The following is a 288,358-nucleotide window of genomic DNA, read 5'->3' as shown; positions in this document are numbered from 1 at the left end:
GGGTCTGGATTTGTAGTCTCAAGACTGACAAAATCCAAGTGATCAAGCTGCCAGGAAATCCCACCACAGGGGTGACACACCAGTACCTGGCAGTGCCTCTGGCCAGTCACCTGTGCCTGGAACAGAGGTGCAATCCCACCCTTAGGGATCACCATTCCTTATGTGGAACAGCTGAACCTTTCAGCTGCATCCACACCTGCACCCTCCAGCCAGGAAAAGCCACCCTGTATAAATTAAACCTGAAACTTCTATGTTATTATATCTAGACTTCTGGGACTACACTCAGGTGATCTGTTCCATGAATTTAAGTACACAGTTACATGCAACCCCTGCACATCTCCTGGATACCACAACTAGCAGACACAATAGGCTTCTGGAAGGATACTCAAAACTCACATCTTGGGAATTCAGAATAAATACTGTTCTCTGAAACAACCTAAAATATTTTGACCTCCAGGGCATCCTACAAGGCTACTTTAAAAAAGGAAATAAAGTCAATGTTTAGAATAGAAGGCATGCCAAAGAGGCAGGACAGGATTTTCAGATACTTTTGTTATGTGTTTTTCACTGGTGGAGTGTGGAAACAACCATACAGCAGGACTAGAAGCAAGTTGTGCTGAAAGCAGCCCTTTCCAATGGGGAGAAATGAAAGCAAGTACCTATCTGCACAAAGTAAACACTTAACATTGTCCCAGCACATGCTGCTGTGCTGTTTGTGCAGTATTCTAAATGTTGAAGCTTCAGTTCAAGCCAACAGGCTCATCAGTCCCCTTCAATCCAGAACGTTTTTCAAAAGATAAACCAGCAAATCATAAGTTATTTCCCTTTCCCTTTGAGTGGTGTACAGAAGATGCTGCCAAGTTGCATAGTTCTCCTTTCCAAAATGTAATGTTAGCTCAAAAATACATAGAAATACAATTTTTCCTTTAAAAAAATAGGAGGGAAATTGTGGAAAAATGGCACATTCTCAAAGGTTTAATCACTAACATAAGAGAAACGTATGAGTAGGAGAGTAGAAACACGTAATAAAAATTAAAAAGACCTGTAGTTCTGGCAGTCTTCTCTGCAGAGGTCAAATACCAAAAATAGCCAAGGATCAGAACAGCAGCAGATGAAATCTTGCACTGTTCTTTCCTACTACAAACAATACAAACAGACTCTCCCTTTATTTTCACAATTATTAAAAGTTCCAGAGCAAGCTGAGAACAAACCCGGAGCTCTGGGCAGCAGGAAGCAGCTCGTGCATGCACAGGACATGTGGTTTGCATTTGGGAGCAGAGCTGCAAAGGCAGGGAGAACACAGCAGTGCAGGGAGAACACAGCAATGCAGGGAGAACACAGCAGTGCAGGGAGAACACAGCAGTGCAGGGAGAACACAGCAATGCAGGGAGAACACAACAGTGCAGGGAGAACACAGCAGTGCAGAGAGAACACAGCAGTGCAGGGAGAACACAACAGTGCAGGGAGAACACAGCAGTGCAGGGAGAACACAGCAATGCAGGGAGAACACAGCAGGGCTGCACTGGGGCAGTGCAGGGAGAACACAGCAGTGCTGCAATCCCCAATGCAGCAGCCTGCAGAGACCTTTCCTCACTGGCACTACTCCCCAGCAGAAGATTGACCAGCAAATTATGTGAGCACAGAGGAGAAGCTCAGAACACCCCTCAGGAATGCACAGTTTCTCCAGCACACACTCTGCCACAGCTGGGTTTGTCATTTCACCCAAGCAGAGGGAGAAGGGGTTTTTCCAGCATTCCCACAAAGCCTGCTGAAGGCAAAGAGCATTTAGTCATCAGGCAGGAAGGGAATAAAATGCATGAGAGGCTACGCTAAAATGCAGAGACAAGATGTAACTGCCAAGAGAATTATTTCATCCTCTCCAATCAGCTACATCTCACTTCCAAATGTGAGGCACAGTCAGAAAGAAGCTCCATGTAATTCTTCATTTGCAGTACAAAGAAAATCGTATCAGTAGAAAAGAAAGGAGGAAAAAGATAAAAACACAAAGTCTCTGGGAAAATAAAAAAAATAGGTCTATCAAGCTACTTGCCTTTAAATCAATTCCTGCCCTTGCACCAGGACTGAGCTTTGGGGTACAGTCCAGTTTAGCAATGGAGAGAGGAGCTGTAGGTGGGAGAGAGAACCAAGGAAATGGCCTTAAACTGTATTGGCTGGAGGGAAAAAATAAGAGTCAGAGGTAGGAGAGAATAAAGGGGAAAAGGCCCAGGTGCTCAGTGCTTTGGGGTTCAATAATTCTAAAAAATATTTTAAAATATAAACTGCAACTGTTCTGAACTCATCTTTTAGGGGCATAAGCAAGTGTTCACATCAATACAGAAACAAAACCTCTTTTCAGTATTATACTGGGCATCCACAGAGAGAGAGAATGCAAAAACAACTTCTGAACTGGATCAAGCATAGCTTTAAATGCATAGATCACAAAACCATACAGTGACTATTTTCATCAAAAGAAAACTTTCAGGTTGGCTTTTTTCAGTGTAAGATTCTTCATTCAAACTAGAAAGACCTATTCTGATTTTGCATCCAACACTGGAAAATATGGAGGAGATCTAGAGTGATCTAGAGATCTAGAACATGTAGGCAAACCTTCAGGTCTAAAGTGCAATGAATTAACATTCAAAGTTGAGTAATTGAAAGCCTATTGACAGAAATTCATGAACCAAAAAGATAATAAAGAGCTGTAAAAGATCAGATGACCAACTGAAAAAGTGTAGAATAATCCAGTGTACAATTTAAAAACTCAAATAAGCTAGAAAGCACTATACAAAACTATAAAAATGCCACTTTACAAATTTTGGCTTCAAAATTAAGGCAAATTTATTAAAATACAATGCTCAGATTGCTAACCTACCCTCTCTAGAACAATTTAGAAGACCCTGACATAAACATGGGAAACAGTTTCCAAATACTCTTAAGGAACTGTGTAAAATAATAATTCAAACTCATTTGAGAATATCCCTTTTTCAATCTTCTCTTTTCATCCAATTCCATGCTGGTGACACAGACCTACTAACAGAGGAGCCACAAAGGAAGCTGTCCCCAAAATCCCACTCTGCCATGAGCTGCTGGAGCCAACCAAGAACTCCCCTGTGAGGGGGAGCTTTCCTTGTAGAGACCTCACCAGGTAGAGGATGTGACTGCATCCAGGTGTGGGTGAGGTGGTCATCCAATAAAGGACTAATAAGAGGATAAGAGATGCTCTATTTTACTCTCGTGGCTATTCTCAGATCAAGCTGGCAGGAGCAATCCTATTTCATAAAGGCAGGTCTGAAAGAGTCCCAGGCAAAGGGTAAATTACAGAAAGAGACACTGCAACTGGGCTATTTGTATTCTAAATTATAATTATGTTATTACTGCATTATGTTTTCTTATTTTTTTTTCTGGCAAAGAATACTGTATTTAAAAACACTCTGAAAGCTCATCTATGCCTAAATTGCACTCTCAGAAGCCTCTGAACAGGTGAACAAGACATGCTGCATCCTCAGGTGGATTCTAGAGAACAGGAACACTTGTCCCAGTGCTGGGCTCTGCTTTTGCACTGAGCAAGGCTCTGGCATGGGGGTCAAAGATGGGGCTTGGGCCCGTTGCCTGTAATGGAACCACAGCCATCCTGCCAGTCTGCTGCAAACCTTGAAGAGAATCCAAGTCTCAGCTTTCTACACTTGTGCTTATCTCATCAGACCACAGCCACCACAGAGAAGTCATTTCCTTTCTCCTGTGAGCCCCTCCCACCAAGAGCATCACAGCAAGACGACTTCTGTAACCACAAACACAGGAAAGAAAATACAGAACCCATCAGCCTCTCAAATATCAGCCAGCAGCTGCTGGAAATCAAACACAGAGGGTACAATGGTCACCTGCATGCAGCATTAGGTTTTGATCCATTCACATTTCAACACAGCAGCCACGAGCAGCTCAGAGGGGGCTCATGCTCACTAACAGCATTTTCCTTTGTGAAGAGCTTTGCTGTCTGATTTGGCAGCAGAGCTATGCACTGAGATGGTCATCTCTCAACTAAGACAGAAATAAAGTATTTATCTAAGTGGATTTGAACAAGAGCCTGGCCTACAAACACCTCCCAGTCCTGACTGTGGCAGAACAGCTTGCTGGGCCACCACTCACTTTCCCAATCAGTGAAACAAGGACACACAATCCTTGTGCACACAAACATTAGTGAGTACAGTCAGCAGCACACTTTCACACAAAAAGCCTTGCTCTGAATGCCTGCACCACAAAACACAATGCAAAAGTCACTGTGACACCGTGGTGCACCTGCAAATTCCACAGTCAGAAAGTGCTCTAATGCCCTTTCAAGTTTGGGATTACAAGAAAGGACTCCAAGAGCAACGATTTTCAGGCCATTTTAAACTGAACAAAACACCATATGAACAGGCAACACCAATGATCCACCCTACAGAGAAAGGTGAAAGGAAAAAATTACTTACACAGCTGCATGAATAATTTAGTGACTCTGAAACAAGACCATTTATTTCCTTCAATTTAGATACTGTCACTTACTACCAGCATCCTCATATAGAAGAAACCTGGAAATAAGTAAGAAGTCTCCCCAAAGATTAATAAAATTTTCTGAAATTCTTCCAAAGAATTTATTTCTATACTACAGGAAGCCTGGGAAATTTCAGCCTGAATTTAGCAGCAATCGTAATAAAAGGATATAAAGAAACTTTGCTGTAATTGGAAAAAGAGCTTCTACTACCACATACTGGTGCCAAAATACCTACAATGATATAATGTTGATGTTTTGTTTACTGGAATATTTCAGGAATTCTTTCACAACAGCAATTTACCTTAAGCACACTTCATTATCAGAGCTTATTTTTCAAAACACAAAACTATTACATTTTCAAGACTCTTTTCTTAACAATCCAAGCTTAAATCAGTTGCTGGTGAACTGGTATGAAGATAATTCCCTGCATGTGCAGATGTAGGGGAATACCAGACAAACATTTGTGTGCTTGGTAATTCTTAGCCCCACTCTAACATCACTGCCCAAGCAATTCTCTGCAGTTCCAGATGTATTGGACAGGCAAAAACATCTGCCAAGCCTATGCAGGGAAAACAATTTCTCCTCATTTTCCCCATCTGCTTCTCCAGAATGTGCAGATCACTAAGGTGTCTTTGACAGTCACGTCCCACAATATCCAATTTTTTTATATTTAGCTACTCCAGAACATCCCCATGTCAAGGTAAATTGTCAGACCCTCTCCAGTTTCAAAGCAACAAGAGAAATTTGAGATCCCTGTGTTCCCGTGACAGTTCACAGACTATCAGTTTCCAAAACATGCTCTTTGTGCACAGTCTGACAGCTGGAAGCTCTGCTGAATCTTTATCATGCCCTAAGCTCCATTTTCAATGCTCTGTAGCAGACAAAAGGAAAATATGTCATCTAAGTGACAACAGAAGGATGGAAGAGGCTGAAATAAAGGGTCTCAGAGCTGTGCTGCTTTTATCCTGACCAGGGGAATTTACTTTTGAGTCTCCACAAAAGATGCTAAGGCATCAAGGATGTGGACACTGAACCCATGCAAGGCACTCTCTTTAGCTCTTTGTTTCCAGGAGCCTTTACCAGTGTTTACTCTTGAACCATACATGGAACTCTAGCAGCAGCTTCACCAAGGCTAGACAAGATTTTTTTAAAAAATCAGCTTTTACTTTTCATGACACCCAAATGCACAGTGATTTTCCAAACTCCACTGGAAGTTCACATTCAACTTTTTCACTCTTTAAGTGATTTAGGACTCATGAAGGGGAAGGACAATGAGAAAGTGTGTAGGTATTGATACTGCAGACTTTCTAATCAAGAGATCTGCTATATGCAGCAACACAGGCAACTCCTGCTGGCAAATCCAGAACTCCATGTTTTTGTTAGGACCCACAAACCCCAAAGACCTCGGTGGGGAACTTACTTTTCTGAGATCCACAAACACTTTTCCAATGTTTTCAGCAGCCTGCTGCCTCAAAGTAAGACAGGGATAAAAAGCAAAGCCAAGAGCTTTTTGCATTTTAATAACCCTGCTCTCAAGCCATGTTTGTCCTCAGTGCTTAAGTAAACCCATATTTCACAGGGTCATGGCAGGCTCCCAGCAGTGCCCTTTGCTGAGGCAAATGTCTTGATAACAAAACCATAATCCAGTGCAGAGAAGGAAGGGTTAGATGATGCAGGTAATGGACTGTTTATTTCACAAGAAGTAGCTGGATGCTTTTGCCTTGTGTAGCTTGGCAAAGACAGAGACTGAGCAGGGATATGATCACAATCTACAAATACATCAAAGGAATTAATGCTGGGGTGGAGGGGAGCTACTCAAGAACAATACTGGCACAAGAGTTTAAGAGTATAAACTGACCACAAATAAAATATGAAGCAGAAATCATAAAGTTTATCTTACAAAATACTTCCCAGTTGTAGTAGTGGGGGTAAAAACTTTAACTGTCTTTATCTGCTTCTATAACCCCGCCAGCCTGGCACCCACCACTGTCCTTGCACAGCAAAGAGCCCAAATAGGAAGGCAGACTGAGAAACAAGCAGCTCTGAGATAAGCTGGCTCATTATTCCTTTCTGGAAGATACCACACTGCCAGGCAGACAACAGCATGACACAATATTTGCTCAGCCCATATTTTCAAAAGCAGCATTAAGACCTCAGTAAGAGAACGTGCATGTGCACAGAGAGCACACAGCTTCCAGATTAAGGTGGCCTCCTCTCCATGCTCCTGGGACTGTCGGGACAGCAGCCTAAGGAGCTGAGCGTGTCCCTCCACACAGCCACAGCCAAGGATTTTGGGTGGAAAAGGCCAAAGTTTGGGACACAGACTGCCGGGGCTGTCATTCCGCTCTCGGCCACCGGGTGTCGCCAGTGACCGCCCCAAAGCAGCTCAGAGGGAGTCGCGATTTACCCGATCAATCATAATTAACACGAGCGTTAATTAAGCACCAATGTTTCTGCCTTTTAAAAGCCTCCGTTCCTCAAATCCGACCGCTAATCAAAAATCACAGCCTTTGCTTAAAACTGCCTAGCACGAAAAATTGATACCAAATTCAACGGCACAACTTTTCCTTCTGAACCATCAGAGGTTAAAAATATACACGTTCTTTATTAAAGTCTCATTTGGAGACTTTAATCCATAGAGTTTGATCATTCAGACTTCATAATAATGCGAGATGTGGCTCCTATGTCCATGCAAGGCACAGACAAACATACAGGGAATGACTGACTTGAGTGCATTTGTATTTTCTCTTTTAGCATCCAGCAAGTGCTGAGCCCAGAAACACCCATCACTCAAATTTCCTAGGGCAGAGGGATGAACAAACCAAACCTAACAACTACAGAACCCTTCCTCTCTCAGCCTCTTACACTCATATCTATCTCCCACAAACATTCCCAAAGCAGGAGTGTTCAATGCACATGCAAGATAATAGTTGCCCAACATATTAAACCACTGGAATTAACTTCTCTTTAAATCTGTTTTTCTCCCTTTCAAAACAGAGTCATGTATTTACTGAGATATCCTTACAGAAATTGAATAAACTAAAATTAAAACTGCTTCATAAACTGCATAAAAACTCAAGTATTGCTAGTAAAAGCTGGATGTTTCTAAATAAGAAATTTTTATTTCACAGCTGCTTCTCCCTTCTGATTGCACAAAGGTGCAATAACACTTAATTCCAGCTCTCCCACTCATTCCCATAGCAACAAAGGTACACAAATTATTATTATTATGAAAAGAGCCCCAAATTATTGAAAAGTGAACAATATATGAAGCTTCCTATTCCAGGTACTGCCAGCACACAACTCCAGTTTGCCCATTTTATTTAAATGCTGGGCTGTCTTTTCACCATTTTAACTGCACTTTTGCATCTTATCTTTAATGAGAAGCTGAGCAGTGGTTTTGCCTTGAAATAACAGCCAGGGTTAAAATGAAATATCTCAGTAGTTATGGTGAGCTGCAGAGAGAGGTGCAAGTGAAAAGATGTTAAACAGTTAAAAATATTAAAAAATGAAGTTTCTGCTGAAGAAAAAAAAAAGTGATTGCAAAAAACGTTATAAACAATACAGCAAAACAATCCTTTCACTTTAAAACTAATTTTGGATTTGCATAATTTAATTTAAGTCAGCATAAGAACCAGGAGAACCACATTTTCACAGGTAAGATTCAGTTGCCATATTAAACAATGAACCCTTTCATTTGGAGGTTTTTCATTAGGTTTTCATTTATCTGGAAAACTACAGAATGTAGAAAATAAATAGCAAGTGTCCTTTCAAGGCCACAGGGCATTTTTATATAAAACAAGTCTCGAATAGCAAAACAATAGGAACTAATAAGTTTTGAAATACCTGCATTCCTCTATCTGCTACAAATTCAGTCTCAAAGTAAGCATTAAGGTCACCTCAAAACATTTTCAGCAATACAAACAGTGCAATAAAAAATAACACAAAACCCTGATAATATTATCAATCTGGAAGAAGTGCTTTCAGATTAATGTGAAAAAGGGGCAATAAATTAATAAATTAATCTATAAAAGGTATAAACAACAATACAGATGGTTTATCTTGCAAAGGAGATCAGACTAGAGAATGGACTTTAATTTATTAGACTGAAGAGCTTTAGCATAATATAGCATCATAATATATATTATAATACTTGTTAAAATGGACAGCTGCAAATATTTGCTTCCTGCCAATCCTTCCAAATTATTTTTGACACGGGATTGGGCAATATGCTCTTTTTCTTATCTCCTCCATTGCCCATCTTGCACCTGAACTGCTCTCAAGTGCAAAAGTACACTCCAAAACTTTGCCCAGTCCCTGATTCCCAATTTTCAAAACTTCTTTTTAATGTTGGGTGTGAAAGCCACTAATGAGCTTGGAGAAGTTGAGCCCATAAAAAACATCTTTTCACTCACCAAATAAACCCAAGTCTTAGATTGTCTGCAGAGACAGCACACCTGAGCATCAAGATAGTGCTGATTTCCTTCTGTTTTGCCCATTTTCCTATTTTTTTTTCCCAGAAAAGCTTGGAAATATCATTATTTGTGTACTTCCAATAAAAAGCACAACAAAGCTGGAAAATGCTGCCAGCAGGTAACAACCATCTGGTCTCTCAGGAGAACACCCACACAGTCAGGTACAGACCAGACCCCAGAGCTGCCCTGCAAAAATGATGCAGGGAAAGAAAAAAACACATTTTTTAAAAATCATCTTGAAAGGCTGAGAGAACTGAGATTGCTCAGCCTGGAAAAGAGAAAGCTTTGGGGTGACATTGCAGCTTCCAGTACCTGAAAGGAATTTTAAGGACCCTTTCAACCCAAAAAGTTCTATGATTCTATGCTCTTTTTAAAAAAACATTGAACATCATCAATCATCCCATGCACAGAAGAACTTGTGCAAAATGATGTGGAAAAAGAATTTAATGTATTTATTTGCAGGTCTGAGACACAGAAGAAACAGACAGGTCCCAGGTCATGCCAATGAAAAAGCTGACCAGGAATCCTGGGCCCACCTTTCCCTACAGGGCTGCTCCTTGACCCCATAAAATGGTATTTGGAGAAAAAAAACATGTCTACATCTGTCTTTAAACAAACAGAAACCAACATGCAAACTTTAAACAAGCACCATGTAAAATCAGCACCTAGAAACCATGGGATTCACATGAACACAAACCTGTTCAGATACTCTGCTGACAGGGACACTTATCTTCAAACTTCACTAAATCTGATTATTCTCTCAAACAGGAAACACTGAAAATATTAGAAAATAAAAGGCATTAACATAACTTAGTTCTGAGAACAAACTACATATAACACATGTCTAGGAAAAAATTAATTTAGAATTATAGGATTGTAACCAATATGAGCCAGTTATATCACACAGAATTGACAATTCCACTCCCTGTATGTTCTAGGAAAAGTTAATTGTACAACACAGGATACTTGGAGATATCTGATGATTATATAAAATATAATTTAAAAATATGTCATAGTAGTTTCTGTAACTACTTTTTTATTCAAAACCATAGAAAAGTTTATTTTCCTTTTTTCCCCAAGTGAGTAAAACTACCAAATAAAAAACCCCAAATTGCAACTTTCATTACTTCTTCTGACCTTTTCCAGATTTGTTTGGCTGTGGAGTTTTTTTTGTTGTTTTAGACTGTTACAATTATTAATGAAGATTCCCGCCTGCACCAAACCCGGGTGAGGTCAGCATGACTTCCTAACACGTATCTTTTATTGAATCACAAATCACTGAGGCTGAAAAAAACATTTGTGATCAAATCCAGGCATTAACCCAGCACTGCCAAGACCACCACTAAACCGTGTCCCTAAGCACATCCACATGATTTAGAACACTCCCAAGGGATGGTGATGCCATCAATGCCCTGGGCAGCCTGTTCCCTGCCGGTGTCCCTCACCCGATCCTTATCCCGGTCCCTGCCGGTGTTCCTCACCCGATCCTTATCCCGGTCCTGCCGGTGTCCCTCACCCGATCCTTATCCCGGTCCTGCCGGTGTTCTTCACCTGGATCCTTATCCCGGTCCCTGCCGGTGTTCCTCACCCGATCCTTATCCCGGTCCCTGCCGGTGTTCCTCACCCGATCCTTATCCCGGTCCCTGCCGGTGTTCCTCACCCGATCCTTATCCCGGTCCTGCCGGTGTTCCTCACCCGATCCTTATCCCGGTCCTGCCGGTGTTCCTCACCCGATCCTTATCCCGGCCGTGTCACGGGTCCCGTTTCCCGGTCCCGGTCCCCTCAGAGCCGCCGCCGCGTGCGCCCCGCGCGGCCCCCGCCAGCCCCGCCCCCGCTCCCCATTGGCTGCTGCCGCCGCCATCTTCCGGCCATGGAGGCGGGGAAGGAAGCGACGCACGGGAAGGGGATTGGTCAAAGGCGGAGGGGGCGGGGCCGGGCGGCAATCGGCGCGGTGTGATTGGCTGGCGCTGGGAAGCCCCGCCCCGGGCCGCGGGACCGGCTGCGCTCGGCCATGGCGCGGGTTCGAGGGCACCGAGCGTTCTTTACCTGGATCCTTTTTTAACTTACCAATTACTAGGCTGACACATCCAAGCTATGAACAGGAAAATGGCACAACTAACGTTTGCTTCTTCTAATGTTTTATTTAATATTGCCCCAAGTTTTGTAATTCGAAATTCCTTCTACTCTGAGGAGTAGCATTAATCCATAACCTTGGATGGATGTTATTCAGTGAGGAAAATAATTTATACCTTTATTTTCATAGCAGTTAAAATCACATATATGGTCTTTCCTGATAAATGGAATAATACTACCAATACCATGGACAAATAAACAATTTTGAGACTTTTTTAAAACATAGAAATATTTTCATTAGCTTAGTTTGCACTTCCATTTTTTTAATTGAAATCTAAGCATTTGAACTGACTATGCATTGTTTTGGCAAGATAAAAAAAGCTTTAGCTAAACCCATTGACATGGCCAATGTTACATGGACAATGACCATAGAGCAGTATAAAAAACACACCTTGTAGTTCAGTTTTATGTCACCTTAAAGCAGAAAGTCAATCAAAAGACTTCAAAATGTTGATAATTTCATTTGTTCATCACTAGCAAAATGTGCAAAATTTTAATTCTACACGTGCCAGTATAACTGTTATTTTTAATATTTCTGCTCAGGTAGGTACATAAATAATGCACGTGTTTATGTTCTACCAGTGCAATTACCTTTCTGTGAGCAGAGATCATCCTTTTCTGTTGATCACTGCAACATTTTGAGTCGTTTATTAGAACCAGGTACTTGCATTCCTGAGGAGTCCCAGATGCACAGCCCACCAAACTCCCAACTGCCATGAAAAAGTGCCCCCTTTTTGTTTGTTTTTGCTCCTTAACAGTTATTTGGTTGACATTTTTACAGTGCACTGAACATAGAAAAATATCTAAATAAATCAAAGCATGAAGACCCAAATTACACACTTAGGTTTTCACAGTAAATACCTTTCCCCATTGTGCAGCCTCATCCTGCCAGAGCTGTCACCCAGAACTAAAGTCTGCTCACACGGGTGAGATCAGTTCTGATTTCCAAACAGGAGGCAGATGATTTCACTGAAGACACAATATGCATTATAAGACTGCATTGCAAATACCAGTATTACAATAATATTTTCAGCTGGTAGCTTTTCATCTGAGTTTCCTGGGGCAGTTGCCACCAATTCATCAAATACCTTCTGTTCATTGTTCATGTGGTAAAAACAGCTGCAAGATAAACTGGAATGCCACAGTTTGCAACCACTGATTTGGTGCCCAATAGTGCCAGACAAGTGTAGCTGTATTAACAGAAAATGCCATTTTTGGGATAGCACACCAATGCTGCTGAGTCAGTGTGCTGTGGGGAGAGATGCAGCTCTAAGTTTACCTCAGGAATTGCAGGGCAGATGCTCCAGAGTTCACTTGTAATTCTTGACAGCTACTTTAGAGATATAAAAGATATTTTCAGAAAAGAATCTTTAAGATCCCCACCTTAAAAGAAACCGAAGTCTGAACAAATCTGAGTTTCAGTGTTATATACTCTAGCCAGAGGTCAAGAACTCAAACAGCAAATTGTCTAGAATAAGAATTTTTTTTTCTTACTGTGTGTTTGCATCTACCTAATATGCAAGGTTTTTTTGGGTTTTTTTGTGGCAGTTTGGCTACCTTTACCAACTTGTTCAACATAACAATCTGTAATTAGCTGGGATGTGCATAGAGACAGTGTTACATAGCAGGGATCAATGAACATGATTCCATCAGCAGATTCCTGCAGCTGAAGTAGTAGAAGTTAATGTGGTTTGCTGGAGAAAGGGGTTTATTTTTAACATCTTTAAAAGGTACAGCTCACTGATTTCACTTTTCAGTTCTCCTCTGTTTGCTGGGGATAAGGGGGAGCAGGGAGATCACAAACCTCTCTCCAGCATTTTTTGGCAGCTCTATCTGCAGGACTTGACAAAATGTACAAGTGAGGCAAATTTATTATGACTGATGATAATGAAGTTTTGGGATTTACTGAAGGCACTTCAATGCTTAATTGCCACTTAATGCTGAATAAGCATTTAATAAACCAAAACCAAAAGATGATTAAATTATATGCTCTAATTACAATGCAATCAAAATTTTTATTGTACAAGTCAAATGGTAAGGATACCATTTTCAGAGGTCAGCTCAGAGCTAGCAGTGCCTGACTTCACATAACTTAAGCTGACTTCCTTCATCCTGCAGTAAACAGAGCTGGGTCTTTCATTCTCTTTGCTACAGCAATTCCTAATTTTAATAATGCTGCTGTTGGTAACAGTGCTCACAATCTCTTATAGCTGCACAGGGTGCCACTACCCTTCTTGCTGGCTTTTCCCAAGAACCTCAGTCACCCACCCACGTGAGATTCCTGAGTGCAAAAGGCATTCATTATAAAGCAGCTCAGATCTGCTGCTGACTGCCTTTTGGGAGGGGCAATTTATTGAGAAGGAAGATTGTCACAGCCCACAGGCTGTACAGGTTTGTGTTAGGAAGGTGCCATCTTTATTTTTGCTTCAGGATCTGATCTCTTTATCCCAACTGAGACAGATTGACATTGAATCCAGCACTAGCCCAAATTCAGCACTAGGCCACTGTACCAGATCTGTATTTCAGAACTCTTGATCCTAGAATACAGTGCTTACTAACTACTGAAGTGTCTTGTATACAAATTCTAAATTAGTCCTTTATTTGCATTGACAAGAAAGAAAACTCAGCAACCAGAGGTTTAAAAAAGGTGCCCAAACAGGCCACGAGGTATAAAGAGCCAACCTGGCCCGAAGCATTTATTATTTTTCTCTCAACTATAAATTAGTAAGGTTAGTCAGCCTAAGTCTAGACACAATAGCAACACTGACACATGGCCAGTGCATCAGGAAAGAACTGAACTGCTGCTGCAAGGCAAGCACAGTGCAGTGCTAATTACCATTGCTATGAAATCACTCTGGATGCCAGACCTTTTGACTCTCTGCTTTTGCCACTGTCTTAAAGAGATCAGCAACTTTTATACCTTCAAACCTTATTAAAAATGATCAGAGAAAGCATTGTCCCAAAAACATCACATCAGAGAAAATATTCTCACTCTTAAAGTGTCAATTTGAGTAAAAGCTTTATTTAATTTAGGGTTTCAGCATCTGCAGCTGATGTACTGCAGTCCACAGCAATGATCACTAAGCAATCAGGAGCCATTACAGCATGAATAATGCTGCAAACAATAAATCAAAAGCAAATTATTAAAGTACCTGCTGCATACAGTGAAGGGAAACAGCGTCCCAAAATTTCCAGTTTGAAAATCTTTGCAAGTTAGTAGAAATCTGGGTCATGATGTTCTGAAATTTAATCATTCTATACGAGGCAAACATGATTACATCCCTTTGCCTCACAGCATGAGGTAAGCAATTGCAAAGGAATTCTTCATTACAGGCATTATTTTGGCAATCTTCCCAAGGCAGTAGTGGATTTGATTAGCCACCAGGACTGAACTCTCTTACAGCAGGAATTCCCACCCACATATGGCTACTGCCATACCAGGAGAGATGAAAACACATGCTGGGTTAAATAATTCAAGATAATTTTTCAACTGACACAGAAGCAGAATGTACTCTCTGCTTATACTTGCTAATCTACTGCATCAAATCAGCCTTACACATTTAAGGGGAAACAAACTTTCAGAAAACAAACTTGGGGGTTTAAATCCATCCATAAACTCAAATCTTGTCCCTGAGCACAAAGGAATAAAGACAAAAACACAACTGAATCCAGCAGCAGTTTATTACCCACGCATTGCAGATGAAGTTAGACATTTCAGTTACCAGTCAATAGAAGCTTAAGAGTTCATTGACAACTCAGAAAGTGTACGATGAGTACAAAATCATTAACAAGAGTATAACAAAAAGTTCTGATGTATTAATTTTTAAAACATCAGTTGTACACTATTATACAGCAACCATTATGTGATCCTCAACTAACTCGGGGCTTACATCTCAATTGTTTTGTTTTGTTTTTTTTTTTTAAACAAGTTCTCCAAGAGGTTGAGAGACTGGGTTACAACTGCATTATTTCCCAAAAGGCTTTTAACATACAGCCTCACCTTATACAGACAAAGCTGGTTTGTATTTTATCAACACTTCCTTTTATCAGGGAATTCAGTAATCAGAAAAAAATATCTATACATAAAAAATTAAACTCCAATACACAATATTATATGTATATATGTATCTATATTGTACTACAGATTTCATATAAATCAAGTGTAGGCCAAATTTTGGCATTATTTTTAAGTGCATTAAGTTTAATACAAAATCCCCCTCAGACTCTGTTCTTACTGTTCCCATTACTTGCTCCTGAACTGATCTTCAGTTCTGATACTTTAGACATCCAGAATTGTTTTAAGAGCTAATTTCCATTTCAGTAATATCACTCTTATTAACTTTCTAACAAAAATAAACTTGTGGGAAAACTTAGTGACTAATTTAGTCAAAATTCAGTGACTAATAAAATTCTCCAACTTGATGGGAATTATTTACATTTACTAGTCAGCATCTTTAAGGTACTATTATCCCACTTACCCTCTCTTCTCCTTTGATCCTACAGGAACAGCCACTGATCATATACTGCAAGCACACCCTGCTTTCCTTCCTGCTCTTACAAGGCCTCTTACCAACATGCAAATAATTTTTGGTGCAGAATGAAGTGCAAAGTAATTTTTCTAATGCATGGCTAAATTTGCTTCAAAACCAGCATGTGTAGATACTTGCTTTTTAGACAACATCTAAAGTGCTATAATATCCTCTCTGCCACACAATATCATATTTTGTTTCTAAATTCAGCTTTCATTGCCTTTGTACAGTATTGGAAGAAGAACAACGTTAGTGACCCAATTAATCTACCAATTTGACAAATATATCATTTGCAGTAAAATTTAAAACAGCCTTACTTGTTTTTTTTCCTGAAACAAAAACACCACCTAAGCTTTCCTGTAGAATAAAGTCTGGCAAGAAGTCATTCAACTTCCTCCCACAAAAAAGTTAAGTTTCCTCGAAGATGTTTGTCGAATACAGAAATAAATTACATAACCAACAAACATTCTACATTAGACCAAAGAACCACTAGAGAATCAATTACAGTAAGTTGAGTCACAATACCCCAATAAATCAATTCTCCTCTCATTTGACCTACTGACTTTATTCTGGGGTCTCTTCATTCACAGAATTATGGCACAGAGGGGGAGTGTCAGAAATGTGCAGCCAGTTCCTCCTACAGAGAACAGGCTTCCAAGCTAAGCCCTTAAGCAATCTGGTAAAAATGGGGCCAAGTGTGATTGTAACAAGGAGAATCACCCAAAAGCAAGGCTGTCACATTTAGAAGCTGAGTCACTTCACACACACTGAGCCTGCTCACAGGTCAGCACACACCTGCCCTTCAGGCTTCATTCTGTGTTGTGTGGAAGGAACCAAGAGCAAAACTCCCAGTAAAGTTGGCAGGAGTTTGACAGCAATGCCCCTTCAAACCATGGAATTATTAACTATCTTCTGCATTGTGTGTGAAAACTGGAATTTTTCATTGCGAAAGCAAATACTGAAACAGAAACAACTTTTAGCACAACAGATGTATTTACTTACAGCATGCAAGGATTTGTTTTCATATATTTTTGCAGCTAACAACCCTTAATTATTCACAAGTTCAAAATTACAATCTTCACATAAGTAGCAACTGCTTACAGAAGTTCTGGACACTTGCAGAAATAAGCAAAAAAAAAGAGTAAAGGATACTGAGAGCAATAATTAAAAGAAAAAAATAAAGGAAAACATATTAGCTTCTAATATCCAGACAATTTAACACTGTTCTGGTAAGAAAAAAAATAACACAAAAGCCACATATCACATTTGGAGATGCCATTTTAAAAGAAATGCATCTTTCTGTTTGGTTTTTCTTTCCAGGAGAAATGCTGTATATAACCTTAAAAAAATTCCAAATAAATAAACAAAACCCAACTCCCTTTGGTTTGCCAATTTACCTTCAAGTCACTCCTCTACCTCCTCATGAAACTCAACAGCTTCACAGGTGATCACACAGGAGAAAGAAAAAGCAATGCTTTTTTACAAACATGAAACTTTTTTCCAAAATAACAGATTCTAAACTCACCCAAGATGCAATGCACATGTCAGTTCTGACTGAGGACAGTGTCAGAAAAAATCCTGCTCCCATGTTCAAGGCAGTCTCAGACTAATTCACATCTCTTCAAACTCTTGAAAAACAGAATTCTGTATCAAATTGCTCTCTACCTGCCTGTTGGTTTTAAGGTTTATTTCATAGAATAATTTAAAAAGGCAAATTTAGCCTGGAGCTGTTTGCAATAAATGTGCATTGATACCTGGTTCTCTAAAGCAGTACTCCTCTCTAGGACTAAGGGAGTTCACTAGCAGGATGTTTATGCACCATGTCATCAAGGGTTTCAAGCATTTTGTCCTTCTGGAAAGACATTTGGCTACTTCTTAAAGCTATGTTCACTTTATTTATAAAGAATTTGGTACCAGCTGGTGCTCACATTAGAAACATTTTTCATGTTCAACTCTAAGAATAGATTAGGGCAAAGAAAGTGCTCCAGTTTTACCTGCTGCTTTGTTACACCCAAATCCAAGGAATCTTAGCTTATCAGTAAACAAAATTATACCACAATACAAATACTTGGATTTTTAGGCATCTGTATGTCTGTGATTCTTTATTCTCTAAAGGTATTCATATTGTATGACATTTTGTCTAACTGCCCTCTTGAGCCTAACCCCTTACAAAACATGAAAATAGAACAGTAGAACTTTTCCTTATGTAAACTTCAGTGAAGAACTTGCTGAAGGTGCTGTATAAACATTCTGATGGACATTTCCTGGGTAGTGGTACATGGAACATGGCATTTTGAACTTAATGTAATGTATAAACATATAAAAAATACATTTATGACAGTAGAATAAGCTACAGTGCAATTTTCCTTAGCCTTTTGAAAGCTCTGTGTGATCTTTTTCATCACTTCCAGATCCTCCACAGTACATCCCATGTTCCATTAATACTACAAGAGAGCAAACACAGCTAGAAAATACAGTTTTAGATGTAAACTTGAAGTTTCTAGAGTCCAATATGTACCTTAAAAAATTAGTTTTGCTCACTCACCTTTTCTGTACTAGAATTTATGTATTTTTTGCTATAAACTATAAAGTTAGGATATTTAAGGAAAATATGCCCTAAATTTCAGAAAAAGTTATCCTATTATTTTTAGCTATTTTGACTATTATTAGTCCTCAGACTAATTGACTATAATTGAAACTACACCACTTGCTTAGGGCTTTAAGCATAAGGCATTTTGTGTACATTCCCTCAGCTATTTATTTAATGGCTATCTTGGTGTGTGAAGCCAAATCAGTGGAAATCCCACTCTCAAAAGCCCAGAAATTAATTTGAAAAATTCAAACCTTTACTGCACATTCAGCATTGAACTGCAAAAGAGGAACAGACACAAAAACCAAATCCAGAAATACACACTGAAACAAGCTTACCATTTTCTACTTGGTAAGGTCTTTTCTGCTCTGGAAGTTGTTTAACACACTCAGTTCTGAACACCTCAGTTTGAATACATTCATAGCAGTGCATTCAGGATGCACTGGAGAAATGCACCAGAAAAGTTAAGTTTTTCACATCATCCAGTGCCAGCGTACCATAAACCTCATCTGCTTCAAAGAAAATGAAATTAATTGTGTCAATCTACATATTAACAGTTTGGAGATATCTCCAATATAAAAAAAGAAGAAAAAAAAAAAAAAAGACACAACAAACCCTTCTAAACATAAATATTGTTTACAAAAAAAACCAAAAACGTAGGCTTTGTATTCTATCTAATCACCATATTTTCCAACCAAATGATGTTTTTCCTGAAAAACATGCACAATGCAAAATGAAGTAATTGGTGTCTGGTCAAACACTAAGACAGCACTTCCTGCAGTAACCATTCCTGACATGGAAAGAACACATCAGGCAACACATGAACAAGACAAAATGAACAGAAAAAAAAGGCACATGAAATTACACTTGAAGGGAAAAGGATCATGAAAAGCCCAAAAGCACATAATAAAATCCTGCCAAATTTAGACATCACAAACTGTTCATGCATTGACCTTTCTGTCCTGACTGATGACAATCTGTCAATCAGAATGATTACAAGGTTACTTTAATTGTTACATTGTCTTATAACTATATAAATCAGGTAGAAGTTATTATCACCTTCAAATATAGTATGTTAATGCATAAAAATACAGATTTTTCTAGAATAAGAATTATATTTTCTCACCAAATACCTAAAAGCAGTGGTCCTCCTAGATTAATTTGGAATAATAAGTGAAGCCCATTTCTTGCAGAATGGGGTGGTTTTATTGTTTATATATTTAAATAGTTAATTTTGAATATCCATCCACTGTATAAACAATCTCCAGAAAAATATATCCTCTTGCAGTAACTTACAATACACATTAAAAATACTTACAAAAGGGACTACTGTTCATTTACAATACCTTGAGCTCAAGGACACAATTCCTGGGTCATTTCATTTATGCAATTTTATCAGGAAAAAACTGAACATTCTGGTTAACTTGGACCATGTCAGCAACATGGACAATCTTAACATTTTTTAATATCTGCCTAATTACATAGGATTTTCAATAAAATTAGGCATTTTTGCATCACAGTATATATGGCATTTCTTAATTTAGCAACAGAAAGGCACAGTTATTAAACCATAAAATACAGTACCTGAATTATATATAATTCAGTGATATCTACCAATGCTAATCTGGACATTTTTCTTTGCAAAGGGGGCTAAAGAAAAAGGCTTCTGCTTGTTTATTTAAAAAAAATTAAACCTCATTACAAGTTTGGTCCGTTAGAAATACCTATTAGCTGAAATACCTTGAAGCAAGACTTCAGGAAAGAATAGAAGAAAGCAAATTTAACAGTCTATGGTCCAACAACTTGAATTATTACTGTGAAATGGCAAACAGATCATGAATGGAGCCTTCTGATTAGCTGTCAGACATACCTGCTGAGGGTCAGTGTAGACAGGTACAGACTGGCAGCCATCCCAGACAGTCACTGCATCACACACACAAACTTGGTTACAGCAATAAGTCCAAAAACAGCATTTACAGAGGTCAGCACTTCTCCTGGACTGATGCTTGACTGCTGGCCCTAAACCATCCCCAGAGATGTGCAAAGCCCTTTAAATGCTTTGCCTGCTTTGTATTGCTGTTAATAGGAAGACCCAAGCTGGCCGGCCTTCCCTTAGCAAACTAGTGCACCTCTTCAAAAAGCAACTAGCTCAGTTCTCCCTACTCAGGGTGATCCAACTGCATCAGGAAAGACCAATGAAGTGGAAGAGGCAAGGAACAATGAACATGAGGGAGAAACCAACCATGCCATAGGTGATGTAGCGATAGGGCAGCTCCACCTCCATGCGCTGCCGGGCTCTGCGCACGTCGCCCTGCGGGATGCGGAATATCTTACAGGCCAGGGGGATGGTGGCTTTCTTCATGGCCACTCTGGTTAGCAACAGAACAACCACGCCGACCAACAAGCGCAGGATGGCTTTTCCAAACACGGTGACAGTGAGGGAGGACAGGGACAAGGGCAGGGTGTGGGGAGGAGGATCCAGCTGCAGACCCAGGATGTAGTTGACGTGAGAGCCGCAGGCCACGCCGGCACCACAGCCCAGGATCTGAGCCGTGTCTCCTCGCGATGTGCTCCACGTGTCCAGGGTGAAGGAGAAGATGCCCAGGGCCAAATGGAGACTGATGATAATTAAGGGTGCATATTTGTAAGTTAAATTGAAGTTATCAATCAGGTCTACAACTGGATGGAAGACAACCAGGATAAGAATAGCATACAGAAATCCAGCAATAACGTCCTGTTGAAGAGAAATATGGTTTCACTGTATGAACTATTAAAAAAAAAAACCCTCTCATGTTACATCAGCAAGAACACAAGCCTAGCTACTGTAGTGTTAAAAGCAACTTGTGGATTCCCATCTCTAACCTTTTACAAGATTAAAACTTTCTCATGTTAAACATAAGGTAAGGATTTGCATTTGATCACCTATTAACAAATCACCTGCATCCTGACCAGATCATAAATGAAGTTATTATCAAAGGACCCTTCAAAGTTGCAGGTCTGGACTTTTTAGTAAGGCCTGTTGAGACATGGCAAGGAGTGATGGTTTTAAACTAAAAAAGGAAGATTCGGACTGGATGTAAGGAAGATTTTTTATTTTTCCAATGAGCATGATGAGGCACTGGTACAGGGAGTCCAGAGAGGTGGTGGATGCCCTGTCTCTGGAAACATTCATGGTCAGGTCAGTCCAGGCTCTGACCAACCTGTTCTGGTTGCAGATATCCCTGCTTGTTGCAGGGGGCTAGGACTAGATGATCTTTAAAGGTCTCTTCTAACCCAAAACTATTCTGTGATTCTTCTATGATTTTTTTTTCCTGCTGGCAACACTGGTGCCTGTCCAGGGCCAGGGCATTCCAACCTACAGTCAGCACAAATCCAACCCAGCTAAATATGTTCTGCCAACTTAAGTTTGCTGAAACAGCTCAACAGTGGCTCTGAGGGCCTGGGTGCCAACACACAAATACTGGCAGCAGCAGCAGCTGGTGCAGCAGTCAAGGACCACTGCAGCCAGGCAGTCCTGAGCAGCTTCAACTTTCCACTCCAGCTTCAGAATTAACAATGCTGCAAGAATTGGAACTGTTTCCAAATATTAAAAGGGGAGGAAGAGAGAAGCTCTGTGGCTTCCTAACTCATTTTCAGTTTTACTATTGTTTTTAATGATCTTTTCTTAATGAAAAGGTTATGCAATTCTTTTTTACTTCAGCATTAAATTTCAGTTGACTGATCACTCAGTTGCATGGAATTCTCTGCTACTTTTGTCACCTTTGATTGCAAAAGAATAATTTGTGCAATCCAAGCACTACAAAGTGGCCCACTTTTACTTTCATGCTTATCAGTTCCTCCACATGAGCCAGGAGGTGGGACTTCAATCAGCAGAGTTTGCATTGCTCCAGCTTCAATGAATCATTTTCATTTGCTTCCACTAATTAAAAGCTTGATAAAAGCTCTAGTAAAATTGACTGATATAAACATCAGACTTATTCATTTTAGAAGCAACAAAACTTTCTGCTCTATTTGCCACCTACTCCCCTCAAAGTGAGGTAATATGGTTGATGTATGTTGCAGGCAGCATATGGTGAACTGCATTCCCTCAAACTCTGCAGAAGATTCAGATGTGAAACTACAAAATAGCTCTGTCTGATTACTCAGTACTTGTTGCATGACTTTGTTTGATTACACTTTGTGTCAGCTGAACTATCACTCCATCACATCATCTTTGAGAGTGGTTTTGGATAGGGAAGACTTCTAACTACTGATGTAAAAATGTCATTTACTTTTTCTGAGCTGCTTTATTTTCCCATACCAGGGAAAATTTATTTTTCCCTACCAGGCTTACCCTTTTCTGTCAGCTTTTCTTCTCAAAAACATCTTTAGCCACCCTCATTAGTGGTCTTGCTTTGCAATTACTACTTTGTAGTGTTCTTGTTTCCTCATTTTTACATTGCATACACTTGTGTTTCAGTTTGGGGAGGTTTAATCCTGTTTAATGAGTTTGTTTTTCTAAGATGACAACTTTGTTACCTGGTTTTAGAAACTCTGGTAAATCAAGCTCTAGTGTGTAGAGTGGCACTCTGAGATGAGATGCTCACATGCTTTGAGCAGCTGACGTGCAGTGACCTTTAACAGCCACCTGCTCATTCTGCAAAATGATTTCTACTCTGCAGAAGAAAATTTAGTCTACACCTTAGGGCAGTCATCAATTTCTGCACTAAAATATGACATTAAACCTGTTAAGTTTCACCATGGACTGAGTTTATAAAAGACAATAATAAGTTTACAGTGAGAGCCACTTTTAGCTATTTTATCAATTTCTATGCTGACGAAACTCAAGTCTTCTGTTTCTGTATGGTAGGACATTCCAAAAAATACATCTATATATAATTATTGCACTGTAAAACCTTCAATGTAATGGAAGATTAGAAAAGCAGAACAGGATTAAAACAGAAGTTGAGAAGTAGATTAGATTATTTTCTTACCAAAATTGAATGCATTCCCATATAAATTCGACTACAGCAAACCAAAGAACACCAGCAGAATGCCAGGATCAGTCCAAACATAAGGGGATACTGGTAGGGAAGAAAAATGCAGAAACTGTATTAGAATTTGGAAAAAAAAATTAAAAATAATCACTCTACTAACATTCTATAATTAATTCCAATTAATGCCACTGATGGTTAACCTTTTCTCTGCTCTAGCCTCCACAGCAGAGCATTTTTTCATAAAGTCATTGTTAAGTCAAGCTTTCAACCTTCCCCTCTCTTCTTTGGATATAAGAATCACAGTGCTTTGATCAGACTTTTTCAAAGCAGTGAGGAATGTATCCATCTCTGTAGCAGTTGCCTTGTCATGCCCTGATATCCAAATTGACAGCTGGGTAGAGACAAGTGTATTAAACTGTGCAACAGTTTTACACTGGGTGAAGCAGCTCCATCACACACAGGTATTGTTAACAGCTACTCAGGCAGAACTAAGTGCTTCACTTTTTTTCCTGAGAAGGAGGAACTCGTAAGAAATTACAAAGAAATTTAATTCCTTCCTCAATTTTTTGTTTTAGAGCTTCTGCAATCATTGACTCAATCTCTATACATCAGCATGAAACTCCTAAAACAGTAATCTTTTTTGTTCTTTCTAAACCCACATACATTTTCTCCTACAAGCCACATTTGTTAAACAAATATCATCAAATAATTGCTTCCAATTATTTTTGTCGTCTTACATTTTTTTTATTAAAAAGGACTGTTTACCAGGAAGAAATAAAATACTTTGCTTTGGTAAGAACATATCATATAGAGAAACATAGTTTCTTAACTTTCTCAGATTTTGGATAAAACTATGCTAATTTACATATTACAGCACAGTAAGAAATACTTTCCCCACTATAGCAAAATGCTGCACAAGATAGGATACAGTTTCCCTTTTTGTCACTATTCTATAAAAGACAGTCACAAGATAAAATGGCAAGTTTCCAAAATTGCTTCACTTCCTACGATAAACATGTTCAATATAAACAGGCAGCCTCAATGCACTCAAACCTAGAAATAAAATCTAAGAATTACAGGCAGGTTTCTTGCCCTTTCTCTGGTTCCTTTCATAGGTAACCTGAAGGGTAGAATATCAAGAAAATTAGAGAAAATATCTTTTAAATGATTGGAGAAAGTTGTGTCCTCTGTGAAGGCCACTTAACAGATTGTAAAGTTCCAAAATCAGGCTTTTAGTAGAAGGTTTGAGATAGGATTATCACTCCTCTGCATTTTCCCTGGATTCTCAACTCCAGCACCTAAAATAACCATTTCCAAACTAAGAGAAAATCAGGAAGCTTAAGAAGCAGATTTCACATTAAAATAAATTCTAAACACCCATCTCATAGTTGTGTTCCATCTAGACTAAACTCTACTTCCTGCAGCAACATTTGTCTTTGCTTCCATCACATTCATCTTTAAACTGGATCTAAACAGAACTGTGTACTTGTGACTCATTTCTGACTGGAACAAACCGAGTTTCCTGTCTTTCAGAACTCTGCTAAACCCAGGCCATGCACCAGTAACTGTGTCACACTCACACATGATTGCAGAGCTCTCAGACACCAGCATTGCTACAGCAGCCACAAAAGAGCCATGGTACCCTGTGAGTGCAGCCACATCCCCGTGCCCCACTGTGCTTCTCCCTTTGCCACTGCTCTCAGGGTAGAAGGAATGCTGCCTGCAGCAGCCTCACACTCTCCCTGCATGGTGCTGCTCCACTCCCCAAGCAGAAGTGTCTATGTGCAGGGACAGCTGCAGCACGCAGCCTCTGAAGCAAAGAGCAGCTTCGAGTTTCAAACTGTTGGGCCATCACTTGATAGCCTGTGTCCATCCTTGTCTCCTGACACACATCTTTTGTGCTTCCAGAGCCCAATCAGGGTAAGGCTTTTCTTTAATAAATAAAGACTTGACCTGTTTGTGCAGTACCTGGAGCTTCAGCTGGAGGATGAAGGAAGTGCCAGGCTCAGCAGCCATTCGTGATACTGTGGGTAAGAGACTGGGACTGGGGGAGGAAAGTTAGAGCAGCTAAACAGCAAAAGCCTGAGAACAACGGGAATGAAGAAAATAGGCAGGTGAGAAGTCTTGTTCTAAGAGTCCTCAGCAGGTGATTGCAAACAGCAGGGAGACTAAAATAATTCTGAAAATGAAAGAAGAAATGCTTGCTGTCAGGGAACTTACAGAGGAGGAGTTTGAAGAAGAAAGAAACAGAAACTCCAGCTCTGAAGAATGTTTTGGAAAGATTATTTGGTTCTGTCATATCTCACTCTTAATTCTGAATAAATATCCCTTAAACCATCTGAGAATATGGGCTAGTTTATTTTCTCTGTAGAAAAACACAATAGAATAGGTTTGGGTTGAAAGAGACAGTTCAAGGCCATCTAATCCAAGTTCCCTGCTCGGAGCAGGGACATCATCAACTAGAACAGGTTGCTCAGAGTCCCATCCAACCAGGCCCTGAGTGTTTCCAGGGACAGGGTATCCACCTCCTCTCTGGGCAACCTGTGCCACTGTTTCACCACCAGAAGGAAAAAATTTCTTAACTGTATCTGATTTAAATTAACCCTTGTTCAGTTCAGAACCTTCAGCCCTTCTCCTACCACAAAAGGCCCAAAGGAGTTGGCTCCCACCTTTCTTACAGGCCCCTTTCAAGAACTGATCACAAATTAAGCATAACACCCTGCATCCTCCTCAGCCTGTTTTCACTCCTACCCTTTTCAAGCTGCCACTGGGTTCGAGAATTCCCAGAACACCAAACTGGTAGCACCTGCTTAAAATCTGCCCTGAGGTGGTAAGACAAGCATGAATTTGGTCCTCACACGAAGGGATAAGTGCACAAGGTGACTCAAGGAGAGTATCAGCACTCCCACACACCTCTGAGCTCAGCAGCATGCAGAGTCATACCACCAACAGGGGACATCACCTGCATCCTTGTAAAAAAAGCTGATGCCAGAAACTTACTTCCAAATTGTTTCCTGCAGGGCTGAGGTACCAGCAAGCCTTATAATAATACTGTTTTATAATAATGGATTTCAAAAATCTCCTCTCCCAATCAGAAATGAATATTCAAAGAAAGAAAAAAAAAACAGCTTTTACTAGGTTTTCTACTTGAAACAAGCACATTTTACAAAAGAGAAATATGAAAATTTGAATATGAACTTATATCAAGTGTTCATGGAAGAAAATCATAAGTACTTTTTATTATCTTGACTTAGGTCTCTACTTAAATGTGAGATATTAAAGCAAGACAGCTGAATTCTAGCAGTTTAGTCCCATGGTTCCTGGCATGCCAAATCCTACAGAGGCACAAAGGACAAGAGATCATACATTTACTTCTACCTTCCTCTCCAATTCCCTGTTGATTTTACTCATTTAGGCATTAGAAGGCAGACTGGCATCACATGTGCTTCCAGATGAGGCTGTGCAAGGTTGTCACAGATCACAGGTGGGAGAGGTAGACATAGAAACCAGGTTTCATTCCCTCTCATTGTTCTTTTTGATAAAAGATTTGATGTATCGTGTTCTTGAGCACACTTGGTGTAACTTTCAATCAGATATTGAGAAGCAGCCCATTTTGGACACAAACATCTCAAACCCTGTCTCCATGCCCTCAATCTTATGTAAATCCTCAAAAACTCCTTATGCCTCCACAGCAAACATGCCACCTCAACAATTCTGAGTGTGGGTTTGGTTTTTTTTGAACTGCATACTGCTTTTGTAGAAATTAAAAACCCTGAATCAACAAGCATGTTATTTAAAAAATATTTTTTAAAAAGTTAATTGATTTTTTAACTTCACATATTAAGATAAAGCTAGGGATAAAGCTAACTGAATAAACTACTCATCATGTTTCAAATCTCAATCTTTTTCCCATATCCAGAATCTTGTTTTAATCAAATAAATTGAATTAAATTCATGTTTGTAAAACAGCAGTGAAACTATTCTCAGTAACTCTTTGAAAACTTTATGCCATATGTTTTGAAGAGAAAGCTCCCATCCTATAGAAAATTCCTCTACATCCTCCACAAGAAGCTTGCAAACTTCTGCCTGGACTACACACAAAACCCTTCCCCATCCTCCTCCCTCTCCTTGATCTTTTTGCCAAGAGTCTTAATAACATAACCATTGTTTAAAAATGCTCATAAGGAAACAATCTGTCCTAAAAGCTTTGACCTAGGTCAGAAAATTTCTTCTTTCATAAAGGAACATTATTAAAAGACACTAAATGCTCACTTCTTTACCTTTTAAAAGCACATTCTACACTGGAGAAGTTTCCAATACCCACAAAGGATTCCAAAGTAACATTCTAATATTTTCAGTGTTCTACAGTATTCAATGATCTTTTTTAATCATACCATAACTCAGAAGTTCAACTTGAGTTTGAGACGATTATTTTGGGCTAAAGTTCACTGAAAGAATCCAAGCAGCACTTGCAGCAGCAGGCTTTTAATAAGGTATTTGGGCCATGTATTGGCAATAGTCATATGAAAAGCTATGATCAATGTTTATGGGAATGACTCCAGCACCCTGGCTGGACAGATGAGTTCAAAAAGCACAGCAAAAAAATGATTTTGTGAAGGCAGCAGAAGGGAGAAGAGGATTGTTAGAAAACAGAGACCACTAATCAGTCCTTTTAGGAAAAATAAACAAACCTTGTCTTTCAAAATGGGCCAGGTGGTAAATACCACTGGCTAAGCTACTTTTATCAATTACTTTTTACTTTCTTGCACTGACCAACATTAATATCAAGAGACATAAAAACCTCAGTGTTATATGTCACTACAAGAACCTCTTTTTAAAATTCCAATATAAACTTTTCAATGCCAGTCCTGAAGGAAATTAAAATATTTCATTTTCTGCTACACCTAATCTGAAAAGAAATTGAGTAACAACAGGAATTAAGTTATTTCTTTTCATTGCAGTCATTAAAAAAAATAATCCCTCTCTGAACACAGCTAGCAAGAATCACTTATTGCTTGCTCTGTTTATGGCCTAATACTTGAAACTATATTTTTGCTGGAAAATAGTGTTTTCTCAGTTTAATCACCTATTTGCAAGAACAAAGAATGCTTTACATACGTACAATGCACCAAGAATAAAGAAACTGCTTGAGAAGTATTTCCTTTGAATACCTTTACATCAAAAAATTTCTATCCAAGCTTAGAGCATTTGTTTTTACATGTTTTCCACTAAGACCCTTTACATTAATTAAAGATTTGCTTAGGCAAAACTGAAAAATATATTTAATGGTAATCAACACAGTCTAATAAGACAGGTTGCTGTATTCCTTGGGCAGAGATTCCCTAGTGATATTTGTCAGAACTGGCTGTGCTCTTTTCAAACTTTTAAGAACACCTGCATCAAACAACTTTTTTCAGCTTCCTTTACAAACTACAGGCATTAATATGGCCCACAGAAGACCTTACATCTCAAACACACAAGACAAGGTCAGTGCTGACCCTCCAAATTCCCATCTCTCTCTTATATCATCATGTGGGTAATTCTGTGTTTTCAGATCATCCCTTTAGCTGAGCTTCCCATGTCAGAAGAGTTTTTGTTTGTTTAAGAAAGATGTACAAGAAGACCAATTAGACAAGCATGCACACATCTCTTTGCCAACATTTCAGTATTTTAGCCAAAGGCACATTTGGGCTTCTCTGAGAGGTGATGTGTCCTGAAGGGACTGCATTTGCTCCTGCACACAAATTTTGTATGTAAGAGATGGTTTTCCATGCATAGCTTCCAGTTTATCACTACATCAATCTTACTGAAAATGCAAGCCTTTCACCAAGGACAGACATTTATAACTAGGATGTGCCCCTTTCTGCAAAATTCTCACTACAGCACTGTTGTGATCAGGCTGTTTATTCATCCCCAGTAACTAATTATTCCCTATTTTCAGTGGGAAGCAGAAAGTTTGGCCTTTTGAAATGAAAGAGCAGGCAGGCAGTTCTAGAGGTAAACTTCAGCAGAACCACAGAGTGATGCAGATCTCCCTGAAATCCCAATACAGAACTGTCAAACCCATCTCATTTAATTACATTCACCAGCCTTGGCTGATAAAAGTCATAGTGTGCAGATGAAAGATTTCTGGAAGGGAGTTTCATGTGGTACCACATAAGAGTCTTACACAACCAGTACCACAGAGAGTCAAAAGAGCAGTGAGTAAATGAAAACTGTAAATGAAAATACATCAGAGAGGCCACTGGAGAATAGATGCACCTAGTGTGGGTTTAGCAGAGGTGTTATCCAGGTCACCATTAGCTGCAGCAGGGTGGAAAGGCAGTCACTGATGACAGGCTTTGCATACAAACACTGCCAGACAGCACCCAGGGACAATGCTGTCATATTCAGCAGCACAAGCTGCTTCAGAGGGAAATCAGCATTGGTTAATATAGTTAAAGGCCTGCTACTCATCAACCCAGGCTCTGGGCTCCTGCTGAATATCAACCAAAGTTTGCTCAGTGGCTACAGTGAGAGTCAGCAGCTCCTCACTGAGCTCATTAATGCAGAGCTCAGGAGTGCAAACCCATCATTTCCTAATGCAGACAGCTACTGCTAGAGCCAGGCTGCATCCTGGAAGAACTCTGGGAGAGAAACAAATTTTCTGTATCCCCTGGCTGATTTTTATTTCTTCTCCTCAAAATAAGCCAGCAGAGCTATAGCACATTCAGGAACCACCCCAACTCAAGGACCATTTCTAATAGAAAACATCTTGATATCTATTTGAAATCAGCAGTTCAGTATAATCAAACAAAATATAAAAAATACTTTCTCCAGCAGTCTCAGCCTGAGCCTTTGGAGATTTTGTGGATAATTAGCAGTTCACACTATCTCTTCCTCCCCCCACCTGGGACATGATATAAGCCAGCTTGGCTCAAACTGTCACTATTTCAAAGAAAGCAAGTTTTCCCCAGTTTTATAAAGGTTACTTTTTTCTAGATTGTATAAAGATCTATAACTTCACTGTCTTTTAAGTGTTTGCTGTCCCCTTTCAGGATATCATTGCTTCAAAGACGGGGGAGAAAAAAGTCCAATATTTATAACATTCCCAAATTCTCTTGAGTCTTTGACATGAGCTTTATATTTCAAGGTTACTGAAGTGTCTTTGAAATACATTATTCTCTCTGCAGAAATGTAACATATTAAATAAATACATAAATATGGATTATGCAAGTGGAATCAAGAGTTTCGGGCAAGCTCTCATAATTCAAGAAGAAATTTGGAAAAATTTGAATACAATGGACAGAACAGTTAGCTATTGTGAAAACTATCTTAATATGTAACTTGCCTCTGTCTGAAAGACAGTTTAATTGAATATTCCCTATGCCCAAAGTCTCTAATTGTGATAATGTGCCAAAAACATCTTTAAAATACATTACCTCTGGAAATATTTTACTTGAACAATTGCATTTAGAGAGTATTTTAGTTTTATAGTCAAAAATCCTTTTGAATATTATGTGAAAAGAAATCAATTGTAACAGGATTGCTTAAAGGCATTAAAAAATTGAAAAGCATAAACTCAACAGGCTAAGAAAATTCCTACTGCAATCCAAACATGTTTTTAAATGGATAATCTGGGCCACACCTAGAAAAATAGGAGCACATTTTCTCTGTTCTATATGTTCTTCAAGAAAATGACTCAAATAGATTGTCTAATAGAAAAGAACTATCACACAATAGCAGGAAGTCGTAGATCACTGAAAGCAAACTGCAAATAAGCTACACAAAAAAAGAGATTCCCTCCTCACTGGTGAAAGATAATTTAGAGGAAGAGCAGCTTTCTTTGCTTTAGTATAAACTTCAAAATGACAAACTCAAAGCTGCCTGTATTCCAGGGTAAAAGTCCATGCAGAGTTACAGCTGTGTCTGCTTAAATTCATCCTCAGCCTCCTTTGACTATGATTTGCTGAACCAACAGTCCCAAGATATTGTCTCATCACAATCAGGCTCTGTGTAAGGCTTCTTTATACTAAATATATACAGAAGGAGTTTGTCAACAGGTTTAAACCTAGCCACTGCACCTACTGGTAAATTCGTAGAAGTTAGTAAAAATCATATTAAAATTCGTTTATCTTTAATGGCTTTCCAAGTACTTGTGAGGTCAGTCTTTTTTAACACCATTTCCAGAAAAACACCATTTTCCATGGCAAAAAGATGTCACATAGGTTCTACTCCCTTTCCACAGAAGTAAAGCAGGGAGAACAGAAGTGTCAGATGAAAGGTTAACTCTAGAGGTAAATCAAAAGACTCTTGACATGCCACTGGATAATTATTGATTAATTTTTGGAAATAATTTAAAAATCAAGAGGTTGGTTTTTTTTACATGAGTATTTTAAAATGACAGAAGTTGGTTTCAGAGAGATATTTTATTCATACTCATTTTCTAAGAAAAAAGTATTAAAATCAAAACTCAAACACTTTGCTTCTGTCATTTCTTAAACACAGTCCCACACGAATAACAAGGCTGAACATTTATGATTTCTTACCATGCATTCATGGTAAATATGTTTAGTCAATTAGCAGAGTGTTCCACAGACTGCAGGGGCAGCAGAGCTGGCAAACCACAGATCGAACTTGGTTGATGAGCAAAAACACCATTTCACAGCCTGTTGGCTGGGTCTGTAAAGGCAATGGAGACAGGCTCTCCTGCACACATGACACCAGGCTGTGCAAAGCTGATCGACTGGTACTGCTAAATGAGCTTTCCCACATGCAAAGAAGTACAAATACTGTTTGTTCTTCCAACTGACACCAGCCCTACACATCTAAAAAGTAATAATTAAATATACAGATTTTGGTCATTTAATAAAAACAACTTGGAGATTAAGCATCTCAGTGGCAAAGGTTCAAATATTTATTTCAAAACACTCACAAAATATGGCCCTGTTTATATATATATATACATATATATATGTAATTATTATGTCTGCATAACTCCAGCAGATAATACTTCAGCTTCTCCTAGCAAATATGAATCCCTAAAAGCTTCCTTTTGGGCACATGCATTCACCTCGCAGAAACAGATACATAATCTTTGGTTATAGAGGCCAAATAAGATCTCCAACCCTTAATCACCTCATTCCTTTCAGTCACCCATTCTAGATGCTGAGATAGAGCCACAAAGTGTCAGGCAGCACCAGCTGATAACTGGCGATTGTTAGCGGTAACTGGGAGGACAAGAGTTAAGCCCCTGCACCAATCTCAGAATCAGAGTTAGCTCTCTCCACCGACATGACTTATATCCAATTTAAACCAGGCAGGTGTTACAGTAAGGGTTAGTAAACATTAACAACTTAAGAGTCGGATTACTGCCTAACTTCTTAAACATTGCACAGCAAAACGCTGCACTGGAGATTTAGCTGGGCAAGCCTTCTCCCTCACTGCTGAAAGGGTGCAGTGATTTACAGAGCTGGATGTGCTTTCTCTGGAGTTGCTGCTGTTGCCATTCCTGCAGCAGCCAGCGCCAAAGCACATGCCATTGCTTGCGTAAACCAGACGATCAACAGTGTTATTTTAACTTATCTATTGACCCCAAGTGCAATAGCCAGATTTTAGAGATTCTGCTGAATGAAGGTGCTGAAAATAACCGAGATTATCAGTTCCTGCTATTTATGAGCACGTTGGTAGATTGCAGAACCTCCTGAAATACAAATACCAGAATCATTTCCAGCTTATGGTTAATGGAAATAAAATCGTTAAAGAAAAGGCTAAAGCTACAACTCAGTGACGCTACAAAGTGACTCGAAGCAAAGAAGGATCAACAAGAAGCCCTTTAGTTACTGGCTCTCCACCAAATTCTCACTCTGTAAAACCAAATGCCTGTAAAAACACTAGATGCTCATCCAAACTTTGCGCAAATAGACAGGCTGGAAAAAAAAAATCCTCACAGGAACAAAACGCAGATTGTTACCGCGAACTTTTCATACGTGCTGAGCTAATCCCCAAAGCCAGCACAACCTCCATTCACTAGACAGAATTACTAGAACACCTCTCGTAACCTGAGCACTCGCTTAAATCACAGAAAAAAAAAAAAACCAACCAAAAAAAAAAGAGTGAGGCAAGGAAAAAAGGTACGAATGCCACATTTTTCCCCAACCAAACTCAGCACCTCCCCTCCTGAAGAAAAATCAGGTGTGCCACATCCTCACAGCCCGGGGCTGGAGGCAGGGCTGAGGAGGCGGAGGTGTGAGCATTACCTGCCAGCGGCCGTAGCTGAGCAGCAGCAGCGCCAGGGGGATGGCGGTGCCCGACATGGCGTGGGTGGAGGGCATGCTGTACTCGGAGTTGTAGAAGACCTCCAGCTTCACCACGGGCGGCGAGGCAGGACGCGGCCAGCGGATCACATCCTTGGTGCACTGCCCCAGGTACATCACCCACACCCAGATGATGATCAGCCTCCGGCCCAGCCAGGCGTCCACATTCCAGATGCAGAAAGGGAAAAAGAGGATGTAGAAGAGTTCGTTGCCCAGCTCCGTGCCCAGGCTGAACAGATAGTAGAGGAAGCGGCTGCGAGTGGCGAACTCCTGGCTGCCGTCCTCCTCCTCCGTCAGGGAGTTTCGGCGCGGCCTCCTTCTCCAGCGCTGCGGGGATCCCGCCGCGCCGGGCACGGCCCCGTTCCCAGCGGGATGCGCCTGCCCGCCCGCGGGGCCACCGTTCGCCACCGGCCCCCGCTGCTCCGCGCCGGCCCAGCCCGAGGGCCCCTCCACCCCGCAGAGCCGCTGGAACGCGGCCACTTTCCGCGGGTCCTGCAGGTGGGCGGCCAGCCGGGCCAGGCGCTGGCCGACAGACATAGCGGCGGGACCGGGGACGAGCTGAGGGCGGCGGGGGACTTCGTCTGAAGGGGCGGAGAGGAGGACGGGGGCTCCGCCGAAAGGAAAGCCGCTCCCTGAAGAGAAACCCGCGGGAAGGCGAGACGCCGCGGATGCCGCGGGACTGCCCTCGCCTCAGCCGGTCCCTCCCGCCGCTCGCTCCCTCACGCCCTCTCCGTTCGCTCCCTCCCTCACGCCCGCGCCGGCCCCGCCCCGCCGCGCCTGCGCGCAGCCCCCACCCCGCGGGAAACCCTCATGGCGGCGCGGATTGGCCGCCGCTCTCTCTCGGTCCCGCCCCCGCGAGCGCGCAGCCAATCGGAGCTCGGCATTGCGTGAGGGGTGCGCGGCGTGAGGCGGCCTCGCGCGTGAGGGGCAGAGGCGGCGGCGGGCGCCTGTGGGGTGGCCCGGGGTGGTGCGGAGTGTTGAAGCCTCGTTCTTCTTCTTCTTCGTTATAGAAACACAGAATCAATCAGGGTGAAAGAGACCTCAGAGATCATCGGGTCCAGCCTGTGACCGATCACCACCTTGTCCACCAGACCATTGCACTGATTGATCCATCTTTCTTAAATACCTCCAGGGACAGTGACTCCACCAGCTCCTTGGGCAGCCCATTCCAATGGCTCATCACCCTTTCCTTGAGGAAATTCTTCCTAACGTCCAACCTAAACTTCCCAGTGGTGCTGCTTAATATTTCTCGGAGCCTAAATCCGGTGGTGCGAGTGGCCGCAGCGCGTTGGTCAGGCCGGTCCCGGCCGTGGCACAGGGCCGCTCTGCAGAGCCTGCGGCAAGGAGTCTGTTTCAGTCGGGAGGAGACTCCACATCTCCTTGTGTGTGTGTGTGTGTGTGTGTGTGTGTGTGCAGGGCTGGGAGTTCAGGACAAGGGTATTTGTGAGCAGGTACTTCACAAGTGTGTCCTGTGTCCGTCCTGTGAATGCTGTGAGAAATGAGATCTCTGGTCACCTCTGCTCTCTGTCTGTACTACAGATGCTGCTCCTCGGAATTTGTATCTTGCCTTAAAATCCCGAGGTTAAACAAGTGATAAACTGTTGCTTTTTGCCATTTTTAACGGGGTGAGCAGTATGACCCAAGCAACTGGTTAGCTTAATGGTTGCCCTAAGCAAAATAGAAAATCTGATGTGAAATTCAAATAATAAAAGGTTGAAACAAAGGAATATGATGTAGATTTACGGTGTTTTAGTTAAAATAGCTATCACTACTGTTTTGAGGAGGTACCTGACTTGGTGCTGCGTGATACCCTCATTATACAGTGCTAACAAATTATACAAATGGAATTTGCTGCCATATCTCAAGAAGAAATCTGTATGACAATTTAGTTGAAAGAGAGGGTGTCTAAAAAGGTCCTAGTAGCAGGTTCCATGATACATGGAACTGTCCTGCGACATTTTTAGCAATGATCTGGAAACAGATCCAAACCTGCTGCTGAAAAAATTCAGCTCCAGGATTAATGAAATTGTAAATAATGATGAGAATGGGGCACTGATCAGTACAGTTTATACAAGCAGCTTGTTCAAACCTAGTGAATTTTAATTTATCAAACCAAATAGCTGTCTATCTTAAAAACCTAGTGTGGAGACCATACCTGGGAAATAGAAGATTCTGAAGGTAATGACTTTGAGAAGGATTTAAGGGTCAGAGAAGTAATCAATCAGATAAGGGCTGTGCTGCATGCTGCTATGGCAGAAAAGGATTAATCAATGTATAAACAAAGGAATTAAAAAGTGTTTATTTTACCTCTCATGTTTGACCTCAATAATATCATCACAGAGTAGTGCAAAACCAGCAGTGCTGGTTTTCAGATTTTAAGAATCACATTGGAAAATAAGAGAGAGCAAAAGAATGAAGCAAAATGTTCTGGTGGTTGGAGAAAATGCTGTACACTGGGATGTATTAGAAGCTCAGGCTGTTAAAGTTATCTGGAAGAGAATTGGGAGGTGACTGGATTGTAGTGTATAGGAACATTCCTGTGGGGAAATACAGGATATTAAAGGGTTCTTTAATCTATTGAAGAAAGGCAGAATAAGAAGTAATGGCCAGAGGCAAAAGCCAGACAAATTCAAATAGGAAATAAGACACACATTTTTCCATGGTTAACCACCAGAACACATTCCCAAGAGAAGCTGAGGACTTGCCATCATTTCATGTCTTCTGTTGAAAATTACATGTATTTCTGAAAATTAGTTTTTAGCCGAGCAGAAGTGATGCTTTATTTTATTGCATGAATGCAGGTTGAAATCTGATGGCCCGTGATGAGCACAGCATCAAGTTGATCTGCTGGGAGCATTGTGTTTCAAATTCTAAGTGCCAGAAGCAGACATTTAGTTTATTACCATGAGCATTAGAATCAATTCTTTTTTTGCCTTGAAATATCTACACACCATAAAATAGCTGATCTGAATTAAGCTTTTGGCTGCAGAATAAATTTACTGAGAAAATAGCTAAAGGTTTTGGCCTTTTCCTTTCTAGCTTTACACTCCTGGGATTACTTGGGAAAATTTCTTTGCATTTTAATTTAAATCTCTGAAGGAGTAGATCCTTACAAGAAAATTCATTTGGTGCATTCTGGTTCTCTTGGTCTTGAGGCAATTTTACATATTTGATGTTCACGTTATGAAATACTTCTTGTGGGATTATTATGCAGAGTGCTCAGGTAACTGCACCAAATGAATCCTGATAGATTTCCTATATTGTACATTATGTATATTTGTATGTAACATATGTTTTCATCATACAGCCTTAACCTCACTTGAGGCATCATAATATAAACAATTATATTACCAACAGAGGAGCTGCTGTTACTGAAAGAAGGATGAATGAAATCAAAAATAAGATTTCAGATCAGGTGGTTGGCAGACAAACATGAAAAAATCCACCCCTGAAATGGTACATGACCAATTTTTCTGTCTTGAGACTGGAAGGTTTGCTGTCATTTCTCTGCCTTCTGAGAAATGCTAATCCTGCAAGATGCATGTGCTTCCGAATTTACATGCTTCCCTGGCTCTTGGGCAGAAAATGCAAAGACAGGAGCTGAAAAACAAGCTGCTGCCTCGTTTGTGCATTTTCCCAGAATCAAGCCACAAACAATCTCCCCTTAAACACAGAACAAACTGAAATCTGTTAATTAACCAGATGACGAATTCTGGAATGAGATCTGAATAACTGTACAGAGGGGAAAAATCAGCGATTACAAAGCAAGACTTGTCTTTATGGTATGTGCTTGGTTACTTAAAAAAGCAGAAAGTGTTTGTGTGTGTGGCTGAAACTGGTTTACTTTGACTTTGAACTGTTAGTGTGAAAATGGCATGACATTAATACCGAGGGAGCTTTTAAATTACCTCTGTGCATTTTAAGGCAAGTAGTGATTGCAGTGGGCACTGCAAGAGGGGAGCGGGGTTCGCCCTAACACTGAACTTGGAGAGGAATTGTGTTTCTTTGTATCATCTGCAGAAGGTGGCCCCGAGGCTGTTGTGGATCCGTTTCAGCTCAGCACAGCAGGGCAGCCTGAGCTGACACCCGTATCGTGCATTGGCAAAGCAGTGCACTGGCAGCCGTGTTCTGCAGGCTGCCAGGATCCGACAGGACAGCTGTGGGGATCGCTGGCAAATGAGGTGCAGAACACATCGCACTTACAGCTGCTGCTGTCACAGCCCTGCCCGAGTGACAGCGACAGCACCAGCAGCTCCTTTCTGAAGCAGAACATCTTGCTCGGCACCCACTTAGATGAGCACTGGTATTGAACACACCAGTTCTGCCTTGTAAAGCTTTTAACAATTGCAGACCAGTTTATCCCGGTCAGCAGAAAACCAATTGTTTTCCTGTCCTAATAAAACTGAAGGACAGGGTGTCAGGATGTTCTCCAGGAATTGTTTTCTGTCATCACCAGAAATAGCTTGAATCCAGTCATCTTTTTGTGCCAAAGGCACGTAGGATAACATTTTGTCAAGAGAATTAAGATTATTTCCCAGCATGAGGAAGGATGGAAAGGAGTACCCATAATGGTCTGAAGGACTGCCTTCCTGATGAAATAATTAGTCTAATGCTGCTGGGATTGTGTTATATTATTAATGATGTTAAAGTGCCTAGAGTCAGAGAAAAGCTTCATCTTAGATGATTTTTGAATGTCAATGAATAAAATGTGCTAACCATATAAGGTTTATTATTAATTTTTAAAGAAATTGGTGAGTTGAGTGCCCAGACTTGAGGAGGCAAGGATGTATTTATCATAAGGTTTATTATAAGTCTTGAAAAATACATGAGCGAATAAGAGAAAATGGATTTTATTTCTAATTAATTCCTATTGCTCTAAGAAAAAAAAAAAAAAAAAGCCTTGAAGTGTTTTAATTTGCTCTTGAGTATGAGCTATTGCAATAGCTCAGTGAAGGAGCTGGACAAGTGCTAATGTACCATTTCAGCAGTGGGAGACAGAGCAGACTGAAGGGTTTTCAGCTCACTTAGCCTGTACTTGGTTATTGCTGAGTCCTGTGCTTACTACGAAAGTAGTAAGCAATTTAAGGTATTAAAATATTGCTTATCTCTGAAAAAGTTACTGCTCATAAATCTCAGTGATGGCTTGTTCAATGGAACTTTTAGGAATTTAGCTGTCTTTAGTAAAAATGTATGTAATCAGCCAATGTAGCACTTCTCTTAGATAAGGTGTAACAACTACGTCATTCTTCATGGGCAAAAAAACCCCCAAATCCTCAGTAGTTTGGAAAGAATAAGGTTTGATTCTTGTGGGTTTTTAGGGGTTTCGTTTTTGATTTTGTCTGTTTGCTTGTTGGGGTTTTTTTATTGTTTTGATTTTGGTGGTGTTCTAGTTGCTATGCTAAAAATTTTACCATTAAAAATTAATTAAAAAAAAAATTCAATAACTTGCTGCAAACTCCTGATTTCAGTTCATTTTAGCCTGGTTATGCATTTATTTCTAAGTTCTGTATGCAAGAGAACCTTTTTTGTTGTTGGTGGTGTTTTATAACACTTTGCCTGTGTTATTTACTTTGTTAATCTGTTAAATTGTGCACATGCAATGCTTTGGCATTTGGTACGATAGGAAAAGGTCACTGGGTACCTCAGAAATCTGATCCCTTGGCAGACTGGATAAATTGAAAGAGGAAAGCCCAAATAACATTATGTTAGCAATAGGACCATGAACAGCAAAAGCAGAAAGCACAGGCTTTGTTTGAATGGTGGGTGTTTTGCTTCAGAGTTACAGATTTGGATTTTGCAGGGAATGGCATCACTGGCTTTGGTGTGTTGCTATTTTAGCCCAGGATGGCACAGCAGCACATGTCCTCATGTCACAAGATGCATTTCTCATTATCCTGCTGCCTCATTTAGATGAAAGCCAAGTGTGCCCATCATTCCAGAGTCTGCCCAGCTGCTTGGGTTGGCTTTTATTTTTTTTTTCTCTGCATGTCTGTATTGGCACATAATCTGGGAAAGGCACAGAATTTTAGTGACAAGAGTGGTTATATGCAGATCCCAGGTATGCAATGCTGTGATTCGTTACAGCAAAGAATAAAAAAGTTGAAAATTAGTAATAAAAGGGACTGCAGTGATGGAGTCTCCTCTCTAAAGTTGTTCAAGGAATGCAGTTGTTATAGTCCTTTTATTTTTCTGTGAACTTAAATCCATGTATTTAACCCTGTCACATGCCATCTCAAATGCAATTCAGATAAGGTGCCATTATTTAAGGAGTGTTTCTGTTGTGTTAAGAATGAGATTCTTCCATTTTCAACATTATCTTAAAATACACTTATCTCAGTGTCTTACAGTTCTTAATTGGCAACACATCAGAACAACGCTGCGAGGCAGTGGAACTTGTGATTACCACCCCCTTAATTTTACTACTGGGAAAAAGATACTGATTTGGTAACAGTTTCATTATACTTCCATTTCTTCCATTTTCCCATGTTCCTGTAATTTAAAATCTTTAATTCAGTGATGTGCTGACTGTGTGGTGAGAAAGTGGAGATTGGTTTTTTATCCCCTTTGGTTTCTCAAAGAAACTAATAAATCCTAAAGCAACAATAAACCCTTAGTCTTTTTGCCCCCTCATCCCAGGATTTGGAATTGAAAACAATTAAATTAGGGGAGGTAGGGGAGACATTGGTTTCTTTGTAGGTTGGCAGAGTATGTTTGCTCTTTTTCAGAAACACACAAAAAAATTAGAAAAAGAAGAGGAGGTTAAGGTTCCTGCATTTTCTGAAGTTTGAGCTAATAATACCTAATTGTGGGTGTGAAACTCTCATTTCTGGTCACTTCTTCACTCTGGCTACCAGGGGCTAAATTTTAGAACTGCTTGTTTTCACTCAGAATAACTGACTGTACTTTCATTCCCATGCTTTCCTTTATTATCCACAACATTTTTCTATGGAAGGGGCATGTTGCTAACTTGTGCCTGCACATATTTGGGTGCCATCACTGTGTTATTTTATAGCTGTGTTTTATTCCTAGCAGGACAGGAGAGAAGGGGTAGAATTTAAAAAACCCCAAACAACCAAAACTTGTGCACAGCCCTTCATCAACCTGGAGCCCAGAATTAGAGGGTTCCCTCTTCCAGACATCACCTGACTGGTGGTTATACCATACTTTCAGCCTTTTTATCCCTGGAATTTCTGCAGATCCCTTACAGACACTTGTCCTTTAAGAAAGGAGTAAGTTTTTGCACGCTGATTTGCATCAACTGCAATTTCTGCACATTGGGCTGAATGTTGTGTGCAGGAGTGGCAGTTACATCCATGTCTGAAAGCCAACTGTGCTGCAGGGGCAAACAGCTGCTGAGAACTCCTGGGAGCAGGAAGATTCTTGTTGGAGCACGCTGAGAGCAGCAGGGATCCCTCTCCTGGTTCCTCAGGAGCAGAACCTCACTGAGGGACAGTTCAAAGGCCTCATCCCCAGGCCAAGGATGAAAACAACCCTCTTCTTAGGGCATCACAGAGTTGGGAGGCCACCTAGGAAGGTGCTCACATCCTAGGAATTACACCTTTGTGGAAAAAAACCAGAAAAATCTCCTTTTCAAGAAAGTAAAGCCATTCTGATTCTTCTGACTCATCAAAGGGATGCACACCACACCACAAGAATGGGAAGGAATTCATGGGAAGCAGCCTGAAGAGCAGGAACAGAAAGTTCACCACGTGGCATCCTATGACATGAAAGGGAGGAACCTATTCAAATCTTCCCATCAGGCTCAAAAGTTCATGTATAGGTAACTAGGCAAGGCTTAGGTGTGCCAAATAAATCCCTAGGGAAGGGGGATTTGATATGCTGAGAGAATCAGGATGCAAAATATAAGATGTACAGCTGAGGGGAATTTGCATTTGTATTCACAGATTTGTGTTTTAGTCAGTTCTGGACTTTTTTTCTTGGAAGATTGCAAATTGCCAAGATTATGAAATGGAACAGATTCATGTTTAAGGGTGTGTCAAGTTACTCATCCCTCGAGTAGGAGGAGTGAAAGCTTCCCAGGGGTTCTTTCTGACAACATGTATTCATTTTCTATTCAGAGGGGGAAAGGAAGCCACAGTTAGGGAAATGTGTTTGTCATTCATGAAATCATTCACTGGAAAAGGCAAAAACCTTGACAGACATACCAGGAGATCTATGGGCAGATGAGAGTTGTTTGGAGTTGGCTGATAACAAACCAAGTGGGGGAATGGCTCTGAAGCTCCATCCCATACCTCAGGCAGGATTAAAAGGGAGATACCTTGAATTCAATGCAGTACAGGATCTACTGATGGTAGTCAGTTATGATTACTTTTATAAATAATTGGGTAGATGCCACTTTTTACAGGGTAGGATGCCCACTTTTGATAAAAAGGCCAAGTGCTCAGAGCTCTTGCCAGGGAAAGACATTTCTAAGCCCTTTTAACAACATGATAACCACTATTAATTCACTCTCATTGTGGTTCTGTTTGTTGCAGGTGAATTGAGAACATCCACAACACTGCTAAGAGCCATTTTTTTCCAATCTGCAGAAAATGCCAGCAATCCACCTCCATCAGTTTTCCATCTTTGGAGTGTTATGTACTCCCAGTCCTGGGGAGGTTCTCAGGAAAAGGCCAGGTGTGCTCAGCACACATGGTGATACTCAGAACAGCCTGCCTGCCTTACTGCTGCACCCTTTTTCAGGTAATGCAACCCCTGCATCCCAGGGCGATTCAGAACCTGTATGACGAGTATTTGGGATGGAGCTGGTGGTTCTGCCAGCTCTTGCTCTCAGGGTAACACTTGCTGCTCCTTTTAATTACACAGAAAGAATTGTGTGTGAGTCTGTGGCATTTCACAGAATCACAGAATATCCTGAGTTGGAAGTGGACCCACAAAGATCATCAAGGTCCAACTCGTGGCCCTGCACAGGACACCCCATACTGTGTGCCCAAGAGCATTGCCCAAACTCTTCTTGAGCTCCAGCAAGTTTGGTGCTGTGATCAAATCCCTGGGGACCCTGAGCCATTTCCTCAAATGTAAATTAATCCTTAAAATGTCATCATAAAGTAAGTAATTAGATGCTTGGAGTGGTGAGTTAAAATACATAGGGTTATGTGACTTGCCCTCAAACATCCAAGTCATTAAATAAATGCACTGTCATGATGGATAGGTTCTGCAATGTTTACTTTGGGTACCAGAGATGGGACTCAGGTGGATTCATCTGGCCAAGTTCAAGAAAACTACTTATCTTCTAGATACCTGTCAGGGAAACTGTTTTCTGCTGTGGCAGCTGTTTGAGCCTAGAGGTATGTAAAAATTCCACTGTAATCCCTGGAGAAGCCCACTCTGCTGTGCACACTCAGAGCCTTGTAGCACTGAGCCAGTGCCATTCACAGAAAAACCACAGGCTTCTGTGAAAAGGACAAGGGAAGAGAAGCAGCAGAGCTTCCTTCCTGTCATTTCTTAATAAATGTAGTCAGCTAGGGGGTGGGAAATCTCAAATCAGTTCCATCCTGGCCTGATGGGATGCAACCCACTCGTGATTCAGAAGGCTGCTGTAGCCACCAGGTTATGGCTTAATCCAGGGCATTGTGTCTTCCATCCCTCCTCCTGATTTTAAGACCTCTGTCAGAGGAATGGAAAGAGATCTAGCATTCCAAGTAGTTCTGTGATTGGGATGTGGAGATCCACACTTGGTGGAGCTTCACTGCTTTGGCTGAGGAGGGAGCAGAGGCCCTTGATTAGGTGTTACCTCCCACAGGTACTGGGAGTTGCAATTGGAGGCCCCCAAAATCCTGTCCTTGGAGTTGAGTGAAATTAGTCATGCAAACAAGTCATGCAGCTGTAGGTTAGGAGTCAGGATATGTAAATGGTAGAAATTGGCCACGAACACAAGACTGCTGATTCACAGAGCTGTGGAGCAACCATGCTTGAAGCACAACTTGAGGATGCAGCAGCTCTGTGTTTGTTTGCCTGTATGTCTTCTGATACCACCCTCGTGATCTGCTGTGGCTCCTGAAAAGAAACCGATAAAAGATGATGGATAGTTGGAGAAGCACTTTTTAAAGAAGTTGCTAATTTTGGAGGCAGTGGGAGACTGCATAACTCTTTGATCACTGTATTTTAGGGGGGAAAAAAAATGTTTATAGCATGACTGGAGGAACTTGCAACGTAGGCTCATCAGTTAAGGACCTAAGCATTCTAAGGATTGTGTAGTTATGCACCTTTATTGTGCTAGAAATAACATACTGCTGATGAAGGGGCTTTTCAAACCAGCCTAGCTAGACAACAAAAAAAGATAAAACACTATTCCTGAAGAGGCTGGAATAGTCACACTCCCTTTGTCTTAAAATTTGCAAGTTCTCTGGCTAGTCAGATGGCTTGAATCTTTTCTGGAATCTGATTTTGCCTTGTGACTGCAGTGCTGTCTCCCTCTGTATGATGTATATGTGTGCCCATACCTTTTTTATTATGCCTTGTTCTCATTAGCTCTGTCTGCCTTCTCCCCTGCATTTGTTTGGTTGATACTTCACCCACATGTGCAGTCAGGAGAACTCTTAAAAGTCCCTTTGGCTTTGTGTACATAGGGTGTCTGGCAGAGCTTCTGCAGCCACAAGCTGTACAACCACTTCTGTCCTACTCTTTAATCCTACCAGCACCAGTGGAGTGCTCACACTTGTGCTCATATGATAGTGTACCAGGGTCATGTTACAACATTTCATATTCTTCCCCCTTTAAGTGCCAGCTGCAGAAAAGCACGGGCAGAGTCCTCCTGACAATGCCAATAGCAAGTGCATAACTGGATTTGTTATGGAAAAAATAAACACCAGACAGAATCACCCCATTAGTAGAGTCATTTTTTTCCTTGGATATGGCTGTAAGTCCTACATAGGACAGGATTCTTTCTTATTTTTCCTTATGAGCTTGGACTTCATTAGGAAACTGGAGACACAGGGTGACACAGTTGCTGGAGAACATATCATACATCCTTGGATGAGTAGACAATAATTACCCAGTATCATTTACAAAACCAAATCATAAACAAAGCAGAAGTAAAGTTAAAGCTTCCTAGATACAATCACAGCCTTCTGCATATTACCCAGTGTGCAAATAGAGCTTACCCTTCTGTCCTAGAGAAATTTCCAGCCTCTGAGTCTGCAAGATTTGGCATTCATGCCAATAGCAACATGTCCAAAGAATAATGTGGAGAACAAGGTAAACATGGTGTAGCAACGACTAACACACATATTTCAGGTGTAATGAGAACACTTCCTTTGCCTAAGAAAATCACCACCCTCCTAGAAAACCCTCACTAAAGTGAGACCAGGACTTCCGTGTCCAGAAGGAAATCACATCTAAATGATGCAAGAGATTGGTCATCATCACCATGATGCTGCTGTTGCATACCATGCCCAGTGAAATCCTGGCAAGCAGGACTTCACCCAAGTGTCAGATCCTATTGTTTAACTATAACAACTGCCTGCAAGACTTTTAATGAAGACATGGTAAGATTTTTTTTTTGTAATTTACCAAGCTGGTTTAATTTTTTAATCAAGTGCTTGGAAAAGCCACATGTCAGACTCTTTTATTATGAGCTCAGGGTGTGTTGGGGCACAGTCTTGCAGCACCCCAGCAAGGTGAGCAGAGCAGCCCTGGTGACACCAGCTGGAATCAGCTGCAGCCCAAGGGCAGCTGTGCAAAGCCACAGCAGGGAGGAAGGGCAATGCTCAAGCCAGGAAGGCAAGTCAAGGAGGTCAGGGCAGGATCAGGCACAAGGCCAGGCAAATCCCAGCCTGGAGGAGACTTCTCACAGCTCTTTTCCCTTCAGTCTTGTCCCAGGTTACAGAGCTCACCCTGAACATGGGCACCAAACCCCTTGGATCAGGATTGAAGAGTGTTGGTGCTCAAACACCCCTGACACTGTAAAAACTAAAATGCAGTTGTATTTGTTAGGGCATGCAAAATACATGCAACAAAACCCTAAACCAGCATAAATTACAAATCTGAAACTCAGATCAGATTCTGTGTAAACCTGCCTAAGTTTTATGATGTCTCACTGAACCTGAGCCATGCCTTCAGCAAGTCTGGCTTGAGTTATGTATTTTGGCTTAAATGGTTTAAACCCTGAAGTTTAAAAGGTTTGTGTAAATAGTCATTTATAGCCTTCTGGTTTCAGCAGCTTTTTTGGCCACATGCAGTTACTAATATAACTGATCTTTTCACATAGAGGTGGGGGAGCCCTGCATGCAAGAACCTGGGTGGCACTTAAACAAAGCCCTTAGAAAATACCACCTCTTACTTTAAGAGATATTTCTTACAAAGCAGTCTGTGTAGGTTTGCAGCATGAAGTGATCTCCAAATTAAAGACAGTCACACTATTCTCCCAAGTGTGTAATTACAAAATAATACCTCTTTGTAATGCCTCACCATGAAATGTTTAATTTCCAGTATAGACACTGACCAGTGCTGTGATTCTGCAAGGGATTATCTTTGTGCATCGTGCTCACACATTCCTTTGAAGTCACAGGGAAGGCACTCGGTGCTGGAAGTTGATCATGCTTGAATCCTGACAAGATCATGTAATGTTTGGAATTAGTTTTCAGAAGCCTATGGCCTGCTGCTAATAGTATTAAGATGCAGCTTCCTTTCTTAGTGTTGAAATACTCCCTGTAAAGATAATAAGTAGATTGAAATGTAAAGAAATTATTTAGGTGAACATTGATTGTTTTTTAATAGGCCCCCAAAACTCCCTTGACTCCAAATAAAGTCAAGAGGAGCCAGAAGTCTTCAAACCCTCTGCAAGCAATTATGTTGTTAAGAAGAATAAACCCTATAAAGTCCTTTTCCTTCCCTGTTCTTCTGTACCAGTAATAGTAAAATAAGGACACTGATTTCCTTTGTAAATCAACTGGTGAAAAGTGCCAAAAATGTTGTTATCAATTCAATGAAACCCTGCTTTTCTGAATAATTTCTATGTACCATTTCAGATGCAGAATCTTTGGCACTCATGTAGAAAAATATTATTACATTGAATCCACGGATGTTTCCTTACCACAAGCAATTAAAATGTAAGCTATGAACTGCCCATACAGTCCTTGAAAAAATAAAATTGATACTTTGAAGAAGCTGTTTTCACGTTCTTTTCTGTGTGGTCTAACTATAGTCAAAATAATTGGGAATATTGGATTTTAACAATGTTTCTTTGTTGGGCTGGAAAATGGATGTCAAAGTATAGGAAAACAGTAAAAGCATCATAGCACAGCACTCATGTGTCCCCTGATTAGCACAGAGCTAACCAAGGCTTAGAAACAAAGAAGATGATGATCCTGATGATGACAGGAGAAAATCTTGGAGGAGGAAAACCTGACAGAAACACCAGGAGAAAAGAGAGTATTTCACCTGAAAAATGTTGTGTATAAAGAGCAGAGTTGACAGAGGAATAAGGAGTTTCATTAGATAAAATAAAGTCACAGGACAAAATTTACAGGCTGTTGGCACAAGGAAGGGAGGCTGCATAATGCTGAGCTGGAAGAAGCTAAGGAAAAGACATGGAACTGTTTTTTTAATTACTCTGTCTGGGAGAAGATTATACAGAGATTAGGGGAAGTGCATGTTTGCAGAGATAATACAGCTTGAGGGACAGCCAAGAGATCAGAGGTTGTTCAGAGGTTTACCACTCTCCCAGTGCCTTTCAGCAAGTGAAGCCACAAATTGAGGCACTCACTGGCCAGGAAGCACTGCCAGCACTCACAGGCTCAGACTGTGCCAGGCCAAAGCAAAAGCACAGATCTGTCTGAGTGTGAAAAATCAAACTTAATTTTGATTCGGATGATTGTAACCTAAAGATCAGCTTAGACATGCACCTACACTGAGATAACACTGACAGCACTTGCCCATGCTCTATGCCCACCAAAAGCTCTGTTCCTGCATCCATCCAGCTGTGCCAAGCTCCAGAAAAAAAAACCCTGGGAGCAGAGTATATTGATTGTGAATCAGCACCAGGCTACTGTGATAACACAGCTTTTAGTTGGATTATACCATGGACACTTATGCTGTATGAAAGTGGCTTGAAAGGTGCTTGTATAATGAAAAAAATCAACATATTCTTGGTTACCTTATTTATTCAGTTATATTACTGCAGAATCTCAGATTCATTTAGGGTATAAACTCTAAGATCATTGAGCCCAACCTTTGGCCAAAAAAACCACAGTTCCAAGTTCCACATCCAGCTGTTTCTTGAACAGCTCCAGGGATGGCAACTCCACCATTTCCTTGGGCTCATTCCAATGCTTAACAACCCTTTCTGTGAAGAAATTCCTCCCAATGTCCAACTCTAACCTCCCCTGGTGCAGCGTTTACCAAGCATCAGTTTTCTCTAATAAATTTAACTATGATCTTTCTCTTCCCTCAGAAATCCAGGGCCTCTGGGAAAGCTGTGTATTGGAAACCAGCTGGTGTAAAAAGCTACAATCAGTGCAGAGACCTGGATCCAAGAAGCACAAATCAGGACATGACAACCCAGAGCACAAAGTGCTGCACCAGGGCAGAGCAGCTCCAGGTGTGTTTTCCTCAACCTTTTTCCCAGCTGTGTCCATCTTTGCTGAACATCTGGAGACAGGCACCAGCTTTACAGGTATTCCAAATGAGACTCTCTGCTGCTTTCTAAAGCAGGAGACTTCTCCAGTCTTTTCATCAATAGTTTACTTTCCTCTTTCAGATTTTACCTCCTGTGTGCTAAATTAGTGTCAGGATTAGCCCCTCCCTTAAAATTTACATGTAAATTCCATGTGTTCTACCTGAAAGAGCTGTTGATGCAACTTCTCACACCTTGGGCACTTGTCAGCTCCATGGTCTCTCTCCAGCAAATACATGACCGTTTTTGTAACAAAAAACCAGAAGTTATATATGTGAAAGGAAGAAAAAGTCTGAAATTAATAAAAAGTGCAAATCTTGAGTTCATCTGCCAAATTTCTAACATCTCTTAGGTCTGTCTCTGTCCAACTCAGCTTCTGTGTGCTTCAAATAAAACACATTCTATTCAACATGGCCAAACTTAAACAGAAACTCAGGGGAGAGAGATGTGTGTTTTTATTTTTAACACTACTATGGATTTGCAACCCTCATTCTTTCTCTTTTACTGTTCTGTACATAGTCAATGAGCCTCTTGGGGCTTTTCTTTTGGGAGAAAGCTTCACACACTGAGTACTACTTGAAAAAATACTGTCCATAGCCAGATTTGCAGTGTTTAAGTGTGAGCAAAGAACTATAATTAAAATGGTTAAGTTAAAAAAGGAGTGAGATATCTGAGAAGACAGGGCTGGATTTGCTCTTACTGAGAACATGGTGAGGCAACGCTGTACATTAACAATTACACATCCAGATTCTGTGTTACTAATTGTTTTATGCTAATGAATTCCAGAAATGACTATTATAAAATTCGACACATGCACTATTTTGCAAAGCTCCATAGCTACACAGAGATGTATCTGAGCAGATACCTTAGCATACCCAAAATCTGGGAACAAGCCAGCTTTAAAAAAGTCAAAACAAAGTATTAGAAGGACAGATAAGGGATTGGTAAAGATTTCACTGTAAAACTATGGGAATTTAAGAATTCATCTGCTGAAGGATGCCTTAGCTTTGTTCTCTCTTTTCCACTGGTTTGATGGTTGCACTCAGGAGCAGATTTCCCATACTTGTAGTGACTTTGAAGAGAGAAGTTCAAATTATGGGGTGGAAAAGCCACCTAGTGGTGCAGGAACATGGTGCCAGGCAGAAGCAGGTTCCTCTGAATTCCAAGAAAAGGTTTGTTCTCATGCTGGGACACTGTGCCCTGGCATGTTATAAAGGGTATTTGTTGTTATTCATGGAAGTCTAGAATGTGTATTGTGGGTGCATGAAACCCACATGCAAATTAAATACATTTTCCAAAGACAGCACCATGAAACTTTGTGTTGGATCATTGCCTGTTTTATATGTGCTCTGTAGACAATAACATCTCATTAGGAGCTGTTTCAGAGGATTAAAAGAGGGTAAATGAGTTTGCCTCGTTTTTCTTTCCACCTGTCCAAATAAATGTAGCAGTTGCTATAAGCCCAGCTGCCCAGAGCCCAGAAAGAGAAGAAAGGCTATAAAGACAACACCTATCTTTATATTTTAATTTTCATTGTGTCATAGCTTTCAGGCACAACAAGTCAGTGCATTTGCAGAGCTAAGGGCTGGTTATCCATATCTCTGCTCTGGATTCTTCTGAGAAAAATTTCTACATCTGCTGAAAAGAGTTGGGAAAGCCAAAATTCACCTTCTAGCAAAACACTGCTGGGTAGGGCTGATCAGGGCACTGCATGACCAACATGTGCAAGGCTGAGAGTGCTGGGGGATGATTTCACAACAGCTCCATTCCTCCAGGACCCTTCAGCTCAGCACAAGCAGCACAGAGTTATTGCAAGAATGAAAGCCTATCTCCCTTTAGCACAGCAATGATTAAACCTGAGCCCTTGTAAAGAGTAATAGAACAGGCAGCATGTTCTTATCTAAATAGGCAAAATGTGAAGTCACAGCTGGTATGCTGAGGTTTGGGGCTTTGAACACCAAGGTCTTTGCAGCTTTGTGCTCAGAGTGTTCTCTCATTTGCAGACTCATCTGTGAACACACAGACCAGAGAGTTCTGCAGCCACAAGGGATTAGCTCCTGCACGGATGCAGATACACAAATTGCACAGCCAGACCTCACAGGGCTCTTCAGCCTGTGCTGCTCCTTGGGTGTGGGAGAGAGAGGGGCATGACCATGCCAGGCTGGGTTAGACAACTGCTGGAAATTGAGGGACTGTGCAAGCAAACAGAGCACTCCTGACTGGCACGTGCATCCAGCTGTGAGGATCAAGCTGCCCTTAGGCACTGCCTACCCCTCATGTAAGGGGAAGGGGATATGGCAAAGCCCTCAGCCCTATAGGGGACAGGTAGGAATGAAGGGGACTGTGAAAAAGAAGCCTCTTTAGGTAAATGAATTTCATCTTCAGAATGGGAAGCTTAACAAGTCAAGCTAGGCAATTAGAGTAATTACCCCTAAATGTTTAATTACATAAATGCATCTGCAAATAAATGCCAGGCCTGAGGTTTCCTGCCTGTAGTAAATGCATGAATGTGCCAATCTGTGCATCAAATAAATCACAGCATTTATGAATGTGAACTGACAGAACTGCATCTGCTGAGCTAGAGGAGGAGTGAAGACATGTAGGAAAATATCTGCAAGCACCAGCATTGTCCCAGTGGACACAGAGCTTGGCAGCCAGGGAGGGCAGGATGTGGGAGTGGGGAGCAAACAGCCAACCTAACACCTGCCATGTGAGATCTGCTCCAAGCTCTGGGGTGCTCTTCTGAAGACTCCATTTTCTTCTTTTTGCAGGATTTGACCACTATAAGCCTTTTAGGCACCCTTGAGGCAGGCACAAAAACCTACACCAGTGGGTTAGAAATCTGGGGCAAAAGGTAAAAGGGATCTGGGAGGGAAATTTTGGAAATCTGCCCCATGTGTAGGGTTGTGAGGAGCAGCATTCCCAGACTGTGTACACAAACATTACACATAGCTTGGAGTAAATTAGCCAGCCTTCCAGATGAAAGTAAAGAGAAATCCATGTATGAGAAGGCACACAGGCCTCCCAGCACATTCATCTTGGGCTCTCCATGCTCATTAAAGCTAATTTGGGTGATTGGGTGTGGGGGTTGTTCCAGAATGCCTGAAAGCACTGGAATTTATAGCTGGACTCCAGGCTGCCACATGTGCACTGCTTTTCTCTGGTTAAATCCTCTCTGTTTGGTAAATATTTCCAGAGGTGCAGCAGCTGAAATCTCAATAGACTCCCTCCACGAGCACTCCTCACAGGTCAGGACATCCTGCACAATGTAGAACCTGCATGTTATGCTGCACACAGGGGCAGCTGGTCCTCTGCTCCCCAGAAAGCCTCAGCCACTGGGGGCACATTCAGTCCAACTGCTTGATACCCTTCCCAAAATCGTGGGATTCATCAGTCTCACCCACGTGGACACCACAGTCACACAGGAAGCCTCAGCCAATGCTGATAGCCTTAAGCAGGACTGTTTCCATGGCAGTCTCACCTGTCTCCCATTTCCAAGGTTTAATAAATATTTTGAAATACTTTGGGAAGTCTCTCTGGTTTGCACTGCATTCACTTTGGTGACAATAAAGAGAAATGTGGAAATCTCATGAGCAGATGCTCTCTGATGAGATTTCTGCAGTCACTTTTCCTGATATGCCCAGATTCCTGAATTTCCCCTAGCACAGATCATTCCTTAAAATGCATGTTCTTCAACTATCACCAAAAAATCTAACTTCCTTCTACATAATTCAAGATGCAGGAGAAATGACCCAAACTTCTTACTCCAAGCTGTTACAATCCCACTGTCTGGTTTTTCAGGGAAGTTTCTTTGCTGCCCTTCCACAGTCCAAATGTTCTGGCTGTAATTTAATAAATCAAGTAATTTCATTTTTTTTAAAAGTTTAAGTTCTGCCTATCTGCAAATTTCACCTAGTACTTCTGCATTGCATCCCTCAACTTTGAAAAGCTCACATAGGAGCGTGTTCAAATCAATGGTTTCACCAGTTGTAGAGTCACCATCCCTGGAAGTGTTCAAAGGTGTGTGGATGTGGCACTTGGTGTGTGCTGGGCTTACAGTTGGACTTGATAGGTCTTAAAGGTCTTTTCCAACCTTACATTCAAAGATTCTAAATTGGATTCTATGATTCTAATTTTGTTGTAAAGTGCTGATTAACAGGGACAGCAAGGAAACAGGCATGACCTGCATTTCCCTACTTGGACAGCTGACACAGTATGGTCCCTTCCAAACTTAACCATTCAGTGATTCTGTGAACCTGTAAGCTACAGATCTGTAATAAACTACTGCAAGCCTTGAGAAAGGACAGATTAAAGGGGCCTGGACCTTAGGAGCTGCACGTCAGCCCTTCTCTGTACAGCCCTGAGAAATGAACACAGCTGAGAAATGAACCCTCCTGCTTCTATTGCCTTCTGTTTCTGCACTGACTTGTGCTTTATGGGTGCATGGTGGGCACGTTGGTAAATAAGTAAAAAAAGGAGCACTGCTGCTTCACCACCTTGATTGGAGATTGGAGGAGGTTTCTGAGTCTCAGCAGTGGAGCTCAGACATCTCTGTGGGTGTTAAGAGGAAAGTTGTGGAACAGGGAGGCACCAGATCAGTAACATTCAAGGTTTCTGGGAAGCTGTGGCATGAGCTGGCACATGTCAGGTGGCAGCAGCTTTGCCACCTCTGTGCTCACATTAGCCAGAGCACAGTGTTGTTGTCCACAAGCCCTTGGGCTGATGCTGGTGTGTCTTGTCCGGGTGTTTCAAAAGAGAAAGTAAACACATGAGCATGTGTGCTGGGTCCATAACGCTGGTACTGTCTGGCCAAAGAGGCACTGCTGGGAATTGATTTTCAGCCTCCAGGTCTGGCACTGGAGACTGGAAGAGAATCCTGCCAGGCAGCCGAGTGCAGACGTGATTGCCTGTTGGATACACGTCGCTGTTCCCATGCAGTCCACTGCTCTGAGCAAACACTGCTCCTGCTGGCAGCGATCACTGTTTGCTCTCTCCAGCTGCAGCTTTGCTTTGTCTCTGAGTAGCTTTGCCGAGTTTCAATTGAGGGTCCCAATAAAGCTTTAACAAAGCTGCAAACTGCAAAGGCAAACAAAAGAGAGAGAAAAAAGGTAATGAAATGTAAGGAGTAAAATACTGTTGTACGACCACAATAACTGGGGATACTGGGAACTGCTCAAGAAGCCAGCTCTTCTCTCTTTGCTTTAACAGAAGCTGCCACAGTGGAAATCAATTCAGAAAAGCACTCCTGGCTTTCCAGGGTTTCATCTGCGGTGTGTGGAGGAGAGATTCAGCATCCCTCTGCATCCAAATCTTGCTATTCCAGCCAAGTCAGGCAGGGAGCCTTGCAGGGTCTGTGAGATTTCTGCAGCAGCTGAAAGGGATAGTGTGTGACACAAAACCCTTTATTTGGGGAGCAGCTCTATTGCCTATTTAATACAATCCCAGAGCAGAAAACATGAGTGAATTATTTACCCTGAGATTTAGGCTGAGCACTACAGTGATCCTGAACAATAGAGAGGTGTTCCCTATTAGTGGTAGGTTTTAATGAACAAGCCTAAACTGAGGAATGCTTTAGCTCCTTTGTAACCAAACTCATGGTTTAAGGTCCTGATTACATTTTTTTCTTTATCAAAAACAGGTAATGTTTTGTAAATTTTCTTTGCAGCCATAAGAATCCCTTTTTTTAAAGGAATTCCTTCGAGTAAATGAAGATTAGATCTTTTCTTCTACATATTGGCTGAGAATATATCCTGTTTGATTACAGATCTTATAATTCAAAACTGGAGAGGCAAAGTTTTCACATTTCTCATTCATGCTCAAAACTGTGGTTTGTGCTGCCCCTCTCCTGGGGAAGCCCCTGCAAGCTGCTTCTGCTTCCATGTTTCTTGTAGGAAAGTTAGTTCTTGGAGGAATTTAACCTTTACAGTCTAAAGGATTTGTTCTGACACGCAACAACATTTTTCAAACAGAATGTGTACGGGTAGACCTCATCCACTTTGAGCTTAAAAAGCAAAATAAACTTTAAAAGCACAGCTCCCCTGGTTGTTCAGCATCTCATTGCTGGCTCTTGCAGTAATAGATTTTTCTGGTAGCCCATCATGGTTTCTCCCACCTTAATCTCACAGTTGTTTCTAAGCCATGGGAGGCTTATCATTCCCTTGGATATCTTTGTTCTTATCAATCAAGGCTATGAAACTGGCTATTGCCTTTTCAGGTTTCTAGGGAAACACCTCCTCCTTTAAATTCTCTTCTAATCCAACTTGTTGGCAAATTGCCCTTTGGAAGCAGAGGGAGAGGCACAGACTACAGACATAAAAATTCTGATTTCTCTTGTTTTCACATGTATTGTCAGATATTATGTAGAGCAGCAATATCCAGCACATGCCCCTGCTCAGTGTTTATATAAGCAGGTATATTGACTTCTTTGCTGCAAAATGGGTTGTAACAAACCAGAGTTAAGCTCGACAGCAAGATCCCTTCCTTCTGCTGCTTTAACCCTTCAATTTTAAGGCTGGTTTGGGAAGGTTTGACTCCGTGATGGTTTAAAACAGACTGAAAAAGAACCGGTCTCAGTGCCGGGTATCAGCTCTGCCCCAGAAACTGGGGGGCACATAAATCATTGATATTGACTTTCAAACTGTTCATTGTTGTTGTCTTTCCAACCACGGTGGTGATCCCTGCTCCCAAAAAACCTTCCCAAAAACTCTCTGCCGGCTGCCCGAGTAACGCGGACTCCCCGCTAGATGTCAGCGTCCCTCCTGCAAATTACCGGGGTTAATTAAAAGCCTCTAACGAGGCTCCTCATTTAGCCAGGCTTCCAGCGGGCTGCCCCTGCCAGCCGACAGGACCGCTCATCTTCCGGAGGGGATTTGCACCGAAAAGCTTTTGGCGTCCTTAGGAGGCTCTGTGTCTCCGCTGGGAGCGCACCCAGCGCCCGGCACTGCCTGCAAACACCTCCCTGCAGCGCTTTAATTGTATTTATTCTGCCGGAAATCGGGTTATTTATCATTAACATGACCCGCAGGTGCTCTGCCAGGTTGAAGGGTCCAAGCAGAGTTCTGGTCCTGACAAGAGTTTGCTCTGCTGGGGCAGAAAGAATACTTCTATTTATCTGGCTAAGGAAGCTCAAGAAACTCACTGGCTACTGAAAGAAAACCAAACAACTTGCTTTCTTCCTTTTGCCTAGAAAAGGAAGATAGCTGAGGGTGAGAGCTAGAAGTTCTTGAAATCTTGGGAAAAAACCTCCAAATATAATTACATGAAAAGCTCCTTTATTTTAATGAATCAGTTAGCTTTATTTTTTTTAAATAAATGTAAGTTATGTTTCATTTCCTGTATGCAATTATTTTGGTGAGTAAAATACAATTTTAAAGCAGTGGTATACTAATTTTTAATTGCAACCCAACCTGACCTAAGAGAAAAATAATCATGTTAAAAAAGAAACATTATTCACCATTTCTAATAGTTTTATTAAAATATAATTAGGAATCTGAATAAATGCATATAAGATGCAGACTCACTTGAATAAGTAAAAGCCACAGGTGCCCTCCTGGTTAGTCACATCTAATTAATTCCAACAGCCTCTAAACTTAATCTTCCTTTAAAAATTGAAATTCTTGTGGAGAACCTTTGCAAAAAGAAATTTAAAATAGCAGATAGATATTTTAAATTAAGATTTCCTGATTGTTGAACTTTGTCCAATTCATCACTTCTATCCATCCCTGAAATGTACAGTTAATCACCTCCTCTAAATACAAAGCACAGGAGGTGATTACCCTTCTGCAGTTACATCTCTGGATTCAGCTTTTTCATTACATTGTAATTACAATGGATCTTCAAAGTTTTCAGGAAAATAAAGGATTAGTAGAAGCAAAAATGAAAGCTTAACAGCACAAAGTAGAAATCAGCTAGGAGCAACTTCAGCTCTGGCCACTTACCCCGATCCCATTTCATTTTTGAACTTGTCTGAAGTGAATTAAGAGCACAGAGGAAAATTATCCAGTGAAGTTTGTTATTGAAACATGATGGACTAATACTTTGAACTTGAGAGAGATTCACATTTTGGTTTAGCCCATGGTGGTAGTGGAATAACAGCATTTTTGTGTCCCATAGGGTTTTCCTGGGAGCCCATCAGGCACTTGGAGATGAATTGCTTCATTGCTCCAGCAAGCACACACTTTCCCAGTCCCAGCTTACCTCCCCTTGCACTAGGAAGAGCTGAGTTTTGTCCTAAAAGTTGTGGATTTTTATGGAAATGCAGTCTGCTCATGCACATCTGCCTGCAGCTTGGTTTGTATCACCTGGAGAGACCTTGAGCTGGTTTTTTGTTGAGGCTGAAGAAATATCTAGAGGGCTGTGCTGAATCTTGCTGGGTAAGGCTGTACTGGGACAGTTCACTGCACATCTGCTGGGGAGCAGCAGTTCTGGCTCCACAGCTCCTGCTGCAAGGTCACACTGTGGGGTGGCTTTGGGGAACAGCTCTGTGTCCCAAACATCAGCACATCCAGCTCCCTGATCCTCATTTCAGTGCTCCCAGCATGGGCTGCCAGGGTGCTCAACCAGCCCAGCCTGAAGCTAGTTTTATGCCTTGAAATGAGTTGTTGGTTGGTTCAGGTCCCAGGACAAGGTGTCTGCATGGTCAGTGGGTACCAGTGCCAGCACCACAGTCCTGCCCTGCCAGAGTGGGATGGGGAGGGGACCAGGGACAGAGCACACACCTCAGGGGCTGGGGACAGGTGGATGGGCTCAGCCACATCCCAAAATCACACACTTAAGATTACTCCCTTTGCATTGTATCTAATAGTGACATGTCCATGGGATGAATTTGTTCAGTAAGCTGATCTGATTGATCAGCATCCCAAAAAGTGTCTCCATGGAAGAGGAGAATGGAATAGAATGTCTCAGTTGGGAGGGACCCACAATGAACATCTCATCCAACTGCCTGACCAAACATGTTATTAAGGGCATTGTCCAAATGCCTCTTAGACATTGACAGGCTGGGGGCATTGGCAGCCTCTCTAGGAAGCCTATTCCAGTTTTTGACCACACTCACTGTAAAGAAAGGCTTCTTAGCAGCTTTCTGGTGGATGTGCAGGCTGAGCTGACTCACTCTGCTGACCTCTCATCACTAAAGCTGGAAGGAGAGGGCACAGCTGAGTCAGCTCAGGATGGGATCACCCTACTGTGACTGCCCCACTTAGATTATCTCAAACAAATCACTGGCTCCCACTCACCCATGTGGGCAGAGCTGCCAGGAGCTGCAGCCTGTGCCCTGCCTGCTCTCCCCTTCCCTGGTCCATCAACTGTGGTTCCTTGTGCCTATCCAGCCAGCCACTGAAAACAAACTACACACCTTTTCCCAGGCTGCTCTGCAGTTCCATCAGCTCATTTAAGCTGGGATTTATGCTTCCCACAAGTGCCAGTCTGTGCAGAGGAGATGTGAAGGCCACCTGGCTAGAGGTGGTGGGGAAAAGACAGAAATGCATCTTGGAGCAGCAGCGTGGCCCTGCATCACCTGAGCCCTGGCCCTGCCAGTTCTTCATTGCTCTCCACACCCACATTTCCCCCTCTTTGCCTTGTCCTCATCTGCCAGGGACTCCTCAGCTCCAGTCTCCCTCCAGATGCTCACCCAGACCATTTTGCTCCCTGCCCACCAAACTCCAAGGAGGCTCAAGCATCAGTTTGACCAACTTAGGTCTGAACAGCTCCAACCTCTGCTGCCTCCACCAAAAATGAGGTCCTGCACAGCAACTCCATTACCTCTCACACCTCCTTCTCACCCTTTTTCTCCCACAGGAGACTACTGGATTTTAGGCACTGAAAACCCTAAAAATAACAACTCCTGGAAGAATTGCCATCATCACAAAATTTCTGCCATGTATTGGTGTTCTTTTACCTCGCTTTTCCAAATGCAAGCAGTACAGTGATACATGATAATGCATTACATTAGGCTATGTAGCAGTATACATTCTCCAGAAATTTAAATCTGGAAAAAGCTTTTAGTTTATTTCTGCAGAATAAAGGCCAGGGATTCACTGTATGGCTGCAGGGATTTGTCCAGCATCTTCCTCTGGTGCCCAAAGCTGGCAGGGGCAGCTGAGCTTCTTGCTGCACCCAAAGATCCTGTCTCTAGTATATACCTCAGTGAGATCTGGGACTTGCACAGAACAAGCCCATATCAGGAGCAATTTAGGAGTGATAATGAAAGGAGAAGCCCTGATTTGCAGAGGGAACAAGGGGCTATTTCTGCCCTCTGAGGCTGAGCCCAAATGCAGCTGTAGAAGGTGTGACCAGCTGTCTGTGAGCCAGGCTCATCTCCAGCCCCCATGCTGGGTGAGTTCACCCTAACATGGGGTGCAACATCCCCAGGATGGGGATGGAGGATTGCAGGGCTGTGAGGAGGTGTGGGGAGAGTAGGAGGTTGTGAGGTCCCACCTGAAGGGTCCTGCAGAGTCTGGGGTGTGAAATGGCAGCAATGCTGCACCAATCCTGGTGATTTAACCCCAGCTTTGTGCTGGCAGGGACTCTTCCTGTGGTCATTTCCTTCCCTTTCTTTGAGATGGGAGAGTGACTGCTGGTATTTGGGCGATACACAAAATAACATGAAGGCTTCTTTCTCTGCCTGCAAATTTAAGCAAGGTGTTGCTCTGTGGTCAGGGGATGAACAAGCAAACCTTTGACTGGGACTAACACTTGTTTGGTGGCTGCCTGCACCATTGGAATGGGATTGTTGGAACATGTGTTCCTGTGGAGCAGAAGATCCCCCAGTGCCTGACAGCAGGGCCTTGGTGGCCAAAAATAGCTGGGTCACAGGGAGGATGATACCCCTGGGAGGCTGAGGCCACACTTCAAGGGACAGTGTCACACAGTCAGAAACTCAAGTGACTCATTTAGCATGCATTTCCTTGGGTTTCAGGAAAACTGCTTGTAAATAAATATCAAATTGTTTGCTTAGGAAGAAGTCCTTAGAAGAGGACTTGGCTAAAAATCTGCTGTGTTGCTGCAGGAGCATTTGGGAATTCAGGGTCCTCACTTGGGTTAAGGGAGAGGATGTGTCCACTAACAAACACTCTGCTAAAATAGACCAGTGTGTCAATGACAGAGCAATTTATGGACTCCAGGCAATGCAGGACAGAGAGCGTCTCTCAAAATATGGGATCTGTCCCCACATGAGCTATAACAGATGACAGTTTACTAAATATATCTGCAATGCCAAAACAAACAGCACGACATGCCAAAGCACGGGGTCACTGCAGGCTGTCTTCACACACCACTTTTCCTTCTGATCTGCAAGAGACTGACCAGGAGAACTGAAAGATGAAGCAGAGTTTGAGTGTGTGTATGTGAAGGTTTGCCAGGGAGATGGATTCTCATTTTGTTGTGCTTCAAGGGTCAATGTAATATCTCATTATAATCCCTACCTATCCCCTGTGACCAAAACAGTCACAGTCACCCACAAAATATTACACAACAGCAACTCAACACAGATAAGGACTGAATGAATGAGACTCTCCAGCTAGAGATAAATGGGATAAATGTTGAAGGTAATGAAAAATTAATTGTATCTCCTGCCCTGAACATTTTAAATATCATCTGCTTTTCAGGCTTGTGAATAAATAGCATAATTCTGTATCTTTAATTGAAATATGTATTCAGCTCAGCTGTTTTCCTCCCAACAGCTCAGTTACTCTTTTAGTGATCATTACAATTATTTAGTGGTACTGAGATGTTGTTAAGAGGTCTCTGAGACTGTAGAAACCTGGAACCAAAATATATGCCTAGCCCAAGAGCTGAAATTCAGTAATAAATTTTATAGTAAAGAAAACCCTTTTGTATGAAAATATCGGCCTAAGGGAGTGAGGAACCCACAACAAACTGAAATTCTTTAGAAACCATAAATATGATTCCCTCAGTCCTCCTTGCAAATCTCAGCCAACTGAGTCATGAGTGAAGAAATAATAATTGTAGTGGGATTCCTACATGCCCCCTACACAGGTCTCATCCCAAGTGGGAGCAGTACATGGAGCAGGGTGGTGTTCAGGCAGGCTGATGTTTGCCTGAGCTTTAATCCCCTTGCATACAAAATCCTGAACTTGAATGCATGGAAAATTGCTGTTGATAATCTTATTTTGAGGAAAAAAATTATGTACATCAGCCAGCATCTGGCAAGGTACAGACCTTCAGCTTCTGACTTAGAAAAACTCTTATCTGCATTTGCACTTTGTTGGCTGGTAAAGTTTCTGGAATTACATTTTTTCCTTTAAAATTCTGAAGACACAATAGCAGCCTGAATTCCCCTTTCCTGTGTTAGGTATCACTGCACAGTGACAGCAGGGCAGGAGACATTTCATAGGCCATAAAACCAGAATGGGCTTAATCCTCTTCTCACAGTAGATTTACATTTGTGTGACTGTTAGTAAAGTTGGCAGTAAAGATGTTGACAGAGCTGAGGGCTGGCTGGGGCCCAAGGGCACTGATTTTTAAAGGTGGTAACTGGGATTACTAAACCCTGCTTCCAAAGAAGCCTTAGCCCCACTTCCTACCCTTGAGAGCTTTTTTGTTCTCCACTGAATCGTGGTCAAAAATGGGCTGTAGCCACCCAAGATATGTCAGGGTTGCAGGGGAGGCAGAGGCAAAGCAAACTGCTGCTGCCTGAGCTGCTCAAGGGAGCTTTGCCCTGGGCATGGAGGGGTGAGAAGGATGCCCTGTCTAGTATTTCCATGTCCTGATGTGGTTTGTGCAGTCCTCAGGTGTGTCCTAGAACTACCAATACCTGCAACTACAGTGAAGGTTTTTTTTCTCTCTGTTTCCTTTGCATTCTTGGAGGTGGCAAGGAAAGGAAAGGCTATCAAGGGATTAAAACACTGCTCAAAGTGAAACCACTGCAGGTCTTGTCTGAGCCCCAGTGAAAGTGCTTTGGGGTGAGAGGAGGCCAGCTAGAGGAAAATGCCCAAGCCCTTGCTTGCCTTCTGCTGCTCAGTTTTCTTTTACAAGCACCTGAGCTTGCAGCTGTTGTTGGAGCTATTTTACAAAGAAGCTGTTTGTCCAGCTGCTGTTATTTCCTCATCCATCCTGTGAGTTCATGAATCCAGACCTGGCATTTGACCACAACACTGTTTCTCAGGCTTCTGCTATGCTCAGCTTTGAGTAGTGTTTCTTGGCAGGTCTCTCTCACACAACTTCTAAGAAATACAGCCAAAACTGAGATGCCAAGCTGCTGGGAAGACAGAGTGTGTGGGAGGCACCAGGCAGCCTTGGAGCACGAGGGCAAAGCTGACAAGACCAGCTTGGCCTTGATTACAGGCTCATTACAGTGCTCTTATAAACACAGGGCTGCAGCTGTGAGACTCCAAGGATAGAAGAGGTATTATTTTTTGTTATACTCACAAATGTAAGTTTAAAAAGTGGACAAATGTTTGGGTTTAAGATAAGGGGATTCTGAATCCAAAACCTTGCCTGAATTTACTGATAAGGTTGGGTCAAGGTCTCAAGGGCTCCTAAAGATCTGTAAAACCTTGACCTGATCTTATAAGGAGTCCATCAGACTCCTGAAACACAGCCTGCTAAGCTCACTAAGCCAATCAGGAATGCAAGGTTACAAGTGGGATCCACAAAGGCACTTCAGTACCTGAAGAAGGACTTAGACAGGTCAGAGGTACATACCCTCAGTAAATACCTGTCACCCAAAAAAATCCCACTAAGATGGAATTGAGAGTTAGGGATGACCACCCCTGAATTTTAGTTTTCAGGGTGAAACCTGAAGTTACATTTCTTTGTGAAACAAATTCTCCTCACCTGTAACTGAGAAGCTGATGCATTTTGGGAGGTGGCAAAACAGAGTGGAAACCTTTATTCACACACAATGCCTGTGTTACAAATGGAGCAAAATGAGCCCTGCAGAGTTCAGATGGCAGGTGCCTGTCCTCAGGAGACCAGCCTGGGATGTGCCTCTGTATGAGCAGAATCCAGTGCCTTTGCTCTGAAAAATTTGGGAGTTGACACCAGCACTGTGTTTACTTTAAGACAGTAAACACCTCCCTAATGCAATCCTGTATAGAAAGATGAAAGTGCATAGTCCTGGCTCCTGGATGCTGCTACAAGGTTCAGGTACTAATCCCTAACTGTAGAAGTCTTCAGTTCATCCTGTTTTAGCCACAGAAGCCATAATCCACAGACAAAATCAAGGGAAAAAGGGAACTAAAGAAAAGGTGAGAATTTCTTCTTTGAGAAGCGTAGATTTGCTAATTATGGACCTATTCCAGGAGATTTCCAGCAGATTTGCTGCGACTTCAGTGTTATTAACCTATTTGTCTCTTTTGGAACCCTGCTCCTCCATCCTAAAATTAGCTGGTGACCTAACAGAGCACTTAGGCATGGTCACCTTTAACCATCAAAGTGTTTCCACTGACTTCAGCAGAAACAGCCGGGTGCTGGAGGCAGCCCTGGTGATCTGCTGGAGCTGTCTTACACGCCAGGGACAGTGTCATACACAGAGCTTAGATTAAAGGGGAGGGGAACAGGGAGCATTTCTAACATGATTACTGTCAGTTTCCTTTTATGCTTTCCAGAGGAAAATAGTATGCAAATATTGAACGTGTCTGCATGGATTCAACCTTCCTTTCCTCTTTTTGATCTCTCTCATTCTGATAAACAAGCTGGCCATGGTTGCTGGAGGGAAACTCTCCCCAAGGTGTTGGGCCATGGGCATTTTTTAAGGGGCACAGTGGGTTTAGGCAGACTCCTGTTTGTCTGCTCCTGGCTACACTTTCCCACTCCAGCACTGTTCCTCCAGTTGCACCTCAGTGGAGACAAGGTGAATTGTGCCTGGGAATTGAGCCAGGGTAAAAATAACTGAGGAGGGGAGGGTGCTGCTTTTTTAAAGCAGTTTCCTGGTCTGTTTGACAACACAACAGCACAAAGAGCTGCACCAGCACAACAGAAGGAGCATAACCTGACTGGTCCATCAAATCATTGCCACCAAAAATGATGTCTGCAAAACTGCATCCGTATTTCCTTGGTGTTGCTACACCAGCAGGGTGGAAGGTCCTTTGGAAAGTCCAACGGTGAGTTTCTACTCTCACCCTTTCTTCCCCTTTCCCAATACCCTCTCCTGCAGGGATGGGGTGAGCAGAGAGCAGCTGGGCACAGAGGCTGATGTTTCTGGCAGGGTGCTGATCCCTTGTTTTCTTGCTTAGTGTCATATTCCCAACCCCAGCTTCTGCTGAACACCCCTGTCCTTGTGCTAGATCCTGCTGCCCCCTCTGTTGTGCTGACATACCTCTTTGTGTGTGTCCACACCACAATCAAACCCTGGGAGCAATCCAGAGCAAAACAAAGTATTCTTCTTCAGGGCTAACTTTAATCTGGTTCCCAGCTCCAGCACGCACGCTGTGCCAGCACAGCACAGGGGGCTGCACACAGGGGAAATAGGAGGGTCACTAAGCCAAAGGTTTGTCCTGGCAGACTGCAGAGCAAACATAACTTGGAGTATCCAAACAAAATTAGTTTACACAGCCATCACAATCATTCAGAGTTAACACTTTATCCACATTGAAGCTGGGACTTGGGGACATTTGATCTCCCTCCAATGCTGGAATCTAGACATGCAAATTCTGTGTTACAGAAGGAATGTCCTGCCAGGAAGCTCATGCTGTTGATCCCTGTGGGACCTATGGACCAATATTCTCACTATGATTGGAAAAGACTTCTGAGATCATTGAGTCCAACTGTTAATGCAGCATCAGGACACTCACCACTAAACCGTGTCCCCAGGTGCCACATCCACAGGCCTTTTGCACTCTTCCAGGGATGGAGATTCCACTACTTCCCTGGGCATCCTTTTCCAATGCCTCACAACCCTTCAGTACAGGGTTTTTTCCTAGTACCCAATGTAAACTTCCCCTGGTGCACCTCAAAGCCATTTCCTCTCATCCTGTTCCTTGTTCCCTGGGAGCAGAGCCTGATCCCCACCTGGGTACACACTGCAGTCAGGGAGTTGTAGCATGATAAGGTGTCCTGAGTCTCCTTTTCTCCAGGCTAAATACCCCCAGATACCTCAGCTGCTCCTCATCAGACTTGTGCTCCAGACCCTTCCTCAGCTCTGTTAACCTCCTCTGGACCTGCTCCAGCCCCTCCATGTCTTTCATGTGGTGAGAGGCCAAAACTGAACCCAGGATCTGAGGTGTGGCATCACCAGTGCCCAGCACAGGGGGACAATCACTACCTGGATGCCTTCTAGAAGAAACATTCATCTCTGTGACTTTGCCATTCTGGAAGGTGTGAAGGTGCTGAGGCAAGAATCACTGCTGAACTGATCACACCCTCTTTCAGAAGGGAATTTCATGGGAATTGTGAGGGCTCCTCATCCCCACTGTAGTTACACTCATCACTGCCTGACAGTGCTTCTCTGTAGGGCTTTCCCCCAGTGCTCTGTGCATCCATCCAGGCAGCTCATTTTGGACAGCCACAGACAGCAGGCAAGAGCCCTGCTCACACAGCTTCCAGATCTTCACCTTCCACAAAGCCTGATCCGTGTCAGCCACTTGCATGTACCTGCCAAAGCAGTTACAGTCAGAGCACAGGGCCTTAGCAGCTGGAAGGCTGCATGGAAAAAGAGGTGAAAGCTTATTTTGAGAGTGTCAGTCTAAGTAATCAACAGCCTGAAGTTTTGGATACAATGTAGGCATACATGACTTAATTCTACCTTTGTGTCTTGCACCTTTTTTATGGAATTACTATTTAATTGCTCATGTTAAGCCTGTCCAACAAAACCATTTAGTGTTAGCAACACTTAGTGTGATACCTTCAAAGTGCTTTACAAGTGAGTTATGAAATGTGTAATTTGAGTGAAAACAAGCACCTTGGGCTGGGACCTGTGCTGTGTTTGACACAGCCCGGCATGCCTGCAGAGCTGTGTGTGCTGGGATGAGGAGCCCTGTGATTCATGGCAGGGTAAAGTCAGTGAGAAGAACATGGAGAGAGAATGTGGGATGGTGTTCTCCAAGGCATAAAGGATCAAGGCTCCATGAGACTACTGGTGAATTTCATAGCATGTGCAAGGGCCTCAAGTGATCAACAAGGGACTTGAAATAACGCTTCAAGTAACGGAGCTTGGCTTTGATATTGTATCTTCTCTCCTTCCACTAGTACAAGACTGAAAACTGGCAGTCAAAAGTCATAAATCAGTCAGAAATGTTTGTTTCACTTCGAGGATATGCATTACAGTAGCCATAACACAGGAATTAGGAAACCACAGCATAGCCTGAAGGCCTTTGCCTTCAGCTGTGTCCATGGAGCACCAGACAGCTGTGTGACTATACAAACACTAATTAATCCTCAATAAAACAAGTAAAAAAAGTACACAAAGAGCCATCACGGGCTGGTTTGTTGCCAGGATGGCAACAAAGCATGAATTGAACCAGGTGCTTGCCAAGGCAGGGCAGTCAAGTTGTAGACAGCTTTGATTGTTGCTTCTGCAAGTCATGTGTTCTCAGGCTCCAGCTGAAGTGACACTGAAAAAGGTGCAGGATTCACTTTTGCCTGGAAAAGAAAAATTTCCTTGCAGAAGATCAGGGCTCCAAATCTTGCAGAATTTCTTTAGGCAGATCTGTGGGTATAAAGAGAAGCTTGAGTGAGCAGGTGCATTTGGTTTTGTAGACTTCAAATACAGGACCTCACTCGCTTCCCTCTTTTAAGGTGGTTGATGTTTTACCAGCACAGATTGAGAAGCCCAGTGTAATTGACACTGGCAGGAAGTGGCTTTTGGAAAGTTACATTTCTTTTGAATAGCTGGCTGACCTCTGGGTGTGTAAAGCAAAGCTCAATCCCAATATTTGTATCTTCTCACTCTGTGAAATCTACAGCCCAAAGACATGAAATGGGACAAATCTAAGGAATTCCTTCCTTTTCCTCCTCCAAAAACTCTCCTCTGAGTTCTAATAAAAGACCTCCAACTTATGTTTATGCAACTGACCAGCATCTGCCTTCCAGAGTTCTGGCTGCGCTTGGCCAGATGATGCTGTCCCTAAACTTGAGGAAAGTCCGAGTCTGGAAGAGAGAGGAAGATGGGTCATTCTTGGGGTCTGTGCCTGAGGTGAGCTCAGCTTGGGGAGGCTGTGGAGGCTGTGCACAAACCGGAGAGGTCCCCAATTATCTTCTAAATTTGATTTAGGGGTGCTGCACATCCGTGACTATGCCTTTGATTTTAGTCTATCACCTGTAACCCCAAACATGCCCAGAACAGAAAACGGTTCCTATAGCACTCAGTTCTCTCAGTTCCAGCACAAGTCCTTACTGCAAAGCACATGGACACAGAGCGCCTGTGGCCCTGCCCGGCTGCTCACGAGGGGCGGGATGAACGGCGCCGGGAGGGAAAACACGGGGAAACCTCGCACGGCAAAGCCCGGGCTGGTGAGGACGGGCGGAGGGAGCGGGCTCGTCCCCGCCCGTGGCCGGGGTGTCCCGCGGGCGGGGGGCGGCCCGGGGCTGAGGCGGGGCCGGGCCGGGCTCAGGGGCCGCGGCCGCGCCGCCCTCCGGCCCCGGGCGGGGAGCGCGCTCGTTCGCTGGCAGCGGCCGGGGCGGGGAGCGGCCGCTCCGTCCTTCCTCCTCCTCCTCCTCCTCCTCCCTCCCGCCCTCACCACCGCCACCCGCGCCCGCCGCCGATGCCGGGACTGCGCCCGCGGTGAGTCTGTCCCGCCGGGACCCGCCCGCGGGAAGTTGCGGCCCGGCCGAGCCTTTGTGCGGGAGCGGCGGCGCTGCCCGCCCGGTCCGGCCCCGGCTCCGGCCCTTGCCCCGGCCCGCGGGTGCCGCCGCCCCGCTCCGCTCCGCTGCCCGCGCCCTCCGCCGCGCCGGTACCTGCCGCTCTTTGTTCCCCGCCGCCGCCGCCTTTGTTCCCTCGGTGCCGGCTGCACCTTCGGCACCGCCCGCGCCCCCCGCGGGACAGCGCTGCGCGGGGGGCGCGGATGGAGACACCGCGCTCCCGGAGCGCGTCCCCCCCTCTGCCAGCGCTGCGAGAGCCGGGGAAAGGGGGAAAGCAGCGCGGCGGGGCAGCGGCGGGAGTTCGCCGGGCTGCGCGGGGGGAGCTCGGCCGGCGGCGGGAGCGGGCTGGGAGCGAGCTTGGAGCGGGCTGGGAGCGAGCTCCCGCCCCCGCGGTCCTGCCCTGCCCTCCCGAGCGGGGGCCGCGCTGCCGGAGGCGCTCCGGCCGGAGCCGGCTTGTCCCGGAGCGGGGGAGCGCGCTGGGGGTGCGGGCAGGTGACCGGCGCTTCCCCGGGGAGCCGTGGGTACCGCTGGGAGCGTCGGTATCTCTTGGGCTGTGTGTTTGGGAACTGATGGTGCAAACTTAGGCAAAGTTCTCGGGAAAAGGGAGCGACTGCTTTTCTGGGAGGGCCGCAGGAGGCAGCGGCATCCTCCCTGCGCTGCTCTGTTGCCGCTGTGCTGCCCGGCGTGCAGCGCTGCCCGCTCGGGACTCGCGCACTGTGTTCCCGCTGCACATGGGCTCCTTTCTCTTTCCCGCCTCGCTGCCAGCCTCCCTCCTGCCTTCCCTCCCTCCCTCCCATCGTTCCAGGGCTCCTGGCAGCCGCCTGCTTCCTCTCGGAGCAGTTGTTACGGATCTGTGTTATTCCAGCCCGTGGGATGCCGCATGTGGGGCTCCCTGTCCGTAACTGTGCTGACTTAATGTCAGGTGTTGCGTGTGTGTGCTTGTGGATTTACGGGAAGGCTCCTTGTCCTCCTTTCACTTCCAAAACTAAACTTGGGCTCAAAAACTGGATTGTTCTTGTCTATTTCTCCTGAGAGCTGCTGAAGGCATTAGGAAATCGAGCAGGTGCACCCTCCTCATGTTACAGAATCTACAGAAAGAAAACTTTCAGCTAGTTTCAGAGTTTCTCGCAGCCTTTGTCATGTCTGTGACTGTGTGCTCCTCACGCCTCTGCTTTCCTTTTTCCCCTATGTCCCGCCTGTCCTCTGCCCCTCTCTCTGTTGCTCTGAGTTTTCCTCCCTCTCAGCTCTCAGGGTGATCTGCCCTTGCAGGACAGACAGACAGACAAAGACGTAAGTGCCACGTGCAGGTCCTGGCTCGTTATTGTGACTGTTGGCCAAGTGAGCCGAGCTGTAGCTTGGCGGGCACGTCTGTTTACATCTCTGTGTGAAATGCAATTCTTGCAGAAGGATCATGCCTGGCTGCTGGCGCCTGGTGAGCTGTGTCATGGTCTTCAGCCACTTCTGGGGTGGCTTTATTGCTCTGAGAAGGAGCACGGTGGCAGCTGTTAACTCTGCTCACCATAACAGCATCCACACACACAGGCACCTCACACTGAAATCAGGGCAGCCTGAATAATTGATTTCCAAGGGAGAAGGCAGTGTGTCATAGCAAGAGAGGATGGGATGGTGTGGAGTGAGCAGGATGAGTTGAAGAGAAAGGGCTGGGTGACACGGAGATTTGGAGGTGAAACACCAGCAGTGACCACAATAATGTGTCACCCTATACTGATATGTGCAGTGGCAATGTTTGTTTGGGTCCCCCTCCTGTGAAATGCTGTGCAAACACCTATTCAGAAGTGTATAAATTAATGTTCATTCCTCCCTTATTCCTAATGAATGGTAATTAACCATAATTACCTTTTTACCTGAGTTTTCTATAAAAACATGTATTCAAGTTCCTTTATTTAAACAATTCCTTACAAATGCTCTCAGGAAACTCTATTTTAAGTGCTGCTGATATCATACAGTGCGAAGATTTTAAGAGGGGCAAAGGAACTATACTTTGATGCTCCTTGGGGGTTCCTTCCAGCTCAGGATGTTATATGATTCTGGATATTCTAAGAAAGGAGCTAGTTTTTCTCCTATTACCTCTGACTAAAGTTCAGTAAAGTAACTGAGGGTTTTGTTGGTGTCAGTAGCACTTGACCAGTCCTGTAGTGTGCCAGCTATTTTTTATTTGTCAGGCAAGGATTTTAAGCATAGACACAAGGAAGTAATTCAAAGAGCAGCATGCATTGCTGGCTAATGATCTAATAACTTGAAAATGCTTTATCTCCCTAGCTGCTAATTTTAAGTTTTATGGTGAAAGAGAAACTAAGGAAAAAAAAAAAAACAACCAACCAGTTTCTGTTTGTTCCTTTGCAGTTTTTAATCTGTGTGTTTTATGTTACTCCTTGTGATATGTTTTTGGGAAAGGTTGCTGCATGCTTTAGGAGAAAATTGCATTTTTTCAAGGAAAAATAGGCCACCGTTTAGCCCATTTACATTGTAAAACCCCCTTTACTAGTAATTATTCCGTTACCAGCGAGTTGAGCTCTGCTCAGTTTCCTCAACATCTGAATATAGAAAGGAAGTAAAGAAAAAGTCCCAAGGCGGGTATGAAGAAGCCCAGCTTGGGAGATCAGGTATAAAGAGCCTCATTCATTTTGGTTTATCTGTAGTACAGGGATATGCCCTTACTCCATGAATCATCTCCTGACATCTGTTTGCAGCGCTGTTTTCTTAGCAACTGCAGCTCTGTTTTAGATCTGGGCTCTCAATGGTCGGGTTTGTGCTGAAAGATGCGAAGAGACAATCCAAGCTCTTCCTAGTGAAGCTGTGCCTTTCAGCCCATTTAGCCAATTTATTTTCTTCCCTGAGGCACAATAAATACCAGTTTTTAAAAGTCTACCAGCTGAGATGCTTTTTCTGTGTCGGTGCAGAGATGCTTATCTGCTGCTTACCACAACTGAAGTGTTTCCCCAACAGGATCTGGCAGGGTGGGAGAGGATGTTGAAGGGATGAGCTATGTGTTCGCCACGCTTGCTCTACCTTTCCTGCAGACTTTTTTTTTAGCTGTTGTGTTACTTGTAGATGTGGGAGAGGACGTGGTCTTGAAGGAATGCTCCAAATGATGGCAAGGACCCACTCCTAGCAACGTGCCTGTTTGAACAAGTATTGGATTAGGCAGTGGGATTATATGCAATGTGGAGTGTGGAGCATTGCATGAGTAACACTTTGGGATGGATCCATAAGCTGTGATTAAAGGGAAGGTGACATTTCATACACTTCTCACCTAATCTTTCCTTGCTTGGATTTCATGGTTTGGGACTCCTGTAACTGAGGCAGAGGTGGCCATGTAGACACTGGCAGAGCAGGTTGATCTGATTTTGCTGTTTTTGCTCTCTAGAGGAGGGATCAAGGCCTGACTTGGGTCAGAGGGAATTTTTTACTTCAGCTGGTGTGGGTGAATTGGTCAGGAAAATAAATATATGGGAGGACAAGTGGTATACCCATCTTAAAGGATAAGCAGTGTTCACCCCACTCTTTGTGCCAATCTGCAGTTCCTGTAGGAGGAGCAGGAGTTTATACCTGTGCTAGAACCTGTAGCTACTGGAATGTGAATCATAAAATACAGTGTACGTTATCCCATAGGACATGAATTTGATTGCCTTGCCCTTCCTAGACTGACTTGCATCCTGCAGAGCATGAAGGGTGCCAGTAGCAAGTAGTAACTGTGAATGATGAATGTATTTTGGCTTGGGATAATGCTGAGAGGGGAGAGACCCCTCATGATTGGAGCATTTTCTTTGCAAAAGGATTGCAGAGTGGAGATGGGAAGAATAAATACTGTTGCTAAATACTGGCCAGCTTCCTGCCACCTTCATGGGTCACATACAGCTCCTGGTGTTGGTGAGGGTACAAAGAAGAGAACATCTGTAGATCACCTAAATGACAGTGCTCACAGCAGGAAATGGAATAATCTGCTTCTGTGGAGATGCAGAGGGACCAGGACAGGGACAGAAGAGGGAGTGGGGCTAAAACTTCTGTTTAGCCCAGCTTGTGTGCACAGCAGAGGGACAGAAGGGGAAAGAGCTGGTGTAGAATTAGGCTGTTATCTCCCCCACAGGCAGGGAAATGAGATGGAGCTTTGACTCCAGGCATAACTTTGGTCTCGTAGGGAGGCATGTTTGCTTTCTAACCTTCCTGCAGCCTGCTGATAACTCCCTGCACAATGCAGCTGCACAGATTGGCTTGAGAGGTTTTTAAGGAACTGCTGACCCTGGTACAAGCAATACTGTTTGTGACCAGGGATGAGGAAGACAAGAAAAGAAAGGAATTAGTTATCTGGGCATTATGACTTAGACTGCAAGTTCTATCAAAGGAAATGACAAGTAAGATGGAAAACAAAGCACTTGTAATAACTTTCGTGGAAGTGTAGGGAGGAGGCAGAAATGTGGGGTTTGTGGGAAAAAGTTCTGCTTTCTGAATCTTCAGGTCTGTTAGTTGCCAGAAGAAAAACCAGGAGCTGGTGAATGGTGGAGCAAAAGGGTTAAGGAGAGAGGGGAAGGAATACACTGGACACCCTTTGGTCTGTGTCACACAGTTTGTGTACATCCATCCATGAAGTGGTTTTAGAGACACGAGAGAAATGGTTCTGTTCAATTTCCTTTAGAGACCTCTGTGTTGTGTGGGTTTATGTTGTTAATAGCCACATAAGTGATGCAATGAAAGCTGACTGACATGAAGCATGTCCAGCTTCTTGGAGGATCTTGAATTGTGAGCAGTGTGCAGCTCCACTTACAGGAATATTTGGTGAAATATTCAAGTTTAATAACTGAATGAAGTTCTCCTAGCAAAGCCAACCCCAAGGGTGAAGGTGGCTGGGTATCATTAGTTACAAGGTGTTTTTGGGGGAGGGAAGCACAGAGCACTCAAGGGTCTTCTCACTTTGGCGTAACCCGAGGTGGTGCTGCTTTGTTTCCTTCCTTTCCCCCATCTTAAATATTTGGCAGTTCATCTTGCCAAACTGTGTAGCATAACTATTTGCACCAGAGACAGTTCTCCAGACTCCTTTCATAGTCACTGGAGAGGAGCACACGCTTTTGAGCCATGATTCATCCACGCTTGAGTTGGGCATCTAAAAATACATTGGACAAACTGCCCTAAAAGTGCCTGTTCCTCTCCATTGTTTCTGCTGAGCTCAAACAATGAGCACTTGCAGAGGTACTGCTGCTGTGGCTGCTCAGTGTCAGGAGAGCTGAATCTCAGCCAAAGTGCCTCATGTCCCAGGAGAGCGTCTAGGAGGGTCTGAGTGTCCTCATTTCCACCAGACTCGGTGCTGGTTGTGCAGTGTAAGGCATTTGGCTGTACCTGAGCCTGGGGAGCAGACAGCAGCATCCAGTTAAATCCACCCTGGTCAGTCCCTGGACTCAGCCAAGCCTCGGGCTGGACAATCTGCTGTGAATAAGAGGCCGGAGGGGATTTGCAGAGTGGCGCTTTCAAGGTCGCACATCAGGTTAGTGGCGGAGGTGGAAGCAGTGAGGACACTGTGGGTTCCCAGGGGTGTTCTCCTTGCCCTGCCCCAGCTCTGGCAGCTGCCCTGCAATCTGCTGCACTCCTGGGGCGAGGCTGGCACTGGCTCCCAGTGGTGGACAGCACCCGGTAGGTACTTGCTTCATGTGGCTGGAAACCTTGTGCAAAATTACATCGCTCGCCCTCCTTCCCCTGTCCTTTCCTCTCACAAAGATCCATAGTTCAGGCACAATGCTGAGGTACTGTGCACCCACCAGGCTGCTGTGGGTGTGCTCTCAGTCACAAGCACCTAAAGCTTGGCTGTAAATGTGCAACAGTTCAATCTTGTGGCCCAGGACAGCAGGTGTGGCTATTCCCTGGTGGTTGGGTGATGTGTGGAAACTCTTTAAATGCACACATCCACAGCATGCAATAGATCTGTCTAAATGCAAACCTCAGGGAGCAATGCCCTGGTCACCTCTGAGATGTTGCTGACACCATTGTTATTTAGCAGTCTGGAAAATAAATCATCAGCTCTTGTAGCAAAAGCTTATTTGTGCTGGTAAACCAGGTAGGCTAAGGATAAAATTCCTCCTGTGTGGAGAACTAGTTTACAGTAGAAAGACTTCTTTTGCTAAATGAGCTAAATGCCAAGGGAGAGACTTTGCTGAAGAAACTTACTTGAGTGGCAGAGACAGGAAGCACAGGCAGGTACTGAGTGCTAAATGGATCCTGTGCATGTCTGATTCTAGATGAACACCAGACTATTCTATCTTTCTTGATATGTGAGAAAGAATATGATAGCCATGAAATAGAAAGAACGTGTTGTCTGAGCCAGAATTTGATTCCTGAAGCTCTTCTTAGGGGGTCTGTGGGTAAACTCCAGGAGGTGAAACAGATTGCAATTTGACCCCAGAGAGAACAACTGGGGAGAGGAGGGAAAGAGCAAATTATTAAATAAGAGCTGGGAGAAAAGCCAGCCACCAAAAATAAACTTTGAAGATCAATTCCAGGTATTTCCTGGCATTGTCATCCTGCTTCTTCAACTACTCAGACTGTAACAAGTGGTTTCACAGTTAGCAGTGTGACGGGTTTAGGATTGTTTGGTGGGTTGTTTTTTGGTTTTTTTTTAAAGAAAGAGAGTGTATGGCAAACTGTTTGCAGTGTTGTTTCTTATGCAAAACTGGGTGGAATGTTGGTGATGAAATACCCCTGGGATGGAGAAAGCAGAGCTTGTTATTGTAAGAGGGAATCAAGAGCAGAACTGGTTTCGTTTTGAAGAAGTGAAAAGTCTGGATTTTCTTCCTAATTACATGTCCAGGTCTCAGGAGTTCCTAAGGGGGTGGAAGTGGTATCTGTGCAGTTTAGTGTGAGCAAAGAGTGTTCCTGCAGAGCAGTTGTGCTTTCCTGGTGCTGTAGGTAACCTGGGAATGACTTTACAGATAATGCTGGGGAGTGAAAGCATCGCCTTTGCAAAGCTCAGAGGTGACTCTGAACGTGTTTCTTCTCGCAAAAATTCTGCAAGAAGCCAGTTCAGGAGTTCACTGTACTGAAAGGCAGCGTATGGATTGTGAGGAAATTGAAGCATATCCTGTTCCAAGGGTTTATGTTGGTGATCACACACCATGTCCCTGCTGAGGTTTCATTCTGGATGAGAGGTGTGTCCCTAAAATCAGTGCAGAGACAGCCTTGGTGGGCTGGAGTTGGCTCAGGCTGGATTGGCTCATGTCTTACCTCACCTGCTTGGCCCTGGCCGTGCTGCCTGGCCCAGGACAGGATGGTGCAGCAGCTCTGCTTACACAACACAGCCTCTGGTGCTTGACTGGACTTGTCTGCAAGAAACTTTTGTGTCAGTAATGCTGGTGCCTTTCAGCGAGGGAGATGCATGGGGCTCATGGGCATCTGTCCTGGTTTGTCTGTGTTGTAGGAAATCCTGATTCTTAAAGAAAGCAGCCTGGAAAGCTGGATGGGAAGACTGTTGTCACCCTGAGTGTGCAGGAGTGGAATGCATGATAAAAGTAAGGAATTCTTTAATCTGGGCTTTTTCTAATTTGGAGTACTTGGCTTTGCAATTGCACCTATATTTTATTTTTTTGTTTTGTATACCCAGAACAGTTTATTCTAGCAGTTTACTATGCAATACCAAGTTCTTTCTTTTGGGGTGTTCTGTGTGCCCTCTGGCTGTTTGGTCTTCTCTGGCATCAGCACTGGCAGGAATAACAGTGTTTGGCCAGGTTTTCACTGCACACAAAAAGATACTCTACAAGTTTGAAACAATGCTATAAATCAGAGATTTAGGCTTGTGGTTTCTTTTTTTTTTTCTTTCACCTAAAGCAACTAATTCTTTAAAAGCAGAGACAAAGATACTTGATTTGTCTGAAGTGGTAAAGGAAAGTGCTTTTCTCAGTGGAGAAGGTCCTTTACTATCAGTGTGGGATATGCTACTGTCGAGGGGCCTCTTTTGTATGTGCAGAACCAGCAGAGGCATGTGAGTGTGCAGGCTGTGCTTGTAGAAAGGCTGCTCTGCCCACAGACCTTGAAGTACATGGGACAGAAGGCATAAAACAAACAAACAAGACCCTGAACTAGTGCTTTGAAGGGAATTTTCAGCTGGAAGAATTATAGGGACATGAAAAACTCGTTGTTTGGAGAGGCAGCCCCTCCAAGTCAGAGGAGAGGTGTGCTGGGGAGGCATAGTAGCCTTGATTGGACATGCTTGAGAGAGAAGCTGATGAATTCACAGCTGCCAGACTAGGACCTATCATTTAAATTGTAATTTGCCCTTCAAATTTGGCAAGCTCCGTTTGCCATTTGCTTGACAAGTCTCTCTTTTGTGTTTTCCTTCTGCCCGCGTAAAACAGTGAGCACTGCCAGAGACAGCTACTTGCAGTAGATTCCTTTTCTTTGCTATATTTAGTGGTCACACCAACTTTGTGATCCTTGCAGGAATACTGCCAAAGCAGATAGGTTTAGCTTGAGACATTCCCTTTCTCTTTTGGCTCCCAAATCCACGGTGCAGATCACTTTCCTCTCCTTTCCCAGCACTGTCAATGGCTCTGTCTGCCAGGTCTGTTGTGCAAACATTGCTCTGCTGCTTCCAGGGATTCTGCTCAGTCAGAACAAGTCCCTGCTTTAGTGGAAACCCCTGCGTTCAGATTGCCACTGTCTCTAGTGGCTTTTCTCTTTTCCTGACTTCCTGAAAGAGCAGATTACTGCTCTTCTTGAAGGTCCTTCTGAACAGTGTTATGCTTTAATTTAGAAACTCCAGGCCTTTTATTGCTTGGGAGAGCTTTGTTCAACAGAATAATGTGTTTCCTTTATCTGGGGAAAAAGGGAATTGGGAAGGCAAGGGGAAGGAAACTTTTGTATTCCTTCAAAGGCAGAATATTACTAGGAGCCGGTTTTTCATTAATACCATGCCATTAATGCCAAGCAGGTGTAGTTGTTATATATTGCTATTTTAAATACTTTTAACATGTAAAGTGTGCATGTGAATCTGTATCAAAATGCAGTCCAAGGGAGGGAAAGAAACCCTTGTACAAGAACAACTTGTTGAAATGCTTCTCGCTTGGTTGGTGTGGGCAGTGTGGTCCGGTTTGTTCCGATCAGGCACAGGAGCTGGAACTCTCTCTGCTTGCAGGCCATTCCTGTCCCTTGGCTGCTGCTGTACAGTGTGACAGTGTGACCCGGGGCCAGGCAGCCGAGGAGGGGCTGTGCTGGACACAGCACACAGCCCTGCACAGCCCAAGGTCAGAGGTCTGTCTGTCTGTCTGTCTGCGCCCTGCGGCGCCAGCGCTGCTGCCCACGCTGCGCCCTTTCCCCTTCCACCCAGGCCAGGCACAGCGTGGCTACTGCAGGCACAGCGTGGCTACAGCCTGGGTCTGAGCCCAGCTAGCCAGGGCAGGTGGCCAGGTAGGGCTGTGTGTCGTGGGAAAAGGGAGAAAGGCTCGTAGGAGTGCAGTGACAGTGATTGTCTTGCTGCCTGCTTTCCTAGTTAACCCGGTGTGTAGGAGGAGGTCGTGCTTGTGTGCAGTTCCCAGGTACAGCGTTGGTCTGCAGCCAGCCCGTGTTTCCCTTGTTGTTTTTGTGATAACCCCTCCCTGCAGCCCCGTTATCAGTGGGAAGCTGCCTTGGGGCTGCTCTGGTGGTGGGGGAGTGCGAGAACAGCCCCTGCTCTGGAAAAGCTCTTCCATTCTGGCCACACAGCAGCAGGTGACATGGCTTTTTGGACATAACTGGAGGCTTCTGGGCATTGCAAAGGTGGTTTTGGGCTGGGTTGTGCTCATGGGCTTTGTTGGAGGTGGAATTGTCACTCAAGCCCTTACATTGGTGGAGGCAAGAAGTCACTGTGGTGTTTTTGGCTCCTTGCACAGCACTGGATCCTAGGGTGATCAAGGTGTATATCATCATCTTCCTGAGCCTCCAGGCATTCAACACTCCTCTTTTTCACCCTTAACAGTTGTGATTTTAAGCCCTGAGCAGTTTTTGTGTTTATTAACAATATGGAAAATCTTGGAAACCAGTTGAAAACTGAATTGTTTCTGCAGTTTTAGTCAGTGTGCTTTGGCACTGCCTTCCCACTTGGGGAAGAGATAAATGTGAGAGAGGCTCTTATTCTAAGGGCAAGTAATTGCATCGTGCACCTTCATGGGTCAACCTTTGTGACTGTGTGAACAAGGCTTAGCTCTGTTAATAAAAGCATTTCTCTGTGTGTGTTAACATCAGCATAGAGTTAGTGCAGTTTTCAAACTGTGTAATTGTACCAGGATGACTGATATATTACCACCCCCCCCCCCCAGAAAGAGAAAAGGTCAAGAAAGACACTTAGCTAACAGTGTTTTAAAATTGATTAACATAATGAGAAGATCCATTGTGCTTCCCTAACAGGAAGTGTTACTGATGTGTAAATCAAAGACAAACCAGCAACATTTGCTGGCCTTAAAAATGGTGTGGCTTTTGTATACTCATATGCTTCTCCTGGCTGGTTTTCAAAAACTATAAATAGATCACTGGGAAGTCCCTGGATAACAAAAATGTACTGCTGCTGCTTTTCATAAATAAACTTATAGGAGCTGCCTTGGTCTTGTAGCTCTTTTTCTTTGGAGGTGTCCTTACTTGTTGTTCTAGAACATCAGGTGATGTGAGATAAGATCATTTCTGTGGCAGTGGGGTGCACTTCATGTCCAGCTTTGAATCTCCTGAAGATCTTCTGTTCTCTGGGCTTGGTGTCTTGCAGATCTATCTAATGCTCTCTTGGCTTGGTTCTGCCTGAGCAGAGTTGTTAATTCTTTTCCAGGCTTTTCTCTTTTCAGTTCCTTCATCTCCAGCTACTGATAGCATAGGAGTACCCAAATCCAGGCTTATTTCAACTTCATCCCAGGCAGTTCAGAGTCTCAAATACTGCATGCACTAATACCACTTATTAAAAGACTGGCTCATACCCATCTAACTGCTGTTGGGTATTATGTAGGATCAGGAGGCTGTAGCCTCTTTTCTGTATCACCTTCAAAGGGATGGAAACCTAATGGAAGCACTTTCCTTCCTCCAGGGTAGCATAGAGAACATGTCATTATTGCATACTGGATGATAACAAATAATTTTTTTTTGCCAGATATAGAGCAGTTGTCAGTTCCTCAAGAGAGAAAGTCAAGGTAGATCTGTCAATGATGCTGGCCTGATTTTTGCCTCCTGAGGATCTGGCTTTGAAGGCAGGGGGATCAGCATGTTTTCTGTGTGATCACATTCCAGCTGTGAGTGTGATGCAATCTGAGATGGCCCAGAAGAGCAATGTTGGCAAGTGCTTTAAAGGTGGAAGGGATGAACTTCAGTTTGGAGTAGGATTTTTTTTAAAGTGTTTAAATGCGAAGATGATAGAAAATGCATCCTTTGAATAGACTTTTCTCCCTACCACTGAGTGAAAACATGGTGAAACCATTGTAAGTGAAGTCTTGAGGAGAAAGCAGGACCATCAGACTGAAGTGCTGTATGAGTTACTCAGGCTTAAGAGCTGTGAGTACATCAGAAGTGATGGGAAAAGAAAATATTAAAAAAGAGTGAAAACCAAACCAACTTGGTGTGGAGTTTCCTGTGGTAATTATTTAGGTCATGGGGTCATGATTTGGATGCCAGCAATTTGCCTTTAGGGGGGCTCTGTCAAACTTAGAGAAAGACAGCTTACCAAAAAAAAGGGTGGCTCAGTAGCACTTTGCAAGGCTCAGGACTTGCACCTCCAATTGTTGCTGCTCCTTTCTGAATCTAAAATAAACAGAGATCTTTGTTAACAGCCAAAAAGGAAAGGGTCTTCAGTTGGTCAGCACTGTGGAGCTCTACTTCCTTTGGATTGGTTCACCAGAGATAAAAATCTGCCGTTTCTGTTCATGATGTTGGCTTGGCTCAGTGCATGAGTAATAATAATCTGTTGCTAGGAACAGAATTCAGTTTACATGGAGAGGCCTCTATGGAGGGCAGGTCTTTGAGTCCCTGAGTGGGTCATAAATAATCAGTGGCACTTCAAAGGAGAAAAAGTAAAAACAAGCGGTTGGAGATGCCATGAAAAGATGTCTCCAATTCCTATTGCAACACCAGGGGAAAGCATGTAGCTAACATAATTGGGAAAGTATGGGGCATGGATTTCCAAAGGCAAAACCAATGAAGCAGGGATTTACTAACAGGGGTTATAATTTTCAGCTGCCTCTAGCTGGGCCTGTTTGCAAGGTGTCTGCTGCTTTCAGCGTTAAGGAGTGCAAAACTGAGCTAATTTCATGGCATATGATTTTTCAAGATTGGCTCCTGGGGAGGGCCTTGAGGGTACATCTGTGCAGGGACATGCACAAGTTAGCTGTGAACTTGGGGCTAAAAAGGTTCTTAGCTGGGACAGGGTGCAAATCACAGCAACTAATTTGCCTTGCTTCCCAAATACTGTGCATACCTGCTTTGTAGAGGTAACTTTAAATTAATTGATGGAATTGTGTTTTAGCTGTAGTTTTCTGAAGGCATTGATTTTTGAAGGTGGTAGTGGTTTAACCCTAAGGAGTGTGCTGTGTAACTTCTGGGTTTTCCATGTGATGGAATCTTACCATCTGCAGTTGGAACAGCTGAAAGCCAAAGTTTGCAAACCACCATGATCTGAACTAACGTTAAGGCTGTGAAATCCTTTCTAATGAATTCTCTAAATCCATCTAAAACTTTTTTCACCCTTTCTTCTGAGACATGAATGTCTTTATAAAGACCCTGCTTAAGAAGAGCATCTCTTAGGTCTCATTAGGACTTAAGCCTCACTGGAGACAAGGTATTTAAACCAGTGTTGTCTATTCTTATGACAATGGAATGCAAAGCCTGGATATGATTATTTTCAGGTTAGTTCCTTGAGATTTGCAATCTGCTACTTGCTCTTAGGTTTTTTCTTTTCAGTGTGCCTATGTGTGTATGTTAATGCTCAGGATTTTCTGCAATCTGCTGGCTAATATCAGCTGAATTGGGTAGAAGAAAGGAAATTGCAGTAGAATTGATGTGATACAGCTGTGCTGGTGTAATTTCCACCAGCGTTTTTAGGTGCCCATTGTGGAAATAGCTGGAGAGGTATGGGAAGAAGGGAGTGCCCTCATCACAGGAAAAACTTTTGTTGGTGATTTAACCCTTTGAGGTGCAGATTGAACCCAGGTGGCCAAGAATTAGCTCCTTTGGAGAGCACCATAGAAAGCTTTCTAATCCAGGAGGACATTGAAATGGCACCTTTCTTGTAAGACTTGCCCTGTGTTGTAGAATAGATGGGCTTGCACAGCAGCTTTAGTATAATTCACATAAATTAATCCACAGGAAATTAATCCATTGGAGGTAAGAGGGGAACACAAGGTTATTCCCCTCACCTTTGATTTTATCTCCACTGACAAAGTGTGGTTTGAAAGCATTTGATTTATTTTCAGCACTGTGGGTATTTATTTCCTAGTTGTCCAGCATTTCTTGGAGGAGAAGGGATTGTTTTAGCTCTGCAGTTCATTGAGTTGTTATGAAACAAAATAACTGACTTAAATATGAAATAGGAAAGATGATCCTTCCTACTGCCAATGAAAGCCATTGCTGGTTGGTGGTTTTAGACTCTTTAGAGCTTGATTGTTTTAGACTCTTAAGAGGCTGTAATGATATAGATACAGTGGATAATGCTGTATTTGAATGAAATTTGGGGCAGGGAGGAGGACAAAGCGGGCATATTGTCCCTGTATAATCCCTTCTTAGACCATCTGTACCTTGTACCTTTTAAAGAAGACTAATCCTTGCAGGTGTGTCCTCCAAGACTGTTTGTGTCTCCCCTTCAAAGCAGCTGTGGAGTCTTCTGTTGGGGCAGGGCAAAATGCATCTGCTGTGTTGGATGGTGAATTGAAGGTTTGAGGGATATGAAAGTTATAGCATAAATTTACCTGGTATTAGCTGTGTGCCTTCATAACCTGCAGTGTGGATTTGTTGAGTGGATGTCTGTGTTTAAAGAAAAAAAATTAAAATTTCCCATACTTTTGAGAAGGAGGCCATAATTTGACTTTAAAAGAATAGAAGAGCATATGCTTTTCTTTACATATATGTGTTCTGTGATCATGTGCTGTAATTTAAGTTAGTTAATTAATAAATTAAGTAACAATTAAAGTTTATTCCTGCTTTAGATCTTAATATACTTTCTGCTTTGAAATCCTAGAAGCTTTATTAGGTTTAACTACTTTACTGGTTAGAGATCTAACTGAGATTGGGGTTCCATCACATGAAGTGCAGTGCAAGCACATAAAAGGAGACACTGTGCTGTGTTGTTGCTGTAGCTGGCAAGGGTTGGGGACAGAAGAGGAGCAGTCACAGAAAGGTTAAAAATATATTTTGTGTTGTTTATGAAATGTCCATCACAGTTGTTCATGTCTCTTGCATACTTTCCTGTTATTATCATGGAATTTTAATGCCAAATCCTGCTCTCTTTCTCTGGACTGGGGTCCCAGTGACTTTAGCATCATGCAAGTTAGTTGAACATACACTGGCTCTGCCCATGTCATCATCTCCACTGTGGATGCTTTGAAGTTGAACAGATCTGTAAGTTTCCACTGGTTGGGAGTTTGCTAACATGGTTCCCACTTGGGCCATCTGCAATCATCTTCAAGGTGTGATCAAAAAACAGAATTCAAGACCTAGTCATACCCAAAAAAAATAATAAGGCCACCTGACATTTTGCATTTTCAGACTTTGGGTTTTTATTGCTTAATTTTGAGAGAAAAAAGAAGGGAGTTTCCCAGGAAAGATTGCCTTGCCTTGGGCATAGGCAGCATAGCTGTGAGCACTGGATTCCTGCTCTGCCATTGCCCATCCTCAGTTCCTGTAAGAGCCCAGTATTTATTAGTATTCCAGGTTGGAAGGGACCTCAAGGACCATCTTGTCCAATATTTTGTGCTAAAATCATGGTCCAGACAAGATGGCACAGCATCCTGCCCTGTCAAATCATAACAGTGCCAGTCTTGTGGAATCCACCACTTCCCCAGGGAGATTAATCCAATGAGTGATTGTTCTATGAAAAATTTTCCTCTTGAGTTTAATAAAAATCTCCCTAGCAGTAACTTGTACCCACTACCCTTTGTGTTTTCCTTGTAAAAAGGGAGTTTCTGTGGCACCCTTCAAATACTGGAACATGGTATTAAGGTCTCCCTTTAGCCTTCTTTTCTCAAGGCTCAGCAAACCCAGTTTTCTCAGCTATTTCCCTGCACAGGGGAAATTTCTCCAGTCATCTTTGTGCTCTGCTCTCTCCAGCCTGTCCACATGATATTTTGTTCAGCGTGGTCCCAAAATGCACCCAGTATTCCAAGTGTCTGATAAGTGCTGAGCAGAGTGGGATAGTAACTTCTCCATCTACTGGTGATGTCCTTGTTTGTGCTTCCCAGCATTTTGTTGGCTTTCCTGGCTAATTTAGATACTTCGATTTCCATCCTAACCTCAAGGCTTGGCTTGTTTATATCATCATGTTCTTGTGTGAGCCAAAGATCAAATTTAGTCCTTTTCCTCCTATTTTTGCTTGCTAAGCAAGCCAAACTCTTGTGAAAAATGGATTTTTTTGTTTATCTAGATAGATTTGACCTTACCTGCCCCAGCTAGAACTTAGCTGCCCCAGGCAATAAAACTGGAACTCCCCTTGCTCAGATCTGGTGTCTTGAGCTGCAGCTCTGAGTTGTTGGTGGCTTGCAGAAGTGCTGTATGGTCACTGCAAGAGTTGGAATCAGTGCTTCAGCCTTATGAGCTAATACCTATTTCTCTGCAAATCCAGAGGCTTTTTTGTTGCCTTGTTTCTCTCTGTCTGGCTTTTGCTTGCCATCAAATGATGTCCCATGGCTGGGGTGTTGGACTGATGGTCCCTTCAGCCCAAAGCATGCTGTGATTCTAAATGTGGGCAATAAGCCCTGGTCTCACATAGGTGCTGTAAATATGAATTGATTATGTCTGTGAAGTGTTCACTGCCAGACTGGTGAATGCCATAGAAAATCTTGTGAGAGACTTAATAATCCTGTCATCAGAGCAGCTCTTGGATAAAGCACAAGGACACACATTGTTCAGGGTGAAGAAAATGAAATATTGAAGAGATCCTTGTGGAATGCATATTCTCCTTTCTGCTCGGTGAAGGAGACAGAGAGTGAGAAAAAATAGTATAGAGTGGAGTAAACAAAGGCTGCCTGATGATTCATGGGCACAAGGGAATGGATGTAAGAATTTCTCTGGCATTCCTTAATGTTGTATTTCCTGACTCATCTATTCACGCCCTTTATTTTGACATATACTTGGTGGATGAGTTATTAATATATGGTGTGGAAATCCTTGTGCTTGTGGTGAAAAGGTTACAGTTGTGCAGGTAACAAAGCTTATTTAAGAGTGAGCCCTTGTTTAATTTCCAGCTTAATTTCTTTTTGATTTTTTTTAACTTCTGGGTTCTTGATAAAAATAAGTCTCTATCTTAAGAATCCAGTTTTTCCTACAGTGGCAAGTTGAACAATACTGCAGAATGGGGAACACTTAGAGTTTTTTTAAAGAAGGCAGAGCATATAGTTTTCTAAAGTTGCATTAGAGGTAGGTGAGATATCCAGGGAGAGGAAAATGGAGGAGTTAGAAAGAGAAACTCCTTCATGGGGGTTGAGGAGTAACAAAGGTGCCAGAGACCATAGTTGTGTTGAATCTTACATGATAACTGCTACTCTTTCATTTCATCTTAATCTTTGCAGATTCTGCTGGAATTGTTTCTATTCTGTAACAATTACCCAGGCAGGAAAGGAGAACTGAAAGGTACAAGGATTATAAAAAGTGAGGTTTGGCAGGTACCAGTCTGCAGAATCCACTGTGAGCTTTTGTCACCGTGGCTTTCTCAAAGAAAGCAATGCTGTTTGAATTTTCCTAATCCTGGTGCTTTTATTTTCATGGCAAGACCCACTGGGATCCTAGTTTTATTGTGGAGTGCTGCTGGCCACTGTTAGAAAAGAGTCAAAGGACCAAAGCTTGGGTTCCTGCAACAGTCACTTTATTCTGTATAAACTGAGGGAACAACTGCCCAAGGGGAGAAAACCCAAAACAAAATGTGTATCTTGGTGTCACATCATCATTGAGCATCATCAATTTTTACATAAAACTGTACTGATTTTCTTCTTTTTTTTTTTTTTTTTTTTTTTTTTTTTTAGTAGAATTTCAGTTTGGAAATTGATTAAAGAATCTTCATCTTCATAGAATTCAATATGGCATCACAGCAGTCATCTGCATCAACAGAGGAGCAGGCTTCCTCTGAAATAGATGATCTCCATCTAACGCTGCAAGGTGAGTCACTGAAGTTTTCTGTGCCTTTTTAATTTAGATTTTGGCAAAAATCTTTGGCTGTGTGTGCAGTTGAAGGGAATTCTGAGAAACCTGCTTGAACTAGGGTTATGGTGAGTGTAGTTCATGTTTGTAATTTGCAGATGTTTGTGTTTCATGAGAGGCTTCAGCAAGAAAATGACAGATAAGCTCTCGTAGTATTTTCTCGTGATATTTTCAGATCAGTTGCCTTTTTTGGTACTGATGTGCTCACTGGTTCTTATGCTTTGTTACTCAGAATACATGTTGCTGTAAACTGTTTGGAAAGGAATCACCAGCATGAAAACAAGCCAGTTCTTTAGTTTCCTTGTTTTCAGCTTGCTGCCAATTAGGTGGTTGCATTGAGCTGTCTTAAATTATTGACTACACTACTATTTTTATTTTATTTGTTTTTCTGTTTGTAGCTACTGTATCCCCTGCAAGTAGCCATAATTTTTGTGCCTTCTAAACAAATTTTTTTTGGGTCAAGTCTTTGGTTCTGGCTAGTCTTGTGCTATAACTGGTTAAGGAATCACTCAGTGGTGATTTGTAATTATTGCAGTTTTAACTGTCCAGGTAGATGCTGTTAATGATGAGAGCATCTGACCTGGCCTCTCAGAACTAATGGGTTTTCCTTATTGACATTTTAAATTTCTTTCTATAAGAATTTTCTGTGGAGGTTGACTTTGCTGTGAGCATATTCATGGAGGCAGGATAGCCCTGCTGAAAAGCTTGATTTTGATGTGTTTAGAGCCTGGTTATCCTAGAACGGATGGGCTAACTCCTGTTTCCACTGACCTGTTTCCTTTTAACTCCCTTGCAATGAAATTTCTGTGGTGCTTGGTTGAGAGCAAATATGTTAAAAACAGATGGTTCAAAAGAATATTCTGCCAAGTCACTTCTGTGATCCATATTTGCACTAATACTGTTGTTGAAGCCATGTGTTTGGAAGAGTGAGTGTTAATAGCAGTCTAAAGCCAAGTGTCTTTAATGGTGAATTTTCTTCCTTTTTGCTTCAGTATTGCAGAACAAGCAAAACCTTGTAGCAGACAGGAGCTGGTCTGACTTTTGCACCAAGCACAGCTTGTCAGACACACATTTGTTGTGCCAGTCAAGCTCAGCCTTGGGTAGAAAAGCTGAGATGGCTGTTGTTGTGAAACGGATTTGGAAAACATTCTCTAGCTTGAAGGCAGATTTGAAGTTACAGGCCATTTTTAGGACAGTGTTATACTTTTAAATTCTTTTTTCCTGAAAAGTCAGGTTGGTGTTTGTGTTGAATAACAATTGAGTTTTTTGGTCAATCTCTCATTGAAGGAGCCCTGCTTAGTAAAACTGAAATCACTGTATTTCTTTGCTGTAATAAATGGAGCTCTTACATTACACTGAAGTGAACACACTGCAAATCTTGTGCCCAAGCTGTCTGTGCCTGGCTGTTGTAAAACATCTGGAGACATCCCTTAGAAGTGACACAAGCCATTTTTTTGTAATGATTGAAGACACAACAAATGGTACTGACACATTTTGTGTGTGGAGATGAGGGGCTGCAGCCTCTGCTCAGGGTCAAACAAGCAAATGGCAATACAGCTGTGAAGAAGCACCAAAGACACACTCCCTGACATGACATATAGGGACCATTAGCAGCTCTGCTCACAAATCTGTGATGGCAAAGGTCAAATAAGAAGAATAGGGTCACTCAATGAAACAGGTTTTTCCATTAATAGGAATCTTGAGATTTGTGAAGCAGCCAGTGACATTGATGGCTTTAAATCTTCAGGTCCACCTGGGGAGGTGTTAGAGAAATTTCAGATTCAAGGAGCAGCTGCTTATAACTATCAGAAAAGCAGCTTACATTTTGTGTGACTGCAGATGGATGTAAAACTTACTATGATCTCCTTTTTTAAATTGCTGGGATATAGCTTCAAAGAATATGTCCAGCATTGTGTAATACACAGCATAACAGGAGACATGCATGAAGGAAAAAAGCAGGAGTGAGATCTAGTCTGGATGTAGTCTAGGTATATTTTAATCTACTTTTAAATTCTATTTGATCTAGCCTTCCATTATTCCTGAAAGGTGTTCCATGGGCATAGAACATTTGTCTAGTCTGGTTAATTAGGGCAAGATCAACTTAATGTGTCAGTTGGTTTGGTCATATAACTTTGTGAAGTTTATGCCTCATTAGCTTCATTTTTTTTCCCTTCCCTTCCATGTACAGGTATGTTATTTTAGGTATGTTTGACTTTTATTTAAGTTACAAGTTACAGTCTTCTGCGAGGACAGCACTTTTGGGAAGAAAAAGAAGGAAAAGAGAGGGAAAGAACAATCTCCTTAAAGTAATTACTGGAGAGCTTACTACTTATTAGTTCTAATTATTATAGAATTGCTTTTAATTTGTGGCTAGTTGGCTAATAGTGTAAAAGGATGAACATTCACTTTCCTTAATAGTGTTTGGCCTAAAAGATGCCATAAATAAATAGGTAATAATGTACCTTTGTTCTCAGTTCATCCTTCCTGTCAGCTAATTACTTTAAGGCGACTGAAGCTTGAAAAACATGAAAATAGGCAAAGAAATGAGAGCAGTATGTTTTCTAATGCCCCCATCTCCAGGCATTTTCAAATGGTAAAGATAAAAATCATGAGACTGAAGTAAAAAGCTGCAAGAATATAAACCCTTATATATTGGATCTTTTCAGATTTATGTATTGCTCTTTAACCTTTACCAGTTTTCAAGCTGATATCCAGATGAGCTTAATAGTTACCTCTTTCCTCCCTGCCAAGAAAATGGAAATTGCTATGAAAATGCGTTATGTCAGGAGCTGGCAGGCTTCTTTTATTTTCTTTTTTCCCTTCCCTCTGTCCCAGATGTTATAATAAAATTTAATCAGATTAAGGTCAACATTATCTGGGCCTTTTCCTTCAGTGCCTCTCTGCTTCTTTGCAGTTTTCTGATGCAGCACAACTTAGAGCAGCTGCAGGATTGCTTTGTTGCAATCCTTGCACAGCCATGTAAAAGGGCAAATGCAAAGCCTGGAGCTGGATCTATTCTGGCCATATCCAGTGGGGGAATACTTAAGGGAAGGGTTTCTCCTGCCAGGCAATCTGCAAACATTTTGGTGAACAGAAGATGCTTGACAGGGAGATGCTTCATTGCACCATGGGCCGTGTTTGAAATCTGAAGTCACTTTTTGGTGTAGGATGGGGCAGGCAGGAGGTCAGGGCTGGGCTGGCAATGAGCATGGGAGGAATAAAGCAGGATCCCTGTCCTGTGTCTCCTCCTCCCGTGTTTCCCTCCCATCACTGCATCATGGGCTGGCCCCAGAGAAGGGTCCAGCCTGCTGCTCATCTTTCTGTGAATTGAAGAGGCACAGTCAACATCCAAAACTGCCTTTGGCTGCTTGAGCTGAGGAGGCATGCCAGCTGCTTGGTGAGGGAAGGGCTTGCTGGCAGTGCTTTGGAGCTGTTGGGGATGGAGCCAGGCTTTGGTGCCGAGCAGGAGTGCGGGATGGCAGCGAGGGCAATGCGCGGCTGCTCGCGGATGGGCGGCTGCAGGAGCAGCTCTGCACGGTTTGTGGCACTCTGGAAAGGATTGTTTTTTGCTTGGGGAGTGTAAATCTCTACCTTTGAATACTCTGAATCTCTACCTTTGGTCCTGGGAGGATTCAGCCTCTATTTTCTGTCCCATGCACAAATCCTCCCCATCTTCCCTAGGACAGCAAACAGACCCGTGTGCGGCGCTTCCCACCAAGCCTGTACAGAACCCTGTTTTCCCTTTTCTTTTCATGCTTGCTGAGCTAATTCAAACACAGGAGAGTGTGTTTTAGCTCGTGGAGTTTGGGACATGTACTTACTCTTTCACTGATTAATTAACTGCAGGGATCCTGATTTTTGGCTCCACTTTTTAATCTATGTTCATGTTACTGTTCATTACTGTAACCCAAAGCATGATAATATAGGAATGTGGTTGCTAAAGTTTTTGAAGAGAGTTTAGTGATAAAAAATGCATGATATTATTTTCATGAAGTTATATCTAATTGTTTATGAAGGATTTCTCTTCAAAGGAAATTGAAAAATTTGAGATGTGTATGGATAGGTTTTGTTGTGCTTTGTCCTGGTTTAGGGCAAATTTGGGAGGAAACAAGCATCATTTGGGATTACAAGCATCATAAAGTCATTCCAAGACAGGCTTGTAGTAGATTGTACTCATCTCTGAGTAAAGGGGTTTTTCCTTTTTGGGACCCTCGTAATTCACGCAGGGATCAAGTAAATTAAATATTACCCAGCTTTTTTTTTTTTGTTTCAACTGTGTATCTCGTCTAATGAAGTCACTTGCTTATTGCAGCTACACTTTTTTATTTTTTTACCAGAACGATTTTAAAAAGTCCATTAATTGTTTGTTACAATTTTACCAGGGTGACTTTTACAAAAAGCTCCCATAGGAGCTGCACAGAAGTTTATTCCCAGTTTAGGCTGCCTGGGTGTGGAGCTGCTGTGCAGTTCCCATAACTGTGTGGATTTGTGGCATGGGACAGGGCTGGTGGCACTGGAGAGGCAACTGACTCATGGCACTGCCTTGAAAAAAATTCAGTCATGGGTATTTTTGTTCGCTTCATACTCCTAACATAAATAAATAGATTGTATAGTTACTTAAAAGTGTTCCCAGCTAGGTAAATTTCAATTTATTAAAGGTATTATATGGTGCATAATTGGTTAAAAATGGGCATGTTGATATGTTGATACCTAAATGATGTGACTTGATACCTTTTGAGAATTTAATCTTAACCTGCCAATGTTCCTGAGTACTAAACACCACTGTGTGGTGGCAGTAAAGACAGTGGTGATTCAGAACAGGGCTGGTCCAGTATCCTGACAACAAGAACAGCAAAAGGGTTGAAGAAAGCCAGGAGGGCAAAGCTGGATGTGAACACACTTCCTGAGTGAGCAGCACTTTTGGTCAGCTGGACAATTGGCTTTCAAAAGGGAAAGGAGGTTGAAAGGAGTAGTGCAGAAAGTTTCCACTTGCTTCACTGATGTGGTAGTAGTTATTCAGTTAATATTTATGTTATATTTGAATTTGAAAAGACCCATCCCTGCCTGTGGAGGTATTCTCCTTCACTGGGTTTTGGGTAAATGTCTCAATCTTGATAAAAAATTCTGTGTTTGTTTTTAATTGCTTTACACCATGCTGCTGAACATAAATGCTGGAAATAACTCTTTTCCCCTGCTTTCCTGTCTGCAGAACATGAAACTGTTGATGGGTGGAAGGGAAGGGCTTGGGGGTTAATTGCTCACTCTCTCCCTGGATTAGCAAGTACTTAATTGTTTTTCTGCTGGTCCCAATAATTTAAAGAATGTACTTGCTTGGTGTATTAGTTCATACCAGCAGTGCTGCCTTGTAGGAGCTGTCCTGGTTACCCCTGCTTCCCATCCTTTAGTTCATCTTGCTGTGCTGTTGGGGAGTGTGGAAATGGTTATTTTGAATGAAACTGAAATAAGGAAGGTGCAGTGGCTGTCTGTGGGCATTGGGGCTGGGGTTAGCCCAGCACAGCCCTAGTCCCTGCACACATGGTGGATGCACTGTGTTGTGAGCAGCTCTCTTGATCTGTTCCTGATGAGCTCCCTGCACACTGCTGGAGATGTAGCCTCAGCTGACCTCTGTGAAAGGAAGATACAGAAATATCATACACAAGAGGTAATTCCTCCTGGTGAAACAGATGAAATGATGATCACAGACAGGCCTGTTCTCTTTAAAGTGATTGCTTAAATTTATTGTGGTTTTTTTTTTTTTTTTAAAGAAGCCATATAGTCATAAATTGTTCACTGGCAGTGATATACAAGTCGTTGTGATAGAATAAATCCTCTTTGCTGTTTGGTGACAGTGTTTGATGAGTGTGGATGGACAGGCTACATCTGTTCTGCCACGATTTGCTGAAGGAGATGGTGCTTTCCTTGGAGCTGTCATTCCCCTACCTCAGGAAGGGAGGCATGAAAGGCAGAAGGGGAGAGTAGACTCATTTTAAATCTTGTTTTTTTCTGCATCATGGTTTAAGGAAGGCTGAGAGTAAAACTGGCTGGCAGAGCTGCTGCTCTCCTGTCTCTCCTGGGAGAGTTCAGCACTCACGTGGTCCCTGCCTTGTCCCTGTGCTCATAATGATCAGCCTGGTTTGTAGCACTTGTTGGGAGCTCATTACTGAATAAAACAGTCATTGTCCAGCAGTGTGTATTGATTTTTGGCTATCCTACGTGACACATTGCTTGTATGTGTTATTCCTCCCTAAAGAGTTGTTAATACAGGGTGAAATGGGATAGATCTTGGGTATTTTCAGATTACTGGATTCTTTTCCTGTTCTCTCAGATCCACTTTTTGAGTTTTGACCATGATTAGGGTTTGGGTTTTTTTTATAGCATTTTTATTCTAGGTCAGTGACATTTTGAAAACTAGGGCGAGAGAAAACCAAGGTCAATTAGAGTCCTACAAAAAGGCCTAACAAAGAATCCATTCACCCTCATAAAAATAAAAATCTGTATTAATTAACCACGTGGCAGAGATAAGAATTGGAGAGCTTGATTAAATCATTAGCGCCTCTGAGCAGCAGCATTGGAGGGGGAGCTGGGAGGGAAAACACAGCCTGAAAACTGCAATACAGCTGCCATGGTCCAGCAGCACACCTGTACTGAGTGTGTGGTGTGGAAACCCTGCACTACAAGCTGGGGGAATACTGGAAGCATGGAGTTCTGTTGTTAATTCGGGAGGAGATTCTATTATTATTAATTGTTTGGGTAGGGGAAAAAAGGCACATTGCAATGGAGGCAGCAGCTGCTTGGAGAGCAGCCCAGTGGGTTGTGTTAGGTGGAGGGTTTAAGGTGCTCTTACATGTGTGCAGGAGAATAAATAACCACCTTGTGCTTTCACCAGGTGAGACATTTGCCTGAGAGCTACCCACGTGAATCAACACTTAAAGTATCTGGCCCTTATTGCATAATAATATGCAATATAAGCATTTTAATATGGATGTCAACCAAAACAAGGCCAAGTGTCTCATCCCAACCATCTGTAACCAGCCCCAAGTGCGAGCTCTTGCAGGCAGCAGCAGTGTGTGTGTTTGGCAGGAGCTGCAGCTGCAGGAGTCCCTGGCGTCAGGCAGAGCAGTCAATATTTGCTCTCTCTCCCTTTTCAAATGCCAGCCTTGCCTGCCTGATAAAATAGAGCGCAGAGACTCAATAATTGCTGGTTGGGTAATTGGAATGGCTCCCACGTGGTGTTCAGCTGGAGGGTGGGGTTGGCTCCTGTGCTAACATGAAGCCAGTATCTCCCTGCTATTTTTGTCCTCCCTGTGAGCACTGCAGTGTTGTTTGGTCTGTGTGCCATGTGTGCACTTAATTTTCTGTTTCCCAAACAAAACCCCATTTTGTTGTGTCGCTTTTGTCCATTAAGATTGCCCTTGTCTTATCTTTTGAGGGCAATCTTTGTGATGCTTAGAATCCTAAAACAATCCAGCAAGCAGGGGAAACCTCCTGCTTGATGCTCAGATGGGATGGTGTTGCAGATTTAGTTGTTGGAAGGCTTGTTGGAAGACACCTTCACTGCAGGATGCAAAGCAGTGCTCCATGCAGGTAACATTAGTATTTTTGTTGCTGCTCACCTGCTCAGTGAGGCAGAAGGCAGCCTGTGTGCTGAGGAGCAGGAGCCTGGGTTATCCTCAGGTGAATTTCTCTGTTCCATCAGCTGATGAAGCTCTGCAGAAACTCCTTTGGTCTGTCTTGGATCATGAAAAGACTCCACGACTCGGGTTTGTGGTTGCAAATTCCCAGAGTATAGTAAAGTGTGGGACATTTTCCTATGAGTGGCATTTTCACTTTCATGGGCAGAACAGTTAACATTTTTTTTCTTTTCCTGAGGGGTTGGTATTTTTGGCATCCTTCATCCTGCCCAGCCTACCAAAACATATATATCTGTTGCTGAGAAGTCTTGTACTTGCCTTTCCATGTCAAACTTGCCTTCAATTAATCTTTTGAGTAAGAACATGCTTTCAGAGGCAGAAGAGATGGTCTGTTCCCACCCTGTCTCCCAGGTTTTGTTTCTCCATGCAGGCCTTTTCTGGGAAGCCAACCCCAATGCTTGAGTCAAGGCTGTTATGGAAAAGAAGTTAAAAAGGAGTTTGTGTTCAGGCTGGCTCTCCTGAGCCTTTGGGATGGCTGCTGGTGGCAGATGTCAGTCCATCATCTCAGCACCTCTGTTTGTCACCTCTATTCAGACTTCCAGCCCCTAGGGATGTGTGGATTTTGTGGTGTGTCTGGGAGATGGAGTGGTTTTTTGGGAGGGAGCATGGGTTGGGATGTCAGGTACTGCACTGCCCCTGACAGGGCTGGGTCTGGGGATCTGGTCAGCTCCAACTCTGCTGCTCACCCTTTATTTCACCTTTGAGGAGAACTGGACTTTTCTCACACCTGCCTGCAGGCAGTAGAGATGGAGGAACCCTTCAAATACTCTGGTTTTTGGTACCCAGCTGTGTTCCTGCACACTGCTCACTGTGTGGCACTGAGTGCCCTGGGTGCAGAGCAGCATCTCTGTCACTGGTCATGCTTTGAGTCCCACTGTTTGCTGCTGCTGCACAGGTTCAAGCACTTCCTTCTTGCTCTTGCCTGTATTAACACCCTGTGTGCTCCTTTTTGGCTGGATTAATACTCTGTACACCCCAGGGAGGGCCCAGCAGTGGAGAGGATGCTGTTAGAGGCTGTATTTCCCCATGACAGCCTCATAACTCTCTCCAGCCCTTCAGTTAGCAAAGATTTCTCATTGTATGGCTTCACCTACAGAAGTGCATTTATCACTTCACTCCAGCCTGCATCCAACTCAGTGCATGGCTTTTTCTGAATTCCAGGATGTATCTTGTACTGATGATGGCCCTGAGTCCTTGAAGGAACATCTAGGAATGGACAGAGCTATTGCAGACATATTTCTCTGTAGAATTGTGTTCACACCACTCTTTGTATTTGCTGATCTTCTGAGAAAATCTTCATTAGTTTTTCTCTGCATCCTGAAGGTTATGCTTGATGATTGTAGAGGTCTTTGCAGTGCCAACTCAGCAAGGAAGAAAATATCAGCTATAAAACTAGAGTTGAGAAAAACTGATACTTAATAGTAACTTAATATCTGGAAGAACAGACCTTAGGTTTGAGGTGGATGCCATGTGTCTTTTTGAGAAAGAGGAATAAAACCTGATCATTTTTCCATTAACTTTGTTTTCTTTTTTGTTTTTATTTCCCAGTCCAGCGAGAGTTTACACAGAAGAAAACCTTCACTAGTTGGATAAATTCAATATTGGCAAAGGTAAATGGGGGCTCTTAGCAAAGACATGCCTTTTGCCTTCTTGATTCAGATATGCTGGTTAAAATTAAATCTTTTTAGGAACAAACAGAATTAGTGCAAGTTTTTTTAGGCACTGGATGGGAAAAATAGCTCTGAGAAGCATTTGTTTATTTAGTGCAGCAGCACTGTATTGGGGCATGTCCAAGGGCATTTGTGTGAGGTGGTTTGTGTGTGGATGTCACTCTTCCTTACTCATGTGGTAAAATTTGTGGTGGATTGAGGCACATGTCTCAGGGTTTTATGAGTTTCTGAGTTTACAACTGGTTTTACTGGGATTAGGTAAATGTTATTCTATTATGCAATCCAAGAACATGAGTTTAATGAGATGACCTGAGTGACTGCTAAGTATTAAGACAAACCACCTAGTAGTGGAGGTGCTGTTTAAGCTCACAGGAAACAGCTCCTGCAGCATGTGCTGCTGGGGCTCTGATTTGCTCAGGTAAAAAAAAAATTATAATCTTATTTTACTCCCTCCTTGAGCAGAAGCTGCTGAGCTCATGATAAGTTTGTGTTGTGTAGGTGAAAAGAGGTTTAGTTGTGCAGCTCTGTACTCATATTTGCACTTGGGGTATATTGATTAAGATTTCAAAATTTGGATTAACTGCCTTGTTTTGCTTTCCCTTTCTTAATTAGTTTTTTCCTTTAGCCAGAGACCTCCTTGAAAAATGTGAGTGCTTGAAAGTGAGTCCTAAAATTACCCTTATAAGACACAGAGGCAGATAAAGGGGAAGAGAGTAAGACACACACATGATAATGGGTTAGAAGAAGCAGAATGTGGCTGTTTAGATACAGGATTTTTTATTGAAGCTTAATGAAAAAAATAAAGGATACTAAACATTATTTAACAGCACAGTAATCTGAGATGTTTTGTAGTGTGTGGAATTCAAAATGACAAAAGATTGAAATTTATCTTGCAGCATACCCCTCCTTATGTTGTCTCAGACCTATATACAGACATACAGCAAGGACATTTGCTTCTGGATCTGTTGGAAGTGCTTTCAGGTCAACATCTGGTAAGACAGAGTAATAAAAATATTACCTCAATCCTTTGTCAAGTCCAGCAAAGATTTCTGGATATGCTTAAGTGCAACCATATGAATCATCCCTCTGGAGTAATAGAGTCAGTTTCAAGTAACTTATTTTTATACCATTGACCCTGAAACACGCTGAAGTAAGTTGATCCAAAGTAATTTATGAACCTTTGCATGACTTCCTTTATCAAAATATAGAATAAAATTAATTTTTACAGTTGAAGATATAACCTGGTTTTTTGTTGGCTTTTTTTTTTTTTTTTTTCCTTGCAGCCACGGGAAAAAGGATTTAATACCTTCCAATGTAGAAGTAATATAGAAAATGCTTTGACATTTTTAAAGAGCAGATCAGTGAGTATTAACTTCAAAATGCACCACTAAAGCCAGTTTAGCTGGTGGAACATTTTCTTTGTTAACAATGATCCCTTTTTTTCCCTCCTTAGCTGAAGCTCATAAATATTCATGTAGCTGACATTATTGAAGGAAAACCTTCCATTGTGCTTGGCCTAATCTGGACCATTATATTTCATTTTCATGTAAGTATTTCAGTGATGTAAGGGAGTTTTAGTAGAGGGGAAAAGCACAAAAATGTGTTGACTTAGGTGATGGCTAAATAAGATGAATTAGCACTAAACAAAAGATTATTTTCTGACTTGTGGAAGTGACAGCTCAAGGAGAAGATGCATCAGTGCAGGGGTGGCAGTGATGGACAGTATCTAGCTGCAAATGGTAGGAAGGAAAGATACTGAGTTTTTTTGGGGGTTTTTTTTAAGTAACCAGTTAAAAAATAGGCTAAACTTTGCTTGCCTAAGGTCTGTAGTGATTATGCTCCAAAGTGTGAAGTGGCTCATCCATCTCTCTCAGAGGCAGCCCCACTCCTCAGTGCTGACTGTGCTTACAATGTACAATTCTTGGATTATTTTTTTTTTCAGTACCAGCACCTGAAATCATATGAAGGCTGTCATAGTCATGTTTCTTACACATTGAGTGTGCATCTTGCATGACATCAGGTCTTGGGGAGGTGTGAAAGCATCTTGGGCCTTGATTTAATCATCCTATAGAGCTGCAGAGAATGCTGGAGCTAGGCTGGCTCTAGGGAGAACCCAGCAGTGAAACAGTGTGGGTGCACTAACTGGTGAATGGAACTCAGCACAGCACTGAGAAGCAAAATTTTCTAACAGTACTTAGCCCATATTTTTCATGGTAGAGGTACTTTGATGCCAAAGAGTCTTGTGCTGCTCATGGCCTGTGCAATTACCTTTTTACCTAAACCAAGCTTCTCTAACCAAGTAGAGACCTCTGAGGTCTCTCAAGTAGATTTTCCTGCACTCTGAGTGAGCAGGCAAACTCTGACTGTGCCAGTACATGTCACTCCTGACAGCAGAAAATACAATGTCATGGGCTGCTGTCACTGGTTAGAGTAAAAATTGGGTGAGAAAGTCCCTTGATGTCATCACTGGTACCCCGAGCATAACACAGAAGTCTTTGGGTGAATATATCCTGCCAAAACATTGCCTGAAGATGAGAATATAGCATGAAATAGTTCAGACTGTGCAGGTTAAAAAGCCTGGTTTATTTTTGGGGGGCAGGGGAGCTACTGTTAGAGCTGTGATTGAGTTTTGTCTCATTCTCTGTGGTGTTCTGCCATCACTGGCTGGGTAATCTCTCACTGCAGCCCCATTAAATCTCCCCTCTTTGACAGATTGAAGAACTGGCCAGGACACTTGCCTGCACCTACAATCAGCCTTCACCTGATTGTTCAAGTGCTGTTGACTCCTCTCCAAAGGCAAGCAGATCAGCTAAAAAAAGTGCTAAAATTAAGGAACGGTGGAAGATGTCTGCTACAAAGGCTCTTTTGTTGTGGGCAAAAGAACAGTGTTCACTGTAAGTTCCATCCAAGACTTATAATTAGCATGCTACACTTTGTATTACTGCTTTCCTCTAAATGTGGTGATATTTCCCCTTGTTTTGTAAGATTACTTAGTGACAGCTTAACAGAAAATGCTTTAACTTTCAGTTGTGGTTACCAGTACTTTTAGCATCAATCAGGCCCCAAATGTTTTGACATAAGCCCTTTAAATATAATAAAACAAAGCTCATTTTACTAATTAAACACAACAGTGTAATCTGAGTTGTTTGGCTTTCCCTTTTTAGGGGCTTCTGTGTGATAAGTCTAGTGGAATGTTTACATGATTTGCTTGTTTTAATCCTCATGGTTGGCACCAATTCACAAAGTTTCAAGGATTTTTTAGGTTTTTTTAATGGAAAATGTAGGATTTCTATGATTCCCACAACTCATGCTTTTCTGTCAAAACACTGCATGATCCCAAAGAAGGATGCTAATCCTGGTGCTCCCTAATTCTAGCAAAATGTTTCCTTATGCTTGATGTGCAGATAGCACTGCTGCTTTCAGGGGAGTGTTCACAGCACACAATCTAGAGCAGATACAGATATTTACATTTTCATCAAGGGCTGCTGCTTCACTCCAGGATCTTTCAAACATGTTTTGCAGTAATGTCAGCTCTTTCTCCACAGCTCTTTGGGTTGTTTTATGTTCTAATAAAATCCTACTAATATTCCATGTTATTAGTGGGAGATAAAGGCCTTCATCAGCACATCAGACACTTTCTGCCAGTAGAAGGGCACTGAGGTTTGCCTTCTAGCTGTGTTTTATCAGGAGATTAATTGGCACATCAAAACCAGCTCTTTATCCATGTAATTTTCCTCTTTCTTTTGCCTGTTTTTCAGCAATATTGCTGACTGGCTTGCAATATCATTTCTGAACTGTCATTATGTTGAAATATTTTGTTACCAGTGAATCCTGTAGTTTTGGTAAAGAAACAAATCTTGTAAGATGTGGCCCTTTGTTTTGGGACTAAAACCCACATCTTTTCCATGAGTAATGCACTCATAACATACAGACTGTTTTTGGAAAGTTGTCCCCAGAATTCACTGTGGCAGATGTGGCTGGGCACCTCACAGCACTGTTCAAGCTGTGAACATTAATAGAAGATGATTCAAAGACACTCAGCTAATTAAGAGAAAAATAAATACTTTTCCCTGCACTAATACATTGCTATAAAGATTTGGATTTTTAAAATGCCAGGTCTTGGTGTCCTTACCCTTACAGGATGTTCTGCAGTGCTTTTCTTGTTGCTTTTCCACCTCATAGAATGCACAGATGTTGAACACAAAGGTGATATTTAGAAAGGTTTTGGATTGGCAAGGCTTTATCTTCAGAATGCAGTAGAAGACAAAAGAAATACTCATCTTGTAAAAACAGTGTAAAAAATAAATAATTGTTGTCATGGGTAGTGCTGGCTGTGTTGTTGTCTGACGTGTGCAGAAGTTCAGTGGCAAGGTGCTTTTAGATTTGGTTCATGCTCCATTTTACTGAATTTGTATTCTATTTCTAGATTTGTACTTAAATCCTGTTTGTTCAGATGTCCTCACATTTTGTTTCCACTCGTTTTTGGGATAGGCATGGCTCTGCCATCAGTGTCACTGATTTCAAGTCCAGCTGGAGAAGTGGGCTGGCTTTTTTAGCCATCATCCAAACCTTGAGGCCAGGTCTGGTTGATCTGGAGAAGGCAAAAGCCAGAAGCAATAAAGAAAACCTGAAAGAGGCTTTCAGAATTGCAGAACTGGAGCTGAATATCCCACGGCTTCTGGAGCCTGAAGGTAAATGATCATCTTTTTAAAAATCTTTGTTATTTGAGGTGAGATTAATGGGATCTGTATGGCTGTGCTTAAGTTTGAAATGGAACATTGATGTTTGCTGTAATGCTCAAACCTGAGGTTCTTTTTTATAACATCAGCTGTACTTAGGAACTGTAGGATTTTGGAATTGGCAACAATTGCAGGAGCAATATACAGAAGAAAGGATGTGAAACTTTCCTGTTCATGGGAGAAACTTTTTCATTACTTAATCATGTTCTATTAAAATATTCCCAAGGAAAAAAAAAGCTCATTACATATTAATTTCTGTCAATGGCATGTGAAGTGAGCTGTTGCAAAATAAACATATTTATGGTAATGTGTTTTAATAACTGCATCATAGTGTGTAATTATGTGATCAGGCCTAGAAGGATGCATAATTATGTAAATGGTGTATTGGCTCTCGTAGATGTTGACATTGTGAATCCAGATGAAAAATCAATCATGACTTACGTGGCTCAGTTTTTGCAATACTCCAAGAATTTGCCTGAGTCTGAAGAAGACTTGCAGGTATGTGTTGTGTGGGTTATCACTGAGGCATCTTCAAATGAATGTGCTTTCTTTGCCTGGTTTATATCTGAGTCAGTAACACGTGGTAAATCCTCTGATTCTGCTGCTGACAGGATTGAATTGGCTTGAACTTTCTGATGCTCCTGTGTGGTAGAAAAATCTCCATGTTAACAGATTTTTGGTTGATCATACAGGTGAAATTGTTGTGCAGTTTGTTTTGTTTTCATTTAACTGTTAGAGAAGGCATTTTCAAGCTTGGTTGACTTCAAGTGTGCTCTGAAGTCTGTGTGAACACTGGAGGAGAGGCAGACAAGATTTGCAGATGCACAAAACAACCAGCTTTAAATTTAGTAGCTGACATGTGAAGTGGACAGATTTTGCCTCTGACAGACAACACAGACCAGAAACCCATATTTTCTATTCTCTATATTCTCTTATGAGAGTTTAATTGGTTATTTAGATATCTCCTTCCAGTAGCATTGCAGCCAGGTCTTTTCTTTGTTTGATGTCTTCATATATTCAGGTGCCAGGTTTAAAACTTTGTTCCTGCAATGTAATAGTGCCTGACTCAAAATTCATCAGGTCCCTAGGAATTTGTTTTTCAGTAGCTTTGAATGGACTGTATCATATGCTCAATGAGTGTTGTTTTATGGCACAATGTAAATTGAAAACAATGCTTGCAAAATGTAAAAATGAAATTTTCTGCTCTAATTACCAGGAGAAAGTAAGAGAGGCCATGGGCTGGTTGGCTGCACAGGAGAAGAAGTTAGAAAAGCTGCTGGTGGAAACAGAGAATGAAACATATTACCAGAAGTACAAAGTAAGTTGCATTTCATGTTTAGAAGCTTCTGTGAAAAGAATCTGTTTCTGTGTATGTTTTTAGTATTTTTCATCTTCATTGCCTAAACTGAAGTGTGAAATAAGCTTTTAAAGAAAACTTGGAAATTTGATGATGAAGTTGTTAAATACCCTCATATGATTGAAGGGAAGGTAGGCTAAAATTCTCTTTTATGAAAAAGAGATATGCTATTTTGTTTTTAAACAGAGTTTTTGGAAAGAGTAGTGTCTTAATTAATTGGCGTAGGTGGAGACTTGGACAAGATTCAGGCACGTAGGCCCTTCACAGAGTTACTTTTGCTATTTTTGTGCTAATTACAACAGTAGGTTCTGCCCAGCTAATGCTGTAGGGGAGTAGTTGAATTGCTGGCTATAGGTTGTGCTGAAGTAAAATTTCCTTTGGCTTATGCTGTAGCCAGAGTTTGTAAGAAAGTGGCCCGTGGGGAACTGTGAGAAGAGGGATTTTCCTTTTCTCTTGCTGGGAGGGGAGAACTGTGTTCTTACTGCTCTGGCATTATGTTAAATACAGACTTAGGGAATGGCACCTATAATTTCAGACCCAAATACTGCCTGGAGACAAGAATGCTTCTTGCTATCTTGCCTTTGCATGCATCACACCCTTTGAAGTTAATGGAGCTCATACCAGTGTGTTCAAAGGCAGGACTTGGCTCTGTGGGCTTCCATCTGACATCTTCTGTGAATTACTCTTCTATTTTATCCCTAGGAAATGATGTCATTTATGGAAACATTTAACCAAGAGAAAATCCCCTTTCTGCCTGTGTTGTCATCAAAAAGAGGTGAAACTGAGCTGAGTGGAGACCAGCAGCAGATGAGGGAAGAGTGGGATAAAGTGATCTCTCAGGTCAGAGGCATTTCTCACCCTGTTACCATCATGAGCATGTGGGATGGATGAAGAAGCCTTAGTCTACCCCAGGAACTCACACTGGGAAAAGTGGGGAGATGATGCTTTATTTTAATGGTCAAGGAGGTTTGACCCTGAACCTGAAGTCCAGACAGTCTGAGTGGCATTCAGTGCCCAAGAGGAGGCAGAAGGTGACTGTGTGTTACCCTTCTACCTCCTGAGCCTCAGGACTGAAACATCCCTGGAAAATACCCTGCATCTGGTTATCTTGGAGCACTCTTCTGGTCCAAGTTTTTGGCCTATTTATAGTTAAAAGGGTATTTTGGGATATAGTTATGTCTCAGAGCACAGGTACTGACCTATTAGGGCCATGCTGGGAATTGCTGGTTTTGGAAGAGATGTTCCCCTGTCACCCCCATGACAGAAAGCTGTTAATCTCTGTTTCCCCCCCTATTTTTGCAACTAGTTCACTAAGTTTTCCTGTTGCTGGGCCTTGGGATGGTCCCCAGCAAAGGACAGGAATGCCAAATTCTCTGTGGTGTTGCAGAGGTTATGGGCTGGGAGCAAACCTGAGTTTGAGGTGAGCAGGGCTGATTTTAGCTAACTTCACTGGAAACTTTTTTTTTTTTGAGCAGTGACAGGCATGAGGGAGTGGATTCCTTGAGAACCAGCTTGTGCAGCTTATATCAGCATCTTGGAGATGGGGAAGAAACTAATAGTGGGAGATTTAATGCACTTGTTTTCCTTTTAAAGATTAACGAGTGGAAAGTGAAGCTGGAGCAGATGTTGCCCTCCCCTCTGGGTAGCATTGAGGCTTGGCTCCAGGAGGTGGAACATCTGCAGGCAGAAGATTTGCCTGATCTGCAGGACCCATTCAAAGCAATGTCTGTCTTCAGAGAAATAATTGTAATATTTAAGGTATGCTGATCACAAAGGAAATTGTGCTTCAGTTTGACCCAGCAAAGCACTTGTTATGGAATTGCTGTTTGACATTTTGGGAAGTGGTGTGCATATGTTTGGCTTCTGAAGATGAAAAGCTCTTCTGAACATAGCTTTGAAGAATTATGAGCTTAATTAAATAACTGCATGGATCTATAAGGCAGGTTTCAGACCACTGGGGTGAGATTAAATTTGAGTACTGCCTTGAATGAGTAAATTATGCTATTCTTTTTTATGTGGTTCCTTGTTTGTTTGTTAAGTAATAACACAGGATAATTGTATCTTTATCTTTAAATCTATGCTTAATGCATACCTGTTCAGAAAAGCACTTGAGCTTAAGGTTACATTCCAGGGAGTTTAAGAAGTTTGTGTATTTAAAGTTAAATAGTTCAAGAAGCTTGTGTGTTTAAAGTTAAATATTTGCTGAATCACTTTGTAGTTCCATTCAAGGCAAGGATATTTTGATACCTTCATACCATGCAAGTTATTTATTCTCATCTTCAAATATTTGCACAGATAATAGTTTAAACATCCTTTTAAGTCTGAAATTTCTGAAAGAGTATATGTGTTGATGCCTGGCTGGTCATCATTATGCTGTACTTGGGTTTTTTATAAACAAGTTTGTTGGTTTTGTGACATTGTCCTTAAGGGGAATTTGAAAGAATGGGCATTGGAGTTTCTTGCAAGTGGTTTAATACCACCACTCTTTTGTTGTGTTTCTAGTCAGTTCCTGATATGAGAGATGGCTTTTTAACTGGTAACAGCTTTCTCAGTCATCAGCTATTTATTTGATCTAAGATTTTTGTAGTGCAGCCCAACTACTTAAAGCATTTTCAAGAATAAAATAGAGAGACTGATGTCATTTCTTAAGGCATTTCCTTTTCCCCATTAAACATGCAGATAAAATAACTGCCTATCTTCAGAAGAAGAAACACTATTAATGCTTAATTTCTGCCAAATTCACTTTTCTTGATGGGGAGACATCCTGCTGAGAATTGTTTCCCCTTTTAGTATGTATTGTGTAGGGATCATATTGGCAAGGTGATACCTAATAATGCAAATTTTGCTTAAGATCCAGGAAATTGTCCATCAGTGCTCATAAGTGTCTGACTGATACAGTGTTAAGATTACAAAATCCAGTGTTAAAAATCTTTGCACTATTTTTGTGGTTGAGGGCTGTCCCAGGATTTAGCTATTTCCATTTATGTGCTTTGTGGCAGAGTTTATAACATAGAAGTGAACTTGTAGCTGGTTGTTTTGGTTTTTTTGTTTTTTGTTTTGTTTTTTTTAATCTGCCACTGAGAAATAGGCTTACCTTCTGTGCAATACATTGTGTGTTATTTTCAGGTAGGGAATTTGGTGTTGACCAGTTTTACATGCCTGTAGAATATTCCCCAATCATGGGACACTGGCCATTGAATGACTAATTTGATACCCTGTCAGCCTGGTGTTAGACACAAATTTATTGAGCAGTCAAATCAACTATGGAGCAGATTACATAAATAGATTTATTCAACAGGTTTTGATGTCAGTCTTTGCTAAGGGATGGCAAAGAACAGCTTAATACCCTGAACCTGTTAAAATGATGCATTTTTCTCCTAAAGATGGTAGTGAAGGTGCAGAAAAAACTGATAGCAGGAGTAGTGTAAGGTCTGTGGTCCTTATATTTAAGCAGATGCACAGTGATAAGAGAAAGCAGGTATTATTGCACAAAATATGCACTTTAGAAGGTGATTAGGTGAAGACTTTTATTGCATTTTATTGAGTAAAGACACTGGGATATTGTCTTGTGCTGACTAGTTCTTAATAGCTCTTTCCCTAATGGCAGGTGAGTTGGAGATTGCCAGATGTAATACTCTAAATCAAAATGAATGGCTTACTATGTCTTGTTCTCCCCAGGGCTTGATGGATTGTTTTGATTCTCACTTGGACACCCTTCAGTCATTTAAGAATGAAGATGAGAAGAATATGCCACTAGTTTTGCCTGAAAAATTGCAGGAAATGAAAAGAAGGTTGTGATGATCAGATTCCTCTATTTCATGTTGTATTCTAGTTCTGCTATTGACTTGCTCTGCTGTTCTGAGCAGAGCACACAATTTATCCATGCCTTGCCAAAAAAGAGCATTTTCAACCTAAACACAGTCTGCCTGTCAAGTGGAGCAGGCAGGGATCTCTCATTGATCCAATGAATGTTTAATTATGTGTACAGAGTGGAGCTCATTAACAGGATCTTTTCAGATGTTCTTTGCTAGTGGGGATAGGAAACAACCGCTAGGGATAGGAAACTTGAATATTTTCAGTGTAAAAATTCCCCTGGTGGGGGGGATTCTCTAGATTTTTATTTCCACCATTAAAAATCACTGTCATCTATAGCTTGTATGATCCCAAATATCTGTTGGAGGATATTTAAAAATATGGTCAGTGAATCTGTATCTGTAACCTGAGGTGCTTTGACATACAGGTGGCAGATGCCCCTTTTTTGGGCACTTAAGGTTTCTCATACATTGAGCAGACAGCACTGCTCAATTGTTGCTGATTAAAAAAAAAATGAACTGTTAGAACTTAATTTCTGTCATAACAAAAAAAAAAGTTTACGTGTATGTAATTTTGATTTTTTAGGATAAAATCCTGATACATGAATGCCTTGTATACCCAATGGTTTTGAATAAACTTTTGGAATTCTTTTCTGTTTGCAGATTTAGCAATATTCGTTCCACAAGCCCCAGCACTTTTCTTGAATACCACTATGGCCTGTGCTCTGCCATTGCCAATGAGGTGAAGTTAAAGCTAAATATCTGGGACATGAAATATGGAGCAAAAGAGTCTGTGGAATCACTGCTGGAAAATTGGAATGTAAGTTTCAGATGTGTATCACACTGTGATGGTAATTTTTTCCCAGCTCTCTTTGATTCTATCTTATGTCTTTGTCATCTGAAGATTTTATAGTTGGTAGAAATCTCAGATTTATTGAAAGAAGGGCAGGTAGACCTCTCTAGAGGCTTTCCTTGGTCCCAACATCTTCCATTTTGCTATGAATGAGAGTTCTTCCTTCAGTTTGGAAAAGTAATGTGATTTTTCTCTCTGCCTGTTTTCATTCTTTATTATGAAGATTTCTTTCTTTCTAGACTATAGAGCCAGCTGTAGCAGCCCTTCCCTAGCTCCAATCCACAGAACCCTCTCTGGGGTAGTTCTTTCTTCAAAACCAACCATTATTCACACTGCTGCCTCTTCCTTTTCCCACCTTCTTTACCTCCTTATGCTTTGTGGTGAATAAGTGTTGTCTTGTTCTATTACATCTTATGCTTAGCTCAGTTTCTGGACTCAAGTTATGCAACTGAAGCCACATGGAGGCTTTTAGGAGGGGATGGATTGCCCAGCCCCAAATATTGACAAAGGATACTGTATCAGGAGTAGGGGGCAGAGGTGAAAATGCTGATGCCTCCAGTTTTCCCCCATTTCCAGTTAATATGATTCCTTGTTAATTCCATCTTGGTGAACATTCTCAGAGGATTCTCAGACTGGGAAATCTGTAGTTAAATTAGTGTGAATTTCACCAGCCTCAGTAGTGTGGAAGGAGGCAATGGTGGGTTGTATAAAATAGCAGTTTCCCTGAGTAGTGTCAACCTCACCCTGCAGTGGGATGGTCCTGCAGAGTTAATCTGGGCTGAGTTTGTTGGCTCAGTTGGTTTCATAAATACTTATTATCATGTTATTTCTACAGTTGTGGTGCATGCCCTTGCTCAAGCTGATAGAATGCAGAGCTTTCCCAGGGAGCTTAGGGCTTGTTGCTGGCTTATTTTCTGGTCCCATGATGTGAAGTCCTGGCTGAGGGTGATGTGGTGGCCCAGGTTTGTCACAGCCACAGGGGAGGTTGTTCTGTAGCCTGCTGGGTGGGACATCTGTAGTAGTGGGGAGTGCTGGAGTGAGATCAGCTCGGACAGAGAGGGGCTGAGGATCCGCCCTCATTCCCTGTGCACACACAAGTCTCCTCCTCTGCTCCCATTTCTTCCTCTTTCACCCTCTCCATCCCCATTTTGTCTTGATCTGTGTCAGAAACGAGGCACATCACTATTTGTGTGTGTGCAGGGAAACCCACCTTTTGTTTTTATCACTTTTTTGACTTGTGACTGAATTCTGCCTGACTTGTTCTAGATGCCATTTCTCAGAATTGCCCTGGGGATGTAACTTTTTGAAACAAGCAGTCCTGACTCATGCAGGGCTGTGGCATTCAGGTACTCATATTTCTATTTGCTTTACTCTCTGCACAAGCAGAGTGAAAGAACAGGTTTGTTTCAGACTAAAGGCTGAGTTGCTGGGTGGGCTTTGCTCAGTTTACATTTAATCTGTAGGCTAGTATTTAAAAAAAAAAAAAGCATCCCAGGCTGTATTTATTACTAGTTTTACATCATTCAGTGTTACCCATATCAATTACTTTTCACTTTGGGCAGAATTTCATTGAAGAAAAGGACCTTGAAACACAGCTAGACATTGCTACTCACATCTGTGAAGACTTGAAAAACATAAGTGGTCCTGATTTGGGTAAGCTCATGCACATAACTTGATATGAAGAATCTCTATTTTGAACAGATGTGCTGCCACCAATTTTAATTCCCTCTACTGTTCCATGTAAACAGTGCTTCTTTTAATTAACTCTGTTTCCAAATGTACAACAATAATCCCTATTCCATGTCCTAGCTGGAGATCCCCAAGAAATCAGCAAACTTTTGAAGACGGTGGAGTCAAAGATTTCTTCTTGTAGAGAGTATATTTCCAATGTAAACATCACCCTGCAGAAAGTCCTGTCCTCCTGGAGTAATTACACAGAAAACATTCACTTACTAAAGACATGGCTGGAAGACAACAGAAATGAGGATCCAAAAGAGGTACTTGGCTGGATTTCTCTTTGACAAACAGAAATACTTTGAAGCCTCCTGAAAGAAAAACATTAGATCTCAGAGTGGCTGGTGTTGTTGCTTTTCTGCTTTTAATTCTGGAAATAAATGTTTGACAGGGTCATGTTGAATCATGTTTAAATGGTTTCAATGCCTCTGTCTAGATCTCTGCTGAGATCCTGGCAAAGAGGAATTCCATTCACGGTTCCTTAAATGAAGCTGGAAACCATCTCATTGAAGTCAGCAAAGAGCAAGTTGGATCAAACATTGCCAAAGAGCTGAAGAAATTGAACAGGAGATGGGCAAAGTTCATCAAGAGAACACACTTTGTGAGTTACAAGTTACTATTGCTCTGTGCCATGCCTTCAAAGTCATCTTTTCTGACTACCAGCTTGCTAATCAGAGATTGATCAGTCTTTGTCAGCTCAAGGTTTCCAGTTTTAGAGCTTGAGGAACAGAGAGTACACAGCAGTATGCCATTCTTTAGTCTTTGATTCAGTTAAATTCTCATTATAACAGGATGGAAAATGTTCAGTTTTTAAATTGAAATCTTAAAAGCACTTATAAAAGGAAATCTTATTGCAGAACAAAGCTCTTAATTCAGTTCTAGGGGTGGAAGTAATCAATTTAGCTTGTGCTAAGTTTTGCAGTCTCTGTCTTATATAGTAGAAAGTAATTATTGCTGCACAGATATTTCTAAGGTTGTGCAACTTTTCTCCAGCTCACTTGACAGGTTTTTAAGCTTCTGTAAATCCCTAAACCTGCCTAATGTTTTACATCTTATATTTCCTAGAATGCTTTCACAAGAATGACATTTTTACTCTGTCTGGGAATATTAGAACTCTTAATTTTCTGAGTTGGGCCTTTCACTGACATTTACTAAAGGTACTGCTGTGACAGTCAACCATGGCAAAAGATTACTGCTACATTTTTGTAGGAGATGAGCTTAGTGAGAATGCAATAAAATCAAAGGAAGCAATCAGAGGGTTAGGGAAATCCAGAGTTTGCTAGAAAAACTCTTAATAAGAGATGCTTCAAAGAAATATATTGAGAAATCAGAGGAGTAAGGTGCAAGAAGGATTTTCTGAGTTATTTTTGTGGCATTGCTCTGGACATTATGACTATCATATATATTATATATATTTTTTAATATAAAATACAAGACCAAGTGCTTGAGCTCTGGCCTGTGACTGCCAGTACCATTAAACTGTCAGTACACTTCCTGATCTTGATTTGACCAGCACCAGCTGCTGTTCTCTTGGACAATTCCCTGGTGTGGGCTGGGCAATGCTGCAGCCCAGGAGTTTTTCTCCATAGTGGTGTGGCTGCTTATAGGGGAGGGGACAAGGGGACAGGCCACATGGGCACAGCTTGTGCTGTCCCACCTGCCCTCAGGCTGGGGAACTGAGCCTCACATGGTTTATTTGCCAATATATTTGGCATTTATTTCTCCTTTGATCCCTGTTGGGTGCTAAAGCTGGGGAGTGACCCAGCTGGTGACTGTGTTGGAGGGGGGCAATGGGGAGAGGATGGGAATGAACATCTTACCCTGCTCTTTGTTGATAGCTTGGAGAAGAGAGCACAAATGCTGCTGAAAAGGCCACAGAGCTTCCAGGGAGCCTGGAGAAAATTGAAGAGCTGCTTGGAGGGGTGGAGAGCTGGGCAGCAGAGATGGGACATCTGCTTAGCAAGATCAGTCAGGAGGAGCCTGTGGAACCTGAGATGGAAGAACATTTGCAGGTGAAAATGCTGCTTAAAATACTTGTTCCTCAGATTCTCATCTTGCAGCACAGATTTGTATCCGGGGTAAAATGAGGCATCGTCAGTGAAGCAGAAATTAATGTGGATTTTGTGCTGTATCACTTGTAAAAAGTCAAGACAGTGCTTGTGCCTTGTTATTTCTCAGGATCTCTCCCAAATGAGCTGTGAGTGAATTTTCCACAATCAGTGTGTCCAGATGACAAGCAGGTGCCAATGAAATGCTGTTGGTGCCACTGATCAGCAGCTTGTTGTTGAGTGATATTAATTACTCCTGTCCAGCACAGCACTTGGAGCAGACAGGAACTCTGCAAGTTGCCAATTTGAGTAGTTCCCCTCATCATGCAGGACTTCTTGGGACACCTTGGCTGTATTCAAGGCCTACCCATCAAAAGCTGGGATACTTGAAGTATTTTCAGCAGCACATGGTGTAATTTGGGAATCTCACAGGCAGTTGTTCTAAATATCTACAAAGCACAAATTAATTTCTAACAAGAAATTCTACTAGTCACTATTGTTTTTCCATGTCTCTGTGCCTGGGATTACCCCCAGCTCCCAGCAGATGGCAGGTGAAAATCTGTGTATATAACTCAGCAGCTTCAATACAAAGTCTGATTTGTTTTCTTCACCTGCCAGTGAAGGTGAGAGCAAACATGTCAGGCTTTGCAATGAAAAAGTTGAAGCACTGTCTTATGTTGCCTTTACTACTTCTGCAACAGTGCCTGTGTAACCTAATGGGGTGAAGGTGACAACCAGGAGATTTCTTTGGAACTTCTTTGTGTAACTGCTGTCAATAAACAGAAATGCTCTTTATTTCATTTAATTTATGTACAGTAACTGTGCACCAGAATCTCTGTTTGTTTCCTGTTGCTTTGTGCCTCCTTGCACAGTGTTAAGCTGACAGATTTGGGAGTGTGAGAGATGAAAAGGATCTGTTCATTTTTTGTAATCACAGGCATATGTTTATAAAATAAGCCTTATTTTGCAGTGTGGCTCTAGTTTGTTAAAAAAACATGAATTAACAAAGGGCACCCTGTTTCCTCCAAACATGTGTTGGCATTGTATCTCCATGTCTGGAAGCAGGAGAGATCAGGTCACTCCTTACCTGCAGTACAGTAGGTCAAGATGCAGAATAAAGCTCTGATTATCATTAGGAGAATGCTAATTGACAACTTCAAACAGGAGAAATGTGTTGAATATTCATAGATCGAAACAGCTCTGATAATGACTTTTCATGATAAATATTCAAACGTGGCATGCTGCTCCTGCATGCAAAACACCCAGCTGCTTCCTGCCTTGCAGTACTGAATACCACAAGAAAATCTGAGCCTTGCTATGTGCTGGCTTTTGGATGACTTCATGGTCAGGTGATGCACATCCAAATGTGTGGTTTCATTTGGGAAGCTGCTTGGATGGCAGAGCACATTTTAAAAACACATCTAATTGGCTCTGTGGCAAAGGCACTGGAGGTATTGCACTGACAGAAAGAAATTACTTCAGCAAACAGAATCCCCCTGTGGATGGCAGCAAATTTCTTTTTCTCCACACAGAGATTTTACAGTGCAGTACACTGACCATAACTGGAATAAAAGGCTTTCCTTTACCATGTATCAACTATCTGTGATCAAGGCTGGCTTTTTCACTCTGTTTATACAAAAAGACAAATAAACACTTGTAAAGGCTTCTCATGCTTTTTTGTTCATCCAGAGTTTGGCTGCAAGAGGATCCTCATGCCAAGACCAAGTTGTGGCAGCAGAAGAGATGTTGCAATCCCTGATGCAGAATGTTTCAAGTCAGGGGTTTCAGCAGCATTCTCACACCACTGGGCTGGAGGCACGAATTAAAGAAGCCAGAGACAAAGTAGAGGTACTCACAAACACACAGATATCTCTAATTTTAGCATTATGGAATAAGGAAGACTCTTTGTCAGTCATGTAAGTTAGAAAAGCTTCTATAGTATTGGAATCAGTCTCCCAGACTCTTGTCAGGGCAAAATCTGGAACATTTCCAAGATCAGTATCTCAACTTGAAAAACTTGAGTGATGTTATGAAGCAATAGCTTTATCTAATTACTGACACTGGGGTGTGTTCTGAAAAGTCTCTTTCTTCTAAGGCTGTCATGGGTGACCTGAACAACATCTTGTCCAAATCTGAGAAAAGACCCTCAGAGAAGGAGACTTTGCTCAATTTTGAAGAATCCCAGAAAGAACTTGAGGCCTCAATTTCCAAGGCTGTGCAACTTGTCAGTCAAAAATTAAGTCCTGAAGAATGTGTTTCAAGATATAAGGTAGGTTTGTGTTCTGAACCAGCTGAATTTGAGTACTTCTGAGGGCTATGTAGTCTCTAAGAATCTGAAGTAAGAAAAATACTGACTTTTTTTTGGTAGCTGTTAATGCTTTGCTCAGTTTTCTGATTTAGCAGTTTATTAACTAGGCAGACAACTTGAATGAAGAAACATAAATCTATATGGCAGGTTATTCAGTGCCCTGACCTAAATTACTCCATCAGAACTCATTTTCAGAACTATAGCTATTTTTTTTTCTTTTTTGCCTGATCAATAATTAAGCTTCCCATCAAGAATGACATGCCTGAATTCTTAGGCAGGTTATTATAAATTCTGAATCTCCTTTTTCCCAGAGGGTATTTGGTAAATAAAATGTCCTGTCTCAAAATGAGGATTTCTGAAAGGGATGTTGGAAATGGAAGTGCCCAAAACTTGTTTCTGGCAGAGAGAGAGAGAGCTGGGTGACCAGGAGGGGCACAGAGCCTCATTCCAGGCATCCTGGAGGGTCCCATGGTGCTGATGGAGACCTTTCACCCACCTGCTGACAGCCTGGGACAGTTCTCATGTATTCCCTTGGGAAAAGGCAGAGTTCAGCAACCTTAATCTTTTGTCTTTGGTTCCAAATTTTCCCTTAAAAGTTAAAAGAACAGCACCTGCTTTTCTCCATAAAGCATTCACTGATACTGCAACCTTTTGCAGATAAGCAGGGATGGAGAATGCCCTTGTACCCACCCACACCAGAACCACACACCCCATATGTGTAATGTGTACATTGATTTATTCACAGGTTTTACATGCTACTGATGCAATTTTGTTAGTTAAATAACTTACATTCAGTTCTGGATTTTTTTTTTTTTTTAGGAAGCTTTTAATGCTCTGGACAATAAAGTTCTTGACAAATTTTTGAAAGCAGCTGAACAACTGAAAGGTATTTCATCTGATCATGAGGAGCTGGTGGTGGAAGATGATGTTCGTAGGAGATGGGAGGTGAGGATGCAGCAGTGAGAATCCACTGTCTGGTCTGGCATCTTTGAAAACCAATTTTTTTCTAGTCACAGTATGTTCTGATGTTTTTACTTGCTGTGTGACTGTCTCACTATCTCATGGGAACGTGTTTTGTATTTTGCAGGCAGTTCATCAGGAAATTGTATCCTATGTCCAGCTCATAGTGGAAAGGGAAAAAAAGAAATTTAATGCGACTTTAAAAAAAATCAGTAAGCAGTTAGGCAAAGAGAAGAAACTCCTAAGTATGGATAAAACCAAAGGGCTCCTCAAGGAACATGAGGTACATGGCACACTCCTTTTCTGCCTCTCTGTGAATGCTTTGCTGTCCTTATTCCTTCTTTTCAGGTTCAGTATCTGTGGAGCAGGGCCCTTGTGCTCTGTGTTAGGTAAGCACAGAGCAAAGAGGCCACCAAAATTATTTCTTTACCTTTTTTTAATGCAGATATTAATGTTCTTGCAGACTTTTAGAATTAACCCCTTGTTAAATAAGTGGTATCCTTTTTTCCATTTTCCCCCAGATTTTTAGTATATCTTGAATTCACCCTAGAAAGTATAATAATTGACAAGGCATATTTTAAAATATTCTACTTTTTCTGTAGTTGGATGGTCATGTCTACCTGGTGTCAAGGTGAAGAAGACTTGGGACCAAAGTTAAAAATTACAGAGCATAATGAATTTCAAAATTGAGCAAGGGTCAGTGTAGTCTTGTGAATATGGTTGGGAGCATGTCTCCAGAAATCCCAATTTACTTTCTGGCTCTGTTTTAGAAAGAACCAAGAGAAAATCAGTGTGTGTTTCTTGGTTTGGCAGCTTAGACTTTTAAGAGCACTCAACCAAGAAGATAATGGAAGTATAAAAAAAAGTGAGAATAATTTCTTATCCTCATGTCTTAACATGGGCTTATTATATTGTTTTTTTCTTTGTTTAGGCCTTTTTTTCACATGAAGGCAGCATGAAGGAGCTTAACAAGACTTTGGAAGACCTTAAAACATTGGCAAGACTCTCAGAAGAAACTATCCCAGGGATACAGGCACTCACTGCAGACTGTGAAAAAAGGCTTGAAAAGGTTCAACAAATGGTGGCAGACACTTACACAGCACTGCTGGCTCGTGTTGGAAAAGGACAGTCTGCTCAGAAAGGGTGGGTGGCTCAGTCATGGTGTGTTGTAGCTTCATAGAAATCATTTTCCCACATAAATTTTGGGATACTCCAGTGTATTTTGGTAGTACATTACTATGTGCATTACTGAGGCCAGCTGTGCATTTAAACTCTTAGTATTAAGTTTCATAAACTGGCAAGTGCAATGTTTGGCTACCCTTCATCACAGCTGCACTATTTTAAACCTTGAGCTAGGATTTGTCTTTTCCCTTTTTATTTCATATTTTGTTCTTGTAGGAATTCCATTATGGCTTCTGAGAATGGAGAAGAGTCTGGTTCTTCTCCACAGCTTGAGAGCCTTATGGTACAGGAGGTAAGAAGTCCAGATTTACTGTTGGATAACAGTGCTCTGTGAAAGGGAGGTCATTGCCAAGGAAAAAGTGTTTATTTCTCTTACTGTTTTTATTGTGCTAAGACCTTGGGCCTCTGGTCAGAAATCAAAACCCCATTGTGCCTGTGAATGTAGACTAAGTAAATATTAGAAATTAACATGCAAGCAACAGTGCTGGGCATCCTGAGGAATGTGAGCCTCCAGCCTGGAATGATATTTTCCAAAAAAAGTAATTTTCAGGTGGAAGGGTCATGTGGGAAGCTGTGTTCAAGTGAAAATCCCCCATGGTGTCCCAGTAATATGAACAATTTTCAGAGGACAGAGCAAGATGAGTGAAGAGTTGGAGGCATTTTTCTGTATCTGTGAAATGAATAAAATGAGCTGGCTTCAAGGATTCAGAAATTTGCTCTGGGCTCATGGCTGGTTTTAAACACATTCTGTATTTGTGAATGACATCTCTCATCTCCTTTGGGACACACCAAACAATTCCTTCCTTCAGGAGCTCACAGATCACTGTTAAGCTTTGCTGTGTATTACATGATGTCACTGTCATCTTTTTATTTTCACTCAGACCTCAAGACCTGCTGCAGATACAATTTTGGACCCAGATGTGAAACATCACAATGGAGAAAGCTGTGCAGACAAGTTTGAGGAAGACAGTGATTCATCCATACCAACTTTGTTAGAGAGGTAATTTTTAAAGGAAAAATGTGTGATTGTTAAGATATGATGCTATGCTAGACAAATTAACTCACAAATTAATTGTATGTACCAAACATAAGGTGCACTTTTGCTATGCAGAACCCTTTTCTTTTTTACTACTACAGTTTGCTAAATGTTAATCTGTAATTAATAAGGAAGCACTACAGTAACTAAATGGTTCAAACATTAGGATTCTGTAGCAAGAACATTTTTAGCTGTGAATGTTTTACTTCTTTTCTTGGGCAAGGAAAGTCTGCATCTGCCATGTTAATAACTTCAAATATTGCAAAATAAAGAAACGTGTCAAATTTTTTAGAGAACTGATATTTTTACATTCATAAAATTGAATTTAGAGAATGCAGGCTGGCATTTAGACTTGAAAATTAGCCATGTGAGCAATATCTTTAATATGTTGCTCATTTTATGCATTATTCATTCATTTTGGACTTAAAATATGTTTTTGCAATAGATTGAGCTTAGTTTTTTATAGTACTCTATTGGTCAGTGAATTCCATACCCCGAGATGTTCCATTTTATTAAAAGTAATATTCTCTCTGAAAGTGTTTGCATCTTTCCTTAGCTTTAACACACAAAAAAGTAACCTGGAGGAACTTCTACGACTCAGCAGAGACAAAGTAGCATCTGGCTTCACTGATGAAATAAAAGGCACTTCATGCCTTCTGACTAAGCTGCTTGAACTAGAGGCAAGTATTCATCTTTTGAAAATATACCTGGTGCCTAAATCTTTCCTCATGCGGAGCACTCACTTCTCTGTTACATACATTGCCAGAAGGGAAATCAAGGATTTAGGATTCAGCAGAACTGCATTGCTGCCTAGCAGTGGAATTTTGCAGGTGGTGCTGAAAGGAGAAAGAGTTTGTTGTCTGCAGACTGAAATAGGTGTAATGGGGAAATAACTGCAGAAAGGAGATTTTTTTGTCAGCAGACATGGCCAGGGCTGCAGGAGTCAGAGCTGGACCAGCAAGTGGTGTTTGTGCACAACAGAACTTCTCCAGGATGCATGACTTGGTTAGGTCTGTGAGATACTTAGAGCAACAACAAAAGGCACAGAGTTGATGTTCAAAAGTTTATTACTGCAATTTTTCATGGTCTTTCTTGGAAGGACTACAAAGCCTTATCAAGAATCTCAGAACTTGATTCAGTTCTACATTTGTTTTTCTTCTGAACATAGCTAGGTGGAGATATTTTCATTCTTGTAGTAAGACTGCCTGGCCCATTATTTATTGAACCTTTTATAAAATGTAGCCAAGGCATATATCTGACATGGAAATTATTACCATAAAAAGTTACTGGAGGTTTGCATGCAGCTAAAAATTGAGTCTTGAAGGGGAAAAAGGAAATAGATACTCATAGTTTCAGATAATGTTTTCACTGTTTGTCTAGAGACTCTGGTGACTGTAGTTTTCAGGACTGTCCACTGAGAAATACAAGACCATATTAATACATTAAAACTGCTTGTCTTCTAGGGAATAATCAACAATGAAATCAGTTCTAGTTGGAGACAACTGGAAAACATCTCATCTGCCTTAGAAAATCTTGTGGCTGAAATGCAGCAGGCTGCTCTCTCTGAGGCAAGGAACAAGCTGCAAGGCGAGTGGAAAGAACTGCAAGATGTTATAAGTACCAGGTACAAAATAACACTTCATGGCATTAGCTAAGGAATTGTAACTAAGGGTGTGTGTTTTGAAGGGGATGGTGTGTGTTGTAGCAAAGAGCTGCACATTTTTAACCTTTTCTTCATTGCAAAAAATTAAGCTGTTCTTAATTTTTCTTTATTCATATATACATGGAAGATAGTGTGAGTCTTCCCAAGAAGGACAGAGACAGATCTTTGTTACATATCTGTGCAATATTTCAATATGCTGCTGTTATTTCCTTTCATCTTTTGGTTAAATTCACAGTGATTCACATTGCTTTTCTCCTTAATCAGAGAAAAAACTCATCTGACCTCAGGAGGGGGAGGATTAGATCTGTTAGACAGTTACATTTATTTCTATGGCTTTTTGTGCTTAAAAATACTGAGTGTCTTTTCTAGCTTGTTTTCCCAGTTCATATTTTGTTACCTTTCTTGCAGAGTGAACTCTTTAAGGACTGTTGTGGAAATTGTTCAGCCAATTGAAAATCAATGCACCATTCTCTGTGAATTATTAAATCAGTGGCTGAAGAAGAAGTACATCCATCAGTTTAATCTGAAGGACAATGACCTTGCTCATAGTGAGCTGGAGGTAAGGGAAGTTGCAGAGACCACACCTTAGCAAGGATAGGTTTTAATATCTAGGAAGTGGAAAACTTTATGGGATTTTCACTCAGGAGGTTGAGGCTGCTGACAAGACTTCCCAAACCTTCTAAAAACTGTAACAGCATTTTAGTTCCTGTGTTTTAAACATTATTGGTCCTGTAGAGCCAGCCAGGGACCCTCAGTAGGTTCTGCTGCAAAAGCCATTGTTGTGAACATTTCATTGTAGGTTAGGATTCCTTTTGATGCAGGTTTGTGTGTTCCCACCTGGCCTTGTATCACTGTGTGGAGCTGTGCACTTAATGTGCTGTTAATTTATGAGCTCAGCCAAGCTACCTTGTGTCACATCTGCTGCAGTGCCTGAGCACAGCTCAGGATGGGTTTGGAAGCTCAGTGTGGGTGCAGAAGTTGTTCACCTGCTGTCAATATCTGATGCCCAGGCCCAGTGGGCAGGGTGAGTTCTGTTCTGTTCTTGGCTTGCCCTCTGGGCTGAGCACACTGACATCTACACAGAACTGAAAGTTTGCATTTGTCTGCCCTTGGCTCTCCAATGAATTAGGGTTTAGGTCTCTCAAGCTCTAGAGCAGAGAGCATGTGTACTCTGACCAGTTTTGGCTGCAAGGACCCAGAATTTTTGCTCAGCTCTCTGCACAGCTGGGCTTTCACAACCTGACATGCTTCTTTTTGAGGGCTATAACCAGAGACCCTGCAGGTTGCACCAAGAGATTTTTAAATGCATGGAAGTCTGCTCCAAAAGTATAGCATAAAGAACTGAAAAGGTGGCAGAGTAATGAATGCATCTGCTCTGACTGATGTCCTGCTGTGAGACCCACTGCTTTCAGTACCAGAGCTATGATCATCTCTCTCTGCTCCTTGTTTGATTGTTGGAAGGAGTCTCAAGCTTTCTGTAGTGCTGATCAAATTCTCTGTGTGTGGAATACCATTTGATGTGATTATTTTGTTCTTTTTCCTTCCCTCCACTGCCATCCAGAATAGGTTTTCTATCTTAACCACCCTTTTTAGCATATTTTTTTACTGCTATTATAAATTATTTTTCAGTCATAGGTTCAGCTTGAATGCAGGATGTGTTTTCTTTCACTTGCTAACACTTTTGGTCATTCTCTAAATTTCAGGGGCTGCAGAGATCCATATTAGAACAGACTGAAGTGTGCAAACAATTAAAACAAGACCTAGACAGTTCACCAAGGCATGAATGTAATCCAATAGACCTGCAAGCTGCAAGCAAAATTATGATTTACTGTCAAAAACAGCTTGAGGAAATGGGCCATAAATTGGAGATCCGTGACACAGTCCTTAAAGATGTGGAAGCTTTTATGGCCTCCCTGAGAAAGATCCAGTCTTCCATCAAATGTCCCCCAGATCAACCTGAAATACAGGGAGAAGCTTTGAGAGAGGCTGCACAAGAAGTTTCTCATCTGGCAGAAGAGGCTAAATGTTTGGATGAACGCCTGAAAACTGCTAATATCTGTTTGGAAGATGCTGAATGTGGCAGAAAGTCTTGCTGTAAAAACCTTGTTCTGACTTTAGATAAAGAGCTAAATGCAGTTTATGATCCCTCAAGTGAGCAAGTGCTTACAGAAGAAAAAGACTTATACAAGGCATTTTCCAGAAAAAGCAGTGAACTCCTTAAAAACATTCAGGATCTACGTGACAGAATTAACAAAATAGGCTTGAAGGATCCAACAATTCCAGCTATTCAAAAAAGGTGAATTAATTTTTAAAGCTCTTTTGATTTCATAATTTCAGTGGAGTCAGCCTGGGTCCCTCTGCAGGAGAGCACTGAAATTTGAAGTATCTGTGGAACATTGAGAGAAGCTGTGAGTTTGTTTTATTTGTTCCATCACAGCCTAGTAAAGGAAGACTTCTCCATTTTTATTTTTTACTTTCAAACTTCTGTATATATGTGTGTTTGAAGCTGCATGGAGGAAGAAAAAGTAGGAGATTGGTTATTGTGATCTTAATTTTCAGTAAGAAAACAATCAAACAGGGAGATGGATGCCCTTGCTGGGCACTGATGCACCTGATCTGAAACTCTGCAGTGTAAGATGGACAGACTGCACTTGCCTTTTAATACAAATTTGTTTCACTGTGTTCATACAGACCCAACTGCCCTTCAGAATTTGGATTATTTTCTCACAGTGCTGAGGTCAGCATAACTCATCTGAGGGCCTGTGTCAGATTACATGAATTGAAGATCAAATTAAACTTTTTATTATGTCATTTAATACAATATATGGAGCTCAGGATGAATTTCTAGGGAACTTAATAATTACATTGTGAACCAAATCAAAGGCTTACTTTAATATAAGGCTGTATTTCATTTTTTTTCTAATAAAGGATAAAATCATTAACAGAATTGGAAAAGGAATTGGATCGTGCTGCTGCTGAAATGAAACCTATGCAAGAAATTGCTAACAAGCTCCCACAGATCGATGAGGAGAAAGCAGAGGAAGCAAATGAGCAGTGCAGAGTTACAGAGAGGTTATGGGAGGATACAAAGTTCTTGCTTGCTGAATGGTAAGGAGGAAAATTGCATTTTAAAGTAATATTGTTCCAAGTAAGAGGTTTGCTTGTGAAATCAAACAGAAAAAAACCCCAGACCATAGTTTAAAGGTACAGTGGAGATGTAAACTATCATTAAACCAAGAATTACATATGGAAGTTTGCAGCCAAAGCTCATGAATTTTGCATATTTTTAAAACATCACAGTCCCATCATTTAGCAGGTATGCAGTGATGAGTTGGACTTAATTGGCATCCAGAAGAAAAGCCTGGCTGCTGCTGGGAATGATGCATCTTCTGTATTTGCTGTGAATTTCTTGCCAGCACACTGAAAAAAAAAGACAAACTGAAAGAAATGGAAAAGGACAGCTGGGAAAACAGTCTCTTATCAGCAAAATAAAGGGAGCTTGCTTTGATAATTCTGTGAGAGTGAGGACTGGGCTAGGCAATGGTTAATTGCTCAGGGCATCTGTGCTTCAAATGTGTTTTTTGAAGATGCCCAGAGGCTTTGCATAGACTGGCACAGTTCTGGTTAAATCTCATGGCTTGCACAGGTGGGAGTAACCTGTTTTCATAGCCCATTGAAGGATGGGCTGATGTCCCCTGTCTGCTGCATGTGGTATTTCAGTTTACTGAGCTCACCTTTCTGGTGGAGAGGATCATATGGACACAACTGCTCATCACAGTTTAATGTGGATCAGAGACATAGGATGGTGAAGGGCATTTCTGATTGCACAAACTGTCTGGACACCACACAGGTATCACACATTATTGCAGGATTTAAGAATGGTGCAGTTCATCACTCCTTTTCTCTCATCCAGACATAGTTGTGAAACTCCCCACGTGTGTGAATATTGGAGAAGGAAGCAGACAGGAGGTTGAGGCTGCAGGTTTGTGCTTAGGCCATAAATAATACATCTCTTTTTAATAGCCAGGAGCAGTGTGCAAGGGTTCTGGAGCTCCTGAAGCAGTATCAAAGCTGCAAAACAAGTCTGACCAGCATCATCCAGAAACAGGAGATTGTGCTTTCCCAGCAAACTTCTTACATGGGGAAGGAGAATTTGAACAGACTAATAGCAAAGGTGAGTAGCAAGAACTTAGTGGAAAGGAAAGAAAAGCCTTTCCTGGGAGCATTCAGCTGCAGAATTGCTCTTGTACCCTCAGCCTTCAGGGCAGGTGTTAAGGTCTTGCTTTCACTTTGGCTTCCAAAATACATTTAGGGACTCTATATTATTGTTTTAACTAGATTTAAGTCAGTTTTTCGTAGAGAAACAAAGTCTTGTTGTGGAGAGGAATTAAAAAATACCCAAACCCCATGGAAGAACTATGATCTAGTATGAAGATGAATTTAAATCTTGTCCTTTTGCTCCATGCTGTCTGTGACAGCAGTTAAACATTTGCAGTAGCTTTTAACATTACTTGATGAGTTACTCATAGTGAATGAGCAGGTACTGCTGGACACCCCTTCATTTAATTTAAAGTTTTCCACCTTTTCTGTCAGAAATCTGACAGTCAGCTTCTGAATACAGCTGACTGGGTATTGCTGTCCATGGTTAACAGATTAGTGAACAGCAGCTTGTCCATCATGACCATTATACTGCACAGGTTTCCTATATCCTGGGTTATGTAACTGATTGTTCAGATCCTATTTTTAGGGTTTCTGGTGAGGCATCACCCATAGCACTCAGGATGGTTAAATTTAAGAAGGAATCTAAGTGGTGTCTTCCTCAGACAGTGGGGTGGTGTCTGCTTGTGCCAGCCCCTTTTAGCTGAGGCAGAGTCTCTTTTTGGTCCCACCAGTGAGATTTGGGGCATCCTGTATCACCTGGGCTCCTGCTCAAGGGGGACATTGCCTGTGTGTGCCAGCCCCTCCTCTCTGGGAGCAGCCCTCCCTCCTCACCCTGGGCTGTGCAATTCCCACTCCCAGAGCTGTGGTCTGACCTTGCTGTGCCACAGTACAAGCATGTCCTTGAGTGCTGTTGTATAGAATTACACAGATTTGTTATACAGAATTGTTATATAGAATTATACAGAATGAGAGCAGGGAGAGTCCTCTGCTTTGCTCTGGTTTGTGAGAGCAGCTCTGCCATCCCTCCCCTGAGCTCAGTGCCCAGCAGGGTCACTGTGGGAAGATTAAATTTCCCAGGATGTCTGTGGGAAAGAAGGAGAGAACTGTTAATATCAAAGTGCCTAGCACTAGAGGTCAGTGTTTCTTTTCCAGGAAGCTTCCATCTTGTTTGTAAACACTGACATTCCAATTAAACACAAAGAAGCAGCTTGGTGTTTAAATAGAAAGTAGGAGAAAGAGACATTTCAGTTTCTGGCAGTGACATATTTGACAGTGTCTGTGTTTAAATAGGATTTAAGCTTTTTTTGGTAAATGGTTCAAAATCTGGGGATCAGAATGCAGGTTGTATTTTAGAGCTGTAATAGTATATCATAGTATATCAGATTATTCCACTGTGCATTGTTTATCTTTGTAATCAAGGTTCTGTGTGTGGATGTACAGTCCCCTTGGATCTGGCACAAAAGCAAACTGTGGTTTTGACTCTCTTAAAAATAAATTATCCATATTCCCACTCAGCTCTTCTGCAGCCAATAAGAGAACAATATAGATTTCTAACAGGGAAATATTCCTGTCAGCATGGCAGGGATATAACAACACAGGATGCTTTCCTACTTTTGTCAGATTGTGTAAAATAAATTATTTTATGTAATGCTGTTATTTCTCTAAGCAAAACAACCCAGCAAATCAACCCAGCAAATTTAAAAAATATTTTGCTGAATAAACAATCATAACAAATATGCTCACAAATATCTATGTGGTCTTTTTCACAGATTGAAGAGGCAAAAGAGGAATTTAATGATCACTCTGAAGATGTAGACAAAATAAATCAGATCTGCAAAAACCTGCAGTTCCAGCTGAATAAAATGAGAAGCTTTGAGGAGCCTCCGTTTGAGAATGAGGCTAACATTATTGTGGACAGATGGCTGGATGTATGTAAAAAGTAAATTATCAGGGTGGTCTTATCTGTTATGCATTATAGTAATTGATTCTGACATGGGTGTAATATTTTGAATAAATTAAGTGCAATATGGCAGAGATTCTTAAGAGGTAAATCCAAGTGTTTACCAGAGCAAAGCTTGCAGAGTATCTTTGGATGTAACGTTTCTGATCTCTCAGGTAGTTTATATTGTCTGTACTCCTTGGCAGTAAGTAATTGTAGAAAATGCAGAAAGGCAGTATTTGTGCTTCCATAACAACTTCTATGGATTTAGTCTTTGGAGACAATCTGGAAAATTACAGTGCTGGTGCTTTTGGTGAAAAATGTGCGACACTGTCGATCTAAGCAGTGCATCAATACTGAGATTAAATGGTATTTACTGGGAGTAGATAAACATTAATGAGCAAGGCTCCTTCCTAAACCTGCCTTAAAACTGGCAAGCTGCTGTTGTGATTGGTATGTTTGGTGACATGTGTGGCAGGGATTTAAGTATCTTCTCTGTGACCAGTTTACTGTGAAGACATGAGATTTTTTTTTTTCCCCTTTGCTGCTCTTGTTTTTGTGGGCAGTTTTCTCGCTCCTGTTTTATCATGCTGCTTTTTACTTTTATGATATAACTCAATAATATATTTTTTAAAATCTGTGTGTGTTTTCTGTCTATCAATCTGATGGTAGATCAATGAAAAGACTGAAAACTACTGTGATAATTTGGGAAGAGCTCAGGCTTTGTGGGACAAACTCCTGAGCTTATCTGGTACAATTGATGCTTGGGCAGATGCAGAGCTCAAGAATGCAGAAGGTCGTTGCCTGTCTGAGGAGGACCTCACTCAGTTGAAGGTAATTCCAATGGAAATATTTTACCTTTCCTTTATACTATAGTGATATGTCTATAAAAATGCACATTGCACTGAATACCAGCAGAGGAAGTTGTAACATTTGCAGTTGTATCTGCATGGCTGGTTTCATTAAGGATGTTGCCTTTATTTGGGGATACAGGTCTTGGAAGCTAATGCACAGATTGTGTATATGTGTAGTAAATGGTTTTCAGTCAATGCAACACTGCAGAAGCTGTGTGGTGTGTACAAACATGGAGCAAAGAGAAGGCCTGTGAGGCTGTAGCCTGGGGTACAGCAGTGCACAGAGAAGAAAGAAAACAGTGTGTATAGGCTGATGATTAATTTTCCAGCTAGAAGTGGCCTGTCAGTGAAGATGCTGGAGCCTCTGGGACAGCTGGGCAAGGCACAGCTTCAGGAGAGGTTTCAGAGGTGTTTATTTTCCCCCTGTCTCAATGTGTGTCTCAGTGTAACTTCTTACAGCCTCAACAGAGAGTGGCTGCTGAGCATCCCAGGGGCTGCACATGGGCAGGCAGAGCCTGGACATTATAACATTAATTCTTGGTATCAGGGTGCAGCTGAAGTCTGTGCCATTGAAACCTTCATGTACAGGGGTGAATATTTTAATTTCTAACTTCAGGGCCACAGTGAACCAGCTGTGCTGCTTCATTGTGATCATAACCAGTGTCTCCTTAGCAAAAATAATTTCCTGCTTGAGAGTGATTGAGACATAAATACTTGCATATCCTCTTGTTTGAAAGTTTGCAGGCAGTTTTTCTTCAGTGTTTACAAGCTACAAATGGCCTGGTTTTTATTGTGGTTGTTTGCAGCTTCCTCCTACTGTTAGCACTGCTCATTTGTTTTAATTTGCAGAGCAGTAAAAAGCCAAGGTGCTCTTTGTGTATGGATCTTCACTAGGAAACAGTGGCATATTCACTGTGCAACACTGGATATTTTGTCACATCATTGTTGTCTCTACCATTGTACTGTCAGAATTTTCCTGGCGTAGTTTAGGTCCCTGGAGGCTCCAGTAAAAATGCAGCAGCTGGAAAATGCATCTTTAGGGCCATTTTGTTACCTGGAAACTGCTCAAGTCTGGTGTGCTGTGACTCTGCTCCTTAGGAAGGCTGTGCTGGAGGTGGCTACACCAAAGGGATTCTGCTGCCTCCTTGTGAGAGATAAGTCTCAAAAGAGGAGGGAGAAGAGGGCAAGAGACACAGAAACCATGTTCCCATGAGCAGCTGTTATGAAGTGGAATAGAAGGAGAAAAAACGGAACCCAATGTGTTTGAATTTTTGTAAAATGATTCCAGGTGCAGAGGGCATCAGGTTCATTTATCACTTGATTATTTCTCATTTTTTGTTGATCCTCTGCATTTATGTTAATTCCAAAAAAGACCCCCAACTGTTGCCATGTGCATCATGTTATACAAGGTTGAAACTCAGGTCCTTTGTGAGCAGAGCACTGGTGCATGTGTTTTCAGGAAACCTGTCACAAAAGAACAGAGCAATGAATTATTGGACTGTGTACTTAAGGATAATTTCTGTGTAAATAATGTGAGAGAAGTTCTGCTTTCCCCTGTAGCCTGTATGCAAATGCAAGCTCTTTTAAGGGCTGCAGCACATGAATGAGTTTTGATGATTGCTTGTACAGAGACTACAAAAGGAATGCTTTGTCCTCAGGGAGCCTGGAATATTGATTTGGGAATATGAGACAATGTCATTATCCTGTTCATAAGTTGAAACTGGCATTTTACCTTCACACTACTCTAAAATATATTCAAATGAGTGAAGGTCTTTTCGTATGCAAAGGATTTACATTTAAAAGGTGCTTACAGCAGTGTATTGTATTTTATCACTTCCATACCAAAGCATGTGCCACCAGGGTGCCAATTCTTGACTTAAAGTCTGTGACATCTGAGAATATCCCTTTTAGTAGAAGCAGCAAGACATAAATGCAAAATTAAGATTATTTTCCTGCAAGTTTACTTGAAGGAAAATAATTAGGATTCTTAAATATATGCTAGATTTGCATTATCAGCTGCTTTGCCTGAGAAACAGTGTGTTTCTGACTGGAATCCAAAAAATGCTTAATTGCTAAACAAAATGAACAAATGGTGGCATCTCTATATGCCAAAATGCATAATCAGAATATTTTAATATAATTTTCTAACATAAACATAGAGATTTGATTTAGAGGGAAGCACAGTTACCAATGTGTTTGTTTTTCACATTTAGGCATGCTTACGAGTCCAAGAGCAGAAACTCCAAAAATTTGACACCACAGTGGCTGAGATAGAAGAACTTCTGAATAGTAATGAACCTCCATTGGAGCTCCAGGTACAGAGCAGCTTTTACAGCTGATAGACCAGTACTCACTACAGCCCTGCTTCTGGTATTGCCTTTGTCACAACCAGTTACTTATTTGTATCTACTCAAGGAGAGTTGGAGGCATTTTGTTGCCAGTGGGCAGCAGTATTTCATTTGTTGTATATCTCTGGCTGTTAGAACCAAACCTGTCATTTTAAACACAGGGGTCTCTCTCACTTCTGTGTCTTTTTGGGCCTGCCCAGAGAGGCTGATATCAGTGATATCTGGTGTTTAGCTGTTGGTCAACAGCAATGGACCTCATCACCCCTTTGGGGATCCCAGGAGCTCAGCTTTACTGACTGTTGATTTTGAACTCTGCCTTTGCCTGGACATGGCTTAATGTAGATTGGTAATGTGGAGTTTCTTGCACAGAGTGTTGTTTACTCTGGTGTTTTCCTTTGGGATATCACAAGGAAATCTTCATCTTCCTGTGTTAGCTTCAGACAACAAAGAATAAATTCCTTTTTCATGCCGTGTTAGCTTCCCTTGCTCCTGTAGCAGTTCTGTGATCACCCTCTCACAGTGTCTGTCAGGTGCACCTTGAGCTTGACCCTGTGTAGCTATTTCTGTGTTTATCCTCAGCAGGCAGTGAACTAGGAGGAGTTTCACTGGGTAAAGTGATCTAAGGAGCTTAAGGAAGGACTCAGCACCCTTGTGTTGTGCATGGTGTGCTCCTCCACACACGCTGAGTCCCTGGGCTGCTGTTCCACCATGAGATCCCACCCACCTGCTGCCTCATGCAAGTCAAGGATGAGGTTCAGGACCTGTTGCTCCTTTATGAATAGTCTTGAGCTCCCAACCTCTCTGCTGGCCTGTTTTTGGGTCACCGTGAGGAATTCCCCCAGTGGAATCACTGCAGGGGAATGTGTTACAGAAAGAGGTGCTACCCTCTTTTCATGGCAGCTGAAGCTCCTGAAAGGCCTTTATCCAGCTCAGAGTAGGCACTGGAGAGATTGACAGATGAAATAAAGCAGCATCAGTAAAAATGCTAATAAAGATGAACTCAGATCACTCCTCCTCAGAAAAGCAGAACTTAAATGTTTTCCAGTTTCTGGAGTGGGAGGGAAAGAAATCAAAACAAATTGTATTTGAAACGTCTGGGCTTCAGATCACTTAATTTCTTTTTAGGTCTGTCACAGATTTTTGTAATGTTCTGGGAAATCACTCCTGTATAATTGATGTATGTTTATTTCCAATTTTAAGGTCATCAGATCATCTATTGTGCAAAAAATGGAGCTAATAAAAGAGCTGTTGTCAGCCAAGCGAGGACCCAGTGAACTCACCGTGAATACAGCAGAGCTGAAAGGAGACCTTGATCTGGCCAAGACACAGATTGGAATGACTGAATCACTTCTCAAAGCTTTATCTCCTTCAGACACCTTAGAGATCTTTACTAAACTCGAGGTAGCATACCACAGATTGTGTATATTTTATACATTTGTTCATAATTTCTCTTGGTCAAGTGTTCATCCTGTGCAAATGCTGGATTGCTGGAATGATTCAAGTGAAGAGCCTGGCTTGAATATATTCCAGAAACATGGAAGAAAAGCCTCTTTTTACTGGAATTATCAGATACATTTAACCCTTGCAGCTGTTAGTGGTTAATCCTAGACACAATATTGCCACCCAGGATGTGTTCCAGCAGTAGTGTGTGTTTGGATTGTCTGTTTTCCAAGGCTGGGTTAATATACAGAGGATATCTTTGTGCTACCAGAGCCTGACTGCAAGGGGAGCTCCCAGTAGACAATTTCAGCCAAATACTTGCTGAAATTCGAGCTTGGAGGCTTAGGCTGGCAAGATTAAAACCTCCTGTGGAGCATGAGTGAATTATATTCATTGTGTGTGTCAGACCTCCAGTGTTTGGGGCACTGAAATCACAGCCACTGGAGGAAAGATAGCTTTTAATTAATTCTCCAACTCCCTCTAAGTTACCTTTTGGCCCACAGGGGTCTTGACACACAGAATAAGGAATTTGGGGGGTGTAATAATGCCTATGGAAGCTGAGGAATTCTGGTTTGTAAGTATTCTATGCTGTAGAACATATAATGGCTCTATTCACATATCTGTTTTGTGGGGTTATGTGAATCCAGGTGTATACACACTGCTCAAGGAGAGTTCAGTGCTTATACCTACCTGATGGCCTTGTTAATTCCAACATAATTTAAGAAATTATTTTTACAGGCAGGGTTAAAACGTTTTGCAAATCTAGTTTGTACTAAAGCAGCTTTGTTTTCTTTTTTTTATAACCTTAGGAGATACACCAGAAAATTCTGCAACAAGAACACCTTGTGGCATTACTCCAAGAAGAGACAGATTATCCTGATGTGGCTGACTTAAATAAGCAGCTTAAATGTGTCACTGATTTATTTAATAGCAAGAAACATGTGCTTCAAGATCACTTTATGGGTGTTTTGGACCGTGAGTGAACACATTTCAATTATTTACCTTTACATCTTTGCATTGACCACCACAATGACTTAAAGGTTATGCAATTAATTGGTTAGGTGTCTGAAACTGCTTTGATATCCCAGACTGCCTCAGGGTTCTGAACAAGATAAAGATTTGCAGAAAAAACTGGTTTGATCCCAGCAAACTACTCAGTCTGAATCCAAGTATTTGGTTTCTTATTTTTGCATTTAAAAAATCAGATAAAAGAAGTTAGCATAGTTCAGGAACAAATGTCAGAGTATTTAATTTAAAAACATAGGAATCCAATGTTTTAATTTTTTCAAGTTATTTTTTATTTGAAATTAGTTAAATGGTGATACTACTACTCTTTGCTTTAAACAGGCACAGGACTAAACAGGTGGGAAATTTGGCCCAAAGATAGTCTCATGTCTTCAAATGTTTTTTAAAGAGTATTAATCTGTGTGGAAATGAGAGAAGTTTCCACTAGGCCATTCCAGGTCTTGTTTACCCAATCTGATGTGTACAACAGACTTGTCTATTCCTAGGGAACAGATGTGTTGATTGTCAATTAATGTTAGCTAAAAAAAAAGAAGAGCTGCAGCATTTTTAGTCACATGTTCTGTAGTAAAAAGCAACCTTTGACAGTAGCAGTGATAAATGTAATTGTAAATTGTCTGAAAACTTCATGTTAACCAGGATTTTATTTTGCAGAATGCAATTAATGAAAAAATTGGAATGTACCCTTTTTTTATTCAGGTCACTGCAAGAATTTTAATGACTGGTTCAGCAGCACTCAGCTGTCTCTAAAGGACTGCTTTGAGCCCTCAGAAGCAAAACCCATACTGGAAGAAAGACTTGAGAGGCTAAAGGTAGAGTATTAAAATATTGTCATTTCTAAAGCTGATTGTTCTTTTTACACAGAAGCATTGCTCTTTTTACCATGAAACTATTCTTGGGACTGAATTTAACTGCAGTGGTTTTATAACTGGAGGCTGAAAGAACATCCCATATAACTTAAAGCATTAGGAAAATAAGGGTAATGAAAATAAAAGCTAATGGAAATGAAGTGTCAGTGTTCAGCTTCAGACATCTTGGCTAAGTGAGAGCCAGGACAGTAGTTAATAACCTTGACCAAGTACTTCAGTGTGCAAGGCTGCAGAAAGTCAAGTGTGGAGAGAGTAGCATGAAATTCTGACCCCCAATGAAATCAAATGTGAAAAAAATTGCATTTAATGTGTTGTATCAAGATTTTCTTTCCAAATCAGACAGAATGAACAGAAAACAGATGGAAAAGTCAAAACATCTGCAAGAAGCAATCACAGCTATACAGCAGAAGGAGATAGAGTGATGTCAGTGCTAGATTTGGATGCTGCTTGCCTGTTTCTGTGTGTACCAGTACTGTAGAGAAGAGAAAACAAGAAATCAATTCCACTTTCCCCACATTTTACCAACAGCAGCTTTTCTATTTACATGTGCAATAGTCAGCAAACTGTGAATTAACATAAATTCTTTTTCAGGAACTGAAATTGATGGAGGACAATACTGGTGGAGATAACAGGAGCTGAAAAACTCTTGTAACATAAATATCTCTCACACTACAGCAAATTTGACAAATCGATCTTGTGCTTGTGTTCTTTTTCAGCACTTCCTAACATCTGAAGGCAGAGATAGAGACATCCAAGAGGTTAAAGCTTTGTTGAATAAAGTGAAGCCTTACTTGCCCAAAGCAAGCATTAACCACCTCAACAGTCGTGTGAGAGATCAAGAGGCAGAACTGCAAAGGTTGATCTCCAAATGTCAGAAAAGAGAAAAGGAGCTTGGTGCCTCTCTCCAGCAGCTCAGTAGGTAGGGAACTGATCTGGTGTCTGACATTTTAATTACAAGTGGTATCAATGATTCATTGCTAAACAGCCACAGGGAATGGCAAGGAACTCTTCTTTTTACAAAAGATGGTATTTTAATGAAATGTTTTGTTGTTTGTTCAATGTGGATTGTTTTTTCAATTTCATAGCAGACCTGTATGGAACCTACAGACAATTTAAGTGACATGAACAGAGATGGTTAAAATTAGGCTTATGTTTAAAATTTTGCTTGATCACTGCTATATTTTTGTTATTTTTTCAGCAAAACACTGCTGCCAGTGGGTTTTAGCCATGTGGTGCCTCTTTTTGACCTGAGTCTCTGTTAATACCTCCTTTAGCCTTGAAGAAAGCAACATGGCCTTGGAAGGATGGCTCTCTGCTCAGGAGGAAAAAGTAAAAGAGATCAGTAAAGATGATACAGAGCTTGAAAATGTCTACAAAACACTATTAATGCAGAGGTATTGGGTTTTTTGGTCTCTTTCTAAGATGTCTCCTAAACAAGGTTGTTCCGTGTTGTTACAACAAATAGCTGTTGGTTAATTTTTAATTTTTTTTTTCAGGAAATCATTTGATTCCCTGGCTCAGCTATCAAATTCCTTGAGGGAGGCTGGGCTGACAGAATATGAAACTCTTTCAGAAGCCAGTAATCTTCTCAGCAGGTACCATGCACTGATAACACGAGTCAGTGAAATGGCAGGGAGTACCGACAGACTTCCAGTGGAAGGACAGAATTTTGAAGAACTTGCCCAGGATGTTTCTTGCTGGATCAAAAAGCTTGAGGAGGCTCTTAATAAAATGAGTTCACAAGGAAGTGAATTGCCATCAGACAAAAGGATTAATCAGATAAAGGTATTGTGTTGAATATATTCCTTTTTCACCTTCCACCTCATGCTAATGCTTGATGAGTTGGTACCTCCTAAAAGACACTGTCACTGCTCATGGCTTGTAGTTTTGTCATTTGAACATTTTTTTATTTGTCAGCATAATATGGGTCTTCTTTGTAGAGAATAATTAATAAATCAGCTTAATTGTCCAGACTTTGAAAATGAGATGATCTGTTTGTGTCACCTATGTAATTTATCAGAAGACTTCTGTTATCTTGAAGAACAGTGTGAAAACTTTGAAGTAAATAATGGTAATACCTTTTATTTTGTAATCAAAAATAACTGTATATGTACTGCTTCTGTTTCTTGTTTAATGCAGGAAATCACAAGTCTCAGAGATGAAGGTGAGGCCAAAATACAGACTATGGTGGCTCTAGGAGAAACTCTATTGAGAAATGAGAAAAATCAGCCAGAGGTTCAACAGACTATTTCTGAGCTCCAGAAAAAGTGGGAAAACATCTGTCAACTGGCTACTGAATATAGCAGGTAATGTGGAATTTGCCAAGAGACAATGGGGCACTTACTGCTATCTTGTCATTTTTTCTCTTCTTTTTGCATCTGTTCCATTAATTTTCTGTTCTTTGGGAGCAGAATGAGATATCCACAGAAACAGTTGTATTTCTGTAGAGTTGTGGAGGGAGGGGCAGGTCACAGTTTGGCCTGAATGGTCAGGTGGGGGAATAGCCAGAGATAATTTCTGGTGTGGCCATGAATAGCCAGAGAGTCTTCTGTTTCCTCCTGTTATTGTTGAGCTCTCAGTAAAAACAGCACAAGAGGTGCTTGGGAAGATGGAGCATTAGCTTTGCTGGACCCAGCACAGCAGAATGCAGAGCATCCCCTTCACACTGTTAAAGACAGCAGTGGAGGTGCTCTGCATGTCTGAGGAGATGCTCAGGACCTTGCAGGATCAGGCTTGTGAGCAGCAGATGCACCACAGGATCAACAGCACTGGGAAGCTGGAACAGGGAACTTGATGCAAGAGCACTTCACATATGTGAGGCTGTGCTTCATTTATTTGCCAAAAAAATAATGAATCTTGAGGGACAGAGCCCAAAACAATGAGGCTTTGCTTTCGTCCTTGATTATCCTGCTGTAATTTACAGAATTGTATCCAGACTATTTATTTGGATTTGTTTGTGTGGGATTGTATTTTCAAATGTTGGCATTTAAGTTCCATCTGGAAGATATCTGAGCTCCATCACTAAATGTGAACATACAAATGTTACTTCTGTCTCATTGCATACTTCCTGTGGACAAATGCAACCTGTTCACCTGCAGCAGATCAACATTCATGCTTATAAGCACACAAAGAGAAATCCAATGTAAAGGTCAGGAGAGTAATCACTGGATTGTACTAACAGACCCATATTGTAAATGCTGTTTTTGTTGTCTGTGTCTCTAAAACACTCCCCCGCCCAACTAAATGTGATGTGTCTTCTAGAGAATATTCCCCTTCTGGAGGCTGTCATGGGAAGTCAAGGAAAGCAGGTTCTTAACCATATTGTAGTTTTTAAAGAGAATTTCTGCTGCAATGAAAAGCAGAAAAATACAGAACATGAGCATCACATCTCAGATGCTGGAAACTGTGGGCTTATAGGTTAAGGTTTGAGGGTTAGTCATTTGTCCTGCATTTAAGTCCTGTTCATCTGCAATGACTTCAGTGTTATTCATCACATTGAAAATTCCATTCTGATCAGTAATTTAAAATCTGGATAAAAAAGTATACAGTACACTCAAGTTTGTTCTAATGGATGACTTGTTCACACTTTGACATTTTCTAGGTAATCAATATATTTGTTTTTTTAACACTATTAAGCACAGTATTTTTTCCTTAGCCCTCAAGAAGAACTTCAGTGCAGCAGGGAGCAATATGAGCAAAGCAAAGAAGATCTGAAGCAGGCTCTAATGGAACTGGAGAAACAACAACAAGAGATTTTTGCCCTTCAGCCTGGTTTGGAGGAGAGGCAAGCTCAGCTGGCAAACTATGCTGACCTCCTGCAGAAAACAGAAGCCTTGACTTCCCAGTTTAGCAAATTGAAAAGCCAGAAAGAACATCTACAGGGCCACACTGTTGGTCCCTGCTTCACAGAGGCAGAATGGTCAGAATTAAAGCACCAGCATGAAAATCTGCTCTGCCAGCTCCAGGTTAGGACCCCTCTCCTTTCCTGTTGGTTGCAATTCCCACTGTTGAGCTGTGGTGTCATTCAGGTGGGAAGGTTATGGGTAAAGCTGGGAGTGAAGGAAGTTCTTCTGAAAAAGGGCAGGGAATATCTCCCTCTCTGTCTCTGAGGGATAAATACTGAAACAAATGAGACCAAAGTAAATGTGAAGTGCATTTTTTACCTGCATAAACAGATTTGGATAGCTGTAACATGAAGCATTTGCTCTTCTATTCTTTAAGCCATGGTAGGTTTTCTTCTTTTTGGAAGGATGAATTTGGAAAACATCTGAAAGATTCTTTTCCAGCATCTTGCTTGTTCTCAGTTTCACCCAGTGTAGTGCAAATTGCTTTTTGTACCCTGTGTGGTATTCTAATGTTTCATCCATTTTAAGAAAAATGTACTTTTTACAAGTACATTTCTATGAAATGCCAACCCTTCTTTTTCCTGCTATTTATAAAAATTTTGTTCATGATGGAGTCCATGATGTGCTGGGAAGAGAGCAAGATGGTTTTGTGTTTAACCTGTGTTTAGCCAGAAACTTGGAAACAAGTTTGTTGTGCTGGTGAAATCCTGGAAAATCTGTAACAGTCTCTGGATGATTGTTTGAGATAATAGTGGATTAATCCTAGAAACTCCTTGGTTTCTAGACCATCATGCAGACATTGGGAAGCCCTGTTCAAGAGCACCAGCAGGCTCAGGATGTGCTAACAGACCTGAGCACTGAGCTGAAAACTGTCTCTGAAAAGCTTGCTGAGTGTGATGGTCCAGCAATGGAACAACCACCAGCTGAGCAAAATCAGTTGAAATCAGAGGTATGTTGCAGTTTCTGCATCATGGAGACCATCACATTTGTAAGGGGGAACTGCTTATGGTGTCAAACTGAAAAGCTATGGAACCTTTCTAAAATAAAAAGTATGTGATGTTCTTTTATCAAGATAATTGTAGGAGTCAAACCACTCTTAATGGGCTGGGAGGACTTTTACTATTGGCTAAACTGAATGTTCAAGAGGAATTGTCCTTGCTCAAGCATGCAGGGTTCTTCAGTTTGGTTGGTTAGGATTTTTGGTTTTTTTCTCTCAGGGCATAATGAGGAAATAGATTATTAAATTTGATATTATTAGGTGTTTTTAATTTAGCCAGTATGAAGGTTTTTTTTTTTTTAAAGTCAGTGAGCCAGGTTCATTTTTAAGAAGTATCCTTTCATAAGTAAACATTCTTTTGCTCTTTGGCAGAATGGAAATCAGACTTGTATCTGTCAATGTAGAGAGCTGCTGTAAGCTGAAATCAGAGCTCAGATATGGATCACTGCAATTCCTTGTCCTTCAGAACCTGCTATACCTCTAAGAAGGAAAAAGGAATAGGAGAGGAGGCAATGGGGGAATTACCTGTCCAGAACTTGGAAAGATCACCATGTACCACCCACAGTGTGCTGTGGGATTATTTTATCACAGTAATGCTTTTAGCTTCAGGTGTTCTCTGTGCATAAAAATGGCTGACAAAATTATTGGTTTAGTAATTGACTTTCTGCAGCAAATAGGTCTGCATGTACCTTTCAATGCAGTTTGTTGTTCAAAACAAGTATTTATTATTTTAGAGGTTGTCTTTAGATCTTAACATGAGGTGTATTAAGTGACCTTTCAAAAAAAATGTTTTCTTTGTGTCTAAAGGAACAACAGGGACCTCTTAGTCGATGTGAAGACACCGTAAAGAAAAGTTTGGTTTTGGCAGAAACTGTTAAACAAAACACCTCTTCACCAGAGCAGTTTATTAAGGATGAGATTGAAACACTTCAGAGTGAACACAAAAGTCTGGAAGAAAGACTTGAAAATGTCAAGCAAAAGAAGGAAAACATTTTCAGTGAAGCCCTTGAGTTAAAAGATGAATTTGGTAATGAAATACAAAAGGAAGACAAGTCAGATACAATGCTGAAGAGAGAGGCACAGATCACTTGTGATACTCAAATCTCTGCAGAGGAGACCCCTACAGCAGTGGAGCTGAAGGAGCCTTTGGAAATGAGTGAGGTGAGTTTATTTGTTGACAGTAACAACAATGGAAAGCTGGCTAAAGAGACATCTCAAGTGTCTTCTGGGTATTGTATCCTTAATTTCACTGAAATTAGGCCTCCTGTAGATACAAGTGTGTAAATCAAAGAAGTTGGAAGAACTCTCACAGCTTGTAATAGCAAGTCTGTAACAAGCCAATAGCATATTTAAAACAGCAATTTTCCATTGAAATACAATTTCATTTAAATGCATGTAACTTCTTCTTGCCACTTACCAGAGCAAGTATCCTTGGTCAGGAAACAGGGAGAAACTGTAGATATGATAAAGTTGCAGAAGCCTCTGCCTAAGTAAGCTTTGAGAGCTTCTCTTAAACTAGTAAAAACTTTTTAGAACTGCAGCACAGTGTTTGTCCTGTTTGTTTTCAGAGAGAATAATTTTTACCATTCAGAGGTCTGATGTTAAAATAGAATGTTTATGGTAAAACAAGCAGATTTTGTTTTCTATCATTCTCTTAGAGTCAAGATGTAAATGGAAATATGTCTGAGAAAGAGAGGCACAATACTCCAGTTGTGGAGGAAAGCAGTGTGCTGTCAGACAGCCCATTACAGGATATCCATCACAGCAAGGACAGATTGGGGCAGGCTGTGCAGGTACCTGACAAATGTGTTTTACTATGAGTCACAGTATATGTGTGTGTCTGTGTTCATTAAAAATCCATGTGTAATTCCTTAAAAGTTAGGCATGTTTCCTTATCTGATGAAAGGAATGATAAATTATGTTTTCTCCAAATCATCCTTTCAGCCTTGCTCATGTGAAGAGTGCAAGAGATCAAAGTGATGGTTTCTGCAAACCCCCAGGGCTTGGACCCACTTTGTCCATGATGCAAAATCCACCAACTTCCTGTGATTTCCTAAAATCCATCACAGAACAGTTTGGAAAGAATGTTAAAGTTCATCTTATTCCAACCCCCTTCCATGGACAGGGGCACCTTCCACTAGCCCAGGCTGCTCAAAGCCCTGCCCAGCCTGGCTTTGAACACTCCCAGGGATGAGGAATTTAAGAGGTTTCATCACTGCAAATAATGAGAGGTCACTAACCTGGAGCTGCTGATTTTTATGGGACCTCAGGACACTGATGCTGTAAATGACTTGTAAAAATGTAAATGTGAATGTGTGCAAGGCTGAAGGAATGATTTAGAGTACTCATTGAGCTGACCATGGAGTAATAGGAGTACCTGGGAGAGATGACCATCAAAATGTCACAGTGGAAACTGTCCATACTGGGATTTCTGGATAAGGTGCAAGATCAATAGTTACCAAATGTGTCTAATCAGAAACTTCTATAACTGTATTAAAAATCATGTGAGCACTTATTCCTGCTTATCCTCTCCTGACACTGTTTCAGAGTGGGTGAGATCCCAGTATGGCAAACTGATCTAAGCAGGGGCTTCCAGCTCTCTGGGTTTGTTGCCTCAGCTTTTTCCTTCATTCTTTAAGCTAAACTGAAGATGGAATAGACAGATTGTGGAGTGGGAAGTTTCTTAGCAAATTTTGTACTGTGACTTTTACTGATTGTAAACACTTTCCATTTTTCAAATCAGGAGGAGGCTGATAAGGAGAACCCAGATATGGACAGAGCTGACAAATTCCAAGAGGATGTTCTGGACAGTGCAGTTCTGGGTGGTGAAGCAGAACTGGAAAGACATCAGGATGGTGTTGGTACTGAAGGTGATGAATCTAGGGAAAAAACCCATCCAGCACAGGTAACTGGACATGAGATTACACCAGAGGGGTTGGATTTGAGGGTGTGTGTATCCAGTTTAGTTGCAGTGGGGATGATACTGCTAAGAAATGAGACTAAGAGAAGCCTCAAGTTTACACTGAGCTACTTTTGTCTAATGTGATACTTAGTTTGTGGTAACTTGCTTTATTCTTTCCTGGACATTTAAAATTGGTGTAGAGGGAGGTTTTTTGCTTTAGTGGTTAGCTGAGGATCATTCCAAGTCACCTGGATGTGTTGTGAAATCTCCTGACCATTTTGCCTGAATTCTGTTGTTGTGCTTGACTGGCTTTCATTTATATAGATTTCTTATTTACATATTTACTTTGTATGTGTGAGGCTGCATTTGAGATGGTGTGCCCTGTGTGCTGCACCCTGGTACAAGGGGAATTTTGATACCCAGAGCAGTGTTTAGGAGCTGGAGCAATAATGAGTGAGAAGAGGCCAATTTCCTGTTGGAGATTAAAAGGCTGACAGGGTCTTGTTGCTGTCATCCCCTCCCTGAAGAGGGGAGATGTTATAGAGCCACTCTTCTCAGAATTTCAGTTTTAGCAAATTCTGTGAGATACTGAAACCTACATCCAGTTCCTTGCTTAGAATGATGAAATATGAACAGTGTAGGTCAGAACACATGCAATTTATTCTAAAAATTTATAACAAAATTACAGCACTGCTTCTTGTAAGTGGTTTCCTTTGCTGTAACCTTGCTCACAGTAAATTGTGAGGTATAATTATGGTTTTCCTCATCTACCTATAATTATGGGCTTCATAGCTTTCTCAACTCAAGCACTATAATTACTACCCAGCATGTTTGATTAGAGCTTTTTGATTACTGGTTTCTTTTGATTTTCTTACACCAGAAAGTGGAACCTAGTGATGTTGAGAATCAATCATATAGAGATGATGGGGAGCAGGTTCAACAGAAGCTGTGCCAGAAAGGTCAAGTCCTGGAATCTGTAGCAGCTGAGAAAGATGGTCTGGGATTGAATCCCCCAGTTCCTGCACATGAGGTAACTCACAGTCTGTTGTTTCAATTGAAATGTGCCAGTTGTTCAGTTTTTGTTTCCACAGGGGTCTCAGCTGAAGTTGTTTTAAAGAAGAGACAATTACATCAAAATCAAGACTATTGTGTGTAGTTCTTATTTATGTCCATGATAGATTTAAACTTCTTCCAAAGTCATTGCCACATCATAATTTTCAGTGGATCTGTTCAAAAGAGTTCACCCTGGATTTTAGAGGCATCATAATCAGTTTTTATGACATTTAGACTTCTTCTTTAAACTGTTAATCAGTACAAACTTCTATTCATATTATTACAGTCAGTTATGTTAGTTTGCCATCATAAGGAAGGCAGATCAGAAAACTGAAATCCAAGGGTGATTCAGCATAAGAAAATAAATGAAATAAAGTAGAGAAAGGAGAAGGGATTCAATTGAATTAATGACAGGTTACATTACTAAATGACTTTACTAAGTCTACTCTTCTTTAAGAGTAAAGGAGTTACATCACAAGTGCCCTGTGGCTGCTGATCTTGGACACCACGTTCTTAAATTGGGGGTAGGGCTATATCTGATCTTCATGGTGAGTCTCCAGGCAGGTCCACAGCTGGCCTGTCCATGGGCAGGTATCACCTGGGACTTCACATCTGCTCTCACTGGAAACCCAGCAAAATCTCCCAAGGGTCTTGGGACTTTGAAGATGTCCCTGCTGACTGGAAGCTAGCAGTGCTGTTTAGATTTACAAAAAGGGTGTTGGGGAAGATCCAGTAAACTCCAGACTTGTTAGTCTAACCTCAGTTCCTGGAAACATTATGAAGGTTGTGCTGGGTACTACTGAAAAGCATTTAAGGAACAATGCAGTCATCACAGAATCATTTAGGTAGAAAAAGATTTCTAAGACCATCAAGTCCAACCATTAACCCAGCACTACCAAGCTCACCCCTAAACCATGTCACCAAGGTGTCTTTTAAATCCCTCCAGGGATGGTGACCCATCACTGCCCTGGGCAGGCTGTTCCAGTGCCTGACCACCCTTTCAGTGAAGGAATCTTTCCTAAAATCCAGTCTAAACCTCCACTGGCAAAGCTTGAGGCCATTTCATCCTCTCCTGTCACTTCTTACCTGGGAAAGGAGACTACACCCTCCTGTCAGGGAGTTGTAAAGAGTGACAAGGTCTCCTCTGAGCCTCCTTTTCTCCAGGCTAAACAACCCCAGCTTTGTGCTCCAGACCCTTCCCCAGCTCCATTGCCCTTCTCTGGACACACTCCAGAGAAGTCTTTTATGTATTGAGGGGCCTGAAAATAGACACAGAATTTGAGGTGCAGCCTCCCCTGTCTGTATCCATGGAGGCAGTGCCATAGTGTGCAATGAGAACATCACACAAACAAGCAAAACAAGTACACAGCAAGGTCTTTCTAAAAGTCAGGGCACTTCTCTGAGTCTTTTGATGTGTTGATATTTCAATCTGGAAAAGTGGATTTCCTCCTTTCTGTGTGATAGCTTAGCTGAGTTTTAATGCTTACTTCAGTTCTATGGCACTCCAATGTCTCTTGAGATTAAATCTTATGTCTGAATTGGTACAACTGCTATGGATATGTACACAGAGAAATTGAAAAGTTCTCCAACTGACTGCTTCATGAGTGGGCTCTTCAGTTTTGACTGAAAATAACCTAGAGTTCAAATAAAGAGAACTGTTCTCCTCTGATTATGTGTACTATGTGCTGTATGTCTCCCACTCTTGAAAGCAGGTACATTTTGTAGCTCATGACCCCTGAGGGACAGAAGACAGTGACAGCTTACAGTGATAGCTGGCTGCTTCTAGTAAAACAGTGTCTAAAGTAGCAATACATGAAGTTTATCAGACAAGAATTTTTTTATTGTTGCTGATTTTTGATATTAATACCATGGAGAAGTTCACACTGCAGTAATATCTATGTGTTTGTATGCATTCACTCATACAAATTTTGTACATTAAACAGATCATCAGATATAGGCAGGCAGTGGGAAAAGGGAAATGCAGATTTTTAAGCAATCATCACATGATCCAGCTAGCCTGTGACATTTTGTTTATGATGCTGCCTGTGATGGCTGAAGGTGATGTTAAACCTGGCCCCAGCCCAAGTCATTTGTCCTTCTGTCATGGGAATCAGAGGCTGTGCCAGAGACTGGCTCTGGAGCCTCCTAATCCCTCCCCACCCTGATTGAGACATGACCCCCTGCTGCTCTCACCTTACCTCAGATTTTGGGTAGCACTTGAGACATGGCAGCCATGGCTTTGTGTCACAGCCAAGCTGCTTCATGCATGAGCTGCCCTGTGAAGAAGAGCTGCAGAGGTGTCCTGGTGAAGGACACAGCAGCACTCTCAGGGCAGGTGCTGAGCAGAAGGAATGTGGGTGTGAGGAGAGGATAAAGTCCAATGAATATGTAAAGAAAAGAGGGAGAAGACACAACAGACCTGTCAATTCATCAGTAGCAGAGGTGGGTGCAGGGAGGATGTTTGAAGGTGAGGATGATAGTGTTTCACTTGAAATGATGGGCAGAGATTTCAAAGCTGTCTGAGCAGTGCTGACAGGAGGGGGTGACTGCAGGGGTTGGGGACAGGGATGGAGCTCTCAGTTTCTGAGTCCTGGTTGACCCACAGAGGCTGTAGGGGAAACCACAACCCCAGCATGGCTTAAATATGTGAAACAAGGTGCTGCAGTCAGAAAACTGACTGGTTTAGACCCTTCAGAAATAAGAGTCTTGTTTTGTGTTGTAGGACACAGGCACAGAAGTGGTTGTCCAGAAGGAACTGTTTCCCAGAGTGCAAGTAAACAGTGAATATTTTGAAGAGGAACAAAAGGTCAATGAGCTGAAAAATCAAGTGGCTGAGCTGGATATGGTACTTATAAATGAACAACTAAAAGAGCTGGAGGTATGGAAACTGCAAAGCCATTCCCCATTTTTAATGTAGTGATACATTTGCAGAATTGTGATTCAGTTGAGCAAACCAAAATTGTTGCCCATAGCCTTATCTGAGTTTTAACTGTGTAATTATTTGGTTTGTCTGCACACACCATGCCTTGATGCATGTCCATGTTCATCCCATAGTTTGTACTGCTCTTCCAGAGTGCAGTGATAGTTACACCTAGGATTGCTTCCATGATGTGCTCCTTTGCTTGTGGATGAGCAGGAGAACATTTGTATGTGAATCAGTATTTAACCATATTTTGTGTTGAAAGCTGAGAGTCTTCAGGATCATCCTTTAATCCCTTTCTCTCTCTGTGTTGGGCTTGATTGTAGAATTTAAAAACTGAGCTGGAAACGTGGAAAGCCAAGTCCCTGAGCCATAGTGAAGAAGCAATTCCCAATGGAACAGGATCAAACAGAGCAGAGCTGCAAACCACACATCCTGTGGTGCCCTGCTGGGACAGGCTGCTCCAGGAACTGGAAGCTGTTAAGGCAGTGAAGCAACAACAGTGCTGTTTAATTAATGAATACCAGAAAAGTCTTTCTGCTGCACAGTCCTCCATGAAAAATCTGTCAACAGAAAAAGATAACATAAAAATGTAAGTATAGTGGAGGGGTTTGGTTAAGAGGTTGCAGAGCAAATATGGTTCTACACTGAATTTTGTGACATGCTTCAGTAATGCTCAGACAGGAATATGGAGTTACAGCCACTTCAAGAGAAGCCTTAGAAGTTTGTAAGTCTGAGAGCAGAGTTAAGCAGAAGAATTTCTGGCGACTCTGCTGTCCTTAAATAGCATCTACTCTCTTTATTCTTTAAACAAAACAAAGAAGTAGTTGCTGGGCTAAAACCCTGTAAAAATCCTTCTTAAAACAATTTTTTAAATGGCAGATGTGAAAAAGCTCATTTTTCTTCTTGTTAATTCTGGGGTTTGTTTGTTTTTTTTTTCTGAATGAAATCTTTCTTTATTCTTAAAACTAACCTTACTTGATGGAAAAAACTCAATGGTAATGAGTAAGTCTACATTACCAAATTAGAGGTAACCAGCACAGAAAAAATATTTACTGTGTTTTGTGAATTAGTCTTCAAAACACAGAATTAGTTTGTCATGATAATGTGCCAAAATAATTTGAAAACATTTAAAACTTATTAATTTGTTAATTTACAGAGATTTTAAAAATTTAATAAAAAATCTATCTGCTAACTATTTTAAATAGGCATTTAAAAAAATCTCCTGGAAATCAGAGATGAGTAGATTAATTTGGAAGAGTTTACCTTGCATGAATGGAAATTTCACAATTTTCTTATAGCCAAGTTTTATCTTCACTGTCAACCAGAAATTGCTATAAAATATTGTTAATTCACTTAGAGATGACATAACACTGTTGCAGATTTTTTAAATGAAGGCTGCATTCTATATTAGTAGACACTGCAATTTTAGAGAATATACAGTAGAACATACCTTTTTTTGCAGAGTTATCTGTGAATAGTGAGTGCTTTACAGATGAGCAAGAAATAACAGTACTGCAAAGGTGGTTAGGGAATTCCTAAGAGAATATTGAGAGATGCATGTAATTAAGGGAATACATTTAGTAAATCGTGCTCCAAACAGTGAAATTAGTTTTTAAGAAGTCTATATATAAGAGAATTCATTATTTTTAAACACCACTTGTTTTTGGCAGGGGTCCTATGAACAACACAGCTCTTCTGGAGAAAATCAAGGCGTGCATTGAGTCCTTACGAAGAGAAAGAGATGTCTTGAACCAGTTACAAAGCCAGCAAGAAGTTTTATCTCAGCATTTGACCTGCATGGATAAGGTGTTGACAGAGAGCCAAATGAGGCAGCTGGAGCACTGGTGGCAGCACATGGAGCAAGCAGTGCAAAAGAAACATGATCAGGTTGTGGCAGAAATTGATGAATTTAACCTGCTTATGAATAAAGCTCGGGATATTCAGAGGCTGATACAAGAACAGTATTTGCAAGCAGAGTTACATTCCTCAGCTGCAGGAAAAGCCAAAGACCCTCTAATTTGGACCACAGAGCTACAGGACATTAAACATGGTCTTTCTCTATTAAAAAGAAAGATTGAGCTGCAGATGAAAAGAATTTGGAGTGATCAAGAGAAAGTCACTTTGGAGAACTCCATTCATGATCTGCAGGGCAAATTGGAGGCATTATCAGCACAACAAACTCCTCCAGAGGATATTCAGAGCACTGGTCCTGCTCTCATGAAACATGAAATGATGAAGAGGCTGAAAGAAAACATTTCCTGGGTGAAAGATTCACTGTCCCACCTTGATCAGAAAGCAGCACTTTTCCCCAGTGATGTCAAATCACAGATCAGAAATTGTCAGCTTATGAACACAGACATCCTAAACAGAGAGCCTGTGATTGTATCCCTGGATTATGGGCTCCAGCACATCCTTCCCAGCTTGGAGCCTGAGGAGGTCTCTGATATCACCTTCCTTTTACAAACATTGAAGAATTCATACAAGGCTCTTGTTTTAAAATCTGCTCAAAGACTGCAGCACTTGGAGCTCCAGCTGGAGGAGAGGCAAAGGCTCACAGCAGAAATAGACAAAGTTCACTCTCAGCTTTGCAAAGCTGAGCTGATGGCCAGGCCTGACCCAAACCAAAGCAGCACGTGCTCAGAGCTGGTCAGCCAACAAACCATCCTGAAGGAGATGCTAAAGGACATACAGGGAATAGAAGGGCTGATCTCATCCCACTGTAAAGAGAGTCAGGTCACAGCTGGGCAGCTGAGCCTGTCTGAACAACTGTTCTTGATTGATCAGTTAAGAAGTCTGAAGAATAGAGCAAGGAAGACACAGAGGCAAATTCAAAGTAAACTTCATGAAGTAGAACAGAAGGCAGCTGTCTCCAGAGAGTTTGCTGAAGGAATAGCTTCATTGCAGAAGGATCTTGATGACCTGCAGGATGGTGAAATGAACCTGAAAGATGATGAATTAGCAGGTGACAAGCAGGGACTGAAGGACAAATGCAAAGCACTGAAAGAAAAAGTGCTCACTATTCAGTCAAGTTTGTCACAAGTAATGAAGTACAAGGAAATATTTGAATGTGTAGGTCTGAAATGGGACTCACTGCAGCTGGATGAATTGCAAACTAAATTTTCTAAAATTAAAAGTAAAATTAAAGGGAAAATAATACACTTGGAAAATATTGTTAGGGAATGGGATAAGATTCAAGAATTGCTAAATGAAATTCAGACTGTGACATCCACTGTAAGAAAAGAAGCTAATATCCTAAATGATAGCTCCAGCTCTTCTCCTGCTGAGAATATCATATCTGCACAGATTCTATTGCAGGCAGTTCAACAAATCTTGTACTTAACCCAGGAGGCAGCAAATCAAATAAACAAAAATGAGGTCTTTGATACATCACTCAAAGAATCTAAGAGGAAAGAAATAAAGAGCCTGGAGAAAAATGTTGAGGAATTGAAGCAGTTTCTTCAAAACTTGATCTCTGGGCTACAGAGTGTAAACAAGGAAGGTAGCCAGAATGAAGTAGAAAATATATTCCACATCATAAAGCATATTCAATTAGAACTCCAGCAGCCACTTGTGATTGACATAAATACAATGCAGAATGAGAAGCTGCGATGGGAGGCAATTCAGAATATGATAGAAGGAAAGTTTTCTGCTCTTAAATGCATAATGGAAAAACAAGAAGAAAAATCTCCTGCTGCTGCTGTAGAAATAGAGACACTGCAAGGCCTTGAAGCACAACTGAAGGCAGACATTGCTGCCCGTGTTGTAAGTATATTTAATGAAAGTGAAGTATTGACATATGTCTTTCCCCAGTAATTAAATTAGGTCTCTGTGACTGGGGCATTTTTGTTTTCATGACTCACATCCTCATTTATTCTAACAGCTGAATTGGCCTGTGATCATTTCTGCATTGTTTGACAGGATGGGAATCATGACAGAAACTAAGGAGACAAAGAAAGTTGTGTTCAGTTTGATTATAATCAATCAATGGGGATTAGCACAAGAAAAAAATGGTAAATATGAGGAAGGAAAAGGTTGTGTTGAAATACTCAGCTGAAGAGAGACTGGGTGCAGTCATCTTGTGATTAAAGGCAACATTTTCAACAGTGACAATGATGAAAAAATCCAAGCACCTTGTTTCTACTATAAAGAGAAGCTTTACTGGTTGGGAATGATGAAGAAGATTAAAGCACAGGTCAAGGCAATGTGATCAGGAATGGTGAACATAATTCCTGTCCTGAGGGCAATAAATACATGGGTTACAGCACTGCCCTGTGACTATGTAGGTAGCAAATGTGTTTGCCACATGTCCTCCACCTCCTCAAGCCACTTCTGGGAGCTCTGGTCTCAAAGACAGCCAAATGTGAAATTTTAAGACCATGTGGTGATCTAGAGGAGCACAACAGCCTTATTTTATTGTCCCTTTCTCTTTTTAATGCTTTCAGAATGCCCTGGAGGAGGCATGTAGGGCTGGTGAGCTTTACACCCAAGCCCTTCAGAGGGCTGCCAGGTTCCTGGAGGACTGTGAAGCTCCAGCCCAGGCTGCAGCAGAGCTCTGTAGCTCAGTGGAGATGTGCCAGACTCCACACTGGAAAGAGGAAGAGTTCAACTCTGCAAAGGCTGACTTAGAAAACCTGCACTCCAAGCTGAAAAACCTAGTGAAGCCAGAAGACAAAGTATATCTGGAGAATGCTTTAAGAGAACTGGTGGAAAAGAGTTTGGCATTAAGGAAGAAGGCTCAAAGAAAGGAAGCTGATGAGCAGAGGTGGGTGTAAGAGATCTTCATAGATCTTGTTCCTTATTGTGAGAAATGTGACTGAAAAGAAATCCAGTGTTGCTGTGAAAGAATTTCAGGTATTCAGAAATTCCAACACAAAAAAAGGTGTAAGCATTCGTGTTGCCCTCAGATGTGATTATTAAGGAGGGAATATTGCCAGACAATAACCATATTGCTACTAATTTTCACTGCAGTCATTTTTTGTATATTTCAAAATGTGGGGCTTGAGTGAGGGTCATAGGGTGCCAGAATCTGGAGGAGGTTAGAATAGTTTCCAGAGGGTCCCTAATTCATGTCTTCCATAGGCTGTTCTGATGGCCTGGGAAAGTTAAGCCCAAACAAGGCACAGGCTGTAGTTTCTTTCCTTCAAGTACAGAAGAAAATCTGGAGAGCCTTCAGATACATGTATGGAAAAGATTTGGGAGAGTGAGTGTTGGAGTTTTAAATTCCTTGATCATGATCCAGTGATCAGTACCTCAGGTATCAAACCTGAAGTGTTTTCCAAATGCTAATTGGCAACAACTTGCAAAACAGTCAGGACTAGAGTTCAAAAGTTTTTTTAAAAACTTGTATTCTGTTGGGCATTATGGTTGAAGAGAGGAATAACAACCATAGCATTTATTTGTTCCATTCATTGTTTCATGCAGGTATTTTGAAAAACACAAAAGCTACACAGAAACCAAAGATAAAGTGTGTGATAATCTTAAGAAACTGGAAAAGATGCTTAGACAGTCTTTGTCTAAGATTCCAATGTCTTACAAAGAAGCTTTGGAGCATTTGGAAGAAAGCAAGGTAAGAAAGACTCTGAAGACCTTGAAAAGCTCATGCAGAACTAATGCAACTATGTGACACATAGTAGAAAGAAGTGGAATTCTGTATCCTATATTTATCTATATATAAAACCACAGAATATATTAATATATTTATGTACTTGTTAAAAGACCAGGTATAGCAGACCGTGTGAAATGAGTATGTTACTGCTGAAGAAATGAGACATTTTATTTGCTCCATCTTTCTCCACAGCCATATCCAATCATTATGACCATATTTTACCAGCCCAGTGGAGTGATTGCCATTTTCCTAGAGGATCCTCATCATGTTACTGAATACTTCATTAATACTCCTGACTGTAGCATTTTATTTATTGATGTGTTTGTTTTTCCTGTAAGATTTTAGTCTCCAGCATTGACTCTGCTGAAGAGGATCTGGTGAAGCTGAGGCAGATCTCTGGTGAGATGATGAGATTATGCAGAGGAAGTGACAGGGCCCTGGGCAGGATTGTAACAGTGCTGTGGGAAAACTGGCTGGGTCTGCTTGAGGCAGCCAAAGGGCTGGAAATTACCTGTGAAGAACTAAAGCAGGAATGGAAATTCATCAGTGAAGAGGTGAGTTGCTTGACATCTCAAAGTTTAGGGGTGGAGATAGGATTGTGAGTAAAATGACCTTCAGAGGGCTGAGATCAGACCAGAACATCTTTTCCCACCTGCTGCTCAGTTACCCCTACCCATTCTTGAACCCGGAAATAATGGGGATATTTATTCAGTCCTATGAACCCAGAGCACCTCTGCACAGGGTTATGTGCTTTGTTAAGGCAAACTCAGAGGTTTTGGTACATTTCCAAGGTTCAGGTTCTGACTGTGTAATTCCCAGTACCTAGTCACCTGTGTGAGTAAATGAACAATGTAACTTCAGATGGTGGAATAAAAAAACACTTTATCTCATGCTTTGCTTTGTTTACTTAGCTGGAACGAGAAACAATAATTCTCGATAAGCTCCAGGAAGAGCAGCCAGAAAGCCTCAAAGAGAAGGAAAAGGCCACCAGAGAGGAACTAGTGGAGTTACTTGATTTTGTGAGCTCATTTGAAGAAAACATCAACCAGCAACAGCTCCTCTTACTCCTGCTTCTTCACCGGATAAAGAACATCCTGAACACAGCTGAGGATGCTGAGGGAGAATCTGCCCTTCCTGCCTTGTGTGAGATAAAGGCAATGCAGGAGCGCTGTAAAAAGTAAGTGGTGTGAAATTTCTGTGGAAGATAGGACTATTCACAAGCACAGGGTTTTACTGGATGTCAAATAATATATAAAAGCTGTAATGCAGTAAAAAAGACATTAAATGCTCTCCTGGGTCAGTCCAATGCTCCATCTCACCCACCTGCTGTCTCCAGTATGGGCATTGGGGAATGATATTTAGGGGGAAAAAACCTGAGCCTGGTCATATGATTTCTAGGCTGCAATTTGTGTTCAAATGCAGGAATCAAGGTACAATAGTCAGTTTTGAAGGTTCCAAGTCCTTGTGAATTTTAAGATTTTTCCACTTTTAGGAAAATCAGATCTTATGCTTTCTGCAACAAGTCAACTTTCATCTTACTGAGTGCCACTGTCTAAAATTCTCCCCAAATATTTTTTACAAATCTGATGATTGTTTTCACCCTTCTCTGGGTTTGCTTTTGGATGTGGTAATTTTTGTGAACAACATCTGCTCTGCCATCATCTTCAGACTGAGACCCTGATCTCTGCTTTGGTCTACCAAATAGCACTCTCTGAGCACTCACTTTAAAGAAACTGAGATAATAACTGGCTTTAATAACAGAAAAAAAACCCTAAATTAGACAAATGTGATTCTAGATATGCACCTACATAATATCTGTGTTAGGCATGCTCCTTGCTCCTGTTTTGTGTCAAGTCTAAATGTCTTCTTTCTGGTAATTTTGCATAGGTTGTACAAAAAAGCTCAAGACCATAAAGATTCTGTGAAAGCTGAGATTCAAGAGAGGAACAAGGTCACTGAAGAAATAAGTGCTGTGACAAATGCATTACAGAATGCTGCATCTGTGTTACTGCAGGATGCTGATGGAAAGGCAGAACAGCTGGAGGTTGGTAACAGCTCTGTTCTTGTTTATGTATTCAGAATATCTCCTGGTTTATGTTGGTGCTGGAGCTTGCTCCAGATAAAATTAATGGCAAGGTCTGTTCACACTGACTTGAAGACAATGAATCTGGCTCAGAATACAACTGGTCCTGCCTTGGCCTTGGTTTGTGTTCCTTTCCCTCTGTGGGCATCTGTAAGCAGGCACAGGAGGATTTTCTGATGGCAGAGAAATCCACAGCCAGCTGCCTTCCTTTTAGAAAGGGCTGCTTAATGTACTCCCTGCATGCTTTCCCCTCTGCATACCCACCCAGGGCAGCTCCAGTTGCTCTGGATTTGATGTCCCAAATTGGGGGTTAACTTGTATTTGAAAAATCAAATTGTGATCAAAACCTCAGCATCCACCAGCAGCTATCAGCAGTCTATAAGTTTCTGCATTTCTTGATTTTATGATATATTATTCCTAACACTTTCTGAATGTGTTAATTCACTTGTCATTTAAATTATTTGTTTCAACTTACTGCATTTATATTGCTATAATAACTTCAAAATCTTGATCAAATATTGTTTTTAATATTTAATCTGATTGTCTTTTAACCGTAGAACTTTATAATTTATTTATTTTAGTCCACTAAAGTTCAGCACAAATTTGGGTTATCTTTGCTGAGTATTGTATAAAAACTGGTTAGGTATCCCCAACCTAGCAAAGGGCTGGGAAAAATACAGAAGCCAGAGACCATGGTGTCAGATGGGGAGTTAGCATGAGAGAGAAATGTTTATTGCATGTTTAGGAGGTTCTGAAAGCCCATGAGCCAGCATTGCTGTAATGGGACCTTGGATTTGTCTAAAAGGGCTGGTTTTCTATTTAAAATTATTTTGAATTATAATCTAGAGTTGTCTGCTTTTTTACTGAGTTCTTTGTATCTAGAAGGAAATTTACTACTGCAGGTGCTTTATGCCTGCTCTTTTCCCTCACATTCAAACTTTGCTAATCCAAGCACCTAAAACTCACCCAAAAGTGAGTTTAGACCTTGTTCCTGTTTCTGACAGCAATGGCACAAGTAAATGCTAGCAGCAACCTCATCAAATGATCTCTTTTTAGCAGTATGCTACAGCAGGCCTGATTCTTTTGAGAACATTGAGCTGAAAGGATTGAAGAATTAATTAATTTTATGTAGTCCAAACACCAGTGAGCCAAAATCTGCAGGGCAATTTCATCCCTTAATTCCAAAGAAAATCTAGTTCCTATGAAATCTATATTATTAGTCAGGACTCCACTGCACCTATTGAGTGGAAATATCTATTTCATTTTGACATGACAAACCTGATTTAGATGGGTGGCAAAAGTTTTAAATTCACCCACACAGATGAAAAGGGGAAGTGGTATTATCTTATCCTTTAGGGAAAAAAATTGGGACAGTTTTGATAGGTACCTGATTTCCAGCTAGATAATCTGTGAAATGTGAACATTCACTAATACACAGAAACCAGTTTGCAGAGTCATGCCTTGTTTTGGAGATGAGAGTTGTAACTGATTCTTTCCAGTTCAGGGCAGGGAATCTGTGAATTCTCATAAATATTGGCACAATCTAAACTGGGCTATTTGACAACAGCAACCTTTTCTGTGAGAGAATGGGGCTCACAGCTGTTCTGTGGTTTTGAGGGTTTGGGTTTTTTTAATATCAGACCCAGTTGTGGGATGGCAGGAAATAAATCATTCTCAGTGTCTTACATACTTCCTTTGTGCGTTGCATTTGTGTGAAGGAAAAGATTCCCAAGTGAAGACTGTGAATTAGTGGATTACCATTACTTCTGATTGAAAAAGCAAAGGCAGTTAATTTTAGAGTCTTTCAGTGCCTGGTAGCAGGTTTGGATAATTTTTCCCAATAACTTGAGTCAACATTTGAGTTCCTCAAACAGCTGGGCACTGGGGAAAGGAACCATAAAGCCAGCAAACAGAACCTTCCAACTTGAAACTCTAGAAAACTTTCCAAACAAATGAATTTCTTCATTCTTCCTGCAGGAGGACTCGACTCAGATTTTCTTTCTAGGCCACAGGCTGTAGACAGTTGTTCAAGTTTCTTTTATCTCATAAAACCTACATTCTTCGTGCAGAACTGGAAACTACTGTTGTGAGAGGAGCCTGCTGTGCTGCTCTGCATAATTGCCTGAAAGCAGACACTCCAGCCTGAAACCTGTTGCTTTTTGTGGCCTTTGTGTTGTTTATAATAATGAAGGGATGGACGTTGGCTATTTAACTCTTTCAAAGGGAAGAATGCTCTTTTGGCAAAAGGGAGAGCACAAAGGTTAACATTTAATCACAGGAGCTCTTCACGTGGTCCCTTTGCTGGGGCTGCCAGTGAACATCAGTGCGTCACTTCCCCAACATGGAGCAGTATCAGGTTTAATTAATTCTTACAGATTGAAAAGCATCATTTGATTAAATGAGTCAGTATTGCTTAGACTTTACCTGCTTGCAGAGGTAATCAAATCAGGTTTGATATCCCAGACCCAATTTTTCCAAACCATAATCATGGTAGGAAATACCAAGCACATTACATGTGTGTGTATATACACATATATTTACATATACACACATGCACTCATTAAAAACTGGGTAAAACTGCTGAACTTATTCTTAATTTTGTAGGAGCTTCAGAATGTGATTGCCAGGGAGAGTCAAGCTCTGGAGGATATCATGGAGAAGCTTCGGATCAAGTATTCTGAAATGTACACTATAGTCCCTGCAGAGATAGAAACACAGCTGGACGACTGCAAGAAAGTATTGCAAGACCTGGAAGAGAAGGTAACTGCAGATGTGGTTTTCATAATTATCTATTTGCAAAGTATAAATCATTCTTCTAAGTCTCTTTTTAGAATAATCTTATGGTAAGCAGTGTCAATAGAACATTTTTATTTTTTATTAAAAATTGACGTGGCAGAATCTTTAGCAATAATTTGTCATATGATGTGGGTGCTTGGTTGCTGTCTTCTATCCAATCTGATTCCTAAACTGGGAGTTAGTAATCAAAGTTGATTTCAAAGTTTGCATGGCTTAAATAAGAAAATATTTTCAGAACTAGGTTAAAAAAGGACTTTTGAAATAAGATGATTTTTTTTTTTTTTTAATGTAATTTGAACGTGTGGTACATGATACAGTTGCTTTTACCACCTATGAGAGCTTGGTTACCTTCCTTTAAAATTTGGGAATTTAAATAACTCAAAAGTCTCATTGCATCAGTTTTTTTGCAGCATATTCTGTCTACAAAAGGATATAAGCAGTTAGCTGAAAGCAAAATTAAGGGAAAACCCCTCAGTTTGGGGTCAAATTTCTAGCCTAAGACAATTACCATCGTGGCTTGCTCATTTGTGTTATTTTAAAAATGAAAAAAAAAGCAACCCCTTTCAGTTCTCATATTTCAGAAATAATAATGCTCAATGCTAATTTTTAAGGTTAAATCTCAGTTAATTTGATCAAATTTGGAAGTTTAATAAAACAGTTTTGAAATCCAGTTACTTTTTAGTATCTATCAAATTACTCATTTTATCTTAGATAAAATATTTAGCAGCATATTAACTAAAGTTTATGAATTTTAATTTGGTTAACTTCATAGTTTGTGTTTCAAAATGGGACCAGTCTTTTCAGAAGCAACAACTGGGAGAAGAGAGGAGAAGGAAAGCAAAACACTATTTTTGCTTTGGGGTTTTTTTTGTTGTTTACTGTTTCATTTACCAAGATATAAAAGGTTATCCCAAAGCACACATTACCTGCTGGAGTGAAAGAACTGGTCCTGGAAGCTAGATAATGTTTGCTTTTCACATTTAGATATTGGAAAACAATATAAACTACCTTGGAATTTTTCAAAATGCATTTAGGAAACAAAAAAAATCATGGTGGAACTGGAAGTTAGTTCAGTTACCTATTAGGAGATACCAGCATATTAAATTGAATTATCATATTTTAATGTCATTCTGCTTTCTTCTTAATCTGCAATACAAAAATTGTACTTTTGATGCCATAAATAATATGTTTTATTCCAGTAAGAAGTACTGAAATGAAAATCTTGCTTTGCTGATGACTAGGGCATTGACAGATGCAGTGTTTTTATCCTGAAGAAACAGAAGTCAGAGCTTGATCTGTTTACTCATTTCCAGCTGTCACATCACTCATACATGATTCTCATTTATTTTGGAAGCTGTCACTACAATTATTGACAATTTTCCATGTTTGATATATTCCAGGATAGCAGTAATGGTTGAGTGTTCAGTGATTACAGCCTCAATTCCTTTTTCCAAGAAGTCTTAGGCACTAAGTACAGACTGACTTCACAGGTTTTGTGGTATAAGCAGGAGTATTACAGAGGAGCCCTCTAGTTCTTTCTGTATATATTTATTTTGATTAATGAAATTTTATCAATACAACATTGTATTGTGGATGCATTTTAGAGAGGTTGTGTTGGAGTCTATAAACAATGTTAATAAAATTAAGAAGTGAGTAGATAATTTATTGATGAAAAATAGTTTTAATTCCTCATCCCACAATAAGGAGGAAGTATTTCAGTAGGAAATACTAGGAGCTTCAAACTAAAATAACCATTAAATTAAAAATCTTGGCATCAAGGCAGCATGAAACTGTTCAGTGTCCATTTGCTCCCTAAATCCTGGGCTGCAGCACACAAAGAATTTAGCACAATTTAATGATTTCCAGGTGCTTGGCTGACCCTGGCAGCCAGCAGGGTTTGGTAAGAAAAGATGTTACTTTTGGACAAGAGGAAGGACTTTTCTCACTCCCTGCACTTCATCTAGTCTGTGGTAACCTGGTAGTTTATACTGTGTTGCTCAGACAATTACTCAACTTCAGCTTTGAGAGTTTTTCTCTTTACACAGAAAATCAGGCCCTCCAGTGCATCAGTTTTTCATTTCTATGGAGTCCTGCAGAATGAAATTAAGTTCCTCAGAGCTTTTTATTTTAGTGATAAATCTCCAAGTTTATATTGAGAAATTTATATTGAGAAATTTGATTTTTTTTTTTTTTTTTGTTACATGGAAAGCACAGCTGCCAGCTGAGACATAAAGGTGTCACTCTGGGTTTCTCAGAGAATAAATCCAAATGTGACCCTTCCCACCATGCAGCATGAAAATGAAGCAAAGCACCCAAGGGAGCTGCAGTGCCTCAGTGCATGTTTCCTCAGGGATTGTTTTTCTGAGCCAGGCATTTTTTAATGAAAACAAATCAGTGAACAATGTGTAGATGTTGAATCTGCTCACTTTAACACTTCTCCCTGCAAATGTAGCTCCATTCCAGTGTTTTTAACTGACTTATCAAGAGAAACAATAAGAATTTTAATATTTTTGGTAAGGTGGTGCACAGAAACAAGCAGATCTTTGTAACCTCCCCTATTGTTTTCTCTTTGCTCTGGCAGGTTAGCTCTGAAGTCTTGCAGAACTCTCCTCAGTATGTGCTGAAAAGAAAAGCTGAAACTATTAACAATGGCCTTCAAGCTATTGAAAAGATGTTACAGCAGAAGAGTGAAAACATTGCAAAAGCCAAAGAAGTTCAGAAGGTAATCTTGCCAAAAAAATAATCTGTGGGTGTTAAAAGATTTTTGGTTGTTTTATAGAGCCTGGTTTAGCATAACGTGGTCTTCCATTCATTTTATGTTTGTAAAAGGAAAAGTACAATCAAGCATTTAGCTGGTGCATATTTATCAATTCTTTCTCACAGGAAAATCCATGCTTTTTTCAATTGTGAATCATACCAGTAGATGCAAAGTGTTCTGTTCTCATCATATCAGTTCTGAAACCTTTGCAATTCACGTTCCACACGAAGAACAAATAACACTGCTGTTACCTTTGAGCCTGACCTCCTGTTTCATTTCTCTTCTCTCCACATGCAGCAAATTTGGGATATGCTGGACCTTTGGCATTACAAACTCAACGAGCTGGATGCAGAGGTGCAGGATATAGTGGAGCAGAATTCCTGCCAGGCCCAGGAGCTGATGGAGATCCTGGAGGCTCCCCTGAGGCAGTACCAGCAGGTCTCACAGCGTGCTGAGCGCAGAACTGCCATTCTCAACAAGGTAGCTGACAGTGGAACAGCTTTTAAAAATCCAATCCTATTAAAAAAAATACAGAGTGAAGGCTTTGTGTGAAATATCATCAGAGGATGTCAGTGAGTAGAGTCAGCAGCCTGCTGTGGCAAGGCTTACTGTAGCTGGGGTTTGTGGGGTGGCTACCCCAAAGGACTGGCTCAAGCCATGGTTTAGGGGTTGGTATGGGGAATTCTTGCCCCTGGGTGGGTGTTGAGGTGGTTCTCTCAGACTGTCAATGGGCAGTCTATTGAAAGTGTCATTGCCATGAAAATTGTGACAATGCCCCTATGAAATGTAAACATACCTGCACCAAAAGTACTTTGGTGAGGGAGGATAGCCTGAAATCTTGAAACTATTTCTAAAAAATTGATTTTATTTCACCATACTGATTTAACTGACCATGGTGCAAATGCATCCTGTTTTCTTTTAATCTTGTTCATAGACACATTTATCTTATACAATGAAGCAATTAACTTGGGACTTTCTGTAAAACACTGTCATTTCCTAGGCCACCAGCAAGATGGAAGAATATGAGGAGCACCTGAAGAATGTGAGAGATTGGATAGAAAGCACCAACAGTTTGCTAAGAGCTGATGCTCAGCATGACTCTGCAAAAAGCTTGCACAAGCATACTGATGAGCTCCAGGTAAGAGCTGGTGCAGATAAATGCTCTGTTATCACTTGTTACTTTGTACAGATGCAGTTTTCCATTCTTAATTGTTACTGACATAAGTAAGTTACCATTTTCAGTAAATCCTTTAAGGAAAAAGTAGTTATAGTTGGCTCTCATGAAATACACCTTTTTTTTTGGTGCTGGACATACCTATCTTGTGCAAGTGCTGAACTGTTGTACTACTTCCATAAATGTGTGATTGTCTTCTATAACTCTGCTGAGTGGCTCTGGTCAGTTTTTACTGCCTGCATAAATAGGATTCTTCCTATATTGTATTGAGCCAAAAATGCAAAGTGCTGTTTTTTTGATGGCTGTGTGTTAGATGGAAACTTTGAAGTGAGTTGTGGTTTGGAAGGCTGTGCTCACTGTTTCTTGAAGGTAATTCTGATTGGTAATTTCAAAAATCTAATGTTTGTAATATTATAGGGAAAGTCAGGACCAGTGCCAAAAAAATATTCTGGCAATTTTGTACTTCAAATTTGAGTTTTCTGTCCATCCACTCCTTGGCTTAGACTGGGTGAGAAAGTTGGTGTTCTAAGCATAGATTTTTTTTTTTTTTGTAGTAAGATTAGTAAGAGTTCTTGACAAGGAAAGAACTGGCCATTCTAGATTGATATGTTACAAAAGCATGTAGCCACAATGGGGAGAATGTAATTTTCAAAACCCATAAATGTTTTTTGTGGCAAGAGCTTATTGTCTCCTGTGGTTGTGAATTGAATGTTTTGTTTGTCCTGGGCTGTGAAACTAGTGGATTTGGAAATGCAGCCTGGGCTTGCATTAGAGTGGAAACATGCATTCAGTCCTTTCCTTCACACACCACCCAGACAATGGATCTCATGCATTTCTTGCAGCCCTCACTGCTCTTCATGACAGTCTTCACTGCACTTAATCCAAAATCTCACCCAGTTCATTGCAGGGGAAGAGACTTCACATCACACACAGCTGGCCTGATACATTTTGTTCCTTCTAATCCTTACCTCTATAACTTTAGTGTTCAGCAGTGATGTATCAAACTAAGCTCCTGTTTTGTCTCCAGATGGCTTTGGAAGACTCAGAGCAAAAGCAAAATCTTCTGCATGGGATCTTCAGGGAGCTGGAGGAGCTGTCACCTGTCTTTGAAACTGCCAGTGTAATGCAGCAGCTGAATGAAATAGATGTTCAAGTAACAACTTTACAGCATGAGATAGCAGAGATTCTACCACAAATCCTGCATGTGGCTGATGTAAGTCTGCCTGACCCATGAGTGCCTTTTATCAGATTATATCACCTGCGTGGAAAACAGGGTGTAGTGCTGGTTTTTGTAAGCATTTCAAGTGAGGAAATTAATTGTTTGGAAACCAACCATCAGGAGGTATTTGGTAACTTATTAAGCTGTAAGTTTCAGGATTAGCACAGGATGTAGGAGGAAAGGTTGGGTTGGTTCAGCCCAGAGAAGCTTGGGGGTGAGAAATTGAGATTACAGACAGGATTGGGCCAGGCTCTTCTTGGGGTGTCCAGCAAAAACATGAGCAGTAGCAGACCTCAAGTATAAAAAGGATTATCTTTTTTTTTTTCTGGCAGTGAAATTGGTCAAACACTATATCAGGGGCTCAAAGCAGGGGTGATATTCTCACCTCAAGGGATACATAAATCTCAATAGGATCAGTGCCCTGGTTTGATGGGTACCACAGACCTTTCAGGGTCCCTTGCAGCCTAATCTACTCTGTGACTTTCTCTGTGAGAGTTCAGAAACAGCTGTCTGTGGATTTTTTTTCTATCTGACATAAGTCTCTTCCTACTGGAAGCTGCAGCAGTGTAATTACAGCACTTTCCTATTCTGATAGCTATCACCACTGGAAAACTATCTTCCCACTACTGGTAATTTGTAATGTGAATTTTTAAGGATGTTTCAGTTCTATATTCAGGGTTTAAAACAGACCAGATGATCCTGAATACCTAATTCCTTCAGAAGTTATGACTAAAAGTAATTTATGAAAACTAGCCTTTTGACCAATAGCATCCATTAACATATCCTCCATTTGCTGCACTCATTTTTCAGCATTTCTTTTTAAATTTAAGTGAAAGATAGAAATGCAAGTTGTCTTTGGGGTTTGGACTGTCTACTAATACTCTCTTTTCCCAAAATCTAGGAGTTGGATGCCATTGAATCTCATGTGAAAGTGTTTGAGAAGGATGTTGCAGAAATGAAGACAATCCTATCATCAGAAGATTTGTTGGAATTTTCTCCTAAGGACCAACTTAAACATGGACAGGTCTGTAAACAAACTCCTATACAGGCTTTTTTTTCCTGATCATTATAAACCCTGAGGGTGAGACTGTTGAGAGAACTTTTCAAGAAGCACAGTCATGGTTTGAACACAAAACACTTGAAATTAAAGCACTGTAGAGACTATGCCCACAGAGAGCTCGAGTGTTTTCTAATTCAGTATCTCATGCATCATCTCTGCTCTATCCTGGCAGGTCATACTTGAGCATATTGCTCCCATGCAGAAAACTATTGTTCGTATCCAGTCCTATGAAGATGCTCTTCAGCTGCCAGGGCTGAAAATGCAGCCTTTCTCAGTCTTCCAAAGAGCAAGACAGCTCTTGAGAGAGTTGAAGAAATTAGAAAAAATTACTAAGGAGCAAAATGAGCTACTGGAGGTAATTGATTTTTTTTTTTTTTCTTTTTTACAGTCACCTGAACCACCTTTTTTTTTCATTCTTATCTTTAAACAGTATTGCTTTTGCAGTCATGTAGTTACATCTACTGTGTCTTCTGTGTAATGGTTTGAAGATTTTTTTGTTTTGGTTTCTTTTATTTTTCCTATTCAATTTGATCTGCAACAAAGCACACAGAATATCTTGACGTACATTTCAGTTTTCCAATTCAGTCACAGCTTACAACATGCTGGAGAAGAAATGAAGGCTCAGGTGGTTCATGCCCCAGGTTTGCTGTGGTGATTGAAGTCCAGTGTTAGTGCAGGTGCTTGCATCTGCAATGTTCAACTCCTGAAACTCACCTTGACCATGGGAATTGTTGTTGACAGCCATTAGACAGCAATTGCTAACAGCAGAAGGTCTTTCACTAATCCAAACCAGTGAGCCAGGAAAGTGGCCATTCCCTACAGCTGTGTTGTGATTAATTCAGTGTTTGGAGGCAGGCTGGAATGTGACAGGGGTCTTGGAGCTGCTATTGGCCAGGCCAAGTTTGGAAACAGAAGGGAAGCAGCAGCAGGAGAAGGCAGTGCTGGTGGGTCAGTGAGAGTTAACTTGGGCAGGGAGAGTTATGGAACAGCTCCAAACCTGAGTCTCTGTGCATCACTTCACTGAGCAGTGTGGCTGTACCAGCTCAGGGAAGTTTTAATTCAGGACCTGGTCATGCTCCATTGTCCATGCTGGAGAAATCTGGAGTTTGGTAATGCAGGTTCCCACGACAGCAGAGGAGGTAAAGTTCTTGTGTGACCCATCTATTGGCAGGATGCTGACAGCACCTAGAAAAGTGTTACATTGCCTTTGCTGATTTGCTTTTCCTAAGCTATTGGGGTAAAGCAGAGTGCTTTAAAACTTTAAATCTAAGTGGGCATTTCAGAGGCCAGGCAGACAGCTATAATGGGAATCCATCTTTGATTTTCACTTTGTGAAATTAAGAGCAGAACACAAAGAGAAAGCAAACATGCCACATGGCTAGTGCATGTTTGGAGTCAGAGAAAAGCAGGGGGACAATATTAGATCTGTGTAATCCTTACAGTGTCTCTTTATTTTTTTTTTTCAGTCCATACAGTTTCTTAAATTCTTAATTTTTTAGATGGACGTGGTAAAATTTACCTTTTTCAGAGTTGCCAGATCAAATAATGGAGAATTTGCAAAGCACTTTAAAAGCATCAGAAACAGGGTGCTTTCCAGTTATCAGTTGTAATGACACTTGTAACTGTTTGGTTTTTTGCAGTATTAGGTCAAATTTTAGGCTTTTCTCCTTTTTATAAAGCTGTGACCTTTTTTTGCTCAATATTTGCCTTTATCTTGTAGACACCTAACAATCTGCAACTGAATGAAATTTTTTTGTCAGAGAACAGATTGGAAAAATTGCAGTTCTTTCCAGCTAGTGTATCAAACTGTGCAAGAGTTTTTCCAGTGCAGTTGAATGGTTTGAAAGCAGAAGTACTAAAATACAAATGTAGCACCAGCTAAGGTCTAACAAAGGATAAAGCCATTAAACATGGCATTTTGAATGCTGCATTAAAGAGGTGGAAAGAATCCTGCTGGAGAGGAAACCAAATGAGAGCCAAGCTTCTTGTACAAATATATACACATTTTTTTCCCCCAGGGATTAGTCTTTGGATGAGTTTGCCCATATTTTGCTGTAGATGAGGCAGTGAGGTATTGCACCAGTAACTTTTGTATAATTAAGTTGCATTATAACACCTGATACAGTAAGTCAGAGACAAAGCCTGTAATAGCTATTGAAAATGCTCTGTGACTTAGTTCTCTGTTGAATGTTGCCCTGTTTTTTTTTTGTCATGGCCTGTTAAGTTCCACACCTAAGAAACGTCATCAGGAAGAAGATTTGGAAGCCACATCTGCTTCTGCTGGTTTTCAGTGCAACAGAGTGGTATTATTTGCATATCTGATTATTTACTGACCACATTTTCACTAAGCTTTTCCAAAACAAATGCATTGTGGTTAGGTGGGCCTTGTCCATGGGTAGGTCTTCTAGGGTTACCACAATGTGAAAAGTAAAGAGCAACTGTTAACCAGGAAATAACTCAGAAGAAAGGCAGCACTTGTAGGAAGAAATTCAGTCCCACACACATGGCATAATTTGTTATATTGGATAAAGTATAGAATCAGATTTTCTTTTCCCTGAGTAGAAGGCAGAAACAAATTAATGATCTTCAGGTAAGTGACTATATTCACATATTAGTCCATGACAGAAGACTTCTGTCTGTATATAAAGTATTTAGACTCTTCAGTTTGTTGAGGAAATTGGAGGTAGGACTCAATTTATTACTAAAGAGCCCTATTAATGTGGAATTGAAGGTGTGAGTAAGAGAATTTTCCTTGTAGGAGATCTTTTTCTTTCTCATTAAAGCTGAGCAGAAGACTGATTCCTTTTTCTTTCCTCTCTGATTCTTTGCCTGTGGCACTAAGATTATAGCCTACAAATATCTTCCCCTTCAAACTGGCTTTCTTTTTTAAACTGAGAAAAATAATTTCTTCTCACTTTTAAGACCTGTAAAATAATAATGGTTATTTAGAACCTTATTAGCCTGCATTTTCTTGAGCTGCTATGTAGAAGTGACTGAAGAAATGGCACTGTTGCTGTTCATGGCAGGAGACTCTTTGCTCTGAAAGGCAGAGTCTGTGAACACTTTGCAGGGAGATCTTTGACCTGTTGGGTCATTCAGGTGCTGCTGCCAGCACAGTAGGATGGAGCCTGCTGACTTCATTGTTTCTTCATTACCTTTTGCAGGCAACTGAGGAGCAGTCCTGTGATATTCTTTGGTTGTCAGCCTCTGGGTTCAAAATCACAGAGCCACCGAGTGCTGTGCATATTCAGTGTTTTGACAAGATATTCTGACTTGTGGACGTGACAATTTCTTGATGACCTGAGACATCATGACAGGCTGTGACTGACAAATAGGAATGTGTGGGGAGATTGCCCATTTCTGCATGAACAGCAAAGCTGGGGGAGGGCAATGAGATTTTACTGTCACTGTCAAATGAGTAAAGGAGAATTTGACTGTTTGTAACATCTGTTTCCTATAAGCCATGTAAAAGGAAGTTGTTCACCTGATGGGAATGCTTATCATTTTTATTGGAAGTATTCAAATAGCCATTGTGGTTGGGTTATCCTCTGAGCTGCAGAGTTTGCATGGTGTACAGCACAGTTCATTTTTGCTCAGTGCAGAACTAGCTGACAGTAAAGACTTGAGCACCAGTAAAAAACGGGCTTTCTACTTGATATAAAACCTTTAATTTCTCTATTTTTCACAACATTTTCTAAATTGTAATGCATGTGTGAAATCTGCTCCATTTCCATTTGATAGTCAAATTCATAGTTTTGCTTTGGAGCTCCTGGACAGAATACTCCACCATACTTCAACTTGTTTGTCTTTAGTAAGTGAGTAATAAACTTAGTGAAGGATGGGCTTGTGCAAAGTTAGCAGAACAAACACAGATTCTGCAGGTACAAAGGAGGCTTCAGTACTCTTCAGCTCAAGTACTCTTTGTTTCTTTACTGACTTGTTTGTTTATGTACTCCTTATTTCAAAATTATTTATGGAGATTGCTATTTCACAGGAAACTGTAAAGAAAATAGAAGAATGTGAGCAAGAAATTGAGAAGTTAAAACAACTTCTGAAGAATAATTTGGTTGAAATATCACATGAAGATCAGCCACAGGTTCAGAAGACTCCTTGTCCAGAGGTGGGTTTCATTCTTTTCTCTCTCATGTGTCTTCCTTGTCTTGACTAACACTAATTATGAGAGAAATCTGAGCAGAGAAACTGAGAAATAGTGCTGTGCTTCCCTTCTCCACCACAGTGAAACAGTTGAATGCCATAGTGTGACCATGCAATTAATTACAATTAATATTACTCTGCAAGTTGGGTATATCTTTTTTAGTATACTCCTTACTGATTTTGATGTGCCATTTGTGCCTGTATCAACTTGGAAGAAAAGTTGGGTGCTGTTTTCATGACAGCTGTTTTGGTGAAACAACATGCAGCACTGAGAGCTTGCCTGTGCTCAGCATCCTGCTAATTTTCCTGAGGTGGCAGCTTGGAATAGTGCCTGAAGGGAGAATTAAGTCCTTTCTGATTACTGGTTATGCAGTGCTACTTTTGGGGATTCTGGTTAGGGTTAGATTCATTAGATTCCTTTCTTTGTACTCACTGCCACACTGTGTTTTCATCCCTGGTAAACATGTGTTGCTTTTCTCTCTACAGTCAGTTGCTTTCTGTAACAGAAGAATTGACTGTTTTTAAATGTAAAAATAAGATGTGTTTTAAGGATAGCACTGCAGAAGTCAGGAAATTACTAATTAAATGTAATAACTATTTATAAAATGCCTGTGAAATGCTCAGTTTTTTCCAGTCAGTCACAGTAAAGTTAATACTCTTATATTGCACTTGCCTAATAACTATAATCACTCAGTAGGCTCCTGAGTACATAGCTGCTTTGCTGTCAGCTGGTTGGATGTTGGAGGCTTGATGTAGTGCTCAGCATGACTCATTTCCTGATTCTTCCTTGTTTTTTGTCTCTGAGTGTAGGGTTTTATGTTTAATAGTTCTTGTTTTAGCAGAAAACTTGGCAGATACAGCATTGCATGAATAAAAGTGGGCAGTGGAATCACCCATCTTATTGGAGGATTTCAGAAAAAGAAGTGATTTTAAGAAAGATTTTGTTTCTGAGGAAGTTATGGCTAATTAAGTTTGCAAAAGAGTTGCTGGCAAATCTGTGCTGGCAAGTCTCCTTGCAGTGAAATAAATAGATATACTGTTCCTAGTGGACATTCATAAAAACATGCCAAATTGTCATGGAAGTCTGTTTCTTCATTTCAATGACGTTTTCTTTCCTTTACCTTTGGATGATTTTATCTTGTGGTTTTGAGTGTGCAAAAGGAAGAAAGCATTGTCAGAGCAGAGTTCCCATGTCCTTGCAAAATTTGCTGTCTCCACCTTTCCTGTCATGCTGCCACCCTAGAGCTGTTAACAGCAGCTGTAGTGGAGACAGGACCAGCAGTCTCACTGCTTTCATCTGCCACAGATTATTACTTGCATAACACCACTAATGACAGAGCATGGTGTGGAGCCAGTGCTGGTCTCATTTCAAGCCTGGCATCAAAGCTTGCTGTGATCAGCTGAGCCCAGTGTGCAAAGGGATATTTAGCCAGGTTTCATTTTGAGCAAGTAACAATGCTTTAAAGAGCTTTAGCACTTTCAGTAATGAAGGCAGTAGGGCAATTCATTCCATGCCCTGTCTCACTCTGTTATTTGCTGGGATTTCTTAGTTCACCTGGAGGCTGGGTGGTAAAGAAAGCCCTAGGAAAATGCTCTTAAGGGCAGAACACTGGTTGGAGCAATAGTCATGGACAAGAAGGAGACCAAGACAGATTTCTTTCCCCCTCTGTTAGTGCAGTTATTTGGGTTATTGCATAGTCTCTTAGTTTAGGAACATTAAATATTTTCCTTAAGCTGTGTTGGGGTCCATTTATTTATCCCAGTATTACATTCAAAGACATGGGATAATTTTTTCCTTAGCCACATTCCCAACACCCACCAAATGTTTTCTTTCCCTTTGGGCCAGCTTCACCAAAGACTGAGCCCTGAGCTACCCTCATTTGCTGTCTTTGCCCTCCTCAGGGCTTTCCCAAGTGTTCAGTGTCAGGCTGCTGGGGAAGGTAGGTGGAAGTAGCATCACCTGCTCTGACACACAGAGTAATGTAACCCATCTGCATTCCCTTTGTCCTGGAGGAAGCTGGTATTCCCATGGATATGCAGCACCTAGTTGGAATTAGTTCCAGCCTGCCACATTTCCTTCTCCACACCACCAACTTCTGCATCACAAGTGGCAAGTGCTGTCCTGAGCTGCATCAGGAGTTGCTGTTGGTTTGCATGTACCTGGACATCTCCTGCAGTGACAATGGGGAACTGTCCCAAAGCCCAGAAAAAGGAAAAAGGGGAAATAGCTCCAGTACCAGTAAGATGCATCACTGGTATCATCTGTTACCATGCTGTTTGGTTAAAAGGGAAAAATGGATGCTCACAGATGTTGTTGCTCCTTAGGGAGAAATGGAAGCTGTAAAAGAAGAGATCATAAAGCTGTGCCAGAGAAAGGAGGATTTCCTTACTGGGATGAAGAATTCCATGTCTGAGCTTCACCAGCACCTGCAGCAAGAATTGCCTGAAGCAGCAGAGGAACCTGCAGCCTCTGTATTAGCACAGAGTGACCTGATTGGAACTGATGTTTCTGGTCAGCAGGTAAGTGATCACTCACCTGAGGGCCCGAGAGGGGGAGGTAAATAACCCTTCCTGCTCCTGGAGGAGTGGCATGTGAGAGAGCAGCTCCCCTGCCCCTGTGAATCAATACCCTCTCTCCTCCCCTTGGTGTTGAGGAGGACAGGGTGTGAGCATGTCTAGGAGAAGGTAGGAGAGGTGTTCCTCTGTATTTCTTAGCATTTTTCACTTGCAACATGAAGCTTGCATCAATCAACAGCAAAGTGCTCCATGTGTAGTTTTGTTGATAATCAGTTGTTCTGGGATTTTCAATAAATTATTTCCATGAGGCAAAATGAAATTTGTCCCTCTTGTATCTTTTCTGTTGAAACCTAACAGCTTCAAATCCCAATTTTCAGAGGTGCTTAGAACCTGCAGCTTTCAGTTACTTTAATGTAGGTTGCCAGATGCTAAATGCTTCTCCAAAAATGGATCTCAAGTGGTAAATTTGTTTTGGTTTACGGGCAGAAGTGAAGAGGCTTTTGCTGTTCTTGTCGTGATTAATTGGGTTGTCTCTCTGTGTGTATTTTTTGTAGTTGAAAAAAAGAGGAGTGGTAGCTCTTCTGCCTTCCTTAGATGAAGAATCAGAAGACTGTTCTTTACACAGCAAGGTGAGTCCAGTTTATTTTATATATATATATATACAGCTGTGTGTGTAACATAGGAGGTCTTGGTAAAGGAGAAATCATGAAAAATGTGAAAATCTGAAATATTTCAGAACAACTTAAAATATCTGTTATCACTCCAGGATACAAAGGAATTGTACTGAAGCCAGTGTACCAATATTCCAGTGCCAGTATTACACAGCACCTTGTTCTGTTAGGTGTGATCCTGCTTTTGGTGGGATTGCTTATTTAGTAATGCCCCCTTTATGGAAGTGTTAATGGCAAAATATGGCCTTAAATAAAAATCTTTCCATTAAAGAATTAGCCTCTGAATGTCAAAACATAAAAGAACCAGCAAAATTTATTTGTATGTTTGAACTAAAGTAAAAAAGTGTGATTAGACTATTGGGAGTAAAGTTAAAATATGAGAGATTTTTGAGAGATTGGAAGAAAATGGGACACTACCCTCCAGGTTGCTCTGAATCTGAGGAGTCTAAATGCCCAAGTGAACTGCAGAGGAGCAAAGCTAATTTCTTTTGGAAAAAATCTCCATGGCAAGGCAGTGCAAAGAGTCGAAACAGCTTGGAGAGCTTGTGTCTCACTATTGATCCAAGCACTTCGGTTTCAGGGTTTCTCACTCTGCACCTTCACTGGCACAATTTTCTTTGCATGTAGGTTGTTTTAGGGGACAGAGCTGGAGAAAGATAGGTAGTGTCTTTTTGTTGGTTTAGTGATAGTTGGTTTGTTCAGGGGGTTTTTCAGGTTGGGTATGGTTTTTTTTTATTATTATTGTAAAAAATGAGAATATTCTGCAGTCTCTAGAGAACATTATCAGTGTCATCCAGCTGTCATACATCTTGCAGCAGAGCTATAGAGCAAGAAGAGAGGTGGGATTTGGGAAATACAAATATATATAGATAAGGCAGAAACAGAGCAAAGTGTTATTAGGAGTTTGCAGTGCTTTACATTGCCTGGAGGAATATCTGAGCTTCCTGCTCACAAGCTAAAGCTGAGCTGTTATTGCTTTCAAAGGGAAGTGCAGCCACAGAGAAAGATGCAAGCTTTTGGCCTTCAGAAAAAGATGATGAGAGGCTCAAGGAAGACAGTGCAACCTCCTGGTCTTCTGGTACCTTGTCAGATGGCATTGTTCAGGTAATGCACTCAGGTTTATCTCTGTGGGGATGGGAACTATCTTTGTGGAAAAGATCTGCACAAGTCCTAACTATTGCTGAAGCCTGCAATGCTAGATAACTAGGAATGCAGGACAAGGTGACCTTATTCATATCTTCCATCTCACACTAAATCTTGCCATTTAGAATCCCTTTTTCTGTTGTACATATTGGTTGAAGTCAGTGACCTTAAGGGTATTTTCCAATCTAAATGATTCAATGATTCTAATTCCTTTCAGCTTCACAAAATCCCCAAAGGTAGGAATGCACATTTAATAAAGCAACTTGTTTCACTGATTCCTGGGAAGGCTCTAAAAATGTGGGGGATGATTTGTGGAAGAGGTTCTCTTTTACATGAGACAATCAGTGTCTAGGACACTCAATCAGCTGCAGTTTTGGTGCCATTCTGTTCTGTTCTTCATGGTGCCTCAGTAATGATGTGACAGCTGCAATTGTTTGTTTCTGTACATCCATGCCAGAGGCATAAAAACTGCCCTCTGTGGCTATTCTTGGGCCAGGATCACAAGAGGTTGAGTGGTTGCTGCTCTTCCAGGCTTCTATAGCACAACAAGGCATTGGAACATAGAATCAGAAAGTCTTTTAGGTTGGAAAAGTCCTTTAAGATCAAGTCCAGCCATAAACCAAACACTGCCAAGTCCACCACTGAACCATGTCCAAAAGTGCCACATCTCCACTGCTGCACATCTGTATGGAAGATAAGAAACATTTCCACTGTTGCCTCTCTCTCTCCAGGATGAGGATGTTGTAACTGAATCACACAGTAAATGTGATGAAGAAACATCTCTGCAAACTCTGGAGGGCACTGAAGGTCCTGGCACAGGTGATGGAAGTCTGGCTGTGGTGAGTTGAAGGCCTGGACAAGGTGACCTCCTGAGAGAGTTGTGTGACCTACCTGGTGGGCAGAGGCCCTGCTCCACTGTGGTTTTGCTGCTAGAGTTTGCTGCAGTATGATACTGTAGGATACCTGCAAGACTTTGTGGGCCTCTTCATATTGGTGCTCTGGGTGATAAATTTTCAATTGCTCCTTGAAAGTGCAATATTCTAGGGGAAAAAATGGAGTATTACCAGCAAGGAAGCTGCTGTCATTCATACAGGCATGAATGGAGCCATGGAATTTTAAAATGGCAGTTACAGGAGGAATTAAGGAGCTTGATAGGTGTTGCTGCTTTTTGGAGGACATGCAAGGCCCAAGAGAAGGGTGGGCAGCAGCCTCTAGGTTAAATACAAAAGAGTTTATGGAGACATGAGTGCTCCAGGAGGATCAGGAGCAGCAGTCTGGTGGCAGAGCAACTTCAGTTTTTAGGACCACAGAATCCTGGAATTGTTAAGGTTGGAGGAGACCTTCAGGATCAGAAAGTCCAACCACTAACCCAGCACACTGTGTTCAGCACTAAACCATATCTCAGTCCCACATCTACACATTTTTTGAACACTTCCAGGGATGCTAATTCCACCACTTCCCTGGGCAGCCTGTTCCAATGCCTGACAGCCCTTTCAGTGAAGAATTTTTTCCAGTATCCTGTGGCAGGGGGTTGAAACTAGATGGCCATTAAAGGCTCCTTTTCTTAGCCAAACTATTCTATCATTCTGTGATGACATTGACAGCTGAAACAATGCATTTTGGTTCTCTTTTTTTTTCCTGCCAAATCTCATTTTATTATGAGGCTTGTGCACTGGCAGTCACCATCTCAGTTGCTTGTATGTGTGCTCTGGAGCACTCACAGGAGCTGTTCTTGTGGTGTTGTGCTTCATTTATTTACTAAGTGCCAGTGTGTTTGCATGTGTGGAGTCATAAACAGACCTGTGCAGCAATCCAAATTACTGCTCTTTATCTCCAAGTACTTTGGACTTCTTGTTATGGACATGAGCAATGCAATATTGCTTCTTCAAGGAGTGTATTTAAGAAGAATTGCACAAGATATGCTTAAAAATACACAATTTTTTTATTGTGTGACCTAGAGCCCAAGTAAGGCATGTTTAACTGTTGGACCTGAACACACACAAGTAGCTTGTCCAACAGCTTGTTTTGCAGCTTCCAACTGCATTGCTTTTGTGTGTAACTCCCAGAGAAAAACATCTCTCCTCAGGGGAGAGCAGGTTAATGGTGAGTCATCACTTCCTGTGTGCCCAGGTACAGCTGCTGTGCTCAGGTAGTTCCCTGCAGATGCAAATCACTGCCTGGAAACCTGTTACACCAGATCTCGGATCTCCTGCCTGCTGAGTTTCCCTTTCTTTCCTTTTTTCCTCCCTGGTTTGTGGTTTTTCCCTCCCCCAAGTCTGGGAACACGGCGACAGAGCAGCTCTGGGGCTCTGTGAGTGTGGAAGTTCATGTCTCAGTGGTAAGGGGAGGGGGCTGAGCAGCAGGTGTCTCACCAGGCTGCTCTGATGTGCTTTGCTGCAGAGCCTCCAGCCAGCTCCAGTCGCCAGCGCCGCCCTGGATGGAGGGAGACCTGAGCCTGAGTCCATCCTCCTGCTCTGCCAGGCCCAGGTGGCTGAGCTGGAGCAATGGCTAGACAGAACTAAAATGTCCCTGAGGTCAAACCCTCAGACCCCCCAGAGGCAGCAGATGGTGGAGCCACAGCTTGCTGACTGCCAGGTAAGGTGGTGGCATTGCTGCCATCCCCCAGTCCCTTCCTGGGGTGTGTCTGCAGAGCAGCTCTGCCTGCTGCTCCCTCACTCTGCACACAACAGGTGACTGCTTGGCTTCAGCTGTGCAAGGGTTTGGTTAAAATACCTGGTTTAAGAGTTGGGATCTGTCTGCATCCAGGGGATTTAGGTAGAATTCTGGAGTATATGTAAAGCTTTGGTTTGATTTGTGTTATTTTCAAAACCATGGCTGAGTATCCTCTATTGTATTTGTATCCTCTATGAAAAGGCAATTTTTCATTGGTTCTGGTCATGATAAATCAGCTAGAAACAAACGAGTATATTTTTTTTCTTTTAACATTTATCACTTTCTGCTTGTCAGAGCCCTGGCTTGCAGCATGTGCAGATTAAAACAGGGCTGAGGCTCCCCGTGGTGCCAGTCTGGTGTACCAGTTTGCTTCAAGCACTGAGCCTACCTAGAGCAACAAATTTCACTCACAATAAAGGAGCCAATACCAAAATGTCCCCATTTTAAATTACTGAGAGACATTACCTGCTGTTTTGTTGTTTTGGGTGGTTGTTTTTAATTGGAGTGCCTGTGGGTTTAGGCTGTGATTCAGCCAAGTGCTCAGGTGCTGAACTTTGTGGGAATTAGGATCCCTGGTGCACCTAAGTTGCTGGCTGTGTCTGGATGCTGTTTAGGGTTCCTGTCAGCATAGGCTTCATCACCAGGGCAGCTCCAGCTGGTGAAAAGCAGCAGACTGAATTCTTGTTGGCTTCAAACAATCTGGCTCAATGTTCAGACATTAACTTGGGCAGGGGAAGAGGGTTCTGTAACCCAGTCAAGATCTACACAGAAAAATACACACAGAATGAAAGAGAAACAGTCTCTAGATATGGATGTATGATGTAAAGCAATTAATTTATTGCAGTTGATTACTTTGCAGTTGAGTCATGGTACGTTTCTCCATGCTCACCTTAAAAGCATAGGTTTAAAATATGCAGGGATGCACTTTGATTCACATCAGCTGGGATCAAAAATCAGATCCCAACAGTTTACAGTGGTCCTGACACATGGAAACATTCCTTATGTGCTGTTAGTCCAGCATCATTCCCCCCCAAAGAGTGATGTGAGCTGTGTCTGCATTGCCTTTCTCCCCCACTGAGGTGTGTTGTCTTCTTGGTTTCATTCAAATGGAGTCTGTCATTTTTGCTCTCCTCTCTTATTACTTGATATCTGAGTTAAGATAACCTCGTGCAGATGCTCTTGTTTGAAACTATTTTAAAGACTAACTCTGTATAGAAATAATTTAATTCTCTAGAATAAAGAGACTACATGGGAGAAAACCTAGGGGGATTGCAGCTATTTCTCTTTTTCCCTTCCTGTTTCTCTTCCTTTCAGACAGGGGAGGTGTGAGCATTGACTTCATAACGTTGTCAGAAGAGAAATGTTGCACTTCTGGCAATGTCTAATTACCTGTTGTCCCTTCTAGGTGAGGTTATCAGAGATTGAACAAAAGGTCCTTTCTTTGCTGGAAGATTGTGGAGATAGTGCAGACTACCAACAAAAGACAGAGGCTCTTTCCTTGAAGCTGAAGGAGGTGAAACGAAATTTGGAAAATGTCCAGATGATGCTTCAAGACAAGTGCAGTGAAGAGCAGGTAAAGCATATGAATGTTGTGCAGGGCAGGAGTTGAGAGTCCTGGTGCTTTAATGATCTCTAGTTGCAGAAGAACAATTAGAGCTCAGCTGTGAAGCAAGGAAGGGAGAATCGTCAGAGTTGCCATTATTCTGCTTTACAGTTCTGTATAATTACTTGTAGTTTGCAACAAGTAGTGGATTTTTAATGAGTCTCTGAACAGCATCTTCTCTGCTTTGAGTACTCAGTGACAGAGGTCAGCATTTTGCTAAGAGCACAGGGAAAGGACTTAGGGTTTGATTTAGTTTTAAATTCCTCAGAAAGGCCATGGTGTTTGTCTGCAACAGTATCACAACAGCAGAGAGGCCTTTTAATAATTTTCTCTTTAAGAATGCTTAAATGCAGTGAATTCTGTCAGCTCTCCTGCACCACATCTGCACAATCTTGGCTGAGTTTCCCAGCAAAGAGATGGTTGAGATGAAGTGAAGTAACTATTGGGGGAGACACATGAGGACCTTGGCAGAAGGTTAGAATGGTTTGGATGTTAAATTTCCAGTAAATTCAACTGGACAAAAATCTTTGTGAAAGTATCAGTTTTGTTTCATGTGCTGCTGAGTCTGTGTGTGGTAAGTGCAAGGCAGCTCTGCTTTTGCCCTTTCCCCAAGCTGCACCTGTGGGGTTCTGCTCTCTTGTCAAGTCCAGAAGCCTTCCCACAATGGGTCTCTCTTTACAGGTGCCCAGCAGGGAGAGGATTGACCCAGAGCCCCTGGAGATCCTGCACTCTGATGGTTTCAGCACATCCCAGCTGCCCCTGGCCCAACAGCCTTGGCACAATGGGCTCCAGCAGCCACAGGTAATTAATTAATTCTCCTCCCATCCCGAGCTTACACTTACAACTGTTCCCTGGGAGATCAACCCTGTCCAGGCAGACAGAGCTGCCCATCTCCTCCAGGATTTCAGAAGTTTGTCAGGATGGAGAAAGGCCTCACCCCTAAAAACCCTTGTCCAAAGGTGATGGAGAAAGGCCTTACCCCTAAAAACCCTTGTCCAAAGGTTGTAGTAATCCTTGTGAGACAAGGCAAGAGTCCTAGCTCTAAAACCCTGATGTGTTATGGAATCTGAATCTATACACTGATACTGTTTTTGAAAGTAAATTTTAAACTAAAGTTTTGTGAATATATTCCCATGGGCTAACTCACTATGACTTTTAAGGTTGTTTTTAACACAACATAAAAATCTTGTAATGGTCTGTGCTCTGCAAATTACTTCTATTTTGCTAACTGTAAATTAACTTTTGCCTTTTTCATGCTATTGGAAAAGAGCTGGAAAAAATGGTCCAGCTTGAGCTGCTAGAATTGCTCATTTTTCACTCAACAATCTCCTTTTAACTAATGGAACCCAAACTCATATTTGAGCAAATCCCCATTTTCCCTTGCCTATTTCTTTATCTAAGAATTGCAGTTGGTGGTGTTTAAATTTCTATATGTAATTTGCTTCTGGTTGGGCTTTGCTGTTAAAACTGCAGCTCAGGTAGAAATATATTCCATAAAAATGCATATTTGCAGAAAATAGTTTGTTCTGTAAATTCATATTCATACGTAAACTGCATTTTATTCTTAGAGATGTGGTCTTATTTTCTTAGCTAAATGATTTTTTTTCTGTGCTAAATGATTTCACATAAAATGTGATTGGAAAAGCATAATCATCATCTCAGATTATTACACTTCACATAACTGTTCATGCTATTCTCTGTGCACAGGACCTGAAATTAAAAGCAGCTGAGCAGAAAAGCCTCATTGACTTTATTGAGTCGTGTGTGGAAAAAATGCAGCCACAGCTTGAGGACAGTGTGACTCTGAAATCAGAATCCAGGTACAGAAAAACACCAGTTACCAGATTCAGTGATGTGAAACTGCCCAAGCCTGCTGAAGCCTTGCAGTGGCTCCCCTGGTTCTGTTCTCTGGTTCTGTGTGCTTTTAGAAGAAAAAAGGCAGAAGCTTGAAATCCCAGAGGAATGGAGGCTCATTTATGTGGCAGCCTCTTTGATACTGGGCTGACTCCAGAGTTGAGGATCTCACTAAGAGGCAGGACTGACACCTGCCATGAGCTAAATCAGGCCTGTTGTAGGCAAGTTGGGTTCCTCTGTCCACAGCCATGGCTGTACAAATGCACAAACACATCCAGCCAGTGTAAAGGCAGCAGCTTTGAAAAAGGGGACTTTGGGACCAGGCACCTTCCAGCCCCAAGACTTCCTACAGGACTGTGCTCCCCATGTTGTCATTTCAGGGGTGGAGGCTGCCAGCAGGCCCCTGGCATACTTCATGGGAAGGAGAAAGTCCAAACAAGTTTATCAAAGCTTGGATTAATAATCATACATGCACTTGGTTTCACTTTGCTTTTGAGGCAGGACCAAGAGAAACTAATCTTATACAAGAAACTTAGTTTTACTTACTCTGCTTCAGTAATTGTCATTCTAACAGTTGATTTTCTCAATACAGCAATGGAGAGTCTGACTCAAAGAGCAAGCAGGCTGATGCCACCTTAGCTCCAAAGGATCAAATGGGCAATAAATGGCAATATTTACAACAGGAGCTGTCATCAAAGATGAAATCTCCTCTCTGCCAGCTTGTGGAACCTCAGGTTTGTTTAAGTTCCATAAAACACACTGACAATGTAGATAGCAATTAGTGTATCTTTCTGTATCATAGTAGCATGGTTGTCCATCAGATAACTGAAACCTGTGCAAGGGTTCTCCAGAGAAGGTTGTTACTGCATAGTGTTTTCATAATTGTTTTTTAATTTTACTTTGAGGTAAATTATGTCTCTGAAGTAGTGACTGCTAAGCATAGTGTGGGAGCACGTAAGTGAATCCCTGTGGTTAATATTCAGAGTAGATGTTATCTGCCTGCTTTTTTCAAGAGAACTAAAGGAGTTATCCAGCAAGCTCACAGCTGATTCCTGTGGACGTAGGTGAAATCTCAGTTCCCACAAGTGAGAACATTTTGGTCAAAGCAAATCTCTTGCTTAAATTTTGTTCTGCCAGTCACCATTGTGTTCTCTCATTCTCACACATCCAAAGCAGAGTTTGGGCTGTCTGTGTGTTCTGAACAGACTGCAGACTTTTTCTGCTTGGATAAAACTATAATTCCTGTTATTAACGGTTTTGTTCGTTCTAAATTAGAATTATTAGATTTTTCTGTTCTCTGAAATTGCTGCAGTATGTGGAAGAACATCTGACATGTAAAAGGAAGAATGTCAACTCTTCTTCAGGCAAGGCTTAGCCTGCAGTGGGCAGTAGGGTTGCCTTAACCCAAACTCCAGCTGTGGCCCATAGATCTGGGAATCAGAGGCTCCTCTTTCAGTCAAGCTCCCATCAGGGCATAGCCTGCCCAATTTCTGCCAGTGGAAAGGCAACCTTGCTATCCAGGTGCTTTATATCAGTGCCTTGAATTTGTAATGCTTTTTGACAGGGGTGTTGTTTTGTTGCCCATATCCTGTTTTCATTTGAGCTGTTCTTCTAATTGCAATGTTCTTTTTCCAAATGTTAGATCACAACAAAGATGAACATGCTGCCTCGAGGCACATTCTCAGGTGCAGGAACCCCAACTGTGGAAGAGCTGAAAACTTACACTGTCCAGCTGGGAGACCTAAGCCAGGAAGCAAATGTGGTGCATGCACAGGTAAAAATGGCATGTTCTGAGCATTGCAAATAAATCCCAGGGGTTCTAGACACAAGACAATAGGAAACAGCCAGTAATGATATTATTGCAAACGGCTTTCACTGTAGTGAGCTTTTGTGTTGGGTATGGACTGCAATGTAGAAATAGGCTGTGGATTTTGAGAGGAAACATTCCAGGTTTCCACTACAATGCTTCTATCTGAGTCCTAGTGTGGGTAAAAATCCTCAAACTGTATAAAGCAAGGAGCCTGTGAATGTTTTCTGTAAATCTGCAGGATTGGAGCTGACAAGATAAACTTCTTGTGCTTATGCCTGAGATTAGAGATGTGTAAGAATACAGCCACTGTCCAGTACATAAAGGATCATTGTCTCAGCTTTGGCCTTGACAGCTCTGAATGTTACATGCATATATCCAAGTCTGTCCCTCAGTGTTTCATTAATTCCATTTTAGTGTAAGCTGAGCAAACCTCTAGCCTTATAGGAGTGAATGAATCTTAGCCATGCCTTGGGTACTGACAACTGGCTTGCATTTTCCCAGGATAATGTGGCAGAGGAAGTGTCTTCAAATTTGGACAGAAAATTGTTTGAGTTGCTTCTGGCAATCAGCCGGTGTTTGAATAACATGGAGGAGATGCTGAACACCTCTGTGCTCTCCACTGAAGAGGCAGCTGTGCAGCAGGCTCTCTATGAGGTAACTGCCCCAAGTCCTTCAGGGATTTCTGTTACAGCAGAGTATATATGGCCTGGTATTTCCTCTCTGTTTTGCTAGCATTATTCAGGGATAATGCCACCCTACTATTCTATATTGCACAGATTTGAGGCTGTTGCTTTTAACAATTATCAACTCGAGTCCTGCTGCCTCTTACAGGCAAGATTCCTTGCATAGACCATTTTCACTCATGTTCCTTTTTTTTTTCAACCCTTTAGACTCTGTCTGTGGAGCTGCAAAAACTTCATGCTGATCTGAGTGATAAAAAGGATGATCTTCTGAAGTCCATCAGCTGTGCTGGTGGGAGCACAGATGTGTTCTGCGAGTGCTTTAACAACTTGCAGGCGCGGCTGGAACAAACTCAAGCTGCCACTGCTTCAAGGAGCAGCTCCATGAAAGCTGGGCTGGATCATAACAGCAATTACCTGGTACTCCACTGCCAAATGCACATCTTGTTTCACAGCATCTGCTAGGCTTGTCAGTGTTAATGCATTTGAGTTACAGATGAGCTCTAATGGGCTTTCTTTTTTCGCTACTTCAAAAACTTGTATTGGCCCCTCGAGAGGCAGATTAATTTTGCTGGTTTCAGTGCTGTGTGCAATGCTGACTGCCACAGAGGCCTGGATCACTGTAGAAAATTTGCATGCAGAAAGTATGGAAGTAACCTGGGATCCTGTGCAGGCTGAGCTGCAGGCTAAAGCAGTTTCTGTGCAAGGAGGGTTTCATGTATTCTTTCAGCTGCTGTGTCCTCAGGAGAGGCAGGCTTCCTCCCTTATTTTTAGCAATGTATTGGAGGTTGATTGGACCCCACTGCATATACTGTTCCTTTAGATTTTGTGCCACAGAAGCCATAGTTTCACAAATATTCCTTCTTTTGTTGTTTGTTGGAAAAGCAGCTCATGAGAAGCTTTTCTTTAGATTCTTGTGATGGGCTAAATTTGCTATTGCTGGATAATATTCAGATCAGGTCTTCAGTCTGAACTAAGGAAGGAAGAGTCTGGTCTTTGAAATACAATTTGCAATGTCCAGAAAACTCCAGTGTGCTCATCATCTGCAAGTCATTCTGGCCTTTTACTGCTGAATAATAAAGCAGCTCCTTTGAAGAACACTGGGATGTTGTCTCTAAACAGCTACAGAACTAGTCTTGCAGTGTTTATGCAGAATCCATAGAGCTCCATCAGTCCCCAGTAATGGGCTCGTTTTGCCATTTTCAGAAGAGAATAATTTGATTCTCTTACCAGTTTCCCAGATTTTTAGGGTCACAGAGAATCATTGTGACAGAGTTATCTGCTTCTTACATACTACACAGACTAAGAATTTCCCTTGTCCAATTACTGCTTTAAGCCCATAATGTATATGCTTTACTTTGGTGTTGGTCTTTTTTTTCCTTTCTTTAAGAGGAAAAAAATGCATTTCCTTAAAGAGGTAATCATTTTGTTTGCTGTGTAATTTTGCCTGGTCATTACTATACTTCTGTTACATGATGTATTTCTGATGTTTGTTTCTTTTGCAGAATCAAACCAGGCTACTCTATGATCAGTTAACTGAGAAAAAAGCTGCTCTGCAACAATGCTTGAATGAACTACATGGACATAATGTCTCTGAACAGCTTCAGGTAATTTTATATGAAGGAAATTAGAGTTTTTTACAGAATTAGCTATTATTTCCAGAATTCTGCAATTTGTGAAGTTTCATATTTTCTAAAGTTTGAGTCTAATCTGAGTTTTTAAACTGGAAAAAGGAGAGAGTTCAGTATTTGCTGTATGCACCACCACCCCTTCTCCTTTTTTCTTTTTTTTTTTTTTTTTTTTTTTTTTTTGTAACTACACCCCAATCCATAGTCAGACCTAATTCCAGACATTTTAGTGGTTGGAGTGGAGGAACCAGTCTCTCCACAACTTCCCAGAGCAAGTACACCCCATACTATGGCAGGGAAGAAAAAGATCTACACATGTTATGCCTTTTCTTATGCCAAACTACCTTTTCTTTGTGGGTATAGGACTCTGGTATTTCTGTATTCTCATGCAGCATTTATGAGCACTTTATCATATGGAATTTGACCAGTTAAGCTATTTTCTTTGACCCTTATTGAGATTATCAGAAGATTAAAAATTAACAGACTGCATATCCTCCCCAGAGTGGTCATTGGCCATTTACCTACTTGTTACCAAAGCAGGGAGGGTATTCTGAAGCTTTTTTGTTACAGGCTCATAACCTTGCTTAAAGGCATAATTTTCTGCCAGACTGAGAGCTGTGTTCCCTGCTGAATTCCCTAGCAAGGACTGACTATATTCTGTTAGGTAACCACTCTTGGGAAAGGAATGCCAGAATTACATAGCTTTCCTTCCTTCAGAGGGATCCTGTCTCAATCACTGAGTATTTCTGATTCATAAAAAAAAAGTTGTTTTCTGAGTCTATGATTCCTTTTAATGGCTGCTCTTGAATTAGTAAATGGAAAGGCATGTTGATGTTGTCCTGAGACACAAGACCTGAATTCCCTTGGCTGTGCTGTGTGAACACAGTAAGTTATGCCATGTTTTGTCCATTTAGTTTATAAACTCACTGGATTTTTGGAAGTGCTAGCACAGGAGAGATCTAGCCCCTGAATTCACTGCACAACCAGTTATAATGGAAAGTTTATTGGAATGGAACTCTTCCTAATTGTCAATTTTGTCCTTCATCTAGAAAATTGATGCCTGTGCTGTGGAGCTGCAAAACTTTGAAAGCCAAGCAGCAAAACTGAGAGGCCATGGAGAAAGATTGCAGTTACCTATAACCTTAATCCAGGAAGCTTATAAATTAGAGGTGAGAGCACAGTACAGTTTCTACTTAGCAAGGTTTGATTCTTCCTAAGCAGTGCATTTGCAACATCAAAAGGCTGATGATTATTTTGTATTCTGTGGGTTTGTGGGATTGATTTATGTCCTTCATGAATCACTACATTGTATTTGCATTGTAGGATGTTCTGGATGACATGTGGGGAATTCTGAAAGCCAAGTATGTGGAGCTGAACTCCCCTTCCATCAGTGAAAGCCAGTATGAGGACTTGCTTCATGGATTTGCAGAGCTGGTAGCTATTGGAAGAGAGAAGATGGCACAAGATCCAAAGCACCTGACAAAAAGCAGAGCAGCTCTGCAGTCTCACCTGAAAAATCACAAGGTGTGAGTTGTTCATCACAGCACTGCTCAGCATAGCATAGCAAGGGGCACTGTTTTCTGTGACTGGTTTCCCTCCAGTGTAGTGGAGGAGAGTGACTTGCTCACAGCAAAGGTAGGGAGTGGTGTATGTGCAGAAAACAAAGACAAGATTTTCAGTAGACCAAAACAGGACCAGTTTTGGTACTAAAAAATAGTACCAGTTTTGGTGATAAATTGCTGTTTCTGCTTACCTCATAACACACTGCTGTGTAAGGAAAACACATCTTTCTTACAGTTATCTCAAAGGATTATTGTGTCTTGCCTTCTACTTAAGCCTTAGAACTCCTGCTGTGGGAGTGTGATCTCCTTAAAGAGCAAGCTTTAACTTGATTTGTTTTCCAGGATTTTTTCCACAACCTCATGACACACATGGCTTACATGGAAGTGTTTTCCAAGAGAGTGAGTCCTTCTGTCCTGCAAAAGAGAGAGGAGTTCTGGAGAGAGCTGGTGAATGAAGTCAAATTGCTGGAGCAGAAATCCTGCCAGTATGGCATACACTTAGAGAGCCTGTTAAAGGTAATAAATCAAAAGACAGCCAAGAGTAAAACCTGGAGGGAAGGAGAAAAGCAGCATCTGGGGCAGCTCTTGTTCTGCCAGTGATTCTTTGGCTAGAGCTTGTCCTTTCCTGTTTCCACTGGATAGCAGCAGTCTGTTTATTGCTTATTCTATGTGTTGTCAGTAAATCATCTTCCTTGTAGAAAATCTAGAGAATAAAAAATTGCATACACCACTTTAAAATAAGAATCCTTAAAGATTTTGGAGAATGCATAATTAATTCATCTGTGGTGAAATCATGTCTCACTTTGATATTTACATATTATTCACTTATTTTTGTGTTATGTTTCATTAAAGTATGAGCTGCTGATGTTAGAGAATACATTAAGGCCCTGGTCTGGTGTATTAAAATGCAAATGGATGTGAGCTGTGTTAAGAATTCATTGTATTTTTTAGGATTGGATGGAATTTGATGAGGAATGCCTAGTTTTCAATAAGGAGTTAGAAGCACTTGCCTCTACATTGCCTTCTGTCAGTTTGGTTGAAGAAACTGAAGAAAGATTAATGGAAAGGATTGCACTTCTAGAGGTATCTATGTGTTTTTCACTGCTTTTCTTTATGGATCAGTAGAACTGGCAAAAAACAACAGTAAATGAAGAGATGATTTGCATGGCACTGCTTCCTTTGTCTCCTCAGCTGTGTGTTGGATGCAAGTTCACAACTGATTTTTAAAAGTAGGAGAAGATTGGGCTGGTAATTTCAGCTGTGAGCTACAATTTTAGTGAGAGTAATGATTATAACTACTTTATAACTCAATCTTCAAAGGAAAGTATTTGGGATAAGAAAGATGTTATGCAGGCTCCATGGATCCCAAGGACAGCAAGGGCCTTGGAGTGAGCATAGTGCCACTTCTTTGTAATTCAGAAAATATTTTCATACCACAGTCTAAAACCTTTGGAAAAGGAGAATCAGCCTAGTGCTTTTAAATATCTGAAAATAACAAATATTTGAACTCTTACTGCAGCACTGGTTGCAGCTGCATCTCTGATGACAGAGCTTCATCTTTATTTACAAACCTTGGCTCCAGCTGGAAATATTTTATCCACATTTTAAACACATTTAAATATAAGGATATGAAAGCAGCATTTATGGTTGCTTTATAAAATTAAGAATAAAGGTTTTCAGTAATCTTAGTGATGTATTTTCAGAGAGTGCGCTGCATTCCTCACAGGTTGGACTTTTTTCAGTCTTCAGAGGACACACTCTGTTAGAATTGTTTAAATTAATAAGTGTTCAATAAATGATTAATGAATGTTTAATAAAGGAAAAAAGTACTGTAGTGATTTAGTTTAGTTGACTGCAGGAAATGCATGACTGGACATTCTGAGGAAGATCTGAGCTGCAGTAAAGCCCTTGTAAGAAATCAGCAGTAGATGTTTACAGTCATGGTGGCCCTCTGGTGCTTTTGATACCTTTTGCACTGAGACAAGAGACTTGGAAAATTTACACAGCCATTGATGTGAACTTGCCTGGTTTTCCTTGGCTTTTCAAGTTATTTACTAGCTCTTCACCCTTAAGTCTTTATTTGTCTTTAAAGACTTCAGAAACAAAGTCATAAAGCTCTAGAAGATGTTTGGTGTAGGGTGAAACTGTGGAGCTTCATAGTTTCAAAAACAGATCACAGTAAAATTCTCTAGGGCTTAATTCCTGCAAGAGAAACACCCCCAGACTTTAGTTTTTTACTTAATGACTTCACTGTCCACTCTTCATCTCTCCCTGCCGCCATTATTCAATAATTATCCCAGCAGTTTCCTTCAAAACAGTGGTAACATTTTTTCAAAATAGGATGTAGCCTGAAGGAGGAACAATAACTTGCAGGAGCATGAGAAGACAATAATTTTATGGTGGGAGCAGTCATGTGTTTGCACAGTGCAGCCAGATCTGATAGAGAGTGTTTGTCCATTGCCTGAGGTTTTCAGGTGTCAGAAAATCCCATCAAATCATAACACAGTCATTCTGATAATGTATAAAAGTATGTTGAGATTTGTCTTGACCTACTAAAAGGAAACAGACAAACAAAAAATCAAACGCACAAAAACCTGTGTCCCTTTTGCATGTAATGAATTGCAGATTCCTGTCATTTGGAAAATAAAATACGTTACAGAGGAAAAGTGAGAAGAAATTAGAACAAATGATATGTGTTTTTTTTTTTTTTTATTTGTGTTTTCTGTCTTTAAAATGTTACTGTTTTGAAAACTTCCCGTATTCTGACAGAAAATCAAAAGCAGTGTTGATGAAAAGCATGCCAGGCTGTACCAGATGGTGAAAGAAGGGAAGAAATTGCTGACTGCTGTGAGCTGTCCTGAAATAAGAAGCCAGATTGGGAAGCTGGAAGAACAGTGGTTGTCTTTGACCAAAAAAGTTGGCCATGAGCTGCACCGACTTCAGACATTACTGAAACTCTTGGTCAGGTGAGTCTAACACAGAAAAACAACTTGAAGTATCAGCTAGACATTAGCTTGTGAATATTTTATAGATGACAGCTGAAGCCATGCTTCTGCAGGGCTGTGCAGCAGAGGTGCCAGAATAGCATGTGCCTTCTCACAGGGAGGGGGAGAAATGCATCCCAGCCTCAGCTAGATAATGTGATTGTGTTTTGTTTCCTCCTGTAGCTACAACAGAGACTCAGAGGAATTGATGAAGTGGTTGGATTCTGCTCAGCAGAGAATGAATTTTTGGAAGGAGCAGTCTCTCAATGTGTCACAAGATCTTGCCACCATCAGGGACAACATCAGCAGCTTGTTTGTAAGTCATTGCTGCCAGATTTAGATAAGACATTGTGAAAATGACCCTTTTGAGAGGTTTTTTGTTTGCCATGACCTTGAGCCACCCACATAATACAGCACTGAATGGCTGTGTGCCCCAAAGCCACAGAACCACAGAAAACTGAACCTGGAGTGTGGGCTCAGGGTACTGGAGTGAAGGTGGTCAGCCAAAGCCAGCAAAGAGAAATGTGCTGAATTGCATTTCATGTCTTTGCCTGCTCCCCTTGGATGGCTGGCCAGGAGGTTCAGCCCCAGTGTGAGGCCAGGCAGAAGGAGCAGGGGGAAAGCAGAGCATCATCATGAAGGTTTGGCTGGTAGAGCTGGCCAGAGGTCTGAGGACTGGGGTTGCTCCCTGTGTGAAGTGGGGATCAGGATATTCCCAGTCTCTGTGGGAGCAAAAGGTGGCATTCAGCACTGTATATCAAGATGGGTAAAAAAATGTTTTATCTGCCAGAACATGCTGAGCTTAGGTTTTCTGAACTTTGCCAAATTGATAAAATGTTTGTTGAGGCATTTCATCTTGTGAAAATGTGGCTTGTCTTCATTTCAATAGACATATATTCACCCTCTCTTAAATCCCATGCACCTCAGACATTTTCTAAGGAAGTTGATGAAAAATCTTCCCTGAAATCATCAGTGGTGAGCACTGCCAGCCAGCTCCTCCACGTGAAGCAAGCTGACACTGCAGCACTTAGGTCATCTTTGGCAAACTTTGAGCAAAAATGGGGAGAACTGATTACACAGCTCCCAGCCATCCAAGAAAAGCTTCACCAGGTGAGTGAGAAACTCTGCTGCCATCTCTGTTCAAGCTAAACAATTATGTTAAAATGCTGCTGCTGGGATTCAGTTGCCTTTTTCCAAATTAGCTGTGCCATGCTTTCAGAATAACCCCAATATTGTACTGCAGTTTAAATATTCCTGTGTTCTTCCTGGGCTGTTTTACATACTTTTATTGTCTTTACAGTTTTGCATGAGAGTCTGTTACTTAAAATTAGAAAGAATTGCTCAAAATTGGAAAGAATTTTATTTCAGATTCATGAATTCTAGAACTGAAGTTATTTGCCCCTCTGGAGCCCAGGGCTCACTTTCAAGTTCATGCCCCAATAATGCAATTATAGTGCCTGAGTCTTTCTAAAAATAGAAATGTCATTTTCCTTGGTATTTCTAACAAGTAGAGTGTAGAAGATTCATTACATGCTTTACCTCAGCTTCAGATGGAAAAGCTTTCATCACGGGAAGCTATTGCTGAGCTGATGGCCTGGCTGGACCATGTGGAACAACAGCAGGAGCATGAGGAGCCAGTAAATTCACAACGTGGTGCTGCCCAAGTCAAGACCCTCCTTCAGAAGTACAAGGTAAATGGGAAACTGTAAGTCCAGGCTGTAAAAAGCATGGAAGCAGCCTCCAGGCACTGTCATAGCTTTGCTGTCAAGAGGGTTCCTCAGTCTGAAACATGCTGTAACATCCTCCTTTGTAAAACTGTATTCTTCCATGACACACAAACCACTGCCTGTTCTGCAATACAGCTACTGCCTGCTGGGCTGTAATCTCCTTTTCTCATGCTGTCCCATCTGTCTCATTTATTCTCTCTCTTGCATTTAGATTATAAAATGTGGCAAGTATTCCTTAGGAAGACAGACTCTGTGTTTGTACTGTGTTCTAGTCTGTGTTTTTAACAAGGAATACCTCTTAATGGAGCTCTGTAGCCTGAATCCATTTAATTAGAGAACAGGGGGGTTATGTGTCATAAAAAAAAATAACCTGCTAGGAAAGAGGGACAAGACAAACATCCCTGCAGAGATAGAGAATGCAGCAGACTCTTGGTGCTGTTCAGTTGTCAGAGCACAAATGGCAGAGGCTGATTGCTCCAGCCAGAGGAAGGATTCAAGCTGTGTACTCCAGACATGCCAGGGAGCCCAGCCTCAGGGCATGAATCCCCACAGAGCCACATTTTGCTCTGCCCCTGCTCAGAGCTCTGCCAGTCTGACAGTTCTCAGTCTGCAGCTGCAGCTCACAGGCACTTTGGTGCTCTACATAAGGCAAGTGCTCATGGAAACATTTCTACTAAGTCCTTTGCTACAGCACATATATAACATTTTGGTCTGTATCAGTTGGATTTGGCACCTGGGACATGTAGGTGAGGTGCTGTTTTTAACACTTTGGATATTTGGAGGTGGGTTTGTAGGTGTATTTTTTTGACTTGTCAGGAAGGTGGGGTTGTGTGTGCTGAGAAGAAAGCAGGGCTGAAGGTCACAAATTCCTGGAGAGAAGCAGCTCTGGCTTCAGTGCCTCTGCTATGGTATAGCCTAGTGACTTTTGTGGACATAAATAGGGAGCCCTTTCCTACTCTTTTCTAATACCCTCTGGAATAAAAAGACATTCCCTTATGTTTTGACTTTGCATGTAGTTTCTCACTTACCTCTCTGTGCAAGAGATGCTGGTGCTAGAGGACACGTTTTCCTCCCAGGTATTCTGCTATTCTGTTCTTTTTCCAGATATTTTGTTAAAAGGATTAGAAGCTCTTGCTGCACTTCCCTGTGAGTTGCAGGAGTGTGGGAAATCCTTGGTTTTAGCCTAATCTGGTCTCACAGCAGTGTGATGGTTTTGTGTCATGGATTAAGTACAGGGTATGGTACCCCTGGGTTTTATTCCCTGCTCCATCCAGCCTGTTCTTACCTTGAACTACCCATGTAATGATAGAGATTTTCTACAGAAATTTCGGTGGATGGAAACAGTTACACAAATACAGAATGGTAAAATCTGAGAATTGTTCCTACAGACAGGTCTCTTTCAGAAAAATATTTTAATTCAAACAAAGCCACCAGTGTCCCATTGCCACACCTTGACGCATCATTGGAACCGATCAGATTAAAACTATAAAACTGATTGGTTTATGTTTTTGCTCTTTCTGTTTTTTCCCCTGCAGGAATACATGATGGAAATGAACTTTAAGCAGTGGATGGTAGATTTTGTTAACCAGTCCCTGCTGCAGATGAGCACCTGTGACGTGGAGAGCAAGCGCTACGAGAGGACGGAGTTTGCTGAGTGCCTGGGCGAGATGAACCTGCGGTGGCACCGCCTGCAGGCATCCCTCAGCAGAAAGGTGGGATTGGCTCCCATGGCCTCCTCTCCCATAGCTCTGATCTTACTGTGTCACTGCTCTGTGTTAGGGATATGTTAAGCTACCAGCAGTTTTCCTGTTGTGCAGTTGGATTTGTGGAAATAGTGATTATTAAGTAAGTAGGGTTCACAGCCACGTTCAGATGGGCACATCTGAGCCTCCTGGACAAGGCACAGCAGGGATCAGTTCCCAGCCCTACTCCAGCCCTCCTGGCTCACTGGAAAGGGCTCACTCTGTGTCAGTGTCCTCCTCCTGCAGTAGTTAAATATGCTTTGCAATGGAGTGCTTTGAAGGTCAGCAGCTGATAAAGTCAGTCTATGTGCAGAATTTTCCCATCAGCACATCATCTTGTTTCTCTAAAGAAAATCTGTTTCAGGCAATGCCTCAGAATTAATATTCTATTCTAGTGAGGCTGGAAATAATCCATGCATCCAGAATTACATGCTGCTGCTTATGTGCCCCGTTGCCCAGAAAAGCTGGTGTGATTTATGGTATGGAAAATACATGGGGTGGCTGAGAATCCCAAAATACAACCATGAGGCTGCTAGAATGAATCCTTCTATCAACACATTTCTCTTTCATGTTTGTCTCAATTTATACAGCTTTGGGAAAAGCTGCCCTTTCTGAATCCAGATACAAAGACTTCTGGTCAGATGGAAAATTGCCATTACTTTTTAGTTCAGAAAATCTGGAACATTTTTAAGTAGAAATTTCATTTTCCATACAATTGAAAATTTCTGTGATGAAATTTCAATTTTTGGGGCAAATGCCATTCTAGGATTTAATGGATGCTCATGGCCAAAATTTAGGATAGGAAACTTGAGGTCTCTTTCTTTATTAGTAGTCTTGTTGGTGGGTTTTACTCTTAAAGAGATTTTCAGACTCCATGTGAATGTGTCCACACAGCCCAGGGTCCCCCAACAAGTCAGATCTCCCAGCTCCAGAACACACACTGCATTGTTTATTCCAAAGGAAAGGTCAGATCCTGAAAAGCCTGCAAAACTTTTTAGGTTTTCCTTTTAAAATATTTTTTTCTAAAGTTTATTTTCAGCACAGATTTTGTAATTTCAGATTCTGTCATGGAAGGCAAAGCCCTGTGTCTGCCAACCTACAGGTTCAATTAAGTTAAAACAGTTCTGTAACTTTCAGATACAAGACCTGGAACACATTTTGGAGGATATTACTGAGAATGAGAACAAAGCCCAGACTCTGCACAACTGGCTGGAAGCTCAGAATGATCGACTGAGATCCTTACAGACCCCAGCAAGTCTGATCTCTGCACAGAACACCTTAGATGATTGCAAGGTAAAGCATGACATGAGTGATGTTACTGTAAAAGTCTTATTTAGCACACTGCTGAATCCAGACTAAGGAACTGCACAGATTCTAACAGAAAGAAATGTAAAGGAAGTTGCCATTTCCCAGAAGAATTCTCCAATATAATTTTAATTAAAGCATGTTGTGTTCAGGTGATAAAGAGCCAGAGCCAGTTTTAATGTGAGTGGCTATTCTGTGTTTTTTTCCACCAATTGAAGATGCATCTGCTGTTGCTTCATGATATTTGGAGTGTTATGCAGCAATATTGTGTTCTGAGATACTTCCAATAGAAGTAGTTCTCAGTTCAGCACAGCCATGGCAGAAGTTATCAATTCCATTAGTTTGAAGAGCTCTGTGATGGAAGTGTCATGGAAACTACTCAGTTCCATTTGGAGAAATAGCAACCCTCTCTACTTCTGCCCTAGATTGTAGTGTAGTCTGTCTGCAGCAGCCTCAAGGGTCTGGGTGTCATTTGTTATATTTTTCTAGGCACCAGATCCCTCAAAATTAATCCAGGTGGCAACCAGCTAATAATTAGTTCCTGTTACTCTGACAGCCTGCTGTTTTCATTCAGTACAGTGTTCCCTCTCTGTTTTTTAACATGGAATATTTGTTCTTTCATTGCCATGGTTACATCTCTCTCTTGTAGTAGGCTGCTTTTATTGTCTAGAGTGCTCTGTTACACACTGAATTACTTGGATCTCTGAAATGTGTGGAGGGGCCAGAATGGAAGAAAGGCTCAAGGGTAGCTTGGATTAAACACTCACCTGCTCAGAGCAGCACACTGTGCTAGGGTACAGGTGGCTAAAATGTTTTATTAAAATTCATTTGGTCAATAGAAGTGTCCAAATTTAAAAATGCTTTGGGGATGCTCAGTGAGAGGTGAAAAAAGGTTTAAGTGTAGCATTATAGGAAAATGTTGTGGCCCATTGTATGTATGGATAGTTCCTCACATTGTAAAGAACTCCCTGCTGAGCTTTGCCCAGCACATCAAGACTCTTAAAATCTTGCTGGTTTTGCTGGGGAAGGAGTTATTCTCCCAGGTATCTCCATTCATTGGAGATTGTTCTTACTTGATTTCACTGGAGTTGATTTCACTGGAATTTTTGCCATAGGAGTCCCTCTAAGTAGAAGGACAAAGTGAAAATCACTTGTTAGAAGTTGGGATGTCAGGAACTTGACCATTGCAAAAACAGTTTCTGCTTTGCTTTTGCATGACTGAAGTTACACAAAATTGGTTTTGAAGAAGCAATGTTAATCTAAGCTCCTCACACAGAAGTTTTTTTCAATGGTCACATTAAAAAACCTTATTTATCTTTTTTTTCCCCCCATTATTTAGGAGCTAGAAAATCAACTTGTGGCTAAATCCAAAATTCTTGATGAGCTCAAACAGAGTTTGGCTTCAAATGGCAGTGCAGAACAAACCCCAGAAGCTCAGTCTCTCAGGATAGCTGAGCTGTGTGAAATGAAGGACAGCATTGTAAACCAGGTAAAAGCTTTACTTGTGTTCAGTTTTTTTTCCATGTTCTGACCACCAGTGTTATTAATCCTCTTCATGGGATAGCAGGAGCTGGTACATAAAAGATGCACAGTATTCCTTACTCTTTATCTTCCTAAGAATCTAATTTTAAGTCTTTACTGTAAAATAAATTAATGTATTTCTGAGTTAAGAGAGAAAAATCAGTCTGATCTTGAAGCAGTTTGATTACAAAGGGAGCAGGAACAGATCCCCATCTGCAGTTTAAGAAAATTAAGAAAGAGTACTGCTATTTTTCTGTCAAGCTGAAAAAGGAAACCTTAAACTCTCTTATTTTATCTCCTTTTCTTTCATACCCTCCTCTTTCTCCCCTGCAGTGCAACTCTGGCCCTGTTCTGACTGCAGCTTTTCCACCTCCCAGTTACTCTTCCATCCACACACCAGGGTGGCTTTTGCCATCCTCAAATCCTGTGTAGTTTCCAGTTTCAAGGAGAGTCTGGCAGATTGGTTTCCCATGCAAACTGACTCCCCAGCAGTTTATATTTATAGTCATAATATCTTTATAATTGGAGCTGATATTTTTTTTATGTGGGTGTAATTGATAGGTGCAGGAGAGATAATAATGAATACATTTATAGATTGAAATTTGTGATAATAAATAACCACGTACTATAGAGAATTATACATGGTGGACATTGTGTTTCTAGTTAAGATTGCTTTACACTTTTTATTGCAGATTTCTTGCCTTTTTTCCTTAGAACTTTGTGAAACCTGAACTGTTTTGCTTGAACTCTTCCACAGGAGCTGTTGATCCAGTATTGATCTGCTGCTTCTTGGTTTAGGTTTCAGCTGAAAGGGTGTGATTGTTTCTTACCAAGAAAGCAGAGAAATTCATGTCTGTGTACATGCTGAAAGTTTTTCCTTCTGATGTATAGCTGGGGATAGAAATTGGCAGGATTGACAGCCTGGTGCTTTTTTCTTCCTGCTGTCACCATGGGTCATGTTAATATTAGGAATTTTATGACTAAACTGCTGGACTTGCAAACTGCAGGATGTTCTTGGAGCTGAGCTGTGTGTGCAGTGAAACAGCAAGTGCAGGTTCCTTCCCACGGGTGACTGCTCACATCAGAGCCAGGCAGAGATTTCTAATACAGGGTTAAGGAGATGTAATACCTTGATTAAATTGTCTGTAGGTTGAGCTCATGCCTGTGAGTCTGTGGCCCAGAGACATTTCCTGATGTCTTTCCATCCTCCTTGTGTGGGCAGTAATTAGCTACAGGCTACAAAAACCAATTAGAGATTCCTCCCACCTGTACCATGATTCAAAAGAGAATAGGGATGATTAATCCACCAGCCTGTGTGTGCCTGAAACTGGGATACTAGGATGAAATGATCTGTGCAGTCTATTTGGGGTGAACTGTGGTATGGACATTTTGTCATCTTCCATTGAGTGGCTTCATTGTCAGAACTAAAATCTGACATCTGGCTTTTGTCAGGTCTTGTGGAGACGTTTTTTTTTTGTCTGCCTGGTTTTCATGCTTTTCTCCAAGCATGACTGAGAATAGGTATGGAGCTAGATGAATATTTTGTCTGACCCAGGAGATTCCTTATGTACTTCCTTGAAACAGAAGGATAAAAATGGCTGAAGGAGGACTGTGGTTTTGTGTTTGCAGTGTTAGGAGCCTGTGACAAATGGAAACCCCTTATAGATTAGACAACTGTAATAATGAAAGAGACAGAATATAAAGGGGATATCCATCTTTAATGAAAGGGACAGAAAATAAAGGGGATGATAATTTAATTTTGTGTGAAAATCCTGAACTTGCTAGATCCAGGTGGGCCTGAATTATTAGAGTACAATGGCATAAGAGGGATGAAAGCTCTCAGAGTATTGCAGTAGTGGCTTCTTCCATGCAAACCAATTTCTGTTCAAATTGTCCTTGAAAGGAAACTTGATCTCTGGATCAAACTATCTGCTTCTTAAGATTAAGGCTTTCAACTTCCTCCCAGTTCAGGTTGATTTTTGGCAGGAAGGAATAAGCAGTTCATTATTTCAGTACTTCCTGAACTGTTCTGGCAGAATAGTGTTACCTTGAACTTCAGTGAAATTTTATTTTCCAGCAAATTCTTATACTTCACTCTAGATATGGTTTACTGCTTTTTTTTTTAAGCCTGCACAATTCTTTACCAAGCAGTAAAACACTCCAACTTGACAAATTCTTGTGGATTGTCATGGGTTGAGCATTGAGTTTAGATTTCTAATTTAGAGGTGATTTATATGTCAGGACTACCCAAGAAATATTAACAAATGATTTGTCTGCAGGTTGCACAGCTAAAGGCCTCAATGGAATCAATACTGGAGCAGTGGAGAGCATATGATGAAATTTATGCAGATGTCAGCTTGATGACAACAAGATATTTGTACTGCATAGATCAGTGCAAACCTTCTGGGGAAGAAGCTTCATTGGAAGCTTTGAAAAAACAGGTCAAAACTCTCCAGGTAAAGTCTTATTTCTGTACTTTCTTCTATGCCTTTAGCCAAACAAACTTCACTGAAAGAAAGACCAAAAAAATTATTCTGAGCAACTTTTTCTTTATTATAGTAACACTGAAGTTAGTGCAATATTACTGATTTTTATCTCCAGAGGCACTTAGACTTATTTTATGTAGTGCATAAGTTCAACTTGAGTGCAATTTGTGTACCAAGGTTCAAGAAGAAAGCCCACAGAGTCCTGATGTTCCCTTGCACCTTGTATTGATGCTGAGCCTGGCATTTCTCCTTGCTCCAGCACCAGTCCAACTATTCTGTCACCCTCCAGAGAGCTGGAGTCTCCTGCACAGCTTCTGAATGAGTCCAAATGTCAGACACAAATGCTCTGGATCCTCCTGCTGCTCTGCTTGGCTGTTAGAGACTCCAAGTGGAGCATCTGGAGTAGGCAGTTAGGCTGGCCCTGGGTCTGGGCATTTCACAGCTCTGGCTAAAATCCCCTTTCCTGGCTCTAAATGAGTGTTGAAAGGCTGTGCAAGCACTCCCTGTTTTCCCATAACTAAGGCCTGATTTTGGGTTTTTTTTAAGCTGAATCAGAAGTGGTGCAGGACAGACTGAGGCTGTGAATGCTGGGTATGGGACTCTTGGCAGTAAAGCCTGCACAAATTCTTTCCACCCTCACCTGGGTTCATGTTATAAATAAAAGGAACTGGGCACCTTCTCACCTCCTTCCTTCAGTCTCCAGGTTTACTTTTAACCTGGAGCAGTTCACAGATATGCTGTCATTGCCTGTATCAGGAGGTGTCAAGCCAACTTTACTGCCAGTAGAAACAGTGGCTTAAAATAAAAACATTTTTGGTTTTTAGCCAATTCATTTTTCAATTCAGGGGTGTGGGTTTGCTAAATGAGCTTTTTCTTTAACAGCCAATAAATAATCTCAGTTTAAAAGACATCTCCTGAATGATTATTTTTTTTTTTTTTTAACTTGGACCATTTCACCTCTTTTAACTTCTTAATTTTTAGGAACAGCTGTTACATTTTCTGCAGACATTTTAATCTGTGCTGCACAAGTATGGCATTATTGCTGCCCTATCCCTACCAATCTTTAGGAGAAGTTACACTTAGGTCTTTATCCCCCACAATTAAGTGCAATAATCTATTCTGCAGGCTCTTCAAGATGAATCAGAGAGCAATGAAGAAAGTTGGGCCAAGTTCCAGACTGCTGCCAGTAACCTGAAGAAGAACTGCTCCCCCTCCTTTGCAGAGATTATTGACCAGAAGTGCACAGAGGCACACACTAGGTAAGCCTGCAAAATCAGACCCCAGTTGTTAGTATTCAAAAAATCCAAGCTCTTGAGGCAGGATTTGAATATCTGTCAGATTTTCCAATCTGTACTAATGCATCTCACCTATCTAAGGGCATCTGTGTGAGGAGCAGAATCACAGAATCATGGAATGGTTTGGGTTGGAAGGGACTTTAAAGATCATCCAGTTTCAACCCTCCTGCCATAAAAAGGAACACCTTGCACCAGAGCAGGTCTCTCCAAGCCCCATCAATCCTTGAACACCTCCTGGGATGGGGAACTTGCACCTTTTACCTGCATACTTTTCATGTGATGGCTCCCACAGCACAAACTGTGGCTTTCAGGAACATGGGTGTGGATGCAAAGCAACTCCCACAGGAATCCTGTGCCAAATCATATTCTACAGAAGAGCCTACTAGGAAAATGCTCTTAATCTTTTGATATTTTGGCAGGTGGAACTCAGTAAATGAAGACATCACAGATCAGCTGCGGGCAGCACAGGCAGCTCTGCAGCTCTGGGAGCCCTTTGATGCTTTGTGCACTGAGACAGCAGCCAAGTTACAGCAGTACAGCCAGCAGTGTGCTCAGCTCTTGGATGCTCATGTGCCTGAGGAGAACACAACAGAAACTCTGGAGCAGAGGATACAGGAGATGAAGGTACATGAATGAGTTTCTGCTGCCCAGTACAAACCAAGATTTATTTTTGAGAAAAAAGGCAGAAGAATACCAACAATCCAGTCAGTGGAAAAGATAAAATATGTGGGTTTCTTCCCTGAACAGGCACCTTTGTATTTTCTTTAAGCACTTTGACCCAAGACCAAACCAGAGTTAGTGTATGGTGAGAGGAGAGCAGAAGGGAGTCATATTCCATCTCTGCCCATTTCTGCTCTACACACAGAGCAATGTTCCCAAGCACAGGATCATCCTGAGCTCTTCCACAGCCTTCAAATTATTTTTAATTGGATTTGGTACTGTGTTTTGGTCTGATGTGATGAGTTCACAGGTTCTTGAGCTCATTAGATTGTTCTAAATGCTTTTGACTTTAGGCAAATGAGATCTCATGCTGAAACCACATGGTACATTGGACTCTCTCAGACAGCAAAGGGTTCTGACATTTTTGGTTTCTAAAGACTGCAATAAAGAAATATAATAATCCTTACATCAGAACAGAGCAGTGATTCATCATGCTTTATGAATCTCTAGTCACGAATTGGAAGAAGTCCAGAGTATTCCATTTTGCATGTAGCCTTAAATAAGAAACTTTACAGGGAAGAGAACTCATGTATGTCTTTCTTTGTCAGAAAAAAACTGACAGCAGCAAACCTAGACCAAAGTATTTTTACTCTTTTCTGATCTACTAGTGGCTGTGACAGAAATTCACCAGTATGTCAGCAAAAATAGGAATTGCCTTTTCTGGAAAGTTTTGGGAAGAGTGTTACACCTACTAAGGAAGGCATGGCCACCTGAAGGGCATTAGCAATGTAGATCCTGTCCTGGTATGTGTGGGTAGAAGATATGGAATTTATTGTGGGGTATTTTAAGTGGTGAGTTAAAAGAATAGGGATCAGTGAAATGACATATGAGTTGTGTATTTGAATATGCATGTGCATAACAAAATTGTATTTTAATCCTTCTGATCTTTTCCTCTCTATAGATTAGGAAAGATTATGGTTTTATGGATTTTTGTCACCACAAAAAATAAAAATAAATTTTTATATAGAGAATATGATCCTTTCAACAAAGGGGTCAGGAAGCAAGGACCAATTTGCTTTTTAGGGAAATGTGTGTGTGTTCTTTGATATTGATCAGAAGAGTTTGTTCATTATTCTCAGAAAAGCAGTATATAGTGGCAAATTTCAGGGGGTTTCATGGATAAAAGAAATTTCATTTGTCAAAACAAACAAACAAACAAGTACATTGAATGAGTCTAAAATCACTCCCTTATATAAAATCACTCCCCAGATCTTATACTACCTTTAGAGTATAATTTTAAAGCATCTTTCTTAGTAAAGGGGAACAAATAAAACCAAACCCATAGTCCTCAGTCACTGAGGGATCCAAAATAAAGGTGTGGTTGTAACTAAAGGGCATTCCTCACCTGCAGCCTGGGCCAGTTTCTCCATCCTCCAGTGCACACCCACCTTGTAGAGAGGGATACTCCAATTTCCCTCCCTGATTTCCTCTGGAGCAGCAGTGTCCTGCTGCCTGAAGTCACTGATGTTCCACTGAACTCTGAACTGTGCCTTTCCCAGCTCTGCACTCAATTCCCATTATCCTCCAAGAGCTTGGTTCCCAGATGGGATCAACAAAGAGTTTAGTTACAGCAACAAAAGAAACCAAATGCAAGTGGCACATGCATGGTGATCTGATTCATGTACTGACTTTTTTTTTCCCTTTCCCTTCTCTCATCAGAATTTGCAGCAGGGCCTTCAGAACATTGCAGGATGCCGAGCCCAGATTTATTTGCAGGCTGAGAGGATAAAGCAGCAGGCTGGGACAGCAGCTGAGGCCATTCTGATGGAGAAGCTGCAGCCATTCCAGAGAGCAACCTATTTGGAAAAGATGTTGCAGAGGAGGTTGGATGAACTTCAGGTATTTTTTTTATTTTAATATTAAATTAGCTGTCAGTATGGGGTAACTTCTTTACTAGAAGTTTTAGCCACATTTCTCATTAGAGCACTATAGTTCTTGAATTGAAATTTTGTCAGCAGGATGATAAACTATATAAAGAAATAATACATGAAGCCAGAGGAACAGGTGAAGGATTTTACCCTTTCCTGCTTGTGCTGCTCTAACAGCCTTTGTCAATAGGTCTGTTATTCCCAGAACCCTCAGATGATTAAAAATTAGGAAATGCATTTTTATTTTTTTGTTTTTTGAACATTGAAGTAAGTTGTAAACTTCCTGAGCTCTGCCTTGAAAAAAATCTATGGGCTTCAGTTTCCCTTGGGAAGAGTTCAGGTAGTGAACCTAAAACCAAACAGAAAACTGTGGCCATTTGATGAAATTCTGAGAACCAAATTCACATTCCTGTTCAGGCCAGATGGGGAGAGACCTGGATCCAGGAGCTCTGCTCAGAGTAGTGGAGGATTGACTTTTCCTCTGCACAGGTATTCCTGAGAAAGCTTCCAAGCAAATGTACTGCTGGACATATTTATCAAAACATTTGAAGCCAGCTCTATTTATAATCCATCTACCAGTGCAGTTTATGGCTGGAAGCCAGAAATCTTTGTGAAGATAACAGGTTTCTCATATTCCCTGTGGACTTCTCACTGCATGAAAAATACATTTCTGGGTGGTCTCTAGTGTTTTCTCTGGTGTGACCCTGTAGTATTGCCACAGCAATCTCTCTCCACACACCAGTTTTTGCCATTCATCCTTTATAAAACTGTTGTTGTGTAAGTGCTCTCAGAATTGTGGAGTTTAATTTTGGAAATAAAATAAAAGCTTTCCCAGTGATGTTCTGCTAAAGGAAAGTTGAATTCCAGCCCTACTGATTTCTGCACAAGGCTCCTGTAAGCTGCACAGTTTTGGTTGTGCATGAGAGCAGGCTGTGTGTGTACCTCAAAGGAAGCTCATTTTCACAAGTTTCCCTGCTCTGATAAGCTGACTTTTCACTTTCCAGTTTCACAGTGAGTTAAATAGCACAAAGGTATGAAAGGTATCACAGAAACCTCTATTCCTTTCACATAGTTACAGCTGTCTCAGAATTTTGAGATTTTTTTCTTGCTCTCTGCTTTGGGTTAAATTTTCCCCTTGTCCAGTTGAAAATGGAAAAACGTTCAATAGAGAGTTATAAATACATTAGAATTTAGGTTTTATAGCTCTCTGTTTCTTGATAATATTGCTTATTGTTCCTTTTTGGATGCTGAATAAGTGAAATAAATAGTCACTAATGTAAATTTTCAATATTCACCCCAGTTCAATCTTTTACAACTGGAGGATTTCAACAACTGCCTGGAAACGCTGGAGGGTCGTGTCAAGAATTGCACAGACACCTTTGATAGCCTCTGTCTAGAGGAAGGAGACAACTCAGAATTGCTCCTGGTATGTTTGCATTCCCAAATACAAAATGATACTACTCAGCTCTTGCCCCTTCAAGATGCTTTTTGTGTCCTCAATGTCACAGTTGCAGCACTTCTATCAGAGTTAACTATAATTCAGCCAAAACACAAAAAGCAATGATTAAAGTTTAGAAACTCTAGATCTGCATTTTAGACCAAATGCCTGCATGGGAGGGAGAAAAATCACCCAGATTTGGATTGATGTGAGATCTTTTTCCTCAGCTTTGCTCTGGAACTGCCATTTCCCTCAATGTAGGGCATAAAGTAAAAGTGGAGGTTCCAAGTCTTGAGTGTCTGTTTAGTAGTGCTGGAAAAGTGAGCACTATGTAAAAGAGTTACTACCCTTTTTTTTTCTGTATTTTTTGAAGCTAACACAAAAATGTTGGGTGTTTTCAAGTTGTGGAGAATAAGCTGCTATACTTCCTTGACATGATAGAAAGGCAGTACTTTTCTGCAATAATTTACTTTTTCTTTGCTTCCAGAATCAGACACTGGAGCTTGCTGCACTCTCTCCAAGCATAGAGAGTTTGAATGAATCAAGCATAAAGCTGCCACTCAGTGACTTCACCATGAAGAAAATGCAGAGCCTGACTCGGCAGTGGAGTCAGAAAACAGCAGCTGCCCTGGAATGTTGCAGGTTTGAAATGCAAACAAAAAAATCACTAGTAACAATTCCCTTTTCTGTGATCAAAATGAAACCCAAGTTAAAGCATGGGACATCTTGCAACCTGTTCTCAGCTTTCTCTGGGACTTGCCAGGTGGAATTCTGCCCTTTCAGTTTACTTGATTTTTCAATGGCTATTTGTATTCTAAGTCTCTTGAAGCAAAAACCTGGATGTTCATAGAGGGAGAAGGAAGCCAAGTGCTAAGTGAAACCTCCACTCTGTTGATTTTATTAACCACCACATTAGAGCACCTGTAAACATAGTCAGAAAAACATCCACCATCAGAAGTTTTTGGTTATTCATTTTGTTTTACAGTATGCTTGATGGAACCCAAAATGATGAGAAGTTCTTTCAGAAATGTGAAAAGTGGATGAGATTCCTAGAAAAAATGAAAGAAGCCTTAAAAACAGATATTCCAGGACAGTTTGAAGAACTGCAAGAGCAACAGAGAGTATATGAGGTAAAGCTAACTCTAAAAATGGAAGCAGCATCTTGGATGATGAATGCAGGGGGAAATCACTAGAAAATGCTGTGCCTTTTGAAATTAGATCTGGGCAAGATTCTACAGAGCATTTCACTCTTGAAATGCCTGTTAAGGTAAAAACTCTGAAACATGAAAATCCTTTTCCAAAGGGACAGATCTCTTTTTGCAAGGATCAGCCCTTTAGGAGTGGATCTTCAAGTGCTGTGTCATGGAAGTCCTAAATTTCTCCAGCTCTGAGGTGTACTTGTCTGCCTGTCCCAAAACACTGGAGCCTGTGGCAACTAGCTGGATAATTTGCTGGAGACCTGGCAGCAATCTTAACAGTTTCTGGAAAAAATGCATTTAAAATTATATTTTCACAGCATATTTGTGTTTTGACCAATTGTTAGATTTTGGTGGAAATCTGTTTTCACTAGCATTTTCCCAAACAGTTTCTATTTGTTACAGAGAAACAGTCAAAAAAACTTCAGGTTTCAGATCCGTATCATCCAGCTCATGGTGGGATCTGCTATCACATATATGCAGGTTCCTCCTGGTATCCAAAAGTTGTGGACTTCTGGAATGTATTTGACACTAGCAATTGAAAATAATAGAGTTTTCATCATTTGCAATGAAATAAATGCTGTCACTCTAGAGGAGCAGAAGCAGCTTTCACAGCAAAGGTTGTTCACGGAATAGTTAAAACTTGTTCTCTTGGTATTTTCAGATGCTGCAGACTGAGATTTCCATAAATCAGCAGACATTTAATTCTATCATAGAAAAAGTTCTATTCTCCTTGGAATCCGGAGAAGCAGAGAAAAGGTACTTTATTTGGTTTTCTTCTTAAGATCTTGGTCATTTAGTGATGTGCTGTCTTGCTTGGAATTGGTGTTGAATCTTTGCTCTTTTGAGGACATAAACCCAGATTCTTAGCTGGGTTCACTCCTTGAATGATCACCTGTCATAATCACAAAAGCATGAGGAGGTGCAGTGAGAAGGAAACACAGGTGTCCTGGCCAGACTGCATTTGGGATAGTAACAGGCTGGGCTGAAAACAAAAATAATTGCTTCTGAACAGAAGTCTTTTGTTGTGTACCTGTGGTTGAGAAGCTGCCTGCCCACGGAGCATAATGAGGATGCTGCATATGAAGGATCCTCTCCCTCTTCCTGAACCTCTCTGCTTCTCAAGGTGCAGAGGTGGGGACTGTCCACATTGCTCCTGGCACACATGGCAGGGCATTGAGTCACTGCCCATGAAACCCCAAACATATGGTACCTAAACCTGTTTTTTATCAGTATGATCTTACACCTTTCTCTTAATCCATGTAGCGTGAGAAACAGCAGGTAATGTTTGTGAGCAGAGGTTCAGCTGCCTCAGGTGTTTGGGGTGAGCACATTTCCCTCCCTGCCAGGTCTTGCTGCTTCCAGACACTTGGCAGGACAGTGTGTGTGCTTCCCTCTGTCATACCAGTATGAAATCCATAGCTTGGTTTCAAACTGCCAGGGAAGGCAGGGCTAAGCTAAGCTGAGCTGCTGGATTTTTGTGTCTGGAACTACCTGCACAAAGCAGGGGTTTGTATCAGAGGGAATCAGGGATGATGGCCTCCTGCAGAGAGGCAGAATTGATAAATGGGGCTGCCTTAATCAGCCAGCCAGATCTGCTGGATCATCTGACCATGCTGAAGAAGGGGACAAAATAGCTGCTTGTGTGGGTTCAATAACTACACAATTTTCCATTGTGCAGATCAATTTTGCAGCGACCTTATCTCACTTGGATTGACCTTTTTGTTCTTCAGAGAAGTGTTTAGTGCATATTGTGTCTGATTGCTCTACTATGTATGTTGCTGTACCACAGTAGCAAGGTTGACTTGCCTTATCCTTTTTTGTATCATATGAAAGGTTGTTTGCATTGCAGGAATACAGACAGCAGGGCTGAGCTTAGCACTGCAAAGAGCTTTCTTGCATAGTTGGGTATAATAATTGCTAAACAACCTTGCAAATGGAGATCCATCACAATTACTGTAATGTGCAGCCTTGAGATCAAAATAAATTAACACTCAGCCCTTGTAATTTTTAGGACAGAGTTCATTTCCAAGCTGACATTGCTGAAAGAGCAGTGGCAGAATGTTATCCGGATGGTTCAGCAGAGGAAGAAGGACATCGATGGGCTCGTGAGCCAGTGGCAGCTCTTCAGGAGTTCCCTGCAGAGCCTCAGCAGATTCCTTGATGACACAAACAGCTTCCTTGCAGCTGTGAAGAGCCAGGACTGCTACAGCCTTTACCAGCTTAGAAATGTAATTCATGATTTCAAGGTACTGTATTTATTTCTCATAAATCTAAAATATGTGGGCTTCTTCCCTCAGACTGAAACAACTTCTGGTCCAGTGGGGTAAAATGCTTTAAAATCACACACTTGGGGAAGAAATGATGGATGACACTTTCTCCTTTAAGCTGGGCACAGATAAGAAAGCAGTGATGTTGCAGAAGGCCATTTGATTCTTTGCATGCTTTAAAAATCTTATGGATATGAAAATGGAAATTCAGGGTGCCAGAAGATGAAGCAGACATGTTAGTCAGCAGGTAACCTCTAGGTCTGTGTGCATCTTACTGACATGACTGCTGAATTCAGGCCTTTTATTTCGTCTGAAGGAAGGTACTTATGTGGCAGGACAGGTCATATAGGTCCTGTGTGTGCAGGGATGGGCAGGAGATGCCAGAAACAAAGGAAAAAGCACTTCCAAGGGAGTCTGTTCACTCCAAGATACACAAACCTGGTGAGCAGTTCTTCAGAACAGTGAATTCTGCATTTTACATGCAGTGGAAAAAATATTTTGCTTTGTTCATTTTGGATATTTTGGTTTTTCCATTTAACTATGCATTTCTTTGTTTTAGAGGAAGGTAGAAACAAGCAGTGAACTTGATGGTTGCATAAGGCAATCTGAAACCTTTTTAAATCATACTATTGAATGCTATTTGCACAGTCCAAGATTTTTATTGTGTGCCCACACACCTAGTGTTGATGGATTAACACATTACCAGAATTCCATTTGGTGCTTGCCCTATTTATTTCATCCTTATTTCTACCTGCTGTGTAAAGGTGTTTTTCAGTAGATTTTACAACTTAGTGCTCATGCTTTTTTCTTAGTGAGAAAAGCCAGAGTCTTCTCCCTCCTACTCCAAATTGCCCTTTTCCTCCTGCTGCTCTTCTACAGAAAGAAATTCTGATTATATCTCCTTGTGTTAAAGATCAATTTGTTGTGGGCAAATTGCTATTGATGGCTTACTTCACTTGGAGTACATCATGATTAACAGAGCTGTTATCTCTGAAAAAATATTCCTAAAATGTTCAAGTTAGAGCTGTTTGCAGAACTTAAATTGTGGTTTTTGTTCTGAATAACTCATACAACTGAATTGCCATATTTTTTTGACTGCTTCACTTTCATCCTATGGATTCAGTCTGGGGAAAGCTGTTGTAGAGATTTATAAATCAAAATATCAGAGAAAACATGATTTTTCTCAAATTAAAGACGCAGATAGGAGAACTATTGATTATTCTTTCATGACTATGAACAAAGTTGTACCTTGTGAATCATCTTCCCAAGTGAAATATTGGGGAAACACTTACATAACTTTCTAAGAACAGCTTTAAAAGTTGGGGTTTTTTATCTTTTCAAGAGTAAGGCAGTGATCCTGCAGAGGTGGCAAGCCATGTACACCTTGGTGATCGATGTTGGGGAGAAGCTGCGCACTGTCTGCGATCCCGACACCAGCTCTGCTCTCCAGGAGGAGCTCAGCCAGCTGCAGCAGTGCTGGGGGCAAACCCAGGCCCTGCTGGAGAAGAAGAAGATGCAGTTCAGTGGCACCCTGCAGGTAGATGATGCTCTCCCCACCTGCTGCTCTGGTCTCCAGAGTTGCCCTGTCACATCTCCAGGGCTGAGCTGCTGCTCGCTGCAGGGCACTCACCGAGGGAAGTGCCTGCCATGTGTCATCAGGGCTTGGGGGAAGCTAAAGCTGTGCTCCCCTGATTCTCCAAAGGAAATTGAGTTGGAATCCATTTGTTGGAGCAATGGATGTTCCTGCTCTGATTGTGCTCATGCTTGCTTTGGGCTGTGAAGCTAAAATTTACTTTAGAGTTAACATGACTTGTTCCTCCTCATGCTGTTGAATGTCTAAATAGAAGGGCTGTTCATATTTTTTTCCTTAGGGCAAAGAATTTGCTTTCCTGGCTAAGTAGCACATTAGGTATGTTTTAAAATTGAATACTGTCACTGATACAGTCCAAAAACCATGCTTGAAGTCTCTTGGGTTGAACAAAACAAAATGAGCAGAAATTATCTTTAGCACAAGTCTTAAATAGGAGAGGCTTGGAATTGTGCAAATCCAAGCACCAAATCCTTGTGGGGTGCACTATGTATCAAAAAAAGAAAATTCAAAAAGCCAGAGCACAGCATAGATTATTTCAGGGGGTTGAAGATGCTATTTTGTAACATATCCATGTAGTTCATAAGTCATGATAAAGTATCCTCACCTTTTATGCATCCTTGGGTCTCCCTGCGCAGACTTGTGACCGCTTTGAAAAGCAAACCAAAGAACTGAAAAACAGATTGCGAGAGCTAAATGAGAAAGTAAAAGATCCACTCCCTGTTGAACATGAAGAGCTCCACAAAGCCAAGGAACATATTAAGGTATGAGCATTTAAATTGATGTAGTCTTTGCGCAACACCTCATCCCTGTAAAATCAGTTTTCCCTCATACCTGCTCTTCAGTGGCAGTGAATTTCTCTCCTTTACACCATCCTGATTGTTGCCCATCTCCAAAGTCCAGCTGACCAAGAGGATTATGACTAGTAGTAGTGTTTGGATTTTTTTTTCCTGCTTCTGCTCCCTTTACAGTCTACATTTATAAAATAAGTAGTTTCGCAAACAGAAGGGAAAAAGCTCCCTTCTCTCAGCTCATTTGGCTACTATCCCCATGACTGAATCTGCCTTTTTGTTTCCCAATCCATTTTGCACATGGAGCTCCTCAGGCAAGAGACCTTGTAATTCTGCAAAGCACCACACATACCTGCAGGATCTGGGAATAATTAAAGAGAAGGAAAATTAAGAGTAAGGGAGTGGCAAAATTCCTTGCAGCCCAGAGTGCACCATGAAAATTAAATGGCAAAAAAAGCATTTCCAAGGGAAAGGAGACATTTTGTCTGGAGTGGTCAGTCTTTCATCATCCTTTTATGAAGTGAATTGTTGACCTATGTAGTGGGAACAAATAAGCTTATTAATGAGCCAAGGCTTTGAACTCATTATCAGCTGTCTGAAATCTTCTTTGTGAGTGCTAACTGCCTTTCCCACAGCAGCAGCCTTGCTGTAGCCCTGAATTATCTGTGAGATGGAAGCACACAGCTTCTGCCTCTTAACCCAGCAAGAGAAATTCAGCTGCAGAGGCATCAGGGTCAGACAGTGCCAGTGCAAATGCTGCTAGTGGGTGTCATAGTTCAGTAAAGGACTAAAATGACATGGCATGCTCCTCCTGCTTTTCAGTTCTATATGGAATGAAACTATTGTTCTTTCAGCCTGACCTTACATGAGGCTAGCAAAGTCCTATGAAATTCCATAGTTAGCTCTGTAATTGCTCTGGATTTGCCCCTTGTTAGGAGACATAAATGCATGTGTGCACATCTGTGGGAGTACTGTGATCTCAAGTAAATTTTAGAGTAGTCAGGATTGTTTGGTGTTTTCCTCTAGTGCTGAAGCTGGGTTCAAGACCTGTGAAAATCCACATAGGGTTTAGTCCCAGCACACTCCTGACACAGACACCACAATTTTTTTCCCCTTTAAAATGAGACAAACTGGATTCTCTCTGAGGTTTTTTTTTTTTTTTGGTTAGGTGAGCCAGTGACCCTTCCCAGCAGCTTTTCTGCAAAATGGGATCTAGGACCTTGTGTGTAGAGTGTCATATTCTTTCCCCATCTGCACAAAGTGGTACCTCTGCCTTTTAGGTGACAATTTTAACAGTGTTAAGGAAAAAGTGTAACTTATAATAAAGGGAAAGGGGAGTTGGGGGAGCAAAGCAGAAAAGAGAGCCTGTTTTCTGTGAACAAGCAATTTAAAAGCTCCACATTCCTCACAAATCTGAGGAAGTACCTATGAAATCATTCATTAGAGAAGGCAACTGATTTAATTTTTTTGTATGTTCATAAAAATAACCTTAAACAGGAGCAAATGCAGGTGGAAAGCAACTCATCCAAAACAATTACAGGAATAAAGGAAGCTCTGAAGGAGCAGGCATGTGCCAGCCTGGGTGTGAGAGCCCAAAGGCTGCCCTGGGGCACAGGGAGCTGCCGGGGCCAGGCTGTGCTCCTGCACTTTGGGGTGCAGCAGTGGTTCCACTGGGGTCAGCTGGGGCCCTGCCGTGGGCTCCAGTGGGTTCCAGTGTGTTCCAGTGGGTTCCAGGGATCTCCCAGGGATGCTGGATCTCTCTCCCCGCTGCAGAGCGCGGCACAGGCGGCCGCACGTTCCCTGCTCTCCTCCCCCACAGGCCAGGCAGGGATTAGTGAGCAGGTTTGGAAAGCCAAGGAGCTTAGTGCCAAGGGTTGTGCGGGTGCATTTCCATGCAGGAGCTGGAGCAGTCGCTGGCAGACTGGGCCCACGACATGAAGGAGCTGCAGGCCATGAAGGTGGAGCTGGCGCACCTCATCCTCACCGAGGACATGATGGTGCTCAAGGAGCAAGTGGAGCATTTGCACAGGCAGTGGGAAGAGCTCTGCTTACGGGTGAGCTGAACCTCCTGGGGGTGTTTGTAGTGGGATGGCAGCGGTGGGGCCTGGCAGGGAAGGGGGAGTGGGGTACATGGCTGTGGTCCCCCGGGGCTGTATGTGTGTGTGTGTCCCAGGGCTGTGTGTGTGTGTGTGTTTCCCAGGGCTCTGTGTGTGTGTCCCCCAGGGCTGTGTGTGTGTTTGTGTGTCCCAGGGCTGTGTGTGTGTTTGTGTGTCCCAGGGCTGTGTGTGTGTGTGTGTCCCCCAGGGGCTGTGTGTGTGTGTGTGTGTGTGTGTGTGTCCCAGGGCTGTGTGTGTGTCCCCCAGGGGCTGTGTGTGTGTCCCCCAGAGGCTGTGTGTGTCCCCCAGGGGCTGTGTGTGTGTGTTCCCCAGGGCTGTGTGTGTGTTTGTGTGTCCCAGGGCTGTGTGTGTGTTTGTGTGTCCCCCAGGGGCTGTGTGTGTGTTTGTGTGTCCCAGGGCTCTGTGTGTGTTTGTGTGTCCCAGGGCTGTGTGTGTGTGTGTGTTCCCCAGGGCTGTGTGTGTGTTTGTGTGTCCCAGGGCTGTGTGTGTGTTTGTGTGTCCCCCAGGGGCTGTGTGTGTGTTTGTGTGTCCCAGGGCTCTGTGTGTGTTTGTGTGTCCCAGGGCTGTGTGTGTGTGTGTGTCCTCCAGGGGCTGTGTGTGTCCCCCAAGGGCTCTGTGTGTCCCCCAGGGCTGTGTGTGTGTGTCCCAGGTCTCTGTGTGTGTGTCCCCCAGGTCTTCTGTGTGTGTGTGTGTGTTCCAGGTCTGTGTGTGTGTGTCCCCCAAGGGCTCTGTGTGTCCCCCAGGGCTGTGTGTGTGTGTCCCAGGTCTCTGTGTGTGTGTGTCCCCCAGGTCTGTGTGTGTGTCCCCCAGGGCTCTGTGTGTCCCCCAGGTCTGTGTGTGTGTGTGTGTCCCAGGTCTGTGTGTGTGTCCCCCAGGGCTGTGTGTGTGTGTCCCAGGTCTGTGTGTGTGTGTCCCCCAGGGCTCTCTGTGTGTCCCTTGTCTCCTCGGGCAGCTCTGGGTGCCGATCAGCCGCTGCTGTCCCGGGATGGAGTTCACCCTTTGTGTCCTGCCGGGGGATTTGTTGCAAACCCTTTGTAAGGAGTGAGTGTGGAAGTGCAGAGAGCCCAGATGCAGCTGTTCACTGCAATCGGTGCCTTTGTTCCAGGCTGCCGAAAGGAGGGAGGGATGAGCACAGGAATTGCCTGAGGGCATGGAGCAGGGAAAGGAAGAGGGAAGTTGAAACAAAGTGTCAGCAGAAAGGAAACTTAAATGTGTTTAAATACTAATTCCTTGGGTTTGCACACACTGAAAACAGACTTGTCGTTTCTGGTGGCAGCAAAATGCTGTGAAACATTTGCATTCTTTGTGGCTTGTTGCTATATTACACTGAATTTAGCGTTGCTTAAAAAAAAGACATTTACAGCAAAGTCACATGGACTTGATTCATTAGGTTATTATGCAGTTTGAATGTGTGTTTACTTTGCCCTGTTAACAGGATTGGACGAGGTAAAATACTTCGGGGTCTTAAGTTACTTATGAGCCCCCCCAGCTCTACACACCAGCAAGCCAAACTCTTGCATCTTTTACTGACAAGTAAATGGCTTTTATTTTAGAATTTGTAAAGAAGTATTGAAACCAGTTAATATTTTGTTTCTAACCTTTACACAGGCAAAGGTAAAGCAATCTTGTTGGGATTGTTGCCAGAGTAATGAACAGCTGTGCTTATTTCACAAACTGTGTTGTGATGAAATAGTTATTTGGTTTAATTGAAATGGTTAATTTTTCTATTTTTTTTTTTTTTTGCATCGCAATGAGAAAGAATTTAATTTCTTTTCCTTAAACTGGACAGCTCTGCTACAACCAGTGTTTTCTCTGTTATTTTTTCTGAACTCTGAAAATAATTCCAGAGACATCCTCTCCCTTCCTGAGAAATACAAGCCATTATTTTTTAAATCAAAATGTCTGAACCATTTTCCTAATGGAAATCTGTAGTTAAGCCTATAAATGAGAGAACTTTGTTGTTTTTCTCTTTTTTTTTTTTTTTTGTGAGCTACTGAAGCCTGCTGTCCCCACTGTGTTGAATAGCCCTGAAAATTAAAATTTTTGACAATATGCTCCATTACAGTCTATCCAAGTAGTAATTTCCTGTAGTAATTTAAATTCAGATTTTATTCAAAATTTCCATTTTAATTTCCTGAGGGAACAACGTTGAGTTCAGTCTGTCTTGCAGGGAGGAAAGAGGTGACAGTAATGTAGCTGTGTTAGGCACACAAAATCTGTAGTGGGAGGAATCAGAGTGCTGTAGTGAAGGGAGATATTCTGAATGTTTGCACAGCCCTAATGAGCCTCAGGAGAGCTCACAGTGATGCTCAGTGCTGGACACCAGGATAGGAGAGCAGAGTTCATTAGCTCTGCTGTTGGCATGACTGCTTTGTTTTGGATAACAAATTAGAGTCAGGATGCATTGTGTGCAGGGAGGTCTGCAGAATAAATGCAGGGAGGTGAAAGAGCTGCAGCTGTCACAGCCCTGGGGCAGCCAGATGCCTGTGCTCAACTGGGCAGGGGCAGGCAGGCAGAGGGAGCAGATGCTCCCAAGGGATTAGCATTTACAGAGCTGCCCTTGCAAGGTGCATGTAGGTCACAGATTTAACATTCATCCCAGCCAGCATTCTGTTGGGATGTTATTCTAGCCTCCCTCTGGAATGCACACAATGCTCACACAGTGGGTGCAAAATGGGGGTGGCACCAGGGCAGCTGGGCAGAGGAGAAAGTGCTAGAAGCAATGGCTTGAAGGGTTCATGATCCTAGAAGTTTGTCCAGGATTTTTTGGGTTATTCCTGTTTTTTACTCTCAGCCTGTGTAGTTTAGCCAGCTGAAAGGTTCTTCTTGCTCTTAAAATCCTGCCTTGCCCTGCTCTGAGCAGGCAAACAGAGTCAGGACCACATCAGCATTTAGAGCTTGTTTTGCTAACAAGCATAGTCTGTTCTTCCACTGACCAAGTAAACCCATCTCCATACATGGGAGATGCTGCACGTGGTAAGGAAGGATGAAGGGTTCACCCTCCAAACCTTTGAGGCTGAGGGTACATGGCAGCATTCCAGAGCAGAGACACTCTTAGAAACTTCCTGAGATCATGGCATCTTCAGGTTTATTCCTATGGAGAACTTGAGAGACTGTTTCCTTGTGTCCCAAGACAGTGCTTTCATCCTCACTCTTTGCTCAGATTGTCATGAAGGATTCAGAAATCCCTTTCACCTCTCCATCCCCTACTTGGAAGCAAGCCAGAATTTAAGGGACAGAATTTAAGGGTGGGAGATGGCTTAGTGCCTTCTGTTCTGATCCATGGAGCTGGTCTTGCTTCCACACTACATGTTCCAGCTTCACTCTGGGGTAAAAAATAGTGTTAGAGATTAGTCTAGAAGAATCAATGATAGAATTTTGAGGAGTCATATGCTGTATAAAGTGCATGTGAGATGTGAAGAGGGAGTGTTTCCTGCCATGGGGAGATATTTAGAGTGACCATTTACAGCTAAGACTAGCAAAATGTTATACAGTCTTTAGACAAAATTTATTGGTGAGGATGAGGGGTTACTTGTTTCTCTTGCTTCAGTAGAGCTTAAACCATTTTTCATTTCCTTTGTCTCATGTATCTTAGTACAAGAATCCATCAAGGTAAATAAATAAATACATATTTAAGACCCCTAGGCTAGAGACAGGTGCTGTTAGCTAGTTAGAAGTGTGACCCTGCTTATTTCTGAGATACTGGAGCAGTGATAATAACTCTGCTTTTTCAGGCACTATCAGACCTTAATTACTCTGTCTAGACAATTTGTTTATCCATCCTGGAAAATGTATTTCTGACAGTGGGGAAAAAAATCCATAGTTTTCAATGATTCAATAGATTCTTGATGCTGATTTTTTGGCAGTTCTCCAGCTGCAATGGAAAGAAAAAAGGGAGGCTTTATAAAGATAAAATAATTGCAGTCAGTAGTTGCAAAGTTTCCTTTAGAGTGGCAGAAAAAGAAGAACTTACCTAGGTGTTATTTCTCTTGTGTTTTATATATAGGACCCTACTAAACAGTATGTAGTAATTATGTATTTTATATTCCTTCTGTGTTTGACATTTTCAGGTTTTCACTGAGTAACATTTAAATTATTATATAAGCTCATTATTTATAAAGCTGTCACTCAGTTTCATTCTTCTGAGGGAGAGAATCTGGTATTTGCTAGTCAACTTTTTGCCCTGCTATCCAAAATAAGATGTAATAACAATCTGCTTGCTGGCTTTGGAAAGGATACTAGAATACTGGATAACTACTCCTGCAAAGCAGAATATCAGATGCAGACTAGAAGTTAGAAGGCCCATAATTGCTGGTTTCCTTCCTGAAGGAGCTGTTGATATATTTAATTGTGTGTGCTTTTCCATAGGTGTCCCTGCGGAAGCAGGAGATTGAGGATAGGCTCAATGCCTGGATCGTGTTCAACGAGAAGAATAAGGAGCTGTGCTCCTGGCTGGTACAGATGGAAAGCAAAGTGTTGCAGACTGCAGATGTTAGCATTGAAGACATGATAGACAAATTGCAGAAGGTGAGTAGTAATGCCACTTTTCTTCTGTTGCAGTCAGATAACTCATTATAGAGGCACAATTCCTCATGTATTGCTTGCTTCTTGGAAGTGATACGTCATGTAAAACTAACACACACAGGCTTTTGTGAGGTGAGCTTTTCTATCATTAGTTCTTCTTGATGTTCAGACTTGGATCTTAAAGCAGAACAGAAATGCCACCAGACTGCATTTAGTCATGGAGTGTGGGCTGTGGTGGTAGGGTCTGGGTTGTGGGGGTTTTGGGGCACACATGTACACCCAGCACTGCTCAGAGTGGTGTCCTGGGAGCAGCAGCTCACTGCTGTCACCACCTCCATCATCCACACAACTGGTAGGCAGAGGGCAAAGAAAAGGTTGAAGGATGGGGTAGTTCCTATGCCAGGCAAACAAGAAGTTATCACAGGCAAAAATAAAACTTTATTCTGCCCCTTCCCCCATGGTAGTGGGTACTTGCTAATAACTTCTGTATTAGCTTGCTAATAAGACCATTATTATTAAGACCATTAAGAAGACCATTATTGCTCTGCTGTTCTTCCCCATGGCTAAATATCTCAGTATCTAACCCCAGATTTCCTCTGGGTAAGAATGCCAGCAAAATAAGGCCATTCCAGATGTGAATTTGGGTTCTTTTGAGGTAGCTTCACTGAAAAATGTTGTTACATCAGGAAAACAATAGATAAAATTAGAACATTCAATTGCCATTTTTAGGAATACTAACTCCTGGCACTTGCAAGTCTTTAAACTGCTTACTTTTTCATAGATTGTGAGAAGGCTTCTTCATTGAGGTTTCTTTTTGTTTTCAGTGAGAATTCTGCATACTAATGTAGAAACCTCAGCCAAACCTGACTTCACATCACACACGTGGGAAAAGAAAGACATATTTTTGTTTAGGTATCATTGTTTTGTTTTGCCCTGTAATTAATGCAATGTTTGTGTATATTTATCAGGACTGCATGGAAGAAATAAACCTGTTCAGTGAAAATAAGCTTCACTTGAAACAAATGGGTGATCAGCTAATCAAGGCTAGCAACAAGAGCAGAGTTGCAGAAATAGATGATAAACTCAACAAAATCAATGACCGCTGGCAGCACCTCTTTGATGTCATTGGATCAAGGTAAGAAAATGATTTTCAATGTTTCATGTGAGAAGCAGAGGCTTGTGTCCTTGGCTATCAGAAACACAGTGACATGACTTTCCAGTTAAGTTGGAATTTATTACTGAGTCAAGCTGAAGGGAATGCCTTTTTTTGTAGCTTATTGCTGTATTATGACACCAAATGTCTTAATTTATCCAGTGGTAGAAGGCAGGGTGTAAGAACTCATATAAAACAAAATTTTAATGATGGGAGCTTTGTAAAAGGAAGAGTCAAAGTGATCTCTCCATTCCATGTGTTGAATTGCAACCTGATTTTAAGGTAGCATGGTAGGAGTTGATTTGGGCTTTTTAGGAGAGTCTCCTATTTTAACACAAGCCTTTCTTTTACTCTGTCTGAATGCACAGAATTTAGGAATAGATTCTATTCTGTCTCTGTAGACAGTCAGAATTATATGATAATGGTTTTTATATTCAAAAGTGTTTGAAATTTTATTTAATACCAGTGATATTTCTTTACTCCTAAAAACAACTGAAAGACCATAATTATTTCTGAAAGACCATAGTTGTTTCTTTTAAATTCAGGATTTTCTGTGCAATGGTGAAGTGGAAAATACTATCAGTTAAAATTAAAACAAAAACCTGCACAAGGCAACAACCTCTTCTTAAGGGATTAAGCATCTTTATTATACTTGACAGAGTTAAGGACACCATGATCATTTCAGTATTAGCCTTACTGAGATGATCCCATTTCATTATTATCTGAGTTTCTGCCACAGCTTGGGAGGAGGATGCTGGGCTGGTCTCACCTCCTGCTGGGTTTATTGGTAATCCAGAAATAATAAGGCTAACACGAAATTAGTATTGGTCTCAGCTTCTCTCCCAAGGTTTTGTTCTGACTGTGACCCCCCACTCTGGGCTCTCAGCAGCTCTGTTGCTCAGTTAAATTTGGGACAAACAGTGCAGGTGGTTGTGCTGTGACAATGTAGTGCTAAGAGTGCTGGGCCTTAATCAGGAATGAGATCTGAATTAATGGTGACACACGAGCTGTGAATGATTAAGCAGAAGCTGACTTCTTAGGATCTGACACTGCAGATAGACTTGAAATGGTTGTCTCAAGGTGTCTGTTTTTAATCTGATGTAGGAAAGCAAGCTTTACTTCATTAATAGCACTTTTCCTGTTCTCATTCGACAGTAATGTGTCACTTTTAAACCTCTTTTATAATCAGTTTTTATTCTGCTGTGTGTTGGTTTTGAATTGTAGCAATTTTTAAATGCAGGTTAAAATTCACTGTTTTAAAAGTGAGGTAAGCATGGCACATTTCTGGTATTCTTCAGCAAAACATGCTAAAGAGCCAAGGGGCTTTTAGAGAGACATCTGGCAACCATATTCCAGTACTTTGTAACAAGGAATTATCTACCTGGTATGTCTTAAATATTTACCTTCAGGCAAGTGTGCAGTGCTGCTTTGAGGTACATTATTGTGGATTTGTCTAGCAAATCAAGGCTCCCAGCATTTGGTATCTAAGTGGATATTGCAGCTACTGGGGAATTGGTGTGATGCTTTATGATTGTTCCTGTGTTCTTAATTCCAAAATGTCTGTAATACAACAGCTTCTACTTGTGATTTCCATCAACTTGGTGCTCATGACCAGGGGAATGAACTGGAAGGACCTGGCAAAATGTGATTTTAAGCAGCTCCCTTGGTTGTCTGAGATAATCAGGCAGCCCTGTGGGCTCTGCTGGTCCCCTTTGAGTTAATACTAGGAGAGGTTCAGCATATGGCAGTGTTCTGCAGCACCTCTCCTCCCTCACCTAATCCACCTTGCTGGGGCTTGGCTCTCAGCTGCTCAGTCATAAGTAACCACCAGGCCAGACAGTCACAACACACTGAGTACACTCCTAAGAGTTTATTATGCCCTGCAGTAACCTTCCAACTTTCTGCTTTGAGTTTACTGCTATGGTGCTGGCTTGCCACTGAGGTTTGATGTCTGAAAGAATTAAATTAGACATCAGTTGACTGAAATATCCACCTCACTCAGAGGTGTGCTTTGGGACACTCAAGATGAGGTTCCTCCTGTGCTTTTGAGTAGCCTCCCTCAAGCTTAGGTGATGGTGGGGAGGCAGCAGCTCAACCCATCACCCATTCCCAAACTGGGCATCTTTAAGGGGAGCAGAGAGGAGCAAAGAGCCTTGGGCTGGAGGCAAGGTGACCTGTGAGTGTGGGTTGTGATGCCCTGTGCTGATAGATTGTCTTCTTTCTCAGACTGATTTTGCAGAAACTGTTAAAAAAAAATTGTATTGAGGCTGTGTTGAAAGAACACATGTAAGGGATGGTGGCAGAATTTTGTTGTCCCTGCTGGATTAAGGCATCATAGTCCAGAGATCCTCTCACAGTGTGTGCAGGCTGGAGGGAATGGTACAGGGGCTGTGCATCCCCTGCAGCCCTGCAGAAGAGACTGGAACTCTGCACAAGTGCTGCCATGTCTGCAGACCTGTGCAAAGTCCTTTCCATTGGGCACTGCTTCAGTGCCTGGGGAAAAAAAGAGGAATGGAGGAGATGCCTCTGAGGAGTGCCAGAGGGCTTGGAGGGTTTGAGGGTAGAGGAATGCTCCTGGACAGAAGTGACAAATTTTGACTGTGATGCAGAGAAAACCTTTTATTTCTCCTGAAAAAAAAAAAAGTTACTTGTAGGAACTTATTTTCACAGCACATACATGAAATGAGGAGGTGGCTTTGCTCCTGTCTTTTCAGATGAGTAGCTGTGGCAAGTAAAATTGAAGTGAAAATTTTCTGAGGTTTCAAGTGCCAAATCTGTGACCACTTGAAGATTTTTCTTTTTGCAAATCTTACAATTTCAGTAATTTCTGTTGAACACAGAATGAGCTGCTGCCTTTATTTGTACTTGTACCTGGCTCCCAGTAGCCTACCCACCATCCCAGGGGCAAGGACCAAATTTCAGTATGTCTTCATGGCCAAGATTTGGGAAGGAGGTGAACTACAGAGCCAGGCACTGAGTAGGAGGAGAAAATGTATGTGAGAAAATGTGTTCAAAGCCAATTATTCATTTTTGGGCACTGAATCTTTCTCATAGATGGGCACTTTTTGATCCTGTGGTTCAAGAGTGAAAAATAACCTGTATGCACAAAGGAATCTAATTGAGATGTGTTGCCAGCTTCAGTCCTGTAGTTGCTGATGTCCCCATGGCTGTCCCTGCAACCTGTGTAAGATTTTATCTTCTCTGCAGTGCAACATGAAACCAAACCAGTCTGGAAGCCAATGTATCAATGCAGAAAATTCCTCCTGATAGCTTATTTCACCTTTTAAAACCAATAAACGTCCTGGGACAGATGGGCAAATTAGGTGAGCTCCCCATTTAGTCCTTGAAGTGATTCTCTTAGTTCGTGGTGACAAGCTCAGATTTGCCATATGGCTGCACTTGCAGGACTTAACACTTTCATTATCTGCCTGTGCTCAGCCTGTGTGGTGACAAAAGCTTTGCCTGGTGTGTTGCACCGAGCCACCGTCTAGCTGCAGACTTGGAAGAGTTTCAAATGTTAATTTTCATGGGATAAAGTAACCATCAAGACATTAGCATGCCGGCAAAGGAGAACAAATGAATTCTGTTCAGCTCAGAAGATACTCTTACCTCGGGAGGTTTGTGTCTTTGTTGAGGGATGGGCAATACAAACATACTAACAGGCAGGAAGGGAGCATTATGCTGACTCTAAAGATGGACACAGAAAATCTCTTGCTTTTATTGCTGAAGCAGTAGGAGGAGGAGGGCACAGGCTGCATGAGGGTGGTAGACAACCAAAAACCCATGGAGTGGGATTTACATCCTCAGTATGCTCTGGAGCAGCACTCCTGGGCCATGCATTAACAGGCAAGAACTAGCAAGGAACTGTGTTTCCTTTCCTGGGCCATCCACCATGATTCTAACTCCTCACTTTGCTTCCCAGCCTGGTGAAAAGGAAGCGTTTTCCTTCTTTCTTGCTGTTTGCTTAGTGCAGTCAGGCTGGAGGAGCACCCCGTGTCACTGGAGGGTGTCTGCCCTGCCAGGGGCTGTGCAAAGCCTTTGGATGCTGCTTGAACCTTCATTGAAGTCCCCAGCTTCATCAGGGGCTGCCTCCAGCAGTTTTGGGTCTGCAGATCAGTCTCTGCAGTAACCGATGTTGCATTTCTGTACCTCGGGGCATCCTGCAGCTCTTGCCCACTTGCCAAGATGTGGGAAGGGGATGTGATCTCTCAGCTCCTCTGGCTACAGGCAGACTGATGTGTTTTCTTACTTGGTGGTTCTAGTCCATGTTTTCAGCCTTGTGGAGAAAGGCAAAGTTTTTCTGTATGTAGCAGGAATAGGTTCAAATTACTGCGACCTTTAAAGCAAGCCTGAAAATTCAGGGAAGCTAGCAAGGTCAAATATGCCTTCTCATTCTTTTAAAATGCAGCTATCCTTGGCAACTGGGTCTTCTCCCTATGTTTGTAGGCTGCCAGCTTCAATTGCATTGTCCAGGAATTTTAAACTGCCACAGAGTCAGCCCTTTCTTTCCTTGTACAGCTTGGGAGATTCAAGGTGTTTTCAGCTCATTTCCTGCATACCCTGGGGCGGTTGAAATTCCCAAACAGACTGAAACTTCTCAGGTTGCAAAAAAACAAACAGGAAGGAGTTGAAGCTCTCCAGTGACAGCAGCACCTTGTGCTGTGCTGGGCGTCCAAGGAGGCTTTATGGGGAGTGCAGTGAGCTGGCAATTCCCTCTCCTCCCTTGCACTGCGGCTGGGTTGCCCCAAAAGTCACGGCAGGTCCTGGATTATGGGTTTGGGGAATGAGTGAGTTCACAGCACACCTTTCAGCTGGTCTCTATTTTTCACCACATTGGTTACCCTTTGGCAGGGCAGACAGTCAGGCACCACATGTTGATGTGCTGTCCTACCCTGTGGCAGCCCACAATCAGTGTGGGTGCACTCTGGGTTCAAAGGTCTTTTTAGATTGCTGCAGATCAATATTGAATGGCAAAGGAAGCAAAATATGCTGCAGGGAGGCCTCCCCAGGTAAACAAGACAGCAATGTTTAGCAGAATTGTGCTGGTTTGTGGCAGTACCACTATAAAATCTCATTCTTTGGCCTGGTTTTTTATTGGTATACAAAATACGTGGATGGCTGAAATCTCACCCACAAAGTGCCTGTTTTCTTTCTGTGTTCTCTCTGTCCTTTGAGGATTACGCTTCTCTCCTGTGTAAAAGCTGTGACAGAATTCATTATTGTCTCAGGCATGATGGTTGGGCTTATTTTGGTTATGCAATGTGTGCAGGGAACAGGGGGAGCTGGCAGGGCAAGCAGAGTCCTTGTCTTCTGCAACCACCATCTCTCCCAGTGTCTGCCTGCAAAGTTGGGGGTTATTTCCCCATTTACTCAGGTCAACCACTCTGTTTTTGAACTCTGGACAATAAACTGTGGAGGTGACTGAGCATGATTTACCTGTGAAATGTCCAAAGCCTTCTCACAGTGTGCCATGTCCTCACAGGCACTCTGTGTTCTGCCATGTGAGCCATCAGCAAGTCAGTACAGGTCGGTGGAAAATTACTGAAAAACCTTTGATTTCAAAATCATTCTTTGCATTTTTAGTGGGATTATCACAACTTCTTTTCTTTTTTTCCTGATATTGGCTGGGTGGGGAGTGACTTGTAACCCAAGGTTCTCCGAGTTCCGCCTTTTTTTCCCACCCCGTGATCTCTGGCAGTCATAACACACAGAAATCATGACAGTGTGTTTTTCCACAAACGAATGATATCATAAATGAAGATTAGGGGTTATTTTGTCCTCTGGCATAACAGGCTATTTGCAGTGGAGGCCTTCTGCCTGCTCTGGAAGGTTAAAGAGAGGACAGGTTAGTGTGTGGGAGATGTAATTCGTACTTAAATACCTGGGATAATGGTAAAGACGAGAAAGCAGAATGCAGGGGAAGTAAGGATACATCTTTGTGCGCGGTGCCTGTGCGTGGATGTACGTGTGCTCGTTTTTTTGGGTTCGGTTCAGACTGACTCTGCTGCAAATCATCCGGGTCTGAGGCTCCAATCCCTCTTTCTCCCGAGAAATGAGCACCGCGTTCACCTTTCTCGGTGCCGGAGCCTCCAACCCGCAGCCTTTTTGTCGCCAGCCGCGGGCAGCCGCCCGCCGTGCGCTTCCTCACGTGCTAATAATTCTCTTGTGTCAGAATAAAGCTCTCGTGGTTTTGTTCTGAGGAGGGATGCGGCCGTTCGCCAGGTAAAAATCCCAACGCAAAGGGTTAAAACAGGGGGGAAAGAGCGAGCTCCGGTGTCTCCCCAGCTCGGGGTCGGGGAGGGGGAGGACGGGCGAGCCTCCCCCCCTCCACACCCGGGATGCTAAAGCGGCGAATAAATAGGGCATCTGTGGAGGAGGGGTTTCCTCTGCCATGCCTGCCTGCTCGCACAGACGGTCCCCCCGAGCAGCTTGGGATTTGCAGGCTGAGGAATGGTTTTCTCGTGCGAACCGTAAGTGCCGTGTGGGTGCGCGGCCGGGGCGCGGTGCCGGAGGGTCCTGGCGGAGCCGCGGGGGGAGCGGAGCGATGGATGCGCCCCGCTGCAGCTCGCCTTGCGGAGCGGATGAGTGGGAAGTGCGGCACGTTAGCAGCAGGGATAGCGCTCAGGGGCCTCGGATTGCGATCAGCTGTGTTTGGGGCTGGCACCCGAGGCGGGGGAGAGCCTTGACGACAGCCTTTGGGCTCGCCTCCCGCAGAGCCGCCTCCGGCGCGCCGAGCACACAGCCCGGGGCACGGGGCGCTGGCACCGGCACGGACCCAGAAATGGCCTCGCCTCCCATGGGAAAGGCCTGAGATTGCCTTCGGCATCACCTCTCCAAACCGCCTCCTTTGTGCCTCGCACGGTTGCTCCCCCTGCGACTCGCCGAACAAAGGTTTCCTGCGCTGTGCATCCCATTCGCTTTGCCGCTGGTAAACAATCCTGTCAGCTGGCAGGGCCATTTCAGCCCCTCCTCCAAAAGACATGTACCGAGCCCCTTTTTCTGACATTGTGAAGGAGAGTTTGGATTCTATCAGCATGCTTTTCCTTCTTTCAGACACTAAAATTTCAATGCTACTATTTATCTTATTTGAGCTTGCCCCCGTACCTTTTCCTGCAGTATTTTGCCAGCTGAAGCAATTCAATAGGGCATACATTTTGTAATTCTTTTTGTTTGTGTGAATACATTTCAATCATCCTGGAAGCTCCTCCTACTGCTAGGTAATTCCTGAGTAGTTACTACAAATACACTGTATATTTCTGGGGCCGTGCAATGATTCAGCCTGAGACAGCTTAATGCTTTTCTCTTGTAACCAATGCTGGCAACTTCATTGAGGGTATTAAGACCCAAATCCAATCTCGAGTCAGGTCAGTTAGTCCTTCTGCTCACTTCTGCAGTCAGCTTTTAGTTATAATCTCCTACTTTTGTTCTTTTTCTGCCACTTCTATTGTGGTGTAATGATCAAAATATTTAAAAACTGGTTTTGTTTGGTTTGTTCCAGGCAACTTATGCATGTGTCTGAGTGCTAATCAGGGTGGATTTTTTAGCTTGGCCCATTGCAAAGGACAAGACAAGTCTGAATTTGTTGGGGTTTTTTTTTTTAGATTAGTGGTGATATTTTTATTGGATATTTTTATAATATTTCCTTTTGGTTTTTTTTTTTTTTTTTTTGTTCTTTCTGGAGGCATACTGAATTGTGGCAGGTGAGTTCTCAGTGGGAAATGAACAATGGATAAGTAGGCCTTTTTTCTGTAAACTGTAAGTTTTTCCCTTTTGACCAATCTCAATTAACTTGAGAATCTCACTTCATGGAGGGAAGAATTCAATCAACAGTGGTGGCACATTCCACCCTCTGGAAGAATGTGGATTTCTTTGCCACACTTGAACTTTTAGTGGTGTTAATTCAGTGTGTGTTGTGTGATTGATCACCTGGATTGATCACCTTTTGCCCCCAGGCTTGGAGGCTTACACCCACCTTCCCCAAGGGCAGCCTCCCCAGAAATTCTCAGGATGCATCTCAAAAGAGTTCATGAAGTTTTTTTCGTGCAAAGATCAGGTGGTTTATAAGAATATTTTCAGGATGAAGATACATATCTGAGAGTGGCAAATTAGGACTTCTGTGGATGGAATTAGTTTGTTTCAGTCTTTTCTTTGAGCTGTAGCCAGGGAAATGGCAGTTGCCTGTGACTTCTGTGCAAGATGGGGATGCTAATGTTTTTCATCAGTTTTCCTCTTGTTTCAGTGTAGAGCCCTTTTCCTTGGGCTCTGTGTCTGCTGACAGAGCAGATCAGCCAATGTGAGTGTCTGGACAAGGCTGCCTTCTCATTTATGCACTGCACTAGTGTGAACTTCTCTTAGGTTTTTTTTTTCCTTCTTTGGCTGCTTAGCTCAAGTTTGAGATGAATGGCTTAGTACATTAAGGGTGTTTAAATGACTGGCAAATGCCAAATTCTATCCAGAAGAAAAAACAGATTAACTTGCTTAATTACAGTGGTGTTTCTAATGGCAATTGCTAGAAAGTAAATACAGGCTCTCACTTCCACAATGATGCTGTCTTTGAGACTGTTGCTTCTGGTAACACTAGAAGATAAAGATCCTCATGGTGACATTCATAATTTGAAAATCAGAATTTCTAGGCCTAATTAATATTGGAGTGGAGGTGCAAATAGCCACGCTTGGATTTTAAAACTGTTGCTTTTTAAATTTATTTAATGTACTTTCAGTCATATATACATTTATTTATAATCTGATATCCTTTGGTTTTGCTTTGGACTTCCTTGGCTGTGTTCATCTATCCGCTATGCAGACTGAAGAAAGATATTTAGCAACCTGTGATTTTTTCTGTAATGCAGCTTAGAGTTGGGAAGCAGGTGAATAGAGGCAGGGAAGGGAGCACAGGGAGGCAGAGATGATCCTGAGCAGCACAGTAAGCTGTGGCCTCAGCAGGTCAGCTGTGCCATCAGATGGTCCCAACATGTGCCTGTCTCCAGAGCAGTTGTGGGAAGCTCACAGAATATTCAGGAAGTAAATTGCCACAGAATAGAGTCAGGGACAGGGCAGAGATCAAGCCTTGCTTTCCTCCTGACTGGCCTGAAGTCATGCAGAGTTAATAATGCAACAGTGTAGATGTTTAGCTCAGACTCTTCCATTCTGTGCTCAGCACAGAGCCATTGTCCACCTTTCCAGGGAAAAGGGTTCCTGAGTCACTGCCATTGGAGGGCCACATGCCTTGGGAGTCACTGGTTCTGCTGAGCATCATGAGCAGCCAGGTCCAATTTAACTGATGGGAATAGGACAGAGGAAGAATTAGTTCTCCTGGATAGATAACTGCTAGCCCATGACAGCACAAGGAAATGATGCAATTTGTTCATTGAGTACCACTTAACAGAAGCAAAACCAAGAACAGCAAGATTTACACAGCAGCTGTTTGCTTGTTACCCAGATGCTATCTGCATATAAGGTTTAACCTGGGACCAGAGTTCTGAAAAAAAGCTTGTTAAGAAAAGCAAGAGCAGCTAAGTGCTTCTGGCATCCACTGGTTTCCTTTCAATCAGCTGCAGCAGTGGAAGACAGTCTATGTCTATGTCTACAGTCTATGTAAAGGAGCAGAGCAAGTGCTTTGCACCAGTGTCAGCAGCTTTGTGGGTGCAAGGCAGGAACAACGTGGACTGTGGATTTGGGCCAAATCCTTCAGGCTGGCTTGCAGGCTTACATCAGTCAGACAATACTGATTTTACTTTTGGTGAGTGCAGAGTTGCTGAATACCTGCCAGGAGCTTCAGTGTGTGACTCTGTTCTTCTCACCCTCCTTGTAAACCAGCTGAAAGTACTCCCTGGTGCTTTTGGGACAAGAGGTAGGGAAAGCTTTCCATCCTGCTAAACCATATGAGACTCTAACTTTTCTGGCCTTGCTCTGTACAGAACAGGACTGAACAAATCCAGCAGGATCATTCCCATATCTCCTCCATAAGTGCTTTACCTTAAATCAAGTGTCTAGCTGACGTGTGTATCCTCTTTGGTTACCTGAAGGTTGTTAATAAGATCAGTTGTTGCTTACAGGGTGGCATATTCATTATGGATTAGGTTTCCTGCATATCTTTTGTCGTTGAATCATCAGGCAGTTGCAAAAGCCATTAATTACGGACAGTTTGGACCACTCTCCTCTAAGACTTGCCAGGATAGTTAGGCAGCAAGTGGGACAGTCAGCCAGGAAACTGTCCAGGTACCCTGTGTGGGCATTTCTGCCTTGGAGCAATCTGTCCCTGCCTGCATTACATGAGATTACAGCCATCACCCTTCCCCAGTCCCAGCTTGCACAAGATCTGTGTTGCCAAATACATCAGGGCTCGATTCAGACCCCTCAACAGTCCCCTGCATTTGGGGACATGCAGTGAACCCCTTTACAAGCTGTCCTTGCAGTCCCACTGCTGGTTTTGTTTATATGGGGACAGTTCCCAGCCACTGTGGCCAATGAATGGGAAATGTTTCAGCCTTTTCACAATAGAGATTTCAACATTTTGTGCTGCATTTGACTTAAATAATTGAGGCTTGTATTGATAGTTGTTGGACCAGACAGTAGCTAAAGGTTTAATTTGCACGTTTGCATCTTAGAAATCACATGCAAGTTTCAAAAATTCATCCTAAGGCACAAGAACATAACTAGAGATCAGGAAACCAGTACAGGGAAGTAATGCTGGCTAACAAGTGAGCTCTCCTTAGGACAAGGGTGGAATGATTTCATCTGACTTTAGAGTCTGCAGTGTTGATCTTTATAGTACTGCAGGGTAGACCATTGCAGTTCATGGGTGCTTTTTGGTACAGTTCATCTCATCTTGTGATCTGGACGTTTAAGACAGGTCTGATACAAATCATCATTTCTTTTTTTTTTTCCTCCACTAACTACCATGGTCTAGATGACAAGCTCTGAAATAAGTCTGAAGAGATAAGTGTCACCCTGGTGTTGTCTTTTTAGTAATTTTTTTGGGAATTGCAATAAATGAAAATTTCAAGCAAAATCTGAGACCAGTGAGGTAGTTCACAAGATATTCCTCCAACACATGGAGACAAATTTGCCATCATATAAAAGCATGCTGCTTGGGTAATTTGAAGGGCTGATATGGGGTTTGACATGATAATATTCTGTGAAGGCTGGAAGTAAAAAAAAAGTTTGCCTGCAGTTTGAGAGCTGTGCTACAAACAGCTGTAAGAAAAGTAAATACTCTCAATGGTTCATCTGCTTGTTCACTGCACAAGTCTCCCATGCCATTTGATATTCTCCCCCATCATGATTGGAGTTTTTTTAATTTTTCACTTGTCAGGAGAGTCTGGCATATCTCTGTGTGTTTGTGTGGTGTTTAGATGAGTTTTAATGTTGAGGTGCTACAAATTCTATAGTAGCTGTTGTTCAGGTCTTCTCCTCTTCTGTCAGCATCCAGAGGTTGGTGAGGCCTGGCACAGGTTGCCCAGAGAAGCTGTGGATGCCCCATCCCTGGAAATGTTCAAGGCTGGGTTGAATAGGGCTCGGAGCAACCTGGAATAGTGGAAGGTGTCCCTGCCCACGGCAAGCTGGAGCAAGGTGATCTTTCAGGGCCTTCCAACCCAAACCATTATGTGATTTTCCCAGGGTGTTGGACTGGTGGTTTGTGCAGATTCTGCCTCTCTTGGCAGTGGTACCTTGTTGATTAGTGTGAACCTGTTGGATGCTAAAGAAGACAGCGAGCAAAATTCACAGAAGGAAAATCCGACCATAGATACCTATTTTAGTTTAACTGAAATTATGGTACAAATTTCTACTTAGATGAATGACCAGTGCTCCCTAGCAGATGAAAATTTCACCTTGCTTATACAGTTTAATTAAAGCCTTCACCCAAGACCTGCTTGCAGCTATAGAGCAGGGGTCTGCTGAGCCAATTTAGGTAGGTTTTGACTAAAACATGGCTCTGATTTACAGGCAGCAGCTTGATGCAACATGGCTTCATAAAGCCATGCCTGTCATCACCTCCTGCTAACATCCTTTCCACTGATTGACCATCTTTGTAACAAAATGTTCTTCCTGGTTTGCTTAGGGTGAAGAAACTGAAGGAAACATTTGCTTTTATACAACTATTGGACAAAAACATGAGTAACCTTCGCACCTGGTTGGCCCGGATTGAGTCTGAGCTTTCCAAGCCTGTTGTTTATGACATCTGTGATGACCAAGAAATCCAGAAGAGACTGGCAGAACAGCAGGTGGGAAATAGCAGCAGCCAGAGTAAATGAGCTAAAATGCTGCTGATTGGTCCTGGTATAAAATCACCTGTTTCTTTTCTTTAGCAAGCCCTTCTGACTGTTTGCTTTGCATAGCGTGTTCCTGCCAAGGTGCATTACATGGAAAATCTTCATTTGCTTGCAGTAATTTCAGTATTGTGTTCAATTACCCCCACATCTCCCTGCCCCCCTTCACCCAAGGAAAACATGCAAAACACAAACAAAAGCAAATTTGCTCAGTTCAGTACAGCAGACTTCCTGAGGACTAGGCAGGGCACAGACAGTGTGCAGAGTACATGAGGATGACTTGGACTGACAAGGCGTGAATGCTGCTCCCTGCACAGTGGCCAGGACAGATCCAAGTGCTGGGATTTGATGCATTTCCCTGACTGGCTCCAGTTCTTGTCCCTTGCTTGCAGACAGCAGAGCAAGTTTGGCAGAGCAGGATGCTTGAGCTTTGGAAGGTGAATTTGTGCAGACACACCTTTGGATGAAGTTTGATCTGGAGGCTCTGAAGATCCCTCAGGGCTGGGGGAGCTGGTGCATGAATCCTGCTGAGACAACAAGTGTGAGCCAGCATTGCACTGCTGGGGATTGGTGGGCATTTATCCAAGGCAGTAGCTTACCAGGGGGATCTTAGGAAAGGAGTTAGATAGTCCTGGTGTAAATTTCTCTAACCAGCAGCCAGGCAAGGCAAAGGGACTTTGGCAAAGCACAGACTTGCTGGTGGAGCCATCCTTTGCTCAGGGCTGTGCTGTAAATCTGACCAGGTTCTGTGTTTGGCTGTCATTTGGCCTTTTGATAAACTCTTGCGTTAAACACTTGCCCAAAAACTAAATATCCAAAGTAAGTCTGTCAAGTTTGGAAGCTTGGAAGCTTTATGGCATCTGCCTTTAGGAACACTTATTGGTATCATTCCCATCCTTCTTGCCTTTTCTCTCTGGCTTCTGCTTTTGTGTCTTAAGGATCCCTGAGTGACCCAGGCCTGGGATCTGTGTTCTCTGCTGGCTGTCCATGTACTCACGTCCCAAATGTCACACAAAGGGCCAGTTCCTGTGTGACAGGATTGGAGGTGGCTCCCACTGTCTGCACTGCATGAGCTGGTCAAACATCAGAAGCCTTGGGCCAGCACCTCTCATGGTTTCATCTGCTTTGTGAATAGTCATGTAAACAACAAAGAAATATTTTCTTCTCATTCCAGCCTTTTGCATTCTCAAAGATCATGATAAATTGCCAGGCAGAGCAGAGCATGGAGCACAAAGGAATTGTGTCCAAACTAATTTGTTTTTATTATGAGCTTTCAATTTTCAGTTGGCTATAAGAGCCATCATTTGCTGCTCAGAGCTACTTACTGCTTCATTTTTTGGATGCTCTAGGCACCTCTAGACTCCTACAGTAGCTTTTTAGCAGGCTGTGTATGAGAAGACTCTGCTCACTAAAAAGGCAACAGTAAAAAGGAAAGCTGCTTTTGCTCTGCATTAGTGAAACATTTATCTGAATGCGACAAGTAAAAAGATCTTTCCTGGCTTTATTTCAGCAAGAGCAGAGCATTGGTGAGAAATATGCCCTGCAGGCTTGTTTTATTTGACATCCATGACTGGAAAAGCTTTACCTGTGCAGTCTTGAATAATGAAATTTAAAAGCCTTGTGAATCCACAGAGGTGTTTTATGGCATGTTTGTTCAATTACAGGATGATGATTCCAACATGAATAATATTAATTTTAAGATTGCAAAGGTGTTTCACTAATGCACAAATTTAACAGTGTGTAGTGTGCTAAAGCTCTCTGGGCAATGCTGTGCAGAGTTGAAGGAATGGTACCTTTTGGGGCTCCATGTTTGTTCCTCACCCTGTCCCTTGGTTTGTTGTGTTTGTCTCACTTGCTACAGTCAGGTCATTTGGAAAACAGCAAGGATTTTGTCTAGGCTATTCCATGAACCCTGGCATGGCCTGAAGTAATGAGATCATGTAAGCAACATTACCATAGTGTAAGTTAGAATTAATTTGTAGTCTATGGTCAGAATTCTCATTTTCACTAATGCACCTGTAAATCCAGTGGAATTTAATGAATTCAAAGAGGCTCTCCAGGTACCATAAGTGAGGCAGAGCCTGCTCCCAGCTGTGCAGCCTGTGTTGAGAAGACACTGATGCACCTTGCTCAGTAAATAGCTGTAAATGCTTAGTAACCTGTAAAAAATTTTGTTGGATCTCCTTCTGTCAGTCTCATCCATGTAAAGAATTTCACTTCTACATTGCTACATTCACTTTCATTACTACAAATCCCACTAGCCATATTTTTGACCATTTATGGCTTAGCCCTTGATTCAGGTACCCATGTAACACTTGGCTACTGCCACTGAGTGATTCTCAACTGCTTGCAGCTTGTTGACTTCTGCAAAAAATCTTCCTTCAACTAATTTTATATTTACTACAAGCTATGTGTATTTTGGAGGGGTTTATTTGTTTTATTTTGTTTGGGATTTTTTTTAAGTCTAGAGCAAAACCAATTCTGCTTCATCTGTTGACTGAAATCAGTAAATACCATTTAATGCAAACTCCAGTTCACTTTAGTTAGGAAAATACTCATTTTTGTTTGTTGCTCTAGTGTTATTCAAGCAAAAGTCTCTTTATCCTTCATTAGAAAAGCCAGAAATAGGTTGAAAAAATGGAATTGTAGTGGCTATTATAATTTTATTAATATTTAAAGCTGGTAGCTTAGTACAGATCTACCTTTTCAATAAGAATTATTTAGATAAGGCTTTTTTTCTGTCTTTCAATTACACTGACTTTAAGGGTAGTGATGGGTACAGGATGAAAGGCCAGACCATCATGGAGGTGCAGGCTATGGAAAAGAAACCTGTAGTGTAGATTAGACAAAAGGTCTTTGCCAGACCCTTTAAAACAATCTGTCAGAACAGGAGCCCTACAAGAGGGAATAGGAAAAGGAGTGTAGCACCAGGTAATTGTGTACAGTGCTTGTGTTTCATGCTTCAGCCTGTGATCAGTCACTAAAATGCATGTTCTGCACCAGGAGTTCTTTAATGAACCTTTCAGTGTAGTAACCTGATATGAGACAGTCATCTTGTGCTGTCAAAATTAATAACAATTTATTTATGGTATAGGTAAGGTTTATTTTTATAATATACATTAAATTTTTTAGATTGTTAATGAGGAGATTGAGTTTAGACTGAGACAACTTTTTTTGCATGATGGTTCTCTCCTGACCTGTGTCATCTGCACAGTTCATCCTGCAGGTCTTTTCTAAAGCTAAAGAAGCTTTTCCTGACATGGGAATTGCTCTTTCCCTATCCTCTGCTGCATTTTGCAAGGGCATGGCTGAGATGCAGCCAGGCACGTTTCTTCCTCTGACGCTGTTCTTTTGCTGATGGCAGGACCTGCAGAGAGACATAGAGCAGCACACGGCGGGTGTGGAGTCTGTGTTTAACATCTGTGAAGTCCTGCTACACGACTCAGATGCGTGTGCTAACGAGACAGAGTGTGACTCCATCCAGCAAACCACCAGGAGCTTGGACAGAAGGTGGAGAAACATCTGTGCCATGTCCATGGAAAGGCGAATGAAGTACGTCTCCTCTTCTTACCCTACAGAAACTTGTGGCAGCATTTTGATGGAATGCTGTAGCTTTTGCCACAAGATGACTTTAGAGAAGGAAACAAGAATCCAGAGTCGATAGCTTGTGATAAAACCTTTCTGTTTTTGCTCTCTCAGAATCGAGGAAACTTGGCGTCTGTGGCAGAGGTTTTTGGATGACTATTCTCGCTTTGAAGATTGGCTAAAAGCATCTGAAAATATAGCAGCTAGGCCTAATTCTTCAGAGGTCTTGTACACACATGCAAAAGAGGAGCTGAAGAAATTTGAGGTGAATTTCTTGTCTGCCTTTTTTATCCTCAGTATCAGGCTGCTGAATACTTATTGTCTGTGCAAAATGCCCGAGTCTCAGGAAAACACTGGTTTGGCATTGGTAGTATAGAGAACATAAATAATTTGGTGAGTGTGCAGCTGCTAGTTGTCTATTTGTCTCCAGAATACAATGCTCTGAACAGACACATGTTTAAAGCCTTGCTTTTTATAGGCAAGAGACTCTGGTAGTATGATATATATGCTTTTCTTTCTTTTCCTAGTGAGCTAAGTTTGACCAGATGGTTTAAAATACGGGTCTTAAAATCTGGATTTAGCTTTGCAGTGGGAAGGTCTGTTTGTAGGAGGGAGGGCATCATGTCTGATGGGTGATACCCACATGCTGACTGTAGCAGGGAGTGAGCTCTGCCCTGCCTTGCAGGCGTTCCAGCGGCAGATCCACGAGCGCCTCACGCAGCTGGAGCTGATCAACAAGCAGTACCGGCGCCTGGCCCGCGAGAACCGCACCGACTCGGCCAGCAAGCTCAAGCAGATGGTGCACGAGGGCAACCAGCGCTGGGATAACCTCCAGAAACGAGTCGCTTCCATTCTCAGGAGGCTCAAGGTAGAGGCACCCTGGGGTGAGGGAGTGAGGAGCACTCGCAGGGTTCTGCAGGAATTACCCACAAAAGCCACATCAGAGCAGCTCTCTCTGTCCTGAGCTACCAGCGCAGCAGAGGAGCTCTGGAAGGGTCACTGAGTACATGGCATAAACCCAGCCTTGGTAGATTGGTTCTTGGTAGCTCAAGAAAAACTTAAAGGAAGGAGGAGAGCAAATTTTGAGAGGTCGGTTGCAATACTCAAGTCTCCCATCACACTTTCCTCTTACCCACTTGTAATGGGTGGATGTGTTGATGCACTTGCACCTTTCCATAGGTAAGAGACAGTGAGACAAAAGGCTCCCAAGTGCAAATATGGTTTGGAGTTTCCAACTCAGCTCTACTTGGTGCCAAGTCATGATTCATCAGCAAGGCATTGAAGATGGAGATGTGATAGAAAGCAGCTCCTGCTGTGCTGCCTGCCTGATGAGGAATGTTGTTGAAGAATGTATTTGTGACACTTCAAAGAAGTATTCTGCTCATCAACTAAACTGACCTCTGGGCAGATACTCTGTGCTGTGCCCTGGAGAAAACTGGTTGCTGCTAGTTTTTTAAATATACCAGTGTTGCAAGCAACTGACAGGGAAAACTGTTAGCTCCCAGAAGTCAGTGGATGAGGCAGTGAGAGCAGTGATGGGGTTTGATATGTGCAATTGAATTGTTATATTTGGGGTGTTACATGACCCCCTTCTGAAATGTAAATTCACCTACAGAACAGGCAAGCTGCATGTCTGTCAGCAGCTTCTGTGGGGCATGCCATGCCAAACAGTGCATTAATTGCACTCTCATGGTCATCCATGATGCAGCCTCTCCACTGTAAACTCAGTAAAAACTGATTTTAATATCATAATTTTAATTACTTCATTTAGAGATATAGGGGTTGCTTTCTTTGTTTATCTCTGTTTTAAGCTTAGAACAAATCAGATGTTAAGCCACAGTCCAAATAACTGTTGCTGATATAATGATGTGGGAGAAGGAATGTGCGGAATCAAGAATGTAATTTTATAGAAGCATCTTGAACTGCTAAAATTTTACTCCCTCTTTTGTACAAATAATGCATAGGGCTAGTACAGGGCACTTTTCTAGCATGCCTACGGGAAGGGGACAGGTTTTATACATGGCATGCTGCTGTTTGTGTGCTGCTGGCCTTAAAGGTGAACAGGAGTTTTGAAATAAAACACTGGCTTCAGAGAGCTCCTGTGACCTGTCTCATTTAATAGCTGAAGTCATGTAACTCTGGCTCCTTTTTTCCATCCAGCACTTCACCAATCGCAGAGATGAGTTTGAGGGGACGAGGGAAAGCATCCTTGTCTGGCTCACAGAAATGGACCTACAGCTGACAAATGTGGAGCACTTCTCAAAAAGTAACTTTGATGACAAAATGCGCCAGTTAAATGTACGTATCCTTATGAAGCAGTTGTTTACTATAGCCCAGTGATCCTGTTGGGCTTCCCTTGCCTGACAAAACCATCCATTTTCTGTAACTTCACAGCATCCACCAGATCTCTGTAGAACTATATTTGTTTAAAGACAGCAATAAATTGTTAAGATATATTGTCTGAATCAAGATTAAGCTGTGTATTATTTAGTTTCAGATTCAGTGTTCAGGCTCAGTTCTGTCCTGCCATGCCATTTTCTCCTGACAATATGTGTCAGTGGCAGTGGTATCTGGCCAGGAAAGCAGCAGATGCTGCTTAACAGTAAGAACTAAATTCAGGCATTATTTTCTGGTGCAAATCTTTTCTGAATTGGCATTGTAGTCCCATCTCTCCTTGGAGCTCATGTTTGTAAGCTGGGAATTTTAGCAGAAATTAGACATCAGGAATGTGCAGTGATTGTAAGGAATATACTAGTTCTTTCCTATATTATATGCTCATTTCTCCCTTCTCCCTGCACTGTTATTGTTTTGGGGTGCAGATTTACTGTTGTGTAGGCTGGAGGCCCAAGCAACCAAACAGACTTCTTGGCTACAGAAAAAAAGATTTTGTGTACCCAACAGAAAAATAAACCCTGATTAGCTGAACTCTTGTATTTTGATCCTCTGTAGATTCAGGACACTGCAGCCATACATGGTACACATGGGTGGAAAATGCCATTTCATTTGGAACTGTAATTCTGCTCATAAAACAAACCTTTGGGCCTCTTGAATAAAAATATATTTGCCAATTTAAATTAGTCAATTGTTGCTTGTCTTTCACTGCAGTGAACTAAAACACAGGGACAAACTTTAGGCTAGAAAGAGCCAATGGAGAAATAAATTTTTTTTTTGTATGTTCCAAATAGGGTTTCCAGCAGGAAATAACATTAAACACCAACAAGATTGATCAGCTGATTGTTTTTGGGGAGCAGTTGATTCAGAAGAGTGAGCCTTTGGATGCCATCCTGATAGAAGATGAACTGGAAGAACTTCATCGATACTGTCAGGAGGTGTTTGGGCGAGTTGCCCGGTTCCATCAAAGACTGACTTCAAGGGATCCTGTAAGAAGCAACAGTTGTTTCAATGCTTTGACACGATTTTGGTGTTTGAATTGCAATGCTTATTTTGGTTTTTGAATTGCAATTGCTTATTCCTAGCAGCTTGACTGAGTTGTTTGAGCCCCAAGGGCTCAGGAGCTCTGCAGTAGATGTGCCAGCCTTGCTAAATCTTTGTTGCCAATCCTTTCATGCCTCTCCATCTGCAGAATCTGGATAATAGCATTGAGGTTGTTCATAAGGTTCAGAAAGATACAGTTTGTGGCTTGAAGACTTCAAAACATTTTTGGTGTTTTTAATATTACTTTGTTTTCCTTGCCATCAATAATGTGCTTAGAATATCTCTTTATGTATTTCTTTGTCCACTCCATCTGTCCACTTTGTTGTGAGAACCCTGAATGGGGAACAGCATGCACTTTGCTTTTCTCTGGGAATTTTCAGGTGATTTTCAGTTTGCTTGGCCTCAAAAAGAAAGAGCATCTGTTAGAAAGCCAGGTAAAGGAGGTAACATGGATAAGTAGCTGTTCACTCCTGCCTGAGCATCATTTCCTTACTGAGCTGTTAAGTCCAATTGGAGCTGGGTACTCACTCCTCCTGCAAACTGGAGAGATGTTATGGTGGTGGTTGTTGAATGCCTTGAAAAAGGAGAGGTAGTTCCTGATGTGGGGACTGATTTTGGCAAAAATGGAAGAAGGCAGAAATTATCTCCCTTAAATTTTAGGCACATGGTTGCTGCAGCTTACCACAAAACTGTCTTCAGTAGTACTGAAGTAGTACTTCAGAAGTACCACTTCAATATGGTTCAATCATTAGCTCATTAAAATCTCCTGTAAATCTTATTAATATACAATAATTACTTATTTATAGGGATTGGACGATGAAAAAGATAACTCTGAAAATGAGACAGATCAAGAAGACTCCAGAGAAATCCAGAATGATCCCTGGCATAAGAAAGCCATGACTGAGGGGCCCTCATCACCACAGTCCCTTTGCCACCTTGTGCCCCCGACTCAGGGCCATGAGAGGTCAGGCTGTGAGACCCCTGTCAGCGTTGACTCCATCCCACTTGAGTGGGATCACACAGGTGACGTGGGAGGTTCTTCCTCTCATGAAGATGATGAAGAAGCACAATACTACAGTGCTCTGTCAGGTGAGAACCAATGTCCAGCAGTTTGGTTTGACATGGACAGCTGGAGAATGTCCCTGTGTGGGAAGGGAGGGGATTGAGGTCTTGCTCCCACATTGGTTGGTTTTCAAGTACCATTAATAGATGTGAGCAGACTCATCTCTTAGATGAAGGAAATGGTAATGTCTAAACCAAGCTTTTACTTTTAGAAACATAAGAAGTTTTTAGAAGCCTTACTGTTTAAGAATGTTTGAAAATGGTACCAACCACTTTGTTCTTTGTCTTTGCTGTCCCTCATTGTTTCAGTTGTTTTTAATAGTTGGAAGATATTGAATAGTGAGGAAAATGACATTATTCTTTTTTCAGATGTAGAAATCACTGAAAACCCTGAGGCATATCTTAAAATGACCACAAAAACTTTGAAAGCATCTTCTGGTAGGCACCTGCTAATGCATGTGTCTGAACATGGCAATCTCCCTGTGCTGCACGCTATATTCCTCAACCTCTCTCATATGTAATGTCTGACTTCCTGCCTTGTGTGGACACCATGTCTCATCCTGTCATGGTGTTCTTAAGCTGCAGTATCCACATGGACATTAAAAGCAGTCAAGAACACACCATTTAGATTTTTGCCTGGTAAATGCCAAGGTGGTTAACGTGCATTTCATTGTACTGATCCAAAGTCTTTTGGTTCTTTCTCGGTGGTTTGCTCTGGGTAGTAGCAGTTTTTGGTTGTTTCTAATTTTGGTTGCATAACTACTGAAGGCAGTAGCTCCAGCTCTACAAGTATTTTTTTTTGTGGTTTGTGCATGACAGAACTATGTGTGTCCTGTCTGTTAAATCCAGAACAAACATTCTCCAGGACATGTCTAACTTGTTCCCTCTGACATGTTGCAGATGTGTGATAGCTACTGTTGGGATGCAAACTTTACAAAACCATGGTGCAGCCTTGTCTTTTGGGTTTTTTTGAATACTCTAACCTGTATTCAAGCATTTTCCAGAAGAAAGCAGAATGTCCCATAACTGCATGGCTCTCATCTCATTACCTTTGAAACACTGTTGATGTTTTGCAAATGTGCATGCTTTGCAAGGAAAGCTGCAAAACTGTCATTTTTATGCCATAACTTGATGCCATTTTATTCAAAGCGCTTTCTAACTTAATACAAAGCAACAGCTTTCTTGTGGAGGTGAGATCTTGCACTCATGTTGTGTGCTTTTGGTTCTGTTTGTTTCAGGAAAGTCTGTTTCAGAAGCTCATCCTTGGCATTCTCCAGGTAGCCCAGTCTGCAGGAAACACAGATACAACCAGGCAGAGATGGTTGGAAATGTGTTGTCTGGACCAGAGACAAGCACTCCCTATAAACCAGACTATGTGAGTTGGAGGCTCTGTGGGCACTGAACCTGTGCTACACAGTCTGTTTGTTGTTCTGTGTAACTCCACCCTCTTCCCTTCTCCAAGGAAAAGAATAGTTGAGGTGGGGAATTTTCACTTCACACAAACTTAGGCATTATTTCTGGTGGCTCAGGTTGGACTCCTGGTCAGTCAGGGTCTGGAGGAACTTCCTTCCTCTATTATCATAGGACAAGTCTAGGAGAATTTAACCCCCCATAAAGGACAGGGTGTGAATCTCTTGATACTGACATATTTCCCTTTCCTAAGCAAATTTGAGGGGTCTTAATATGCACACCATTTAATCTGCCTTTAGGCACTGAAAAATGTGCCAGAATGGCTTATTGGTCATTGATTCCTCAGCCTTGGTGGCTGTTTCCCAGCCATGGCTTCACCACTCTTTCAGACAGGGTGGTACTGGTATCTGGCTGCTTTTGTCATCATTTATCCAGTCCCAGAGCCTTAGAGTCAATATTGCTAAGGCCCACTATCCAACAAAGAGCATCAGCAGTTGTACATTGTCTGGTACATGTAGTGCAAAAGCAATTAATTTGCCATGTCCACTCTTCTAGTGTAGCTGGTATCACCATGGTGTGTGTTTGTTTACTGGAAGGGCACAGAGAGCCAAGGTAAAATGTCAGCAAAGCTGCAGAAGCCCAGTGCTAAATCTGATGTGCAAGAGCTCAGCAGCAGCCCAGCCACCCCAGAGTAACACAGATTGGGTTGGACCTTTGACATCCTGTTAACCTGCAGGGCTCACCCACCAAAATGTTATTCCAGGTGAAGCAGCTGAGCTCTGCAAGCAGCAGCAGCAGCAAGGAGAAAATTCCATCTGCCAACATGAGTGATGAGGAGCCCCAGGAGGACCAAGAACTTGTGAATATAGCAGCAGCAGAGAAGCAATCAGGTACAGAGAATTAGAAGTGGTTTTGGGGTGTTTGTCCTGTGACTTTGGGGAGGACAAAGTAGAGATGGCACAAAGGCAGCATATATGGGAACAAAAGAAGAAATTAATGTATTTTGTCAAATTTTCAAGTTTCACTGAGCTCCCTTCTCATCTCATTCTGTCCAACCCATGTGTGCTGTTCAAAGCTTCCACATTTTCTGCCAGAATTGAGATTTTTCTTCCATAAAATACTTCTGTCTCTTTGCTGCTAGTAGTAAATGGAAACAATTTCACTTTTGTCTGATACTGAACACCTCAGAGACTTCTAATCAGATTTCAAACCAGAGGTTCTGTCTAAAATAAGATTGCTATGTAGAGTTACTGGTATTCCATATAACAAGATGCTACAGCTCCTATTTGCAGAAATGTTTTTTTTTTTCAAAGCTGGTGCTGCATTCTGTTCTTCAGTATTTTTACAGTGGTCCTTTCATGCAAGCTGGTTCTCTTGACCTTTTAGGACCTCATTCCTGGTTTCAGGTGCTTGAGATTGTACAACAGTCACAAAAGCAAATCATGTGATAAAAGCAGGCTGCAGCTACCTGCACCAGCTTGCTTAGCCTGTTTCTCTGGTCTCACAAACAGTTCAGGGTTGTGTCCCATATGTGGGATGAATAGGAATAGCCTGAGAATAAGTGGTTTAGATGTGCTTTCAGAAAGTGTCAGTCATCACACAGGTGGCATCTCCATCCTTTAGCACTGAATTGATGAGACACACATTCATTACAATGGTTTGGGTTGGAAGAGACCTTGAAGTTATCTAGATCCAGCCCCCTGCCATGGGCAGGGGCACCTTCACCAGACCAGTTTGCTCCAAGCCCCATCCAACATGGCCTTGAGCAGTTCCAGGGATGGGACAGCCACAGCTTCTCTGGGCAGCCTGTGCCAGGGCCTCATCACCCTCCCAATAAAGAATTTTTTCATAATGTCTAATCTAAACCTGCCCTCCATCAGTTTAAAGCTATTCCCCCTTGTCCTACCCCTCTATGCCCTTGTCAAAAGTCCCTCTCCAGCTCTCTTGGAGCCCCTGTGGGCATTGGAAAGGGCTCTAAGGTCTCCCTGGAGCCTTCTCTTTTCCAGGCTGAGCAGCCTCAGCTCTCCCAGGCTGTCTTCACAGGAGAGGTGCTCTGGCCCTTTCACCATCCTTGTGGCTTCCTCTGGGCTCTCTCCAGCAGCTCCACATGGACATAAAACACAAACACAAGTCCTAACTGCTGGATTGTATTTGGTCTGTTCTTCCAAGTGAATTAAAACAACTCCAATTAATGTCATTAAAATTCAGTGTAGCATTACTATGTGGATAGCTTGACCAACAATATGAAATTTAGACACTGCAGTATCTCAAGGAAAGATGTGGCTTAAAGACAGTAATACATTACAGCAGTTACTTGGTCTCAAATAGAATGGAGAATAATTTTCTTGCAAAACTTCTCGCATCTGTTTTACACATTCTTTCCTTTAGTGAAGATTTAATGGGTTTTCTTCTGTGATTTGCAGGCATTATTGATAGGTGGGAGCTCATCCAAGCTCAAGACCTCAGAAATAAACTTAGAATGAAACAGAAATTGCAGCAGTGGCAGCAGCTGGACTCAGACCTCAGTGACATCTCTGCTTGGCTTGATAAAACTGAGCAAGAGCTGGAAGAGCTGCAAAAGGTGAAGCTTCCAACCAGCATGCAGGCATTGGAACAAAAGGTCAAGAAATTGAAAGTAAGTTATGGCCTACTGAGAAGAGGGATTTCAGGATGCTGATGTTTTTTAATCACTGTGTTCTCCTGGGATCAGTTGGCAGCATGGGTGCCAATAGCAATGTTCCTGTGACACAGAGGAGCTGAACTGCTCTCAGCTAAGAGGACTAAAGAGGGTCTTAGACAAGGTGCTTCTGTCTTCATATACAGAGATTGGCAGGCAAAAGTAAAAACTCCTCCACTTCTCCCTTTCTGTTTTCTTGCACTGTGATATTGACATATTTTCATTATGCCATTCCCCTCTATGCAAACCAGAAACAGATTGAAAATTAGCCAGGTCAACAGGCTGCAAAGTCTAGGCTGCTGTTTTTTTAAATTGAATTGGGGGCAGGGTGTAATTCCAGTAGGAGACTGGCAATGATCTGCTCTAAAGCTGTGGTTTCTGCAAGCTGAGCCAGCAGGTTTCCAGGGCACATGTAAGTGCTGGGGCCCTGGGACTCAGGCAGTGAAATACCTCAGGTTGAAGTCTGAGAGAGCAAGTGTTCCTAAAATCTGTGAAAGTGCAAAATCCCTGTGTGCTCACCCCTCACCAGCTGCCCAGTGTGGAGTCACCCTGAGGCTACTGGTCAGTCTGGTGTCATCCTCAGGGTGATGCTCACAAACAGGACTCTGCAGGACAGAGGAGGGATTTCTTAGGCATACTGAGAGTAGGCTTAAGGCTATATGTCCTGGAGTAGTTATTAGGCCAGGGACAATGACTCTGCACTCCAGTAAGATCAACTCCAATCTGGATTAGGTACCAAGCCCTAGGAAAGGTTTGATGGTGCCCCCTGAGTGGAGGGAGGTGTTTCCCTTCAGCCAGGAGTTGGATGTCTGACCTCCTCAAGGAGCAGAGCTTCATTTCTCTCTTCTGCATCTGCTTAAGAGGAGTCCAGCTGGCTGTAAATCCCATTTTCAGACAGTTTGGCTTTAGAGGGGTGTTAAAAGAGCCAGTGTGCTCTAAGCAGTGAATTTCATGAAGTGTCAGGACATCCCAATTGCCTGGGATAAAAATAAAGCCAGTCTGCCTACAGACTGGCTTACTGGTGTTCAGAAGTCTGTTTGCTTTGTCTGATATTAAGAAACTTTATTGTCTGGAGCAGAGGGGGACAGGATCTTTTGATGGGTGAAAAGTAATTCAGACCAGCAGTTTTCTACAAGTGGAACTCGGATCTTGAGAATATAAAGATTGACACTCTTGGATAGAAAGGCTGCTGAGAAAACCAATCTGAGCTTTGTGGCTTGTGGGATTTGTCCTGCAGCTCTTACTTCCCTACTGTAAGAGCAGCTTGTAAAGATTGAGTACCCTTGATTCAAACTGTAAACTGGAGGGTACAAGGAAGGTATTGTTTGGCATTCTATTTTTAAAGAAAAGCCTTCAGAAATACAGGCTCAGCCTTATCATAAAGGTGATTAGATGATATGACCATGACTGCAAATTCCATATTATTCCCCCTGCAATTCTAAGGGAGAGGAGGGAAGCAGGCATGACTGTCTTCTGGGGGGACCTTGAAAAGTAAGAGAAATGGGCTGACAGGAACTCAGACCAGAGAGAAGAAAAATTTTTTCTCACAGTGGGATGGTCTGGTGTGGAACCAGGGGGCCAGATGGGGTGGGGAAGCTCCATTCTGCAAGAGACTGAAAATTTAAATGGATGAAGCCCTGAGCATCCTCCTTGGAGTTTGAAGTTGGTCCTGTGTGCAAATGGAGAACGAAGTACAGACCTCCAGATGTCCCTGTTAATGTTATTCTAGGATTGTGGGATGGCAAAGCTTTTATCAATTAGGAGAAAATACCATGTGATGATCTATGGGAGTGTTTGTCTAAATGTCAGGGAAAGAGGCAGCTCAGAGGAATTGAAAGGAAGATGTGGATTAATGCCTGTGACTTAGGGAGAAGCAGAAGCCCAGTCACACTTATTTTCTTCAAAGTGAAGGTTTTGGCTTAAAAAAATCCCAACATAAACCTACCTCAGTATGTTTCTTAGCAGTATTGAAAAGCCACCAGTTTAAAACATCCTTCCCCTTTACCTATGATATTTTTGAGTGTGTGGTTTTATTGTAAATAAACATGTTTCTCATCATTCATAAAAGCTCCTAATCCTCTTTTTCTACCAGGACATGCTTAAAGCATTTGACAACTACAAAGCAGTGTTACTTTCTGCTAACCTGAGCAGCAAAGAATTCCAGAAAGCAGACAGCACAGAGTTCAAGGAGCTGCAGAACAGGCTTCGGAAGGTCAACTTGCACTGGGAGAAGGCAACTCGTGCCCTGGACAGCTGGAGGAAGGGCTTACAGCAAGCTTTACTGCACTGCCAGGTGAGGGAAAACCCTTGGGGATTCTGTTGAGGAGAGGGCAGAGGGGTAATGCCTGCACATCAGGAGAATGGTCACTCACAATCCAAGACTTTTTTTTTTCTTGATAAAGTTGCTGCTGATGGATTGAAACGGTTTGGTAAAAATACCTTTCAAGTGGATAATGAATGCCCTTCTGCTACATAGGTGGAATACTGTAACAAGGTTTCTGTACCCTCACTAATGGTGAATTTGTGGTGTTCTGTCTAATCTGGGCTGGGCATTTTGTCTGTAGGTGAAGGCACTGCAAAGGTGTTTTTTCTCTTATGTGCTAATCTCCTTGTTTCTCTAGGATTTCCATGACCAGAGCCAAAAGCTTATCCTGTGGTTAGCAAGTGCTGAAAGCCGAAGGAATGAGGCACAAATCACAGATCCCAATGCTGATCTCAATACAATACTGGAATGCCAGAAGGAGCTAATGGTAAGTGTAGTCTTAACTGCAGCACCTCAGCTCTCACCACACAGTGAAGAGCAGGATGTTTGTTTCAGTGTCTGCAGCCTGTCCTCAGACCTGCTGTACTCAGGCATGTCAAAAACTCAGGGTGATTTTTGAAATGGACCAAGATATTGCCTCTACGAGGCACTTTTCCATAATTACACATCATAATAAAGTTGCTTATGAGAGGTCTTTATGCTAGAGTAAGACTTCCAATTTCCAAAATGTAATGTCTTCTCTATATGAATTACCTGCTGCTAGAACTATTTTTGAATGTTAGTTCAAGCTGGTACAACCAGTCTCTTCAAGAGAACTTCATTTCCTGTGTAGCTGCAATTACCATTCCTGTGCCTTGTGGACTCCCAGGCAGGTTGTGTTCTTCTTCAAAGCCTTCCAGAGTTCCTGTTTTTGGGAGAACATCCATAAAGTTTAGGATAACAGTGTGTTGTGCTGTTTTTTGTTTATTTATCCTCAGCAATTGGAGAAAGAGCTGCTGGAGCAGCAGCTTAATGTAAACTCCCTCCAAGAACTCACTACTTACCTGCTGCTGAAACCAGATGGTGATTACATTGAAGAGGAAGAGAAAGTCCATGTAATTGGAACAAAACTGAAACAGCTGATTGAACAAGTCTCTCATGACTTAAAAACAATACAAGGGAACCTGGTGAGTTGGAATTTCAATACTTGTTTATGGATCTTCTTACTGAAAAGAAATAGCATATTAAGAGTGAAGGTATTTATTAAAAAACTGACTTAAAGCTTAAGTACTTCTACCTTGATAAGCTGAAAAAAGAACTGTTCTGGCTGTAGGAATGACTTCAACCCCAAGGCTAGTACAGTATTATAACAGAGGGGTTGTGCTGCCTCTGTCCATGAGGGCTTTGAAGAGCAGAGGATAAAGCTTTGAGTAAGACTTTTGGGCAGGTCTTTGGGCAGGAGGTTGGACTAGATGAACTTACTGAAGTCCCTTCCAACCTGAACTTGTGTGATCCAAGCCAGGTATCACACTAGGAGTATGTAATGAACACACAGAATTTGAGGTTTGTAGCAATGGGTTGCTTATCCTGAGGTCTGTCAGAGATATTTTCAAGTTAATAGCTGTATGCACCATTCCATTGTAATTCCGTCAGGTTGGGCACTGTAAAGCATTTCTTTATTCTGGGGAACTGATTATGCTCATGTGAAGGGGCAGTGGGCTGTGCACCTATGGAGGCAGTGAAAGGTGGTTCTTTGCACTTAATTTATTGTCAGTTTTGAATGTGCATTTTAAAGAGGAAGGTGGTATTATCTTTCAGGATACCAAAACATTCCTGCTAGTTCCAGATGACTTGGACTCAGGAGTCTATAATCTAGAAGAGAAACCCAGCCCTGCTGTGAAGAAGGCAAGTATTTATTTTCTAATACTTTGCTATCAACATATAGTGCATTTTGACATATTTAGTGTAGAAGTTCCTCAAGTATAATCATTTTACCTTTTAGGTCCATATACCTTATACAGCATTTACAATTGGACCTTAAAGTCTACAACTGTCTTTTCAGAGAAATTCCTTGCAGTTTCTGCAACCTGGATAATACTAAAAGTATTTCTCTCAACAGATGGCCCTCAGGAGAACTGCAGATGGCAGAAATGGCAGCAGCACAAGGTAATATTTTATATATGCCTGATCTCATAAAAAGTAGTGAATATGGCAGAGAGGAGCTGTGTGCCAGCAGAAGCCTGGGCAGCTGTTCCTTGTTGGTTGACACATGGGTGGAGGTGATTTCTGCCTACCTGTAGAGTCCTCTCTCCCTACCAGCTCTGGGCTGCTCCTTAGGGAATGGTTTTCTTTAGCATTCCTGCACCAGGACCTCCACAGGTCCTGGTGCATTATTTTTTTGTGCCAAATGGGGAATATTTTAGGTTTAAATCCTCCTTTAATTCCACCAGCATGCCTGTAAAAAGAAACTTGCCCCTGTGAGACACTTGGTACAAACAGACCATGAAGGACAAAGGGAGAGCTTAACCCCCAGTACATTGGGGTCTGTTAAAGGGTAGATCTCAGTAATGCCAGGGCAGAGAAGAACCTCATCAGTGAATGAAGCAGAAAAACCTATCAGTGAATAGGTTCTTCAGCACCTATTTGGAATGGTCTGTTTGCCTCCTGGGAGAAGTGAAATTTGCACTTGAAAATAAGGTAAAAACAATTTGTTTAACTCAAACCCTGAAGTTCCTGTTGTTTGTTTCTCCTTTCCAGGAGTGAAAGCCACCCACAACCTGTGCAGGCAAACCCTCAGTCTCCCTCTTTCTTCTACCGAGTGTTACGAGCAGCTTTACCCCTGCAGCTGCTGTTCCTGCTGCTGCTGCTGCTGGCCTGCATGATCCCCTCCTCTGAGGAGGATTACAGCTGCACCCAGGCCAACAACTTTGCCCGCTCCTTCTACCCCATGCTGCGCTACACCAACGGGCCCCCCCCGACCTAGGCACCTGCAGCCACCCTGCACACTCCTGGCTGCTGCTCCACAGTCAGGCAGGCAGCCAGTTTCACATCTCTAAATGTACATCTTGATAAAATTTCAGCGTTTTTGTATGGAAAACAAAACTTTTTCTATAGATTTTTTTTTTAAAAAAAAACTGTAAGCAACACACTTTATACTTTGATGCAATAGATACACTATTTTATAGGGGCAGTGCTCTTAAGCTTGCAAGGTGTTTGGATACTGGGTTCTTAGATGCAGAAATGACATCACAGTCATCTTAAACATAGTTTCTCTTGAGTTAGCATGACACAAGCAGGTGAAGAGGGACTTCATTTAACATGATTTCTGCACACACTTCACGTTACATGTATCTTTTGGTACTGTAGTCACATGGTGGAAGCAAAAAAAAAGCATATTTTTGAATATTTGTTACTGTATTTTATTCATCTAACACGTTCAGTATCATGATGCACATTTGTTTTGTTTGACATAAAGTGTTCTAGTGGTTAGGACTGCTGTGTTGTCTTTTTATACCACCTTTGGAATAAGGAATTGTTGCATTGCATGGAAATGGTTTATAATGCACATATTTTCTAGATGAACATGATTATGTAGACTATCCCTGATGTATACAAATAGTGCAATGACTTTTTTTAATGAAAGTTTTTTTTTTTTTTTTCCAGTTTTTAACCTGCTGAATAGTGTACAGTACCTTGGGAGAGAATTGTGCATTTTTATAAGCTTTGTTTTTAAAATGAAACTGGCGTGGGGGCAGTGGCTGGAAAAACACTGTGTACAGTCAGCATTGCCACTGCCCCTCGGTTGTACAGTTTGAGTACTGTCATTAAAATTTTGCCAATGTCTGCAGCACTGTGGGTGTGTCTAGTTGGGGGGAGCCAGCTTCTGTTCCAGCAGTGCTGCCCCTTCCACTCCTGGAAGAGTCAAATTCTTTGCCTGCTGACAGAGTGGTGCTGGAAGGAGCACAACCACTCCCATGCTTGTCACAGTCCAGCAGTGGGACCAGTGTTCCAATGCACAGATCCTTTCCTTTGCAGCTGATTTCCTGGAGGAAGAAGACAAAGTTGAACCAAGTAATGCTTATCAGTTTGAAATGCTGAACTATTTCCCACTCTGGAACTGAGTTTCTGGAGTGGAAGTGCAGGAGTGGGGAAGTGTACATGGAGGAGAGCTCATTACTGTAGTAGGGGCTTTGGTCAAAAGCTTTTTGTGTGTTAATGGAATAACCCAGGAATTAGCCACTTTGGGTGAGCACTGCACATAGAAAATAAGGTCTCTGATTAGCCTGTGACAGTTCTCCCACCCTTTCTACACTTGTCACCACTGGTGGTTGCTGATTCCCCATCTTCTGGCTGGAGGGGTTTATGGAGCAAACTGCTTTGTCCTGATGTTCAGAGAATGGCCACACCAACATCTTTTTCCCAGCCATGGTGACAAACCCACTGTGGTTCATTTCCAGGATATTAAACTAAATTCATAAGCTGTGTTGAGGTGCCAGGCTTGTGCTCCAGCACCAACAGCTCTCACTCTGGGGCTGGATCCAGAGATGGATCCCACTCACCCCTTGCTGCACACAGCCACACACACTGTCCTCTCTCCCTCTGCAATCATTATTTGATATTTTCAAATCAATTACTTGAAGATGGAGCTCATTTAAGTTTCTTCCTCTGTAGAAGTGAGCCAACTCTAACCATTATTTCATTGCCAGATTGTCACAAATGCCCATGCAGACCTTTCTGCCAAGAAGTAATAGTCAGTTACTGATGTGATATTCAGTTCTTCTTCCATTAAAGAACATGTGCAGGGGGAAAAGTGGAACAATGTTAAAAGGTCTAAGGAAAATTTCATAGCCTACAATTTCCTTTCATTATGAACAGTTATATCAAATTGTTGAGCTGATGTAATATATAAAAAGTGGAGCTTTCAAGATATTATCTCAAAATGTCAAAAAAAATGTCTGGGAGGTAGCTTAATTTATTTTTTCCACACCTATTTTAAATAGTTTTATTTCCAGTTGATTATAATCACTGCACTGTAGGCTGACACTGAAGTCTTAAACAAGTCATTTTATATCCCCAACAATTTCTTTGTGTCATCATCTCTCTCAGGACTGGGGTGTTAGTGGCCAGGGAAGGAAAAAAAAAATATTTTAAAGAGAGGGCAGACACAGTAGTGAGAGCAAGCACAACCCCATTGTGGTTGTGCACATGCATTGAGAAATCAAACCAAGCCAAAACTAGTTTTGAATTGAAGTCTCATTTTTTTGGCAGTGAGATGAGGCCTCTGTTGTTATCTGTACCTACCCCCTTGCAGCATAGTCAACAGCAGTGAGAAGGCTCCAGGGAGACTTGAGAGCAACTTCAGGTACCTAAAGGGACCTGCTAGAGAGCTGGAGATGGGCTTTTCACAAGGGGATGGAGTGGCAGGACAAAGGGTGAGGGCTCTAAGCTGACACAGGGCAGCTTTAGATAAGGTGTTGGGAGGAAATTCATTGCTGTGAGGGTGCTGAGGTGCTGGAATAAGCTGTGCAGAGAAGCTGTGGCTGCCCCATCCTGGAAGTGCTCAAGGCCAGGTTGGATGGGGCTTGGAGGAACTTGGTGTGGTGGAAGGTGTCCTCAGTGACTGAGCACACACATTACCTGCTCATGAGACCAGGCTGAGCTCACCTGTGAGAGAGAAAAGAACAAAAAGCCATATATTTACATTTTATGGTGCCTATTTGATCAGCTGCAGCAAATCATAACTGAATGAAACACAGCAGCAAACACCATCAGTTCACAGAACTAAAGACAGCTGGGGAAAAGGGAGGGGCTGGGGGTTGTGGGGTTGTTTTCACATTACTATAATATACATAAAGTGCTTAAGAAGGCACCACTTTCAGTCAGGAAACTTTCCATTACAGACTCACAGAGAGTGAAATGTTGAAACTAAAATGACAGGACTCAGAACAAAACATTTTGTGGAAAACAAATGGAGATGTGCAGTGAGCACAGGTACAGCCATGCCAGCTCCTGTGTGACACTGACATGAGTGAAGAAGGTTTTGTCTGTTGAGACAGTAGCAGCAGATGTTGGCATTTTTATAGCAAGGCAGTCTCATTTTCTTCATGCACTTAAATAAAAATTGCTAACACTCAGCAATGTGTGAGTAGTGTAGGTGACTCCTAAATGTAAAGATGGAGCTAAATAATACACAGACCATAAATAAAATGAAATCTTAGCTATGAAAGTGCCATTGAATGCCCCACACTTCCCTTTAGTAGTAGAATACTGTGAAAAATTAATGTAAATAATACTTACATTCCATATTGAAGCAATCCACTTGCTTTTCATGCTCCTATTTGCAACATCTCTTTAGAATTGGTTTGGACACTGAGTCAGCACAACAGATGAGCACATCTTAACTGCTTTGCTGACCCATTACCTCACAGGACCTCAGTAATGCCAAACCCTTTTTTCTGAGATGGATGCTGATGATAGCAAAGGTGTTTCCATGGCTTCTGGGCCTGAAATGGAGGTGGGAAAAGATAGCCTGGGGAAAACTTTGAGTAAACTAAGTAGTTATGTTGACATCCCAACAGTACAGAAATTAGAGGGTGAAATGCAGTTGCTGCTCCCTGTCTGGAGCATGGTTGGCATGTTCAAAACTATTGCATGGTGAGTGCCACACCAGAATCCACAGCCAGAAGCTCCTGAGGGGATGGAGTGGAGGCTGGAGACACCTGGCCAGGCTCTGTGAGGTCATTGCAGGGAGGGGAGCTCTGCAGGGAGCCTTGGAGCAGCTTCCAGGACCTGAAGAGGCCACAGCAGAGCTGGAGAGGGACTAATGACAAGGGCAAAGTGTGACTGGACACTGAGACAGTGACACAGGTCCCCCACAGAAGCTGTGGGTGCTCCTTTCCTGGAAATGTTCCAGGCCAGGTTGGATGAGCAACTGAGCAACTGGGTCTGGTGAAAGGCGTCCCTGCCTGTGGCTGGGGACATGGTCCCTTCCAACCCAAACCATTCCATGGTTCTATGGCAAAAGTCCAAACAAGACAAAATTTCTTACCTCAGAAGAGGATTGCTGGTGACAGCTTGAATATGATCAACAGGCAAATTTCTGGGCCTCACTGCATTTTTAGGCTCTGCTAAACCACTGTAATGATGCAAATGCAGCAAATATCTTTCATACTCCTCAGCTCATCAAGAGCAAAATTAAAAATTTCAGCACTTAAAACACTTAAAAGGATGCTCTCCTTTCACCATAATGATCCCTGTATAGATCTCTCATTCAGTCAGCAAGGAATTAACATAATATGACTATGGAAATATGTATATTTATTTTAAAAAAATCTTCAGGTGCTTAGTTTGCTAATCTGTCTCAGTTTGCTATTTTATAGGAGCATTTACTCTCTTGGGCACTATCTCAAGGCAGAGTGCTTCAACACATTTACATATCTTTCCCCCACACTCTTCTGACTGGAAACATGAGAGTGCTAAAAATGGATAATTTGAAGGAAGACAGAGGTGTGGAAGAGGTCTCACATTCCTGGAGACAAAGCATTTCACTTGTCTGAAAACACATTTCTTCAAAAAAAAAAGAGAAAAAAACGAAAACTCCCGAGGTTGTTTTACCATCTTGTTCCAGACTTGAGAAGGGGAGCTCAGTATGTTTTCCTTATGCATGCTGTTAAAAAGTTTTCCTTTCCTTTCCCTTTCCCTTTCCTTTCCTCTTTCCTTTCCTTTCTCCCTCTTTCCTGAGCCAGGTTTGCTCACCTCTGTGAACATGCCAGAGCTGCAGCACGATTTCTGCAAGCAGCAGCAGCTGATTTCCAGCCAAGCAGGGAAGGAAAGCAATAAACCAGCCCCTCCTCAGTGCCCCTGCAGCTCCTGAGGACTCCTCTCATCCACCCTGAGACTGGAAAAGTCACAGTGTGACAGCTCTGCTCAAGGCTGGCAGGCACAGGGATGTCCACACCAGCATCTGAGTCAGTCTGGGGACCCAGAGCCAGAACAAACCCAACATCACACACCCCCCTGTGCTGCTGGAGATGAGCATCTCCTCATCCCAGTGTGAGCACAGCTACATTAATGCAGACTCCACAGCTGGTGACTTTCACCCATTTCAAAACACCATTAGCAACTTTTAATAAAATTATGTTCAACAAGACAAAAAGTAGGTTAAAATCACATCATTTTCCTATTTGCACAGTACTAATAGCAACATATAGGAACACCACCACACAGCACAAAACTGCAGCATATCCCTTTTACAGAGTCAATCCACAGCAAATTTCCATTTAGAAGGTAATTTCATGATTTATACCCAGTCTTTCCCATTTTCTCTTCAAAAGGTTTGTTCCAAGATTGTACATAAATTCAACACTTTTGAAGCAAAACAAACAAACAAATCACTGAAACATTTCTTGGAAAAACTGTATTAAACCAAAAAAATTACACAGGATAAGGAAAATCAGAGGAAGAGCAACACAACAGGCAACGAGGCCAGAACACAATCAAGCCTAAGAAATACTGAGGTTTGTTTCACAGCAAAACATCTCTCAAAATGAAAGTACCAATAAATTCCAGACTATACTCACATTTTTTCCCTTTTTTCATTGGAAATATTACACATCTTTAAAAGGACACTGCTATATTACAGTTTCTTAAAAACAATAAAAAGGCAGAGAGTAAAAATTTAGATCAGCAGCAGCATCTGGTATCATACAAGATCAAAACAGACAGTAGATGTGTAACTCACTGAAAACCTCCTATAAAAAATACTGTCCTTGGCTTTAAAAAACCACCAAGATTAATGGTTTGACTGATATTCAAAATATGCAAATGGCATACTGATCAAAATCCCTAATGCAAAAGACTTATTGGCTCAAAATTGACTTTTGGTGTGATCCCAATTCATTTCACCATAATGCCCAGAACATGCATGTGCTATATTTAAATGGTTCCTAGTAGAGAGACAGTTATCAGAATGAATGATGCCACCCTGCTGATCTCTGAGGTCATCAGCCAGGCCATTTAATCAGGTTTTTTTTTTTTTTTTTACTCAGTGCAGCTTAAACTCATGCAGAAATCAGCACAAAAAGAAAGTTTCAACCACTACATCTTCAGTGTAATTCACACAAGTCATCACACTTGCAAAGCACAGTAGTGCTTTACATTATCCCCATCTTCACATTATCTTCACATTGACCATTATCCCCATCCTCGCTCTTTGAGGGCTCCTATAAAGATATGAAGACCACAGCACAAGGTGCCATGCATGCTGAGAACAAGCAAGCAGCAAACCTCAGGGCAGCAGACAAAAACAGATCCCCATCCATGTTCCCATCCAGTGCCTCACCCCCTGCAAGAGGTTTTGGGTGGGCAGGATGTAATTCCACACGCCAGGCAAAGGGGTGGGAAGATTTTTTTTTTTTTTTCTAGCTGGTTTCACAAGGCCTGATCAGCAGATCATATACAAATACAAACAGTTAATATTCACAGAGCAACTTCTTGTACCTAATTATTAGAATAGATTTAACATCATTAATAAATATATAAAACAACATGATAATCTCACAGACGAAACACATTTCAAAGGTCAGTATTGACTGAAATATTCAAACGATTTGGTTGTTGCTTAAAGCACTGAAGAATTATAAGCAGATAATAATGTGAGTGTTAAGAACAGGCTCACAGGATCAATTTAAACTTTCTGCAGAGGCTCTGAGCTGACCCTAGAAGCTATTCCAAATGACCTTCAAATGAAGGCCACTGCATATTTGAGAATAAGCTCCTTCACACTGTGGCACTTTATCTAGATCAGCTGCAGAGCAGGCATTCCCCAGGGACCAGCACACACAGGTAAACATCTGTCCCAAATGATGCTGTTCTACATTTCACCCCATCCTGTGATGAAAGAGGACTTTGTTCAGTCAGTGCTTAAAAGTCTTGCTCTGGGAGACACAGACCAACCTGCTCTCTCCAAGATTCTTCTGCCATCTCAAACCTGTCCCTTTACCTCTCCCTCTCAGTTGTGCCTCTGAGAAGGAGAGGCAGCAATCCCCAATCCCACAGTTCTGTTCTGAGGCTTGATTTCATAAGGTGCTTTTGCAGAGTCTCAGAAAAGGCACTAGAGCAGTGCAGCTGTTGCAGTGTCAGATCACAGAGGTGAGCTCCCCACAGCCTCTCCCGAGACACCCATGTGCAAATCCAGGAGGGATGAGAACTCACACTGGGTCACACGTCTGCAGCCCCACCTCAGCAGCTCTGATTGCTCCCATAGCTCTGAAAAAGCCTCACATTTCCAGGTCTTGACACAATTACTGGGGTGCCCCCTTCCTCAGGCTGTCTCCAGGCTCCATTTGCTCCAGAGGGCCAAACTCAGGGTGTGTGGCCAGGGGCTTCCTTTGCCCTCGCAGGGTGTGAGCATTCAGCATCTCCAGCAGCAGGTCATACACTGGCACCACGTTTTTACACTTCATGCTCAGGAGATGCTCCATTCCCTTGTTACTGTACAGGAGAACAGAAAACAACTCAGTACTCTGGTTCCAACAGTGCAGAGAAGAAAAACACGCTCATGGTTCCAAGAGAGCCCCTTTTTAAATTTGTATTTAAGAGGATTTAGCTGCTGTGGTTCCTGAGATCATTTACCACTACCAACAGTAGAACATCTCAATACTTTAAGGCTGAATATTCTCCTATTTAGAGATGCAAGTTTTGTTTTGCACCATACAAATTATTTCAGGAAATAATTCAGATATACTGACCCTATTGAAATGAAAGGTAAAACCTCTTAGATGCTGTAAAGGTGGGAGGCCCCATATTGAAGCTTGATGCAAAAAGGGATTTACTACATGCAATTTAGTAATGAGTACCTACCTCTCCTACCTGGCTGAGTATGAAGACTTAATTACCCAGCTAATTTCAAGCACTTTGTTTACTCCCTGCATGTCCAGTGAGAGGATCTTGCAGATGGTTACAGACTTTAAAAGTAAGACACAATAACACTGTATCTTGGTTTGGATTTTAAATGGCTGTTGCCAGTGCAGTTACACATATTTATACTCCAGGGGTTTGGGGCTGAGATCTAAGTGTGTTGCTCAACACCAGGTCTATCCCAGTGGAACCAGCAGCAAACAGCCACAGCTGAGCTGGGAGGGGGCAGTGCTTCCAGATAAACGAGGTTCTGCTGCAATTCAAGAGTTATGAACATGTTAATGGGCAAGGAGAAATTGCAGCTCCTCTCCCACACCCAGCTCTCAATTATTTACAGAGCAAAGTCTAATTGACTGACCAGCACCAAGCAACCTAAAGGAGACAGGACACAAGAAGCAGACTTTGAGGAAGACACTGTATAAAAGATCTTGACTTAATGAAAAAATATCAAAATTTCACAAAGATTTGTAGTGTTTGTTCACAGAATGCCAGAACAGCTTCTGCAAGGCTGTGATGTGGAGTCACATCACAGAGCACAGTCCAGGTGATGGCAGAGATCAGAGCCATGGGACAGGTTCAGCTCTGGCTGGTGCTGGAGCTTTTGCAAGGCAGCTCTCAAACTCTTTCCCAGTCCACAAAGTGGCTGTTGAAAGCTGTCTTTCAGCACCATCAGGGCCCTGCTGCTGCCCTTTGCTCTCCCAGGAAGCTCATTGCAAAGGTGGCCATCCCCTTTTCAGTGTCCTATAGGATGTGCCCAGCTCTCTTTGTGTGCTCCAGCCCATGTGTCCATCCCAGCTTTGTGTGTCCATCCAGGACATCTCCCCTGGACACACAATCCAAAGGCAAGCCATGAGACAGCCTAGCCAATAGCTGACCTCTGGGTAATGATTTAAAATGACAGACTGAAAATTAAAACCTCTCTTTGTAGGATCTGCATTTCAGTCTGCTGGAACCACAAGCATAGATGGACCCCTCAGGGAAGTCCAGGAACTGGAGCCACTTCCCATGGGACAAACAGGAGCCTGACATTGCTGCAGCATGAGTCGTTTGGTAAAAACTCTGTGACTCCACATAAAAGATGATAAATTTGGTCTGAGAAACACATGGTCCCCAAAATCCACTTTGCTCTACCAAAGCCCACACCGCAGATCAGCTTTGGAACAGATTTCCATTTTGAATGTAAGGGTTTTGATGGCTGGGTGAGACATTTTTCTGAAAGGCTCAATTTGTGTTATTGTTTAACATTTCAGGCAGACACATAATGAATAATTTAATGTAATAAGGTTAAGACAGCATTTTAATATCATCACATCACTGAGTGCCAGCAAGCACTTGAGTTTGCTGCCTGTTTTGTTGTGCTAGGAAGGAAAGCTCACAGTGAGAGAAGTGAAGAGCAGCACCAGGGTTCCCTCAGGAGTGCTCTGGAGTTCCAGCCATCTCTTTTTGCTGTAATAAACAAACACTGACACAACACAAGTGTGACACACACTCTGAGAACTGTACCTGGCGTGCCTGATGTGAGAGAGGAGCATCAGCAGATTGGCCAGGCGAGTTGTCTGCTGCTGTGAGGGGATCCCACTCTTGGCAATGACCCACACCAAAGCCTCTGTGACCACATTGAGCAGGTGGTGCAGCTTCCTGTTGCTTTCAGGTTCCTCTGCTGACAAGGGGAACATGCCTGACCAGAGAAGAGGAAGAAACATTTGATGTTAATGAGGCAGAACAGAATGCTACGACTATAGATTTTTTCATCATGTAATATTTCAACACAATTAGAGAAGATTAATTCCCTGATCTGCCCCTCAAGATTGTACAAATGATGCTCCATATGCCACATCAAGCTTGAAGGCCCCATCATTTGCAAAGTGAGCAATTCTCCCAAATCCTCCCAAGACCTGTTGCACACAGAGCCTTCAGTCAGGATGTGATGTGCTTTCCATTCTCCAGTTTTTCCTCTGTACCTTTTTTCTTGAACTATTATAAACTATAATATTATGCTTGTTCTAATCTCTTCTTGCTAAAAAAAACAAAAAAAACCCCTCTTTTCCCTGAGTATACAGTAAGGAGGGAGGATAACATGTCAGTGACACTGCTCAGAGTGACCCAGCTGGTCGTGGTCTCCCTACAGATCACTAAAGGTGTCACAATACAGCACATCTGCAGTGAGAAACCTTGAAAATCAACAAAAACAAAAAAAAAAAACCCAAAAAAATCCACAAAGCACCCCAAACAACAAACAAACAAAAAAGTCCCCAAAACCTAACACAAACAAAAAAACCACCCAAAGTAAAACTTTAAAAAAAAAAATTCAAATAGTTTTGGGTGTATGGACAAGGAAAAAACAGAAATCACCACTAGCAAGGTCTGGAAACACATAAAAACAATGTTGATAAAGCAGAATAGATCTGGGACAAGGGAAAGAAAAAAATCTCAACAGTCCCTCCAGAGATACCTGTGGAAGGATAGAGCTCGAAAATACCTTGAAAATTTGGGGGAAATTATTAATTTTGTCAAGAAAGGTGAGTAGAAGAAGAGAAAGGACAGATCTTTTGAGACATGAACTTTGAAGGAAATATAGCTGATGAATGTGGATTTTGGTTGGGGTTTATTGGCTGGGTTATGGGGTTTTTTGTTGCAGATATTTTAGGAAAAGAAAGAGCAGCTTTTGTTGTCTGTTGAAATAGTGATATTCACAGAATCATCTAGGTTGGAAAAACCTTTAAGATCATCAAGTCCAACCTTTGACCCAGCACTACCAAGGCTATCACTAAACCATATTCCCAACTCCCACATCTCCACATCTTTTAAATCCCTCCAGGGATGGTGATTCCATCACTTGCCTGGCAACATCTTCCAATGCCTGACACCCTTTAGCTGGAGAAATTATTCCTAATATCCAATCTAAACCACTCCTGGTGCCGCTTGAGGCCAGTCCCTCTCATCATCATAATGAAACCTCATTTCCTCTCATCATCATCATCATCATCATCATCATCATCATCATCATCATCACCATCATCACCATGGCTCTCCAGCCCCTGATCCCCCAGCCTGTGTCACTGCAGGAGGTTTTTGTGGCCAAAGTGCAGGACCCAGCACTTGGTCCTGTTGAAACTCGTGCTGTTGGTCTCGACCCATCAATCCAGCCTTTCCAGATCCTTCTGCAGATCCTTCCTACCCTCCAGCAGAGCAACACTCCCACCCAAACAAGTGGGCAGACAAGTGGGATTGCAGCTGGACTGCTGTCCTTCAGTACTGGACTAAGAATTATGCAGCAGCTTCTTGCTGAAAGCAGTTGATGTAAATAGTTTAGCTGCTATTTTGTTGTGGGATTTTTTTTTTTTTTTTTGTAATATTGACAAAATGTTCTGGGGAAAAATATAATTTTTACTGCAGGCTACTCTGAACTAGCAAACACCTTGTGTGAGAGGATGCAAAGCAAAGCTGCTCTCCTGAAACTCATCTTGCAGAGCTGTTGATTACTTCCAGCCATTTCTAGTCAACACATTACCATTAAATAGGAACATTTAAGCCCCATTAATCATCACCCAGTTGAGTAACTAGTATTACTAGAATTACTAGTACTACTAGAATTACTAGAATTAAGAATTAAGGAGAGGTTTGTAGGGCTGTACAGCAACTTTGCACATGACTGGGGTCCAGTAATAGGAGTAAAATTTCCCATTCAGAAGGACAGATCCACAGCCTGAGCCATGAGCCACACCTTGTGAGAAGCTATCAGAACTTGGGGTCTTCCATGCAGTTCTTGGGACATAGCCCAAAATACAGCAAATGACACAGCTTAGAAGCTTCCTGAGTAAAAATCTTCACAATTTATCAGAGACAAGTCCTTTCCCATTATTCTCATCCAGCAGTTTTTTATCATTTGATATTTGGGGTTTATTGAGGCTGATTTCCCAGCCACCCTCAAAACAAAAGGTGCAGCTTGGTGAGAGTTAGAGCCAAGCAGATACTCACTGGAGTTGAGGAGGATCATTGCCTTGACACACAGATACTCCTTGTGCTGCAGCTTCAGCTCTCGGAACCTCGAGGTCATGGCCAGGAGCATATCAAAGATCTCCAAAATCCCCTCTACACATTTCCCCTCATCCCTATGGAAACACAAGCAACGTGTTACCAAAAATGAAGAATTAAGGAACTGACTCAGATAAAAGTCCAAGCATGAAGGAGGCTGCAAAAGGCCTGTCTTATCTCATTTTGGGAGAATTTAAAAGACTGTATCATGGAATCTAAATTGAAAATTACACTGGTGTGAAAGGTCTGCTTTTATAAGAAACTCATTTTCTCATTGAAGTGCAAGCAGAATTGACCATCAGTGTGAATCACATTTCTGTATCCTCTCAGCCTGTATAATTCTGGATAATCAGTTTCAAATCCTTCTGTGCAGGGCACAGTGCTGCCTTAAATAATTTTCCATATTTGTTTCACAAGGAGTTACCCAAAAACAAGAACATAATGTTTGTACTTAATGGGGGCCTCAGGACTTGGTAAAAAAGAAAGACTTCCTGAAATAAGCTGCTTTGAATAACAAGACAGTCTTAAAGAATAAAACAACTCTTGTTCCTATTTCCTGGCACTTTTTTCTGTGTAGGTATTGAAAGGTATTTGGGGTTTTGGTGGTTTTGTGGTTTGGTTATTTTTATATTTGCAAGTGTTTACAAAATTCAACTTTCTCCATCTTGGATATGACAAGTGTTCCTATATTCAGGTCTGAAAAACACCCCAAACAAGTAATTCCTATTTGTTTAAAATTCAGCAGTGGCAAATTTTAAACAACTAAAGTGCTGTTCAAGCTTTATTGTTAGTTTTGTTTTATACATAGTGGACTAAAAAAAGTGATCAAGCTCTACAACAACAGCATTCAAAGGGAGGCTTCTAATAGTCTTTGTAACAGGATTTTTTTTTTTCCTCTATAATGTTTTTAAGATGAGACAGATTTAAACACAGTGCAAGATAATAAAAAATTTACTGGATCCTAAGAGAAAGGTGCTGAGCCTCCAGGCTGGAGGCAGGAACATGCAGGTAACACCACCTAGGGGCAGCAGGTTCTGCCTGCAAAAATTATATTTTATTGCCCAGTTTCCTCATAGCAAAGAAGAATATTATGCTTTAGAGAAGGACAGGCAGCTGCCAGATTCAAAACAAGGACAGAGGTTCCAGAGAAATATTGTCTGCGAAGATTATGAATGAAATGAAGGCTCCAGGGAGACCTCAGAGTCCTTTGCCAGGCTGCCCAGAACAGCTGATTCCTCATCCCTGGGAGGGTTCAAAGCCAGGCTGGATGGGCTCTGAGCAGCCTGGGACAGTGGAAGGTGTCCCTGCTATGGCTGGGGGTGGAATGAGATGATCTTTAAGGTCCCTTCCAACCCAAACCATTCAAGGACTCTAAGTTCAACTAAGATAAAAACAATCACATTACAGACCAGGTTCATACAAGGATGTCCTGAATAAAATTACAGCATGCCCAGACACTTATAAGCTCCCTTTCTGCCATGTCTTGAGGAAATGAAGAAATGCTTCAAATATTCTTGCTCTATTCAGCACATATTAACTCCTGAGCAATTAAATTTATTGTTTATTTTCATCAATTTCAGATCATTGCACTGAACAGTGCAGCATGTCCTTGTATTGAATTTCATATGAGCAAATAATATTTATTTCCTCTGTTCTATAAATTATTTTTTTTCTTATTAGCCAATTTTCCCTATCTGTACCTATGACAATAATTGTTGATTGTAAAACACAGAACTGGTGCAAATCTGAATTTTTCCAGTTTGAAAAGTCTAAAAGATATTTTAAGTCTACCCAAGAGAATAGATTACTTCCCTGACTTTTTACAAATGTGAAGCTCAGGTCAAATCCTTCTAAGGTTCTGTAGAAAAACATCCTTACTAATCCATATCCTTCCACTATGCTATGGAAAAATAATCTTTAAACTTGAAAACAATCTGATGTACTATTGAAAAAATATTCTTAGTATCCAACAGCAAGCTAGGGGTCTTTAAACCCCTCTTGGCTAGTGCTCCAGTGTTCACTGTTACAGCTAACTGTGAAGTGGCAGGAACAAAAACAGGCAGGTAGCCTATTTAAAATAATTAAAATATTGCCTGTCACTGTATCTTCTGTTTAATGAGGGATGTAGGGACAAATGGACAATGTGGTGCTTTGTGTTGATGTATTGACAGTATCAGCATCTAGAGACCTGGAACAAAGAGAACAAAACCACCAAAAAATGGAAAAATGCAGAGAAACTTCACACTCAGTGCTACAGGAATTCAGGAATTTGCAAGTTCAACAACAATTTTAAAGCTTAGCATTCCTTGAGGCCTTTGGATGTGGAACCTTAGGACATTGTTGGTACAAGCACAAGTAAATTATATTGTTAGATGAAATATTAATCACATCTGCCATGTTTAATCCTCTTCCTCCTACAATTCAGCCCACCTTCAGACATGCAAATAGAAAGTGCTCTCAAGGAATGTATTCCTCTTACCTGTCTAATACAAGGTCTGGTGCAAAAATGAGTTTGCCAGGATGGTCAATTGATCTCCACATCAAACCAATCATTAGAACTTCCATCCAGCAGCTCTCCAAGAGTCTTACTTGGTCATAGAGGCTGAGATCAATGAAGCCTAAAGTGATGCAAATAGCATAAAATAAATTAGCTTGTTAAATGCTCAGTTTTGATAAAGAAAAATAAGCATCTGAGAAACAAAAAAAACACAAGAAAGAACTATGGGTTGTGAAGATAAGGGAGCACTGACATCCAAAGTGCCAGGCTGCCATTTCACATTGGAACAAAAATATTTGCTGTTATCATCTTCCACAAGATATTTGAAATAAAGCTGAGGGTGTTTTAGTGCAATTAGTCTCATACAGCTGGTGAAACTCAAATGACTGCAGAGTCACCTGCTTTATGTTCTCATCCTAAAAGAGATGTTAGAAGAAATAAGGCACAGGGTTGGAAAGAGGCAATCTTTAAGGTCCCTTCCAACCCAACTCATTCCATGATCCTGATTCTGTGATTTATTTCTCTCCAGAACTTATAGCAAGATAACACTCAGATAACACTGCAGCAGAGGTAGACAGTCACAACCCAACTTTGCCTCTGGAGGGAAAAACAAAACAAAACAAACAAAACAAAACAAAACAAAACAAAACAAAACAAAACAAAACAAAACATATATATCTAAAGGAGAAATAAAACTTACACACTCCAAACCAAAAGACCAGAAGTGTAAATTATCAAAACATGAGTGGGAAAACAGACTGCTCAATCAAGGAGGAAAATACAGATATGATAAAGAGCTGCTCAGTGATCAAAAACAAGATCAGGCCACAGTTTTCAAAGCTGAGCTTCTTTAGCTCAGGCCCTTGGCAAAGCAATTTCAGATGAGCTGGCATCTCTGACACTGCACAGTGACAAATCCATAAAGCCTGGCCAGGTTTCCTGCAGTTCTTCCCAGTTGTTTGAGGTTTTAAAACACACACAGGACATTTGGGCTGCCAAAGAATCTCTCTGGCAGTAATTTATACAAATGCTTCATGTAATTTTAATCTTATTACACTACTCAGCTGGAGACAGTCAGTGACACATGAACTGGGCAATGCTCATTACTTTATTTACTTTATTACTTTTATCACTGCTGCTTTTCAAATCTGGTACAGCCTTGCCTTTGATTTTATAAGAAAGGTAAACAGGAGCCTGGGAGTGGCATCTTCCCTCCTGGATTCCACTGTCAGAATTTACTACAGAATGTACAAACATATTATCTGCCACACACTCATCATTTAAAACTGCTTTTAGGAAAATATTCAGGGAAGTGTGAAATAGTACAAAAACTGTCAGTGTCAGTTTCCTGGGAAACAACAACCCAAAGACATTTCAGAGTATATTTAAATAAACATTTACACCAGCATGTACTGATTTCTCCAGCATAAACAAGGAATTATCAGGTTTAGAAACTCTCTCAGTTGAGTGAGATGTCAGACCAAGTCCCAGGGCTCAATCTGCAGGTTCTTGAAATCTTGAAAGATTTACCATGGATGTCATCTGCTAAACTCACATTGTCAGCAGCAGCTATGGCCATTGAGCACAGCTGTCAGAAGGACTCCACTCCTCTTTTTCATAACAATCTCATATTCCAAAGGTCCAGGACAGCAATCCACCACCACAGCTCTCACTGCAGTGTCAGGAGCCCCATTTCATTTCCTCCAGATGACATTTAACTAATAATTTTTCTCTGACTGTATTACACATCCTTTGGATTGTGGGCTCTATTCCTTATCATTTAATTAGAACTTGCTACAGCAGACAAGGAAAAAATCTTGTGTTGGATGTGTGAAAACTAGAAAAAGACACAATGCTCTGGTCAGCAACACACTAGGCTGCACAATGACTCCAAATTTCAATATTGTGACAACACCTTATGGATTTGCAATACAGGTTCAGCAATGAACCATGTTAAACTCCTTTGGACTAGGTCAACAAAGCAAGAGGCAATTATAGAAGCTTTGTTCTGGTGCCTGACAACTGAGAAGTAAAATACTTGGAGTTCAGAAGGAAAAAAATCCAGATGTCAACTTCTGTTTTACTAAGCAACAAAAAAATATACTCCATTAGGCTGAAAGTCCAGAACAAAACACAGCCACTGAATAAAATTCATAACAAAAGACTGTCATTAAATATTAAATATGAAAACCCACAAAATACAAACATGCTTTTTTTCTATTTATGCAAAAAGATACTGTGAATACAATAAGGAAAAATAATTTTTTTTCACCTCCAGTGAGTGTCAAAATATTCAATTATAAATCAGAGATGAAAATGGGCTTCTAACCCAAGTAAACAAAAGCAAATATTCAGCTTTTCAGAAAGCAAAATTACTGCTCACTGGGTCATTAGTCAAAAACTCTCTATTTTTCCTAAAACATTACCTCCAGGAGCCAGGTAGGGATGGACATGATTACCTTCAGGTAAGAGTTTTTGAAAAATAAAATTCCATGTCCTGAGCTTTAGTCATCACAGCTTTCTAATGAAAAACAAAAAAAAAAAAAAATCCATCTACATTGAAGTTAATGGTCTAACTGCTATGTAATATGGCAGTGTCACTTACAATTGGGTGCATATTAAACATTACATCTATTTTTGACACTCCTCTAAAATGCTGTTTATTTCTGTTGTCTGTAACAGGAATGATCAGAAAAAACCCCAGAGATTATATCAGCATTCCCAGGAACTGTTTTGAAGGGGTTTGATTGCTTCAATGGGTTTTCTTCATACAGTTATCTTACTGCCAAGAAAAAGTTTTTATTTCTGACACATGTTGGAAATAAACTAAAAGTGACTGATGCCAAAATCGAGGTTGGTTTAGAAACTGATCTTGTAAAAAATAATTAATCTTAACTGGCTGAGGGTTTGGGGGTTTGACTTTGTTTAAAAAAAAAAAAAAGTCTCAGAGTTAAAAAATAGAATTTAATATAATCAGAACATGGAAAAGGTTGGGTTGGGTTTTTTTTTTTTTTTCCCACTGAAATATTGGTTAAAATTAGGTAGTTTTCTAAGACTAATTTCCTTCACAATTCCCTTCCTACCAGATAAACATAACTAAGTGGAGTCCTCTGAAATGGCACCTTTTAATCAGATTTTTATGGACAAGAAATTATAACAATAGATATCATTTAAACCCTTATGATTACTTACTTCACAGCTATTTTCAGAGTTTCTTAAGCTACAAAAATAAGTCTGAAGGATTTGGGCTCTAAAACATCCCACATTAGGACCACAACTCTCACCACTTTGCAGATGTGCAGCGTGGTTGGAGATGTTCTGGGGTGCAAACATCTCCCCCCCAGCAGCTCAGCAGCTGGCCTGGAACCTGCACACCCCAAAACCATCACACCTGGACCCTCCAACACAGAGTCTGAGACTGCTCTGCCCCTGGGAGAGGGGTTCAGCAGCTGGAGCTGGAAGCACATCAGTCACTCCACTAGACATGAAATAGGCTGCGCTTCTCTGAGCACTAAATTCCTGATTTAAGGATTAAGTGAAATGTTCTCCTCCAAGTTTACTTCTTGTGCACACGGTGTGTTTCTGGAGGGAAGGGCTCCTGTCATGTTTTCCATGTGGGTTCTCCAGCAGCAGCAGCCCCACAGAGCACACCATGACAAGGGCAGGGCACACACCAGCATGCTCTGAATCCTTCAGCACAAAATCCAGGAGAGGATCCATGCAGTGCTGGCTCCCAGCAGAGCACTACATCTGAAGCTCAGGATCAAGCCTTGTACTGCTATGACTTCACCAATTATTCCATGCTTTTAGCTCACTTAGTTTTTATTCTGCCTGTTTTAGTCATGTACTTCATGCAGAGGGAACTGCAAATTCTCACCATTTCTGGTTTGTGAGAACTGAAATGGTTCATTGCCATGATGCCATGGACATATTTGAGACATTCCAGGCAGCTGTACTGCAGTGCATGCTCTGGGTGTTGCCAATAACCAAAAGAACCCTTACTAATTCTTGTTTGAAGGAGTGCACATGATAAATCTGAAATCAATCCTGAGCTCCACTGATGTTTTTCTGTAGCATCTCTGTCAAATAAAATGATTGCAGACACCCAGGACTTGGACACCCTTCAATTATCACCACTCCGAGAAATGGATTTGTAAAGGATTCTCAAAGCCTGACTAAAAGCTCACATGTATATGCAAACTCTGAGATAAGGTGTGCTGACTTAGAAAGGCCATGGAATAGAGAAGACATTGTTAAGAGATGGAACTAGAAACAAGTTTCAAACTATGGCCCTGCAAAAAGACCAGGTATTTTAGAGAATTAGAACTGTGAAAGATGCATTGGGACAAGACCACTTGGGGTAAAATAATAGGTGATTCGTGTAAGAAGAATTAGCACCATTGTGTGGCAAAAGCTAATAGGCTGAAAAACATTTATAAGATACTGTAACCAGGAAATAAGTTGGCTTTGGATAGAATGGCATAGAGTTTTGCATCTCTTATGTTTCACCCTTCAATGAGACTGATAATGGAATAAAATCTTTTAAAATGCCTCTCAGTTGTCCTGTCTCTGTAGAGCTGGGATTTTCCAGCAATCAACTACTAGAAACCTTCTATCAGGACTCAAGGAAAAAAAATGGTGTTAAATGAACCTTCTAAATCAGCTTAATCAGGTATGTACCAGCTGAGGAAGTGTCCTAGGTTACAATGTAAAGATGTGCCCAAAGGTATGTATTCTATCACCATCTGCTGAAACCAGGTGGGGCAGTGATTCTCATCTCTGGGGGAGATACCCTCTGCTAATGGGCCATCTGTTAAAAACCAGGTGGGACAATGTTCTTTGTCTTTCCCATGACCCATCCTTAATGGGCCATTGAGTCCCAGTGTGTGACTGAAAAAATTACATCATCCAACTGGGAGATGCTCCACCCAGGGGGAGGAACTAAGCCTTTCTTACCTAGATAAAAACTGATATTTGGAACACCAAAGCAGCCCTTACCCACTGGTTTCCAGAGGACAAGAGCTACCAGGATCACTGCCAGGATTTCTACAGGATCACTGCTTCAACAAGACACTTCATCTGGACTGCTACCACCACCCTAACTAGCGGGGTGTCAGGTTGTATTCTGACTCTGTCAGTGGTTTTTCTTTTGTACTATTACATATATTTTATTTTCCTCCTTTTTCCTATTAAGTTGTATTTCTGACTTGGAGTCTCTCACAAGTTTTGCTTTCAGACCAGTACAGGAAGAAACTACATACAACACTACCTCTGCTTTGTAACAAAATTAACAAGTATTTGAGTAAGAACACACAGCAAGCTATGGGTTATATTGTTATATAAATCAAAAAACATTCAGGTTAATTACTGAGAGCAATAAACTCTCCACTTAGGATAGAAAGCTTGACTTCCACACCGTGTACCATGCTGCAAAGGGGGGACACATTAACGGCAAAACATTGACCAAAACAAATAAAAAACAAGCCCGAATGTCTCACCAGGAATTTTCTTGGCCCAGCCGATCATGTGCACCAGCTCTTTGTCGGCCAGCTTGGTCAGGGACATCATCATGGAGGCCTCGGTGAAGGGCTTGCTGGGCCGGCTGACCAGCACGTGGGGCGGCTCGGCTTCCAGCAGCGTCAGCACGAACTGCTCGGGGCTGGCCGTGCTCAGCAGGAGCTCCTTGACCCGCGTGGCCGCCTCGCTGTACCTCCTGGCCCTGCCCAGGCACGGCACCCGCTCCTCGGCACCGCGGTGGCTGCGCAGGATCCGGTACCCGCAGCGCTCCCTCCTTGAGCCTGGTGGGAGGCACCTGGTTGAATTGGAGGGCTTTGCCCACAGGATTTTCCTCCCTGTTTTAGGTTGTAATATGGGATGTGACCAAAAGTATGTGTTCTATCACCATCTGTTAAAACCAGGTGGGACAGTGATTCCTTATCTCCATGGAAGATATTATCTGCTAATGGGCCATCTGTTAAAAAACAGGTGGGGCAGTAATCTTTATCTTTTCCACAACCCATCCTTTCTCCAGGAAGATATCTTCTGCTGATGGGCCATTGAGTACCACTGTACGACTGATAAAATTATATCATCCCATTGGGAGATGCTCCACCCAGGGGGAGGAGCCAAGCCTTTCCTACCTAGATAAAAACTGAAATTCTGAAATTTGGAACACCAAAGCAGCCCTTACCCACTGGATCCCAGAGGAAAACCAGGCCTTTCCGCATCATTACTGGACCTTCAGAGGAAAACTGCAACTTCTCCAGGAGCACTGCTCCAGCTGAACCACACCTGCCACTGCAGGAGAACTGCAGCCACCATTGAATGGGACTGCTGTCACCACCCTGACTGACTGATGTGGTGTCAGGTTGGATTCTGATTCTGTCAGCATTTTGGGATTGTTCTTTGTAATACTGTATTTCTGTTTTAATTTTCCTAGTAAAGAACGCTTATTCCTAATTCCCATATATTTACCTGAAAGCCCCTTAATTTCAAAATTTTAATAATTTTGAGGAAGGAGGTTTACATTTTCCATATTAAAGAGAGGGTCCCACCTTTCTTAGCAGACACCTGTCCTCCAAACCAGGACACTCCCTTAAACACAAATATCTGGGGAGAACACCCTTTAATATTGGATGTTCTAATATGGAACATTAAGTTTCTAGGATGTTCAGCACTTTGTCCCCAATGACTTCAGCTGAAGGGTTTTGTTTATTCTACTAAAGAAAAATAAAGTTTAAAAATATTTGGTTTTGAACCTCGGTTTAAAAGTCCAGTCCAATGGAAAACTCCTATTGACATCAAAAACACATAAATCAGATCTTTAAAGGCAAATAAAGATAGCTGATTATAAATTTTGTTTTATATGTAAATTGGGGAATAGAAGACTTGAAAGTCTGGGCCGTGTTACAGGTTAAATGCCTCAGGAACAAGCACAGCTGGGCCTCAAATTTAGCTGGATCTTTAGCCAGGGTTTCACAAGATTCAACCCATTTTCTCCCCATGCCCCAAAAAGCCAGCAGGAGTTTCTCCAAAGGGAATTCAGATATCTACAACTAAGAGCAAAAAAATTCCCTATGTGGAATTCTGTCTGCAAAAGGCTATTTCTGTTGCAAAGAGCAGTCCTTTTACATTCCCAGATTTAATTAATTGTTCCTTCTGACAAATGTAAATATTGCCCAATTCTTGGTCAGTGTTAGTGGTAGCGTCACTGTTACCTGTTTTTGCATAGCTTCCAAGGAAAAAATCTAAAAGCTTCTCCAAAACCATAATATTCATAAAATACTCAGCTATAGTTCTACTTCAGCTACCAAAGAGGTCCAATCCTAAACCAAAATAAAAATAAGGGCAGTGAGGGCACAAAAAGTTCGTTTCAGATACTGTAGACAAGGCTTTGTCTTGCTGAATAAGATGCTGGGTGAATGCATACTCAGGATCATGTGGCAGGGGAACCTTGGGTGGAGGTGGCTGCTCAGGTCATAGTGCTGTCACATCTTCAGCAGCTGCCAAACAGCATTTGGGTCAGTCTGTGGGAGGGGTGAGTGAAAAGGTCAGTCAGGAGCAACCTGACTGAAGAAGGACCAGCACAGTCTTCCAGGATTTTTAGGATGTGGATATTTCAGTTGCATATGGCTCTCACTCTCTCACTTGCTGCCTGTTCAGTAAATCATGCTGGATGCAGGAGAAAGTTAAAGAATTTCTCAATATTGGAGAACATGATTTCCATGGAAATCCAAGAGATTGAAGAAGAGTAATAGTCAAAGCTGGTTCAATGAACAGACCTCAGGCACAGAGCTATCCAAGGGGGCCAAGCCATTTGAAACTAGAAGCATTGTTCAGCTGCAAGTCCAGTTTAAGGCCTGCACCATTTGAAGAAAAGATGGAATGTGGACATGATGAAATGGGCTGAGTGCACACAGGACATTTACACAAATAATGAAGGAAATAATTAATTTGTAGAACCAAACACTTAGCCAAATCACAGCTAGCTAGAAATTGCCATAACAGACGAACAGCACCTAAGGGAAGATAACATACCAGCAGTGAGAGTGTGAGACATTATCTTATGTAGATTCATGGAATGAGACTTGATGAAAATACCCAAATAGGTTCCCTGCAGAACTACAGAAGTAACAAAGCAATTTCTTCCACCATCAGTCTGAGCAGATCCTTCCTGAAGAAAGTCAAAGGCCACCAAGGCATAGACTATTTTCTACAAAGGCACCTGGATAATGTAGTGAACTCTGTGCCAAGCCTCATTTCTTGACTAATGCACAAAGGTCAAGAGGAAAATCTTGAAGTGGTTTGTGAGCTTCCAAAAAACACTAGAATGGCACAGTGGGCTGCAGACTGCTCTGAGATCATGTAATGCACAGAAAGCAAAGACAAAAAGTAAAGGCTGAGAGTGAGGTGGGTAACTGGAAAGAGAGCACAGCTGGAGACAGATGAGGAGATGCCCAGGTACCAGGGTGCTCTGCCTATAGAGATGCATGGCTCTGATCTCCACAGCATGGGAGAGACCATAACCACAAAAAAAGAAAGTACATTGTTTTCACTGTTTAGAAAGATGAAGCACATTTACCAGGGGGACCTTGAAATACAAACCAAGAAAAATAGCAGAGGGAATAAAAGTCAAGTCTGTGACATATGTTATTTGAGTTATCATTTCCAATTCACTGTTGTAAAGATCTTTAAATAACATTTTGTAACCTATAAATATAAATTTGAGCTTATATAAATTTACAGAAAATATAAACACGCAGGTAATTGCACAGATATTTAAGAATATCGAAGAAATAAAATTTAAAAGCAATTTTAAAAGTACTTCAGCATTCTGTTCTAATTGACAAAATCTTGAACAATTTCCATCTGCACAGATGCACTCAGTGCTCCATCTAAAGATAATTCAGTCAGGTTATTATTTTGAGAGTATTAAAAGTCTCAAGACTTGTGCAGGGTTCTTACTGGGAATTAGCAAACCCCTTTAAATGACTTCAGGTTATTTAACTGAATCAAGTTAACCAGCTCTTATTATATAAAATATGTTCCATTTAAAACATAAACCAAATTTCTATAATCACATTGCCAGTGCAGAAAGCCAGACTGGGAATATTACATTTCTCCATACAAAAACTTGCTACTAAAGAAAATATAACTGATGACAAAAAACAAGGTGGGAAAAAACCCAACCAAAGCTCATTCTGAGTTTTTTGTGGTATTTTTTATTTACCATATATTGCCAAAGCAGAAGTAGGCTAAATCACCAGGCAGTGTGCATAAAAGATACGTAAAAGAGATACCATCTATTAATACTTTATAGTTTTTTCTGCCTGCATTTAAAGAAAAAGAAAGCTACATTTAAACTTTCTAGTCAACTGTCACAGCAGAAAACACCAGTCTTTCCAATTAAAACAACTTTCAGCAATATATAGGAGCTTCTTTTCTTTCTATTCCAATCCAAAGTTTAGGCAGAACCAAGAAATTTTACCTATGCATGTATTAGCATGCAACAGACATGTTTAACTGTTTGTAAAACTATATATTAAAAATAATTATAATGGTTTAAGCCTAATGTTTTGCTTAAGTAGATACAGAGATGTGGATCAATGTGTGCAAAGGCAGAGCAGTAAAATACAGCCTCCCAGACTAAGGGCTGCCTTTGACTTCACCACAAACTCCCTAACTGTACTTCATACCTAATATTCATTTCTATAAAGGTAATTCAGGAAATTGCAGAAGTGCAAAATGATCAAATCCCTCATTCTACCTACCACACTTGCCTTATTTAGAACTATTATATGCAAGAAAATTGCTGTATTCAGCTGAGAATGCTGGACCAGGGGCAAGACCTTGAGCTACATCACCACAGAACAAGAGTGAATGACCCCAAGATAAAAGAAATAAGGCACATTGAAAAAAAAGGTCCTTAAAATGAGCCTATTGTTCACTCAGCCATGGACAAACCACAGCAGGTATTACTGGCAGTGAAACACACTATTTTTCAAGCTTTGCAGATTCTCTGATAATCACAAATACTGTCTGATAGGGTGGGCAGTTACATGGCATTTTGCCCTTCATACTGATTTGGTCTCTGCAATGGCTCATATAACTAACTAATTCTGTAGCAACTGCAGATTCTACCACTGAATATTTTCTAATCAGTTTTTGGAAGTGTGTGAGCTTAAAACTGGCTCCAGTACACATTGATACATCATTATCACTCCAGTCACCTTTGGAAGCAAATGTAAGTGTTCTGGTGAGTACATATTCCAGAGCAGACTCTCAAATTGAATTCTCAAGAGCAGAGCCACTGACAAAGGAGCTGCCATCTGCCTGTGTGCACATGAGAAATTATAGTGACTGCTATAAAAGCTGAAATGCAATTAATACATCTGATGTCCAGAGGATGTCTTGAAACATTTATTTTCTGTGTGAAAAGTATTTCACAGTATTTCAACTGCACACAGCAGCAACACACAGGAGAAAGAGCCAAATCCTGGACCAGCCCACAGAGAAATCTGTTTTTCCTTCCTGCAAACTTGTCAAATGATGCCAGGATTCAAGAGCAGCATCTCTCCATCACTTTTGAGTGTGGCCTCTCAGCCTCCTCACTCAGGGCTGAAAGGAGCTTTATCTTTGGAACAATTTCAACACGTTGAGAACTGACACATAGGGAAAAAGATATATGAGCAGGGCAGAGGAGAGAAATAGGAGTCAGGGAAAATGAAAAATCCTTGTGAAAGAAGGTCTATTTGAGCCTCAGGAAGCAAACCAAAAGCAAAGCAGGGCATAGCTGCTCCAAGAGTGAAAAAGTGAGGAAGCAACTCCCCTCTTCTTCACTGCCTTTGATAAACAGTACGAGTCCATTTCAGCACCACAGGTAAACACCAGAATGTTCCAAGGGAAGATCAGTTTTATCCTGATCCTGATTTATTAAAGTTTGCTGGGCAGAATTTACTGCAGTCCTTCTGTTTTCTTTGTTCCTGATGACAAAATAATTTTTTGGTAATTATTTTTCTGCCACTGTAAGGAATCCTACTGCCAAACTTTAGCAGTAGCTTCCTTGTTTGGAACAGCAGGGAACATGGATTTCCTGCAGAGGAGTTGGCAGATGCAATGTCTATGACCCTTGTGTTTTTGGCAATGATGGTGTATTTCATAAGAAAATCCAATATCACCTTAATACAAGGCACTCCCAGGCTGGCCTCCACCAAAATACCTGTTGGGTTGACTTCTTAACCTTTCTGAAGGAGATGACATCCAAGAGAATTTCAGACCAAGAAGCTGCAGAGCAACACTTCTCTGCCATCTCCTGCTATATGGAAGGTGGCCTGTACTGCTTAATCACATTTAGGCACAAAAATGTATGTTTTAAACACACAAGTACCTACAGGTGGGTTTTTTTTCTTGAGTTGTCTATTGATAATATTCAAAGTTAGGATGTAAAGATATGGGAATGGTGCTGAGATTTTATGAATAGCTCTCATAAACTACAAAGTGGCAATTGGACTCCTTTTATCACTTCTGCTTGACACGAGTCTCCACTGAGCAAAAATGGACTCACAAACCATTCTGTCCCAGATGTGAACCAATCCTTTCTCTAAGTGACCTCAGAAAGGAGCAGAGATGCAGAAAAGCCTTCATTAAAAACAAAGTGTTCTCTCTTATGGCTTTCTACAAGAAGAAGTTTTTATTAAATCACAGTTCTTGGGAGAAAATGTCTGAGAGATAATCACTCTGGTCTGCAGGAAATGGCATTTACATTTCATGCAAGAAATACTGTCTTAAAATCTCTCTGGTTTAAATGTCTTTCACCATGTGTCCATACATCAGCATTACTCACAGTGCCACTTAAATCATCAGGTGACTCAGTTCTGAGTAATTTTTATGTTCTTTTTTCTGCAAATAAATTGTTCAGACTCTCAAATTCTTGAGAGTTTCAAGCTAGTGCTACTATTTTAAAGAACAAATTATTTTAAAATACAGGGTTTTTTTCAGTTATAGTTTCAATTTTTTTTCCTAGCATAGTCATCAATATCCTGCAGACAATCATTATTGTAGAAAAAACATGTTTATGAATATGTTACAAGATTTAAGAGAAGACAGGCTAGGACATAAGTGCATACTATAATTTATTACTTGTAATACCACAGTGCCTATGAGGTCTAATCACACACCAGGACTTTATGGACAGGTAGAATAAAAGGATTAATTTAAGGCAAGCTTTATGGAGTTTTACCTTATAATATCATTCTGGAATCAATATTTACCAAACCTTTCCAACTCCAGAACTGGAGCTTTATAGAAACCTCCCTTGGAAAAACTTTGAGCAAAACTCTGAGTCATAGAAATGACCAAAAGGCAGTGGCACCATTCAGAAAGTAAGATGTTGAAAAGGTGTAAGGCTTTCCTTTCTGGAGGTAAGACCAAACACCAATAAAGTTGAGATGCATCATCACTGCAGGAAAAGACAGGAGCTTTACATAGAAATATGCATCTGACTTGAGCAGAATAAACTAAATGTACCTCAGGAGAACAAAAACAATACAAGGAACTGCTGAAATTTCAGTTCCACTCTGGGAATTATCAGCTAGAAATGAGCAGGGAGGCTGCAGGCATAACAGATCATGGTGTGATTATGAACTGCCAGCATGATGTTACCTTGAAAATGGCAAATGGAACTCTGGGTTGTGAGCAGAGGAAAGCTCCTGCAGCACCAGAGGAGTATCAGTGCTACTGCAGTGAGGAGAATCACCAGAATGCTGCCCATGATTCTGGGCATGCAGGTGCAGGGACAAGCTACCCTGATGATTTCCAGATTCATCTACTTTCCTGTTTGTTTTGCAAGAGAATTTTTCTTGGTTTATTTAGCCAATTAAAACAAAGGTTGTGAGGGGATATTGATGCAGTCCTTGAACAAAATCACACCATTAACAACAAAGAGAAGAGGAGACTCTAAAGGACAATGTTGTTGCAAGAAAAAATGGACACTAATTGTTCATCAGTAAATGCAGGCTGAAATTCTAAAGAATATTCCTAGTGAAAGAAGTCATATTTTGCAAACAGTCTTCAGATCAAAGCTGTGGGAGGAAGAAATCAATGTCTAGTTTTGAAACAGAAATAGGTATCTACATTAAATTGGATGAAACAAGATGCATGCCTTCAAATCATGGAGAGCCAAGCAGAGGGACCTTCTCCTGTACACTCCAGTGTTCTTATGGGTTATTTCCCCAGCCTGTTTCTATACATTGGGGAATCTATTAGAAACAGCAAACTTTGACTGCAAACTTACATTAGATTGAAACATTTCTTAAATATTTTTTTTTCTTAAAAGTAACTTTTAAAATATCATCTATAAATGATCAAGTGCACTGAAGTCACATTGCTGTAAGTACGAGATAGGGATAAAATAAAAGGCTGGATAATTCTGAGTGGTGCAGTGACAAACAGTGTGACAAACTGTTCTTTTGATGGCAGAGCTGTGGGGCATCATCTGAAGACAGCTTGTTCAAAAAAAGGAGCTGCCCTCCCACTGCCTTCCCCTCTCTGCCCCACCAAACCCCCACAAAAGCCTGGCAAGGAGGGAACTAGTTCTTCCCAGGATGGGTGGCCAAGCTGCTGAGGAATGTTGTAAATGCTAAGCCTTTATGGGATTAAAAAGAGGGACCATGGAAATTCATTGTCATTCTATTAATGTCTCCATAATTTTTGGGAGCTGAGAGCTGAGAGCAGTAGTTCCACCTGGGTGCTGGTCTCATTCCTACACTCCACATGAGGCTCTTGCCACTCTTGCCACTGTCAGAGATGGCATACTGGGGTAATTAGTGACTGCTTTGATGTGACTCTGCTGCTCCTGCAGTGCATCCAACCTGCAGAGCACAGCACAGGCTCCTTTACTCACATGAGCAGAGACTGGCTCTGGAAGCTTCTGGAAGCAGCAGCTCTTGATTTCCCATTCTGCAGGGCATGGAAGTCACTTGCATCCCCCCAAAGCACTGCAGAGTTTATATGGTTTTCACAGGCTTAACCTGCACCTTGCCCCTTCCCATGGGTTTTCTTCTGAAAATGACAAATCTTCAGCTTTAAGAATCAGTTCATCCCTTAATAAAACCTGCTTAAACCTTGCTTCAGTTGCTGTGCCTTCTTAGGATCCCAAGGCAAAAAAGACACAGAATTGGCTCAAGGGAAGAAAAAGCCAAAAGCAGCAAAACCCAAGCTAAGAACACAGACATTTCACAACTGACAACCCAAACTCACCACACTTCATCATCCCCACTTCGTAGCATTTCCGCAGCCGGCACGCCTGGCAGCTCTTGCGCCGGTTCTTATCGATTGTGCATTGATTGGTGGCTGGGCAGATGTAATCATTGTGTCCTGCAGGGGGTAAGAAGGGAAAATTTAACATTTCCAACCATCCTGGTCATCACCCGAATCAGGAGTGTTCTTGACTTTGAATGGTTCAACTTTTTGGTGTGCATATATTTAAGCTCCATTTATTTAATTGATGTAAAAATGCATATTTATCCTGTATTTTAAACATCAGCCTGTGGCCTCAAAATTATCCAGACAGCATTGCTCAGCTTTAAAGTGGTGACTGCCAAAAAAAAAAAGCACCTTCTAAACACAAACCTAATTTTTTTAAAACAGAACATACACTCTTCTGGAAATTTGCTCCCAAACTCCAATTTCTTACTGTATATTGGGAGTTTGTAGCTGGCAGACACCAGATTTTAATTTTTTCCCCCTCAGCAGAATTGAAAAGAGCAGCTTCAGTCCTGCAAAGATTTAAGTAAACTACAGCTCTATTTACTGAACTCTGACGTGGTGAGTTCCAGGAATGAAGAAGCCTTTGGAAGATTGACCCTGGACCAAAGTTAACAGAAAAAAAAAAAAAAAAAAAAAAAAAAAGGCCAAGATAGAAAGCAGACTAGTATGAAATAATGGAAATAATGCACCCTGTAACTACAAAGAAAAGCACAAATAAAAGGTGCAAGTTTTAGATATTCTGGACAAGTGTTTATCTTATTTTCAATAGTTTTCACTTCAGCCTCTTTTGCTCTCTTCTTATTCTTTCCCATATCACCTCATTCCCACCCAAACCCTTTTACGTTACTGTATTTTATTAATCAATAATCTGGTCCAAAGGTTTATTACTGTAAATTGGACTTAGGTACACTCCTGGTCTAAATACAGTTGAATCATCTCCTGCCAAATAGTGGAACTGTCTCTTGCAGCAATTACCAAAGGATGCAAAAAATATTCATTCATTTACTTTTCTTAATATATTTTCTCCCAGGCTGCTTTTTAAGTTAGTTTGGGGTTTCTTTTCCCCAGACAAGAATAAAGTCAGGCAAAAACACATCTACTAGAGTAGGGTTTTTTTGACTTGGTCCAAATCCAAGAGTTCATATCCCCAAGAGTAATTATTTAACTGAACCTTTGTGACTATTGCCATGCAAAATTAGAATTATTTTAACCTTGAATTTTTGAACTGACAATTTTTAAAAGAAGAGATCACGTTACAGTTTGTCCCATTTCCTACTGGAGGCTGACTGAAAAACAAATTACTGTTTATCACTCTTCACACAGCATGGAGGGAGAGGAGGAGGAAGCTCTCTGTTGCACACAGGAGTATAAAGTGATTTAAAACTCTTGTGGCCTTGGAATAATTTAACTTGCAGGCAGATGTTCAGTGGCTCAGACCAGCCAAGGAGACCACACACAGTTGCTCAGTCATACTTCTAATTTTAATTTAATTAACGAGCCTGACATTTTGGTCTATGGCAGGCCCAGAAGTTTTTTATTTTAATACACAATATCCTGCATAACAACCGTTGCAACTGAGTGCTTGATAGTGTTTTATGCCAAGAACTGGGTTTTTTTTTATTGGTCTGTTTTTATTCTTTCATTTGAATTACAAACACCATTACCTGACAGGGTACACTGAGGTGTACAAAAGACCACAGTGGGTAATTTGCTGGTGGTCCAAGTGCACGTGAGCAGCACAGAGCAGGCAAAGCATTTACTTGACAGAAAACACCTTGAGATCAAATTCAGTCTCCATTTGTGACAAACTGGACACAAAGGTCTCTTCAATTATTTTAGAAATCAAAAGTGCTTGCACCAGCTTGTAGAAATTGCTTTTCAGAATTTGCACAATGAATTGAAAAGGCAAAACAAGTTCTAAATTGAGTTTGATTCTCCTAGTGGCACCATCTCTGCCATATTGAACAAAAAGAAAATATCCAAAGATTGCTAGAGGCTGTGCAGGCAGAAGAGGAAGGGGAACATTGAAGATCAAAGAGCAACAGGATTTTCTGCATTGGTATCCATGAGTAGCAGCCAAAGTCAATAGAAATGATTTTCCACCAAAAGATCCCAGAGGAGGGCAAAGATCAGGATAACTAGGCCAAGGTTAAAGAAATGAAGTGCCCCAAAGCTGCAGTACAGGGTTTAAGTGACTTCCACTGGCTGTGACAGCAAAAGTGGAGCCCCAAATTTACACCACACTGCACCCATACAGCAAACCTGAACTAAATACCAAGTATTTAAGAATTTAAACGTGGAAGGGGAAGTCTTAGAGACATCTGGCAGAGTGAGAGATACTGCAGGGCAGGCTCAGGGGGGTGGAGGGCTGAGCATTAATGATAATCAGCTCAGTACCTGATATATGTTACACATATTCTTCCATCCTCCAGAGTGTGTAGATATTGTACACTATGACTCAACAGCTCCAGGCAATAGACTCTTGTCAAGAAGAGCTCCAAGAGCCAAGAGATAAAACAGTCAAATCATGTGTTGCTCTATTTTCAGCATGAAGCACCAGACACCAGGATTTCAGACCAGCTCATTAATAGGTCAACAGCTGCAGCCCCTGGTCACATGAAACAGATTATTTAAGCAAAATAATCAAAACCTGTTTGTCCTACCTTGAATGCTTCTTTTAAAAAATGCTTTGCAGCCTTCACAGGACCAGACCCCATAGTGGTATCCTGAAGCATAGTCACTGCAGACTGCACAGAAGTGAGCATCCTTTTTTGAGCCAGGATTATTTGCAATTGGGCTTGTACAGTCATTGCCATTAGTTTTTCTTTTTAACGTTTCTCTGATAGAAAAGAAAAACATCTGTTATAAAAGAGGAAAAAATTAAACTGCACTGCAAAGGGATTAATAATTTTCCACTGTCTTCTATTCTCTCTCTGTAGATTCTTTGTGCTCCTGAACACAGGATAGTGTGAAACACTGCTAGGCATTTTCTGACATGATAATTTAGAGCATGTAGTCTGATCTCAGCAATGACATGCTAGAAAGATTTTGGCATAAAACTGTACTGCTGCTGTTTCAATCACATGAACCCTGGGAAAATTATATGGAATGCTGATGGATCTTGAAGAACTACTGGAAATGTGCAAATCCAGGAATCTGAGAACCAAGTGGATCTTGCCTCTTGGAAGCTTCACATGGGAAAGGAGAACTCAGAGAACTCAGACTGACATTATAAATGCTACAATGAACAGAGTGGAGATGTTTGTCCTGTTAGTGAGGCAAAATTACAACACAAATCCATTCTCAAGTATTTAATCCTTTACATGAGGCTTTTGTCATTCAGTGACATTCTGGAGACAAATAACTGAAATGTGAATCTCAGCCTACAAGATCAGTTCATGATGTCAGACAAAGTTTTCTGTTCAAGGTGACAGCCCATATTGATAATGTTGTTGATAATGCTAAAGAAAAAGAAGCAGCACAATTAATAAAATACTTCCATATGTTAGAAAAATTGTTGCTTTATATAAATTAGTAAGATATAGACATTCCTGAAGTGTTGCAAATAATTCCAACATACAGGAACTATTCTTCATGACTGGATTAAAATTTAAACAGGAAAAACCATGAAAAAGCAGCCAATTCCTGACACCAAGATCCTGTAAACAAGCACAAGTGGAGAGGAACTTAAATTATCAGTAATGATGGGTTTAGGTATAGGAAGTATATCCATTGTATACTTTTTATCTGGGCCTCATTTTCTTGGTGAATTTTGCACTTTGTGCTTGCAGGGTCAATACAATTTCTAGACAGAGAGAGAACAGTGTCATGTGCAAACTGTGACACCTCAGAGTTTGAGAAAAGGAATGGTGTACAGCCAACTTACAGGTATAAACTTAAGCATAGAGGCAGAATTTAGGAACTCTAGAATTCTCCTCATCCCACCTTCCCGAAGGATTAGAGAGAAGAAAAATCAGTTGGGATTAGACAGCAGGTAGCATGGTTTATGACCACCACAGAACATGGGCAAGTTTAAACAGAATGTGGAAACATGCTTAAAAGTGCTGTCAAAGAGGCTTTAACTGATGTATTAAAAGTAGATTTTGTGCTGGTTTCATGGCAGGAGGTAAGGACAAACACACCCACATGCAACTGAAAATCATCAAGTTCATAAGTTTTGGAGGAGAATGTGCTCCAATATCTGGGTAAAAAATTTGGAAAGGAGGAAAAGGTGCTTCTCAGAGTAAATTTCAAAGCAGAAAAATTAAGGTACTTGTTGTACAATCAAGTTACTGAGAGACTTTTTAAAAATGTTAATTCATTCAGATACAGGAGGGCAGAGGAGTGTTTAAGCATTTAACAAGCTCAGTCTTTCATTACACACACACACCTTGTTAAGGGGTTGGTGAATCACTGAGTTATTTCCCCCTCTGCCCTGCTGGGAAGACCAGTGAGGGAGAACTCTCCCCAGGAGTAAAGGGGCTATATCACACATGCCTAAAATGCTGTTAATGCAAGGAGGGAAAAGCCTTCCTATTCCTTCCTATTCCCCTGTACTTGGAGGCAAAAGTAATTTGGTGTAATTTCACAATAGTAGTAGTATGTTTTAAAGCTTTACTTGGGGATCATTATCCAATTGTGAGGGTCAGAAGAGGCTCAGAATCATCTTGAGAGCCTCTCTGTGACTGATTGGTATGCTTTGGAGAGCAATGTTTATTGCCCTTGATAAAGCACTGTGGTTATGGATGAAAATAAAGGAGAAGCACACCCTGTAACATCTCAATGAGGATTGTCAGTTTTTACCTCTCAGCCATGACAAATGTTCCTAAAAAGCACTTTTTTCTTTCCTTGCTTACAAGTTTAATGACAGCCACCCTGCACACGTACCACACGTGTGCCCACAATGATCCTGTACCAAAGGATGCAGGAAAATAGGGGATGTACTCTGGCAGCTACTGAGGAACCACTTGGTGAAAGATTTATTGCTTTATACCTCCTGGCACTCTATTTTATGACTGTGGTTTCTATATAGAGATACTATCTTTCTAAAAAAGAATTAAGACTTTTTTTAAAGTAATAAGTCAGTGATTTTCTCCTGGTCATCCTTCTACTCTGAGCAACAGAGTCCAGGGAAAGGTGTCTCTGTCCGTGGCAGAGGGGTTGAAACTAGATGGTCTATAAGACCCCTTTCAATTCAAACCATTCTGTGGAAAAGAGGTTATACTCTAGATTTTATTGATTTCTGTTTAAGTCAGGTCATCATCAGCATATATATCTATACAAATAGCTGACAACTTATTTATTTAAACTTCAGTGGGAGAGGAGTTTTTCCTTCTGTCTGCTATAGAGAGGGCACTGTAGAGCATCAGGCAGGGTATTCTTGCTTCTGGGTTATTCCAGCTGCTGTCCCAACATATGGACAGTTTCAAACACTCACCTTCCCAGGGCTGTAAAAGTTTTGGAACCTTAAACAAAGTGGAAAGAGTTTGGGTGTTACCCCTGTACACATCAAAGCTGCTTGGGGAATTTTTCTCTGTGCAAGTGCTACCCAAAAAGTCTTTCCCAATCCACACACCTACACTGAAAGCTTATTTGCACTCCAGAACTGTATAAAGCCCACCCATTGCAGAAGGAGTGTGGGTAGTCTCAAAAATAGCACAAATCCTTTATTAACCATTGAACTAAAACTGTTGCCAGGACACATCATTTTTCATAATCCAAATGACTGCTGAAGTTAAATAAGGAGGCCTATGAATAAATATACAGCTGTTGAAGCAGGAACAGCACTGCACACCCTGAGCTTTTATCTATCCAACAAGTTGTGCTTGTGAATGGAGCAATTTCATCAGCTGATGATCCAGACACTGATTAGGGTTTGCAGTACAAGTAAATGAGCAGAACAAGAATTTGTTTTTGCAAACAGTTTCATGTCAGCTGAAAATTTAGCCAGTGACTTTGCTCTTCACATCTTTACAAAGTCAGTTGGGAACAGCAGCAACAAGAAAAGTCAGGTTTTTGCAGCAGCAGCAGCCCCCTTTTATCATGATGCATGCTGCTGTGTGACTGCTTATACTAAAACCAAAAAGCAAAGAAAACATTTCCCTTGAATTTCAAGTTAACAAAAGCCTTCACATCTATTAGAAACAGTAAAAAGACAATAACCTGGGTAAAAATGAATTCAAACAACATTGTATGAAAAGGCAAAAACAATGAACCTTTACCTCTTTCATTCAAAGGACTTCATCTGCCAGAGCATAATTAATCTTGTTACACAAAATAATACCCAGCAGTCTTGAACTTTTGTTTATACAATGTAAATTGTTCACAGGCTGAAGGTATTTGTAATGCTCTGTGTTGCTGTATAGTACTCTAAGGAGGTATTGAAAAAAAAAACCCACCACAGTTTCAGAAGTTACATTAAAAACAAACAGATAAATAAATAAACGAACAACACACCCATACCCCCAGACTGATTAGGTGGTTTTTTGTTTTTCAGAGGGACCAACACACAGAAGTCAAATAAAAAGGAGAGGGTTGAGGTGAGGGGGCTGTAGGCAATTCTCAGGCAGGCAGAAAAGCAGCAGCAGCACTGACCTGCTCCCGGGCAGCGCCGGCTCCAGCGCCCGCGCCTCGCACCAGCTCTTGGGCTGCTCTGCATACAGCAGGGAGGACTGGCAGTGCAGGGACACAGGGGACAGATGGCCAGGAGCAGACCACAGAGCGCTGGGGCTGGAGCTTTGCCTGGCAGCCACGGCCTCTGGGTCCCCAAAACTGCTGGCAATGCTGTAATTCACCATGGCAGGGCTGCAGAAAGCCATTGCGGAATAGTCGTGTCTGTTTTCCATGTAAGATGAGGGGATGTAGACTGGACTGTGTTCTGCTGCCAGTGTGGACTGATTGCAGCTGTAAGGAGCTGGAGAGATGACACCAGCAGGTGAATTTTTAATTTCTGTTTTATTGCATCCAATATCCTGAAGTGGCAGCAACTGAGAAAAGTCCTTGTGAGAAGATGTGCACAGGGACATTTTGAAGCAAGATTGAAGAGTGCTGTTTAAATATTCATCCTAAGACAATAAAGAATAAAAAAAAAAATTAAAAAGTAGGAAAGCTCTGCATTACATCTTTTCTATAAAAGAAAAAAGGAACTAGTAAACCAGAAAACATAAAAATGTCTCGTTAAAACAGATCACATACCAAATGCACTTAGATAGTAAATGTACAAATTTACTACCTTTTAAAAAAGAAAGCTTTCTAGAATATTCTTAAAAATAAAGGCTAAAACACACTTTGAATTCAGACTCTCTTAAAAAATAATAATAATTTTAAGAAGAAAATTATTTGAGTCCTGCCTGAAACAAAGATGAGAGTTTCAACTTGGATCTAAACAGGAGTTACAGTCAGGGTAAATCTGCTCTTTATTAGAGATAAAATTACCCCAAGGCCCACAGCTATGGAGGAGAAATCAATTCTCTTTGTAACAACTCACCAGCTCCTGCTATTAACTGCACTACAGTCTTCAGCCTGGTACTTCAGGGTGCTTCCCTTTTCCACCACAAACATGTAACAGCAGGGATTTTGAGAACAGACAAACACACAGCCATGCATATCCCCTATACCTTCCAAATCCAGAACTCCACTGCACATCCCTCTACAGAGGGGAGGAAGACAGGTAGTGGATGTCAGCAAGCAGTGCAACTTCATCACTGAGAGGTCCCTGGATATGGCACCTCTGAACAGAGCCATTAGAAAAGCAGAAGTCATAAAACACAGATATTTCCAAAGCTGACAATAAAACTTGAGTGATTTCATAAGGTACAGAAATTTTATTATTCCCTGCAACTCTCCATCCCCATTCCAACTACCCCCTGTCCTTTCTTCCATCTGACTCAGCTGTCAAAACAAAGACCTTAAATTTCCCACAGTGAACACTCTTTGCTAGATTTAGGCGTATACAAATTATTTAAGAGAGAGGAGAATTTTGAAAAGGAAAAAAAAAAAAAGCCCACCAAAATTATCCTCCTGAGACAGTCGCCTGTCCTAGAAGCATTATTGTACTGTGGCATTTTAAAGCATTATTTTTCTTTATTCTTCACTAAGAATTTCGTCTGCAATTCATTCTGGCTCTGAAGACAGACCTAGTTTGCAATTCAAAACAATTCTGTATCCAAAAAGCAAGTTTCAGTCCCCTGAACTGTTATTGCAATGTACTTTTACATATGGTAATAAGATCCTAACAGGAGAAACCACAGGATAACTAAACATTTACCCACAGTTTTGCTATGCCACAAGTGGCCAAGGTATAGATGCTAAATGTTCTTACCTTTTTTTTGCCTCACATGACCATAAAGATGAGGAAGGTTCAAGCCTGGGTTTGTTGAAGTACCAGCAACCTCCCTGTCCCCAAATTTCTCAGCCCAATAGCATATCTAGTATGCCACCCTGGGCTTTGGTATGTTTTTCTCCTCTAGGGTGAGGACTGAGAGTAGAAGCATTAACAGAAAATGCAAGGAAAAGTCTTTTTGACTAAAATGGACAGTTGAGAGTCCTTCCTTCCTCCTCACTCTGGCAACGAAACTGAAGATATGTGTAGAAATAACCAGAAACCCATTTAAATCAGCTCAGGCTCTTTAGACCCAGCTGCTGTTTTTTCCTTTGTGGGAAACAGGAAAATGAGATATCTCAGCAGCTGTTTGTGTCCAGCAGTTCTTGGACTGGAACTCCAGAGCAGTCAAAGCAGGGGATTCTGACCTCACTCCTCACACAACCTACATGCTTCATCTGCCCCCAGCAGATGCTTCACAGCCTCCTCCAGGAGAAACCAGGCACTGTGCAAACTTCACTGCAAAAAAACACTGATAAAGCCAAAGGTGCTGTCACTCACAGATTGTGGGGTGGGTAATTTTTTTAGAAGCAAATGATACAATAATAAAAAAATTAGGAGTACTTTCAAGGGTTACTACAAGTGGACTCTATGAGCACACTGGATTCAACATTTTAAACAATTTAACAATTTAAAGATCCAGCATTGGCAAAGCTGTATTCCCCTTGCTGTCTCAGAGGCTGCAGGTATTCAGGATGAGCACGGGCACTCTGCCAGAGGAGCTGCAATGTCCAGCAAAAGCTCTCAGTGCTTACTTTGTGCTTCTGCCTCCTTTAGAAGTGCACAGGAACCCCAAACCCTTTGGAGAGAAGGACCTGAGCAGCATCACAGCAGCATCCCTGTCACAGTCAGGAGAGACATTCTGCTGCCACAGCTTTTGCAGCAGGCAACTGGCTGTGTAGTTTCCCTCAGCATTTAGTAAATAAATGCCAGCACACTGTGGAAGCAGAGGGAACACAGAGCTGCTACTACGAAATTTTATGAACAGAAATCAGCTGAGATTTGAGTTTTTCTGCAGAGGAAATCCACTAATGTGTGTGCAGGGTAACTGCCTGCTCAGCAGAAGGAGATATGGTCTCCAAAGGGCATCACACAATATTTAGAAACATACACAGAAGTTACCAGAAGCAGGAGGGAAGCTTGTTTTAGGGGTAGGAGTTCACACAAGCATAAGAAGTCAGTACAGCCTTCCTGAAAAAAACACTGCTCATAACTTATTTACAAGAGAAGGAGGCTCTGGGGTCCTGCAGGTTACAGAAAACTGTACTCATGGTCTTCAGCAGCCTGTAATGTAGTGAAAAAATAACAGTATTGACCTAAGATTATTAACTTGGGTAGCAGAAATAGTCTAGCCACAGTAGACCATGGATCTACATGAGGTCACATTGATCACATTTCTTTACACTCAGAGAATTTAAAATGGGAAGCCCAGAGCCACACAAATAAAGTGAAACTGCTGAAATTATGTATTATTGCCAGAAGGTCCTAAAAATTTGCTGCTGGACTGTGAAGTTGTGTCTTAAAGAAGTACTGAAGACTGAAGGATCAGAGGTCTGAGACTCAAGAAAACAAACTTCAGAAACACCTCAGAAGGAAGCACAACCACACTTAATGCAAGGATTACAATAAGTAGTGCAATAGGCTAATGAATTTGGTCCATCCTGGTATAATGCCCTCATTTCTTAAACACTACTCACTAAACAGAAATTAACTGCTTCCTAAATTGATCTCCTGTCCCAACTCTCCCTCTTCCTCAAAAAAAATATTTTAAAAGCAAGACTCAATGATAAAATACATTATTTAGGTGCAGGCTATAAGCCCTGCATTAGATCTGTGCCAGACACAGATAAAACAGGTGTCTATTATTTTTATACTCCAGTCTCCTGGGAGCCTGCAAATGTTTCAATCCACTGAAGTCAGTTTAGCTTAGTGAGATATTCAACTGAAATGCCATTCTTAAGTAAACAACAGCCATTCTGGCCAGTTCCTCAAGCAGCACTTACCATTCACAGATCTAAGACACTACAGGCAGGATACACTTCTGACATAAAGCAGCTTCATTAGCTCCAGTACTCAGAGGATGACACACTATCCACACTATCCATGGGGATGTAGCAAAAAAACTGAATTTATCAATGTTTTCCAGAAAAAGGAAAAAAAAAAACCAAACAAACCAAAAACAACAACAAAAAAACAAACTTAGGTTTCTTGTCTTTGAATAACTCTGCAACAACTGAATGTATCTTGAGAGTCACCATGCAAGACACACCAGATGAGGCACAAGATGGTTTAGATGTCATAGTCAAACAGAAACATGGGTAAATAATTAAGCCATCTGACGTATTTCAACAAACTCAAAAGCCACTTATTGCACAGTACCTATACCAAGTACCTGTTGAAAAGCCTTGTTGGAAAAAAACTAATTTAATTTTTTGAGTTTTATGCTTGTGTGGTTGTTTGGGGTTCTTTTAGTTTTGGAAAGGGGAAAAATTAGAGAGGGCAGGATGCCTGCTTGGGAACATAATAAATAGCTTTTCCTAGAAAAGTACAACACTTCAAAAAGCAAGGCAGTGATGGATGTTCTCAGGCACCTTCCCATCAACACACACTGCAACATGCTTAGCATTTTATATATATTTTCAGTAAAGGTTTTTTGCAATAGAGAATCAAGATGACCTTTTTCTCTGCTAGGCTTAAACTGAAGTGCAATCATTCTGCCTTTTGGATTTAATAGAGGTGATTCAGCAATGTGCATTCCACCACCCCACAGCCAGAGATCCTCAGTCATCTCACAGAGAATTCTATTAATATTCTGTTAAGTTATATTTTACAGAACTCACTGCAACAATAAACTGAATCATCTTCTGGAAAAGTGATTATCAAAGGAAAGTCATTCCTGATGTGTGAGATGATACTTGTGCTTCAGGATTTGTGACAAATTTATTACTCATTAAACACAGCAGTGCCAGATATTGCCAACAGAAGGCAGGCAAGTAAACAAGTTTGTTATTACCTGAGAAGGACTGGATGCAACAAGCAGGGGAGAGATAGGGAAACAAAATGCAAGCACAGCTATCTGTCCAAACTTCAGATATTGCACTCATGCCTCCAAAATTAATAACCTGTCCTCAGTGACATCAAGATCTAGTCTAAATAAGATGCTGCAGCTCAAAATCACAAAGGAAAAATACTTGAAACATGCAAAATGAGCATTCTTTAGCCTTTGAGTTACTGAGGACACTGACAACTCTGAGATTATTCTAAACATTCATAAATACATTTCAGTGCTCAATGGATATGACATGGGGGCACCAAAGGAACTGGAGTTGTTCCACTAGAGGAATACACAACTTCAGTCTTCTACCCCCTGGAGTCACAAAGATAAGAAATCCAGACTCTTTTTACTGAAAGTGCACAAACCAGGAGATCACAGTCACATGCCAGTACAAGGGAAATTCTAGCAGAACATGGGAAAAATTCTCCACAGTGAAAAGTAAGTGCAGGAACAGGGATACCCAGAAAGTCTGTGAAATTCCTATCTTTGGAGAGATTAAAAACACCCACTTTGAGCAGGGTGCTGGATTAGTTGTTCTCTTGATTTCCCTTCCTACCTTCCCATTACTTGAAAATATTTTCAAGTTCAAGTTTCAAGTTCAAACTAGAGTTAAGATTGACTTTACTAGTTTTTAACCTTTAAATTTGTAGACCATTAAATTGTTACCAGATCTGAGAGTGGATTTAAGCTTCCTATGATTTGCACCTTTTCAGTATGTTTCATAGGCTTAGGGTTTCAGACACCAGAGATGAAAAGCCACTGTCCTGCTCAAGAATACAAATGCAAACTGAGAAAATTCATTTAAAGTAGTGTGGACTTTTTGGTCAAAAAGGATATTTGCATTTCAGCATGAAAATTTTAGTGGGTTCCACTGGAAAAGAAACATCTATTAAAACTATTACATAAGTTATATTTACAAAATCCTCTGTCTGAAGATTTTGTAATCATGCTTCAATCAGCAACAGTATCATGGCAGAATCCAGTACAAAGAATAAGATCATTGTCTAGTAAGAACTTCATTATTGAAAAAAAAAAAAAAATAAGTATCTCCTCTGATGCAAGAAAGGGCAGGGAAGAGCAGCACAGGGATTTAGATTTCTATGGAGCTGGGATGTCCATCTGTAACCAGCATCTCTGAATCACACTTGGGTCTCTCAGCACATACCAATTAAGGAAACTAATTAAAAAAAACTTATTCTTGTTTTGATTGTTACACCATAACTGTTCCAACAGCAGGGAATACACCTCTTCCTTGGATCCAGGAGGAATTAATTCCTTCAATCAACATTTCTCTCCTAATGACAGTGTCCTAGAACAAATACACATGTGCCTTCCTCCACTCCATTTCTCTCTAGTCATTTGCAAAATGTGTATTCATAGAATTATAACTCAATCTATGAATGGTTTGGGCTGGTAGGGATCGAAAAATCACTTAACTGCAACCCCTCCAGCCATGGGCATGGACACATTCCATGAGATCAGGCTGCTCAGAGCTCAATCCAGCCTGGCTTTGAACACTCCCAGGGATGGGACATGCACAGCTTCTCTGGCCACCCTGTGCCAGTGTCTCACCACTCTCACAGTAAAGGATTTCTTCCTAATATCCAATTTAAATCTGTTCTCCTTCAGTTTGAAGCCATTCTCTCTTGCTCTATCACTACACATCCTTGTAAAAGTCCCTCTCCAGCTCTCTTGGAGCCCCTTTAGGCACTGGAAGCACCAGAGCTTTCTCTTCTCCATGCTCTACATGCTCTCTCAGCCTGTGCTCACATGAGATGTGCTCTCCAGCCCTCTGATGAATTTCATGGCCCCTCTGGACTCACTGAATCTTATGTTCTTTGTCCTTCTGATGCTGAGGGTCCCAGAGCTGGATGCAGCACTCCAGGAGGGTTTTCACAAGGGCAGAGCAGAGACTGCATCACAGAGCTTGGTGTCACCAGAAAACCTAGATCCCACTAACCATGTCACCATCAAAGATGCCACATAATTCTAGAGTGCTGAGAAGCAGAGTGCCATGCTCAATCCTCTGCCCTCAACAAGAGAAAAAGCATATGGAAAAATGCCTCATTTTGCCCAGCAGAACTTTTACACAGCTTGAAGGGTTTCTGAATAACTGTCTCTGTTATTGGCAGGGCATAGACATGAGCTGGCACAGACTGAGATTTTTTTGACTCAAGTTCCTTCTCTTTACTCTTACAACAAATCAACAGCTCTTGTTTTGTAAATAAACTGGGGACTGAAAATTCCACCTCATTTATTCTCTTTTCCCACAGCAGTTTCCCCACTCAGGTCTGTGAGGATATACAGCAGCAGGAAGAGAGCAGAGCCTGCAGCAATGCACTTATGCCAGGCAGAAATTTGAGAGGAAAGAGATGGTGGCTAAAAAAGTCAATGTGAAGAAAAACAAGTAAATCAGACAATGGGGATAGAGCAGGAATTGAAAATTCCTACACTCTCAGGGGAGATACTACCTTGTTTTCTGATGAAAGCAAAGATCAGATTTTCCCTAGTAGCAGCTGTCCTTCACCAGGCATAAAGACCTGTGATAAGATTCAAAGTCTTTTTGCCAATGGACAAAAGAGAAAAGTCATTATTGCCCCTTAAAACCTGCCCCCTGGCAATCTATAGGCAACAAGTCTGGTGTTGGGCAGAAAAGTGGGACACATCCCCAAATGATGTGAGCTCATTTATTTCTGCAGTTCATGCTCCACCACCCTGGCAGATCTGACCTGCCATAGCCCCAAAAGCAGGGTGGGAGTTTCTGTTTGGCATGTGTGTCGGGAAATGCAGAATTCATTGCTCCTGGCTAAGCAGACACTGGCTTTTCCTTGAGCATGCCACGCCTCAGGCTCCTCAAATGACCTCTTGTTTTGTGAGGCTGAGAAGCAATGGTGATAACCACAGCTGGTTTTGGCAAAGGGAAAACATTACTTGCAGAAATATTGTCAGGGAATAATTTTTTTCAGATCTCAGTGACCTAAAGAGTGAAGGAAAAGCAGTGGACTTTTTCCTGTCAGACCAATTTGCAATATGTCTTATTCTACTTTCTCTTTCCCCCCAAAAAAATGGTGTTATTTACAGTGGGTTTTTTTTTTTTCCAGACAGCCTTTCTGCCATGCAAATGATTCATGCTATAGGATTAATTTAGGAAGCCAAAGAGTAAATACAAGGTGTAAAACTTTAGTCTTTTTAGTCATAAAACTTGAATAAGTAATCTTTTCTACAATTGTATAGAAATGAAATATATGTATGAATATGTACAAAATGCAGAACTCCTTTGGCTGCTTATATGGTTTTAGATACAGTAAATTGATTTCCTTATTGGAATTTCTGTAAAGGACCATTCCAATTGTATGAATATTTTGTGCATTTTCACATTTACAGCAAATTCAAGACTAAATGTCTTCATCTGCAATTTTATTCTAACTTCTTTAAAATGAAGTTTTTTCAATGCGGTTTTTTGATACCTGATTTTTGATGACTTAAAAGACTTACAAGCACCTAGTAAATGAGTTGTTATGCCTTTACTTTTTCTCCACCATCACTAATTCACTGAAAGAGAACAGAAACCAAGGCTTTCCATATTTCTGCCTTTCAAGCTGTGAAACACTCACAATGCTGCATGAAATCCCAGGTCTGATATGTTTAACACCATCCACAAGTCACAAAAGTTTGTGTATGTTTTAGTCCCTTAAAGAAAGCTGTTCTGGATTTGTCTCACCATTGACCTAGACCTTTTCTTGTGAGTAAAATCCTGTGAAAACCTGCCTTTTATTGTGAGTAAAATCCTGTCTCAGCTGAGTCCAGCAGAATTTTGTCAATGATTCTCACAGATGGACATTTGTCTAATATACTAATTAAGACAAAATTGTAATGCCCTCTTAGTTGTATTAAAATGAAATCTGAGAAATTATTCTGGGATTTCTGCTTGCTGAGCTTCTTATGTTCTGTCTGTCTGTCAAGGAATGGACCAGCAAGCTCTTAAGTGAATATTTCTTGCTGCTAGCAAAAGCATGCTGCAGATAGCTGAAGAAGAGCACAGTAAAATAGTGAATATAAAATCTGAATCACCAACTCTTGTCACTGTAAGCTCTTTGCTACTTTTACCTTTAAGCCAATATTCAAGAGCCAGAACTAAAAGTATTTAAAGAGATCATATACTAACTGGATTTATAGTTATTTTAATTCATATATTTTAGTCCATTTTTGTTCAGAACATCATTGCAGACACTCACACTAGCTGACTTCTTTAAGACAATTCTGCAGTTGCAACATTTTAAGAACACCTTTAAAACTATAAATATTTTCTTCCTGTGATATTTAAAGTTTTTCAGGTTATCAGCCAAAAAATTCTCAAGTATATAAAATAATTTGTGGTTCCACTTTCTCCAGCAACACTTGAAGCTCCATTTACTCATTCTTATCTACAGCCCTGAAGAGTTAAAGTGCAAAGAAACATCAGATTTGCTCCATCCCTTCAGGTGCAAAATTTTTATTATTTCTCCTTTGAAAGCCTGAGGAAGCTGAGCTGTTCACTCACACACAGGTACCAGCCTGACAAGGAAGACACTCCAGCTCTCTTCCACTAACCCCGTGTTACAGTCACTGTGCCTGCAAAATGCAAGTTACATCTTATTTTAAAAGGTGCAGGAAAGTTCAGAAAGGAAAGCAAAAAGGAGGACAGCCAAAGAGGAGTGCTTGAACTTTGTTCACAGGCAGAAAGAAGAATTTCAATAAAGTTCTCAAATACCAAATAAAAGTTCTAAAGCTTTAAATCAGAAATACAACATGTATTTGTTGCTTCAGTAAAAGCACCAGTCTTAAAATTCTCCCCCTCTTGTGGGGACAACAGATGAGCAAGGAATTTCAAGGATGTGGGTGAGGAAACACATTGCTGGTAACACTGAGCACATCAGAAGCAAATGGTAATTTACTTTATGTTCAAAAGCAGTTTCTCATGCCACCCATAATCATATCAAAACTTTCTCTACACACAAATGGCAATTGTGCATCATTCTCTGTATGGCAAGGCTGAACCCTTTCCCAGAAAGAAATAGCACATTTATCACATATACCAAGGTATAAACTGCACAATTTGCAGTTTATCCCATCCTCTCTCCAGGCTGAAATTTATTTTCTCTAATAAAACCTTGATTATAAAGCATCCAAGGATAAAGATCAGATCATTCTTGACATTGCTAGTCAAGTCTTTTATGAGCATTCAGGCAAAGGTTCTGATGGGTCTGATGAAGATTTACACATGTGGTGTCCAATCTTTAGTTATTGTTAAATAGACCTTTCAGCAGTGCCAAAAGCAAACTTAAAAAACAAGCTTGGATCTCATTGTCTAATTAAGAAGATCCTTCTCAAAGCTGAAGATCTTATTAAAGAAGTGTAAATCTATATTACCAACTTCAATGGGAAAACTACTTTAGAACTGTAAAAACAAAACCTGAGACATTTATCAGTGAGAGATTCAGAATTTCAAAAGTCAAGAGATCTCCAGTAACCCAAATTTGGTTTGGATCAGGTTATACCAATTGCTATGATGCTCAGAAGAGGCATTTACTTTTCATTAGTATATTCATCTGTGGAATTTCCCAAAAATGTTCAAACACCAATTTCCTAATGTATGTTCCAAAATACTCCTTCTGCTCTCAGTGCAGCAATCCTATTCTAATAAGATTCCTAAGCCAAACCCTAAAATACAGCAAACTTCCATCATTTTCCCTCTCTCCACAAATATTTTAAAAACCCTAAGCCTACTGGAAGATCACTTAATCTGCATAAACTGAGAGACTTTAAGAACAAAGTTATACTGAAATCAAAATTAATACTCTCAATAATTTCATTATCTCATTTCTCCCACAGAGGCTATTGTTCATAAATCACAAACTATCAACTGCAGACCTTTGGCAACATTTACAATAACAAATATTTCATTCAATATAGCACGTACCTGATTGACACTGAATAGGGTTTCTGCTCTTTACAAATGCTCTGACAGCACTACATGTCAGCAAGGTTTTCTCATAGCAATTCTGGATTTGTTTTCCTTCTCTCCTTTATCTCTGATTCTAAAGCAGCTGTGCCCACCACCACTTAGTCATCAGATCTCCAATATGAATCTTTCCAAAGCAATGTGGTGCCTGCTCATCAGTGCAAGGTTACAGGGATACTATCAGTGTTTCCTTTCCCTCTGAAGGCAAGACCCAAACAGAAGTTCCTCCTCCTCCTTTCTGACATAACAAGCCTCTGAATTTGTTGTTCACTGCAGTTAAGGCTCTTACATGATGGAATCATTTTACAAGCCAAGCATTCTCGTATGTAGCACAGAAATCTGAAGTTTAATTAACCAGCAATTTCTGGCACCAAACACTGAGGTTTTTAAAAGGCTAAATCAAACTTTTTATATCTTTGTCACAGGAAAACATGAAGAATAATTAACATTTGCTCTGAAGCAGAAATATACTCATCTTAGACATTTTGGGCAGCACAATAAATAAACTCCTTTGGCATTGTTTTTTAAATACCAGATACACAAACACAGAAAAGGGGGGGGTTATTTTTCTTTAATATAACTGTGTTCATTTTTAAGAAAAGCAAATTAATTGGAACCCATTTGGGATAATATCTTTGTTTTACTGCATGTTATGGTTTAACCCCAGCCTGCAACTAAGCACCACACAGCCACTCACACACTTCCTCTCAGTGAGATGGGGGAGAGAATTGGAAGAGTAAAGTGAGAAAACTTGTGGGTTGAAATAAAAACAATTGAATAGGTAAGGCAAAAGTCTCCCACACAAGCAAAACAAAACAAGGAATTCATTCATCCCTTCCCATGGGCATGCAGGAAAGGAGGGCTACATCACATCTGACAGTGACTGGAGGAGACAAATGCCACCATTCCAAATGTCCTTGTGCTTCTTTCTTCTTCCCCCAGTTTTATATGCTGAGCATGACACCCTGTGGTCTGGAATATAACTTTGGCCAGCTGAGATCAGCTGCCCTGGCTGTGTCCCTTCCTGGCTTCCTGTGCAGCCCCAGTTTCCTCTGGACTCTGTGTAAGCACTGTCCAGTGGTAATAAAATCATCCATCTGTTATCAATACTCTTTCCAGCACAAATCCAAAACACAACCCCATAGTAGCTACTATGAAGAGAAATAATTCCACCCCAGCCCAAACCAGCACAATCTTTACTTCTTATTGCATATCATTTACATCTTGCTCAGGTCCTACACATCATCATTACCCACCATCCTCTCTCACACTGATATATTTCATAGATAACATTCCCTTTATGGACCACCCCTGTGAAATGTCTGTAAAATGTCCATGAAAACCACAAGCATCCACAAAATGCCCAATAGGTTCATTCAGCCCACGATTTTGTGCTCCATCTGGTATGGTGCTCACTCAGCACATGAGAGGAGCTGTGCTGTGGGGAGTTATCAGACACCAAAGGCAGGTTTGGTGTCTGCAGGTGTAAGGGTTGTCCTCCACTGCTTCTGCTGGCTCCTGCTGTAGCAACTCCCTTAACATGCATCTCAAGTAATGGATTACAACAATTTAAAGGTGTTTCCACCACCATCCCCAGTCCTGATCCCTTTGAGTGAGGTTTATGGTTTAACATTGTGACAGACCCCTCCCTTCATTCCTGCTCCAGCTTGCACTTATCCACAAACTGCAATCACTTAGGGTTGGACCTGCTCCAAGTGGAAGTGCTCCAGCATGGTCTCACACACTGATGCTTCAAGATGTACCTTCTCCAGCACAAATTCAAAGCATAGCCCATGCTAACTGCTATGAAAAAAATAAACAAACAGCTCTACCCTAGCCAAAACCAGCATACTGAGTTAGCATTTACCGAAAAACCACACAAAATCAAACCAAACAAGCATAAAACCAAAACTAAACAAAAACTCATAACATTTGAACACAGCAAGGTCAATTTCTCAGCTATTCATTGCAATATCTTTCATAATCCTTGATTAATTGCTAAGGATTAATTTAATTTGCTCAAGAGAAATTAATATGCTTGTAAATTTGCTTGGGTAAAGCTTCATGTTATTATTCATCCTTGCATTTTGGATGCCAAAACACCTTCAAGTCTACGCAACTTTCCAAAACTATTTGTCAAAATTAGGATCTGAAACAGCTCTGCCCCCTTTGCTACCAATATCTTCTCTGCAAGCACACTTCTCTGCAAGACTAAGGTAATATCATTGTCACTCAGTCAGCCCTTCCTATAATTACTTTTTGCTAATGCAATTTTTCTCAGTATCAAATTTGTCTCTACCTTGTTTCTCTGTGCTTTCCTTGAGCCTCCTTGTCTCCTCACATTACTATTTTGCAAGTCCAAACACTGCTGCTTTGAATTTGAATTTCCTTTTGTTTTAACAGATAAATCCTTCTGCAAGCTAGATTTTTGCAAGCACGGGAGGGGTGGGGATTTAAATGCCTGTGCTTTTGGATGATTAGTTCTTACATGGAGTGTGACCCGTGTCTATGTAATCTTATTTATGTCTTTTTAGGGACAAGGTTATGTTCCCTGCCACCCTCAGGGCTAATGGGACACAAAGCAAAGGTTTTCTGCTAAACTATAAAAGGGCACCTTAGTGTTTTTCATATAAAAGGGCTGATGTAGCCCCTCAACAATCTGTCCCAGACCCTGGTCCTGTAAGTCTTTTACTCTAAATACCTGGGAACCAAATAACCTTTGGGGGCAGCATGAAGGGGTTACCTGTGGATTGCATCTCTCCATTCAGACTCATTTAGGAGCCACAGCTATTTTGGGTAATACAAACAAAACCCTTAAATCAAGGAGAATTAAATTGTTTTAAAGATTTTATGTGTTAGATAAGCAAATGGAATGAAGAATATCTAGGTAAATTATCAGGAACAAGTTGGCTGCAGACAAAGAAAAATAAGTCATGTTCTCTTTTCTTTTGTATATATAATGTAAATTAGTATTTCCTATACAACATAAAACAATATAAAATGAAGGCCTTTAATTAATGTATTTTGCACCTAGGGTTTTTGAGGGGGGAGTTGTCAAGGTGAGAGTTTTCACACATAGAAAGGGATGATCAGACTCAAGCTGCAGCAGTTTGTAAGTGAAGCAGCCCCTGCCTTGCAGACATGGGGACCAGCTACAAGAAGCTTTGAGGCAATACACAAGAAAAAAACCCATCAAAATCAGATGTAGTTCAGGATGTTACACTCCCCTGTGTGTCTAAGTACATGAAGAATACATTTGTTCCAATAGATTAAGAAAGCAGATCCTTTATACAAAGGTGGTTTAGAGAATAAAATGGGTAAATTTACCCACTTGACAATCCAGGCCCATCCCTCATGACTGTGTTGTCCCTGGCAGAAAAATTTACTTATATCATTATCACCTAAAATTACCAAAGGCTGAGCAGTTCCTTGGACTACAAGACACCCTGTGCCCATTCCATGGTGTGTACTGCCCATCTAATCCCCAGAAAAGCACCAAGTTTTCTCCTCAGCACTCCCACTATATTTAGCACCAGGTCTCACAGTCACGACTTGGCTGTCCAGCAAATTCACACTATATAAGCAATTTGAAGAGTGGCTTAACTTGAGGACTCACTTAACAAAGAACATTTTTACCACCTCTCACAAGTTTTAGAGGTGTTATAGTAAAAGGATGGCTCTGAAGGAGGAGTGAAGAAGCAGGGCCAGAGCAGAACTGCAGGAATGGTCTTTCTGGGTGCTGTTCATCAGTGGTTACAGGCTCTTACTTGGCTCATTAAATTACTATGGCATTCTCCTTAAGGACACTTGCTGATAGGTGTAAAATGGCTCCACATTTTCTCACATGTCCATCAAATGATGTAGATTTTAAGGGAAAGAAGGATGCAACATTACCTTTGCAGAAATAGATAACACAATTATACCTAAGAGAATTTGAAGGCAACTACCCATCCCTGCATTGTTTTGTGCAAAGGTATATTCTCTTCGTTCTGAGTACCCAGTGGGTGAATACTTTGCTTTGCTACCACAGCCTCTACCCCAGTACCACACAGAAAAAAACAGGTAAAATTTTAACTTATTTAATATTAAATTATTGCAACATTCATTAGGATTGAAGATTGCTGCACTATTTTGTTCTCTTTTCAATTAGTTGCAGTGTTGGCAAGAGACAACTAAACTTAAGAGCTGTCAGTCACTGGCTGAGAATGTGGAACTTGTGTTTCTTGATTCTGTGTGACTTTTTCTTCCTTCTCTTCAATTTACCTCAAATTCATATCCAACATAGATCATTTTGAATTCAAGCTGGTTTTTAAATGGGTTTCCAAAGATTCAACATGGATATAAAACATCTATATAAATCACACATGAAAAACTCAGCAGTCTCCACATCACACATACAGTATAGGATATTACTAAATAAGAGGCTTGGTCTCCCGGGTCCAAAGGATTTCCCCTCCCACCACTGCTCAAAATCCTTTCTGCACTGTTTTAAATCTTTCCAGATCCAGCTCCCAGCCATGGTTCATGGCTTTACAGCAGATTCCTCCATTTTCCCTTGGTCTCCTTGACCTTGAATATCCTGCTGGAGCAGAACCTGTATGTAGACACATCAGTCCTGAAGTAGCAATTAAACAACACATTATAATAAACTACTATAAACAAACATTGCTTGTCTTCTGGAATCTTAGCTTACTGGCAGGTGTTATGAAGGAGGCAATTCTGCTTCCCCAAAATCAAAAGCAAACTTTGTTTCTCCAGCCTTTCTGCTCCCAGAGAAACTGGGGCATAGAGATGACAGACACTAAGCCCCTTCATGCAAACATTTCAAACTGTTTATTGCCAATGCAGAACCATGGTTAGGTTATGGGGAAGATTTTTTTTTTTTCTTCCTGTCTGGGGAGTTAATATTAATTTCCTTCTCTTTTTCACCTACCTCATAAGCCCTCCAGGGCCCCAGCCTGCTACTTTATCCCTAAAGGAACTCCTCCCCATACACTTCAAGAACTAATGACAATGGATTGATTTCCCATCTACCCTACAGCTACACAAGTCAAAAGTATTTTTTGAGGAGGCTTTTAGTCATTCTTCCTCATTTAATCCAGTTACATTTAGTCTGCTAGACAAATCTAGGAAACAAACCCC

The 288,358-nt window shown here is 41.6% G+C and overlaps 4 protein-coding genes across 11 annotated transcripts in view; 1 reads left to right on the top strand and 3 right to left on the bottom strand.

The window, feature by feature from the left end:
* The window catches only part of WDR89 (WD repeat domain 89), a 15,825-nt gene extending 4,993 nt beyond the window's left edge, over positions 1 to 10,832 (bottom strand). Inside the window, exons 1-2 of one of the 7 annotated variants that reach the window (XM_079308284.1) lie at positions 10,759 to 10,814; positions 10,592 to 10,610 (exon numbers count right to left, since the gene is read on the bottom strand). The gene's annotated coding sequence lies outside the window, so the exon portion shown is untranslated. Of the gene's footprint in view, positions 1 to 5,948; positions 6,024 to 6,680; positions 6,805 to 9,700; positions 9,726 to 10,448; positions 10,501 to 10,554; positions 10,611 to 10,733 lie in introns of those variants that run through there. The other 6 variants (XM_079308283.1, XM_079308287.1, XM_079308285.1 and 3 more) reach the window with 6 other exon arrangements.
* Positions 10,833 to 19,444: 8,612 nt separating this feature from the next.
* SGPP1 (sphingosine-1-phosphate phosphatase 1) lies at positions 19,445 to 34,242 on the bottom strand. Its single transcript, XM_079308058.1, has 3 exons — positions 33,470 to 34,242; positions 23,229 to 23,318; positions 19,445 to 20,989 (listed from the first exon to the last, which is right to left on the bottom strand). Exons 1-3 carry the CDS (start codon positions 34,061 to 34,063, stop codon positions 20,438 to 20,440), a joined length of 1,236 nt encoding a protein of 411 aa, XP_079164184.1. The 5' UTR covers positions 34,064 to 34,242; the 3' UTR covers positions 19,445 to 20,437.
* A 32,438-nt stretch (positions 34,243 to 66,680) lies between these two features.
* On the top strand, positions 66,681 to 237,913 carry SYNE2 (spectrin repeat containing nuclear envelope protein 2). Its single transcript, XM_079308247.1, has 118 exons — positions 66,681 to 66,840; positions 84,092 to 84,221; positions 93,503 to 93,564; positions 94,521 to 94,616; positions 94,908 to 94,985; positions 95,078 to 95,170; positions 96,337 to 96,518; positions 98,116 to 98,315; positions 98,761 to 98,861; positions 99,580 to 99,681; positions 100,423 to 100,560; positions 101,314 to 101,478; positions 103,399 to 103,511; positions 104,196 to 104,352; positions 105,948 to 106,038; positions 106,195 to 106,382; positions 106,556 to 106,720; positions 107,958 to 108,131; positions 109,857 to 110,015; positions 110,263 to 110,436; positions 111,295 to 111,420; positions 111,563 to 111,718; positions 112,367 to 112,578; positions 112,834 to 112,909; positions 113,499 to 113,617; positions 114,210 to 114,333; positions 115,117 to 115,277; positions 115,725 to 115,875; positions 117,020 to 117,612; positions 118,245 to 118,424; positions 119,340 to 119,490; positions 121,247 to 121,405; positions 122,089 to 122,250; positions 124,484 to 124,585; positions 125,819 to 126,019; positions 126,868 to 127,033; positions 127,781 to 127,893; positions 128,667 to 128,869; positions 129,225 to 129,344; positions 129,447 to 129,735; positions 130,090 to 130,256; positions 131,606 to 131,915; positions 132,580 to 132,744; positions 133,600 to 133,953; positions 134,451 to 134,585; positions 135,536 to 135,697; positions 136,575 to 136,724; positions 139,470 to 139,625; positions 139,994 to 140,259; positions 141,341 to 143,432; positions 144,113 to 144,432; positions 145,092 to 145,236; positions 145,614 to 145,829; positions 146,187 to 146,452; positions 147,163 to 147,319; positions 149,963 to 150,118; positions 152,736 to 152,876; positions 153,210 to 153,392; positions 153,913 to 154,050; positions 155,114 to 155,299; positions 156,207 to 156,329; positions 156,538 to 156,720; positions 160,360 to 160,485; positions 162,846 to 163,040; positions 163,592 to 163,666; positions 164,693 to 164,812; positions 165,583 to 165,690; positions 167,252 to 167,446; positions 168,930 to 169,097; positions 169,809 to 169,928; positions 170,835 to 170,947; positions 171,574 to 171,715; positions 172,624 to 172,755; positions 173,293 to 173,445; positions 173,682 to 173,891; positions 174,977 to 175,078; positions 176,149 to 176,268; positions 176,423 to 176,623; positions 177,004 to 177,177; positions 177,613 to 177,744; positions 179,431 to 179,627; positions 179,829 to 179,961; positions 180,573 to 180,755; positions 181,190 to 181,336; positions 182,908 to 183,084; positions 184,252 to 184,407; positions 185,759 to 185,908; positions 188,220 to 188,396; positions 189,552 to 189,685; positions 190,141 to 190,345; positions 192,101 to 192,280; positions 193,610 to 193,735; positions 194,235 to 194,389; positions 194,733 to 194,877; positions 195,608 to 195,702; positions 196,958 to 197,192; positions 198,556 to 198,750; positions 199,440 to 199,565; positions 201,491 to 201,646; positions 206,078 to 206,236; positions 207,202 to 207,368; positions 219,448 to 219,610; positions 223,020 to 223,207; positions 223,355 to 223,505; positions 223,926 to 224,108; positions 225,401 to 225,538; positions 226,426 to 226,620; positions 227,482 to 227,764; positions 228,107 to 228,175; positions 228,976 to 229,112; positions 229,911 to 230,037; positions 231,571 to 231,782; positions 233,917 to 234,117; positions 234,446 to 234,574; positions 235,065 to 235,253; positions 235,885 to 235,971; positions 236,186 to 236,232; positions 236,824 to 237,913. Exons 2-118 carry the CDS (start codon positions 84,143 to 84,145, stop codon positions 237,047 to 237,049), a joined length of 20,961 nt encoding a protein of 6,986 aa, XP_079164373.1. The 5' UTR covers positions 66,681 to 66,840; positions 84,092 to 84,142; the 3' UTR covers positions 237,050 to 237,913.
* A 4,242-nt stretch (positions 237,914 to 242,155) lies between these two features.
* ESR2 (estrogen receptor 2) lies at positions 242,156 to 276,247 on the bottom strand. Of its 2 annotated transcripts, XM_079309921.1 has the most exons (10): positions 276,164 to 276,247; positions 273,397 to 273,509; positions 272,375 to 272,844; positions 268,444 to 268,619; positions 265,772 to 265,888; positions 257,014 to 257,313; positions 251,498 to 251,636; positions 248,962 to 249,095; positions 246,487 to 246,661; positions 242,156 to 244,557 (listed from the first exon to the last, which is right to left on the bottom strand). In XM_079309921.1, the coding sequence occupies exons 3-10, from the start codon at positions 272,803 to 272,805 to the stop codon at positions 244,368 to 244,370; spliced, it is 1,662 nt and encodes a 553-aa protein (XP_079166047.1). In that variant the 5' UTR covers positions 272,806 to 272,844; positions 273,397 to 273,509; positions 276,164 to 276,247; the 3' UTR covers positions 242,156 to 244,367. The 2 variants fall into 2 exon arrangements, with proteins under 2 accessions (XP_079166047.1, XP_079166046.1); XM_079309920.1 differs by lacking the exon at positions 273,397 to 273,509.
* Between the last annotated feature and the right edge of the window lie 12,111 nt (positions 276,248 to 288,358).

Source organism: Erithacus rubecula, assembly GCF_903797595.1.
Source record: "Erithacus rubecula genome assembly, chromosome: 6".
In the NCBI taxonomy this organism is placed as follows: Eukaryota; Metazoa; Chordata; class Aves; order Passeriformes; family Muscicapidae; genus Erithacus; species Erithacus rubecula.
Note: the sequence above shows the minus strand (reverse complement) of the source record. Positions and strands in the feature narration are given on the sequence as shown.

What these genes read in the sequence shown, in the direction of transcription:
- SGPP1 (XM_079308058.1), bottom strand. Translation starts at nt 34,063, where the DNA reads ATGTCTGTCGGCCAGCGCCTGGCCCGGCTGGCCGCCCACCTGCAGGAC. An exon ending in TCAGCTACGGCCGCTGGCAG is followed by an intron (nt 23,319 to 33,469) that starts GTAATGCTCACA and finishes CTTCCCTACCAG; the next exon opens with TATCCCCTTATGTTTGGACT. An exon ending in TGGGAATGCATTCAATTTTG is followed by an intron (nt 20,990 to 23,228) that starts GTAAGAAAATAA and finishes TCTCTTCAACAG; the next exon opens with GACGTTATTGCTGGATTTCT.
- SYNE2 (XM_079308247.1), top strand. Translation starts at nt 84,143, where the DNA reads ATGGCATCACAGCAGTCATCTGCATCAACAGAGGAGCAGGCTTCCTCT. An exon ending in CTAAGCTGCTTGAACTAGAG is followed by an intron (nt 114,334 to 115,116) that starts GCAAGTATTCAT and finishes CTTGTCTTCTAG; the next exon opens with GGAATAATCAACAATGAAAT. An exon ending in CTGGCTACTGAATATAGCAG is followed by an intron (nt 130,257 to 131,605) that starts GTAATGTGGAAT and finishes TTTTTTCCTTAG; the next exon opens with CCCTCAAGAAGAACTTCAGT.
- ESR2 (XM_079309920.1), bottom strand. An exon ending in AGTGGGGATGATGAAGTGTG is followed by an intron (nt 257,314 to 265,771) that starts GTGAGTTTGGGT and finishes GCCTCCCACCAG; the next exon opens with GCTCAAGGAGGGAGCGCTGC. An exon ending in TCTCACATCAGGCACGCCAG is followed by an intron (nt 244,558 to 246,486) that starts GTACAGTTCTCA and finishes TCTCCTGTACAG; the next exon opens with TAACAAGGGAATGGAGCATC.